We start from the raw sequence: 268,390 nt of genomic DNA, 5'->3' as shown, positions 1-268,390 counted from the left end.
TAAGTTGAAAATACCTCATTTTTCTAATTTTTAAGAATTACTCCCCCCCAACTACCCCAAAGAGAGCAAATCAGTTCCGATTATGTCAATCATGTATCTGGGACTTGCGCTTATTTTTTCCATCAAGTTTCATCCCGAATCCCTCCACTCTAAGTGTTTTCCAAGATTTTAGGTTTCCCCCTCCAACTCCCCCCAATGTCATCAGACCCAGTCGGGATTTAAAATAAGAGCTCTGAGACACAATAACATTCCAAACATCAAATTTCATTAAGATGCAATCACCCGCTCATAAGTTAAAAATACTTCATTTTTTCTATTTTTTCCGAATTAACCGGCCCCCACTCCCCCCCCCCAGATGGTCAAATCGGGAAAACGACTATTTCTAATTTAATCTGGTCGGGTCCCTGATACGCCTGCCAAATTTCATCGTCCTAGCTGACCTGGAAGTGCCTAAAGTAGCAAAACCGGGACTTTAGGTTTCCCCCCTCCAACTCTCCCCAATGTCATCAGATCCGGTCGGGATTTAAAATAAGAGCTCTGAGACACAATATCATTCCAAACATCAAATTTCATTAAGATCCAATAACCCGCTGATAAGTTAAAAATACTTCATTTTGTTCTATTTTTTGCGAATTAACCGGGCCCCCACTCCCCTCCAGATGGTCAAATCGGGAAAACGACTATTTCTAATTTAATCTGGTCCGGTCCCTGATACGCTTGCCAAATTTCATCGTCCTAGCTTACCTGGAAGTGCCTAAAGTAGCAAAACCGGGACCGACAGACAGACCGACAGAATTGGCGACTGCTATATGTCACTTGATTAATACCAAGTGCCATAAAAAGTAAAAAAATTGCAAATATACCACAACAAAAGGGGGCAGCAAGAGACCAATGCTCCCTACATTCATTTCTGACCATATTGATTACTCATGCGATTGCTCCTAAAATTCGTTCTTCTGCGGGTAGATGGGGTCCTTTGTTTTGAATTTGATAAAACCTTAGTACACCTGAAATAGACATTCATTCTGTATGCAATTATTTTTTCTTTTTTTTTGGAAAATCTTTAAATAAGCATTTCCAGTCTGGCTACCGAATCCTCCCGTTAAATCAACAAAACTAAAATGAAAAAATTTTCAGAACAGTCCCAGCATCCTTAGCTCAGCGAAATTCAACCAGGATCATAAATCATTTTAGTTTTATTGACTTTATATTGTTGTAAGTTGTTTCTTCTTATATATTTTTGTATTGCTGAGGACGGCCCTTGGACATAGAGCCAAAATATTCGTTCTAATTTGTTTCCTACTCTCTTGAGAAATTCCCTATTGTTCTTCTTGTTTTCGGTGTTTAACATATAACCTCAACTCTAAACCACAACTCTAAAAATGGTAATTTTGATACCAATAGCTACATCAAAAGAATCGCATTTTAATGCTGATTTTAAATATATAAGTTTCATCAAGTTTAGTCTTACCCATCAAAAGTTACGAGCCTGAGAAAATTTGCGTTATTTTAGAAAATAGGGAGAAACACCCCCTAAAAGTCATAGAATCTTAACGAAAATTACGCCATCAGATTCAGCGAATCAGAGAACCCTACTGTAGAAGTTTCAGTTTCTCCTATCTACAAAAATGTGGAATTTTGTATTTTTTGCCAGAAGGCAGATCACGGATGCGTGTTTATTTGTTTGTTTTTTTTTTTTTTTTTTTTTTTTCCAGGGGTGATCGTATCGACCCAGTGGTCCTAGAATGTTGCAACAGGGCTCATTCTAATGGAAATAAAAAGTTCTAGTGCTCTTTTTAAGTGACCAAAAAATTGGACGACACCTAGGCCCCCTCCCACGCTATTTATTTTCCCAAAGTCAACGAATCAAAATTCTGAGATAGCCATTTTATTCAGCGTAGTCGAAAAACCTTATAACTATGTCTTTGGGGACGACTTACTCCCCCACAGTCCCCGTGGGAGGGGCTACAAGTTACAAACTTTGACCAGTGCTTACATATAGTAATGGTTATTGGGAAGTGTACAGGCGTTTTCAAAAGGATTTTTTGGTTGGGGGAGGGGTTGAGAAGAGGGGGATATGCTGGGGAAACTTTCCATTGAGGAATTTGTCATGGGGGAAGAAAATTTCCATGAAGGGAGAGCAGGATTTACTAGCATTAATTAAAAAAAAACCAATGAAAAAATAAAAATGAAAGTTTTTTTCATCTGGAAGTAAGGAGGAGCATTAAAACTTAAAACGAACAGAAATTATTACCCATATGAGGGGCTCACCTCCTCCTAATACCTCGCTCTTTACGCTAAAGTATTTTTAGTAATGTCAACTATTTATTCTACGGCTTTTGTCATTCAGGGGTCATTCTTAATGAATTGGGACAAAATTTAAGATTTAGTGTAAAGAGAGAGGTACTGAGAGGGGGCGAACCTTCTCATGTATGTAATAAAAACATGAGAATAAAAATTTCTTAACGTAAGCTAATTTATAAGTTACGTATATCTTTTACTAATAAAAAGATTCGTAAAAAATTAAAAGTTCTGGTTTCCTTTTTAATTAACCAAAAACTTGGAGGGCAACTAGGCTTCCTCCCCCGCTCTTTTTTCTCAAAATCATTCGATCAAAATTATGAGAAAGCCATTTAGCCAAAAAAGAAAAAAAATATGCAAATTTCGTTTTAATTATTCCTGTGCGGAGAGCCAAAATCAAAACATGCATTGATTCAAAACGTTCAGAAATTAAATAAAAAAACAAGTTTTTTCAACTGAAAGTAAGGAGCGACATTAAAACTTAAAACGAACAGAAATTACTTCGTATATGAAAGGGGCTGCTTCCTCATCAACGCCCCGCTCTTTACGCTAAAGTTTTTTACTGTTTTAAAAAGAAGAGTTGAGAGAAAGAGTCAAACTTTAGCGTAAAGAGCCCCTTTCATATACAAAGTAATTTCTGTTCGTTTTAAGTTTTAATGTCGCCCCTTATTTTCAGTTGAAAAAACTTGTTTTTTTTTTATTTAATCTACTATAAGGTTATATAAAATTCATAGTCTCATAATGCATAGTCTCAAAGAAAAATTAGAAAGACATATGGAGCACTTCCTCGAGTTCAGAGGTAGTTCGACCGAAGTACACTAGGCTATCCTTATAACGCTTTCTTTGGCCCAAATATTTTATTTTTGGCCCCTGCGTTGTATTTTTCCGCAATGGAGAAGAAAGATCCATTAATTCATTGTATTTTAAAATTTCGCCAAGGTTTTTGTACGATTACCTCTGGGGTATAGGAACAGCAGAATGGCATTAGTATTTAGTATTTTCAATATGCTTTATAAAATGGAAGGTGTTCACAACCGTTTCCTCCGTAGGAATAGTGAAATTCCTAACTTTCCAATGGTATCGTTAATTAGCTAGGTCTGTCACTTGTCTTGTTCTTCTAATAAATATATTTTGTAGCATGTGGAAATGTTTGTATTTCGTACTCTTTTTATGATTATGTTTGTTATAATTTTTCTTTGTTCATTTCTTGTATTTTTCTAGTTTTTTTATTTTCCAGTCTGTCTGTTTAGTGTCTTTTTTTTCCTTTTTTTCTCTCCCATTTACTCCACTTTTCAGAATTTTTATGATTTTTGTTATAGAGTTTAAATAAATTATTATTATTAATATATATAGCATGTGTTTTACAGGCTATATAACATAAATCAAATAGGCATATTCATAATATAATGTAGGGTTGTTTTGACCCGACCATTTGCAATCTGTTGCATCTGCGCTTTAAAATAAAGCTGGAATTTGGAGCGAAAAAATAAAGTTGAAGCCAGATTTTCGTGAGTGGGTCTAAAATTGACGTAGCTATACATTCTAAAAGTTAAACAGATAAGATGAGATATTATCTAATAAAATTGAAATATAATATAGGTAATTATACGATAGATAGACGCGAACTGAAAAAAAGAATAAAAGCAACAAATATGTTATCCAATTTTGACCAAAATCTAATGCGTAAGTCAGTAAGCATTAAAGATATTCAATTTTAAATACAATATGTTATCATTGTCACTTGATGAAACCAGAGAAAAATCGTATGGCCAAAAGCACACTGTAAAAAATGAACCTCCCCCAATAATATTTTTCTTAGGGATTTTGTCAGCAAAAAGTATTGAAATTGCTCATATCTATCTTTTTTTAAACCTCCATTGATGGAAGAATACCCATTTATAAAAGGTAAAAACAAGAAAGGTAAAGGATATTGCATTAGACTTTATAGTCCGTACCGGCGGTGCTGATCTCCGTTTCATGGCCCTTCAGCCAGGAAGTGCCAGTGCCAACCCTTCAGCCAGTGCCAACCCTTCAGCAAGGTTGGGGGCCAGCCATCCTGTGCTTTCGCACACCCTTCCTGTTTACCTTCCCCAGATTTCTCCAGGTACCCATTTAGAGCTGGATCGACTCTGGCTAAGCTTACAGAGTCACGCCACTGACCCCTGTCCCAAACCGAAGAATTGGGTACACTGGGATTCGAACCCGCGTCCTCTCAGACAAGGGATCCCGAATCCAGCGCACCAACCCACTCGGCCAGGACCCATTTATACCCTCGGTTGAGAACAAACAGGATGACATAATTGTCAAACAATATCTTTTTTGTATTCTTTCGGCAAGAATCATTGTTTTACACCACAAAATGCTAAAAACGCCGCTTTGCTGTGGTACAGTCTTTTTGACCAAATAGAGATCTATCTTAACCGTTTATTTTGTAGGACTAACTGCACTTTTGGAAACGAATGTGCCACCGTACACCATTACTGCCCCTCTGGCACCCCTCATCATTCCTAAGACATTTTTAGATATACATATATTTTTTTTTTAATAAAGTGATATCCAATTCCGCTTCCCCTACTTCTGGTCTCAGTTACATTGGTTCAACCTTCGTTTCTGCTGACTTCCGACTCAGTTCAATCGGTTTCACATCCCGCTATGCCAACTCTAAATATTTCAACTCTAAATCTGACTCCGGTTGCTTAAATTCCGGATTTCCCACTTCTTTCCTGATTATATAATTCCAATTTCGCCAATTCTGCCACAGGTTCTGCCAATTCTTAGATTTTGTATGTGGCTACCTCCGTAGTAATCTACGGCTGGATATCAGGACCACTCTGGCGCACATTATCACACCTAAGGGTTTTTCTCAAGCTTCTCCCAATTAAAAATAAATTTATAAGCCAAAAAATGACCATTGTTTTATTTGAACAGTGGAAACTTGCCATTTCATTGGTAGATTGCGATGTTCCATGACAATTCCCAGCCCGTGATACTCAATGGCTAACAAACGACACCCTCTAGCAAGCGTTATCTCACATGTGATATTTTTTCGAACATTTTCCTGCAAAAATACTCGTTTATACAAGAATCTTTAGCTTATGCAGATCATACCGCAAAAATCTAAATATTGTTGCGGGCTCGGAAAAATAGCTCTTTTATAGACTAACTTGTGTTGCTCTTTTGAAAGTAACCAAGAAATGTACAATTCTTCGTAACTCCAATATATTATTTGTACCCGATCTTTTCTTCAATTTAAGGGGGGTAACATAATTTCTTCCCAAAATACTCATACTTTTTTATTATAGCCAGCTGATCTGCTTTTTAGCTTGTTTCTTTCTTTCTAAAGAGGCCGGGAGCTCACCTGTACACATCTACCACAAAGAATTTTGTTGAGCTATATAAAAACCTATGAAAAGGGGTAGGCTTGTTAAGAGCCCAATGAACAATGAAATTGTTTTTAATTTATTGGCTTTTCACGAATTAATTACTCTTGGAAAGAGTAATATATTTATTATATATTTATATTTATTATATATTTTAAGCAATATTGCCACTTTCATTCCCAACAGATGTGTCTGAACTAAAACTAGCCATATCTGCTCCGTCATTCTGTAAAATACAAAAAAATGGGTAGTTCAAAGAACCGCATTAGTAAAAACACAAGAATTGTACAAATAGTAGCACTCGTAGAAACGTATAAAAAGAGCATGTAAATATTAAAAAGGTCACTGTTGCTTCTGGGAAAACCTTGTAAAGCTTTTATTTGGGTAATCCCTAAAAACAGTGACAAGGCTATAAGTAGGCCTGCAAATAATTTCTTAGACTACACTGCTTTTCCATTTACGAAAAATTAAGCAAAAAGAAAACGTGTTTTAATTTCGACAAAGCGTTGAACAAAAAATAAACTATAAAAAGAAAACTACACTTTAACTAAAAATCGGTCCCCTCAATCAGCCCGAAAAAGAATTTTTCGTATATGCATGCATAACCGAAAAGGGAAAGAACAGCAAAAGTAAGCTATTTCAGCTGATCGTAAGAGTCAGGAATACTAATACAAGCGTTGGAACTGATCATGTCTTCCTTCTCCAGGTCATTCAAAGTAGACTACTTGCACTGTGAACTAAGATTGCATTTTTTCTTCTCAAATATTTAAAATTCAACAAAGACGTTCAAATTTAGAGTCTCATTTTTTTAAAGTCCAGCAACTGTATTCCAAAGCTACCATTGTCAATTACAAAAGGGGAAAATTTCAACCCGGTTATCGTATTATTAAGAGGATTTTGACAAATGCTAAAGCTGCTCAGCTGTTTTTAAATTCCTGAAACCTGCTGAGAAATGCTTCCCTCATATTTGAAATTATTGTTTTAAAATGGTGTTTATCCATAGAGGAATTATTTTCTTAGCAATGCTTCAGCAGGCTCGGAAAGCGAAACAATGTTTCCCTTTCAAAATATTGAATAAAAATCGATATTTTTTTCGATTGGTATTACTTCTTCTAACATAGAAAAAATTAAGTTTCCTTTCCCTTGTAGTTACGATTCAGCTGATTTAGATAAGACCTAACATCTACCATGACATAAAAGTTTTGGATTTACTGATCCAAAACATTGTGTTAATTTTGAATAGTGAACACCCGTCTCAAGGAGAAATGTGTTAATTTTTGGAAAAAAGGACGCGAAACGTTTCAAAACATCTCCTCTTGATAACCAATGTACCTTGTTATGAAGCAGAAATTCAGCTTACTTACTTTTCGCTTCAAATAAAAATTCTTTTGACGATGATTAAGAGCTTCAGCTAAAATGGAGTTGATACTGGTAATCACTAATTCCATAATTTCAAAATTTATTTTCGGAAATGTTTGCGCATGAAACTCTTCTTGATGAATGATAAAATTGCAAAAATATATCTCGTGACAGATTTTTTCTTCCAAAATGGCAAAGAGCCCTTTTTCTTAGGCCGGTTATACTTTTTATAACGCCCGTTTATACTTTTTATAACGCCCGTCTCAAGGAGAAATGCGTTAATTTTTGGAAGAAAGGACGCGAAACGTTTCAAAACATCTCCTCTTGATAACCAACGTACCTTGTTATGAAGCAGAAATTCAGCGTACTCACTTTTCGGTTCAAATAAAAATTCTTTTGAGGATGATTAAGAGCTTCAGCTAAAATGGAGTTGATACTGGTAATCACTAATTCCATAAATTCAAAATTTTATTTTCGGAAATGTTTGCGCACAAAACTCTTCTTGATGAATGATACAATTGTAAAAATATATCTCGTGACAGATTTTTTTTTCCAAAATAGCAAACAAACCCTTTTTCTTAGGCCGGATATACTTTTGGCCCCATCTGTTGAAATCGACGCAATTTTATCGTTGGGATATGATGCTCATACATTCAATTAATTACAGCACATGCGATATCTTCTCTGAGAAGTAATATTAACCTTTGAGAAGTAATAATCCTAAAAGTTCTTCTTTAAGGCCTAAATAAGACATGAATCTTATAAAAAGTGCAACTTGTACGGTATCATTTATTTCAAAAGACTTGTCAGCTGCTATTGATAAAGCCGAAATCAATTTCAGGTCTTCGATACCCTGTGTGTTTATACTAGAACAAATTTTACTTGTTCTTTCTTTAATGGTTTTGGAAGACAATGGAAACTCTTTAATTGTTTTCAGAATATTTGCTTTTTTTATTAAAATCTTTAACTTAAAAAATTATATATGTTCTCAATTTATAGAAGAATTTAATCTATCAAAATAAGATGCAACTTTTTCTTACCAAGTTTTTTTTAATGAAAATATTATTGCGCCTTCTGAGGATTTTTGTGCCAGAGCCGCACTTAAGCGACCAAAGAGCTAAATGTGGCTCCGGAGTATTACTTTTTCGACCCCATTTTCTTATTTTTAGCCATTTTCTTAATCTCCTTTTATTTCCTATTTGGGACATTGTCTTTCCCCCCTTCCTTTCGGCACCTGTAACAGAACTAAAAACGCTAAATCAGTGTAATTCAAATCACCTTCCAAAAGAAAGTCATTAGTTCTGGAATTACAAGTTTAATAGGAATGAAAGCACTAACAATCACAAAAATAGCAGAAAATTGTAGATATTCAAAATAAATAATCTAAACAAACCGGCAGAGAACCCTCGATAAAATTACGTTCAAAAAGATATTCCCAAAAAAGGAGGCTTGTCCCCAGCAGGTGATTCCACACGACCCCTGAGGTAACCAAGAGTGGTTTCAAAATGTCTTTTAACATGATCGGTTTCTTCAGATTTTTCAAGTGTAGGGAGAAGATCATCTTTCACCCTTTTAATCAGCTGGTTCAAATGATCTATGCTAATTTGGTCATTCCCTTTTTCGTAAAATAAAATATAGCTGTTAAGCAGCTCAACCATCAACTGAGTTTGTACAACCATATCCATACATTGAGAAGCAATTTTTACACCTTTTTTTAAACATTCCAGCACGCGTTTACCATCTTTTAGAGGACCAGTTTTTTCTTTAGTAAAACCAGACCAAAAAATGTTGGCCACTAAACAAATGGCTCTACACTGATCTGGTTTCTTTAGTAGACGGGCAGCAGCCATAGCACATTGGGATCTCAAAGTGGAGTGACTTTCTTCACTGAAACAGGTCATTTTTTCAAGTGTTGCAGCAATCAGCGTAATTGCTGAAAACTGAGCTCTAGATTCAGAAAGTTCATCTTCAAATAAGGTAAACGCTTGTGATACGAATTCATAAGCTACTGTTTCTTGAGTTTCAAAGGGGACACGATTTACTGCAAGGGCACCTTGTAAAAAAAGCCTAAGAGGCAATTCAGCCAGGTCAGCTTTGATTAGGGCTAAAATAGTTTGGTGACAAAACGTGAATATTTTTTGACACTTTTTGTCCCAGTTAGGATCTTCATCCCTATCATCATAGAATGTTTCTGCTAGAACAAAAGCTTTGAAAATTAATGGAGGAAGTGTATATTTAATACGTCTATTTCCACCCGAGCTGAAATGCTTTCTAGCAGAATTTAAAATTAGATATTGCTGGTCGGGAGAGTCTCCTTCAAAAGTTTGTACCAAACGCGACAATGTATTCTGCTCTTCGGCAAATTCTTCACTCTCTGCATAGGCCTCATCTAGAGCAAAATCTTCTTGGTCCGTAACCATTGTTGCAAGACACGTTAGCAGACTATTCACTTGTTCTACTGTTTGTATTTTAGTTTCTTTGTCAAGAATACAATTTATTATATGCATTGATACAGCAATTCTACCATTGAAATCAAGACGGTTCATAACCTCTGGGAAATTTTGCAGTTTCAGAAGCATAAGGATATCTTTGTAATTATCAATAGGGATGCGTAAAAGCTTGGCCGTTTCTCTTCCCAAATGAGAGCTTATTTCAATTTTTCCCGTTTTACATCTATTCAAAGCATCAGTCGTTACTTTAAAAACGTGGTCAATCAAATCTATATTATCCGGGTATACACGAAGCGCCAGTGTGGTTAGTGATACTTGCAGAGCAATGACATCTTCGGTAGGCATTTCAGGTCGAGCAGTAATTATATGACTAATTTGCTCAGAAAAAATGTCAAACAGTTTCATATCTTCTGCTACATCAGTCTTGCCATCAAGTTGCTGACGGTTAATGTGTTGGCTCAACCGGTCAATTAAGGCAGCCACAACTGCTTTTACGTTAACGCCAGGGTGGAGCTCGGCGCATGCTTGGAGGAAAGTTTTCAGAGTTACCAGATGAAATTCATCCGGAAAAACTTGAATAATACATTCCATCAAGTATTCTTGCGCAATTGCATCCCTACAACTGACAACTTGCTCAAGAACTCCGGGAAGAACTACTTTTTCATACATTTCAATATCAACACTTTCAAGCTGAGCAAGCCTGACCAGATTAGTACCAACAAGGAGACGCAGTTCTTGTCGTTCCTTTTCCCTCCTTTCACGTTCCCTAGTGTGTCCTTGATGTTGCATACGGACCCAAAGCTTATTCATTTCTGCAAAATTGAGTAGAATAAACTCAATCGAGTCCTGAACTATGCCTGAACCACTTTCAGTTTCTGTCACTTCATCAGGTAGGATGTTACGTGTACACTGAAGTAAATAATTTCGAAGAAATAAACCTCTTAGGGGGTGTTGCACACCTCGACACATCTCCACTAAGTCTTTGAGTATCTCTTTTCGTGTACTCATTGTTACCTTAATATAAACAAGACCAACAGTAATAAGCAAATACAACCTAGGGACTATATTTCCAGCATATTGGACAAGTTCATACAGGTCTGTCACCTTTTTCCCCTTTTGAAATTCTTCAGACAAATATGTTTCTAAATGTCTAAGTTCATCACAAACCACCATATATAACTCATAGTAGCTTTTCGGTGACAGGAGCGATGTTCTTAATTCTGAAAGCATTGAGGATGCATATTTTAGTGCATCCATTAATTTTCCATTATCTAATGACCTTTTCATTTGAAATCCATGGTTTTTGGCATTTGCAAGTGCTTCATCCAAGATTTTATCAGGATCATCCATGGATCCTAGAGGCATTTCAAACCTGCAAATAGGTTTATTTTGTCTTATTATGCTTTCATTAACGAACTAGAGTTCTCAGAAAAATTAAAAAAAAATATTTCAATAGCATTTTATATCTATTTTCAACACTATTTTCTATCTCTTATATATGAATTTCCAATTATCAGGGAAGTGAAACAAGTATTTTACAGGATCTTTTGGCAATTACTTTTCTTTGGCGTTTAATTACTTGACTAAGAAAACTATTTTCTTATCAAAAAAACTAGCTTAATTTTGCTTTATTGTACAGTAAAAATCTACAGCATTACAAAAGGTCCATAATTCTAGAAGTATAGCAGACAAACAATTTGTACAATTTCTTATTATACTTTTATTACTGAGTTTGAAGTTCAATAAAAGTAGCAGTACAACTTAAATAATAATAAAATGGAAATTCTTCAACAAGCTCTATTCCAACCAATAAAAAATACAACAGAAAGTTCTGGTATTATTTATCTTTGCTGTTTATATATTTGACTAAATTGACCCTTTCTTATCCAAAAGGCTTCTTAACACAGTTCCTGTCACATATCAATAATTCTAGAAGTATTTTAGACAAAGAAAAACTGTGCCAAATGATTTAGAAATGTATTATCTCATTCTTTAATTAGATGACTAGATAAGTTTTTTTTCTAATCCAAAAGACACTTTTTTTTAAGTGGATCATTGGTTCATTTTTGTTCATTTTAGCGATTCATTGGTATTATCCATCTTTTCTTCAAAATATTTGACTAAATGAACATTTTTTTTCAAAAGCTTTTTAGTGCAGTTACTGTTACTTAGCAATAATTCTATGGCTATTATAAACGAACAAAATTGTATTAAATGTATTAAATTAATTTTGTTTCACTTTTTAATTAGATAAGTAGATAAGCTTTTTTCTACCCCAAAAGACCTTTCTTTAAGCGGTTCATTTTGCTAAATTGCCAAGCAATAGTAACTATCTCTAGAGATTATGGCGCATATATACACAGAATGTCACTTTCTGAGTCAGTTTGATGAGCAGAATTTAATCTAACATTACATGTAAAAATGCCCAAACGGTCCACAACAAAGTTATCCCTACCAAAAAACCGTGTCTGCAGAATTTTGTCCTATCTGCCAAAGACAAAACACATATCACCCACATATGCTAGATTGCTAAGTAATTTTCGGCATAAACAATATACCTTGGTTGTGAAGAACTATAGACTAACAATTCATAACTTATGCGTTTTCATTACTTTTGTGCTTATTGACAAACATTTCTAGCGGGCCCCTATTTTAAGTACTATAGTATCTTTTATCATAAGCAGCACAACAGTACTGCCTGAGTAAAGAACGGTGTTGGGACAATGTATTTTTTTTTGGGGGGGGGGGGAGGTCGTTTTAGACCAGAGTACTTTGTATCGAACGAGTTGTTGTAGAAATTTTGAAAAGGGCTCATTTGATTGGAAATTCTAAGGGCTAGTGCCCTTTTTAATAGTCGAAAGTAATTGGAGGCCAACTAACCCCCCTCTCACGCCTAACATTTCCACAAACACATCCAATAAAAATTTTGAGATAGCCATTTTCGTTCAACGTAGTTGAAAGGTCCGGAAATTATGTATGAGAGAGAGAGAGAGATAGGTTTATTTAAACAACATCGTAGCTAACAGCTAATTTGCGTTGCTTCACTATGCTAAATAACAAACTAACACAAAAAGAAGAAAATATTACTCGGCTTTGTTTAAGCTCTACTGTGAACAGTGCTGACATCTAAAAAGGGACGGTAGCAGCATCTGGTGGCTTCGTCAGAAGATTAAAAGTCACCAAGTTCGAAAAAGTAGATGGCGCCACCGTATACAGGGGTGAAGAAAGGTCAAAGAAAGTATCTTTCCTGTACTTAATTTACATACTGATGGCACAGAAAACTGTCAGGATAGCCACTGCTTTAACTGGTGACGCCATTGACGAACCAGCACACATATATTGGGCACTATGAACTAAACTTGGTAGATGGGCTCTGCAGCTGTGCTAGTGCAACAGCGCCATCTACCAAAAAAAACTATTGAGACTAAAAAACTATTGTATTTGAGGATGACACCCCCCCCCCCAGAACCATCCTGGCAAGAGTTATAAGTTATGCCCTGGGGGCACATAAGATTTACATAGAAAGCACTGTCATAGAGAGGACTAGTGCCTTTTTTAATAGTTGAAAGTGATCAGGGGGCAAATGCTCCCCCCCCACACACCCATCATTTCCCCAAATACCTCCTATAAAAATTTTGATGTAGCCATTTTGTTCAACGTTGTTAAAAGACCTGAAAATTATGTCTTAGAGGATGGCAACTCCCCCACCCACATCCCTCAGGGCAAGGGTTGTAAGTTATGCCCCTGGGGCATATAAGGTTTTTTTAGAAAGCGTTGTCGTAGAAACATCAAAAAGGGCTTATTCAATTGGAAATTGAGAGTACTAGTGCCCTTTCTATTAGTAAAAAGTGACCAGAGGGTAAATGCCCCCTATGCCCATCATTTCTTAAACAATTCCAATCAAAAATATGAGATACTTATTTTGTTCAACATAGTTTAAAGATCCGAAAATTATATCTTCAAGGGAGACAACCCACTCCCCAGCCCTCAGGGCGAGAGTTGTAAGTTATGCCTTGGGGCAAATAAGGTTTTTATAGAAAGCGTGGTCACAAAAACTTAAGAGGGGCCTCATTGCATTGGTAATCAGAAACTCTAGTGCCCTTTTTAAGAGTCAAAGTGATTGGAGGCAGCTACCCCCCCCCCCCCCGAAGACGCGTCGTATTGTCTCAAAATGCATCTGAGAGATATTTTGAGAGAGTAATTTTATTCAAATAGTCCAAATATCATATAACAAGGCTTTTCGGGTTGAATTAAACCCCCAGAGCTTGAGGTCAAAGGTTGTAAGTTATAACCCGGGGGCATTTATTGTTTTTATGGAAGGGATAGTTGCATAAAATTTAGAGAAGGCTCATTTGGTTGAAATTAGAAGTTTTACTTCCCTTTTAAGAGTCAAAAGTGATGGAGGCTAAAGTTTGACTCTTGGTCACAACTTAGTCAGAACTAGCATAAAGAGCGAGGCGTTGAGGAGGAGACAACCTCCTTCATATACGGAATAATTTCTGTTCATTTTAAGCTTTAATGTTGCTCCTTACTTGCAGTTGAAAAAAATGTTTTTTCTTTAATTCTCTAAAAGGCCAAACCATAGGCAGCCTCATGGCGCTGCGTAAGTGAATAGTGAATGGGGCTCAATTTTTGTTGTGTGTGTGGTCGCTATAATACGTAAATACCCAAAACTGTCAACAATCTCTTCATCTTTATTTTTTCTTTCAATGAATGGCCTTTTTTATCATAGATTTATATAGCCTTTCCCTTTTTCGCGTTTTTAAATGCCTGAGAAAAATAGAAAGTTAAGAATGAAGCAGTTACCCTATGACAGCATTCTATCAATGCTAATCATCCCAATCAGTTTTCTATAGGGATTAGATCTACAATTATTGTCAACTATGTTGACCAACACGAAAACCTCAATAACGGTTTAAATACCACTTTCACTTCAAATTCTGAAAGAATACTTGTAAATCCTATCAATAGTAACACACCAACTTTCTTTAATACATCAGAGATGTTGCAAAATTTCTAAAAAATTTTGTAGTTATAAAGTGGCTGCCGTAAGTCTGTTACTCAATCAGAGAAGCTATGCTGCACAGCGGAGTAGTTTTTTTTTTTTACAGAGAGTTTTTATTTACTTAGTTATTTATTTATTAAATATATTTATAGTTATATATTATTTATTAGTTATTTATTTACTTACTTTTATTTATTAACAATGAATATATTGATTGGCTAACTGGTCTTCTTCCTCAAATTCAAAACACATAAAAAGAGAAGATAAAAGATGGGGTGAAACAAAGAAGGATACAACAACTAAAGTTACAGTAGCTGCTTTCTAATAATTACCCACTTTCTAATCTCATAACTCAAACTGAAAAAATACAGCTTGCATGACTGTTGTTCAATTTGACAAACAACTTGAACCATAAAATCCTCGTTGAATAAGAGAAAAAGATTGTTGATGAGCCAAGGTATGCAAGAACGGATTGTCGGATAACCAAAATCGCGTTTTCTGTCCCCTATCTTCTGAGGCTTTGGTCCACTTTCCCATTTTTTGAATCAAGCCCTTTCTCCTAAGTTCTGCTAAGAAAGCAGAATGGCCACTCCGAGGTCAGTTCTCCTATCTCCTCTCGGAATTAGTGTAAGAATCAAATAAATATGGAACATGGCTGACATTAATGCAGCTTTGAAGATTTCAAGAACAGAAAACTAATTTTTGAATTTAAGGTTATGAAATACAGTTCAAGTTTCAATAAAACGTAAAAATAATAATTAGGTCGTTTTTTTCATAGTCTGAGGGAAAAGGCGTCAGAGCTTACGTGTAAAAATAAAAACAGTCAGATTGGCAGAAAACGAAGAGGACTTAGTAGGAAGGCCTGTGTCCGTTTTGAAAAAAAAATCACAACTAATAATGATTAGCAGAACCACACAGAATGCCTATTGGTCATTGGATTGAAAAATTTTCTAATTTGTGTTTCAATCTCTGAAAAATACTCAAATGATTTAGTTCAAATATTTTTGTGAATTAAACCAACTTTTCAAGTTAATTTGCCTAAGACATTCGAATAAGTTCTAACCCAACGCATTAATAATCTCTTCCATGAAATAGACCAAAATTCAGACAACACTTCAGTCATTGCATCCATAATCACCTTGCTTGACATTTGTCAGGAGTCCCTCATTGGACTAAATGTGTAGGCACTGGAAACCAGGAAAGGACTATGTGTTGCCTGAAATGGTTAACTTGAATGTCAAGGGTATAGTGACAAAAGTTGTCTTTTCAAAAGTACATAGTTCCAAAAGACTTCATGTTTCAGCCCATCAAAAAAAGGTGCATTCTATAAACACTGTTTCCTATTTGGTGAATCTGAGACCAATAAAGGCTCACAACATACGCTTGGATGCTGAGTTTTGAAGCCACATACTGACCTTAAAGGTACTCTTGCTGACTTCAAATACCACAATGAAAGATAATATCATGTTACTGCAGTACAAAAATCTATTATGTTTATCAAAATACAAGAAGAAAAATCATTTGAATTGACCAGCACTTAAACTTTCAAGATCACAAGGAAAGGATTAAAAACTGAGAAATATTAAGACCAATTGTCCAGGCTATTACATTTTGACGTTTTCGTGAACTAATCCTGTGAGGTCTTAATGAAAAAAAGTAATCTCATTTCAAAAAGTGTTGAAAACGAAGGGGTATTCAGAGGGTTATTGCAATCGATGATGGATTGAAGAAACACAAAATTGTGGCAAGCATGAAATACATCTTCTCAAGAGCAGAACAATATCATCAATGACAATGTAATTTGGGACTTATTTATGAAAAGAGCAAAAATTGTCAAATGTTTTTTTTATATTGGCTGATGGATGAGTAATGTTACTTCATAAAAACAGCTTGTTCCTTTTGTCCATTTCTGTGATGATCATCAAATTTTTTTGCGTTCCAACACTGTGAATGACTTGGCTGGCGTAGGTCTTGCAAAGCAGATTATTAGACTCTGCTTAGGCTTGGATTAGACATGAACAAGTTAGTTGGAAATGGCTTTGATGGAGGCAGTAGCATATGTTGTTTGTATAAAGGAACTAAAGTAGACACAAAACCAGTGTCCACTTCCTATTATATGCATTGTGCTGTGCATTATTTAAACTTTGCCCTGGCAAAGGCCTCCTGAATTGACTTAATTCAAATGCTATATGGATGCTTGCAAGAATTTGCTGTTTCTTTCTATTTCTCCAAACAAACTGAACCATTAGCTTCTGCTCCAAAGAGTATTGGTAACTTATAAGAGTGGAAACTGGCGCTAGTGTAAAAAAAACAACCAACGCCATCTAGCGTCTGACTAAATTAGGCGTTCTTTAAGCTTAGTTAATTAGCCTCATCAAACCTGGGCCTAGTAATATGTACTAGGCAAAATTACGTTAGCAAGGCAATTAGGCATAATCCTTTGCCATCATAGACAAATAGGCTAGGCCTTATATATGTCTTTTAAACAGTAGGTTAACCTACCCTAAATAGTTAAATACTTGATTAGACTAAACAGTCAGGATAGATTAGACTTAGTTAACACATTTCGAATTGTCAAAGCTGTTGATAATTTATCTTGTAGTGATTTCTTTCAACTCAGCCATTATTCACCCACATGGCACAACTCATTGAACCAGCAAAGGGCTTCAAGAAAGGTTAGACAGGGTTCTTTTGTAAATTGGTCCATTAAATCATGAAACATGTCTGGGTATTGAGGCAGGTGTCTCAACACTTTCAGCTGTCTGAACTGTTTTTCCACAAAAAGAAGGAAACAGCATCAACCATAAAACAAGGGAACAGAGGTTGAATTTGAAATGCAGTTGCTTGGTGGTTAGGAAATCTCATATTGAGTTTTTCACATAGCTACTCAATGCATAAGGAAAAAACAGTCTTTGTAAAAAGAGGAGACTCACTAACACTGGCATCTTGGTATTGAGGCAGGTGTCTCAAACACTTTCAGCTGTCTGAACTGTTTTTCCACAAAAAGAAGGAAAATCCACTTCCTCTAGCTCTTTTAATACAGACTTGCATAGATTGATATGTTCACAGTAGATAAGGAGATCTAAATTTTTCTTCTGTTGAGAGACAGAAGTTAAGGGTTGAATTGAAGTCACTTTTTGACAAGAATCAGAGGGAAAATGAAGTGGGATTATATAATGGCTGCTACTAAGGAGTTGGCTTTTGCAATTTGACTTGAATCAGACTGGTTGTCATAAAAGCTCCCTAGTACTCAAACAACAGCAGTGAAAAGCTCAAGAAAGATGACCCATTTAACCCCCATATTTCACATAATTCATCAAGAATTTTACATTTTGCCTATTCCATCAAGAAAAGCAGCCTTTCAACCCACCATGTGTCACAAAGTGAAGGAGCATTAGCTTTTTTGTATGTGTCAGGGCAGAAAAAGATTATGGGAAACTATAAGAGTGGAAACTTTGGCGATTTAATATGGAAAGATAGGAGTTGAAAACTAGTAGCAGCAGATGCAGCATAGTGACTGGTGAAATCATTAAAATGTCTTTAAGGAAGTAGAACAAATTCCAGTCGAACTGGATAATTGGTAAAGACCTAACCAAATAGTATTGAAAACTCATAGTTTGCCATACTCTTTGGGCCCAATCTGTATTAAAAGAACTTAGTTGAAAACTAGTAGCGCCAGACGCAGCGTAGTGACTGGTGAAATCATTAAAATGTCTTTAAGGAAGTAGAACAAATTCCAGTCGAACTGGATAATTGGTAAAGACCTAACCAAATAGTATTGAAAACTCATAGTTTGCCATACTCTTTGGGCCCAATCTGTATTAAAAGAATTAGAGGAAATGAATTTTCCTTCTTTTTGTGGAAAAACAGTTCAGACAGCTGAAAGTGTTGAGACACCTGCCTCAATACCAAGATGTCAGTGTTGGTGAGTCTCCTCTTTTTACAAAGACTTTGTCTTTAAAGAGAGATGCACAGCACATTTTGAGAATGTGTTAAATCATGATAGAGGAATATGTTGTAAGAACAAATCTATGGGAAATGGGAACTTCCTAGGAGGGTACAAAAAGGGAGAGCTTTCAATAGATTGGGATGGACTAATGGAGGATGAGTGTGTGCAGCTGTGTTGGCTTCAGGTAGTTTGATACTATGGTGAGTTGTTAGTAGTACAGTAGTAGTAATTGACCAATGTATTTTAATTTTCCTGTAGAAGGGCCACATAAACTGGGGAAAATATGCCTCTAGAAAGCTTTACTCTTTATATAAATATACAAAACAAAACTGGTCCCAAGGAACTAATCAAACACTGCCATGTTTAGATAAAGCCTTGCTAATCCTAACATTATGTGACCTATCTGTTAGGAAATCTGTAATCCAAGCCAGAGTTCTGTATTGAATCATTTAATATTTGGATTTTTTTTTAACAGCAGAGGTGCTTAAACTTTTTTTAAATGCCTTAGAAAAGTCAATACAGAGACAATCATTATTTTGAACTAAGTCAGCCATCTTTTGAAAATAATTAATTGTATGCATTAATTGAGTACTAAAAGACCTATTTTTTCTAAAACCATACTGTGCTTATGCCACTGGTTATTATTTTCAAAATAATTTTTGACCTGATAAACAATTACTTTTTCCATAATTCTTGAAGAAACTAAATGTTTGAAATAGGGCAATAATTACTTAAATCCAACCTTAGTTGATCCTTATAAAGAGGTTCTATTGACCCCTTGTTCCATGTAACACAACATTTACCAGAATCTAAACAAAGGTTAAAAAGAAAATCAAGAGGACTGGCTAAGCAACAAGGCTAACCACTTCCCACATGACAACATTGGAAACACCATCAATATCAGGAGCTTCATCAACAGAAAGATTCTGCAAAATCTTTTCAACATGTTCAAGTACAGTATCTGAACAAGAAGAATCATCAAAATGCAACTCATTTTGCAATAAAGGAGCTACCATCATGGAATTAGGTTGCATATGAACAGCAGGATTTGCTCCTGCTATGACCCTTAAATACTTTCAAGTAAATATTAACTTTTCCTATAGTTTAGCTACTATGAAAGTGAATACATTGCTTGATGGCTTCTTTTTATGTTCTTTCTAAATTAAATAATTGCTTCTTGGGAAATTACATTTTGAGCCCTTAAAGGGGCTAAAAGAGCTCATAACAGATAGTAACTAAAAGTTTGAAAACATGTTTCTAAAAAAACTGTTTAGTGATAAGAAATCATCTTTTACATGATTCAGGAATGGTAATTATTATTCTCACTAGTCCTAATAATGATGTTATTCTGAAAGATTTGCAAAGATTGCATAGCTTCGAGTTTAGAGCACTTAGAAATGCTAATTCTAGAAGCACATCTATTTCTGGTTGACCCTCCTCCTCCATGGGGCAAACTAAAAAAGCATAAAGCGGGCAGGGTTTTGAGGCTGAGGGAAAAGTTGGAGTTAAACAATGTGAATGAAATTATATTTTAAATACTAATTCCAGTCATCACTGATAATTTCTGTATAGTAGGAAGCCAAAAGATAATTAAAAAACTTACATATCCATTAATACTAATTATCTACTTTCACTTTCAAGTTTAAACTAGCCAGTGAACTGGTGAATCAGAGCCATTAGTTAAATATTACATTTACGTTCTGTTGATTTGAAGAAATGCGTTCTGGCAGAATGGAAATTATACAGTTTATCAGTTTGAGATTGAATTTGTCTTAAAAGATTCTTTGGCTATGGGAAGCCCTTGGTGAAACAAATTTGGTTGAATAGTGATTCTTGCAAGTGAACATTACCTATAGAGCAAAGCAGATTAGTCTATGAGCCCTTAAGGCAGTGGGGCAAGGTCTGTATTCTGACTGGTTGAATTGTTAGTTGATGTTTATGACCTATTTTATGCTTACTCTTTCAGGCTTTGGGCCATATAATTATTCAATAAATATAGAGTATAGACCCTGCCCTTCCACCCATGGGGCTCATGGACTAATTTGCTTTGCTCTATAGGTAATTAAATAGAAAAAAAAAACAAGTTTTTTTTAAATGAAAGTAAGGAGCAACATTAAAAGTTAAAACAAAGAGAAATTACTCCATATATGAAAGGGGCTTTTCCTCCTCAACACCCCACTCTTTGTGCTAAAGTTTGACTCTTTCTCTTAACTCTACTTTTTAAAACAGTAAGAAACTTTAGCGTAAAGAGCAGGGCATTGAGGAGGAAAAGCCCCTTTCATATACAGAGTAATTTCTGCTTGTTTTAAGTTTTAATGTTGCTCCTTACTTTCATTTAAAAAAACTTGTTTTTTCTATTTAATTTCTGGACGTTTTTGAATTAATGCATGTTTTGATCTTGGCTCTCAGCACATAAATAATTAAAACAAAATTTGCATATTAATTAATTGCAATTATTGGAAGACTTTGAGGAAAAAGGAGTGAAGGAGGAGGCCAAGTTCCCCTCCAATTTTTTGATTACATAAAAAGGCAAGTAGAACTTTTAATTTTTTACAAACATTTTCATTGGCAAAAATTATACATAACTTACAAATTAACTTACATAACAAACTTCTATATTTGTATGTTTTTATTGTGTATATGAGGGGGTTCAACCCTTGTCAATACCTTGCTCTTTACACTAAAGCTTAAATGTCCAATTTAAGCTTTAGTGACTTTAAGCTTTAGAACTTAAATCACACTCTGAATCACAAAGGCCATAATATAAATAGTTGAAATTAGTAAAAATACTTTAGCATAAAGAGTAAGGTATAACAAGGAGGTAAACCCCTCATATGTGTAATAATTTTTGTTTGTTTAAAGTTTTAATGCTGCTCCTTACTTTCAGTAGAAAAAACTTTTCATATTTATTTTTTCAATGCTAGAAAATCCTGCACCCCCTTCATTGAAATTCTCTTCCCCCATGAAAAGTTCCTCCATGGAAATATCCTCCCACACACTCCCCCCTCAAATCTCCCCCAAAAACCAAAAAAATCCCCCTGAAAACGTCTGTGCACTTCCTAGTAACCATTGCTATATGTAAACACAGGTCAAAGTTTGTAACTTGCAGCCCCTCCCATCAGCACTGTGGGGGAGTAAGTTGTCCTTAAAGACGTAGTTATTAGATTTTTTTACTATGGTGAATAAAATGGCTATCTCAGAATTCTGATCTGGTAACTTTTGGGAAAAATGAGCATGGGAGGGGGCCTAAGTGCCCTCCAATTTTTTTGGTCACTTAAAAAGGGCAATTTAACTTTTCATTTCCATTAGAGCTAGCCCTCTCGCGACATGCTAGGATCACTGGGTCAATACAATCACCCCTGGAAAAAAAAAAAAAAAAAAAAAAACACGCACACATCTGTGATCTGTCTTCTGGCAAAAAATGCAAAATTCCACCTTTTTGTAGATAGGAGCTTGAAACTTCTACAATAAGGTTCTCTGATAGGCTGAACCTGATGGTGTGAATTTTGTTAAGATTGTATGACTTTAAGGGGGTGTTTCCCCCTATTTTCTAAAATGAGGCAAATTTTCTCAGGCTTGTAACTTTTGATGGGTATAACTGATCTTGATGAAACTTAAATATTTAAAATCAGCATTAAAATGCAATTCTTTTAATGTAACTATTGGTTTCTAAATTCCATTTGTTTAGAGTTTTGGTTACTATTGAGCCAGGTTGCTCCTTACTATGGTTTGTTACTGCAAACTGTTTGATATTCACTTGCAAGAATCCCTATTCAACCAAATTTGTTTCTCCAAGGCCTTCCCATTGCCAGAGAATCTTTTAAAACAAATTTAATCTTGACCTGAAAAACTGTATAATCTCCATTGCATTGGAAGGCATTTCTTCAAATCAACAGAACATAAATGTAATATTTAAGTAATTGCTCTGATTCACCAGGTCACTGGCTAGTTTGAACTCAAAAGTGAAACTAGATAATTAGCATTAATGGATGTGCAAGTTTTTTAATTATCTTTCAACTTAATACTAAACAAAAATTACCAGTGATGACTAGAAATAGTCTTTAAAATATTATTTCATTCAGATTGTACAGCCCTAACATTTCCCTCTGTTTCAAAACCCTGCCCACTTTATGAATGTTAGTTTGTTGAAGGGGGATTTTAGAAAGCTAAAAAATGGATATGCTTCTACAATTAGCATTTTTAAATGCTCTAAACTGGAAACTAGTGCTGCTTTGCAGCATAGTTTCCAGTTAAGACAGCTTGTGATGAAACTAAACATTTACCAACTCTAGAAACATTCTTGAAAGTTCTATTTAACTTGGCCTAACTTTAATATCAGTAAAATTCTAGTTAATTGACTTTCTTGCAGTATGGAAAGGATTTAGGTTAGGGAAATAAAACTTTCAGGTATGGGTCTACATGCTAAAGTATGTCCTGGAAAGGTATTTTAAAGTACCCACCTCCACTCCTTCTCCCTCTAGAGGGCCCTGAAATTTGCCTGCATGACAGGTCTATACCTATTGAGATTTTGACAAAACAATATTTTACCTTAATTTTCAGTTGCTAGTTGCTTTTTCTTTGCCTTTAATTACGAAAATGCAATTCCTGTTATTTGAGTAGAATTTTGTGCCATATCAATGTTTTTTTTTTTAATTTAGGAAATGTAATGGCATATCTTTCAAACCTTATAAATGGAATTGAGCAAAGTTATGAAGCTGAAAACAATTTTGTTGTATTTCAATTAAGCAGAAGATCTATTTTGCAATGTTTCACTTTTATAACAATCATATTTTTAAAGGTCATCAAAGGTCAAGGCCCTCCAGAGGGAGAAGGAGTGGAGGTAGTTACTTCAAAATACCTTCCCAGGACATACTTTAGTCTGTAGATTCATCCCTGAAAGTTTCATTTTCCAAACCTAAACCCTTTCTGAGATAGCAAGAAGTCAATTAACTAGACTGATTTTCAGGTGATACATAAAAATATTTTGCATTTATTAAACAGTTGAGAGATGGTATGATGAAAAATGGTTGGGATGACAAGCCATCTAACTAGGCTATTGGGTAGTTTTCCCTAACTTAAAGGAAGGAATAGCTAACAACTAGCCTAGACTAATGTTTTAGGTTATAATGAAATCTTTTGCACTTAAACACTTCTGAAGAATTAAATTAAAATGAGCATAGGCCTACTGGTTTAACTTACCCTTAAAAAATAGATAGTAGGATAGTCTAAAGTATTAGGCTGTTTTATTAAATTGAATACTTTCTTCTCCTTAATGCTGTAGGTTTATATAGCATACAAATGCAATGTTGCCACAAAACCAGCATCGCAACAATGGTACCAGTCGAGTGAAAAAGTGATGTTTTCAGGCATCGTTCCTACTGAAAAGGGATAGGATTTGCGGTGAATTCATGTTTATATCCGTGTAATAATGACCCACAGTGAGGTGAACTTGTGTTTGGTTCATAAACTCAACAATAAAAGTAATTATTGCAATCTTCAATGCGGGAAAAAAATGTCCAGAAACCAAATGAAAAAATGAGAAGCCACCGCTCGATCTTCGTACTGATGTTTTTTAAGTACTCTTAGAAGTATCTTATTCTAACTCAGTGAAAATATTTCAAGTTCAAATTCCTTTTATCACCAATATACTTCCATTTATAAACAAAAATATCCCAAAGGGGTCAATGGCCCGTTAGTTGGAAAAAAACAAAATATAAATAAATATTACGTATATCCACACTTAAAATAATTAGATTCTTTTCACCAATCTTCACTCAAGTACAATCGGTCTCTTTACCACCTATATCTAAAAAAAATCGTTCTTTAAGAGTTAGAACAAAAGTCAAACTTTAGCGTAAAGTGCAAGGTATTTGTAAAAGGGCCACCACCCTCATATACGGAGGAATTTCTGTTTCTTTTTAAGCTTACATTTTTATTTTAAGATAAAAAAACAATTTTTTATTTAATTTCTTATCGTTTTTCAGAGAATACCGAGAAATCTGGCTCCCCTCCGTGGAAAAATGCCCCCTCCCCGAAAAAATATTCAATGGAAAGTTTTTCCCACTTATAATCCCAACAAAAAATTCCTCAGAGATAATTCCATCTTCGCTGAAAATTTCCTCAGGAAGTTTTCTGCATACGATTCCGCCTCAAAAATTTCTTGCGAACGATTCCGGCTGAAAAATTTTTCTTAGCATACTTTCATTTGAATAAGACTTTGATTCCGACCGTTTGTCAAATCATGCTGGAAGCCTCCCGTTTGCGGGAGTTTTTTACAGAAATTAACACCCCCCCCTCCCCTTAGAAAGTTACTCTCGCAAAAAAATACCCCATGGAGAACTTTTCCCACGGGAAATTTCCTTTCTCATTAAAAAAATCCTCCAGACAATTCCAACCTTGCTGAAAATTCCCCTTATACAATTAACCCGGAACATCTGCATATTTAAGATTGAGTCAGCAAAGAGAAATTACGACAACAAAAAGAAATTCATATAGGAATTCCGGCAAATTCCCAAGCGTAAAATTTTCCCTGGAAAGTGTAGAACCGGAAACTTCCCTCTCTATGAAAACTCTCTCTCCACCGAGTCAGGAAATCCCCCTCCCATGAAAAAATATCTGTAACAAAAATTTGTCAACAGCAAATACTATAATTCAACTATGGGCCGAATTCACAGCTTACAGCTCTTCCCCCAAGAGCTCTGGGGGTCATGTTATCCACAAACTCATAGTTATTGAATTTTTCAACCCTGCTGAAAAAACAGCAAATTTTTAAAATTTTGATCAGATGACTATGGGAAAAAAAGGGCGTAAGAGGTGAACCCCCAATCTTTTTGATCGTTAAAAAAGGACACCAGAATTTTTAAGTTCGGTTAGAATGACCCTTCTTCAGATATTCAACATTTGGTTCGATACGATCGCCACTTGTGAAAACCAACAACAAATAAACACGCATCCATGATCTTTGTTCTGGCACTAAAATATAAAATTTCGAATTCCACAAAGTTCCAGATTTTGGAATATGGCTTCTTGCATCCCATTCATTACGGTTTTCTGATACGCTCAGCCTAATGATGAAATTTTCATTAACATTCATAGACTTTTTGAGGATGTTCCCCCTTTTTGAAACATCAGGCAAATCTTTTCAATCTCAAACCCTTTAATGGGTAATAGTAAACTTATGAATCTTACATGTTTACAATCCGAACAAAAAGTCAATTCTTTTTACATATCTATTGATATGAAAATTCTGCGTTGTAGCGTTTTGGTTTCTATTGAGTCCAAGTCGCTCCTTACTTTTTTAATATTTTTTGTTTACTTATTTTTATGTTCCTGGCACCAGGTATTTAAGGGTAACCCTTTTAAATAATTAGACCGAGCTGCGTGCCTTCATGTCCGCCTAGGTTGAAAAGGGGGGGCACAATTTGAGAGAGCTTCTGAGGGAGGTGAATTCGTGTACTGAAAACGTACAGTTCAAAACCACTTTGGAGAGCCAAAAGTTCAGTCTTTGTTACCAGATGCTGGTGCCTTATTCCGGAGCCAATCAAGACTGGTCGTTTGTTGGGGGATCGTTCAATCTTTCAAAGGATACCTGGTTTTCATTGCTCCAAAATTCAGAATCAAATAAGTAAGACTAGGCTTAGTAAAACGGAATAGTAAACGGAATAGGAATAGTAGACGGAATAGAAGGAAAGAATAGACGGAAAGAATAGGTAGAAGTAAACGGAATATAAAGCTCTGAAAATACTATAAAAGTTGCTACTGGTTTTCCACGAATTTCAAAGGTTTTTTGGCACTTTTCACAGATTTCCAAATATTATTTGCGCAACACTGTCATAACATTGTTAAAGCATTTAGAACTTAAAAATGAATAGAGCTTTGCATTTTGTATTTAAGATAGGAGACAGGAAAAAAACAGTGAAATTTTTTAAAGATGTCCTTGGAATGCAGGTAAAATACTACTTAGGCTAATAGTATTAAGCTAGACTGGCATACTAAGATACGCTATTAGAAATTTAGAGAAGCAGGTAGGCTAGCTTGTAAGTTTGCAGAATAGCCTAGTGGCTCTCTTGAAGGAGATATAAGAGTAGATAAAATTCTAGATAAACTGCTTTTTGGTATCTTGGATAGTTGTCAGGTGTGGAAAATGAAACCTTCAGGGATGGATCTACTGATTAGCTTATAGTAGCCTATGTCCTTGGAAGGTATTTTGGCAAAATTATATCAATTCATGTAACTGGCTTACCAATAAAGTGAATATACCACTTGATGGCTTTTTTATGTTCTTTACAAATTAATAATTGCTTCTACAATAAGTTCAAATTTAAGCACTTTTTAACCTAAACTAACCTTATCATAAATAATTTTAGCACTGAGAAAATATAGTATTGTTTTCTGAAAATGATGGAAAAAGATGGCACTAAGAAAATATAATATTGTTTTGTGGAAAACAAGCAATAACTAATAATTTAATTTAAAATTTGTCATTTTTAAGAGCTCAAAAAGTGCTTAAGTTTGAATTTGCAGTAGAAGCAATTATTGTATTTGTAAGGAACATGAAAAAGGCATCAAGTGGTAGGCTATAATCACTTTATTGGTAAGCCCTATAGGCCTATAGCAGTACAGCCTTTTACCAGTATTTTAATGTCCTTTACTCCACCCCTCTGGCTTCTATATAATGCAGACTATTGGACATAACTGATTATTTTCTACTGATATTTGATCCTATAGGGTAGAAAATCAGCATGCAAGTGATCAAAATTAGGTAAAGCTCAAACCCTCACATCTTGTTACCTAATAAGAATTGAGAAGAATTGTGTGTGTCAAAGAATAGCAAAGAATATTGGCTATGCATCAATATGGTTATTATAAAATTATAATAACCATGTTATAATTTTATGGTTAAGTCCTTCTACCTAGAAGGACTTAGAAATACCAATCATCCTATTTTGATGAATGCTTCCTTTCAGTTTTATTCACATGTTAATAGAATATTGATTATCTTCTGATTCTAAAAATGTAATTTTTGTTGCTTGATCTTTATTGTATAAATGACAAGTATGAAATATGAATTTTTTTTTCAATTGCTTGTCAAAATAGAGCCCATATTTTGAATTTATGATGACAAATTAATCCCACTGTGTTAGCTCTAGTGGGAGGTCAACATCTTGCCCTCAAGGCTGTATCTAGGGAGAGTGGGTTAGAAAAAAGGGTATGAGAGAGGATCTGGTTGCCTTCCAATCACTTTTGACTTTTTAGGTGATAAGGAATTTTAAAGGATCATCCTACCCCTTTCATAAACTTTTCTCTTTATGGGTCAAAACTACAAGCATTTAGAATTTTTTGGGGCTGTCTTCCCATGTGGAAGCAAGTTTTCTTCAACTGAAAGTAAAGAGCAACATTAAAACTTAACACAAACAGAAATTATTCTGTATATGATACAGTTATCCCCCTCCTCAAACCTGTGCTGAAGTTTTTTAGTTCTTTAAATAACTTGTTATTCTGATTAACCAACTCTTGTGGTTCAGGAGTTGTTCTTAAGAAATTGAGCCATTCTATCAACTTTAGCGTAAAGAGTGAGGCATTGAGGAGAGAGGAAGTGTAACCCTGTCAAATACAAAATAATTTCTGTTTGTTTCAAGCTTTAATGTTGCTCCTTGCTTTCAGAAAAAAATGTTTTTATTTAATCATTTATTCTGAACTCTTTTGCAAACTTGACAAGTTATGGCAAGGTAGTCCTATGAATTCTAAGTGGTCACTCTACAAGTGACTGTTGTGCCTCTCCTTGAATGCCTAAAACATTATTTGTACCAGGCAGTAAATTTCCCAACTAGATAGCCAAGTGCCTTCATTGCTTGATCTTGTTCTAGTTAATGACCATGAGTCAGTCTTGAGTGTAGCACCTTTACCACCACTTGTTACAAGTGACCATATTATCATAAGCTGTAGGTTTAGACTATACCCAAAAAGACTATTATTTAGAAAACATTTGTATGTTGATTATAGTCTAATCCAAAGGGACCTAGCAGAATGCAATTGGTCCTTCATTGATGCAATAGCTACACCAGCCAAGTCAAATCCTAAAAAAAAATGGAATTATGCCTCAGATAAAAAGCCTAGAAAACATTCAGTTACCCAGCTGGCACACAATGGCTTTATAATTGATGATCCCCAAGCAATAGCAAATTCCCTTAGTTTTCAATTTGCCTGTATCTTCAGACCCATCAACAGTGCTCCACTCCCAGATCCCCTCAAATGTGACACCATAAGTGTAATGTCACCTATTGCTATCAATAGAGTTGCCCCTGAAATCCATTTTAAGAACCTGAACCCAAATAAATCAGTGAGACCAAATGGCATTTCCTATCATCTTCTCAAAGAAGAACATGCTGAACTGTCTCTTTCTTTTACCATGCTTTTCCAGAAGTCTCTAGATTTAAACTATTTACCTGCAGAATAGAAGTTAGAACATATTACCCCAGTGTACAAATGTGGTAACACAGATCAGGCAGTTAACTACAGACCAATCTGTGTCACCTTTGCTGTGGGAAAAATAGTCAAAAGCATGGCCAGCTTTGCAGTCATTCAACATTTGACTCAAAATAAGCTGTTGTCCCCATGCCAGCATGGTTTCCATTCTGCTAGATCAGTTGAGACCAACCTTATTGATGCATATGAATATGTCACTGAACTTGTAGACAATGGTTTCCTAGTTGACATGATTTTGCTTGACTTGGCTAAAGCATTTGATAAGGTGCTTAAGTGGTGTGCAAAAAGTGGTGTAGCAAAGTAGCAATGCTACTTGGCAGTTTTCAAATTTGTTGGTAGATTTTGTCTGAAAATACCATTTTTACATAAAAAATAATTTTTGATCAAAGAGAAGCTGTCAAAATACAATTTGTGCTCTGCCAAGCAAAAAGTGGGGTATTGTAGTAACAAAGCTACTTGGCAGTTTTCATGGCCAAGTAGAATTTGTTGGGTGATTTTGTCTGAAATTACCAATACTTCCAGTATTCCAGAAATTTTAGGGATCTACCAAAATCTTTCTTCTAAAATAATTGGTTCTCCAAAATTCCCTTTTGCTCAGGGTTGCCACCACTAGTGATTTATCACTAGTGACAATCCACCCCTAGTAATTATTGCTTTTACCAAACTTGACATAATTTTCACTACTTTCCTAAGTTTTTGTCTCAATTATTTACTGCACATCAAAAATCACACTCCTGATAAAGAATTTACATTACTATGATTCTAAGCATCAATGCAAAGAGGGTTAATTTAGACAGCTGGACCATGAGTTAAAATTTTGTTTTCTTTTGTTATTCTGTTTAATTTTCAAAAGTCCATAAATATAAGAGAGTTAGATTGAAAAAATATTCTAAAATGAAAAGGGGAAAGCATGGTACCTATTCAGAGAGGCAGGAGGGAATTCCGTGATAAATTTGGAGATATTCTCATTATCAAGCTATAAATTTAGATGAAAATACTGCTTGAGACCTTCAATATATTAATCTTAAATACATAGTAATTGAATGCATAATAGATTAAAGGGTACTTATGTATTATACTGCCAACATTCAAGTTTATGTTGTGTAAAACTTGAGAACAAACTGGAAGATATAACCCCAGATGGCATGTAAAAGTTTGCTGATTTTATTTTTTCAGTTGGCTGACACACCATGTGTCAGATAACTTATCGTTATTGTTAGATGTGTCAGATATATTATTATAGATAACTTAGACTGTATTTGGCTACAATTTAAGAGGCATGGGTGTAATTGTAATGGTAATAAGTACAACAATAATTCAAATTAGCCAAAACAATAAACTTAGTATATAACCTAGGATAATGGAGGGCAAAATCAAATTGTATTGCTCTTCTGTGTTTAGTTCTTAAAAAAAGGTGCTTTTACTAAAATTGCCATAATTACTTCTGGGTCAATAATTTCTTGAACATTTAATCAAACTCTGATAGAAAATATAGAAAATGAGCTATAGAAGGATATTTATTTATTTTAAACCAAAATGGAGTAGGCCAAAGACTTTTCTTGTTACAGATTAACAGTAAACAGAACAATAAGCAACAATACAGAAAAGACAATATACAATACATGGACTGAACCTTTGGGTATTGATTTGTACTACAATTAACTAAAAAAACTCCTTAGGCTGAGCACATTACAAAAAACTACAAAAAACTAAGCAAATACACCAGAATGCACAAAGAGACAAAATCCTTAAACTCTTTTAAGGGTACTGAGTAAAACAAATCCAAAAAGGAATGTATAGTTTCTAATCAAATTTGTCAATGTCTTAAGCTTACTCTAAAGTGGTATACAATGACTTTTCAATTACTTTACTAGCTGAAAGATAAATATATCAATTTACATGCTTTTACTGTGATACAGATTCTAAATGTACTACTCACTGCGTGTAAAACCCATGCCAGCCACTGGGGATGGGGCTTGGGGAACATATTTGGGATCAGAAATAAAAGGCATGTCAAGTGACATATTTTCTTTTAACTAGCAAAGCAATAAAAAAATAATATCTTTTGGACGAATATATATTTATTGAACATATGCTGTATTTATGCATATACTGCTCATTAGTATTCTCTAGTTGCCAATCTTATTGTACCTTCTTTGGCACTTTAGAGGAAGCTAAAGGCATGGACAAATTTGATTAGAAACTATATTTTCTTTTTTTGAAACAAAGTCCAGTTATTTTTTGGGTCTCTCCTTGTACAAAATCGTCATCCTTGTATCCTAAATGCAGTAATGTCATATTATGTAATCATTCACTCTAGTTAATTCAAATTATTCCCATTTAGAGATGCAAATGGGACCTCAATTTGTGATAAAAATAGTATTGAGAAGAAATGACTAGAAAGTTCGTTAAAATTGTACATGAAAATCTTTTTTCTATATGGAAAAGTAGTTGACTTTTGTTAATGAAACTTTTCAGAATGGAACCAGAGGTTAAATTGTACCTCAGGAAGGTCTTTGGGAGTATCCACTCTAGAGCTGGCCTGCTCAAAGTTACAAGACTCACTCACACTTTGAAATCTTTCATCCAAGTTTTCTCTCCTCATTACTCTAGCAAAATCAACTATTCTGCAGTTTTGGCAAAAGCATAACATGTGTTCTACCTGTCTCATGTTAAATGATAATAATATCCTTGAAGTTTCTCAGGTTTCAAATTCACCAGTCCTAATATATGATGAAATCTTGCGTAAATACTGTTTTCTGGCTCTGGAAATTCAGCCATTGTGTAAAATGATTCAAGTTACAAATAAAACTCAAAGTGCTTGATCCCAGAAGCTGATAAAATAGACATAGCAGCACTTCTGTTTACCAAATGTAATTTCAACAATGAAGAATTAAAACTCCATTTTTTGATACAAATCATTCAAGTCAGTGATTTCACAAACATGCAGATCCTGATTAATAAACAAGGCAAGTTTACTTTTCAAAAAAAAAAATTCTTCACATGCTGACCAATGGTCTATGTTGCATAGGTACCAATCTCCTGATTTGATGCCTTTGGCCAGGAGTGCAATGCGGGGTTGGGGGCAAATCACCCGACGCTTCTTGTGTTCACTCATTTAGGTGCCCATTTAGAGCTTAGGCGACTCTGGCTGAGCTTACAGAATCACACCATTAACCCCCCCCCCCCCCATCCCAAACCAAATAACCAGCGACAATAGGACTTGAACCTGGATCCTCAGGGCTCAAAGTCCTATTTTTAATATCTACTCTATACCCAGATATGCCTATTAAATAACTATTACTGTCACTGATAAATGTCTCAGATAGTCCTAGAATGCCAATTCGATTACTAAGAAGGAATGTGCTTAGAAGATCAAAACTACCAACCACTTGATGACAATTCCAAAATGTTAACTGCAATGATTGTAACTGATTAAACATATGTAGTTGGTCATTATTTATATATTTGCTAGTAGGAAAAAAACTGTATAAAAACCATTTAGGTCATATACTTACTCCAAATGAAGGGAGACTGTATATATATAAAGTGCTTTCTTTGAAAACTGGTGTCCTCCTGAACAAAAAGACCCAATGAAGTTCCCATAGTAGCTGGTGCTCAGTTATGCTAAAGTACAAGTATTAGATTTATGCAACAAATATTTTAGTTTTAATGTTGCCTACTGCTGATATTTTTAATGAAAATGAGTCATTTTGCTCTAGTATGACCTCGTAAACTGGGAATCCATTTAGATATTTTTTCTGTACTTCTATACAGTTTGGCTTTCTCATCATTTTGTAGCACAAAGTGGTGGACATCTGTAGTTTAGTGTGCGTAATCTTTTTATTATTCAAAAGGGTGGTAAAACTTTGAAGTATGGTCGGATTTGCCATCTTCTAAAATTCTATAACCAACTGTTTGATACAAATACCCATTGAAAAAACAAACAAACACAATCCGTGAATATCCTTAATGGAAAAGGTGTCATTCGTTTTCAGATAGAAGCTCGCAACTCTTTTTTTTATGGTTCAATAAAATTTCATGGTGTAATTTTCATCTATTTGTGGGGTTGTTTCCACTTGTGTCTAAAATTGCATGCATTCTTTTTATGTATATATTTTAGTCAAATTCCATTTCTTTGTTGTTTTAGTTTCTACTGATAAGGGTTGTGTTTTGGTAACAATTTCTTACCCCAAACTGTCTGTAATTGACACGAAGGAGGTATTGAAGATTTTTTTGAGGCTGGGTCAAATATTTTAATAACTGTTTGAGACTACTTAAGACATTTACATGTGTTTGCACCAAAAACAAGCCAAATTATTCAGTTTTAGATGTGTTTAGCCATTAAATCCCACAACATCCATGTACGAAAAACTTAAAAATTTGATTTTCATTAAAAAATAAAACAACACAAAAAAAACCTGCAAATATTCATCTTAGTCTTGTTTTGAATTTAGGTGCTACGCCATGAAGAATTTGAAGAAGGTTGCAAGGCTTCCTGTAATGGGTAAGTAAAAATTTTACCTATTAAAACTATGACATAAAACCTATGCCCCAGTTTACAGCTTTAGACCCCGTTCCCCCTTTCTTTGCTTATTTCTAGGACTCCTTCCTGAAAATCCAGGCTGAAACTAAAATCAACTCAGATTGATAAAATCAACTCAGCATGTTATGTTTTGCACACTACCTAAAAAGATGAGGTTATGGTTCTTGAAATTAGCATAAATTATTCTGATTAGCCCTTGTGGAAACCAAGGAAATATCTTGATGAAAGTTCAAAAACAATGCTGAAATTAGCCCTCTGGAAAAGCTAAGATTCGTTATTTCAAAACATTTTGATATTTATTCATATAATTAGGGTTTTCTCATATTTAGTGGGGGAGGACATAGGCCTTCAATGTATTAGCCTCTGTTCTCTGTGCAACATAAGAATGAAAGATCATTGTCTTCTTCGTAGATGATGAGAAATTACCTGTAACCAAATTAGTATTGAACGCAATTACACATTTGCATTTTAGTCAAAATGTTCTGTTTCAAAAATTTTGATATTCGTTCACATAATAAGGTTTCTGATAAAATATTCTATTAGTCGTTTATTGAATGAAATCGAAATGTTTTCATAGCTGTCTCATAGTTTTTGGAGGGAAGCAAGTAAGGTCTTCAATCTCATATCCAAGTACAGTAACGTTTTTCCATGCACTTGAACAATGAAAGATTTTGTATTCTTGTAAAATAAAGGTTAATTATTTGGACAACTGAATTTAGCATTGAAGGTAGATGTTTATAAACACAGTCTTTTATTAGTCACAAATTATTTAGATTGTCAATAGTTCTATTTCAATACATTGTTAAGCATTTAATAAGATGTGCCACACTGCAATTATTCCTTTTGGTTAACAACTAAGTGACACATTTTTGGCCTACTTAGCAATGACTACCACACAACAGGCACCATATTGGTAATTATATCCTATTGAATCTTCCAGAAAAAAAAATTAGGGAGGGGTAAGGAGACAGAATTATTTGTTTGGGGGGAAGAAGGTGAAGTATTTTTCGCAAGTCCTGACAATAGAGTATATACTGATTTTTTCTTCTTCTTTTTTCATTGTATTTTTTTCCGACAGGCTAGTATTAGGATATTTTTCGTAATCTCAATCCAGTCTAACTTGGGTCAGAATTAACTATTTTGAGTCTCGGCTTCTGCTCCTTAACATGGTAGTGTTTATACTGCTCATGTGGTTTCTTTTTTTAAGACCTTATGATGGCAAGTGGAGCAAAACAATGGTAGGCTTTGGACCAGAAGATGATCACTTTGTCATGGAGCTGACCTACAATTATGGCATATCTACTTATAAAATGGGTAATGACTTCATTGGAATTACCATAAGGTAACTATCATTTTTTTTTGTTTTGTTATCCCTTCCCTGTCAATGGGCACCATCCAAACCTTCTGAGAAATTCGTAGATTTTTGTATGGGATTCGGGCGGATAACTCAAAAAACAGTTTCTCTGCTCACAACTATGTGACTTAGCATAAAAATGCAGATTCTTATGTCATATGCCATAGAGTGGGTTTCAATATTTTGCTTTTTAAATAATTTTTAATTCATTGGGTTTAATTTGTCACAAATTGTAAAACAAATGCTTCTCCATTTACATGTTTAATAACAGATATAGTTTAGATAACTGGGGAATGGTGATCAAGTAACTGCACCCACAAAAAACAACAACCAAAATTGTGACCAACCAGTACTGGTTGGTAAAATGGGTAATGACTTCATTGGAATTATCATAAGGTAACTATCATTTTTTTGTTTTGTTATCCCTTCCCTGTCAATGGGCACCATCCAAACCTTCTGAGAAATTCGTAGATTTTTGTATGGGATTCGGGCAGATAACTCAAAAAACAGTTTCTCTGCTCACAACTTTGTGACTTCGCATAAAAATGCAGATTCGTAAAAAAAAATGCTTCTCCATTTACATGTTTAATAACAGATATAGTTTAGATAACTGGGAATGGTGATCAAGTAACTGCACCCACAAAAAACAACAACCAAAATTGTGACCAACCAGTACCAATATAATTTGAAATACAGTCTTCTTAATAATAACTAAATGAACTAATGTAACAGGCGTAAAACAACAGTTGTAACAAATCAAATTATACTTTAGGCTTGAATCATTCACTATATCTATCATTTAGGGATTTTTACTTATTTCTACCTATGATATATGTTTTATTAATATGTTTTATATTATATGTTTTATTATATTATATATATTATATTATATGTTATATTATATATAACATATATATATTATATATTATATTATATATTATATGTATATTATATATATTATATTATATATATATTATATATATTATATTATATATATTATATATATTATATTATATATTATATGTTTTATTATATAATATGTTTATATGTTTATTAATATGTTTTACTAATATGTTTTATTAAGAACTGTCCTAGCTGAATGGTTAGCGCGCTTGACTCGAAATTCTTTATCTGAGAGGATAGGAGTTAAAATTCTTGTGTCGCTGGTTATTTGTTTTGAACGGGGGTCAGTGCCGTGGCTCTGTAAGCTCAGTTAGAGTCGACCCAATTCTAAATGGGTACCTGTAGAAATCTGGGGAAGGTAAACAGGAAGGGTGTGTGAAGGCAGAGGATGACTGGCCCCCAACCCCCCATTGCACTTCCTGGCTGAAGCGCCATGAGTCATGAAATGGAGATTGAAGTGCTATATGTGTTAATGTGTTTTATTTACTCTGAAGGATATTCGGTTGTGGCAAAGAAGTGTGAATTTCGGCGATTTAAAGTTCCAGAATTTTTCAAGGTCGTGAGTTTGAAATTTCTGCTTGATAAAATCGCAAGGAATGACACTTGTCTCCTTGTAAGAGGCATTATCTTTTTACGGTCAAATATGTGTGAAGTCCATTTGAAATACATGCGCTCCACCCGTGAACTTTTTTGTCTTTTTTTTTACGCTTTACTGGAAACAACATTCTCAGTTTTGAAAAAACGAGTTTGTATTACGAATATATAATACTAGTTTGTTTTTTCTCGATGCTACTCGATGCTACTGAAATTTTAAATATTTTTAAATTTCTTGTTGTTGATGTTTGCTTTAAATTTGTTGAAACAAGGAATTAAAAATAAATTATCCTGTAGTTCTTAGGAAGTGGTATTATTTCTTTCGCATACAATTTGCATATCTTGATTGTTGTGTGGCACACCATCGCAAATAATTATTATAATGGTTTATTGAGAATACACTATAAAAAGCAAGAACAGTGGATTAATGAATTATAAATAAGAATAAACTAAATAGAAAAACAATCCACTCGGTGAAAAATGCAGGCAAAGGTCCATGAAATGGCTTCAAGTCTTAAAACGACAGACTTGCACAGCCCTTATCGCATTGTTTTTCTGCTCTTATGCGTTGGTGACAAATCGAATTCTTGAATACTTTTTTGGCACAGAAATGGAATCAAACCAGACAAAATAGTACAGACTTATCACAGTATGTTGACAACAGTTGACTAATAAACGAGAAATACTGAAAATTACCGTAAGTGTATATTTTAGCGCTAATCTAGAAAAAGTGGACGAATCATCCGGAACATGACAGAAAAGAACGCAATTTATCTCACATTTAAACAAAAATACCAAACATGTCAACGTGTAATATGAATGTAATATGTATTTTTGAGAGGGAGTGGCGTATTGAAGTGCTCAATATGGCTTGAAAACCCTTATATTTTATCGAAATTTTCATACACACGATATGCAAGCTATTACCGTGACGTATTCCCTGGCATTTTTCCTTTGATCCTTATGGCACGTTTAGTCTCATTTGTGGAAAGGTCTCTCAGTCTGTTAAAAATGGCCCTGGGAAAACGGTATTATGTCCACACCAAATCCCTATACTTCCATATACTGTGTTTTGTGGTTAACCCCAATATGAGAAACGTACTAAATGCCAGTGGAGAATGGAGAGGATAGGTGGTATAAACATGTCATAAATACGGAATTGCAAGTAAAAGAAAAACAAAGTAAAATTTAAAATGAATATTGACCCAGTTATGCCTGCCATCTCAAATGTTTTATTATGTAAATCTACTCGTTTCCTCGTAGATAAGAATTTTCTAAATATCCCTTTGATTAAAGCAAATTTACTTTTCTGAACATAATTTCTTGCTTGGGTTGAAACGTTTTCAAACGCAAAAAGAAACAAGATTGACCATAGTTTACAACTATAAAAATGCCCTCCCCCCTTCTCTTTCCACGTTGCGGATCCGGCCTCAGCTGTTTTTGCTGTCAGGAGTATTTTAGCATCGAGTGCATGAGTGAAGGCGTGCAATTACGTTCAATGGGAAAGCTTAGTGTGAAAACTGAGCAAGATTCAGCATCAATTTTATAGTGGGACCATTGAAAATTTTAATTGAGCCTTTATGTAGAGCACGGGTGTATGAGTACATAAGCGGTTCTTGAAGGAATGGAAAGTATGAAGAGAAAAGACGTTTGTGGCGCCCTTGGTGTTTGATTACTCACCAAATATTTTAAAATTTGGGTTGTGATGTGTGCTGACGAAAGGTCAAGAGTATTTTATCCTCTCATTTATGAGTGATTGCGTGCTTGTTTGAAAAACCATTTTTTTGTTGTTGTTTTTTCTGCGCTGAAGACGCCTTGTTTTATACGGGCAAAATATCCGTTGGATTTTTGTTGTATCTCTTCGTTCTCCTTTACTGGCCATAGACCCGTTTGTCTTCTTCTTCTTTTTTATAGGGTTCATGCTCCATCATAGATGATGATTTGCCGCTAGTACTGGTAATTACCTCATTTTCCAGCACTGAGGTATTTGTTATGCCTTTTCTTTAACGCGTCAAGGGAAGGATTTTCCGGGAATACCTCTGCCGGCAATCTATTCCATGTGGGTACTGATCCAGTTCCATGTGGGTACTGATCGCCGGGCGAAACTCGTTTTCAGATATTGTTTGCGAGGAGTACCCTAATCAAGGTAGTCTTGACGAGCTGTACTTCGGTGAGTTGATCGCAAGGGCTTTGTTCTATCAGGAACGCGCTTCGATAGCTCCTGTGATGGGGGTTATACATGTACTTGTAGAAAACTGACATGGACGCCACTTCGAGACGTTCCTGGATCAACTGTGGGGTTTTAGCTTTTTTGTTTTGCACGAACTGCTCTATTTTGAATTCGTTGGAGTTGAGCGATGTGGCTTTTAGGGGCATCAGCGAAGAGAGGACATGCATATTCCAAGACAGGTCTGATGCATGAAAGGTGAAGTGGCAGAATAGACTCGTCAGGGAGAAGACTTTTGCATCTTAGGATAACTCCTAGTTTCTTGGAGCAAGAGGATCTAATTTTACTGAGATGCGCAGTCCGTGAGAGATCCAGAGAGAAATTACCTCCAAGTAGGCGCAGTGTATCAACTCGCGCTATTGCCTCTCCTTTGAAGACAAAATCAGGATGAGCCCTCATATTACGCGCCTTAGAAATTAGTAGCTCTTCCGTTTTCGATGCGTTAAAACTTACAAGCGATACATCTGCCCGTATCGTATTCTCTCCAGGTCAGACTGAAGCTCCTTATGGGGTTCTCTGAGATCTTCGTCTTTTGCAATTGATGTTTTTGTTGTCTTGTCATTAGCGAATTGGTAAGGTTTCTTCACAAGGTTTTTCCCTTGGTCGTTTATGAACACCAAGAAAAGAGTTAGCCCTAGAATACTTCCTTGGAGTACTCCTGATGAGACTGGGTGTTCTTTTGATATAAAGCCATCGAGGACAACTTGCAATGATCGTTGACGAAGAAAATCAGCAAGCACCTCAAATAGTCGACCATCAATTCCATAGGCTTTCAGCTTACAAAGAAGTCCCTTGTGCCATACACGATCAAATGCTTTTGCGATGTCAAAGGAGAGAAAGCGAATATCGTGCCCCTGAGATAGGAGCTCAACCCACTCTTGGTACTGTGCAATCAGGCAGTCTACTGTTTTCTGTGAAAACCGTATTGCATGTCTGCCAACAACGTATGTGACTCAAGGTATTGGTAAATATTCTTAGTAATGACGCTTTCATAAACTTTTTTTACGCAGGGCAGCATACTTATTGGACGATACAATCCTACAATGGTAAGGTCGAACTCTGCCTTTGGAACAGGGGCCACATAAGCAGTTTTCCAGGCTTTTGGGAATGATCCTGCTGCAAAGCATTTTTTATACAGGGAGGTGAGAGGACCAGCAAGTTCAGGGGCACATCTTTTAAGGATGAGATTGGGAATCGTGTCAGATACTGAAGCTTTGATGACATCCAGCTGGCTTAGCGTTCTGAACACCTTACTAATAATTATGTTAACGCTGGTGAAAGTATCGGTTCGTGGCAGAAAGGGTGGAGGGGAGATTCCATCTTCATCCAGTTGGGAGACCTTTGAAAAGGCTTGTGTAAGAGCATCTACTTTTTCCTGGCCTGACTAGATCATCGTCTGTTCAACATGAAGCGAGAGAATTGATGTTTATTTAGATGACGGTAGAGCTTCTCTGACGACCCTCCACCACCGCTTTGCAGGGACATTTTTCAGTTTGTCCAAAAACTTGAGTTTGTTCTCGGGTTTAACTTGACGTGCAGCTTTAACTGACTCGTTTCGAGTGCTAAAAAAAGCTGCCAGGTCCTTGTCAGATTGAGTCGACTGCCATTTCTTGTGAGCCTTTTTTCTGGTCTTGGTTGCCTTTTTACAACCAGCATTGAACCAAGGCTTGTCTCTAGATGAGACTTTTACTGTTTTTGATGGGGCAAATTATTGCTCAATGGATTCCGAAATTGCTTTTTTGTAAAGTTCCGCTGCTTTATCTGGGGCTTCTTTTAGAAATTTACTCCATGGCTTTGCCGATAAGAAGTTTTGTAGACCATCCCAGTCTTTGCGGTGATACTGCCTGATGATCCGCTCGTGCTTTACAGGTGGAGGTATTTTGAGATTTCCACTAGCTATAACTGCCACATGGTCGCTGGCAAAAGGATAGCTTTCAACACTAAAGGAATCTGTATGATCAGTTAAGAAAAGAGGGTGATCCATGAGGGCAAATATGAGTGTCAAATTCAACAAGCTGTTCTAGGCCATAAGCAAGACTCAGGTCTAGCACAGCTACGCCTTCTGCATCAGTCCTACGTCTTTTCAGCCAGTGGCTATGATGAATGTCGAAGTCTCCTTGGATTATTATACCTGATTTAGGGGACTTTTGCTTAACAAATTCCAAGCAGTCTTCCCGATGATCGGTGATTTTCATCCTTTGTGGGGTATAGACTGTACCAATAACAAACGATGTGTTGGGTAGGTTTACTTTCACCCTCCTTATCGCTAGGAATCGGAAGTGCCAAAAAAGGGATGCTATTTCTAAGGTACATAGCAACACCACCTCCACCAAAAGTTGAGCTTTTCGGGTTTTTGCGATCCAGCCTTAGCAGAGTAATCTTCAGATCATTTTTTTTTGTTTCATGTCTGGCCAGTTCGGCTTTAGATCCTTTACTGTAAACCAAGGGTGTCATATTGAAGAACTGAAAAGACAATTTACTCACAAGGGTTGCATTGAAGTAGTTTTTGACCATCAAAAACATTATTGTGGTGGGTTACCTGTCTTATAGTGATCTATCTATGATCACTACCTGTCTATCTATGATCTTCAGAATGAAAAAGCGCGTACGTCCAAGACAAAAGCAAAAATCAATATTGCTTGTCTTCTTCCACACCGGTGGAATTACAATCACTGACTAGGCAAATTGACTCAGATTATCGAGTTGAGGTTGACCCAGTGACCAAATTCGGGAAACGTTCATGGTTGTGGAGTGATGGCCGGTTGTTAGACCAGGCATTGTTTTTTGTTCTTAGAGCTCTTTGTGAAGCAGTTTCTGACTAGTAGAAACCCTGTTGTAATGGGCCGTCTACTCTTTGTACTGATTTTGCTGTCTGTGATTTTTTATATTTAATAAAATTAAATCTCGTATTAAGGGGTGACATTGCAGCGCCGACACCTTGGAATTTAGCTCATGTTATCGTTTAATTTAGACTCTGTGTCAGAATTTGTCGACACACTGGACGATTTTGCAGGCACATTCTTTACATCCCCCCCCCAAACTCATTACGCCCCTCGGTATATGATATTGTATATACTTTTATTGTTGGCTGTTGAATAAATACATATATCTATTTATCTGTAAGTACACACATTTATGGGAACAGTCTCTTTTTTCGTTCTTTTTTTAAGGCCTCGCAAAAAGGGCGGACAAGTGTTGAGCTAAATTTTTTATTACTTGAAAGAAACAATGAATAGTGATTTTTTAGGCCAAGCCGCTGTTTTAACAGGCTGGGATCTCTTTTTCCTGTTCATTCGGCCCTACCGTTATGCATTACGCCTCAGTATAAAAATGTTAATCTATTTAAACTGTTAGGTCAAAGGAATGCCTCGAGCGAGCAGCAGCGAATGATTGGCCTATTCTGACTAGCGATTCTAAGAAATACCTGGAATGCCCCGGCGGATACAAGTTTTTCATTGAAGAGGAGCCTCAACCAAGAGATTCAGGTAATGGTTTTGTGTCCCTCTTATTCCCCAAAAATGATACTAATCATCTTGAAGCCTTGGGATTTGTCGCCTGCCAATGTTAATTGCTTTAGTACGAAAATTTGCTTAAAATATGTTCTAGACCTTATCCTTATTAATTTCTTTTTCAATGATTTAATCAAACAGTTCGTGGTAACAAACTGTAGTAAGGAGCGACCCGGCTCAATAGTAACCGAAATTCTAAAAAATTGAATTTTGATACCAATAGTTACATCAAAGAATCGCATTTTAATGCTGATTTTAAATATATAATTGCATCAAGTTTAGTCTTACACAACAAAAGTTACGAGCCTGAGAAAATTTGCCTTATTTTATAAAATAGGGGAAAACACCCTTTAAAAGTCATAGAATCTTAACGAAAATCATACCATCGAATTCAGCGTATCAGAGAACCCCACTGTAAAAGTTTCAAGCTCCTATCTACAAAAATGTGGATATTCGTATTTTCTGCCAGAAGACACGGGTGCGTGTTTTTTTTTTTTTTTTTTTTTTTTTTTTCAGGGGTGATCGTATCGACCCAGTGGTCCTAGAATATTGCAAGAGGGCTCATTCCAACGAAAATGAAAAGTTTTTTTTATATTTAAATAAATAAAAAGTATCGACATCAGGAACCCCTCTAACTTGGGCCACAATTACCCGACAGAGATGTATTATACTTAACCGGTATGATTCAAGCTAATCCCAAAAGCTAAATTATGTCCAGCCAACGATAAGCCTGGGTCTGCTATGTGGTCAGGAGTAGGAAACCTCCCCTAATGGAATGCTTGCTTTAGTGAGCCATAACGGTCACAGTTTTTGGGTTGATATTTAATAAACTTCGTGGAAATTGAAGGTTAAATTTCGTAGTGACATTCTTTGTCATTTTTGGGTGGCAGTTATCTGTCATTTTCAAAAGTCAATTCTTAGTTATCTGTCCCTTGTATTTTGTCGACACTGCCCTCTATAGCCCTTTGAAAAATCCACTTTTCCTGAGTCAATCCCCTTCTACATCACCTTTCTTGCTCTGATTCAACACAGAAATCCCAATTTTAACGTCAATAAAACTTTCCTCCGAAAGACTTTTGAATTAAAATCAACTTGGTGGAAGTGATGAAAGACCTGAGAATCATCGCTAATTGGAGTAAAGCCAAGACAGTTGCAAAGTTGTTTTTTTTCGTGTGTAGCTGATACGCTAAATAAGTGAATCTTCTTTAGCCCTAATCACTCTGTAATGTTGATTTTGAGCTTTTTAGCTCGTTTTTATAGTCTTTTTTTTAACAATGATGTCTATAATTTATGTGATTTTAATATCCTTTTCGACTTATTGATTTTTTTTTCATGTTAAGTGCGAATTCATCTCATCTGGGCTTGTGAATGTCATATGTCACAAATAAACCTTAGCTGTATGTTTATCTGTTCGGATAAAACTTCTGCTTACAAAAATTTTTTTGTTTTTTATATTACACTGTTGACGTAATTCTTGAATTTGGTTTTAGTAAAGTGATTAATGTATTTTAGTAAATCGAATCCTCTGTGGGCAATTAAGTACCCCTTTTTGGGAATGTGGGGGATCCTGACAGTGAAAACAGTATGTTTTTAGGCCCAAATATTCAAGTTTCCATGAATTTTCCATATTTCCTAGGAAAGGGCTCAGACTATTAGATCGACAAACAATTCTGTCAATAACTAAATACCATTTTGATGAGACCCCCTTCTACCCGAACTGACTTAATATCTTATACATTTTTCAATACACTTTTTAATATCTTTTCAGATCCTGTTGTAAAAATAGCTTTAGCGTCGTCAAACGTGGACCGATCTTTGAAGTTTTGGAATGAACTCTTGCAGATGAAGATTTATGAGAAGAAAGATAATATGGCCTTACTTGGTTTCGCAGATAACCAAGCTAAGCTTTGTCTAATCGATATTGGAGGTTTGTATCCTTTTTTGTACAGTTGTTATGTGGCAGATAGAATAATAAGGGCTGAAGCTGGTTCTGGTCCAGGAAAAAAACTCCTTGGCTAGGGTGGTAAATCAGATCTTCTCCACAACATATCCGCTCTACGGACATATTTTCGTAGATTTACGAGACTTTGGTGGTAACCATAGAGCTATTGCTGGAAGAGATTTTAAAAAAGAATTGCAATGCCTGTGCAGGGAACAACTGCAAGGCATCTAACAAAAAAGGTGGTACTGAACTGGGGTTCATTACCCCAGTGTACCCAAGAATGTACTCAATGTTCATTACCCAAGAAGCAATAACCATGTTTCCAAACACCTCAGCTGTTCCAAAGACCTTAGGAAACCTTTGCTGGTTCCTTAGTCTTTTCATCTTGCGTAAGATGATTAATACATAATAATCCTCTTACATAATAATAATCTTATATAATAACCACTATGATGGTTTTGTGACAAAACGAAATGTTTTTGCTTTTTTAGTTTATAGGGTGATTCTGTACAAAAGAGTCAAAATCTAATGTGTAGATTATATAACTACTACAGGAAACCCGTCGTTTATGAGAAATTTTTTATAGCTATTGGAAAGTTTTGCAAAAAAGCTTGTTTCCATTTGGCACTTCATAGACAAGATGCTGAATGAACCATCTAATTTCAATCCCCGTTTCTCGGATTCCTTGTGTCGCGCTTTTGTCTCAAAGCAGTTTTTTAGCATTTTCATTGGTTGATTAACTTTCCATTGTGTCCCATAAAATTGCAGACAGAAACGCGGCGTGAGTTATCATATTCGCTCGAACCAAATCTGACAAAAAATCTATACGACAATTGTTGAATATTTTTATTCTTGTCTGTATCCTGTTTTTTAATATTTTTCAAAGAAACAAGGACTTTGTATCTCACAAGTATACGGCAATTAAGTTCGGAAAAATACAGCCTTTTCCAGTTAAAATGTCTGTAGTTAGTGGAGTAAAATTTCCAAAATAAGGGCTGAATTTCAATAGCTTATTATGAACTTTGCATTATGAATAGTTGTTATGCCGAGAAGGCCAAGAGGTCGTCAGAACACATGGCATGAGTAGCTTGGTATAATAAATTAGTACGTTTATGGTGGTAATTTTTCGATGGTAAGTGATGCACGCAATTTTACTGTTTTGAAACTTTGGCTGTCTGCTGAAACTTAGTATCAACTTTTTTCAAGTTTTCGAACCAATCTTAAAATTTTGAAATTTAAAAAATTGGATTATTTATAATGGTATTCCAAATAAGAAAACTCGCAAAGAAGTGAATAAAAAGTAGCGCTATACGGGACTTTATGCTTGCGGATGATGACAGTGATAAAAAAAATTTCGCCGGTATATACAACAAGGCGTCCTCAGCTCAAGCAAAAAAAAAAATATATAAAAGGAATCTCGAAAATCTTCTCTAGCAAATTTTCTCGGTTCGAAAGTGGCTAGTGCAAAAGAAGCAATAATTAAAATTCGGCAAATCTGATGTATTGTTTTTTAAGCTTGTTAATTGGGTTCACTTACCTAATAAATGAAAGAATTTCATAGCAGTTCAACCACTAATCTAGTATTGTGTGAATAGCATTGTGTTGTTAATCTTAGATCTTGGTGGAGTTGCTCGATTTTGAAAGTAAAATTTTTGGCTTTTCAATTTTAATTCTACTTATTTTTTATTTTGTCTGTTTATCATTTTGATGGCTCTCCGCATTGTTTGGTTTCTACGTTGTGTTCTAGATTATGCTAGTTTTCGCTTTTATTTATTTTCTCTGTTTGCTTTCGTGTTTGTTTCTATCCTGTTTGCTCAATCATATTTCCGTCAAAGAAAACGTGAACGTAATTCCTTCAGTCTTTCTCCTATAGCGCTGAAGAAGAGGGGTCCTTTCGAAAAATCGGTTTTATTTCGTCCAGTATATTCGTTGGCCTTGTTAAACACCATTATCTTTTTTCTTTTCTTTTGTTTTTTATTCTTTGAAAAACAGAAAACAACGCGAATTTTGAAAGAAGAACTGCGACTAGTTGAAATAGAAAAAAAGAAGAACTAAAAAAAGTACGAAAATAGAAGGAAGAAAAAAAGAACTGAGCTTATATTGTTGCTTGACTCTGTTTTTAGTGTTTTGATCCAATTAATAATGTCCAATTAATCTCCGTTGTTTAGATCGCTGTATCCTTCGCCTTCCTAAAGAACTTATGTTTCAAAAACAACTCAACTTTAATATTCTGTTTGTGCCGTATTTGCTTGCCAATTTTTATGTTCCCCTTTCTCCAAACTAACCTTGTTGTGATTTAAAATTTGAATTTTATTTTTATTCTTTGTTTGCTACTGTTTTTGTTTGTTTTACGTCCTTGGCCCCTAAAGTCCTGCAAACTTTCTTTGTCTACTTTAATTACTACTACTTTACTTGACTACTACTTCTATCCTAACTTTTTCATGATCCAGGGAGTAGGGATCATTATGAATAAGGAAGCTACTAGGTCTTGTTTAGGTTGGGAAGGTACTAATGATAGAATGCTAATCGCTCATTCTGTGACTAAAAAATGCAGGGTAGAACCCTGCACTGCCCCTATAGAACCGACTGACGGAGATAGTAGTAGCTTAGATGAATTTGGTATAATAACCTAGTTATCACCAATTCAACATATGGTCGTAAAATGGTCTATTAGTTAACATGATATTTACATAATGGTAAGACAGAAACCGAAGACTGGTAGGACCGATACAAGATACTAGGGTATATAGGAGTGCTATAATTAAATGCTAGCCGTAAAAATCACAATCTAGTAGTGTTTAGGGTAAATTTAAAGCTGAAATCTAGGAAGGGTAACCACCTTCCAGGAAGATACGATGTTGGTAAACTCTAGGATGAGAATTTGAGAGGAATTGAGAATTTGCTTAGCCGTGATAGAGGTACAGGAAAAGAATGAAACAATTTGTGACACTTTGGATGTAAGGAAAGGTATATTTTGTGAGGAAGAATTAGTGAGAGTACCGAAAGGATTAAAAAATAATAATGGCCCATGTACTGATACTATGGTAAATGAGTAACTTAAATATGGTGGTTATGTTGTTAGAAATAGATTATTGAAAAATATGAATATCATTTTTGAAGAAGGGGAAGTACCTAGTGACTTTTGGAAAGTTTTAACTAAACGCCTTGAGAAGAAAGGTAATGAGAGTGAATGTTTTAGTTATAGAGTTATTAGCCTGATTTCTAAAGATAGCAAATTACTTAGTATGATGATACTTTTTAGACTTAGAGATGATGTGTATAAAGTTTTATGAGAAGAAAACTGTGATTGTTGGAAGGGTAGAGGATGTGTAGACCAAATTTTCACTCTTTTACTGTATTAATAGGTGAGATGTGTCTGATTCACAAAACACCTTTAGTCCTCAGTTTTGTAGATTATGAGAAAGCGTTTGATTCAGCTTATATGAGAGCTTTAGCGAAGGTCTTATCCTTGTATGGGATACCAGACAAATACATTCGAGTGATTAGTGCTATGCATGAGAGTAAAATTGTCGCGGCTAAGGTAGGAAATGAGGTTAGCAGCTGGGTCTTGTATTAAATCAGGAGTTAAGCAGGGTTGCGTTCTATCCCCATTTACATAGATCGTTTTGGTAGTGCTAAGGACAGCAAAGGCAATGGAAGAACGCGGAATTAAATGGGGAAGTATAACTCACCTGGCCGTAGATTATGCTGATCATATCAGCATCCTTGATGAAAGTTTTTGCAAAGTGAACGAACTTTTAGAGGTTTTGCGAGTTCAGGATACAAGAACAGGTATGAAAATGAATGTTAAGAAGACTAAGTTGCTAAGGCTAAGAATAAGTGATGGTGAAAAGGTGATGCTGAGTAACGAGAAGATCGATCAAGTGGAAGTTTCACTTACCTAGGTAGTATTATTAGCAAAGATGGTGGGTGCAGTGAAGATGTTAAAAGTAGAATAGACAAGGCCAGGCTGTTTTTTATCAGATAGAAAGATAAGGAAGATAAGTCAGTGAACCAAGATTAAAATATTGGAAGCTGCAGTGATGACAGTGGTTAAATATGGTTCTGAAGCGTGGGCAATCTTGAAAACGGAGGAAAATTTGCTAGATGTTTTCCAGAAAAATTTTCTATGAATTATTTTGGGTACCCAACTGACTGACCGTATCTCACATAGAAGGCTGTGCGAAAAATTTGGTTCAATCCCGTTTTGCAGGGTTATAGTGAGAGGAAGGTAGAGAAGGCATGTTCTGCGGATGAAGGATGACAGATTGCCTACGATTGTCCTTGTTGGCCAATCTTTGAGGGCCGAACAAAAAGCAGGTCTTCCATGGTTGGGGTGGGAGGATGTCGTAAGGAAAGATTTGTGGGAAACAGGAACTTCCTGGGAGGGTGTAAAAAGGGAGGCTTTGAATAGATTGGAATAGAGGAGGAGGAGGGTGTTTTGCTGTGTAGGCCTCAGGCGGCTTGGTGCTGCAGCGATTTGGTAGTAGTAATATTTTATTAAGTTTTTTTTTTATATTACAGTAATAATAATATTAAAGTAATAATGTTGCTTTAATGAATATGATATTTATTAAGCTTATATAAATATATTGCATAAACTTCTTATAAAATATCAAAGGGTATTTAAAGGGTAGTAAATTACTATGTTATGAAATATGATACAATAATTTTTTTTTCTTTTTTTAGTATGATATGAACCAACAGAAATTTTACCGTGGTTTCTATTAAAGAAGGGTCAGAACGCAAAAGTTTTGGCTCATATTAGCTCCTCATGTTCTTTGGGTACGCCCATCCAGTTTAGTATTGTCTCTATGAAAAATGACGTTATTTTCTTTTGAAGGGCCGGTAGATCACGCTAAAGCTTTTGGAAGAATTGCTTTCTCTTGTCCCGCCAAAGATTTGCCTGCTATCCAAGCTAAAATGGATGAAACTGGAAATACAGTGCTAACAAGGCTTGTTAGTTTAGATACTCCTGGAAAAGCAACCGTTCAAGTAGTCATTCTTGCCGACCCCGTAAGTATAACATCATTCAATTTATTTATATGTATAATAGTCGAAGTTAAATACAAATAATGTATGTATGTATGTATGTATTTATTTATAACCCATCATACAAAATAATGAAGTGATGGAGTACATTGAAAAAAAAGGAAAAAAAAAGAAGAAAGAAACAACATATCATAATTACATTCTAAAATACAAACAAAAATAATTCCATGTCAAAAAACAACATTTTGCCATTCATGGCCGGTTTGCTTATTGCACATGTGTACATTCAGCTCAGCTAACTTAGCACACGGGTAAGACAAGCTATATTTTTTCATCAAATAGGAGTTACGGGTCCACGGAGGAACTCGCAACAGAAACTTAGCAAATTTGAAGAAAACGCGTTTCATCCTAAGAAGGTCAGATTCACTAAGTATAGGGTAAAATGGTACTAAATACAGAATATGTGGCAGGACGACACTATTGTAAATTCTCGCAAGATGGGCTCTATTCAAATGAAACTGAGAACTAACAATTGTACCATATGCACGACGGATTTTCGTTTCCATACTTTCTATCATCAATACCCTAGTTTTCTTCAGATTTTTTCCAATAGGAAGGCCAAGATATTTCAACTTAACACAAAGCTTTACTTCTGTACCATTCAGATCTATAGATATATTATCTGATCTAGTCGTATCTATTTCATTAAAAATCAAAACATCACATTTTTCAGCATTTAGGGAAAGTCCAAAATCACTGTAGTTTTTACATATCTCCAAAAAACATTTTTCTAGCCCACTGATAGTCCTACTAATATTAAAAACGTCGTCTGCATAACATAATATCGACAAATCAGTACCTTTATATATACAGCACGAAGAAAGTTGGCACTGAGCTGGAAGCGTTGCATTATTATAAACCGTGGGAGAAGTAACCGCACCCTGCTTAACCCCAATATGAATTCGTATATCGTCAGTCAGCAAATTGCTTCCAGGTATACGTATTTTTGCTTTCATTTGGCGGTACATGTACAAAAGAGGTCTAACTAAGTCTAGCGATACACCCTGGTTCAAAAGCTCATTCATTGCTTGGGGATGCAACAACGAATCAAATGCTTTACTAACATCGTATGTTCCAAGCGCTAGAGTACCACCGGATTTATCTGCATCGATCAACACGTTGCACAGACATTTTAGAGCATGGAAGCAACCAAGCTTAGGCTGGAAGCCAAACTGGTGAGGAGGCATGTAACAGATAGAACGTAGGTTTTTAATTATAAGTAATTCAAACACCTTCGCAAAAACGCTTGAAACAGTTATAGGTCGATACGATGAGCATTCAAACGGATCCTTCCATTTTTTTTAGAATCGGTGAAATAAGACCAACGCAAAAAGAATCTGGAACTATACCGCAGCAAAAAATCATTTGGTACAACAAAGAAAGATGACACATAAGCTTATCAGACCCATTTTGTAAATGAAGGGCGCATATGCCATCATAGCCCATGGACTGTCTTTTGTTAAGCTTTCGTATAACATCACGTAATGCATTAGAACTTACTACAAAGGTACCCGGTACAGGAGTACGTAAGCGATTATTCAAATCCGTTTCAAATTTCTTGAGAATGTTAACGTCAGGTTCGGTGAACTGACTTTTGAAATATGAATGCCACTGGTACTCACTAATTGTAATTTTGCTAGAATCTTAGAATGGAACTTGAAAAAAAAAACAGACGGAAAAGCATGACTGTTGGTAACTGAAATACGAAACGAATGCAAACTCTAGAAGAATATAGGAATTGGCGAATTGCATTGAAGCACTAGCGGTATTATTAGAAAATATCAGGATTTGGGGGGGGGCTAAAGCCCCTCCTCCCTTGGTGATATATCGAACCGGTTACCGCTAAGATAATCACTTGATATTTGGCCTTATATGGAGGAGTTCTTTCATGAAAGGAGGTGTGAAGGTGGGGCAAAGGGTACAATTTTGCCTCCCACTTGTTTTAGTAATGAATCAGGTTTTTATTTGAGATATTATTCAATTTTTGATCGGTCTGTACCATAACTGAGAAGCTGTCATTAAAGCTGACATACTATTTAGCCTGGGTCAATGCTTCCCCTATCCTCGATTTTGTTGGGGTTTCTTCACATTTCTACTGAAGAAATCTCCCAAATCTCCCCAGAAAGTAACGTTAGCGAAAATTAGCGATTTGTATTTAGTGTCAAATTTCACGAGTTTTAATATACGGAGAGACTTTGGAAACTGAAATTCCTTTTGAGGATATCCGGGAGTAGTGGAAGAAATATTCTGGATACTCCTTGAAAATTACTGTTTAAAAAGTCACTATTGCTTATTCTGTAAGCTTTAAATCACTATCCTTAATTTTTGAAAAGGGAGACGCGTCATTGCTACCCATGCAAAGGAGACAGAGATGATAATTATCAGACAAGAGACAAAATGTTAGAATTGCCCACTACCATAAGTTGAAAGAACCATTCTTTTTATTATTTTTAGTTGTTAGCAACGAGGACGGTTCACTTACAAATTTAGATAATTTGTTTAATCTCGATGTCTCATTCTTTTCAAACAGGAAAATCAATTTACTCCTAGTTTTGTTTTTAAAAACCACATTCCTAGATTAAAGTGGAAGATTGCCTTAGATCAAGAATATCCCGAAAAAAATAAGAAATTTCATTTTCAGATATTTTCAGTATACACCTCTATTATCCCTAAATTTGCAAAAAAAAGTAATAAGATCAACCTTTTTTTGGACAAAACATTCATTTGAACCTGAACTAACTTAATCTTGGAACTGAACTTGAATTACAAAAAGCATCTCAGTTATTACAGGGGTTTTATTTAGAAACTATGACGATCAGTTAGGGGTTTTCTTCGAGCTTGTATTAAAATCTTGTTGCAAAAAAAAAAAATCTTTTTATAAATCTTGATGTGTTATAGAAAAGATTATAACCTCCAAGAACAAGCAAAAAAGAGAAAATTGAATGGAAGTTTATCATCGGAAAATGAATAATAAGTACCAAAAGAATCCTTGTGTAGTTACTAAAACTTGTGTAGTTACAATTTTTACTTATTTGTCATTGTTATCACCCATATAATACTATTAAAAAAAAAACTTAAAAAAAGGAATAATGTACTTGACTTCTGCTGAGTTTTCGTGGAAAACTTGATTTTGTATCCTGTTATCTTCTTCTCAAAAATGGTGGTTAAGATTCAGAATTAGGGGTGTAGGATTTGGAAAATAATACAAAGATGACTGAAACCAGAGGTTAGAGAGGGTGCATCTAGGGATGTGAAAGGGAGAGGATCAACTCGTAGCCTGGACATCCTCCGATGTCCTAAGTTTTCCCTGACTTCCGTGACTTCCTATTAGAATTATCAAATAATTATTTTTATTAATCTTCTTCTGAAAGATAACCTTCTCTTATCAGATAACCTTTTTACAGGTAAAATCTTTGAAAACCTTTTATTTGGGGTCTTTAATTGCCTTCAAATGGCTCATAGAACTCGTAGACTATTTGAATTACCCTTATTCCATGCCTATCTACCTTACTTCTCCCGATTGCTTCTAACAATTTCATTAAATAAAATCAGGATATGTCAAAGAGCATTTTACAATTGGTATAATTAACCCATAATATATTAGAAATGAAGTTCAAATTTCTTGCTAAATATTGGTCAATCTTTTTTTTTCTTTTTTTTTCAATAACTGTTTAAAGTCAAAATTCAGTCGGCGCAAAGTAGGCCAACACTGACTGATTAAGTCGGCCTGTTGGCTTTGAGCTGATAGGTCTGCTGGCCGCAAAGTTTTACTTGCTTTTCCCTCCCCTTAATTTTAAATATACCCGAAAAGTAAGCATGCAATGGTGTAGGGTAGGCTAAAAAACAAAATTCCGTCATTATGTCGTCATTAACCACACTTTCTAATCTTATAAATTTCCAATACTCTTTGGGAGAAATCCATAAGGCAATAGCTTGTATATGCCATCTAGTAAAGCTTGACTGGTACCCCAGTACTCAAAATTAGAACAACTGAAGGGGCGCAATCTCCAAACGACAATATACCCGTCTGTATGTACAATTTAGTAAACGTAACTGGTACCCCTCAGCACTCATTATTAAAACAACATCCTTGCTCGCCATGTGTTCAAGCCGTACTTGTTTGACTTAAGTAGAATTTATAATCAATAGGGACATTAAAATGTTGGTTATTACATGGTTTTGCATCAAAAAGGCAGATTTTTACAACACCAATTTTCGTAAAATCATTTGTTCTATTGCTTTTAAGACATGGATAACTGAATGGGTTTGGTTTTGTCCCATACTGTTGCATTTAGTGCATAACGGGTTTGTTGCTTTTTGTGTCAAAGTAACTTTTTCTATGTTTTTACGTTCGAACGTTCTAAGTTTCTAACTCTGTTATTTTATGGATTGAACTGTTGCATTAAGTACAAGCTAAGTTTCATGTGAGTCATTGTGTCAATACCACTTTTGCTGTTTTCACATGCAAACACACAGAATATTCTTTTGTTATTTTATAGATTAAATCTATTTATTTTTGATTATTATTCTAGTTTGGGTTTCATTTGTTTATTATTTGTTTAGGTTTCATTTTCTTTTGAAACTTGAATACTAATTTTCACTATGAAAGGCTGCCTTTAATATCGTAAGATGTACGGACACAAAAAGATATTAAATAGCGCAATAAATAAGACAAGCAAAATGAATAACTAAAGGAATTGAGTTTTCAAAATAAAGGCAGAACCAATCAAAAAGAATCAAATATAATCACTTTAGTTCATGAAACATGATATGCAGGAGATAAAACATTACAAAAAATGTCGAAAGTGTGTTCAAGTACGTTCCTTTCAGAACCGAAGCCATAAGGTCTTGTAGTCTCAAAACTATTATTTTTTTACTGTCGCAATTCGATTCAATTAAAAAAAAAAAGAAAGAAAAAAAAAACATTAATGCCACTCTAAAGGCTTCCACTCTTTGGGATTTCCCCCCAAATTTTAGGATTTCTAATTTGAAGCTTGATATATATATATATATATATATATATATATATATATATATATATATATATATATATATATATATATATATATATATATATATATATATATCTTCTATATATATAAAAATAAGTTGTCTGTCTGTGTGTCTGTCTGTGGATCAGGTGACGTCATGTTTCTGTGTTGACTGACGTCATGAAATTAGTTGTCGTCATTTTTGCTTTGACGGTGACGTCATTCAAGATATTTAAGACATATGTTCACGTAGAAATCTATTAATGTTTAAGTTTACAATGACTGATGAACTTACCATGGCAAAAGCCGATGAAGATGCTCAAAGAGTCTATGCCAAAAAACTTGCTGCTGATAGAGAAAGTCAGAAAAGAAAGCGTGCCGAGGAATTACCAGAGCAACGCGAAAGCAGTCTTGCTGCTAAAAGAGAAAGTGAAAAAAGAAGGCGTGCCGAGGAATCAAAAGAACAGCAAGGAAACAGGCTTGAGGCTGATAGAGGAAGAAAGAACAGAAAGCGTGCCGAGGAATCAAAAGAACAGCAAGGAAACAGGCTTGAGGCTGATAGAGAAAGAAAGAACAGAAAGCGTGCCGAGGAACTACCAGAGCAACGCGGAAGCAGACTTGCTGCTAAAAGAGAAAGTGAAAAAAGAAGGCGTGCCGAGGAATTACAAGAACAACAAGAAATCAGGCTTGCTGCTGATAGAGAAAGTAAGAAAAGAAAGCGTGCCGAGGAATCACAAGAACAGCAAGAAATCAGGCTTGCTGCTGATAGAGAAAGTAAGAAAAGAAAGCGTGCCGAGGAATCAGAGCAACCTGAAAGTTATCGCCTGGCATTCAGGTACAACCCAGTCGATGATTATAGCTTGAGTAGATGTGTTCAATTCGGGACAATGTCTAAAATTTGTCCCTATTGCAAGGCCTTGAAATTCAATGGTGAAACAATGGGAATGTGTTGCGCCTCAGGAAAAGTTAAACTTCCTCTATTGGCTGCACCACCAGAGCCATTGAAGACTTTCCTTACTGGAACTACGTCAGAATCTAAGCGTTTTTTGCCAAAAATCGGAAAATACAACTCGTGTTTCCAAATGACGTCGTTTGGAGCCCAAATCGAAAATCCAGATCAATTTATGTCTACTTTCAAAGTAAAAGGGCAAATTTATCATAGAGCAGGGTCCCTTCTACCATTCTCAGGCGAGAATCATAAATTTTTACAATTGTACTTCATCAGTGATAGAAATTCTGAATTGAATGCACGTTGCGAAATTTCTCCCAACGTTGAAAGGACAATCGTTTCCCAATTGCAACATCTTTTCCACGAAAATAATAATTTAGTGTGTCTGTTCAAAACAGCCATCGATTTGATGCCTACTGATACGCATAAAATTGTTATTTCCGCTGACAAAACGCCTCCTGGCCAACATGTGCGTAGATACAATGCTCCAACTATCGACGAAGTGGCAATCGTTATGGTCGGTGATCAGTTTTTACCTCGAGATATTATTCTTCATAAGCGAAACGCTCAGTTGTTAAGAATTGCTGAAACTTATCGATGCTACGATGCCCTACAATATCCTATCATTTTTTGAAATGGAGCCGACGGCTATCACTTTAATATTAAATTGATGAATCCAGCCACTAACAAAGAAATGAATAAGAAATGCAGTGCAATGCATTATTATTCCTATAGACTAATGATTCGGCAGGATGAAGAAAATTATATTTTAAAATGCCGTGAATTGTTTCACCAATTCGTCGTTGATATGTATGCTAAAATTGAATCAGAACGTTTGCTATATATCCGCCTGAATCAGACCAAGCTCCGCTCTGAACAATACATTCATTTGCGAGATGCAGTTATAAATGACGGTAATACCACAAACGTTGGAAGATTAACAATTTTACCTTCGTCATATGCTGGCAGTCCCCGTCATATGCATGAATATGCTCAAGATGCTATTGCGTATGTTCGTCTCTATGGTCGTCCAGATTTATTTATTACATTTACATGTAATCAATCTTGGGACGAGATACTGCAGCTTTTACTTCAAGGACAATCGGCGGTTCATAGGCATGACATTACGGCCCGTGTCTTCCGGCAAAAGTTGAAATCACTGATAAACTACATTGTAAAACTTGAAGTGTTTGGGTCAGTGCGATGCTGGATGTACTCAGTGGAATGGCAAAAACGAGGTTTGCCACACGCACATATACAAATCTGGCTACATAAAAAAATTACTTCGAACGAAATTGATGATGTGATTTCCGCTGAAATACCTGATAAAAATGTCGATAAGGGGTTACATGATATTATTGTAAAAAATATGATACATGGACCTTGCGGTGCACTGAACGAAAATTCACCATGCATGGCCAAAGGAAGGTGCACAAAGCAATATCCTCGACTTTTAGTATCAAACACAATTACTGGCAATGATGGTTACCCACAATATAGAAGAAGATCTACTGAAGATGGCGGTAAAACAGCAATAATAAAGAAGCGTAACGGTACCACCATCGAAGTAGATAACCAGTGGGTTGTTCCATATTCCCCATTATTATCAAAAACATTTAATGCACACATAAACGTTGAATACTGTAACTCCGTAAAGGCAATCAAATACATATGTAAACACGTCAACAAAGGCAGTGACATGGCAGTTTTTGGCTTGCAGCCCGAAATCAAAGATTTCGATGAAATCGTACAATATCAGGCTGGAAGATACATAAGCAGTAATGAAGCTGTTTGGCGAATTCTTTCATTTCCGATACATGAACGTAGTCCAGCTGTTGTTCACTTAGCGGTACATTTACAGAATGGTCAACGTGTTTATTTCACGGAAACCAACGTGCAACAAAGAGTCCTGAATCCACCGGATACAACATTAACAGCTTTTTTTTCGCTTTGCAAAAATGATTCTTTTGCAAAAAAACTGCTGTATACTGAAGTGCCTTCGTATTACACGTGGAATACTAAAAATAAAGTATTTGAACGTCGAAAACAGGGTAAGTCAGTCGACGGCCAACCTACCATCTTCAAAGATACCACGATAGGAAGACTCTACACCGTTCACCCCAATCAACATGAATGCTTCTTTCTACGCCTGCTTTTGGTGAATGTACCCGGTCCGACATCCTTTGAGTATTTGAGGACTTTAAATGGTACTATACATGACACTTACCGTAGTGCATGCCAAGCTCTGAATTTATTGGAGAATGACCAACACTGGGATAACTGCATCAATGACGCGTGCGAAACGTCAACCCCAAGTCAAATTCGTGCATTGTTTGGCATCATTTTAACAACTTGCTCTCCATCAGCTCCTACAGACTTATGGGAAAAATATAAGCCAAAAATGTCCGAAGATATACTCCATCGAAAACAGTTAGAGACGTCAGATATGACTTTTGATTTTACATCAGAAATTTATAACTACACTTTAGTTGTTATAGAAGATTTGTGCGTACGTATGGCAAACAAACCTCTTCAGGATTTGGGAATGCCTTCACCTAACCGTATCGCTGCTGTTTCGACATGTGTAGAATTGGATCGTGAACAAAGTTACAGTACGAGTGATCTATTGTCGTATGTACAAAATAACATTTCCAAGTTACCGTCGGAACAAAAAGACATTTATGATACGATAATGCATTGTGTCGATAACAACGTTGGAGAAATTTTCTTTTTGGATGCGCCAGGAGGTACTGGTAAACCGTTTGTGATAAAACTGATTCTGGCATCAATTCGATCAAAAAATGATATAGCGTTGGCAATTGCGTCGTCCGGAATAGCCGCAACATTGCTGCCTGGTGGAAGAACTGCTCATTCCGCTTGGAAATTGCCTCTGAACTTGCATTCTACAGAAACTCCCACGTGCAATATTTCCAAATCATCTGGGATGGGTAAAGTATTGCAGCAATGCAAACTTATTATTTGGGATGAGTGCACAATGGCACACCAAAAATCGCTCGAGGCTCTGGATCAATGCTTGAAAGATTTGCGAGGGAAATCGAAACCCTTTGGCAGCACATTAATATTGCTTGCGGGAGATTTCAGGCAAACATTACCTATAATACCTAGATCAACTCCTGCAGACAAAATGAATGCTTGCCTGAAAAATTCTAATTTATGGGCACACGTAAAAACATTAAAATTAACTACAAATATGCGTGTCCGATATCAAAACGATGACTCTGGTCAAATATTTTCAGATCAATTGCTGGCAATTGGAAACGGAAAGCTCCCAGTAGACTCAATTTCAGGACGTATACAACTACCTGCTGATTTCTGTAATTTAGTGACGTCCAAAAATGAATTGATTGAAAAAGTATTTCCGAATATTCTAAAAAATTATAAAAATAATAAATGGCTAAGTGAAAGAGCGATTCTCGCACCCAAAAATATAGACGTCCACGAAATCAACGATATTGTTTTGACCAAGATTCGAGACCAGGCAGTCCTTTACAAGTCAGTCGACAGAGTTTTGGAACCAAATGAAGCGGTTAATTATCCATCTGAATTTTTAAATTCCATAGATCTTTCAGGGTTTCCACCACACGTGCTACAACTAAAAATAGGCGTACCAATAATACTTTTAAGAAATATAAACCCACCAAAGCTTTGCAATGGCACTCGACTTGCCGTAAAAAAAACAATGGAAAACCTAATAGAGGCCACAATCTTGACAGGGCCTTTTGAGGGTGAGGCTGTTCTTATTCCTCGCATTCCCATGATTCCAACGGATCTGCCTTTTCAATTTAAAAGATTGCAATTCCCAATTCCATTAGCATTTGCAATCACCATTAACAAAGCTCAAGGTCAATCATTAGAAAAATGTGGTATAGATCTTAATACTGATTGTTTTTCCCATGGACAATTGTACGTTGCATGTTCGAGGGTCGGTAAACCTGACAATCTATTTATATGCAGCGACAATTGGACAGCGAAGAATGTTGTATATTCGCAAGTTTTACGCAGTTAATTTGTATTTTGGAACCAAATGAAGCGGTTAATTATCCATCTGAATTTTTAAATTCCATAGATCCTTCAGGGTTTCCACCACACGTGCTACAACTAAAAATAGGCGTACCAATAATACTTTTAAGAAATATCAACCCACCAAAGCTTTGCAATGGCACGCGACTTGCCGTAAAAAAAAAACAATGGAAAACCTAATAGAGGCCACAATCTTGACAGGGCCTTATGAGGGTGAGGCTGTTCTTATTCCTCGCATTCCCATGATTCCAACGGATCTGCTTTTTCAATTTAAAAGATTGCAATTCCCAATTCGATTAGCATTTGCAACCACCATCAACAAAGCTCAAGGGCAATCACTAGAAAAATGCGGTATAGATCTTAATACAGATTGCTTTACCAATGTACAATTGTATGTTGCATCTTTGAGGGTCGGTAAACCTGACAATCTATTTATACGCACAGACAATGGGACAGCGAAGACTGTTGTATATTCACAAGTTTTACGTAGTTAATTTGTATTGTATCTATCTATCTATCTATCTATATAAAAACGAGTTGTGTGTATGCATGTTTGTTTGTTTGTAAAAAGAGCGTTTGCATATGACGTCATTATTAGTACATACGGCTTTGTATATGGACAGACAATGGGAAAGCCAAGAATGTTGTATATTCGCAATTTTTACGTAGTTTGAAACACATATATAAATCTATCTATATTCACAGGTGGGACACAGGGACACAACTACAATGGCGCGTAACTAATATGCCGCGTAACGACTTACGCGCGCGGGGGGGCTTGGGGGGCGCGAAGCGCCCCACCAACTAGGTGTTGGGGTGGCGCGAAGCGCCACCCCAACATATATATATAAAATAAGCCTAGAAATCCTATTAATTATATTATTAGTATTTCTTGGGAGCGAACATCGGAATATTGTTAAATTGATAGCGGTAGTCCTGGGCTATTATTCTTTTTTTTTTCGGGGCCACTATTTTTGGGCAGAGGGTGTACTTGCAGCATTTCAATTTTTTTTTTTTATAGGATGGCCATGAAATATGCTTTGTCGGAGATGAAGCGTTTAGAGAATTATCGAAAGTGGATCCAAAAGGAGATGCTCTCTTAACTGAAGCCATGGAAAATGACAAATCAGATGAATGGTTTGCCCAAAAAGGGAAGGGAAAGGGGGAAGCTTAACTGGGATGACGGTGTTCGTTTATGCTCTCTGAAACTATTTGTGTTTTCACGTTGCTATAAATATTTTCTTGGTAGAATATAGATGACGTCGTGATAAAGACCAACAAGCGAATTTTTGTTTTCAACATTCTATGCTAGATCAAAAATCAAGTTTTTAAGCTTTTGGTGGGAATAGTAGTTTTTGAACAATTGAAATTTGGAAATTTACAAAAGAATATACTGTAAAGTAGAAAAATATGGTGTATGATAAAATATATATATCGAGTTTTGAATTGATTGTTTCGAATATATTAATATATGAGATAAAACAATTTCTTGAATTTGGACAGTGTTATATTTTTTAATTCTATAATTAAAAATAAAGAAAAAGCGGTTCCAAATAAATTTTGCTTTTTAGGGTAAACCACAAATAGCATGCTACCTTTTATTGAAGGGGTTGCAGTGCTACATTTATTTTGGATAAGTTCGGTTTAATATAGTCTGTATTGGGTACTATTTGAGCTAGAGGTGCTGAAGGATTTTTTTCCCTATAATTGCTTATCTATTGTGTCTGTTAGGATTGTGCAAAATCTCCCAATTTGACAAAAAATTCGCCCACTAGTCTTCGTTACGATGATATTATAGCCTTAATATGGGAAATGGAGTATCAATATTTATATTCCGTCTACCCAATGATACACATTTAGGAACAGATGGTGCTTTAAGATATGCCGAATAGCCGCACTATGAGGAATAATTAGTGTCATCTATAGTCTTGCTATTCTTAAAACTACTCATAACACGTATTGACTTACTTGATTTAAGTCCCGTCCGGCCTTTGTGGCTGTATTGGGGCTTCTTCTCTTCTGAACAAATGTTGAATGTGGCGACGGTAGTTCGATCTATCTGGCGCTAGACGAAGTTGGTGGGGGAGGTTATTGGCCGGGAAGTTGTCGGTCCATCTCTTACGAGGTCGGCCTCTAGGGCGCGTGCCTTCAACCCGTCCTTCGAATGTGATTTTTGGGAGCTGGTTGGCCGACATTCGCTGGATATGGCCAAGCCAGCGGAGTTGCTGGCTTCTGACCCGGTCCATGATGGTGCGGGCCTTCGTCTTTTTATAACCTGTCAAACTGAACTGAAATGTCAACTCGACGCCTATGAGCCAGCAATGGCTTTGGGGATCTTTTTTAATAGAGTTAGGCTATCAAAGCGAGTAAATTGAACAAAATGATAAAATATATGTGTACAATGGTATTAAAAAGGCTGGTAAAAAAAAAGGAATGAACAAGGAATATATTCAACCAAGCACTTTCTGTGTTGGAATAAATACCTGTAGAGAAAAGCCAGGAAACTAGCAACACCAAAATAATAAACAGTTAAAAACTCGAGAAATCAAATTTGGGAGTTTTTGGTCTACAATTGGTTTATTGTGCGCTTGTGTGATCTGTGTGTTACTTTTGTGAATTTTTGCAGAGTTAATTTCAAATTACGACATTCCTACATTACTAAATTTAGGGTGAAAAATCTGATGATTGATGATTCAGGTTCGATGTATGATTTTACTTGGTTCTGTGTCTATAAGTTAAATCCAGGGGTGCACATTTGTAGGGGAGGGGGGATATTTAGATCCAATTACAAACCTTTAAAATCTTTTGAATCAGAATTAAGCAAATGTATGAGGCTCAACACTTTCATTGTGCCTCATTTTCGCAGTAGATCTATTTCTCATGGTTTTATACGTATAAAACACAGATTGTGTGTAAATGTGTAGAACAACAACTTTCAAGAAGGAGGCTTGTTAAAACAAACAAACTGACATTTTTGGATTGCTAATTTTAATGGTTAAAGTCACACTTGTGACAATCATACCCCCTCCCCCTTGTTGGTCTCATGTTTACCCATAGACTACATACAAAACTAACATCAAAATGATGTTGCACGATTCTTTATTTTAAACATTTCAACATAATAGTGACTACCCTGACTTTGCACCCTATTTCCCTCCCCCTGATGGTCCCACATATAGTTCTAATTATTTATTCAAAACCCATCTTCATACAAAAAGAAAATGATGGAGCACTACCAAAATAAGCAAAAGAGGGTTAAGACAGTTTCGTCACAGTGGCAAAAGACCCAATTCAGTGCTATTTTAGATTTTGAAGCTAATTTCAAAAAAATTTGCAAATATTTTGGTTTTGGGCAAAACGACATTTAGTATCTGTTTGAAACTGTAAAACCTGCGTGAAATGTAATTAGATGAGTTCGACTCGGTTATTTATTTTAATTTCTGTTCATTTTGGGTTTTATTTATTGATTGTGATTTTGGTAGTTTTACACTTGAAAAATTATTTTGATTTATCTCAACTCATCTTTAGTTTAATGTAGCTCATTACTTTTCTTCGAAAAAAATCTTTTGTGGGAAGTTTCTATATGACTAATTTCTGCTCGGTTTTCATTGACATAATCATTTTCTTTGGTTAAGAAAAGAATATTTTAAATATCTTTGGTTTTCCTCTATAGGCATTCAGATTTTGACGTGCTATTCCTATGCTGAACAAAATTGTCAACGAATCTAATAAAAAACGCTCTTTTGACGATCTGGATACACACATTCTTCAACTTTTCCTAAAAAATTAAACTTAACACCCTATTCTGACATTATATCTCAGCTATTTTGACAACCTGGATGCACTTACGTCCTTTTGATCTAGTTCAATAGTAAAAGCAGAAGTAATAATAGTAGTAGCCCTTAAAGTTTCAACTTAATACCCTTAGTCGTTCTTAAGACATTGCTGAGACGTCTTATTGACAACCAGCCTTAAGCCCTTAGAGCCCTTAGTCGTTCTTAAGATATTGCTGAGACGTCTTCTTAAAAGATTCTTAAGCCCTTAGAGCCCTTAGTCGTTCTTCAGATATTGCTGAGACGTCTTATTGACAACCAGCATGCGCTGAGTCCTTTTTGATTTAGTTTTAAAGAAGAACAAACTTTCTATTAAAGCTCCTACTTTATACACTATTCTAACCCTAAGATACCCTGCCTGGATTTCTTAACAACCTGGTTAATTTTGACAACCTCATTAATTTGACAAACTTCTTACCCCCAAGAGTCGGAAAAATAGAGTAGATATTTGATATCTAATTTTTTAGTTCAGTGGTCATATAAGCTTTGGGTGTGCAGAGGTCCGATTTTTACGGATGGAGGGAGATGTTGGAAGATTTGTAGGGTCAAGAAGAAATTGCATTTTATGTCACGGTTTTCCCGAGAGATTTGGATGTCGTTCGAGTCCATATTAGAGGGGTCCGCCTCTTATTTCTTTCTGCGTGCAGGCATAGTTTCAGGCTTACTTGATTAGAAAGGCTGCGATCTTACTTGATATATACTTTATTTGAGAGAAACTAAATAAATAAACACATTTTTCAAATAAGAGTAAAGAGCGAAACTGAAAGCTATTTGAAGGAGATACCCTTACCCCAACTCTTTATGGTAAACTTTAATTAGTACTAGACCGACTATAAATTATTCAGCATATTAGAGGTGGCTATCTAATCAACTAACGCATAGCTTCGATCTATCGAACATTTATGTTCGATTTCTGTATTTTCTGTATTTTCTATTAATTTCTGTATTCTGTAATTTCTGTATTAGTGTATTTTCTATTAATTTCTGTATTTTCTGGAAATGAATTTTGATTCTTTAGAGTAGAATTCTCTCCCTGATTCATTGCTTGGGAATGTAGAGTTTAAACTACAAACTGTATCTCTAACGCTAAGTGAATCCTCAGCAAAAATGCGAGCAATATGAGTAGTGGTTTTGAAAATTATATTTTTTGTATGAGGTGTATTTGAGCAGTGCTTGCCGAACTATCGAAAAAAAAAATCCTACCGTAGAACAAAAATATAGAATATATATATATCATGAAAAGAGAAATCACCAATGCAACAGCACAAAAAAAAAGAGACAGAAGGAGAAAAGGAAGACTGTTTTCCTAAATTAGTGATTAATATAGACCAGCACTTGAATGAGGCCTTAACCCTACTCATCCATACAATCACATAGGTCAAACAGCATAGCCATACACAATCAACCATAAAGAATAATCCATGGACAGGCAGTCATGTCGTCAATAAGTATAAGTCGTCATTTACCAAACAATAGAAAAAATGATAAAGACAAATAATTCAGAGGCAACAACCCAACACAGGGGCTCATCAGGAGAATACACTGGCCTATAGGGTTTCGCCACTTTAAATTCTCTACCCAGCCAAGTGTTGTGGCTACCATATATATATATATATATATATATATATATATATATATATATATATATATATATATATATATATATATATATATATATATATATAAATATATATATATATATAAATATATATATATATATATATATATATATATATATATATATATATATATATAAATATATATATATAATATATATATATATATATATATATATATATATATATATATATATATATATATATATATATATATATATATATAAATGTAGAAAAACAATATAAATATAGAAAAAAATGGAGCTTTAAATATATGGATATAAAAAATTGAAATACAGAAAAATTGTTACTATAATTCTTGAATGATTGATTTGCTAGTAGAACTTTTTAAATTTCCATATTATTTTCACTGTGGTAACTCGAAATAATTTGTGATACGCAACGTAAATCTTTCGTGTACGTGAAAAATGTGTTCGAGGCTTGTGCCTGGTATTCAGACTTGTGTTCACTATAATATGTTATTTTTCTGCAGTCCTACAGTTTAATGTGTCAGTGTACACCGACAATTTGCTGTCTTTGATAGTTGGGATTGAGCTTTTCGTGTACTGAGTTATATTTGTTTTAAATTTGATTTTTTTTTTTTTTTTTTTTTTTTTTTTTCAACTTTAACAATAATTTAGAAATATACCCCAAATATAAAAATCGGAAAATACTTTTATTTCTTAGATGGATTTAGGTTATTCTATAAATAAAAGTCAAATTAGCGACATATTTCTGACTCAATGAACGGATCGATCTAAAACTAAAAAATCAAATGATATACGGGTCGTCCTTTCTTAGAACGTTGTTGTTTTTTTTTACATAGATAGGTTATAAAACATAGTGATAAAATTACATTTGATGTCAAAAGCACATTCCTAATCTTGTTATTGGGGAAAAAAGATGGTACCCAGGAGGGGTAAAACGCAGAAATTGGTAAATATTTTGGGAACCAAATAAGATAAGAGATAACTCAGACGCAGTTGCGCACGCCACTCCTCCACCGCAGTGTATTCAAAGCTTCACATCCCTACATCCATTTTTTCTTTTTTTGGGGAAAAAAAATGGACAAACAGGACAGCGAAGGCTGATTAATAGATGCGCAACCCTAATGAAAGGGGTTTGGCCGACTCCCAAGGCGTGCATTAGCTAGTCTTTGAATTTGCCCACAATTTTAATTTATATTTGTTACACAGCGAATAGGCAAATAAACGAAGTGCTTTGTAGGTTACGAGTAGATAATTGGTTCACAAAATTGTTTTTGTTGTCAAGCCTTTTTATATTATTTGTAATATAACGGCACGCTCATTTAAATGAATTCTTATTATAATAGCGTGCAAATTAAGAAAACAATTCTTAATCTATAATGTCCAGAATATTTATAGATAACACATTTTGCATGCAGCCCCGCTATACTTTACCCCCCTCCCTCTAATGTGCAATTTATAGCCCAAATTATATATTTTCAACGCATTCAGCCACCGTTTGTTGTTTCGAAACTGGTTCTTGTTTCGTCACATTTGATTCAACTTACAGGTACACGAGTTGAAAAAACTAAGACGCATTCTGAGAATAGAAAGGAAATATGTAATTTGGGCTATATATGGGGTTGGGTGTAAAGTAAAGCAGGACTGCATGCAAAATGTGTTATCTATAAATATTCTGCATATTATAAAGTAAGAATTGTTTTCTTAGGATAGAAAATATGTAATTTGGAATATATATATTTGTATATGAGGGGGGGGGGTTAAAGTATAACAGGATTCCATGCAAAATGTGTTAACTATAATTATTCTGCATAGCCTATTATAAAATAAGAATTATTTTCTTAGGATAGAAAATATATAATTTGGACTGTATATTTGCACATTAGGGGGATTTGGGGTAAAGTAGAGTGATGCTGCATGAGAAATGTTTTAACTATGACTATCCTGCATATTATGAAGTAAGAATTGTTTTCTTAACATGTTTCCTTATCTCCAGGTAGCTATCTAGGCCAAAATTATAGACAAACATATAAAAATCATATAAGCATTTATAAGGAGATCGCATTGAAAGCTATTGATCCCTTAAGACGTGTTTTGTTTTAAACACGCTGATCTTAAAGGGGTTTTATAAGAAGCTTCTTCAGACATTTTTCTGACACCACACTGGTCTAAAATCCTACAAATTTCCGACTCCAACTAAAAAATCTGACAATGTTTCGTCATATAGGAATCTTTTCTTTTTCGAGACAAGATTTTACATTGTCTGTCCTTCGGCTCCTCCTACATCAATGGTAACATGTATTTTTACCCTTCCAAAAAAAAATATACATATATAAAATCGCACCTTATTCAGGCGCACTTTTATTCTTTTTTATCTCGTATATTTAAAAAAAAATTCATGTAAAATACGTTTTTTTTCTCAAATACAAAACAAAATTTCACCTTCTTTTTTAACTACTTTGAACGTACTCCTCTGCTGTCGTGTTGGCTTTTACAATATTGAGTGGTTTTAAGAGGGGAGCATTGACTTCTCAATTATAGGACACATGTCTCTTTCTTCTCGTGCCAGACTCGGCCTGCATAATTGAGATGAGGCTCACACTTTTGAGTGAGTTTCTATTATCTGTTTTAACATCTTTCGAGGTTCAAAGAACCGCTCCACAACAGCGTTCAAAAATGGTAAGATCAGAAGGCACTGGACAATGCCGACTATTGTGCTTAGTCAAAGGTTAGAGAATCTCTGAGTATTATTTGATGTTTTTATGGAAGTCACGTGACCCCAAGAATAAGAGACATCTGTCACATTTGGAAGATCAAAACCAGTATATTTCGCCATTCTTCTACTATCTTTCTTCCATTCTTCTTCCATCGAAGTCACGTGATGCCAAGAATCAGGGACATCTGTCACATTTGGAAGATCAAAACCATTATATTCCGCTATTCTTCTACTAATCTTTCTTCCATTCTTCTTCCGTAGAAGTCACGTTATGCCAAGAATCAGAGACATCTGTCACATTTGGAAGATCAAAAACCAGTATATTCCATCTACTATCTTTCTTCCATTCATCTTCTATGGAAGTTACGTGATGCCAAGAATCACAGACATCTGTCACATTTAGAAGATCAAAAACCAGTATATTCCACCATTTTTCTACTATCTTTCTTCCATCTCACGACCCAAATTACTTACTTCTTTTTGATGGGCTATTTTTTCGCATTTTTCAACGTTTTGAACCTGTAAGTGGCCATAGCAGCCTAGCTCTCCTTTGCTTTGTTGACAATAACAAGCCAAGTTGTTTGATCTTTCTTTTCTAATCTTATAATGACAAAAAGTCTCACCTTAACTTTGCTAAGATTAGATCCCAAATTAGCAGCAGCAGCAAAGGTATACATATGCAAATTTTCGCCTTTCTTAAGCTAATGATAGATTATTTTTTTTTTCTTCTGCAGTAAAAAAAAAAATCTACAATTGAAAATCGGGCAAATACCCGTTTTTACTGAAAATCCGATACGATTTTTTTCGAAAAGGGGGCCTAAAATCCGACGTAGTGGAAGAACTGAGCTTAATCTTCAAGTTCTAAGTGGAGGGTATCTTCTTTTGCAGGTAATCCCGTACCCGGTAGGACTTGTCCCAATGAAACATTGGGTTTGAAGCTTCTCGTAACGTCTTTTGAATTACCGCTTTCGCTTTTAGTATCTTAATTCGTTCCAATGGTGATTTGATTGATAGAGACAATGTCTCTTTGCGTGTGATAATCGCTCTCTGTCTCTTTTATATTTCTCATTTTTTTGTCTGTCACTTTATGTAAAGTTTGTATTATAGTTTTTGCCAATATAATTCTTGTTTGTAGAATATCCGTAAAATATGGTTAGGAAATTTATTTTACACATAAAAATAATCTTTGTACTGTTAAAAGAAGATTGGGAATGGGTTTATAATAAAATGCTAAACTATTACTGACAATATTGTAAGCAAAAGTTATTTTAAGCTTACAAGCTACCCTTGCGTTACATGTAAATAGAAAAAAAAAACTGGCAACGAGTTTTTAATAAAATGCTTAAATACTGCCTAAAATGTAATTGGTGTAATACAAGGGTGGCGTTCGTTTTAAAAAGTATAAAAGTAGTCAGATGTCGCTTAAAAATGTAAATTATTGCTCTTGTTTTTGTAGGAGGTTCCTGGGGTTCTGGCGGAGGAGGTCCCAGTTAGGACCCCCCTCCTCATCTCTGAAATTTTCTCCTACACGTACAAAAGTAACAAAAATACATGTAAAAAAAATTGTATACAGATATCTTGATAATCCCTGATTCTTTTTTGTAAACACCCCCACCAATGAAAAAAAAATCCTGGATCCGGCCCTGAGTGTTCCTGATTCGCGCGGTAATGGTACAAATGACAAAACGGTAATTTCAATTTTTATAGTCAGATTCTTACCCTGGATCGCACTGTCAAGTCCATTGTCTATATTCCTTTACCTGAGTTCAACTTGGGATCAAGCTAGTGTCTTTTGAAATTAGTGAAATACCTAACACCTTTTTCGGTATTTTTTAGCTCATTAAACAGAAAAAAGTTCTGAATTGGGTTCCCATATTCTATTGATATCAAAAACTACATTAAATCCAGTCAATGTTAATTAAAATTATTTGATTAGATTGAGTTTAAATAAGTAAACTGAAGTACTCGGAGAAGTTTTATTGGTCTTAAATTTGTATTTAATGGATATTCAGTTGAAAAAACAGAAATTTTTTAACGAAAAGGAAGTAACTTAAAACTTGACAAACAAAAATTATCCTAAATATAAGGGTGCCTTCCACCCCCCTCAGCCTCAATTATCAGCCTCAGCCGCTTAGCTCTTTTTCTTATCCCCGTTCTTCGAGAATGGACGGCTTCATCTTTAGTTTAATTGTTTTTAGACGTAATCAGTGCGTAAAACACTTGCGATTACCTACTTGTTACAATTATTGAAATTTAAAATGTTTTTAAAAAAAACAGTTCAAGTTTAGTGTAGAGAGTAGAGGGTGGTAGCCCCCTTCATATTTAGGATATTTTTGTTGGATTTTGAGTTTTAGTGTCGCTCTTTGCTTTCGTTTGAAAGAACTTATTTTTAATTGTTGAACTATCCTCTTTGTGCTATTAAATAAATAAAAAAGGTTTTTTAACTGAAAGTAAGGAGCGACATTAAAACTCAAAACAAACAGAAATTATTCCGTTTATAAAAGGGGTTTACCCCTCCTGAACGCCTGCCTCTTTACGCTAAAGTTTGACTCTTTCTCACAACTCTACTTTTTAAAACTATAAAAAACTGATACGCTGAAGAAGAAGTTGATTCGCTGAATCTGATGGTGTGATTTTTGTTAATATTCTATGACTTTTAGATGGTGTTTCCCCCTGTTTTCTAAAATAAGGCAAATTTTCTCAGGCTCGTAACTTTGGATGGGTAAGACTAAACTTGAAACTTATATATTTGAAATGAGCAATAAAATTCAATTCTTTTGATTTAACTATTTGTATCAAAACTCTGTTTTTGAGAGTTCGGTTACAATTGATCCGGGTCGCTCCTTACTACAGTTCGTTACCACGAACTGTTTGATTTTGATACAAAGTAAAAGAAGTGTTTCGCAACAAATAAAATTGTGTCCATATAACGCTCATCCGTTAAAATTGTAAACGTGTTTACTTCTAAACACACATATAAAAGCTATTCGTTACCACGAACTGTTTGATCGTTTCAAGGTTCTGTCGTAGTATTTTGACACTGCATGCACTCATCTGGGCTTATTTATTTTAACGATAAAGTCTCATGTTAAAAAAAAGCGTCCAATTAGTATAAACAACGAATGCCAAATTGTCTTGCAAAATTCGAAAATCTAGTTCCATGTTGATGTCAAAGAACTAATCGGAGGGTAAACAACCACTCTTTGAAGCTCCGCAATCCCAAATGGTGTCGATTGATCGAAAAGTTTAAAAAAAGACACTGTGTGACATGACTAAGGACAAGGGCCCAAATTGCGTTAAAAACCCATTTAAAACAGAGGCTTTATATATACATTTTAGCAACAAGAGTAAGATATGTTACGCATTCTGACGTTCAGATCTTACAAATAATTTAATCTGCATAATTACAGAGTCCTGGGACTAGAGTCATTTCCAATTTGAAAAATAAAATCGTATAGAACTTCTTTTGATTCGTAACTCCTTAAAGATCATTTAAGTAATGGTCTTAAAATGATGAGATTTTTGTCCAAAACAGAAAAAGTTAATTAGATTAATATGATTGCCCGTCAACTTTGGTTTTCAATGATTTTTGAGTTCATTAATCTCAAATAAATAGCTCATATCTTTATAGGAAAGATCTTTAATTTCAGAACGAAATGTAATATTAATGTAACCATCATAGGCAAGTACCTTTTCTATATATTTGATAACTATAGACATGAATGATAAAGTAAAAATAAAATGAGGGCGGTTAGGATTGTGCATAGGATTTTTTGGGGGATTTTTTCGGGTGGAGCACTTTTCCCTTCCTATGTGCATAACCAACGAAAACAATGCAATTCAATTAGTTGGTCCTAAGGAGGACACAGCTGGCTGAGACGTTACGTGTGCAATGGGAGTCAGTCAGACCCGGATTTACCAATAGATCTGGGTTTAGGGGCGCAACAAATTATCACTGAATGATTTTTTTTCTTAGCAAAATCTAGATTAGTATGATTTATCGTCGAAGTGCCAGGTGCACTTCGCCGCCGTGCTGCCTATTCACGGAAAAGTGATTTTAAAACAACACAGGAATTCCGTAGCCACTCTTGAACTGTCGGATGTTTCCCAAGAGTCGCAGGTGAGAGTTTAGTATCACCTCTCTCTTTCATTACTGTTGGCTCATCAGTTGCGTTCTGTTCAGCGCTTCCACTTTCCCCGAATTTTCGGGGATTCCTCCGAAAATTTCGCAAAAACAAAGCAGCATAAACGTTTGGGCATAGAAGCCTCAAAGCTTTAAATCCGTCCCTTGTGTCAGGGCCTCATTATAGTCTATGAGTATGGCTAGAGAGTGCTAGAATTGGTCCCTTATAATGAAGTTTTGGTTCCGGGAAGTTTCCTGTTTACACTTTTTCCGACATGAGGAATATTGAAATACTTTTTCCTTCTTAGTTTTAAAACCTGTGAATTATGAATTAGGGCTGAAAAACGAAACTGAAAGGCATGCTTTTAATTGGGTAAAAATGGAAAGAAAATTTATTTGGAGATTACATAATTTTGTATTTTGTTACTTACCTTAAGTATCTGCTTAAGGGCCCCAGACCAAACATCGTAAATGGGACTCGCTCTCTCAGGTTTTCTATGGCACTTGGTATTAACCAAGTGGCATATAGCGATCGCAAATTCTGTCGATCTGTCTGTCCCGGTTTTGCTACTTTAGGCACTTCCAGGTAAGCTAGGACGATGAAATTTGGCAGGCGTATCAGGAACCAGGCCAAATTAAATTAAAAATCTGGGGGGTGTTGGGGGACGGTTAAATCGGAAAAATTAGAAAAAAAGGAGGTATTTTTAACTTATGGACGGGTGATCGGATCTTAATGAATTTGATGTTGGAAGGATATCGTCTCAGAGCTCTTATTTTAATCCTGACCGGATCAGGTGACATTGGGGGGAGTTGGGGTGGGGAAACCTAAAGTCTTGGAAAATGCTTAGAGTGGAGGGATCGGGATGAAACTTGGTGGGAAAAACAAGCACAAGTCCTATATATGTGATTGACATAACCGGAACGGATCCGCTCTCTTTGGGGGAGTTTGAGGGGAGGGTTAATTCTGAAAAATTAGAAAAATGAGGTATTTTTAACTTATGAAGGAGTGATCGGATCTTATTGAAATTTGTTTCTTCAAAGGATATCGTGTCTCAGAGCTCTTATTTTAAATCCCGACCGTATCCGGTGACATTGGGGGGGGGGGGCCTAAAATATTAGAACACGCTTAGAGCCGAGGGATCAGGATGAAACTTAGTGGGGAAAATAGTCACAAGTCCTAGATACGTGATTGACATAATCGGAACGTATCCGCTCTTTTTTTTGGGGGGGGGGAGTGTTAATTCTGAAAAATTAGAAAAAATGAGGTATTTTTAGCTTACGAAGGAATAATCAGGTCTTACTGAAATTCGATGTTTGGGAGGAAATCGTGTCTCAGAGCTCTTATTTTAAATCCCGACCGGATCCAGTGGCATTGGAGGGAGTTGTGGGGGGACCTAAAATTTTGGAAAACGCTTATAGTGGAGGGATCGGGATAAGACTTGGTGGGAGAAATAAGCACAATTCCTAGATACATGATTGATATAACCGGATCCGCTCTCTTTGGAGGAGCTGGGGGGAAGGGTTAATTCTAAAACATTAAAAAAGAGGTGTTTTTAACTTATGAAGAAATGATCGGATCTTTTTGAAATTTCATATTTAGAAGGACCTTGTAACTCAGATCTCTTATTTTAAATCCCGACCGAACCCAGTGTCATGGGGGGGGGGAGCAGAAATCTTGGAAAACGCTTAAAGCGGAGAGATTAGGATGAAACTTGGTGGGAAGAATAAGCACAAGTCCAAGGTAAGTGGCTGACATAACCGGACCGTATCCGCTCTATTTGGTGGAGTTGGAGGGGGGGACTAATACGGAAAATCAGAAAAATGATGTATTTGTAACTTACCAACGGGTGATCAGATGTTAATGAAATTTGACATTTAGAAGGTTCTTGTCCTTTAGAACTCTCATTTTAAACCCCGACCAGATCCAGTGACATTGGGGGGGGGGGTGGAGCGGAAGACCGGAAATATTGGAAAACGCTTAGAGTGGAGAGATCGGGATGAAACTTGATGGGAAGAACAAGTTATAGATACGTGACTGACATAATTAGACATGATTGATATAATCCATTCTCTTTGGGGGAGCTGCGGGTTGTTAATTTGGAAAAATTGAGTATTTTTAACTTAAGAACGGATCTTAATGAAATTTTAATGTTTATAAGAAACTCATGTCTCAGAGCTCTTATTTCAAATCCAGACCAGATGTGTTGAGATTGGGGGGAGTTGGAGGGGGAAACCGGAAATCTTGGAAAACGCTTATAACTTTCGTAGATTCGTGATTGATGTAACCGGACTGGATCCACTCTCTTTGGGGGAGTTAGGGGGTGGGATTCAGTGCTTTAGCGAGTTTGGTGCTTCTGGACGTGCTGGGACGATGGAAATTCGCAGGTGTGTCAGAAAGCTGCACAAATTGACTTGATAAAGTCGTTTTCCCTGATTCGACCATCTGGGGGACTGAAGGGAGAGGAAAAATTGAGTTATTTTTAACTTAGGAGTGGGTGATCGGATCCTAATGGATTTTGACATTTAGAAGGACCTCGTGACTCAGAGCTCTTATTTTTAATCCCGGACCGGCATTAAGCCTCTGATTTTCCTTTTAAAGCAATCTATTGATTCTTAAAATTTTTAAAAAAGCTAAGAGCTCATGCCATATGAGCTCTTGGCTCTTCCAACCTCGTTCCAAATGTCATATGAGCTCTTAGCTTTTTTTTATGTGCATCTTTCAGTTTTGACGACCGATTATAGGCTAATTAAATATGACTATTTAAATTGGGCAATGGTAACATTTTCATTGACATTATGCACACATAAGTCAGTAAAAAAAGCAAATTGTGAAGAAGAGGCCAATCATCAATTAGTATAAGAGCCCCTGGATCCAAGATTCAGAAGAAGGGTTTGGGGCGCATGCCCCCAACCCCCTCAGAAGATCAGAAATTGTACTAAATTGGAGAGGCGAAAAACACGACGAGGGAGCCAAATTTTTATCAATGCCTCATATAAATTCTGCATCCATCTCTGCCAAGATGCCATCAAGATCCCAGCTTCAAATCCCTTCTTCTTCGTATTCAATTGCATTGAGACACAGTCCAGGTTAAGTACTAAGACCGGGGATTTTATTCGATAATTTAATGATGAAGCCAATGGACCTTTGTGACCTAAGCCTTGATTCAGTGAGGTGAGTTGTTCATATAATAATGCACACAGAAGATAGAAAAATATCTATTCTGTTAATTTCCAATTGAGTTTTATGTAGCAAGTAAGCATTTAGTTCTCGCATAAAGAAAGAAAACAATCAAAAATCGGGTTTTTTAGAGGCCAAATGAAAATACTGAAGAAAACGCAGAAAGCGAATATTTCGAGAGAACAGCCGCCTCATTCTTCTTCAGCGCGAACAAAATAATTTGATCAAGGAAAAAAAACAAGCATAGAAAGTACAACAAAACCAATGAAAAAAAGCGCCAAAAATTAATTAAAATTCAATAAAAGACCAAAAATGAAAAGTTTTAAAATCAAATACCTAACAAAGTATGAAATGAGTTATTCGCCAATATCCGCGATTTGCACAAAATCCAAACAAATTTTTGAACTTTTATTGAATTCTGTTAAATTTTTGGGCGTTTTTTTTTTCATTGGTTTTGTTGTACCATGAAGCCATGTTGTACCATGGCTTCTTTTACCCAAATATATCGGACCCCAATTTTGAGATAGTCATTTTGTTAAAAAACAGTCCAAATGTCAAATAAATATGGTGTTGTTAAATAAAATGTCAAATAAACAGCTGGGATGTTTCGGCATTGAAATGCACCCTTTGAGGTATCTCCTTCCCTCTGTAACTGCAAAACAAATAGAGCACCCCCTTGCAGAGGTTTAAGGGCCTTTTTAAGTTTTGTTTGTTGTCAATTGCTTACAGATAGTATTTGTTTTTGGAAAATATACGGACATTTTCCGCGGGGGGTGGGGATTGTTTGTGGGAACTTTTAGTGGGGAGAAAACGATCGATTTTTCAGTCCTTATTTTTCGTATTTAGTACTCAATAGTATAATTTAGGAAGGATTCTTAAAAAATTCGTTTGGGGCTCAATAAGAGCTGGGATGTTTCGGCATTAAAATGCACCCTTTGAGGTATCTTCCTCCCTCTGTAACTGCAAAACAAATAGAGCACCCCCTTGCAGAGGCTTAAGGGCCTTTTTAAGTTTTGTTTGTTGTCAATTGCTTACAGATAGTATTTGTTTTTGGAAAATATACGGACATTTTTTGCGGGGGACTTTTCTTAAGGGGGGGGGGGATTGTCTGGGGGAACTTTCAGTGGGGAGAAAAAAAATTTCAGCGGGAGTATTGCGAAATTATAACCATATTGGAGTATTTTTTTTTACTTCATGAACTATGAGTATGTGTATCCAAAGCTAGTTCAATGGACTTGGTCCACTTCGATTCTGAATTGCCTAAAGAATTAAAACTATTCAAAACTCAGTAGTTGACGCAATTCCTGTCTTTTGCAACAGAGTTTAGATCCAGACAAAATATGTTGAATTTTTCATTTATATAAAAAATCAACACAAAAATTTAAAAAAAACGCTATAGTCACGAAAGAATGATGTATGTAGATATGCAAATTCATGCCCTAGATATGCAAAAACATACGAATTCACTAAAATAAAATATTCATTTCCCAGTTCTTTTTTGCCAAAATTTAAAACACAAGAAAAAATTATTAGTAAAACTTTGCCTCATTTAAAACTTGGGATTTAGCTACATCAGATAAATCCCAGTCTGGTGCACCCGATTATCTGCTATTCTCTACTTTCTTCTTTATTTCTTTGAATCTTCTCTCTCACTCTTTCTCCCTCTTTTTTTTCTTCTGTTACAGCTTTGGTGAAACAATATGAAGTACCTTAAATAAATAATAAACGGTTCATGCTCTGGCGAAGAATATGAACGTTTTTAATTAATGTCGTTTTTTTAAAGATGAAATTAAAAATTCTAAGTCTAAACTTAATGCTAATCAGCCCAAAAATAAAAGTTTTGACTTAAAAAAAAATGTATATTAAAATGCACATTTTGATACTTCAATTTTGTTTTCAAATATTGACAAGGTAACTTTAAAATGGGCAGAGTTTAGTAACACGCATATTTGAATTTTACCATTGGTGTTGGTAGCAGACAATTTATCCAACATGAATTCCTAGGTACATGTTTGATTGAACATACTGCTTTTTGTTAACCGTTTTCAGAAGCATGGTCGAAAAATCTAGTCTTTATGGTATCCTAAAAACGTCAGCCAATCAAATGATCAACATCGGTCGGCCACTCACCAAATCCAATTAGAGGCTGATAAATCATGTATAACTTCAATGGTTTTCGAGTATGCAAAAACTCTAAAACCAAAAATTTCAAAAGAAAAACCCAAGAAATATTTACATACAAAAATATTTACAAGAATAGGTTAGGAAACACATATAAAACAAATTGGTCATGCTAATCCTAACGAAGGTTCAGGTAGTTTTAAGGGAATCAAGGCGATGAAAACACAACCAACAATTGAGGTCCACCATTCTTCGCTTTCTGCGCCATTTTACTACTGAGTATGAGATCTTGTAAATTGTGAGGCTTTGCAGAAGCTCCTCCTTTGAGCAACAATAAGCCGCTATCTATGGCACGCTCACTTAATTTTACTTTTACAAAGTCTAATCGACATCACAGTTTTTGCTCCTCCGACAAATCACTCCCAGATATTATCCCAGGAAGGCCTTCTACCTTTCCTGAACCAATACGAACAAACGTGTCTTGACTCGAGTCACCGTTGCGAGTTTCCATTTCGGTACTTTTTGCAGCATATTTTTGCGATTTCTCGCGTCTAACAGCGATTATCGCAACTGTTAGTAAAAGTAGTCCTCCAATTGCAAATAAACCGTAGCAGACACCGTTCTTTATAACTTCTGTCCCTTGGGTGGCCAATTTTAACTCTTGAGATACAGAGTCTGGTAGACCATCAATACCCTGAAAAGAAAAAAGATTAGTTTTGGTGTCAACTTGGGGTACTAGAATAGGCGTATCCTAGGATGCAGGATTAGCTATGTCATATACCTAAAACTAATATATATGTACAACGATAGATTTGTTTTACAAATTGAGGTGTAATACCAGTTTCTGTAGTGTCCCCCCCCCCAAGCCAAATGAAAAATGATGATATAGGCAGCCGAACTAGTTAAATTTCTAGTTAAGCTCATGGTTGTTATACCTAACTAATTTTATTTGAGATAAGAAAAGGGAGTTTTTTTAATACTATACCCCACCCCCGAATATTGGTACCCAAACTAATAAAATTCTTATTAGGCTTGTGGCTGTTATGTCAAACTGTCTTTGTTTGAGATGGAAGAAAAGAACATGAAAGAGATTTTCGTACTGTTTCTCCATCCCTCCTCAATGAAATGATCAATATTTCTGCCCAGGCTTGCTAGATTATATCTAAGCTCTTAGTTGTTAAACCTAACTATCTTGTTTGCGATGTGAAAACAGAGTAAGAAGTACCCCCCCTCCCCCAATGGAAAACAATGGATATTGGTACCAAAAATAGCCATATACTAGCTAAGCTCGTGGTTGTCGTGTCTATCTTTGGTTCAGATGAGAAAAGGGCATAAACAGTTTTAGTATTGTCCCCAATGAAGAAAGATGAATATTGCTACCCAGGCTAGTTAGATTCTAGCTAAGCTCGTGGTTGTTACCCCAAACTATCTTTGCTTGAGATGGGAGTAGAATATAATACCCTACAATACTCTTTATAATAAAACTCTAGTAATATTACTATCTCTACAATATTCTGAAAATAGAGATTTTTAGACTGCCACCTTATATTAATAAAGAAAATTGCTACCCAAACAAGTTTGATTCTAGCTAACCTCATTGTTTTTATACCTCCCTATCTTAGTGTGAGATAAGAAACGAGATTTGAAGAGGTTTTCGAACTATGCCTCCTCCCAATAAATGAGATGAATATTGGAGCCCAAACTAGTTAAATTCTAGCTAAGCTCATGGTTTAATGCCTATCTATCGTTGTTTGAGATAAGAACAGAGCATAAAACAGGTTTTTGCACTACGAACCCCCCCCCCCCCCCCCCCAAGCGAATAATGACGATTATTGGTATCGCAGCTAGTTCGATTCTAGCTAAGCTCGTTTTAATTATACCTAACCGTCTTTGTTTGAATAAAGAGAGTCAAAAAGATTTTGTAGTTCCCCCCCCCCCCTCTATGAAAATTATGATTATCAGTGCTACCGCTAGTTAGACTCTAGCAAAGCTCATGGTCTATATACCTAAGTATCTTTCTCTGAGATGAAAAAGAGGTACGCTATAAACAACAAGGACATTTTAAATAACTTTCCCGGTAATAATGGTCGATTTCTGTGCTGAAACCCCGAGTCTCTATGAAATCTGGTGTACCACATAAGAGCAATTGAAGTTGCACCTCCTTTTTATTCTCCGATTTAAACACGAAGATCGTAAATGAGCCCCCCTTTTGAGAAAACTACCACATATCAGTTGGATCCAAGTTTCTAGAGATAATACATTCCTGTTTGATAGCTGTTAAGTGAGTCACTGATTATTAATTGCTTCGCATTAAATGCTACGCTTTGTGGCAGAAAAATTAAGTTATAATTTGTATGCCAAGAGACCAAGCTTGACTGGTTGATTATTGTTCGTTTAATAAAGATTATTTGTAATAAGATGATTGTTTGTTTTCCAGGGCGAAAAAAACGATCAAGATAGGTCACGACTTTTAGAAAATTAAGAAAAACTTTAATTAATTTTAGAAAAACATTTTTCACATGGATTGAATTCACAATACCCACACTCTTAATGCCCTATTGATTTTTCTTTCTGCAGCGAATAAAATAAAATTGAGTAAAAATACTGCCTTTCTTATCACCGAGCGAAGCTTGGTTCACTCATACTTGCTATATAAAAACAATAAAAACCATGACTGGGTGGTGTTTTACTTAAGAGTGCCACATGATTAGGTTGTATTTTACTTAGAGTGTCACTTCTCTTGCCACACTATCTTGTTTTGCTGTAGCTTCTGACTGGTTCTAGGTGTTTACCCCCTGCGGAAAATACCCCCGCGGAGAATACCCCCTCGCCGAAAAAAAACCCTTGGAAAATATCCCCATGGAAAAAAGGCTTTCCAAATTTGAGAATTTTATTTTGAGTTTTTTTCCGTAGGGGGAAGGAATTTCGGTACTGACTCAAGTTTATGTTGTGTAGAACTCAAGAACAAACCGGTACCTTCGTTAGTTTCTTTCAGCTTAGCGTGAGACAAGACAAAGACAAGTGACAGAATAGATGGGAAATATGTAATTTTGGCTATATATTTGCACATAAGGGGGGGGGTTAAGGTATTTGGACAGTTTGAAGTCAGAAAACAATTCTTAGTTCATAATATGCAGAATAATTGTACCTAACACACTTTGCATGCAGACCCGCTATACTTTACCCCCCCCCCCCCGTAATGTGCAAATATATAGTCCAAATTGTTTTCTGAAAACCGGGTTGTTCTCGAGTTTTACACATCTTAAACTTGAGTGAGTTGCGCATAATACACAAGTACTTGAATATTTCGTGGGTTTCCCTGTGAGAGAAAGCCGGATTTCCCTGTATTATTTCAAAACTGTCAGAAATTATATATAAAAAACAAGTTTTTTTCAACTGAAAGTAAGGAGCAACATAACAACTTAAAGCGAACAGAAAGTATGACGTATATGAAAGGAGTTGCCCCTTCCACAAGACCTTGCTCTTTACGCTAAAGTTTTCACTTTTTGTCCTAATTCTTTAAGCAAGGTTCCTGAAACACAGTGGCCATTTAATTAGAATAATAAGCTTTGTTTTAAAATTCAAAAAAAAAAACTTTAGCGTAAAGAGCGAGGTCTTGAGGAGGAGGCAACCCCTTTCATATACGTGACAATTTCTGTTCGTTTTAAGTTTTGATGTTGCTCCTTACTTTCAGTTGAAAAACTTGTTTTTTTTAATTTAATTTCTGATCGTTTTTAAATAATACTGAGAAATCCGACTCTCTCTCCATGAAAAATTTCTGGTTCTTGTGCATTATACACCTCTCGCTGAAGTTTACGACGTGTAAAACTCGAGAACAAGCCGGTTTCTTCGTTAGTTTCTTCTTCACTATTCAAACAAATTTGGGCTATATATTTGCAAATTAGGGGGGAGGGTTAAAGTATAGCAGGTCTGTATGCAAAACGTGTTAGGTACAATTACCTAATGTGCAAATATATAGCTTAATTATATACTTCCCATCTATTCTTTCACTTGTCTTTGTCTTGTTTCACGCTAAACTGAAAGAAACTAACGAAGAAACCGGTTTGTTCTCGAGTTTTACACAGTGTAAAACTGATTGAGTGGCATATAACACACTAGTACCGAAAATCCTTTGCCAAATGGAAAATAAAAAAATCTCAAATAAAATTTTCAAATTTGGAAATCCTTATTTTCCACAAAGGGGGGGGGGTGTATTTTCCGCGGGGTAAAATCCTTTCCCAACGGAAAATAAAAAAATAAAGCTCAAATAAAATTTCCAAATTTAGAAATCCTTATTTTCCACGAAGGGGAGGGGGGGTATTTCCTACGGGGATTATTGTCCGCGGGGTGGGTATTTTCCAGGGGGTATTTTCTGCGAGGGTAAACGCCAGCCACCCTTCTGACTAGACTTTCCCTAATTCAATTTAACAGTTCGGTTTATTCCTTTTTTATGCAATCATAGATTTGGAGATTGAAGTCGACAATATAAACTTCTGTTTTTAAATTAAAAAATAACGAAATCAATCTCTCCCTGGCTCCATTGCCCAAGAAATATATCTATAATCAATATTAATTGAGTAATTGAGTACCAATAAGCTAATGTCTAATCATTTCGATTAATTTAAAACCAGAATTCAAATTGCAATGCCGCTTGATCATCACCGCTTGTCCAAAATTTATTAACTGTATAAACTATAAAATTTATTCCATAAAATTTGTTCCAATTATATCCCAAATTTTCATCGAAATAACCACGACTGGGTTTAAGCTAGACCTAAAACTGTATTAAATTGCCTTAAAAAAGAGATATATAGCAGAAAACAGCGAATTTTTTTTTTTTCTTAATCTAAATCAGACGGTTCGTGGTAACGAGCTGTAGGTAAGGACCTACTTGGCTCAATAGTAACCGAAACTCTAAAAACAAAATTTTTGTATCAATAGATATGTCAAAGAATGGGCTCATTATGCTGATGCCAAATATATAAGATTCATCAAGTTTGGTGGTATCCATCGACAGCTACGAGTCTGAGAAAATTTGCCTGATTTTTGAAAAAGAACAACCCCTTTGAAACAACCCCTAAAATTCAAGGAATCTTAATGAAAGCCACGCCGTGAGGTTCGGCGTATAAGAGAACCCTACTGTCGAAGTTTCAAGCTCCTATATACAAAAATGTGGAATTTTGCTTTTTTTTTGCCAGAAAAAATATCAAGGATACGTGATAATTTGTTTGTTTTTTCCCCAGAGGTGATCGTTTCGAACTAATGGTCTTAGAAGATCGGAAAAGGCACATTCGAACAGAAAATAAAAGTTAGTGTCCTTTTGAAGGTCAGCTGCGGGTAATTTATAAGACAATGAGGAGGAGCGTGCGTAGCTGTGTTGGCCTCAGGCGGCTTGGTGCTGCAGTGAGTTATTAGTAGTAGTAGTAGTAGTAATATGTTGTTCTACATACATTTTGCGCGAGAGCAGACCAGCAAAGCCAGTTGTTTTGCAAGGAAGATTTCCCTTTTTCTAAATGTTTAAAAATAAGCAAAGACAATTTGGCATCAAACAGTTCCAGGTTCGAACTCCTTCTACAACTTTAGCGTGCCTTGAGCGCAAAATAAGATGAAGGAATTCCCGTGATTCCGGGGATCCCCTGCAGCCAAGCTGTTGTCCCGGTTACGCAGACAAGAAGGGCTATAGGCAAAAGAAGAGGCTTTTGGGCTTCAGTGACTTCAGTTCAAAAAAAATTAGGACGGGGGAAAATTTACTTTTCGATATCTAGGAGGTGCAAATTTATACTTTTTCAATTCTTTTTTTTTTTAGTCGCTGAATGAAAATGCAAAAAAATGACATTTTTAAGGGGAAAACCCGAAAAAGGGTATTTTTCAAAATATAGAATCCTAAACAAAATCTAGCCCCCCCCCCGGATTGCCGCAACTGTTGGGTAATTTTTTGTACTTCAATTGTCTAAATCCTCGTTCTCATGTGTGTTTAGCTATACACTATCTGAGCTGAAAAAAAAAACCAGAGCTGAAAAAAAAAAAAAAAAATCATGAGTCTGATGTAAGTTCGAAGCATAGACGTATTATATATAAATAAATATTTACAAAGTTTAAACTAAAGCATCGATGATTCAAAGAATTATAGTCCCGAAGAATGTACTTACACTTTCGAACCAGAAAACTGGAAAAATAATTGGTGGAACCCCAACCATCTGTTGAATATCTTCTATTTCGGGGATCATTAAATTGATTTGTATTCTTCCTTTAGCAGCTATGCCAATACCCATTTTCTATAAAGAAAAAAATATATCAAAATAAAAACAATAATAATCACGATATTATTTATATGGATGTAACTGATTTTTTACTCTGTATTCGTCTCATGAAGGGTTGGGGGCTTTAACTTTTTTTTTCTTTTGCCCCGTAGACATCTTATGACACTTTCCTAATACCGATATTTAGCTGGCACTAATTTGGGCTAATCAGAATTTTTCGAAGAATATTTTAGCCAATAAGAAAAGTCTACAAAATATCTGATTTGCTTAAATTGGTGCTGGTTAAAGCTCGGTATGACTTAAGTCCTATTGTTAAGTCCCCGCAGTCCTTGAAGCAAGGTTCTAAGTTATGCAATTTGCCCTTTGTTTACATATAGGTTTTATTATTGGAAAATGGTTTTTTTGGTCCTGTGTCTCCAAGAAGCTCAAGGGTATTACGGTGAAACTTTCAGGGAACGTTGAGGGAGGTGTCGAACTAAATCAAAATTCGCTGTTTGTATTCTGGTTGTCAAAAGTGCGCATCAGCAGTATCTCAGGAACTGCTTAGGATAAACCCTCTCAAGGCATGTTAAGGGGGATGTTGAAATAAACAAAAACACTATGTGTGTACGACTGCTGTGCCTGCTATTACTACGATTATTTCTACTCCTACTACGAACTTTTCAGTGTAGCCTTTAACCCTGTGATTTCATAATGTATTCCCTGCAAAATAATAGGATGACAATAAACAGCTTTTGCTTGGACCTTTTTAATCAGACTATTTATACTAGAGGTACAAAATAAAACGATGAGTGCATTGATATTGCTATTCAGGATAATTTCTAGCTTTAGCAATGGTTTCGGGGGGATTCCAATCCAGGTAGGCATTTTTTTGTACAACTAAGAAGTTTGTAAGACAGGATTTTTGCAAGATTGCCAAAATGAAAGGTCGAAGAAGAGCATTTATCGGTCACTATTTGCAGAAGTGTCTGGAATCATTCTGACCAAAGTGAGGACCGTTCTCATCAATCTCGCTAAGGGTTATTCACGTCCACCCCATCAATTTTATAACCCCTATTTACCAGAAAAATACAAGATAGCAACGACAAAGAACTAAAATAAAGATAACTCAGTGCTACCCTCCCCCCCCCCCCTGATACCATAATTGTTGTCAGATGTACGCATTTAAATTAAGAATATAGCCCTTATTTACTGAAAGATAAATCATTGAAAAATAAATTGAACTCACCGGTTGTACGTCCATATAGAATTCATGCTTTTCCTTTTCAGGGGCCAAGCCTATTACTTCTTCCAGCAGTTTTTCGTCAGCATTGTAAAAATGTGGAAAAGACACAGCAATTGGTGCACCTGTAAGTAAAACAATTAAATATATATTAATTTAATTTTCTTCCTTTGTCATTTCTTTATATATATATTATTAGGCGTCCTTTTCGCAAATTTTAATAATTTTTTTTCTTCGTCTGCACTAAAAACAGAATCAGGTGAGGGGCACTCCTCTCCCATCCCCCGAAATTTAAAATTTTGTTGAATTTGTGGGCATTTCAAATATAAAAAATTATCAAATAAATTTTTTATTGCCCCCTCCAATTTTTTTTTTGGATAACCCTAATAAAAGAACATTCCTGTGTGCGTGTATGGTCCACACCACCTGATGCTTTTATGATGGAATTTTTCACGTAATTCTTTTTCGTGGCAAAATAATTATTTGAGAGCAAAAACTTAAAGTAGAAATGCAAGTTATGAAATATGTGTTACCTTTTTTACTTCCTTGAAGTTATTTTATCCGCATTATCAAGTTTCTTCTTTTTATTCTTCTTTGAAGGTGCAGTTGTTTTATGAAATCGAAATATTGTTAATTTTTGAATTTTTACGGGCGTTATGAAATATGTGTTACCTTTTTTACTTTCCATAAAGTTATTTTATCCGCATTATCAAGTTTATTCGTTTTATTGTACTTGGTCTTTTTCTTTTAATCTCCATCACGTGATGGTTCTAGGATAGGAAAAAAAATTTCTGTGAATGAGTGAGAATTTTAAGTCATTCTATATTTTTTTTTGTTTTTTGTAACAATGAAATTAAAGCAATAAAATAAAGGATGATTGAGAGTTGACAATGTAGTCTCAGATTATTGACACTTACGCAGACATCACACTCCCAGCAAAATACATGGGCCGACGTGTTCCATAATTACATTGGCTATCTAAACGAAACTCACCCGCGCAATGTCATTGAATTGGATTGAACAACGCCAATCCGGCGCTTGGATTGGGTAACGCTCCACTCGCACAATGTCATTGGAAATCGTCAACCTTTAGGATGGGGATGGCAAATCATCTGATCGGATATTTTGAGATTTGCAAGAATGTTGAAATGAGATATCTGGTGAAACCCAATAGATAATCCGTGATTTAGTAAAACACAAATAATATGCATAAAGGCTCACTCAAGGCACTTTGGGTCTTATCAAAATAAAACTTCATCGCATGGAGCATTTTTATGGATCTATTGAAGTACCGAGGACAGTGAAAATGAATTCTGATCGGTTGAACTGGCTAGCTGGAAACTTGCAAAGTCCTTTATATCTTAAAAGATCAGGAAAAAAACGAGAATTCAGTTTTTAATAGAAAACCCCTCCATATCCAGTTATGCAGTCTTTGGTAGTAGTGGGTGTCAAAAAAAAAAAAAAAACAAAAAAAAAACTGGACGTAAAATAAGCAACCAATAAGTTCAAAAACAAATAGAAACAAGCATCTTAAGAAGACGCAGATTTTCTGTAAAGGTGCAGTTGTTTTACGAAATCGAAATATTGTTAATGTTTTAATTTTTACGGGCGAAAAGCGTTGTCAAGTTTAACTTTTTAGTTTTATTTATTCACTTTTGAGGTTCAACGTGGCAACGCTTTGAAAAATGTGATACTACCCAAAACATTTCATTTTAATTTTAGAACTGAATCGGGATTGTCAGTACAAATAGACCTATGATAAGTCCAAGGAGCAAAAAGGTTTTAATTACTATATCCTTGGCACTTGAAAATTTTGGGCAATTCAGAAATAAATAAACGAGAAAGTTTCGTGAGAAAAGTTTCCTTCCAAGGGAAACGTCATTTTAAAACGCGGCTGGACACGTAACCCAGGGTTCGATACCAGCTACCGACTTATTTTTAAGGAATTTAACTGATTCAACACTTCAACTGTGTGCAAGCCGCTGCCACTATTCACAATGAGACTTCTCTAGCAGTGGATCATACAATTTATCTGATTGGTTAGTTGACTATTTCAGATAGACAATTTTCACCGTAGGTTTAACAGTTATTTTGCCCTGTAGTGGGGCAGTGGGAATGATCTTTGCTTGGTAATTAGCGACCCTGATTTCGAACGTAGCAGCAGCAAACCTAGTACATGGCCCAATATTCAGTTCTAGGGATAAGATTATGCCACAACAATTCTTTGTCGTTGTTTTTAACTAGATTTTGTATGCAATCTTCTAAAGCTAATTAGTCAAATTCGTGGCATCGTCTGTTTCTTAAATTCTCACTCAATATTCAAAATTTCAAATTTCAAGGAACAATGTTCTTGAAGATTCATCTTTCCAATATCGACTGAGGATTCCCTTTCCCATTAGCACTCAAAACTCAGCTCCTGTAGTGGCGCAATAGGTTTGATCTCTGCTATGTAATACGGACCCAAAGTTCGAACTCAGCTGCAACAACCCACTTCAGGGCCCCGAATTTGATTTCGGTGATGAGATTGTGCTAAACCGTCTCCATAATAGCCCAAACAAGAAGAAGAAGAAGACGGTTATTTTCTATATGGCTAAGGTTTTATAATAAAGCGCTCAAATTTGCTCTTCTACGCTAAATTCCAAAAAAACTTCAAATAAACTGAACTCCTCTGCTGCCTCTGGTTAGCTCTAGAAATTAGCTGAGTCTCGTTTTCTATTTGAGGCAAGCCTACGACCTGAAAATGCACCCGCGGCAGCGCAAGACCGGGTTTACTGGAGAAGGATACTGTCTGCTCTCTCAAAGATGGCACCAGCTTAGCAGGCGAATTAAGCAAAGTAAGCAACCAGGCAAGTTATAAATGGATCTTGTGCTCAAAAAAAGTATTGAGAGGTTGCCAAAGATAGTCCTTGTCGGACAACCGTCTATGGCCAAACTAAAAGTAGGCCGCCCCCAAATAGGGTGGGAGGATATTGTAAGAAAAGAGTTAAGAAATGGGAACTTCTTGCGAGGGTGTAAAGAGGGATGATTTGAATAGATTGGGATGGAGGAGCGTGCGTAGCTGTGTTGGCTCAGGCGGCTTTGTGCTGCACAAGATTAATTAGTGGTAAGATTCGAAACTATAGCGAATAGATAAAGTATAGTTAAAAACAAATTTAGAACCAACTAAAATCTTATCCTGAAATAACAAAATACGAATAAATCAAATTTACGCCGAAAAAGTGTTCCCGTAATTTGTAATCGTTATTAGAATCTTAGGCTAGTTATTACACAGATTTATATATTTGAAGAAGAAGACTATATAAAATTAATTTTCGCATTCAGCACAATCGGTTACATCAGAACCGATAATCTGCTTGCTGATCAAGGTGTTGTCTAAGATAATTTGTGAACGTTATTAGAATCTTAGGCTAGTTACTACACAGACTTATATATTTGTGTCTGATTCCTCCTGGCATAAGTAGTTCTTTTATCCCAATCCGAAGCAAAGCAAGAGTTACAACGTGGGTATAAGACTTATTTAAGATAACATTAAAATAATTAATTTTATGATTTTGCTCGGTAATACTAGATGGCGTCGTTGTATTTCTAGCAAACTTGAATTTCTTATTATCTGTTTGGCTTCTTATCTCTTATTTATTTCAGTTATTTCCTGTACGCTTTACTTTTGATAAATAGTCACAAATTTAACACTTTGATATTAAAGAAGGTTGTGGTTGAACCGGACACTCTCAATTACCCTAACACCTACTCGTTAAACATTCTACAAAATTAGTGAGAGTACCCGTCTAACCTTCCGTGTCTCAAGGAAGAATTCCTAGTTTGGTTGATTGAACCTTTCAAAATTTAAACTGCAAAAACTGTTTTAGATATTTTTTCTGGCACTTGATTTATTTTACTTTTTAAAAGTAACTGTTTTTAAATAAAAATAAAGTATTTATTTTTTAAAAGTAATTTATTTTTCTGGCAAAAATAATTTTTTTAAAATAAAAATAAAGCATAATACCAGAAAGTTCTTCGCTTATTTCGTTCAGTTCTCTTGACATCTATACAATTGAGAAAAGCAACGCTCTATACCTCATCTATAATGTTCTGGTCAAGATGGCTTTCTCTTTTGAATCGTAATGGGAAGGCGGGGGGTGATCCGGACTATTTTATTCGGGTTGAATCGGACGGATTACTCTATTTCTTTGCTTACCACCGTATTCTTTTAGAAATATGCAGAAAGTATAGACGAAAGTCGCTGGGAAACACGGTTTACAGTAGAAAAATTTGAGAGAGGCAGTCCGAGCACATTTGAAAGGGAGGATGCCAATCAGAGCGACTGCGTTTCACTTCAAATTCAGAAGTTTCCTTTATGATTAGCTGAAGAGGGCAAAAGATGGTATAACCAGTAGAGGAGATTAGCCTGAAGTGGATATCGGTACTTACTAAACTTAAAACTTTTTCACATGCTAACCAGCGGTCTGCGTTGCGTAGGTACCGATCTCCTGATTCGATGCCTTCAGCTGGGAGTGCAATGTGTGCTTGGGGGAAAATCATCCAACGCTTCCCGTGTTTTCCCCCCAGATTTTTCCAGATACCTATTCAGAGCTGGGTCGACTTTGGCTAAGCTTACAGGGTCACACCATTGACCCCGTTCCAAACCAGATATCAGCGACACCAGGACTCGAACCCATAACCTCAGGGTTTTAAGTCTGGACCGCTAAACATTAGGCTAGGATGGCTTGATACAATATCGATAAAGAATCTATTTGAAAAAGTGATTTTAGCTATTATTGAGTTTTTTTTGTGGGGGTTGGAGTGGTTTGTTCCTGGATGAAGAGGTGGGGACTTGTAAGGATGTTTTTTTGGTAGGGGCCACGGTTGTATCGAGAAGTGGAGGGAGAGCCATAGTGCGTATTTATTTTTGAGGTGATATGGGACTCAGCATGCAGTTTTTGCATAGAGATGAGAGATTAAGTATGTTATGACTGTTATAATTTTTTTTTTAATAAACCCGAATGAACTGAAAAACTGGATATCGATACGGCAATCAGAAAAGTTGAGAAGCGTCTAGAGCAAAATCGGCTGGTCTTTTGTCAAAACATCAAGGATGAATCACGCAATCGGCAGGCCTTTCCGAAGAAACAAACAAGTAAAGGACATGAGCGACTATTTTGTCAAACCATCAAGGATGAATCACGGTCTTACCTCAAATGATGTTCAAAAGTCGGCCTTTCAATATAATGTTGCGAATGAAATTGAAAACTGACCAACTTCGACAGAACGGGGAAGTATTTCAAAAGACAAGCTGACTGCTTTTTCAAAAAGGCACTCCACTATCTCACTTCTTACACCTGAGCCCACTAGTCCAGCCAGGGTAAGAGCTTCAACAAAGCATTCATTTCAAATCTGTTTGATAATCTACTTGATCTCTATGGCACGCATAAATTCATACCTGTCTGCATTTGGAATATCAGTGAGACTAGCATCCCTATGGTTCTGGAACTTCCAAGAGTTGTGGCACAAACAGGAGTTAAAAAGGTACAACAGACCGTCCCTGCTGAGAGTGGAGAAAACGAGACTTTAGTTTGCTTCATCAATACAACTGGCAGACTGATCCTGCCAGTTTTTATTCTCCAACAAAAACAATAAAATACAGCCTGAGATGGTACAGAGGGGTCTTGTTGGTTCCCTCGGGTTCACACACCCGTCTCACTGGCTGAACGATGAGACTGTTTTTTTTTTTTTGCTCTACAACACTTATGGAAGCATTGCGAAGGACAATCCTCATCTTCTTTTATTTAATAATCACGATAGTCACCTTGATCCGAGATATATTTCTTTTTACAAAGAAAACGATATTGTCCTTCTAACTTTTCCACCACACTGTTCCTATCGACACCAACCTCTAGACATTGGTGTTCTTCGTCCTTTCAAGAGTGGTCTCAAGTTTAAATTCAATGAATGGCTGCAGTTGAATCCTGGATAAAGTGTGTCTGTTCACCTGATGGATGAACCTTGCCTTACACCCAACCCAGAAAAGATATATCCGGCCAATATCACTTCTTATTTAAAAAAAGATGGAATATGGCCTTTGGATATCCCCGTTATATCTAAAATATTTACTATACAAATACTTGTAATACTTATTCGAACGATTATCCCAGAAAATACTAAATCCTCAAAATTGCCTAAAAGTTTGAAGGAGGGAGGGGCATAAACAAATCCACCTAAATATAAAGGCATAGTTCCTTACATACGAAGTGTGCTAACGAGTGCCGCGATTTCTTGGCGGAGCTATAAATTAATCGAAGGCATAATTGAATCGAATCGATTCAATCATTGAATCGAAGGTATAATTTTTGCACGACGAATATATTTCCGTCAGTTATAGAAGCAGTTATAAACAAATCCATTTTGTTCTGAAATATTCACTCGAACTAAAAAAGAAAAAAAGTAACTTACCATAATTACATATGCTTACATTAAAGACTCCACGAGGTAAGCTACATCCTTCCTCTGGGCAGTAGCAGTCATGCTCTGGTACCATACTAGGCGGGTCAAAAACATTATCAGGTGGACTAAATTTATATGCCTCAACACCATTTCTCTCAACCTTTCCTCGGTAAGTCAAGGGTATTGGTCTACACAGCTCTGGATTGAACATTTCAAGCGTGGTATTTTTACTGACATCGGGAGGGAAAGCAGTGCCATCTGTTCCGTTTATCATGTTACACGAATCTGTTTTCCAGAAATTCAGTCGACTTTGATTATTCCATGTATGAACGGTAGCATATTTAGTTATGTCATTACGTCCCGTGTATACAGTGTAAAGCCCAGATGCGGGGGTGTCATTTTTCTGTAAGAAAAGAGGTATGAGAATAGGGTCGTATCCAATATCTTGTTCGAGGGGGGGGGGGACGTGTCGAACAAAAATGTGGCGGGGTTCAAACCAAGTACCCGCCCCTGGAGAGGGCCATGAATAAGAATAATACATTCCTGAAAAGTATTAAGCTGATGAGTGCCCTGTGATTAACAATATTAAGAGTCAGAACTAAGAAGAGGGGAAAATGCGAGAGAAACATTGTCAACAATTCCTCAGAGCATGCGCTTTTCAATACCAAAAAGATCATTCCGGGAGAAAGCTTTAAAATTATTTTGTTTTCTCCTTTATTTTTACTTAAGATAAAATTTTAAAAACACGTTTTTTCGACTTAAAGTAAGGCGCAACATTAAAACTTAAAACGAACAGAAATTGTTTCGTATTTGAAGGGTTACTTCCCCATAGCACCTCGCTCTTTACGCTAAATGTTTAATACTTCAAAAAAAAACTTCTTAATGTTCTAATTAAACGAACATAGTATTTCAGGAGTCGTTCTTAAAAGGTTGGGACAGAATCTAAACTTTAACGTAAAGAGCGAAGAGTTGTGGAGGAGTAACCCCCTCATACACGTAATAATTTCTGTTCCCTTTAAGTTCTAATGTTACGTCTTACTTTCAGTTGAAAAAAATGTTTTTTTCTTTAATTTCTGATCGTTTTTTAAATAGTGCCAGGAAATCTGGCTACTCCTCCAAGGAAAAATTCCTCCTCCCCAAGAATTTATTCTCTAGACAATTCAATCCTCGTGAATATTAACCCCGGACTATTACCCCTAATATCTCCACACGTAAAATTGAGATGGAAAAGAGAAAGCAAGACATAAGAAGAATTTTGTATAGTAATTCTGACAAATTCCCCCAGTGTAAAAATTCCCCTGATAAATTTCCCCCTGGAATCTTCCCTCCCCAAGAAAAATTATCCCAGAGAAAATCCCTCCAGCAGAAAATCCTCCCCAAAGATGTATGCATACTTCCCAATAACAAACACTATATGTGAACAATAGGCAAATTTTGCAACATAAAGACCTATCCCCAGGGGCTGTGGGACGGCATGATATTTCAAAAGGTATAGTTATTCGGCCTTTCAACTATGCTGAACAAACCGGCTATCTCAAAATTTTAATCAGATGAATTTGAGAACAAATGGAACGTGGAACGGGGCCTAGTTGCCCTGTAATTTTTTGGTCACTTAAAAAGCGCAAGAGAACTTTAAATTTCCGTCCGAATGAGCCCTCTCACGATATTGTAGAACAATTGGGTCGATAGAATCGCCCCTGGGGAAAAAAAACAAAGAAACAAATAAACACGCATCCGTGATCTTTCTTCTGGGCAGAAATTTCTAAATTTCACATTTTTTTTTAGAAAGGCGCTTGAAACCTCTACAGTAAGGTTATCTGATACGCTGAATTTGATCGTGTGATTTTCATTAAGATTTTATGACTTTTAGGAAGTGTTTTCCTCCTTTTTCAAAATCAGGCAACTTTCCTCAGGCTCGTAACCTTTGATGAGTAAGATTAAACTGATTGAAACATATATATTTGAAACCAGCATAAAAAGCCCAATTCTTTCGATATATTTATTGTTATCAAAATTTCGTTTTTTAAAGTTTCGCTTACTATCGAGCCGGGTCACTCCTTACTTACAGTTCGTTACCACGAACTGTTTGATCACAGTAGTAAATGAAGGTTAAAGCGACGAATGAAGTAGTGTAGTTACATAAGCATGATTTGAAATAGGAAAACAAGATTTAAAGACTGTTAGATCCTCCCCCTCCCATCACATATGGCCAGGAAAAAATCTTTTATAGAAGGCAAAATTTACTTATTTGAAGATTTATTAAACATAAATTGTAAGAAAAATGAAAAATTTGCCCTGAATCAGCTTAAATCTCAGACATCTGTCTCAAAGACGCTACGTCTCAGACTTACTAAAAATGTTAATTTTAATTATTAAAAACTCAATTAACTTGGTCGTTGTTGAAACATATGAAACTTGAAAAAACTCAAATACAAAATCATAAAACCCGTTCACAATGAGATTTCGCTAATACCAAGATTTATCTAGCGCTAATTTGAGCCAGTCAGATTAAATATAGAATTTTCTGATTGAATGAAAAATTATGATTGGCTCAAATTAGCGCTAGTTAAATCCCGGTATTAATAAAATCTTAGTGTGAATGGGCCATTAAGTGAAGTGGAGGAATCAAACTTTCAATTTTGCGTTTGTTTTTCACATTGATTCAAATATTGATCCTTTGTTAATGGACTATCCCGATCTTTGTTAATCGCACCATCCTTTGTAATAAAGCACCATCCTTTGTTAATCGACTATCCCAATACTAAACCCGAGCACAATTTCAGTTGTAGCAACTACCCTTATTTAGCATCATAGGCACTTCCGGATCAGGGGACAAGAAGGGGCACGAAACCTCCCACCAAGACGGCAGACACGGGCTGTTGCAGAAACTGTATTGGAGGGAAGGAGGGCACAGATGAAGATTCAATTCACCCATTGGTATTTTTTGCATCTTCATCTCTGTAATTAATACAACTTTCTACATTACGGGGGGTGAAGGAAGCATGCCCCTAAAACCCCCTCCTGTATCCGCTTCTGGGCCCAGACAGATGGCATTTTAGTTTCGTAGACTTGTAACACTTTCTTAACCTTGTTGTCATGTCAAGAAATGACTATTGCCTTTCACCAGTGGCGCCAATTCATGAAAATGTAGGGGTGATGGCATTCCTCAAAATCTAGGGATGCATTTTTTATTTTTGTTATGAAAATACCAAAATAAGGCATGTTTCAATGAATATATAAAAATTAGATATTTTTCAAGATCTATGGGGGGGATCTATTGAATCTGTTACCCCAACTCCCCTCTCCCAAATCGACACTTTTACCTTTGACATCACGATTCGAAACTATTATGAAAGTAAATCTTGCCCTAAGAATTGTTCTAACATGTATGAAGCTCAGATGTACGAGATTCCCCTTTGTTTTAGATGTCAACAAAGGACCCTCATAGTCTCACTCATTAACTGCTGACTAGTTTAGAGTCAATATTTCCTAAAATGCATAATGAGGGGCCAAAAATTCTGATTATGAAGCAATTATACAAATTATAATCCGATTATAAATAAAAATTGATAAAGCAAATTTTAGCCAATTTAGACCTTTTTTAAAAAACCCCGGGCTTACACAGAACCGAAGTTGTCTTTTTTTTATAGGGGGGGGGGGGCAAATTTAGACTTTTCCGCCTCCTGCCACACCATCAATGGTGTAAACGCTAAAATCTTTGCCCAAGAATATTACAATTTAAGCTTGTTTTACCGGCCCCCAGGAGTGCCGACCTAGGCGATTGCCTCCTCGAGCCCATCCCCTAGGTCCGGTCCTGGGCTTACACATGACCTATGAAAAACACTAATGCTGCGTTTTGCCACCATGATGGTGTGAAGGGTTTGACAACTCCTTTTCTCTCGTTTATGCTAGGACATTAAAGTAACCGAAGCATCTAAAACCAAAAGTATCTGTAAAACTTTGATTATGCCCTTTTCCTTTCTTTTATATCCCTGGTCCTACAGACCATATATTATTCTTTTTTTCTCTTATTCAGTTTTTCTCTTATTAACTTTTTTACCTTTTTTTGGAAAAACATTTGTTATATTTCTCACGTCTTTAATTTTAGAGCCAGAAATTTAACATTTAGCACTTAGCCAGAAATTTAGTCAGTTGTTTTTTTTTAGGCTGTTCGTTGACTAGTCATTTTACACTATCGTTTTTTAACCTTTTCGTTTGGAAAACCCTTCCTTTTTAACCCCTTGATTTTATACTAGTTCAGCTAGAGCAACGTAAAAGCCGTTATTTTACACGATGCAAGCTCATTGGATGTAATACAAATTGATAAAACGCCTCAGGTTTTGACTTCTATTAACAACCAGCTATTTAGATAGTTATTCAGTTATTCATAGTATTCAGGAGAAATATTTTTCACTTTGAAAATTTTCGATATTGGCTCTATCGATTGGCTCAACCGGTTTTTCCAATTTGATTTGGTTTTCCCGATATTTAGTTTAAGTTTTTCTGAAACGAAATATTCCCTTTTTTCAGACATGGAAATTCGTGCCAAGGAAAGATTTTTGCATCAAAATTGTTTATACCGTATTGAACAAATATCTGACTCTTATTACATTCAAAACAATCGAAACTCATTTTTTAGTCCGTACTCACCTCAAAATCTGCGGTCTAAAACAAAAAAAACTCAGAATTTATTGTAGCTAACCAGCATAACCAGATGTGCAAGTCTGTTATGTACCGAGAAAGAGGGGGCCTCAGATCCCCTTCCCTCTAAAATAAATAAAAAATTCTTCCGAATTTCCTGTCAATTTTGAATCAGATTATCAAATAATAAAAAAAAATATTGCCCCCCTGCTCACGATAAAAATTCCTGGTTTTGTGCCGGTCTAAGTAAAATGAAGTGCGTTATGAATCTCAGTTCAAAAAAAAGGTCAAGTTCAGCTATGAACCCACCTTCCTGACCCTCAGTTTCAATTTAAAAAGGTGTAAATTGAAAAAACCTCAAATTTAGAGCTCTCCAAAAATTATCCATAAGCACAGCTTAGATACCAATATTGGTATCTAAGCTGTGTCCATAGGCCTAAAAGATGTGGCTCATTTTCTTCATTAAATGTAACTATTAAAATATATTCGCGTTGTAAATCAAAACCAGGAGGGAATTTTGTATAATATAGCCCTTTTATCAATATTTCGACCGTATTTGACGTTTTCCGACTTTTTTCAGTTTCCAAGCTTTTTTTCCTGGGATTTTTTCTTTTTTTTCTTTTTTCTTTTCCCAACCTGACTAAAAACTGCAATTTTGGCATAGTGAAAGGAGATTTTGAGATCAAAATCTTGTTTTCCACGACGATAGATCTTATCCAAAACTTTTGATTGTTGGCTTTCTAGTTCCAGACGTTTTGACACTGTTCTTATTTCCCACACATTGACTGATCACTTTTCAGTTTCTGTTTCATCATTCTTACAACTATCCATGTCAGTATTATCAGATATATTAAACAATGTGTATAAAATACCAAAAATGAAAAAAAAACTTACCCCTATAAGCAATCCAAATCTATCAAATGGGGGCTGGTTTTCGGGGGGCATTATATCCTTTCCCAACTTAACTAAAGCGTGGTCAAAGCCCCAGAGCCATTCATTGACAGTCTGAGTTGAAAATGGACCCTGGTTCAAGGTCTTCAGTAGGGCGCTAGTAGCTTTTCGAACTAGTTTGGTTCCATATTTCGTCTGAGATGCAGCAGTCTGAAAAAAAATTTGGAAACAAGATATATATAAAAAAGATATATATAAAAAAGAGATTATATATATATATATATATATATATATATATATATATATATATATATATATATATATATATATATATATATATATAGCATTCCTTTTGTATGGTTCTAGCTGCATAAATTGGAAACTGGCACGTATGCAGGGGGGAGGGGCTTCGGCCCCCCCCCCGAAATTTTGTGAAACGTTTAGTTTCCCCATGGTTTCTTGGGATTTCTGGCAAAAGTAGGATATTTATTGAGAATCTAGATACATGTGTGCAGCCTTTTTTAGGGGATTTTACAGCATGCAATTATCTGGTCAAGTCACTGCCCAATTATTAACCCATTTTCTGTCTAACTTTATACCCTCTTTGAAGTAATTAGCAATTGTACTGTTTTTTGTTTTTGTTTTTTGCAAAGAGAGTTTGCTTTCCACTGCAAAATAGAATTATCCTTGATATTAGGGCGTTTATCCCCCTTTTCAGGATAAAGTACAGCTTTTAATGGAACAATTTTGGAAACTATAATTTTTCATTAAAATCAACGTTTTCGCAATAGAAGAACTACCCCCCACAGTACCCATATTGCACGATTAACCCTAAAATTTCGCTTTCACTGGGATATAATAGATTAATCACTGGTTCCAAATCGCTATGAACATAACCTGAGCCTAAGACGTACTTTTGAGGCTTCAGTCTCCTTCCCCCCCCCCATCCGCTACAATACTACAGATTAAAGTTAATCTGTATTTTCTGATATACGTGCTTTTTGCATTTATTTAGTTACTAAATAAAAAAGTGCTACTTTATATCTGCTGTTTCGAAGGTTTTGCCCCCCCCCCCCCGAAAAAAAATTCCTGCGTACGTGCCTGCTTGGAAACTAAGGCATAGAAGATTATAATAGTACATGAGTACTTATCAGCCACGTACGCAAGCATTTTTTCAGTGGAGGGGGGATACAAGAAATACGTAGTGGTTTCCAAAAGATATTTTGTAATATTTTCACGTAAAGATATTTTGCTAGCTATAACAAATTTTCCATGAAAGATACATCAACATTAAGTTTCAAATTTGAAACAATGTGTTTTATCGGAGAAACAGAAGGTAGTGAACTATATTTATTCCTCTGAAATTATAATAATAATTATAATAACAATAATATATTTTTAACCCGCTACAAAGCCCAAGTGGAGTACTAGGAAAAAGAAACAAAAAAGATCTTTATAATATAATATAGTATCAATATAATTTACATTTGTCATTAATCAGTAAATTTTTCGATCGATAATTTTATCAATAAATTATCTTTATAATTGAAATCGTCTTAAATTATCTGCATCTACTCTATTCCTTTGAAACTATGCGCTTTGCAGCGCTCAAACTTTGCGCGTATTTGTTGGGGTATTTAAAATTTAGATTTCAAAGTTTATTCTAAAATAGTTACAAAGGATATATTTGACTGAAAAGAGAATAATCTATTAAAGCAGCCTGATACTCAAGAGCAATGCCAGATGGCAGATAAGTTTGTGTTGTTTCAATTCTACTTTACCATCTTAGTATACGTAATCTTTGAGTATGTTTCCCTCTCATTAAATGGCACCAATGGCAACTCTCTAATAAGATCCCCTTCTTACAAGCGAAAGCTAGTTCTGCTTTGAAATTGCAAATTTTATTATTGCTGTTACATTTAAGTAATTAGATCGTGGCCCATGCAAAGCAGACTCACAGAAAAGATGGCATATTCTTGGCAAATTATTTTAAATTTCTAAAACGTGGCCACTCAACGCAGACAGCTTCCCTGGCCTAGCCATCAAGTAGTATATTGAGAGAGCTAGTTAGAAGATCAACAAATCTTACATTGCAAATATTCAAATGTACTGAAAAATATCTCAAAACTTAAATTTCAGCATAAGAAATGCTGAAAAAGAGCGTTAAACTAGAATTTTTGTTCGAATGCTGACCGATGGTCTGCGTAGCGTAGGTACCGATCTCATGATTCTCTGCCCAAGGCTGGGAATGTAATGCTTGGTTAGAGGCAAATCATCCTACGCTTCCCGTGTTGTTCACCCCCCCCCCTGATTTCTCTAGGTACCTATTTACAGCTGGGTCGACCATGGCTGAGCTTACAGTCACATCAAAGACCCATGTTCCAGACCACACACCCAGTGACACTAGGACTCAAACTTCTGTCCTCACGGATATAGGATTTTAAGTCTAGCGAGCTAACCGTTCCGCTAGAACGACTCATAAAAACTAATCTTAGCCTAAATTGGCGTAATATTCAATGAATACAGCCGTTTTTAGATTAAGAAGCGCTAGATTTGTTCTACTACTACTAATACTACTACTACTACTACTACTACTATTACTAATAACTCACTGCAGCACCAAGCCGCCTGAGGCCAACACAGCTACGCACGCTCCTCCAACCGAAAACGTGTTAGGTGTAAATGTTGATACCAGCTTTTGAAACATACACATTGAGTTTAAGGACTTTCATACACAAAAGTGAAAACCAATTTCAGGGAAAGTCCCGCTTTCAGATTCTCTAATTCTTATTTAATTCTATTTATTTTTTTATTTTTTTTTATAAATTAATACCACTACTATATTTCGTCAATAGTTGTTGTAATTGCAATTGGTTAAAATTAGACGGTTTTATAGAAACCATAATATAGAAACCAATACTTACAATTACAGGAATGTTGGGGAGAGTTATATTCTCGTTCTCACTTCCAACAGACAGTTGTCTGGAAAAAACAAACGTCTTCTTAATCTCGTAGGAAACAGTGCCATCTTTATGGTTCCAACCTGATATTACTTTCTCCCATGTTTCTCTGCAAAGAAAAGGAGAAAAAATGTAAAGAAGAAAGAAATAGCTGCCACCAAGACCGAGTTTCACCCCTAAATTTTTGTCTGACTCGTAAAAACATATCAAAATGCATATAAACAATTTTTTTATGTTTTTATTGTAAAGCCCCCTCCCTCTCAACGAAAATCTTGAATTCACCCTTGGCTGCTAAATGTGTTTGAATCTCTGACAGAAAAATAGCCAATTTCATCTTCTTCCGTTTAATTTTTTTAGGCTGACTGTTGCGGGATAGAAATTTGGCTCATTTAACAAACGACAAGACTGTGAGACATTGCAATTTATAGGAAGAATAAATTGGCAAATTAATTTCTCAAATTGAGAAATACTTCCTGAAATGTATTTGTCATAGTCCGCATTATATAAAACGCTCAGTGCAAAGTATGAAGGGATATCTTTCAGGGGATAGAGTTCCACCAAATACGGGAAATAAGAGAATTTTCGCAAAAAGTTATGGATTTGGGATAGAGGTGACACGCTACCAAAGACCAAAATCTGCGTAAGCACTAGCGTCAGTAGTTTCCTCGATTTATATTTAGAATGTGAAGCAACACCAAACCACTAGTAAACAACTCAACTAGTAAATTTGAGCCAAACTCAACTAGTAAACAAGGCCTTAACACATTATTAAACATCATTATAATCAAAACGCGATTTCCTCATGGAGTCGGTCATATTTTGACAGAATCCAAACAACCGTAAAATATAGCCTGAATAACCATTAAGTTTGTATTAAGTTCTAATCTAAAGGCTATCAATCATTTTTCGTTTTTAAACAACCTATACAAGTGTAATAGCAATAGGATTTGACAGTGCGTCGGTAATTCTTTTTTTTGTTGACAAGTAAAACGAGATCAGCTCTATCATAGCTTTAGACTAAAATATTATCTTATCTTTATTACTTACAAATTACCCTAAGTTGCCACATGCTGTGATTGGCGGAAAAGTGCAATTCTAGTGCGGAAAAGTGCAAAAACTAGCCATTTAATTTGTAGATACAATGCAAGAAATAAACTTTAAAAACCGCAGGTATGACGAGCAAAAATCACAATTACCCTTTCCTTATCTTACAGAAGATGATTTTCAATCAATTTTCTGCTGGTCAACGTCTATTATTGCTGCAAAATAATTATCAAAATCGTGCGAATTGCAACGAAATCTCAAAAATATAATTAGTTTAAATGCTGTCGATTTTTAATAATTCACTATCCACTTGATTCCAGGACACTTTTTACAGCATAAACTGAAAAATTCAACGAATTCAAGTTTGTATTTTCCGCAAAAATTATCAAAAAAAAAAATATCCGCTTAAAAAAAAAAATCCACAAAATCGCTGCAGTTTTCATCAAAATACGGTGTGTGGGAACCAAGGGTAAGATATAACAAGGGCTGTCATTGATAAATTAGTTATATATAACTATATATAGCCACCTGGAATGTATTGACATTGAACTTTCCCGGAGCAAAGACGCTTCTGGCGATGGAACTGAAGCGATTCCGCATCTCTATTGCTGGAATAACAGAAACCCACCTAGTCGGGAATGGGACTGATCCCATAGGTGAAAGATACCACCTTCTATGGTCCGGACAGACAACGACTAGGAGAAATGGGGTCGGACTAGTACTTGATAACAAGTCCATAAAGTGTCTACTGTCATTTACTCCCGTCTCGGATAGAATAGCTAATGCTCGACTGAGTCATAAGCAAGGAAAAATGACAGTCCTTGTCTGCTATGCTCCGACAAATGAAGCCGACGACGAAGCAAAAGAAACTTTCTACTCTGCCCTGGCTAATGAACTGTCCAAGATATCCCCCCACGATATTGTCATCCTTTTGGGTGATATGAATGCAACAGTGAGCGACAACCACGACCTATGGCGGCAAGTCATCGGACCAGTTATTCCGGACCCTCTAAATGACAATGGGCTAAGGCTCCTTCAACTGTGCAGCATGCATAACCTTGTCATTACGAACACGCTGTTCGCAAGGAAGGATATCCACAAATACACATGGTACAGCAACGACGGCCGTACCAAAAAAATGATCGACTATATCATTGTCTCACAGAGATGGAGATCCTCGATTAGTAACTGCAGGACGTACAGGTCAGCCGAGATTGGTAACACTGACCATCGCCTCGTTGTAGCTAATATGCGACTGAGGCTCCAAGCCCAGCGCTCGCAACCTAGACCGACCAAGATTGATGTCTCTCGTCTCTCCGATCAAGAGATACGGTCAAAGTATGCCATTGATGTCTCGAACCGCTTCGACGCACTCCTGCCATTTGAAAGTTCTGAGGACGCATGGATCTCGTTTAAGAAGAATGTCCTGGAGTCAGCGACCGCAAATATTGGAAGGGCGAAGCGTGCTAAGAAAGCGTGGGTTCAGTTCGACACGCCTGACGTCATTGAGCAGAGACGCAAGGCAAGGCTTCTGGGCGACATGCCGACCTACAGGCGCCTCAATGGTGTCCGCAACAAGCTGATACAGCGAGACAAGAAACTGTTTGTGGAAAGGAAGGCAAACGAGCTGGAGGGCGCAGCCATGAAAGGGGACGTCGGGAGCCTCTACAAGCACCTCCGTGACCTCACAAGCGACAAAGCCCCCTCAGTTGCATCTGTTGTCTCTGCGGACGGCCAGCCACTTAGTGACGAGGCCGCTCAGGTCAGTCGATGGAAAGACCACTTCTCAAGTCTCCTCAATGCCGATGCTGTAGCACAGACTGACCAGGAACTCGCACGCCTAGCTGCCAGCACTCAGGAAGTGCCGTCAAACGAACCAGAGACTTCCTTCACGACAGCAGAAATCCACTCTGCTTTGAAACGTCTAAAGAATAACAAAGCGGCAGGCGTATGCGGAGTATCCGCTGAGCTCCTGAAGTATGCTGGACCGGCGATGTTACTTTGGCTGCAAATGCTGTTTTCCGTGGTGTGGCGCACAGAATGGGTCCCGAAGGACTGGCGACTTGGCATAATCCTGCCCCTTTGGAAGAGAAAGGGGAGCAAGAGCATCTGCTCTAATTACAGAGGTATAACCCTTCTCTCAGTCCCTGGAAAGCTCTTTGCCATGACCCTGCTAGACAGATGCACGAGTATCCTCCGAAGAAAAAGGAGAGTTCAGCAGGCCGGATTTATGCCAGGGAGGTCCACTGTCGAACAAATCTTCACTATGCGCCAGTTAATTGAGAAAACTAGAGAATTCAGGAGGAACGCATACGTGGCCTTCGTAGACTTCAAAGCTGCTTTTGACTCCGTCGATCGCAACTCTGTTTGGCTAATACTTAGATCGACGGGTCTACCAGATAAATACTGCAAGCTTTTTGAAAAGCTGTACGAAGAGACCGAGAGTTGCGTCCAAGTCAACGGAAAACGGAGCACGACATTCAATATCAAAACTGGCGTTCGCCAAGGGTGTGCCGCCGCCCCGGAATTGTTCAATTGTGTGATAGACTATGTGATGACAAGAACTACAAATCGCCTGCCCTTTGGTCTGCAGTTTGGAGATCGCATTCTGACGGATGCGGACTTCGCAGACGATCTTGCTCTCGTTGCCGACTCAATCGACCAGCTGACCGACGCTCTGGAAGTCCTGAAGGAAGAGGCAGCAAAAGTGGGGCTGATAATCAACTGGCTCAAAACTAAGATTATGGCAATTGAACCCCCAGGTCCAGTCTCGCACCCTGATACCATAACTGTCTGCGGAACACTTGTTGAAGTCGTTAAAAACTTCACTTACCTCGGCTCTGTGCTGTCCAATGATGGCTCCGTAGACGAAGAGGTATGCAGCCGAATATCGAAAGCCTCTTCCATCGTCGGTAGACTCAACAGTCTATGGAGAATGCCGCACATCTCAAGGCGTACGAAAATGCGAATCTATAACGCATCCGTAAGCTCCGTCCTGCTCTCCGCGGCGGAAACCTGGCCCCTCAAATCAACCATCCTTAAAATGTTAGACGTCTGTCAGACGAAACAGCTTCGCCGGATCGAGGGATACCGGTGGGATGATTTTGTAAGCAACGCAAGGTTGCTTACTCTCACCTCCCAGGTGCCATTCTCCGTCCAGATAGCGCAGAGGTCTCTCAGATGGTTCGGACACCTCCTACGAATGCCGACATCAACGCCAGCCCGAATAGTGTACGACTTCGACCCAAAAGCCCATGGCTGGTCTCGCCCGAGGGGCAGACCTCGGACAAGGTGGAAAGACAGCCTCGACAACTTCTTGGTGATGGCCAACATTGCTGTCGACGAGGCGCCTCATTTAGCAGCAGACCGGTCCGCCTGGAGAAGTCAAGTTGCGAAGCTCTCTACGCCGCACCCCATGCGGCAGGAGCCTTAAGTCAAGTAAGTCAATATATAGTTATATAACTATATAAATATATTAGTATATAACTATATAAATTAGTTATATAGTTATATTCAAAGATTCAATGCTCAAAATACTATGCTTCGAAAAAATCATAAATAATATATATCAATATACTTTTTAAGAGTATACTTTTTTTTAATACTTTTGCAAAGATCCTAAGCTCAGGACTGAATTTAAATATCTAGGGTAAAATCCCAATTAGTGGTAGCCCTCAATGGGACAGAAATATCACCCACCAAAAATACCGTCCAGAAAACATCCCCCACGGAAAATACCGTCCAGAAAACATCCTCCACGGAAAATACTCCCACCTCCGTGGAAAATACTCCCTGTGTAAAATACACCACAGGAAAAATACCCTCCCCCGCGGAAAATACCCCACCGGTACACATCCCCCCGTGGAAAATGGAGCTTTCTAAATTTGAAATTTTTATTTGAGCTTTGTTTTTTTTTCCATAGGGGGGAGGAACTTTGGTACTTGTGTATTATACGCCACTCACTCAAGTTTACGCTATGCAAAACTCGGAGAACAAACCGGTTTCTTCGTTACTTTCTTTCAGCTTAGCGTGAGACAAGGCGAAGACAAGTGACAGAATAGATGGGAAATACATAATTTGGGCTATATTTTTGCACATAAGGGGGGGGATGAAGTATTTGGACAGTTTGAAGTCAGAAAATAATTCCTAGTTCATAATATGCAGAATAATTGAACCTAACATATTTTGCATGCAGAGCCGCTATACTTTAACCCCCCCCCCCCTAATGTGCAAATATATAGACCAAGTTTGTTTCTATAGTAACGAAGAACCTAACAAAGAAACAGGTTTGTTCTCGAGTTTTACACATCTTAAACTTGAGTGAGTGGCATATAATACACAAGAACCGGAATTTTTCATGGAGAGAGAGCCGGATTTCCCGGTATTAGACTATTTAAAAGAAAAAAAAAATCAGAAATTGAATTTTAAAAAATTAGTTTTTTGAGCTGAAAGTAAGGAGAAAAATCAAAACTTAAAACGAACAGAAATTATATGAAAGAGGTTGCCTCCTCCTCAAGACCTCGCTCTTTACCCTAAAGTTTCTTTTAGAATTTTAAAATGAAGCTTATTGTTTTAATTAATATTTCAGGAATTGTTCTTAAAGAATTAGGACAAAAAGTCAAAACTTTAGCGTAAAGAACAAGGTCTTATTAAAGGGGCAACTCTTTTCATATACGTAATAATTTCAGTTCGTTTTAAGTTTTGATGGTACTCCTTAATTTCAGTCGAAAAAATTGTCTTTTTAAATTTAAATTCTGATCGTTTTTAAATAATACCGGAAAATCAAGTTCTCTCTCGATGAAAAATTCCGGTAATTGTGTATTATACGCCACTCGCTCAAGTTTACGAAGCGTAAAATTCGAGAACAAACCAGTTTCTTTGTTAGTTTCTTCGTTACTTTAGAAAAAAATTGGGCTATATATTTGCACATTAGGGGAGAAGGGGGTAAAGCACAGCGAAAATGTGTTAGGTACAGTTATTCTGCATATTATGAACTAAAATTGTTTTCTGACTTCAAACTGTCCAAATACTTTACCCCCCCCCCCTTATGTGCAAATATATAGCCCAAATTATGTTTCCCATCTATTTTGTCGCTTGTCGTTGTCTTGTCTCGCGCTAAGCTGAAAGAAACTAACGAAGAAACTGGTTTGTTCTTGAGTTTCACACGGCGTAAACTTGAGTGAGTGGCGTGTAATACATAAGTACCAAAATTCCTTCCCCATACACAAAATAAAAAATACAAAACTCAAATAAAATTCTCAAATTTGGAAAGCCTTATTTTCCATAGGGAGTGGTATTTTCGGGGGTATTTTGCGCGAAGTGGGGGGGGGTATTTTTCCCGGGGTGCATTTTCCGCGGGGGGGGGGGGTAAATGCCGGCCTCTGCGTTCACAGGCCAGTCCAGCAAGACGTCCATGCGTGGCCTTTTTTTCATGCTTAGACTAGTTTTTGCGACTGGATCTAAGTGCATTGCGTGATGGATGGGAGGAATTCCATCAAACGTGGGAGAACGTTCAACAACTTTTGAGACAGTATAAGAATCTCCAGATGTTCCTCAGAGACGCAATACAAGCAGAAGTCTGTCTTTCTCAACAAGAGCAAATAATAAGCAAGGACGAAACACCAGTCGATCTTGAACAAGGAAAAGCCTTATTTAAGGTAGCTATTCAATACTGAAAAATTGACAAAATTAATCATCTTGTGTCAGAATTACTTATATGAAAGATGCAAAATGGGCTTGCGTATAAAGTTATTTGACCAAGAAGCCCCTGGTCAATTACTTGCTTTAGCACGGAAGTCCAGCCAGACATCATGCAAATGCCACTCTCAATACTACTACTAATAATAATCCACCGCAGCACCAAGCCGCCTGAAGCCAGCGCAGCTACGCATGCTCCTCCTCCATTCCAATCTTTTCAAAGCCTCCCTCTTTACATCCTCCCAAGAAGTTCCCGTTGCCCTTAAATCTTTCTTTATGACATCCGGTTGATCTTTGAGATCTGTTTCCAATCTAGTCAAGGGGGTTGCTGCCCCCCTAATTTTGGCTAATTAATAAAATCAAGATTTGGATTTCACCTTTACATATCCTTTGGGCATTCCCATGGAAATCTATCTGCACACTTTAAAAGTTAAAAAAAGCTTAGTTATTTTACGTAAAGGTTAAGTGCAAGACAGTATCCAGGGGGTAGGGTGTTTGACCCGCCCCCCACACCGAACGCTTATCTGACTCTTAAAAATGTAACAAAAATGAATATAAACAAATGTTTTTTTTTAATTCTTCTATCTCCCTCCTCAAAAAAAAAACTTTTACAACCCCCCTCCCTCCACAAAAAAAATCCTGTATACGATCCTGGTTAAGAGACATATTCTGAAAAAGCACGTTACTGCGCTATGTATGCTCATGCGCACTATACTTTCTTTTTTTGTATTTGATCAAATTTGTGTTTCTACCTGCCATTTTAATTTCAAGTTTTGAAGAAATTCGCAAGAAAGTCATGAATATCAAATGTCACAATAAAAAAAAACCCATATCGGGTTGTCACTTTCCTTTTCTTTGCACTATTTGACTTTAATTTGGACAGTGCACTATTTGGCTAACTTAGCGGAAAAATCGTCACGTTGTTAGCATAAATAACTAAACCTTCAAAATCAATGTCAAATCCGGAATTAATGTGGCTTCAGATGTAATTATCCTCTAAAAAGGAGAATTTAGTTAAAGGTAGGAAGGGGGCCACAATTAGAGATGAGGAAAGAGTTAAAGAGAGATGGGCAGAATATTGTGAGAATATGCTAAACCGACATAGGCTATAGATGCAGGAAAAGATATAGAGGAAAATGAAAAAGTTTGTGATACCTTGAATGTGAAGGAAGATTTGTTTTGTGAGGAAGAATTAGCGACAGTACTAAAAGAATTGAAAAATAATAATGCTCCAGGTGTTGATAGTGTGGTAAATGAGTTTCTTAAATATGGTGGCTCTGAGGTTAGAAATAAGTTAGCCTACTGAAGATTGTGAATATGATTTTGAAAAAGGGGAAGTACCTAGCGATTTTAGGAAAACCTTAACTAAACCACTGTACAAGAAAGATGATAATTATCGAGGCATTAGTCTATGTAGGTAGCAAATTACTTAGTAATATGATACTTTTTAGACTGAGATATTCTGTTGACAAAGTTTTAAGAGAAGAACAGTGCGGTTTTAGAAAAGGTAGAGGGTGTGTCGACAGAATTTCCCTCTTAGATTAATAATTGAGAAGTGTCTGAGTTTTCTAACACCTGAAGTCCTCAGTTTTGTAGATTATGAGCAAGTGTTCAATTCAGTTGATAGAAGAGCTTTAACGAAGGTCTTATCCTTATATGGTATACCCGACAAATACATTAAAGTGATTAGTGCTATCTACGAGATAACACTGCTGCGGTTAAGGTAGGAAATTAGGTTAGCAGCTGAATTCGTATTAAATTAGGAGTTAAGCAGGGTTGTATTCTATCCCCCTTTACACAGATCATTTTAATGGAGTTTGTTTTAAGAAGCACAGGAAAGACAATGGGGGACCACGGAATCAAATGGGGAGGAGAATCTCTCCTGGACTTAGATTATACTGACGGTTTAAGCATCCTAGACGAAAGTGTGAGCAAAACGAATGAACTTTTAGGGGTTTTGCGAGTTCGGGAAGCTAGAATAGGTTTGAAAATTATGTTAAGAAGGCCAAGTCACTAAGGCTAGGAATAAGTGAAAATGAAAAGGTGACGTTGGGTAACGAAAAGATTCATCAGGTGGGCAGCTTCACTTACCTTGGTAGTATTATTAGTAAAGATGGTAGGAGCAGTGAAGAGGTTAAAAGTTGAATAGCCAAGGCTCAGGTGTTTTTTTGCAACTAAAAAAAAAGTTTAAAAGAATAGGACGATAAGTCTGAAATCCAAGATTAGAATATTGGAAGGTACAGTGATGACAGTGGTCAAATATGGCTCAAGCGTGGGCGCTCCAAAGAGCAGATGAAGATTTGCAAGGTGTTTTCCAGAGGAATTGCTTACGGATTGTTCTGGGTATCCGGTTGACTGACCGTATTTCAAACAGTAGGCTGTACGAAAAATGGTTCAATCCCGCTTTCTAGGGTTATAATGAGAGAAAGATTGATATGGCTAGGGTACGTTCTGCGGATGAAGGATGATAGATTAGCGAAGATTGTAATTTTCGGGCAACTGTCTAGGACTAAACGGAAAACAGGTCATCCTCGTTTGGGATGGGGAGATGTCATAAAGAAAGATTTAAAGGAAATGGGAGCTTCCTGGAAAAGTGTAAAGAGGGAGGCTTTGAATAGGTTAGGGTGGATGAGGTAGTAACATACATATCGGACACAAAATGAGAACGAAAATAATCCGCGACTAACCAACACTAAACGCGAATCCCAACCCGGAAGCATAAGATAATGCACAAAAATTAATTGATCGATTTTTTGAATTTCTCAGGCTTGAAGAATTGTATACTTAAAAACCACAGAACGAATGATGATTCGTTTCGGACAATGAACTCAATCAAGCTTAATTTTGATGACACCTTTTTGTTATGACTAGCGAAATGTTTGGTTATAGTTGCAAGGAAGTGGTTTTCATTGGTGCTTACCTTCGCTTTTGCGTCACTGCTATTGTTGCTTAATCACTTCTAACTTCAGTTAAAATATCATATGCACAAATCTGGCATTGAGAAACTTTGACTGCAAAATGAATGGCACAGATGTAACACCTGTGTGCCTTTGACACTTTCCTGAATCTCAGAGTCTGTTTTTTTTTTTTTTTCAAGACCTCTAAGCTTGTCATCGTGGCTCCCCTGTGGATACGACTTGACCAATTGAGCAGATACTTGGCCCAGCCGTAACTCACAGACTGTTGCGAATGACCTCAACCATTTTGTTCGTTGCAGTTCAATGGTGCTATGTTTGAAGTTCTGATGTTGATACGTGTGTATTACATAGCAGCGAGCACTAGTGAAATTTATGAATTTCTCTGCAATGGCAGAAGGTTACTTCCAACCTGTGGTCTCTATGGCAAATTATGAAATCAATCATACCCATTTCCTAGAGTTCAACCGTTGAACATCAGATTCATGTCATATTTTTGTTCAACTTAGATTTTCTTCTTTTTTGTATTATCATATTGAACAGGTTACTGTAATAAGCTGGAAAATGACTCATTTACTTTGAGAATTGTGAAGTCTAGCGCCTTTTCCAAGACACGAACCTAGTACGGGTATAACTAACTTCGATAAAACCAGGCCCAAAGATTTTAATATTACAGCAGCATAACAAAAATTACCTGTGATGGAAAGCTAGGTTACTAGCAAAGGATCTGCAAAACTAAGTTCCTAATGTAAAAATAATATCACGTTCAAACAGTCCAAGGGAGTCTAGCGTAGTACGCCTCTGACTGCCTTTACTTCTTATACATTAGCAACACCCCCCCCAGAAAAAAATACATTTATCTGGTATTTCTGATCATTTAAGCTTTTTTAAGATATTATAATTGAAATTATTGGCTCTTTTATCTGATTGAATAAAACAAGTTAGACATCCGAAGAACTGACGAGCATTAAGGCATTGCGTCTCTCATGGTAGTAATTCGTCAAGTTCTACTGATCCAGATATGCCATATATAAAATAAGAATTCACTTTTTCATTATGATTCTGCCTTAGGCTGAATTTTAAGCAGTTGATTGGCAACAACAAAACGAAAAATGACTCCTTTTGGAACAGGACAGTCAATCAAAGAAAATATTAGAATGGTCGATTACGTATTATGGAGGAGCGCGACTTTGCGCCTCCAATCCTGATAGCATTGCCAGAAGATTTTTGCTTAAAATACAAGATTTCGAGGCTAATTTGTGTCGTTTAGCTTGCTGGACTGTCAATAAGTACGTTCTGACCACAGCATAGGTACTATAGTATTTATGCTGTGGTTCAGATCTTCAACCTTAGTTGATCATAGTAAAAGCTCAGTGAACTCTAAATGGTTTCCCTACAGCCGTTCATAACTAGACAGCTATCACCTGAGGACTTCCCCTGGAACTTAAAGGTCCCAGTCACGTCACCGATTCACATTAATGGATGAAAAAGGCCAGATTTATGTGTTATTCGTAAACTTTGACACCACGCTTGTATTAGAGAACCAGAAATCGAAATGGCAAGAACGTCGTTCTAAAAGCATATAGAAGGATCAGTGTAAATGACAACATTATAAGCATTAACACATAGTAATCAAACAAAGATTCAGTAAGAGCTGATCATCGCATTACTTCCTTGAATCCTCTTCCTTTAGTTGCGATTGGTTTCAAGCGGTTTACAGAGCTGGCAAAATGGAGAGCTGGCAAATGCTGGCAAAATGGCAAAATGGAGAACTGGCAAAATGGAGAGCTGGCAAATGGCGTCTGGAATTTGGGAACTGGCACAGAGGTTACTTCGTCTGAATCAAAACACATACAGTCGAAATATCTAGGTGGTTTTTGAGTTGGGTGGTTATACTGACTAACTGGAGAATGGCCTCTTTGCAGTTGGACGTGGCCATGGTAGTGCACCCAGACGAAGACGGGTTTAGCATGACCTGAGTTTCCCCTTAGAGGGGCCTTTAGCATGAAGCAGGCATTTCAAAAACACTGAGGGGGAGAGGAAATGGGTTTCAGATCCTTTAAGTTTTTCAAATATTTGAGAGATATATTTTGAAATCATCAAAATATGGGACAACACAGCCCTCAGGCTTCTTGGTGCAGCGGCGAGTTGTTGTTAGTAGTAGTAGTAGTAGTAGTATAGGTTATAAAGATGGAAATAACCTTCAAATAGAATCCAACGGGTTTTCCTGAGGATTGTTGAAAGATTATGTAAGTTCTGATTTTGCTGAAAATTAATTTGCCTTTCATTTGCCTCACAAAAAGGGGAAAATCAAGTCATAGGGGACGCTGATTCACAAGAATTTTTGGGGAAGCAAAGGTTTCTTTGATATTTCAATGAAAATATCAAAAAAGCATTCTTCGAAATCTAGAGGGAGAAAGCTATGTCCCCCCTGCCAATCCACTTTCCACTAGAAAATGTACATTACGGAGCGTCACTTGTGTCGTCAGATCATCATCTAAACCTTCGGTTCAGGAGTTCCCCCAATTTAACTGGTGATTTTCACAATAGTGACGTAATCCAAACAGCTATGATTTACGGCTAAAATATGAAAATCATAATTTTGTTTAAAACAAAGAAAATTTAAAGTGTATTAGCTTGAAAACCGCAAAACTCAATTCACTCATGGATAATCACGAGTCATTTGCTTTTTTGTTCTTACTTTCATAAAATTCAAAATAAAGACAACTGTTGCAATTAAAAACCGTTTTGTTTCTGTCAGTGGTTGTCTATATATATATATATATATATATATATATATATATATATATATATATATATATATATATATATATATATATATATATATATATATATATATATATATATATATATATATATATATATATATATATATATATATATATATATATATATATATATATATATATATATATATATATATATATATATATATATATATATATATATATATATATATATATATATATATATATATATATATATATATATATATATATATATATATATATATATATATATATATATATATATATATATATATATATATATATATATATATATATATATATATATATATATATATATATATATATATATATATATATATATTATATATATATATTATATATATATATATATATATATATATATATATATATATATATATATATATATATATATATATATATATATATATATATATATATATATATATATATATATATATATATATATATATATATATATATATATATATATATATATATATATATATATATATATATATATATATATATATATATATATATATATATATATATATATATATATATATATATATATATATATATATATATATATATATATATATATATATATATTAAATTTTTTAAATTGCCCTAAGTTTCCATATTGATAAAATACAAATATTACGCTTGAAGCTAAATATAAGGTCATAGACTGTATTGTTTTTATTTCTAAAACAAAATATAAACTATTCTTCTTAAAATAGAACATTCGCTGTCATGTTTTTCCTTTCTTTTTTTTAATCCATACATGCCAAAGGGGAGTCGGATCTTACGACATCTTTAACCAAAGGGGTGAAAGTGGTGGACATCTTAGAGCCCCAAGAGTACCGCATAGTTCCAGTAACATTCAGCACACTTCCGTCAAGGTAGACACGTTTTCGCCACGCTTGGAACGCGGCACTTGGTGTACACGATTTCTTAAGTCAGCGACGCTTCGGTCTTACCATCAACTTTACTTTATCCATGTACCCTATTTCGGAAACCTCTCTATCATTTTACAGCTTCGAAACGGACGAGTTATTAGCACTTCAAAAACTTAAAGGCGAAAAACATTTAGAACATAATTTCCAGATTTTCTGAAAATACAACGACAACTTGAGGTTTATCAAGTTTTTCATTGGTCAATATAACTCAACGGTTTGGCAATAACTATCTTAAAATCTGAGGATTTAGTTCAGTTAATTCTGAAAAAATCTTCATATTTTCTAAATATCCCAAAACAGTGATGCCCATCAAAGTTTTCATCGTTGTTTATGATTTAACGATTTTGTAGTGTCTACCTGACAATCTTCAAATTTTGATCAGTTCTGAACAGAATCTTCAGTTTTTCTAGATATCTAAGTACAGTTTGAGGCCCGTCAAAATTTCCATTGGTGTTTATTATCCGATAATGTCCACCTGAAAATCTCTTTCAGACAGTTCTGAACGAGATCTTCAGATTTCTAAATATCAAAAAAAGTGTTGGGATGAAAGCGGAAGAAATTCCTGGTGTCTTAGCCCTCCTAAGGCTCCTCCTAAAATGCCAAAATGTCCTGATTTCTGTGGACTTCTCATCCAAATTATTAAATAAATTTTGTTTTACTTATTGTTGCCCACCTCCCTGGAAAAAATTCACGTGTACATGCCCGAATGCCATCCACCCCCTGTATTGAACATTATCTACATAGAGGGACAGTGATAATAGGTTGACATATCATGATATGGCGTATTCTACCGGTAACCCCCGCCCTTCGCAGAAGTTTTACCCGGAAACCTGACCATGTCCAAAAACCTGACAGCGGGGAGAATTTCCTGCTTCTTGATAGTGGTTTATGAAATTCTCATTTTTGGCACCTGGAAATCCAGGGTATTCTCCACAAGTCCGATCACTTGTTGGGTAGATCGAACCTTTAAAATTACCAGACTACGGTTTTATCATCTGTTCCACCATTTACGTTCTTCTTGATATCGTCCCTTGTCTATTCGTCTTGTGTCCCAGTAAATCACAAGCCATTTACACTCATCTCATTCAAGGCCACATAACCAGCCCTTTCCCCCAGTCAGTGAAGAGAGACTTCTAAGTTGCATCACTAAACGCCGTAAAGTTAACCTTTCCTGTAGCGAAGGTAAAAGGTTGTTTTTTCCAACACTTTCAGAGCGTCTACCGAAAAAGTTCAGGGGCTTGGGCTCCAGGAGAAGTCCAGAAGTGACCCTCAGCTTTCCCTGCAGTGATACCATCTCTGGCATTTCTTCCTATTAGTGGCATTCTGTCAGCCTTCAAAGATCTCCAGGTAAAGCTTGGCAGTGATTTTGCCGAGTTGACAGACCAAATGAGGATTTATAGGCTGTCTACGAAGGAACCAAAAGGTCACCCCCTCCATTTCCTCCTGACCAATGGGTTACCAAAAATCGACACGCACAAAGCCTCCCGCAAACTAGCAATTTGATGGAGAGGTGACACTCTCTGATGTAAAGTTCCATTGGCTGCCATCATCCGAACTTTTGGAAGTTCTTAGAAATCCTGAAACTCGAATAGGGCTGCATGAGTAAGGTTTTCACTCAATTAGCCTATGGACTTCCTCCCCCCTAGAAAACGTAGGTAGAACTTAATCGTCAGACTCAAGAATTTTGTAAATGTATGACCCCTAAGTCCTCTTGCCATTTTTGAAAGCAATTGCCTAGAATATTAGTAGATAATCCTATTTTATTTGGGTATGATACCTAAAACTCTTTTGTGGACAGGATTAAATGACTTTTTGAAAACTTTCTTTGCTTAAACTGTTGGTTGCTCACTTGGAAGGAGTACCGTCAGTTTTAAATTTGTTTGGTTCTGACTTAGAGTTTGACTCTATTTATTTAAATTAAGTTAATAAAAGAAAAAAAATATGTTTCTTAAAGGTAGGCTTCTTCAGACGGGAAAACCTTCTGATGTACGCCTAGTGAACGCAATTCCTTCTTTTTTCACCATTTTTATTTGTCATACTTTCCCTTTGGTTGCTCAATTTTGCATGTGGGGACAATTTTCTGCGGGTAAATTTTCCGGGGCGAATTGCCCAGGAGTCAATGATCATATCACTGACATAATCAGTGATTTTGAGAAGAGAGAAGAAAAATTAAGTCATGTGGCGGGATTGAACTACAATATAGTCAGTGTTGTAGATAGCTGTTTCATTCCAAATATGAACCAATTAGAAAATAAAAATTCATGGCCTTGCATTCAATCACAGGCCAGTTGAACTGCGCAGCCTGCCAACTGACTTCTGCCGTGGGAATATGCTCGGTGTGATAAGAGGCACGGTGTGACGGAAGCGTGCCACCCACCACAGAAAACAAGGCGTTCGGAGATGTACATCAGGTGGCGAAGTGAGAAAGCCCTTGAGAGATGCAAACGATAGTTTTTAATGCTATTCTGTATCAGCATTATAATTTTAGATGTATTAGACCACAAGAGCTAAGAGCTCATATGGCACTTGTGACGAGGCCGAAAGAGCCAAGAGCTCATATGGCATGAGCTCTAGCAAAATTTTAAGAATCTATAGATTGCTTTAAAAGGAAAAATTAGAGGCTTAATGCCGGTCGGGATTAAAAATAAGAGCTTTGAGTCACGAGGTCCTCCTTCTAAACGTCAAAATCCATTAAGATCTGATCACACACTCGTAAGTTAAAAATATTTGTGCAGCTCCCTGACAGACCTACCAATTTTCATCGTTATAGCACGGCCAGAAGCACCAAACTCGCGAAAGCACTGAATCCCATCCCCTAACTCCCCCAAAGAGAGCGGATCCAGTCCAGTTACGTCAATCACGAATCTACGACATTTATAAGCGTTTTCCAAGATTTCCGGTTTCCCCCTCCAACTCCCCCCAATTTCAACAAATCTGGTCGGGATTTGAAATAAGAGCTCTGAGACATGAGTTCCTTCTAAATATAAAATTTCATTAAAATCCGGTCACCCGTTCGTAAGTTAAAAATACCTCAGTTTTTCAATTTTTTCCAAATTAACAACCCGCAGCTCCCCCAAAGAGAACGTTCCAATTATGTCAATCACGTGTCTATAACTTGTTCTTATTCTTCCCATCAAGTTTCATCCCGATCTCTCCACTCTAAGCGTTTTCCAAGATTTCCGGTTTGCAAGATTTCTAGTTTCCCCCTCCAGCTACCCCAATGTCACTGGATCTGGTCGGGATTTAAAATGAGAGTTCTAGAACACAAGATCCTTCCAAATATCAAATTTCATTAAGATCTGATCACCTGTTGGTAAGTTATTAATACCTCATTTTTTCTAATTTTTCCGAATTACCTCCCCCCCCCCTAATTCCACCCAAGAGAGCGGATACGGTCTGGTTATGTCTGTCACTTATCTTGGACTTGTGCTTATTCTTCCCACCAAGTTCCATCCTGTTCTCTCCGCTTTAAGCATTTTCCAAGATTTCCGCGCCCCCCCCCCAATGACACTGGATCCGGTCGGGATTTAAAATCAGAAATCTGAGTTACGAGGTCCTTCTAAATATGAAATTTCATAAAGATCCGATCGTTTCTTCGTAAGTTAAAAATACCTCATTTTTTAATGTTTTAGAATTTACCCTTCCCCCAACTCCCCCAAAGAGAGCGGATCCGTTCCGATTATGTTAATCACGTACCTAGGACTTGTGCTTATTTTTCCTACCAAGTTTCATTCCGATCCCTCCCCTCTAAGCGTTTTCCAAAATTTTGGTCACCCCCCCCCCAACTCTCCCCAATGTCACCGGATCTGGTCGGGATTTAAAATGAGAGCTCTGAGATTTCCTTCCAAACATCAAGTTTCATTAAAATCAGATTACTCCTTCGTAAGTTAAAATACTCTTTTTTTCTATTTTTTCAGAATTAACCCTCCCCCCAACTCCCCCAAAGAGAGCGGATCCGTTCCGGTTGTGTCAATCACGTACCTAGGACTTGTGATTATTTTTCCCATCAAGTTTCATCTCGATCCCTCGGCTGTAAGCATTTTCCAAGATTTTAGGTTTCCACAACCCAACTCCGCTCAATGTCACCTGATCCGGTCGGGATTTAAAATAAAAGCTCTGAGACACAATATCCTTCCCAACATCAAATTTAATTAAGATCCGATCGCCCGTTCGTAAGTTAAAAATACCTCCTTTTTCTAATGTTTCTGATTTAACCGTCCCCGAACTCCACCCCCCAGATGGTCGAATCGGGGAAAAGACAAATCTAATTTAATCTGGTCTGGTCCCTGATACGCTTGCCAAATTTCATCGTCCTAGCTTACCTGGAAGTGTCTAAAGTAGCAAAACCGGGACAGACAGACAGACCGACAGAATCTGCGATCGCTATATGTCACTTGATTAATACCAAGTGCCACAAAAAACAAGTATAGCGATAAAACGACCAATCTTCCTCCAAAACAAGAAACGTATGCTAGGTATTTTTGGGGGTTGGGGGAAAGTTGGTGCCGAGGAGTTGGGGGAATAATCCGAGGAAGAACTAATTCTTCACATACGCCAAAACAGGTGAATTCTGAAATGGAAAATGTAGGGAGCCCGTAAGAACATGGACATTTCAGGGGAAGGGGTCCGCCTGTTCGAAAGGCCATGAGTCAAGCGCGTATTCAGCATTTCTGTTCGCAGGGGGGTATTTTATTTTTGGAGGGGAGGGTTGAAAAACTTTATAACGAGCATCGAATTTTGTTACATTTTACGGGTGAGGCAAAAATCTCGGGAGAGATTTTGAACCCGGACCCCCCCCCCCCTGGATTCAACTTTGTCATACGCAGACGGGTGGTCAAAAACCTGTTATATTTCATAAAAAACTAAACAAGTAATAACTACCATTGCAGGGTTATTATTTGCTGAATCGTTTTTGCTTTTCATGGTGTTTTGTTAAAAAAAAAAAATCATACTGAGAATTCTAAATATCAACTTACATGTAAGTAAAAGGTCCAATTTCTTCAAGTATTGGTTTTTCTCCTTGTAATATGTCTTCTTGATTAGTCACATTAAAGAAATAAACCTTCATTATTGGGTTGACAGGTGGTTTCCTCCACATGGGGAACGTCCGTGTATTATTGTATAAAAGCATCTCCTAAACAAAAAAGGTATGTTACACAATGCATGAAAAAAAGTCATTAAATAAATAAACAAGAGTTAAGAGCTCATATGGCACTTGTGACGAGGCCAGAAGAGCCAAGAGCTCATATGGTATGAGCTCTAGCAAAATTCTAAGAATCAATAGATTGATTTAAAAGGAAAATCAGAGGCTTAATGCCGGTCGGGATTTAAAATAAGAGCTCTGAGTCATGAGGTCCTTCTTAATATCAAAATCATAAAGATCCGATCACCCACTCGTAAGTTATAAATACCTAATTTTTTCTCATTTTTCCTCTCCCTTCGGCCCCCCAAATAGTCGAATCGGGAAAAAAGACTCTATCAAGTCAATTTGTGCAGCTCCCTGACACGCCTACCAATTTCCATCGTCCTAGCACGTCCATAGTCACAAAACTCGCCAAAGCACTGAACCCCACCCCCTAACTCCCCCAAAGAGAGCGGATCCAGTACGATTACGTCAATCACGTATCTACGACATTTGTTTATTCTACCCACCAAGTTTCATCCCGATTTCTCCACTCTAAGAATTTTCCAAGATTTCCGGTTTCCCCCTCCAACTCCCCCCAATGTCAACATATCTGGTCAGGATTTGAAATAAGAGCTCTGAGATATGAGTTCCTTCAAAATATCGAATTTCATTAAGATCCGGTCACCCGTTCTTAACTGAAAAATACCTCAATTTTTCCAAATTAGCACCCCCCCCCGCTCCTCCAAAGAGAACGTATCCAATCCAGTTATGTCAATTACATATCTATAGCTTGTGCTTGTTCTTCCCATCAAGTTTCATCCCGATCTCTCCACTCTAAGCGTTTTCCAAGATTTCTGTTTCCCCCTCCAGCCCCTCATGTCCCCGGATCCGATTCTAATTGAAAATGGAGCATCTGAGACATAAGATCCTTCTATATATCAAGTTTCATTAAGATCCGATCACCCATTTGTATGATAAAGATACCTCAATTTTCACGTTTTCCAAAAATTCTGGTTTCCCCCTCCAACTCCCCTCAATGTCACCGGATCTGGTTGGAATTTAAAATAAGAGTTCTAAAGCACAAGACCCTTCTAAATATCAAATTTCATTAAGATCTGATCACCCGTTCGTAAGCTACAAATACCTCATTTTTTCAATTTTTTCCGAATTACTCCCCCCCCCCCGACTCTACCAAAGAGAGCGGATCGGATCCGGTTATGTCAGTCACTTATCCTGGACTTTTTTTTATTCTTCCCGCCAAGTTTCATCCTGATCTCTCCGCTTTAAGGGTTTTCCAAGATTTCCGGTTCCCTCCCCCCGACTCCCCCCTCATGACGCTGGATCCGGTCGGGATTTAAAATAAGAGATCTGAGTTACGAGGTCCTTCAACATATGAAATGTCATTAAGATCCGATCACTCCTTCGTAAGTTAAAAACCCCTCATTTTTTCTAATTTTTCAGAATTAACCCTCACCCTCAACTCACCCAAATAGAGCGGATCCGTTTCGGTTAGGTCAATCACATCACGTATCTAGGACTTCTGCTTATTTTTCCCGACAAATTTCATCCAGATCCCTCCAGTCTAAGCGTTTTCCGAGTTTTTATGCCCCCCAACTCCCCCCAATGTCACCGGATCCGGTCGGAATTTAAAGTAAGAGCTTTGAGACACGATATCCTTCTAAATATCAAATTTCATTAAGATCCGATCACCTGTAAGTAAGTTAAAATACCTCATTTTTTCTCATTTTTTTCGATTTAACCGTCCCCCCACTCCCCCCCAGATGGTCGAATCGGGGAAACGATAATTTCTAATTTAATCTGGCCTGGTTCCTGATACGCCTGCCAAATTTCATCGTCCTAGCCTTACCTGGAAGTGCCTAAACTAGCAAAACCGGGACAGACAGACCGACAGAATTTGCGATTGCTATATATCACTTGATAAATGTTGGAGGATTATTTCTGTGAATGTGATTTTGCTTGTATTGAGGTACTTTACAAGATACCTTGCCTAGTGGGCGCAGTGCATGACTAGGTCAGGACGGACTAGCGCAGTGGACGCAGTGCGACCATTCTGGATTAAAGATTCTGCGGTTCAATCCCGCATGTCGCAAGGCAGGGTAATCAATAGTTTTGTATAGTTTTTGTTTCTTGCTGTTGGAATGTCTTTTTACAGAAATATCTTTATTTTTTCTGTTTGTTTTTTTTTCATACAGTATTTTGCTATATATTTTATAATGTCTTTATTTTTGCTGGCTTTCTGCGGTATATGTGGAAATTTATTCGCCTCGATTAGAATGCAATCGAGGCGAATAAATTTCCACATATCCCACAGAAAGCCCTATCCCGCATAATGTTCAATGTGTTCAGGGAATTCCTCTTTAACTTCTTATATTTTTACAAGAACAAGATTTTCATGCCTAGTGAGAGAAAAATGGAAAACCACCATATGGATAGTCAAATGATCCTTATCCCTAAAGAAAAATGCAAAAAAAAAGAAGCAATAAGATGCAAAAAAACAGAACTGAGAGTTGAAAATATGAAGGTTTCCTATCTTCGAAATACTCGCTAATCCCAGCTAAGGATTTGCTCTACCCGTAAATAAATGATCTTCCATATATGAGACCCAGTTCAAAAGGTAACCGCCTTTTCCTGGCAGGACCGAGAGCGAGAAATTCCATCAATTTCGGATAGGGCTTCAACTTTGAAATCTATGATGTTTAAAATTTTAATTTTCAGAATTGAAGATTTTAAGTGGACTTCAACCCTAGAGGGGGCAGAGTGGAAACGGGTTTGTAAAAGTTTGATAGATTAGTGCATATTAAATAAAAATTTATCAAGTAAAAAACAAGTAAGAGGGGGAGAGAAAAAACGAAAGAAGCTTGACTTAGTTGCCCTCAGACGCCCAAACTACACAAAAACATCGAAACCTCCACACGAAAACAATGTCAGTCATGATAATGATTTTTTTTAAACCAAATCTATACTCAGCCAGAGGAATTTATTTATTCTGGAAAAGAAAAATTTACAAAAGTGAGGCTTAAAACTTGTCAATTTCGGAATTAAATTTCATAAAACTCATCAAGTTTGAGTTAGAAGGACCCCAAGCAAACGCCCAATCTTCCAAAACGTTCTTTGAAGACTCGAAGATGCAGATTTTCCTGCAAACAAAAAGATAATAAATAAAAAATAAAGGGGAGATCCTCCCTCTATCACTAATTCATGTGGGCATGTTTACAAGAATACTGTCCTTTCCTCCTGCATGCGGGTATGTTTACGAAGCCAAGGAAAATGCGACTGGTAAGCTAGATCATCACTGAAATGTAGAAATGACATTGCAACTTCCATGTAGGTCGGACACGTAGACAAAAATTATTCCAAGAGGACGGGATTTAAAAAAAAGTAAACAGGCGAATTAGACAAAAAGGTATAGACGCTTAAGGGGGACATTAAGATCTTGGGGGGAAGCTCACGCTTAGGGTCACAGAGGCCTTATATATGTGTGCCCAAAATACGTATGAATTTCAAAATCATTGCTGCACGTAAAAATGATGTTTTTTTTTGTTTTTTTTTTTACTTTTATTTGTGATGGATTCGAAACTGGAGCCCCTGTCGGCAGGGATGGGAATATGACCTTTGATCTTTTTAGTCTGTGTTTGTTTATTTTTGCTTAGGAATAAATGTTTTGTTCTTTCGCGAAAAAAGGCTTCATTGTTTATTCATTATTTGTCGGATATTCAGCTTGACAGTTTCAAACAAAATAGTAGGCGTGACTGGAACAAATTAAACATGAATTAAAAATATGCAAATAACCGGATAATGACTAACAAACGGTTTGTTTTCAGATACCTGTCTTTTTAGGAAATTGTCGGTAATGTCTAAAAGTAAATAAGGAAAAGGAAGTTAAAATATAATTCCTTTCATGGAATTCTGACACAAAATCATTAAACCTATTCCTGGAAAATGAATTGCGTTGTCTAAAATACCTCAAAATTGATTGAACTGGACAAAAAGGGTTATTCAATCTCAGCCTCTCTGGTGTAAGTCTCGAGAGTCCCACTTGTTCGTGTCGCGCGGCACACTTTCGCCACGTTTTACCTTTTCACGCCAGGTGTGGCACACTTACGCCACGCATAACATAGGCAATACGATGCACAAGATTTTTTAAATTGAGAAATCGCTGGAACTGGCCAGTTTTTATATAAAATACGTCCAATCCACCCAAAGCTTTAATTAAGTAACTCGATTTAAGGATTCAACAATATAATTAAACATAATATCTATGACGAAAGTAAAACAGTTCAAAATAGGGATGATACCTTTTTATTGACAGTGAAATATAAAATTATTTAACTGGATATTTCGAACACATATACAGTGTTCATCATCAGCAGTAAAAGCAGTTTTGCTGCTGATGATGAACACTGTATATGTGTTCGAAATATCCAGTTAAATAATTTTATATTTCCCTGTCAATAAAAAGGTATCATCCCTATTTTGAACTGTTTTACTTTCGTCATGGAAAGGCAGTGTGGTCTTCGAAGTTATCTATAATATCTACGATTGTCTTTCTTAGCAAAAAAGACGAATCTCAAGAAATTTAGTTTTTTTGGCTACAAATATTCTAATGAAGATGCCCATCGTGTATACTTCAAGTTCAACTTTTTCTTTAAACAACTTAAAAAATATAAAAAAAAAACAATATTGTGTCCCAACAGAGAGCAGAACTCGTAAGGCTGGGACAGTGTATAATTAATACCATTTCTTTATCATTCCAAGGCATGATATATCTTTTTATTAGAAAATAAACTTTGTAGGCTTTTCTGCTGCTATTCCAGTTCATTACAAGCACATTACAAGAGCTCTCACGTTTTGGAAAAGAGCGTTTCAAGGGGCGATCTACATGTCCCGCGGACACTGAATGTTCGACATTTATTTGTTTGTGATTTTTTCTTGTTTTTATGCTTTTCAGGTGAGAAATTGGCCAGATTCCAATTAAACGCTAACGAATTTTAGATTTCTAAATAAGGAGCAACGGTATAAAACCCATTATGGCGAAAGACCACTGCAGGTAAGTGTATAGCTTCAATGTAAAGTTAAGCAATTGTACTTTGATTGGTTTCAATCTTCATTGCTTTATTTTGTGGGTTTTATTAAGGTTGTTGTATTTTAGTTGTTTTTTTTCTGTTTGTTTTCTATTTGTTGGCACGAACCGTGAATAACGGCTCGGAATCTTATATAATCTTTTCCTGTCATTAACCTTATCCTTGAAGAAATACCCAGTAAGTTTTTTGGGGGAAGGCCATGTTTTTTTTATAATTTGAATAAAAAATTTCCAAAAATTCTGAAAATTTTAGGATTTCAAGGGGCTAAGTTCCCATTGCGTCCTTCTCTGCGGTAAATATGTACACTAAAGTTAGTTTAAATTAAAGCAAGGAGTTTTGAGAGAGGAGGGTGAAACTTAAACAAAATATTTCTACCAAATCCATAAATAAACCTTTCCCTTTTTACCAAATGTTTCAAGCATTCTTTCTTCTGTTTCTATCCCACCCATTGGTAATATTTCCCTTGCTGCCACACATTTTGCGATTTTTTTTTTGGAGGGGGGGAATTGAAACGAAGACAAAACCTTTCTATTTCATTCATTAACGTTTTCTGTTACACATTTCGATCATTCTTTTTCTGAAAGGAGGTTGGATCTAAAAAACAAACATTTTAATCTTGTCTATTTATAAATGTCTCCTGCCACCAAGGCCGTATTCAGGATTTTTGTTCGGAGAAGCGGTTATTTTTTTCCGCGGCGGGATACAATAAAATGTATTTAAAAATTTGTTGAAGCGCATTTTTACGATTCGGACAAAAACTTTGAGGGGGTAGGCTTAGCCCCCCTGGATACGGCCTTGCCTGTCACACATTTTAAGCATTGTAAAGTCTTGGAAACTAGGACTCGGGGCAAATTCTTTGCTTTTTTCAAGTCGGGAATGGGTCATAGTCCAGCTCAGCATTGGAGTCCAGATGGAAAGCATGACCCTAGACAAATTCTTCTTTTTAAAGTTGGGAATGGGCCATAGTACACCTCAGCACTGGAGTTCAGCTCCAGTACTTTTCACCATTGTCATCACTGATTACATACTTTTGAAATTTTAGAAGCTGATGAAAGTTGAGACCTTAAATGTATTTTATGCAGAAAAATAAGGCATCACAGAAAAAATATGCACTCTCCCACGGTTGTTACGCAGGTATCAATATTAGTAATACTGCATATTTTCAATGTCAATATTGCATTACTTTATATAATTGGTAATTTTCCGTAACGACTAGCCAATCATGTGAAAATTCCTTTGGTTGTCACTACATAATTCAAAGAAAATTTTGCAGAAATATTGTTAGTTTTTTTTACAACTAATGAAGTGCAAGCTACCACGTGCTTTGGATTGTTTCTCCAGTATTGACAAACATCAATTCGAATATTATGGTCTAGAAAATTATAACACAAAACAGCTTGATAAATTAAAATTAAACAAGCTAAAAAATAAATAAAAAAAACTTTAAAACACTCTTTAAAGTCTACCCTTTTTTCTACAGGGGGCAATTACCCTCCCTATTTATGTTCAAAAATACTATTATTTTGTATTTTTTCAGGGAAAGAGGCAATACCTCCCCTCCTAAGCTTTGAACTTCACTCTGATTGGCCAGGCATAAAAAGCACACTCAAGAGCTGAACATAACTCAAATCCCCAAACTACGCAGCGGGTGCATAAACGACGGTGTCGTCATGCGTAATTTATTTTTGGGGATAATTTCACAGTCGTAGCATAGTGGGTGGGCAAACATAAAAAAAAGGCTTCGCAAATAAAATTAAAATTTTTATGTTTAAAATAATTGCATTTATTCATTTGTCAGGTTTGTACAAGCACCTATAGAAAAGGAAGTTGAACTAAACCATTATTTCTTTCTACGGAAATGCAGCTTGATCAATAATACCTGTTTCCCCACTTGAAATGGTATAAATTATTAATGTTACAACTGACTTATGAAATCAACGCGGAAAGATGATAAAGTAACTTGAAAATGTATGGTCCATTCACACTATCCCGTAGAATCTTCCGAACTGGCATAGCTTAAGACTACGTTACGCTATGCAGTCTTGCGGGGTAGATTTTGTCCGTAACGTAGGCAGTGCCAACTGCTAAGTAGACTCGAGCTCTATGCAGAATTTTGCATTACGTAAGTTTATGGGATCTTTTCCGTTATTAAATAAAAAAAAACAAGTTTTTTTAACGGAAAGTAAGGAGCGACATGAAAACTTAAAACGAACAGAAATTACTTCGTATATGAAAGGGGCTGCTTCCTCATCAGCGACCCGCTCTTCACGCTAAAGTTTGACTCTTTCTCTTAACTCTACCTTTTAAAACAGTAAAAAACTTTAGCGTAAAGAGCGGGGTGTTGATTAGGAAGCAGCCCCTTTCATATACGAAGTAATTTCTGTTCGTTTTAAGTTTTAATGTAGCTCCTTCCTTTCCGTTAAAACAACTTGTTTTTTTATTTAATTTCTGAACGTTTTTGAATCAATGCATGTTTTGATTTTGGCTCTCTGCAGATGAATAATTGAAACGAAATTTGCATATTTATATTTTTTGGCTAAATGGCTTTCTCATAGTTTCGATCGAATGATTTTGAGAAAAAAAGGAGCGGGGGAGGAAGCCTAGTTGCCCTCCGATTTTTTGGTTACTTAAAAAGGCAACTTTTTAAGTGTCCTTCGGGGAGGGGTGCATTACCAGTGTAATGACTATTATGATGAAAATGAGCATAAAATAAGGAACTTAGTAGTAGGGCTATATATAAGATCTACAAGTTGGAGGGGGGTGAATTGTCACAAACACGACTTTAACCATTAAAAAGAGCAGATAAATAGCAATTAAAAAATGTCTCTCTTTATATTCTAGCGATGAGTAAACGACTAAAACATACATTTTACATAATAGTATATGTATATCGGAGAACCTTCAGTTTATATAACATTATGAGAAAGTCTCGATTTGGATAGCAAAATGAAGCTTCTGGATGGAAAGTTAATAAATTTTGAAAATAAATTACTATAGCTTTTCATAGAAAGTCTTACATGCATGGTCAGAACTTGAATCTCCATTTCAATTCGACTTTTTTTTAGCTTTTGAATAGTCTGTTTATGACGATTATGATAATTTTAGACAATGGTTTTATAAATTTTTTGCCTTAGCCTAGTGTGAAGACTTTTTCAGTATAGAAAATTATACTAAAGAGAGAAAAATATGGAAGGAAAAAATTAAAGATTCGATAGATTAAATAAGTTAAATATATTAAACAGACTCGAATAAATCCTGCACAAAAAAAGACTTTTTTTAACGGAACATCTAGGGGCTGGGGGAGGTCACAATGAAGCTAAGCAATGAAATGGTTGCACGTTCCCTTTAGCATGTGAGCCAAAGCTGCATCGAGGGGAGTTTCAGGGTTTGACCCAATCCCAAAATTTTTGTCCGGCTTGTAAAAACGTAACAAAATGCAGTACTTGTATGATAACCGCCTTACCGTTCAATTGTTTATTCACTGACGTATAGCCGGTTTTTCCTTTGTTAGTTTCTTTTAGCTTAGCGTGAGACAAGACAAAGAGAAGTGACAGAAAAAATGGAAAATATATAATTTGGGCTATATACTTGCACATTAGGAGGGGGGTAAAGTATTTGGACAGTGTGAAGTTAGAAAACAATTCTTACTACATAATATGCAGAATAATTGTGCCTAACATATTGGGCATGCAAAACCGCTACCCCCCCCCCTCCACGATGTGCATATAAATAGCCTAAATCTGTTTCTAAAGTATTATATTTTTATCTTCCTTTGATATATTTCAGTAGGATTAGGCGTCAGCGAAACATATTGGAAGAATGTTAGGTGGGGGGTATATCATACAAATACCCAAAATACATAAAAACAATTTTTTGATGTGTTTTTTTAGTTTTGCACGCCCCCCAACAACAATCTTGGATACGCCCTTGACGTGATCACATTTTTGTGCTTCCCAATCTACCTCAGTAGGTAACTTTGAGCCAGGAGCATTACTAGTCATATGATCCTCAACATGATCTGGGGATGAGAACGGGCTCATTTCGTGGTAGGCAAAAACTCAGAAAAATGTCATTGCAGAAACCTGGTATGCCCAGAATATATAATTGCGAAAGAATTCAGCAATTTAGACTGGAGAGTTGGCCCCCCTCCCCTAAGTCCAGTTCATCCTCTAGCTATACTACAACTCTGAGCCTGTTTTCCTGCTTCGGTGCACAAAAAAGATGAAGCTGATAGCCCCTCCTGCTACATTGGCAGATTAAAGGACATGACAAAAAATCCAATACTCTCCACAGGGTCACGACCTTTCTCAAAGTAGGTCACTATTACGTTGAACAGGTTTATGTCGGTAATTTACTGAGGCAAGAATATAGGCGTGTAACACCTGTTTGATGCTATAGTAATTATTCCAGTAGGTCTTAAGGTATTATAGTAAAGTTCTTCAGGTTTTGCAATTATAGAAGTTGAACGGCTCAGTTGAACATGGATACCATTTCAAAAATACTATATCAAACAGTTCGTGGTAACGAACCCGGCTCATTAGTAACCAAAACTCTAAAAAATGGAATTTTAATGCCAATAGCTACATCAAAAGAATTGCATTTTAATGCTGATTTTAAATATATAAATTTCATCCAGATTAATCTTACCCATCAAAAGTTACGAGCCTGAGAAAATTTGCCTCATTTTTGAAAATAGGGGGAAACACCCCCTAAAAGTCATACGATCTTAACGAAAATCACACCATCAGATTCAGCGTATCAGAGAACCGTATTGTAGAAGTTTCAAGCCCCTATCTACAAAAATGTGGAATTTCGCATTTTTTGCCAGAAGACAAATCACGGATGCGTGTTTATTTGTTGTTGTTTTTTTCCAGGGGTGATCGTATCAACTCAGTGGTCCTAGAATGTCACGGAAGGGCTAATTCTAACGGAAATAAAAGTTCTAGTGCCCTTTTTAAGTGACCAAAAAAATTGGAGGGCACCTAGGCCCCCTTCCACGCTCATTTTTCCCCCAAAGTCACCGGATCAAAATTCTGAGATAGCCATTTTATTCACCATAGTCGAAAAACCTAATAACTATGTCTTTGGGGACGACTTACTCCCCCGCAGTTCCCGTGGGAGGGGCTGCAAGTTACAAACTTTGACCTGTGTTTACATATAGTAATGGTTACTGGGAAGTGTACAGACGTTTTCAGGGGGATTTTTTTGGTTGGGGGGAGAGTTGAGGGGGGGTTACGTGGGAGGATCTTTCCATGGAGGAACTTCTCATGGGGGAAGAGACTTTCAATGGAGGGGGCGCAGGATTTTCTAGCATTATTTAAGAAAACAATAGAAAATAAATATGAAAAGTTTTTTTCTACTGAAAGTGAGGAGCAGCACTAAAACTGAAAACGAACAAAAATTATTACGCATATGAGAGGTTTACGTCCTCGTAATACATCGTTCTTTACGTTTAAATATTCTTAGTAATTTCAACTATTTATTCTACGGTCTTTGTGATTCAGGGGTCATTCTTAAGGAATTGGGACAAAATTTAAGCTTTAGTGTAAAGAGCGAGGTATCGAAGAGGGGTGAGCCCCCTCATATACGCAATAAAAACATACGAATATAGAAGTTGTAATTTACGTATATTTTTTACTTATAAAAACGTTCGTAAAAAATTGAAAGTTATAGTTGCCTTTTTAAGTAGTCAAAAAATTGAAGGGCAACTAGGCCTCCTCCCTTGCTCCTTTTCTTTCAAGTCTTCCGGTTAAAACTATATAAAAAGCCATTTAGCCACAAAAAAATTAATATGCAAATTTCGTTTTAATTATTTATGTGCGGAGAGCCAAGATCAAAACATGCATTAATTCAAAAACGTCCAGATATTAAACAAAAAAAAACAAGTTTTTTAAATGAAAGTAGGCCTAAGGAGCGACATTAAAACTTAAAACGAACAGAAATTACTCCGTATACGAAAGGGGTTTTTCCTCCTCAACGCCCTGCTCTTTACGCTAAAGTTTTTACCTGTTTTAAAATGTAGAGTTAAGAGAAAGAGTCAAACTTTAGCGTAAAGAGCGGGGCATTGAGGAGGGAAAACTCCTTTCATATACGGAGTAATTTCTGTTCGTTTTAAGTTTTAATGTCGCTCCTTACTTTCATTTAAAAAACTTTTTTTTTTTTTTTGTTTAATTGCAATAAAAATTCGGCAGCTGTAATCCAAAGTGATATATGCAGAGGCGTCAATTGGGGGAGAGGGGGGTATATAACCTCCTAGATTCTGAAAATCCTTGTTTGGGGGTATTTTCATTGAAAAATCCTTGTTTTGGTATTTTCATTGAAAAAATGGAAAAAATTGTGAATCTTGGCCCCAGGGCCGTATTCAGAATTTTTCGGGGGGGGGGATCTACACAAGGATTTTATCCGAAGGGTTACACAAAAAACGCCAAAAAAAAATGTTTGTATCCATTTCTGTTACGTTTTTGCGAGTCAGGCAAACATTTCGGGAGGGGAAGGGGTAAAACACCAAACCCTCTGGTTACGGCCTTGCTTGGCCCCCCTTAGATTTTGAAAAATACACTCTCCCTCCAAAATTTTCATGAGCTGATGCCAACGGTGATATCTAACACTTTTTGCCGAAGTGGTATTTACAAAATGCCACTTTATAAACACATTTTTTTCAAAATTTGATGTTCTCAAAAGGTCCCCATGATTCAGAAACGCCCATGCCGATCGGAGAAAATGTTAGACCCATTTTGAGTGTCACGAATCGGTCAAATCTATTTTTTTCAAAACATTGAATGTATTTTTTTATTACACATTAGACCCCCATTTTCCAGAGAATTATGGTTTCGAATTCAAGCTATTTAACTAATTTGGGTTTAAATCACCCCTTGAGATGTAGGCGTAGTCATTTTGCAGTTTTTTGTACGATGCAATGCTGGGACTTACCCTGACTACAGCCTCCAGAAATGCTTATCCCTTACCAAAGTAGACGTCACCAACCTGGATATTATTAGAAAAACAAACCATTTTTTTACGGGCATTAACAGTAAAATTGAAAATTAAAACGAACAAAATTATTGCTTCTCAGACTATACAACATACACCTACAAAACTAACTCAAATAAACTAGCTCTTGATAATTTCCTATATTTGCATAATTTTGTTAAACTGGTGCTTTACTAAAACGCAAAATTTATGCAAGAAACAAAATAAAAAAAAACAGGATGTTTTTCGGAAGCAAAAACGTCCCTAATTAGCCTACACACACTAAAATATACAAGGATCTCAATAGTCATGATATCGATAACTTTTTAGCATACATTTTAATACTTAAAAAAAAAATCAGGAAAAAAATTATTTTGACAGTCGCAATGTCATTAAGCGAATGCAAAAATGGGAAGACTGATTTACAGATGACACAATGATAGCTCGAAATCATTCAAGGTAGGATATGAATTTATGATGTTAGCCTTTAAGCAGCTTTCCCGCTTTCCACTGCTCGGCAAGTAACTGACAAAAGTAATATTTCACCAGAGATGTCTAAATTTTTTGTCCGATTTTTTTCCTTTTCTTTTTTGGCGGACACCACAATATAAACGTTTCCCAGTTACAGACTATTCACCGGAATATCAATGACTAAAATTTTATACTCTGGAACACATTTTACTATTTTTCGAAATCAAGAACTAATAGACCCTAATGAAAACTCCTCAAATTCAGCTATTTTGCAATCATGGAGAATTTCAAGTTCTGACACGAATTTCTGAGGTTAGGCTATAGCTTTAGAATTTAAGCGGATTTCAAGATACGAACACAATTCTTTATGCTAGTTGGTTACGTCACGTTTGTTAACATAACCTTTCACACTTAAACAAATCCCATTATACTAGGCTACCGTAAAAATCATAAAACCATCATGATCATCATTAGTCAAATATACAAAAATTAAAATATGGAATGGAGATTCAAGCCATAATTAGTGGTGAAAAACAATCAATTGTTTTAAGAATTTATTAATTGTTCATCCAGAAATTCCATTTAATACCTGCCCTAGAAGGCGGATCTAGTGCAAAATCTTAGGGGGGGGGGCAATCTGACAAGGGCACGAATAATTGATAAAAATTGAAGAGTTTATTTTTGAAAATTAAAAAAAGAAAAAACAGAAAGATCGGCGCCAGAAAAATCTTGGGGAAGCCCGAGGCCCACCCCTGGATCCGTCCCTGGCTGCTCTCATGAAGTTTTCGACAACACAACATAAAAAAATTAACGTAAAATTACAAGTAAAGCTCGGGTTTACTTAACACTGCCTAAGCTACCGACAAAATTTGCTCCGTAAAATTGCATAACGTAATATAAAGTCTTATGCTATGCTAGTGTGAAAGGTTTTATGATGTAGTATGAAACAACCATTACCTGGACACTTTCACATCGAGTTTTTCTACAAAGTACTCATCATATATCCATTTTAAAACCGAAAATAGAGATAATTATTGGATTGGGCTTATTTTGAAAAAGTCATGCCAAATTAGGTATATAAAAAGCACATGAAAATGTCCTAAATAATTTTTCTGTTGTAAAAAGCTACTCAAAATAACTTGACGTTTCACCAGCACCTAAATTATGTATTGTTTTGGGTTCTCAGTAAAGTACTGTTATGCATAAATCTACAAAAATATAGGAACCTGTCACGAGTCAGTTTATTTGAGCTAATTTCACGGATATTTGTTGTATACACTCGCTTACTTGTACTTGGATCAGGACATAAGCTATGTAGCTCTCCCTGGCGACAGGATCAGACATACTGTTGAATTCCAGAGGTTACAGTCTTAGGCTAATGGGGCGACAATTTCAAGCCATGAAGGGTCCCTTCTACGACCATTTCTCCGGAACCCACCGATCGGCTCGCGGTCAGATTCGACGGTGTTGAGCCAAATCTTGGCTTGTCCTCCATGTCGTTTCCTCCATTCATGCGTTGGTTTGCAGCGTAAGCTTTGATTTGTAAAACTCTCGGCCGGTCTTCGGCAAAACATGGCCGACCCAGGACAAGCGGCGGCGTCGAATGATTAGTTTTAATGTAGTACTTCTGGTCACATCGTTGGCAGATGATCGTGTTTCGGATTCGGTCGTTGAGACGTAACCCCAGTATGTTCCTCAGGCATCTGTGTTCGAAAATGTTGAGGACCTGTGCCTCGGCGACTTTTAAGGGACATGTTTCGCAGCGCTACAGTAAGAAAAATCGGACTAGGACATCGTAAATACGGATTTTTGTTCTCCGGTAGATTGCCTTCCTTTTCCATAGTGGCTTCCACAGTGCGCAGACAGTGGAAGCTGATGCAATGCGATATCGGGTTTCTTCGCTACTTCCACCGTTGATGCTGAAGTACGATCCAAGAAATTTGAATTTATTGACAACTTCAACATGCCTTTGGTTAAGGGCTACAGGGGTAGAGTTTATGTCCGGGCATTAGACATAGATTTAGTATTGTCAATAATTATCTTGAGCCCAACTGGGGCAGCAACTTCGGAGAGTTTCAGAAGCATGTTCTGGACTTCACCGACGCATTTGCCAAGAAGGGCAACATCATCAGCATAATCCAGGTCGGTAGTACTGAAATCAGGGCTAACCTTGACTCCTTCGAAGTTTAGCATTGCTTTTTTAATCCCTCAATCGACAACAAAATTGAATAGTTTGGGAGAGTGTACACACCCATGCCTCACACCGAAATCGATATCTAATAGCGGGGAAATTTCTCCGTCGACCTGGATGCAGGCTCGTGTGTGCTGATAGTATGCCGGAATGAGTCGTATGATCATAGGTGGAACACAATCCATTTCCATCGCCATCCAAATCCCTCCCCAGATGACTGAATCGAAGTCTCTTGATTGTCTCTTTGATCTCTTGTATTGAGGGGGGAGGTCAAAAGTGACGTTGCTGTGTGGGAATGGTTGACTCGGTGGTACAGAGCTGGGACTAGGGTTGCTTAGCTGGAGTATAATTCCACACAGCCTCTATTATTGGGAGTCGTTTGAGTGAAAGGGATGTCGTGACTGGGGTTCAGCAGCGTCTCGAAGTAGTACTGCCATCTTGCAATTATGTCAACTTTTCTTGACAGAACAATTTCATCTTCGCCTCTCACTACAGGAGAGATCCTTTTACTCCTCCCGGTTGCTTCTTTTAGTAGTTGGTAAAGCTTTTTGTTATCTGAATGACTAGCAGCCTTCTGCATATATGCTGCCACGTGGTCCCAGTAGTTTGCCTGTCGCAAACTACAAACTACTATTCTTTTCTCAGTGTTTTAACATCGTGGACTTGGTGACTCTGATCTGTTGTTTCTGGTTTAATAGCTTGGTGATGTCTTCTGAAAACCACTTTTTCCCCTTCCGTTTTTGCCCGCCAAGGACTTCACGTTTGTTGTAAGTAAGGAGAAGCAAAAATTCTCGTACATTTTGAGTTTCAAATTTGCTCTGTACTTACATGAGAAAAATTAATTAATTTTTGCTCCTTTTTTTTAATACACAAAAAACCTGACAGAAATTGCTTGATATTACTAACTTTATCATTGCAAGTACTTCGCAATATTTATATAATGCGATTTATGCAAACGTCATTTTTACCATGCCATCATATTAAAAAAAAAATGCAACCAGAAACAATGGAAATTGAAATGAACAATTTCGAATGTGAAACAAACACAATCAACCATAAATAATCGTGGTGCAGCCATACGCTGTAAAAGTCTTGAAAGACGAGCCTTATTTGTGCTTTACTGAAAACTAGATAGATTGCTTAAATATAAATTTTTGTTGGGTCTTTTTATTTTTCTATATATTTGGAAGATGCACTTTCTAGATATTTATGTGAGCAGGCTAGAAAAAAGACAACAGTGAAGAAAATAAGAATTTTGTCAAATTGTAAAACTAAACTTTTTTCGGCATTTGGATTAACCTTTACCATCTCATTCTAAGCAATCGTTGATGTATTAAATAAAAAATTTTTAACTGAAATTAAAGAGCAATAGTAAAACTTAAAACGAACAGAGGTTATCCTATGCGGTACTAAAATTGTCTCTCGATGGCGTTTTGGCGCTAATTGGGCCAAAATTTCTGTTTCCCCACACAGTATGGCGGAATTTGGCGCTTTACTGCAAGAAGATCTGAAAATTGTAGATAGTGTATATAGCTTGTCTATACTATGGCAGGGTTTTCGACTTTTTAAGTCACGCAAGTTTTGTAAGGCTTTTTATAGGTCATTTCAAACTTAACGTGTTTTATGTATTTGGAATCACAGTAAAAAGGAGTTTTTTGCTTCCAAATTTTCGTTCCCGTTACAGTACTTGTCTGTTAAACGAAACACACCTAAGAAGTGAAGTTAGGTTAACCCAAGTGAAATATACCAAAACATGATGACAATATAACACTTTAGAAACAAAATTAAGTAAACTATGATAAAGAATTATCGAAAGCAGGCCGCACAGAACGTTTTATATTAAATACCTAACTTAGCCTAACCCCTAACCGCCTCTAGATATTAAATATTTAAATAAAATATACCCACATCGTTGTTTTCTCACTCAAATTAAGATCATAGCCTATTCCAGACAGGCAAACCAGTTTTTGTCAGATCTTAAACAGCTTAATTCTTGAGTGTGTTCCGTTTAATAGACAAAGATAACTTCGAAGACCAGACTGCCTTTCCACGACGAAATTTCGTTTTTTTATACAGACAAATACCTCGGTTACTCCTCATACAGGATGAGAATGCCCTGAACCTAGCTTTTTTCATCAGGGCCGACGTTTCGAGGGGGGAGTCAAGGGTAGGAGTTTTTACGCAAAAAAAAATTGGTAAAAAAAATTATTTTATAGGCCATGTCCCTTGACTATCCAGATATGGACCCCTCTTGTCCCCAACCGCAATAAAAATGCTGCGGCTATTCCCCTGCTTTTCAGTCTATCCTTGAATTTTTTAAAATACTTGATTTTAAAATTCCCAAATGTTCATCGTCAGAGCCTTAATTATGCATATGACTCACTTGACGCATAGTTCAAGAAACGAATTTTATAGCTTCATAATTTTTCATTCTTTGTTTTAACCACAGATGTTCCAACTGCCAAGATTCTGGCACAAGGATTAGTTGACCGAAGCAAAAACGTTTTTCTTTTCTTTCAAGATTTCGTAATCATCATGACAGGTTTTGTTTATCGCATTTTATAACAAAATAAAATGACTTGGTGTTGACCAGGATTTGGCATAAAATCAGCATAGTGTATACAAGTAGAGACGAATAGAATAATTCGGTACTTGTGTATTATTCAGAACACACTTAATAAGTGAAGTTAGGTTCTTTCGTGAAACAAACTACGATGTCAGGTTAGGTTATAAAGTCATGTTGTGTCCATTGACGCACTGTTTTGTTGTGGGCAACAGCCCCTTATCCAGGAAAAATATAATTACCTCTTTTTCAGTCTTTGGCAAATCCCAAATCTTCAGTTCAAAATTCATGTTCAGACACTATCTTCTATCACTATGCGTAGCAAACTAAATTGAGTTTTGTTTTTGTGGTTCTGAAACCCGATTTTCTCAGCCAAATCCTTTACCGTGTTCTGAATTGAATTGAATCAACTGAATAATGAACAAGTACCAAATATTTAATTAAAATGTACCTGCATTGTAGTTTGTTTCACGAAAGAGCCTAACTTCACTTATTGAGCGTGTTCTGAATAATACACAAGTACCAATAATTCTTTATTTTATAATAACATGGGGAAATAACATTAATACATTTCTCACCTCATCGACGTGCCGAATCTGGCCGAAAGATACCCAGACAAAGTGTTATTTCAAAATATGGAAAATTTTTAATATAGCTCGGAAATTGTTAATTATACAAAACACACCGAATACTTTAGAACCGAAATTATAGGAACTACAGCAGAAAACCATGGAAAGCAGGACACCCCGAATGTAATATATTAAATACCTAACCAAAATACCAACAATATATATTAAATATGTAATTAAAATATACCTACAACATATTTTTCCACTAAAGGACGGTTCAGACTGCGTTCGTAAAGTTTGTAAAGTCGTTCGCAAAGTGTGTTTCCGTAAAGTTTTTACCGCTCATATGAGCCTTGTACTTTACGTGCGTTTTGAGTAGCAAACTATTCAAATTTCTGAAGCATTTGATATTTCTGAGAAAAAGTCTAGAAGAAATAAGGAGCTTGGGATGTGAGTATAGTTTAATGAGGCATAAGGGCTTGTTACATATTCTGTTTTTAGGATAAAACATATCAAGATCGCCTGGTTTTTCCTATTTTCTTGTGAAGTTGACATTGGTGTCAAAAATCCTAGAAAATTTTCCTTGAGAAGTCTGGTATATGACAGGCATTTCTCGGAATAGATAAATCAGCATATCTTCAGTTTCCTGATTCCACATTACCAAATCTTTTTAAAAGTTTTGCTATGGAACTCTTTCCCTATTGGTCAACTTTATGAACTTTACGAAAAAAGTTAACTAAAATTTAACTTTAATACTTGCTCACGTAAATGTTTCCGGAAGGTTAACGAAGCAACTTTACGAACTTTGCGAACGATTTTACGAACTTTACGAACGCCGTCTGAGCCGTCCTTGAGCCTAAGCTAATTGTCTCTGAATACAAATAGCTAAACCCGTTTTTGTCAGATCTTGCAGAGCAAATTCTTGAGTGTGTTCTGAGTAATTAGAAAGTACATATAGCTCGATATGCAGTAGAGGAATTATAGTCTCGAAAAGTATCAGGGAGGCAAATGTCTCATTTGCGCAATCCTCCGGTCTCGCCATTTTGACCACTGCTTTTGCACACTGTCAAGATTTTTGAAATCGGACCAGACGTCCCAACATTGGAACCAACAGTCCCATGAAATTCTAATTTTTTAGTAAAGAAACATACTTTTTCTTACCTTTCTCTTTAATTTCAAGTGAGATGTCAATTTTTAGATAGAATGAAAGCTTGTCTTTTCATGGACATCTTATTTTGACTATAAACTTTAACCATTTCCCTGGTACTTACAACCAAGAATAAAGAGGTATATTTATGTCTAATAAACAGATTTTTCCTTACTTTTCCTCAAATTGGTGATTACCCTTCGTATCAATTATCTTATTCTCCTTTTTTTGCGGATAAGGCTTTGGAGAAGGGGTAGGGTTGTCAATAAAGACACACCCATTGTGGAGCATGGGTATACGTTCTAAGCTCTGATCGTAAAAAAAATAAACAAAAAATAAAAAAGAATAAACCATTTGGACAGTTGCACAATGCGAAATGTAAACTATTAAATATTGGGAAAACTGACGCTGACTATCAGATATTTGACAAATTTATCAAGTTACGCAATATCAAGTTAAACAAAATCAATAAGATTTTGCACAGAGCATGAATTTCGCCTAGAAATTTCACAGAGTACACAATTACGTAACGGATATGTGACTTGTCATGTTATACCTAAGATTCAGGATTATAGTTACTTGCATCAATTCCATACATTTTCTAAATTTATTTGTTTGTTTTTGCAAAAACAGAACAACTCGTGTAAATGATGGAATTCAAAAGATTAAAATCTATACTTTGAAATTTGGTCAAAGATATGTGTATATAGGCTACAAAAGTTTTTTATTGATTTAGTGATAGTTTACATAGGAAAAGTTATATACACTCGATTTATTGAGCGTACGGAAGCATTAAACACGGACTGATTGCTGATTGAACAAAATAATTCTTCTGATGCTTCTATATATCCAGGGGCGAATCTCCAGGATTTTTATTTGGGGGGAGGGTATGGGGCAAGAGGGATTCATATTCGGATAATCAAGGGACATGGGTGTATAATATTGTTTTCCAATTTTTTTTGGGGGGGGAATGCACCCCCCAAGTGACGCCCCTGTATATATCGCGTCCTTAAAGAAATTACCCTATTCCGTTAGTAATCAAAGTTTTCAGGATCTTCTATCATTTAGAAAATTTTATTTTGATGTAAAATACTTGGGAATGAAGGGTCCTGATAATCACCACGTTATCCTAATCGACACATCAGCACTTTTACCTATGTCTCATTCACAATGAGATTTTAATAATACTCTATCAAGATTTAGCTAGTGCTAATTTGAGCTAATCATATTTTTTTCGTAGAAATTTCTGACTGGCTGAAAAATCCAAAAAATTGTTGTTAGCTAAATCTTGGTAAAAACTTCCTTCTGAATGTTACGTTAGAACAAAATTATCCTTTGAGAAAAAATATTCTTATTTGTTTATTTTCCCTATTATTTACGACCAAAGGAAAAAATTGGACCGAATCAACTTTTACAACACGGACTGGAGATAGTCCGAGAAACAGCATCCATAATCTTAAAACACGTTTTATCTCAGAATTAGTTTTCGAGCAGTAGAACAATTTCACTCTGGTCGCAAAACTTTCATTAACCTTAAAGCTACTTTTTAGAAATGATCTGAATTAGAAACTTTCTTTGAAAACGGCATATTCCCCTACAAATAATCTATATATATGTAATATATATATGTAATATATATATATATATATATATATATATATATATATATATATATATATATATATATACATTTATATATATATATATATATATATATATATATATATATATATATATATATATATCTATCTATATATATATATATAAAAATAAGTTGTCTGTCTGTGGATGGATGGATGGATGTGTCAGGTGACGTCACCTGAAAAAACTGGATTAGGTGACGTCAAAACTGAATAAACTAAAAAAAGGCAAAAACTACAAAAAAAACTAAAAACTAATAAAAAAAATAAAAAAGCTAAAAAACTAAAAAAAACTATAAAGGTAAAAACCAATAAAAAACTAAAAAAAAAACTGAAAAAACTAAAAAAAGGCAAAAACTACAAAAAAAAACTAAAAACTAATAAAAAAAGTAAAAAAGCTAAAAAACTAAAAAAACTAAAAAAACTAAAAAAAGGTAAAAAACTAAAAAAAATAAAAAATAAAAAAAAACTAAAAAAAAGGAAAAAACTGAAAAATAAGCTAAAATAAAGGTAAAAACCAATAAAAAACTAAAAAAAAAGGAAAAAACTAATAAATGACGACACTCAAAGAGAAAGCGACCAGGACAAAAGGAATGTTCGATTAGCAATCAACAAAGCACCGGGACACAGGGAGTATAAATGACGACCAGGACATAAGTAAAAAAAAAAAAAACTATCTATATATATAAAAATAAGTTGTCTGTGGATCTGTGGATCGTGGATCAGGTGACGTCACCTGAAAAAACTGGATCAGGTGACGTCAAAACTGAAAAAAACTAAAAAAAGGCAAAAACTACAAAAAAAACTAAAAACTAATAAAAAAAAATAAAAAAGCTAAAAAACTAAAAAAACTAAAAAAAGGCAAAAACTACAAAAAAAACTAAAAACTAATAAAAAAGCTAAAAAACTACAAAAACTAAAAAAAAGGCAAAAACTACAAAAAAACTAAAAACTAATAAAAAAAATAAAAAAGCTAAAAAACTAAAAAAACTAAAAAAACTAAAAAAAGGTAAAAAACTAAAAAAAACTAAAAACTAAAAAAAACTAAAAAAGGTAAAAACTAAAAGAACTAAAAAAGAAAAAAATAAATGACGACACTCAAAGAGAAAGCGACCAGGACAAAAGGAATGTTCGATTAGCAATCAACAAAGCACCGGGACACAGGGAGTATAAATGACGACCAGGACACAAGTAAAAAAAAAATTAACAAAACTAAAAAGAAGGTAAAAACTACAAAAAAACTAAAAAGAAAAAAAAACTAAAAACTAATAAAAAAACTAAAAAATCTAAAAATCTAAATAAACTAAAAAAGAAAAAAAAAGGAAAAAAATAAAGGAGAAAAACAAAACTAAAAAACGAATGTATATACAGACCGGTACACCGGGATACAAATGACGACCGGGACACAGGGAATATAAATGACGACCGGGACACAGGGACACAACTACAACGGGGACACCGGGGGAAACAGGGGGATATAAATGACGACCGGGACAAAAAAACTAAAAAGAAAAAAAAACTAAAAACTAATAAAAAAACTAAAAAATCTAAAAATCTAAATAAGCTAAAAAAGAAAAAAAAAGGAAACGGGGACACCGGGGGAAACAGGGGGATATAAATGACGACCGGGACAAAAAAACTAAAAAGAAAAAAAAACTAAAAACTAATAAAAAAACTAAAAAATCTAAAAATCTAATTAGAATCATGAGGTATAGATCTGAATACAGATTGTTTTCCCATGGACCATTATATGTTGCATGTTCAAGAGTCGGTAAACCTGACAATCTATTTATATGCAAAGACAATGGGACAGCAAAGAATGTTGTATATTCGCAAGTTTTACGTAGTTAAAACCATATATATATATCTATCTATATTCACAGGTGGGACATAGGGACACAACTACAATGGCGCGTAACTATTATGGCGCGTAACGACTTACGCGCGCGGGGGGGGCTTGGGGGGGGGCGCGAAGCGCCCCCACCAACTAGGTGTTGCGCGAAGCGCCACCCCAACAGCTAGTATATATATATATATATATATATATATATATATATATATATATATATATATATATATATATACACACACATATATATATATATATATATATATATATATATATATATATATATATATATATATATATATATATATATATATATATATATATATATATATATATATATATATATATGTATATATATATATATATATATGTATATATATATATATATATATATACATATATATATATATATATATATATATATATATATATATATATATATATATATATATATATATATATATATATATATATATATATATATATATATATATATATATATATATATATATTACATATATAGGTTATTTGTAGGGGAATATATAATGTGTGTGTGTGTGTGTGTGTCTGTCGAGTGACATCATGTTTGTGGGTCGACTGACGTCATGTCTTCGACTGACGAAATTACAGACCGGGACATCGGGACACAAATGACGACCGGGACACCGGCACATAGGGAATATAAATGACGACCGGGACACTCAAAGAGAAAACGACCGGGACACAAGGAATGTTCGATTAGCAATCACCATCAACAAAGCACCGGGACACAAATGACGACCGGGACACAGGGAGTATAAATGACGACCAGGACATAAGTAAAAAAAAAATAAAAAAAACTAAAAAAATGGTAAAAACTACAAAAAAACTAAAAAGAAAAAAAACTAAAAACTAATAAAAAAACTAAAAAAGCTAAAAAACTAAAAAAAACTAAAAAAGAAAAAAAAATAAAAAAGGAAAAAAATGAAAAATAAAGGAGAAAAACAAAACTAAAAAAAATTGAAATAAAAAAAAAACTAAAAAGAAAAAAAAACCTAAAAAAGCTAAAAAAAGTAAAAACCAAAAAAAAAAACTAAAAAGAAAAAAAGGGGGAAAAATACAAAAATTTATTTCATCATATACCATTTCAAAAACGAATGTATATACAGACCGGGACACCGGGATACAAATGACGACCGGGACACAGGGAATATAAATGAGGACCGGGACACAGGGACACAACTACAACGAGAACGCCGGGGGGCACAGGGGGATATATAAATGACGACGGGGACACAGGGAATGTTCGATTAGCAATCACCATCGCAATCACTACACCGGAAAGGTGTAGCATAAATGGCAGACAGTAGCAACGGCAATCAAAGGGATAAAATTAACCCTTGACTGGGCTGCCCACTGAATTCAACAATCTGTCTTGGCTTTTTTCTACAATTGGCCATGACTTCCACTTTTCCCACAACTATTTCCTCTTTTTTAAATTCAAAAATCAACGGACACACATGCACGGAAAGGTGTAGCATAAATGGCAGACAGTAACAACGGCAATCAAACGGATAAAATTAACCCTTGACTGGGCTGCCCACTTAATTCAACAATCTGTCTTGGCTTTTTTCTACAATTGGCCATGACTTCCACTTTTCCCACAACTATTCCCTCTTTTGTTAAATTCAAACCAAAAAGGGATATTAAAAGGGATAAAATTAACCCTTGACTGGGCTGCCCACTTAATTCAACAATCTGTCTTGGCTTTTTTCTACAATTGGCCATGACTTCCACTTTTCCCACAACTATTCCCTCTTTTGTTAAATTAAGACGACCGGGACACAGGGAGTATAAATGACGACCAGGATATAAGTAAAAAAAAAATAAAAAAAACTAAAAAAATGGTAAAAACTACAAAAAAACTAAAAGGAAAAAAAACTAAAAACTAATAAAAAACTAAAAAAGCTAAAAAACTAAAAAAACTAAAAAAGAAAAAAAATAAAAAAGGAAAAAAATGAAAAATAAAGGAGAAAAACAAAACTAAAAAAAATTGAAATAAAAAAAAAACTAAAAAGAAAAAAAAACCTAAAAAAGCTAAAAAAAGTAAAAACCAAAAAAAAAAAACTAAAAAGAAAAAAAGGGGGAAAAATACAAAAATTTATTTCATCATATACCATTTCAAAAACGAATGTATATACAGACCGGGACACCGGGATACAAATGACGACCGGGACACAGGGAATATAAATGAGGACCGGGACACAGGGACACAACTACAACGAGAACGCCGGGGGGCACAGGGGGATATATAAATGACGACGGGGACACAGGGAATGTTCGATTAGCAATCACCATCAACAAAGCTCAAGGACAATCATTAGAATCATGAGGTATAACTAATAAAACTAAAAAAAGGTAAAAAACTAAAAACTAAAAAAAAAATTCAAAAACGAATGTATATACAGACCGGGACACCGGGACACAAATGACGACCGGGACACCGGGACACACGGAATATAAATGACGCCCGGGACAGTCAAAGAGAAATCACAGACTGGGACACCGGGACACAAATGACGACCGGGACACAGGGAATATAAATGACGACCTGGACACAGGGACACAACTACAACGGGGACGCCGGGGGGCACAGGGAAATATATAAATGACGACGGCGACACAGGGAATGGTCGATTAGCAATCACCATCAACAAAGCTCAAGGGCAATCATTAGAATCATGAGGTATAGATCTGAATACGGATTTTTTTTTCCCATGGACCATTATATGTTGCATGTTCAAGAGTCGGTAAACCTGACAATCTATTTATATGCACAGACAATGGGACAGCAAAGAATGTTGTATATTCGCAAGTTTTACGTAGTTAAAAACAAACACACATATATATATATATATATATATATATATATATATATATATATATATATATATATATATATATATATATATATATATATATATATATATATATATATATATATGTACTAGCTGTTGGGGTGGCGCTCCGTGCCACCCCAACACCTAGTTGGTGGGGCGCTTCGCACCCCCCCCCCAAGCCCCCCCGCACGCGTAAGTCGTTACACGCCATATTAGTTATGCGCCATTGTAGTTGTGTCCCTGTGTCCCACCTGTGAATATAGATAGATTTATATATGTGTTTCAAACTACGTAAAAATTGCGAATAAACAACATTCTTGGCTTTCCCATTGTCTGTGCATATACAAAGCCGTATGTACTAATAATGACGTCATATGCAAACGCTCTTTTTACAAACAAACAAACATGCATCCACACAACTCGTTTTTATATAGATAGATAGATAGATAGATACAATACAAATTAACTGCGTAAAACTTGCGAATAAACAACATTCTTCGCTGTCCAATTGTCGCTGCATATAAATAGATTGTCAGGTTTACCGACCCTCGAACATGCAACGTACAATTGTCCATGGGAAAAACAATCAGTATTAAGATCTATACCACATTTTTCTAATGATTGACCTTGAGCTTTGTTAATGGTGATTGCAAATGCTAATCGAATTGGGAATTGCAATCTTTTAAATTGAAAAGGCAGATCCGTTGGAATCATGGGAATGCGAGGAATAAGAACAGCCTCACCCTCAAAAGGCCCTGTCAAGATTGTGGCCTCTATTAGGTTTTCCATTGTTTTTTTTTACGGCAAGTCGAGTGCCATTGCAAAGCTTTGGTGGGTTTATATTTCTTAAAAGTATTATTGGTACGCCTATTTTTAGTTGTAGCACGTGTGGTGGAAACCCTGAAAGATCTATGGAATTTAAAAATTCAGATGGATAATTAACCGCTTCATTTGGTTCCAAAAACTGTGTCGACTGACTTGTAAAGGACTGCCTGGTCTCGAATCTTGGTCAAAACAATATTGTTGATTTCGTGGACGTCTATATTTTTGGGTGCGAGAATCGCTCTTTCACTTAGCCATTTATTATTTTTATAATTTTTTAGAATATTCGGAAATACTTTTTCAATCAATTCATTTTTGGACGTCACTAAATTACAGAAATCAGCAGGTAGTTGTATACGTCCTGAAATTGAGTCTACTGTTTGACCAGAGTCATCGTTTTGCAATCGGACACGCATACTTGTAGTTAATTTTAATATTTTTACGTGTGCCCATAAATTAGAATTTTTTAGGCAAGCATTCATTTCGTCTACAGGAGTTAAACTACGTAAAAATTGCGAATATACAACATTCTTGGCTTTCCCATTGTCTCTGCATATACAAAGCCGTATGTACTAATAATGACATCATATGCAAACGCTCTTTTTACAAACAAACAAACATGCATACACACAACTCGTTTTTATATAGATAGATAGATAGATAGATACAATACAAATTAACTGCGTAAAACTTGCGAATAAACAACATTCTTCGCTGTCCAATTGTCGCTGCATATAAATAGATTGTCAGGTTTACCGACCCTCGAACATGCAACGTACAATTGTCCATGGGAAAAACAATCAGTATTAAGATCTATACCACATTTTTCTAATGATTGACCTTGAGCTTTGTTAATGGTGATTGCAAATGCTAATCGAATTGGGAATTGCAATCTTTTAAATTGAAAAGGCAGATCCGTTGGAATCATGGGAATGCGAGGAATAAGAACAGCCTCACCCTCAAAAGGCCCTGTCAAGATTGTGGCCTCTATTAGGTTTTCCATTGTTTTTTTTTACGGCAAGTCGAGTGCCATTGCAAAGCTTTGGTGGGTTTATATTTCTTAAAAGTATTATTGGTACGCCTATTTTTAGTTGTAGCACGTGTGGTGGAAACCCTGAAGGATCTATGGAATTTAAAAATTCAGATGGATAATTAACCGCTTCATTTGGTTCCAAAAACTGTGTCGACTGACTTGTAAAGGACTGCCTGGTCTCGAATCTTGGTCAAAACAATATTGTTGATTTCGTGGACGTCTATATTTTTGGGTGCGAGAATCGCTCTTTCACTTAGCCATTTATTATTTTTATAATTTTTTAGAATATTCGGAAATACTTTTTCAATCAATTCATTTTTGGACGTCACTAAATTACAGAAATCAGCAGGTAGTTGTATACGTCCTGAAATTGAGTCTACTGTTTGACCAGAGTCATCGTTTTGCAATCGGACACGCATATTTGTAGTTAATTTTAATATTTTTACGTGTGCCCATAAATTAGAATTTTTTAGGCAAGCATTCATTTCGTCTACAGGAGTTAAACTACGTAAAAATTGCGAATATACAACATTCTTGGCTTTCCCATTGTCTCTGCATATACAAAGCCGTATGTACTAATAATGACATCATATGCAAACGCTCTTTTTACAAACAAACAAACATGCATACACACAACTCGTTTTTATATAGATAGATAGATAGATAGATACAATACAAATTAACTGCGTAAAACTTGCGAATATACAACATTCTTCGCTGTCCAATTGTCGCTGCATATAAATAGATTGTCAGGTTTACCGACCCTCGAACATGCAACGTACAATTGTCCATGGGAAAAACAATCAGTATTAAGATCTATACCACATTTTTCTAATGATTGACCTTGAGCTTTGTTAATGGTGATTGCAAATGCTAATCGAATTGGGAATTGCAATCTTTTAAATTGAAAAGGCAGATCCGTTGGAATCATGGGAATGCGAGGAATAAGAACAGCCTCACCCTCAAAAGGCCCTGTCAAGATTGTGGCCTCTATTAGGTTTTCCATTGTTTTTTTTTACGGCAAGTCGAGTGCCATTGCAAAGCTTTGGTGGGTTTATATTTCTTAAAAGTATTATTGGTACGCCTATTTTTAGTTGTAGCACGTGTGGTGGAAACCCTGAAAGATCTATGGAATTTAAAAATTCAGATGGATAATTAACCGCTTCATTTGGTTCCAAAACTGTGTCGACTGACTTGTAAAGGACTGCCTGGTCTCGAATCTTGGTCAAAACAATATTGTTGATTTCGTGGACGTCTATATTTTTGGGTGCGAGAATCGCTCTTTCACTTAGCCATTTATTATTTTTATAATTTTTTAGAATATTCGGAAATACTTTTTCAATCAATTCATTTTTGGACGTCACTAAATTACAGAAATCAGCAGGTAGTTGTATACGTCCTGAAATTGAGTCTACTGGGAGCTTTCCGTTTCCAATTGTCAGCAATTGATCTGAAAATGTTTGACCAGAGTCATCGTTTTGCAATCGGACACGCATATTTGTAGTTAATTTTAATATTTTTACGTGTGCCCATAAATTAGAATTTTTCAGGCAAGCATTCATTCGTCTTCAATGGCTCTGGTGGTGCAGCCAATAGAGGAAGTTTAACTTTTCCTGAGGCGCAACACATTCCCATTGTTTCACCATTGAATTTCAAGGCCTTGCAATAGGGACAAATTTTAGACATTGTCCCGATTTGAACACATCTACTCAAGCTATAATCATCGACTGGGTTGTACCTGAATGCCAGGCGATAACTTTCAGGTTGCTCTGATTCCTCGGCACGCTTTCTTTTCTTACTTTCTCTATCAGCAGCAAGCCTGATTTCTTGCTGTTCTTGTGATTCCTCGGCACGCTTTCTTTTCTTACTTTCTCTATCAGCAGCAAGCCTGATTTCTTGCTGTTCTTGTAATTCCTCGGCACGCCTTCTTTTTTCACTTTCTCTTTTAGCAGCAAGTCTGCTTCCGCGTTGCTCTGGTAGTTCCTCGGCACGCTTTCTGTTCTTTTTTTCTCTATCAGCCTCAAGCCTGTTTCCTTGCTATTCTTCTGATTCCTCGGCACGCTTTCTGTTCTTTCTTTCTCTATCAGCCTCAAGCCTGTTTCCTTGCTGTTCTTTTGATTCCTCGGCACGCTTTCTGTTCTTTCTTTCTCTATCAGCCTCAAGCCTGTTTCCTTGCTGTTCTTTTGATTCCTCGGCACGCTTTCTTTTCTGACTTTCTCTATCAGCAGCAAGTTTTTTGGCATAGACTCTTTGAGCATCTTCATCGGCTTTTGCCATGGTAAGTTCATCAGTCATTGTAAACTTAAACATTAATAGATTTCTACGTGAACATATGTCTTAAATATCTTGAATGACGTCACCGTCAAAGCAAAAATGACGACAACTAATTTCATGACGTCAGTCAACACAGAAACATGACGTCACCTGATCCACAGACAGACACACAGACAGACAACTTATTTATATATATATATATATATATATATATATATATATATATATATATATATATTCGCAAGTTTTACGTAGTGAAAAATATATATATATATATATATCTATCTATATTCACAGGTGAGACATAGGGACACAACTACAATGGCGCGTAATTAATATGGCGCGTAACGACTTACGCGCGCGGGGGGGGCTTGGGGGGCGCGAAGCGCCCCCACCAACTAGGTGTTGGGGTGGCGCGAAGCACCACCCCAACACCTAGTATATATATAAACATATATATATATATATATATATATATATATATATATATATATATATATATATATATATATATATATATATATAGGTCAAATCTTGAAGGTTGTTCATGACTTACCGATTGTATAAAAGCATCAATCATGGATGAAAAGTACATGGTACTGAGTATACCCATCACGAGGAAGAGCACACCAATTATTGCCAATATCGCTAGAAAAAAGAACAGCAATAAATTCATTTGATATTAAAATATAATCTTCAAAATCACACCAAAGAGTAAGGGAAACTGTTTAGAGGAATCTCAAGCTAGTGGCTTGGAAAAAGACCAAAGCATTACCTCCCAAAATCATAAAACGCAAAATAAAATATAAAACAAAAAGTAAAATATTAGCTGTGTTTTTTTTTACCTTGCTTCATTTTGATGAAAGAACCAGTTGGTCCGACTGAGCTTTTGTTTCAACGAGCCATTATTCTGCCTTCGTGTGGGAAGCTCTATTCAAGCTTGCAAACAAGTAGCAAATTTCTTTCTTTTTTTAACTAGCCTGCGTTCTGCATTTTAACCTAGCCCGAACCATTTTACTGTACAACTGGCATACAATACAGCTTCGTTAGCTTTTTTTCACCTCACTGCTCACCAGTGCCTTCAGCCCTCATCAACAGGCCTGCAGCCTTTACATTTTATTAGCCTCACATCACCTCTCTTCGCTCACGTCGTTCAGCAGTTCAGGCCTTTGGCCCACACGCACTCGTTAGCATGACATCTTCCAGGTTTTTATTCATATTTTACAGTCCCTTATGCTTCCAAAATGATTCTGCAAAAACCTCACGCGTGTAGCTTGAATAATTTTGTTGCAAATTCAACGGAAAGACGAATTAATTAACCAACTGATGGACAACTAGTTTTAATTATATGGTAAGAGCTAAAAAAAAAAAGAAAACTTCTGGCTGGACCCAAAGAAAATCAGACCTTTAATCAAGAGCCAGAATAATAAATTAGAATTTTCTGCTTCTACTGGGTAATAATACACTGTCAGTGGTCATATCAGTCTTAACTTCCTGTCAAGTCCAAATCCATCATTCCTGTGTTTTTATTCCACCATTTACATTTTTGTTATTAGTGGGTTATAAATAATACATGTATATATATATATATATATATATATATATATATATATATATATATATATATATATATATATATATATATATATATATATATATATATATATATATATATATATATATATATATATATATATATATATATATATATATATATATATATATATATATATATATATATATATATATATATATATACATATATATATATATATATATATATATATATACATATATATATATATATATATATATATATATATACATATATATATATATATATATATATATATATATATATATATATATATATATATATATATATATATATATATATATATATATATATATATATATATATATATATTGAGTTTGATCTCCTCAGGTACACCTTCTTCTTATTTACTCCTCAATCGTCATTATCAGAAAAAATGACAAACAGTTTACTGCTTTTTCAATCAATGACAAAATTGACAGATCGCCCGTGCATAGGGAGATACATCCATATGAATTTATTTGGGGAGGGGCAAACCTTATTCCATGTATGTCTGGTCCGCACTTATTCCGAAGTTACTGTCCACAGACTTGATGCATTCTTGTCGTTGGCGCATTGGTCAAGTAAGCTAATTTCCGCTTTCTAATTTTCTAAATCGTGATAAAAATACACATGTGTAATGAAAGCAATGAAAATTAGACCAGGAATAGACTCGAAGTCTTTAGTTTTAAACTTTCGAAGCTAGAAACTAGAAATTCTATTGCATTCCGTTCCTTTGGACCGTGGGATATGCAGTGACTTCAGAAGCATTGATAGTTTCTTTTGGAATAGTCTTTTCTTGATTTGAGAAAAAAAAGAACATCAAGAAAAACTCGACTTAGATTTTTGTCATAATACTGATCATTTTTTTTTTTTTTTTGCCTGAAATTCACGATTCTAAGAAAATCAACTTCCGATCAATGAACCTAACCAAGGGCAATGTTTATGAAAGTCGAGGACTCGTGTCCCCGCCAGAGCTAAGCAAAAATCGTCTTCGAAAAGACTTAAGTCCCGCTGTTCAAGAGAAGCAAGTGAAAGCAAAGCAAAGACAATGAGCGAAGGAAGGGCCATTCGCGAAGAACTTAGGTCATTTTTGCCGAGTGAAGTTTGGTTTTTCTTTTTTCTCCAGGCGGGGGTACAAAGTGCGACAAAAATATGTTTATTTTCATTTTTGCAATGTTTTTATGAGTCCGCAAACATTTCAGGGGGAGGGGTTCAAACCCCTTGCCCCCGGTTATAGCCTTGTAGACAACATACGTGTCATTTTGATTTGCTTAAACGATGTACCAGGGTCGAGATCTTTGAACGCTCTCACTTGATCATTGACATTTTGTTCTGATCAGAGACTGATCATCAAGTCCTCATCGACTCCACAAACTTAGCTTCTAATTTATCGTTTATTACTGTCTTCCTGTGTTTTCAATAAATCACAACCTGAGATAGAAATTGTCTACTATTACCACTATTACTAGCAACTTCCCGCAGCACCAAGCCGCCTGAGGTCAACACAGCAACGAACACTCCTCCTTCATCCCAAACTATCCAAAGCCTGTCTCTTTACACTCTCGCTTTTTACAACGAAAGTAGTAGAAATTTTTAACTACTCGAAAACCAATTCTGAAAAGACTCGCTCCTTGTCAGGATTTCGAATGCTCCTTTTTAAACGCTCCATATTTAATATTTTCAGCTGTTTTTTTTCTGGCCATTGTTTTTCTTTATTAATGATAGTTCCGCAAAAATTTAACTCTAAGGAAAAGTGCTGATTAGAATAGATTACAATTAGAATAAAACTGAATTGTTCTGTTGCTAAGTAGCAAAGGGTCATAGAGAGTCAAAGGGCAAATACAGATACACAGTAACACAGCAACAAAGAAACAATAAAAAGTAGATTAACAAAGGGCCGTACATTTCAAATGTAGAGAGTTCGAAGAAGCGGAAAAAATATATTAAATGGGAGACGATCTTCAAAATTCGCTTCTGATGGAATTGGATAATTTCCCTCTCTTTACACAGAATTCCTATTCAGACTTATTCCGTTGTTAAAAGAGGGAGCTAAAAAACTGTTAGGTAACATTGTTCGAGAATTTCTCCAACAAACCTTGTTGGAAAATTTCAAGAGTAATATTCAAAACTAGATAGCGTAGCAAATCACGATGAATTGTTTCTATGCTTGTAATATTGACAGAAAGTTCTGGAATACCAATATTACGTGGCATAATTTCGTCAAAATCCTGAGGGGGGGGCAAAGCTGGAGCCAACTTTCCCAAATCAAATGAAAATGACAGTGAAAACTGAAAAATGAGCCATATCAAACAGTTGTGGTAACGAACGTAAGGAGCGACCCGGCTCAATAGTAACCAAAACTCTAAAAAACGGAATTTTGATACCAATAGTTACATCAAAAGAATTGCATTTTAATGCTGATTTTAAATATATAAGTTTTATCAAGTTTAGTCTTACCCATCAAAAGTTACGAGCCTGAGAAAATCTGCCCTATTTTAGAAAATAGGGCGAAACACCCCCTAAAAGTCATAGAATCTTAATGAAAATCACACCATCAGATTCAGCGTATCAGAGAACCCTATTGTACAAGTTCCAAGATCCTATCTACAAAAATGTGGAATTTTGTAGTTTTTGCCAGAAGACAAATCACGGATGCGTGTTTATTTGTTTGTTTGTTTTTTTTCCCAGGGGTGATCATATCTACCCAGTGGTCCTAGAATTTTGAGAGAGGGCTCATTCGAACGGAAATGAAAAGTTCTAGTGCCCTTTTTAAGTGACCAAAAAAATCGGCTGGCACCTAGGCCCCCTCCCACGCTCTTTTTTTCCCAAAGTAGTCGGATCAAAATTCTGAGATATCCATTTTAATCAGCATAGTCGAAAAACCTTATAACTATGTCTTTGGGGACGACTTACTCCCCCACAGTCCCCGTGAGAGGGGCTGCAAGTTGCAAATTTTGACCAGTGTTTGCATATATTAATGGTTATTGGAAAATAATACGTTTTCAGGGGGATTTTTTTTTGGGGAGGAGGGGTTGAGAAGAAGGCGCTATGTGGGGGAAATTTTCCATGGAGGAATTTCGCATGGGGGAAGAAGATTTCCATAAAGGGGGCGCAGCATTTCCTAGCATTATTTAAAAAAACAATGAGAGAATAAATATGAAAAAGTTTTTTTCAACTGGAAGTATGGAGTAGCATTAAAACTTAAAACGAACAGAAAATATTACGCATATAAGGGGTTCACCTCCTCCTAATACCTCACTCTTTACGCTAAAGAATTTTTAGTAATTTCAACTATTTATTCTACGGCCTTTGTGATTCAGGGGACAAAATTTAAGCTTTAATGCAAAGAGTTATTGACGAGGTATTGACGAGTGGGCGAACCTTCTCATATACGTAATAAAAACATACGAACATAGAAGTTTGTTACGTAAGCTAATTCGTAAGTTGCGTATATCTTTTACTAATGAAAACGTTCGTAAAAACTAAAAGTTCTAGTTGCCTTTTTAAGTACCCAGAAAATTGGAGACCAAATGGGCCTCCTTCCCCTCCTTTTTTCGCAAAATCATTCGATCTAAACTATGGGAAAGTCATTTAGCCAAATAAATAAATATGCAAATTTCGCTTTAATTATTCATCTGCGGAGAGCCGAAATCAAAACATGGATTAACTAAAAAACGTTCAGAAATTAAATAAAAAACAAGTTTTTTTAACTGAAAGTAAGGAGCGACATTAAAACTTAAAACGAACAGAAATTACCCCGTATATGAAAGGGGCTGCTCCTTCTTCAACGCCCCGCTCTTTACGCTAAAGTTTTTACTGTTTTAAAAAGTAGAGTTGAGAGAAAGAGTCAAACTTTACTGCAAAGAGCAAGACGTTGAAGAGGGAGCAGCCCCTTTCATATACGGGGTAATTTCTGTTCGTTTTAAGTTTTAATGTCGCTCCTTACTTTCAGTTAAAAAAACTTGTTTTTTTATCTAATAATAACATAAAGGTGAAGATATACTAAAGAAAACTAGCCTGTTTCTGTGAATACTTGAATTGTACAGGCTTATCTTAGTTTTGACAAAAGAAACTAATTTTCACCTGGGGTCTGAGAAGGGCAAACCAAGGTCTGGGAGGGCGATTGCTCCCCCCTCCCCCATTGAAAAATAAGCCCCTGCCAATATTTATTCCTTTAGTAAATTCTTCTCAACCATTATTTGTTTTTCCTGCCCTGATGTCATCTTGGCCCCACAAACAAACTCTGAAATCTTTAAATCTTCTTCCTCTTCTTCTTTATCAGGAGAACCTTCAGAGTCTGCTTCGGTGTCCTTTCGACTTCACGACGAGAATTTTATTTACAAGAGGTGTGGATCAATAATTGATGCCAATATTTGTACACTTTTCCCTTTGATCTTCGAGTGCTCAAGAAAGTGATGATCCTTCTATAAAGCAGTCTTTTAGAGGTAATGGGGGGTTGGTGCAATTATAAGCACCAACCTTATAATTGTCAGGCTTGAGATTTGGGTACTTCCGTACTAGCCAGTATACTCTCAAGAGTTTGTTGAAAGTAAGATACAAGAAAACCAGTGTCATAGTGTCAAACAACAAACCAGATACAAGAAAACCAGTATCAAAAGACAAATGACAAGTGACAGAATGCATCGGCCTTGTATAATTTGGGCTATATGTTTGCACATTAGGGGGATTGGGGTAAGGTTACTTTATCCCAACTCCACCCCCCTAATGTACAAATATATGGCCCAAATTAGATTATTATATGAACTAAAGCATTATATTTTCATCATATTTCGGTATACTTTATTAGAATTAACCTAACTTCACTTCTCGAGTGTACATTGGCGTAATACGGACGTACCGAAATTCGCATTACAGGAGATTTCCTTTATATTTGTTGTAACTTACTGGATGTATTGACATTTAAAGATCAAGTGATTGAGGGATTCTGGTGTGTATATATGTATGTATTTGACTGAAAACGCTTCCTGGCTACTAAGGTCCTAAAACAATGTAGTATGTGAAGAAAACATTTATAGGCCTTTTTTATTTACATCTTCATGTGAATTCCGTAATAAGTAGTCATGTACACAAGAGGCAGGAGGGGTTTTAAATTTCCCTAGCTAAAAACAACAGTACCATGATTTGATAGTTCCACCTCCTGCATCTTTCATTAATTCCAAGGTATTTGGAGTTGCTTTTGGATTTTTGGTAGAAGTCTAGTTAAGGGCTCTGCTGAACCATACACCATAATAATCGAACCCTTACTTTGTTCCTGTTTTATGCAGCAAAATCTCTATTTATTCGATTTTTGGTGATATTCTATTTGCTTGCAGAAATCAGGCACCAAAAACAACTTAGCACTGTTTATTTCCCCATTAAATATCTTTTTTACAAAGAGAATAGTCACTGCCACCACAACAGTGTCCAAGCGTCCCAGCCCGAATCTGGGAAAACGACTTTATCAAGTCAATTTGTGCAGCTCCCTGACACGCCTACCAATTTTCATCGTCCTAGCACGTCCAGAAGCAGCAAACTCGTCAAAGCACTGAACCCCTCCCCCCAACTCCCCCAAAGAGAGTGAATCCAGTACGGTTACGTCAATCACGTATCTACGACATTTGCTTATCCTATCCACCAAGCTTCATCCCTATTCCTCCACTCTAAGCATTTTCCAAGATTTCCGATTTCCCCCTCCAACTCCCCCCAATGTCAACAGATCTGGTCGGGATTTGAAATAAGAGCTCTGAGACATGAATTCCTTTCAAATATCAAATTTCATTAAGATCCGGTCACCCGTTCTTCAGTTAAAAATACCTCAATTTTTCTAATTTTTCCAAATTAACACTCCCCAGCTCCTCCAAAGAGAACGGATCCGTTCCAATTATGTCAATCACGTATCTAGAACTTGTGCTTATTCTTCCCATCAAGTTTCATCCGATCTCTCCACTCTAAGCGTTTTCCAAGATTTCTGTTTCCCTCCTCCAACCCCCTACGTCCCCGGATCCAATTCGAGTCGAAAATGGAGCATCTGAGACATAAGATCCTTCTATATATCAAGTTTCATAAAGATCGGATCACCTTATCGCAAGATAAAAAATATCTCAATTTTCACATTTTCCAAGAATTCCGATTTCCCCCTCCAACTCCCCTCAACGTCACAGGATCTGGTCAGAATTTAAAATAAGAGCTTTAAAGCACAAGATCCTTCTAAATATCAAATTTCATTAAGATCTGATCACCCGTTCGTAAGTTACAAATACCTCATTTTTCCAAATTACCCCCCCCCCCTCAAACTCCAAAAAAAAGAGGGGATCCGGTCCGGTTATGTCAGTCACGTATCTTAGACTTGTTTTTATTCTTCCCATCCAGTTTCATCCTGATGTCTTCGCTTTAAGTATTTTCTAAGATTTCCCCCTCCCCCTCAATGACGCTGGATCCGGTTGACATTCAAAATAAGAGATCTGAGTTACGAGGTCCTTCTAAATATGAAGTTTCATAAAGATCCGATTACTCTTTCGTAAGTTAAAAATACCTCATTTTTTCTGATTTTTCAGAATTAACCCTCCCCCCAATTCCCCCAAATAGAGCGGATCCATTCCAATTATGTCAATCACGTATCTAAGACTTCTGCTTATTTTTCCCACCAAGTTTCATCCCGATCCCTCCACTCTAAGCGTTTTCCATGATTTTAGGTTCCCCCCCAAACTCCCCCCAATATCACCAGATCTGGTCGGAATTAAAAATAAGAGCTTTGAGACACGATATCCTTCTAAATATCAAATTTCATTGAGATCCGATCACCCGTTCGTAAGTTAAAAATGCCTCATTTTTTCTAATTTTTCAGAATTAACCCCCCCCCCCGAGCTACCCCAAAGAGAGCGGGTCCGTTCTGGTTATGTCAATCATGTATCTAGGACTTGTGCTTATTTTTCCCACCAAGTGTTTTCCAAGATTTTAGGTTTCCCCCTCCCAACTCCCCCCCCAATGTCACCAGAGCCGGTTGGGATTTAAAATAACAGCTCTGAGACATGATATCCTTCCAAACATCAAATTTTATGAAAATGTGATCAGCTGTTCGTAAGTTAAAAATGCTTCATTTTTTCTATTTTTCCAAATTAACCTGCTCTCCTCCTCCCCCCCCCCCCGAGATGGTCAAATCGGGAAAACGATTTCTATTTCTAATTTAATCTGGTCCGGTCCCTGATACGCCTGCCAAATTTCATCGTCCTAGCATACCTGGAAGTGCCTAAAGTAGCAAAACCGGGACTGATAGACAGACAGACCGACAGACCGACAGAATTTGCGATTGCTATATGTCACTTGATTAATACCAAGTGCCATAAAAAATTTGGATATTTTGATCACATATACAGTAACCGTAATCAATAGATAACAATGTGTCATGATGACGGTCACTGTATATGCGACCAAAATATCCAGAATCTTTTGTCATTGTTTTTCACTATCAAATAAAAAGGATTTATCCCTATTTAAACTGTTATTTTTGCATGGACATAACCCTAGGCAGGCATGAAAAAAGTTCCAAAGCTACCAGTAGCAGAATCCGATAGAATTCCAAAAGCTGCCGACACTTTAGCAGCACAACCAATGTTTTGACAGGTTTTCTTCAAGCAAGAAGTATTTTTGTATTAAAATTGGTATTTTCAGACAATATCTGCCAACAAATATGAAAACTGCCAAGAAGCATTGCTACTTTGCTACCCCACTTTTTGCATGGCGGACCCTAGGTTATACATGAGGATTTTCTGAATTTGTTGGTTTGCAATATTTGTGTACTTATTTCTCTTATTTAGAGATTATTTCGTACTTATTTCTCATCAACAGCTGGTTCATAATCCTAAGTAAAAAAAAAAAGAAACAAAAATCAGTATACAGCCTAAAGCTGGCACGTACGCAGGGGGGGCTTCGGGCCCGGCCCCCCCCCGAAATTTTGTGAAATGTGTAATTTCTTCATGGTTTCTTGGGATTTCTGGCAAAAGTAGGACATTTATTAAGAATCTATATACATGTTTGAAGCCTTTTTTGGGGGATTTTACAGCATGCAGTTATCCAGTCAAGTCACTGCCCAATTATTAACCCATTTTCTGTCTAACTTTTTACCCTCTTTGAAGTAATTAGCAATTGTACTGTTATTTTTTTTTTTTGTAAAGAGAGTGCTTTCCACAGCAAAATAGAATTATCCTTGATATTAGGGCGTTTATCCCCCCCCCTTTCAGGATAAAGTACAGCTTTTAATGGATCAATTTTGGAAACTATCGTTTTTCATTAAAATCTATGTTTTTATGGCACTTGGTATTAACCAAGTGACATATAGCAATCGCAAATTCTGTCGGTCTGTCGGTCTGTCTGTCGGTCTGTCATTCTGTCGGTCCTGGTTTTGCTACTTTAGGCACTTCCAGGTAAGCTAGGACGATGAAATTTGGCAGGCGTATCAGGGACCGGACCAGATTAAATTAGAAATAGTCGTTACCCCGATTTTACCATCTGGGGGGGGAGTGGGGGCCCATTATTCGGAAAAAATAAAAAAATGAAGTATTTTTAGCTTACGAACGGTTGATCAGATCTTAATGGAATTTGATGTTTGGAAGGATATCGTGTCTCACAGCTGTTATTTTAAATCCCGACCGGATCTGGTGACATTGAGGGGGGGGGGAGGAGTTGGGAGGGGGAAACCTAAAATCTTGGAAAACACCTAGAGTGGAAAGAATAAGCACAAGTCCTAGATACATGATTGACATAAACGGAACGGATCCGCTCTCTTTGGGATAGTTGGGGGGGGAGGTTAATTCTGAAACATTAGAAAAAATTAGGTATTTTTAACTTACGAACGGGTGATCAGATCTTACTGAAATTTGATATTTAGAAGGATATCGTGTCTCAAAGCCCTTATTTTAAATCCTGACCTGATCTGGTGACATTGGAGGGAGTTTGGGGGGAAACCTAAAATCATGGAAAACGCTTAGATTGGAGGGATCGGGATGAAACTTGGTGGGAAAAATAAGCAGAAGTCTTAGATACATGATTTACATATTGGGAGGGGATGGGTTTAATTCTGAAAAATTAGAAAAATGACATATTTTTAACTTACGAAGGAGTGTTCGGATCTTCATGAAACTTCGTATTTAGAAGGACCTCGTAACTCAGGTCTCTTATTTTAAATCTCAACCGGATCCAGCGTCATTGGGGGGGGCAGTTGGGGGGACCGGAAATCTTAGAAAATACTTAAAGCGGAGAGATCAGGATGAAACTGGATGGGAAGAATAAAAACTTGTCTAAGATACGTGACTGACATAACCGGACCGGATCTGCTCTGTTTAGTGGAGTTGGGGGGGGGGGTAATTTGGAAAAATGAGGTATTTGTAACTTACGAAAGGGTGACCAGATGTTAATGAAATTTGATATTTAGAAGGGTCTTGTGCTTTAAAGCTCTAATTTTAAATTCCGACCAGATCCTGTGACATTGGGGGGAGTTGGAGGGGGAAACCAGAATTCTTGGAAAACGTGAAAATTGGGGTATTTTTATCTTACGAATAGGTGATCGGATCTTAATGAAATTTGATATTTAGAAGGAATTCATGTCTCAGAGCTCTTATTTCAAATCCTGACCAGATCTTTTAACATTGGGGGGAGTTGGACTGGGAAATCTTGGAAAACACTTGGAGTGGAGGAATCGGGATGAAGCTTGGTGGATAGAATAAGCAAATGTCCTTGATACGTGGTTGACGTAACCGTACTGGATTCGCTCTCTTTGGGGGAGTTGGGGGGAGGCGTTCAGTGATTTTGCGAGTTTGGTGCTTCTAGACGTGTTAGGACGATGAAAATTGGTAGGCGTGTCAGGGAGCTGCACGAATTGACTTGATAAAGTCGTTTTCCCAGATTCGACCATCTGGGGGGCTGAAGGGAGAGGAAAAATTATAAAAAATGAGGTATTTACAACTTACGAGTGGGTAATCGGATCTTAATGAATTTTGATATTTAGAAGGACATCGTGACTCAGATCTCTTATTTTAAATCGTGACCGGCATTAAGCCTCTGATTCTCCTCTTAAATCAATCTTTGTTAGATTGATTTGTTAGATAGAATTTTGTTAGAGCTCATACCATATGAGCTCTTGGCTCTTAGCTCTTCTTGCCTCGTCACAAGTGCCATATGAGCTCTTAGCTCTTGTTGCAATAGACGAACCGCCCCCCCCCCACAGCACCCATTTTGCACTGTTAACCCTAAAATTTCCCTTTCAGTGGGATATAGTAGATTAAACACTGGTTCTAAATCGCTATGAACATAACCTGAGCCTAAAACGTACTTTTGAGGCTTCAGTCTTCTTCCCCCCATCCGCTACAATATTACAGATTAAAGTTAATCTGTATCTTCCAATATACGTGCTTTTTGCATTACTAAATAAAAAAAAAAGTCTTCTTTCCCCCATCCGCTACAATATTACAGATTAAAGTTAATCTGTATTTTCCAATATACGTGCTTTTTGTATTACTAAATAAAAAAAAGTGTTACTTTATATCTGCTGTTTCGAAGGTTTTGGCCCCCCCCCCGAAAAAAATTCCTGCGTACGTGCCTGGCCTAGGACTATATTTGCAAGTTAGGGGGGGGGTCTAACAAACAAAAATTTTGAAATGTAATGAAGAAGAAATTTGGTTTATATTGTCTTTGCTTCCGAGGACGCAAAGACTAAACCGTTACATAAATTTTGCTACACCCAAGAATACTTATCCCCCCTCCCACAGGAAAAAAATTCGTAATTGAGAAGGGACATGGTTTTTAGTTATGGATCAAAACCCAAAAAGCGTATTTCTTAATCCACTATATTGTATAGATAAAACAATAAAAATGTTAATGCTTTTTTAGTATATTAGCATATAATTTTAGAATATCTGCATGTGCCTTCTTGGTATAGTAACATATCCACCTTATTATACCTTGTGTAGCTGTACCCTACAAACTCAAGCAGCTTTCTTTAAATAGCCTCTTTACTATCATTTATTTCGTACATGCAGCCCCTTAACTGCGAAGCCAGGTGAATCGTAGCCTTACCATAACTCTTAAATACACGAAATTTTTCAAGTGATTACCTTTCAACATAATAGAATTGTTCAAATAATGGCGATATGTCATTTTGCACAAAATTAGAACGCATTCCCTTATCACCGAGAACTTTCAAATGACTAGTCTAAAGGCTGAAGGATATGCATCTAACCCCTAGAAGTCACTCTGTTCCCCTCTTGGAACAACAAAACAAGAACAGAATTTAAGAATTTATCCAGTTGGTGGTCTTATCCGTTGTATGTGGAGACGGAGAATTTTAGTCGAGAAACAAAACATTCGGGAAGTAATTAGAAAGCAGATGTGATTAGAAATCAGAATCTTAGATATAAAAAACAAAGGTACTTGTGTATTATATGGTACACACTCGAATATCAGACAATAACCGGTTTATACCTGTCAGTATTTGAAGAAAATTAGGGTACTTAAGTATTATACGAGAAACACTCGAGAAGTGAAGTTTGGTTAATGCTAATGAAATAAAACAAAATTATGATGAAAATATTATAGTTTAGAAACAAATTCTGGAAATATATTTGGACATTAGGAGGGGGGTTAAGCATAACATATATTAAATACGTAACCTAAAAAAAACCTATTCTAGCCTAACCTAACCAAATTAGCAACTAAATACTTAAATAAGATATAGCCACAATAAGTTTTCCAACCAAAAATAATTCAAAACTAGTTCTTTGCCTGGATATCGGGATTGATTAATAATATATTTTAGTATGTATTTTGTTGCGGTGTTCTCGCGCTGGGGTGGCCTCCTCTGTTATCTCCTACCTTGTATGTTTTTTTTGTTTTAGTTTTATTTTCTTTTTCGAATTATTAGTATGACGAGACGTTGTGTTGTTTTTTTCTGTGCATTTGTACTGCCCCAGCCTTACGAGCTCGGCTCTCTGTTGGGGCATAATATTGTTTTGTATATTTTTAATTTGAATTAATAGGTATTGATTGATTAAAAAAAAACAAGCCGAAACTAATTGTCTCGTATAAAGAAGTTGCTTGACCAGTTTCTTGTCTCATGTTCGCATCATTCGCAATCCAAATTTTCGGGTGTTTCTCTTATAATATAAGTACCAAAATTAGCCTAGGCTCAGTTGAAATCTACGTTGTTGGTATATTTTTATTATGCTTAATATAAAGAGATGGTATTTCGGTTTGGTTGGGTAAGGTATTTAATATAATGCGTTGTGTGTGGTCCATCTATGATAATTCTTTGTTGCAGTTTTCATATTTTTATCTTACAAAAATATTGTATTTTCATCATATTTTTGCATATTTCAACATTGTATTTTCATATTTTTGCATATTTCATTAGGACTCATTGATGGATCCAGGGGGCGGCCCCCCAAGAATTTTTCTTGCACCCAATTATCGTGTTTTGTTTTTTCTACTCTTTTTTTAGAATAAATTTATCAATTTGGTCAATTATTTGCACCATTGTCTCATCCCCCCACCCAACCAAAAGATTTTACTCATTGGCACCCTTGTCACATTGAGCCTCTCCCAAGATTTTACTCTTCTCGCGTGTGTACCATATAATACGAAAGTACCGAAACAAATAAGTAAATTATTACTTATCATATATACCTTAAAAAAATTTAAGTCCCATGTGATATCTCTGATTTTTAAATAACAACATTTTCGCTTCCGACGCGTCAACATTTCAGTTAAAACCATTACAATTTAATTGGAAAGTTTTAGCTTATTAACACCTGAACTTGCCAACAGTTCTCAATAAAATGGATTTTGCACGAATGTATTTGGACAGAGAGGAAATATCGCTTGGCGTTCACCTCCCCCCCCCCCCCTCCTAAACAAATTTTGTTTTTCAAAGAATGTTGTTTCAACTTCTTTCTTCCTACTCTCGTTTAACTTGTCACATATTCAAGTATAATTCAAAATCGATTTCATTGTCAATAAAGTAATGATATAAGGAAAGGTCAAGGAAATTTTGCTCAAATTACACACATCATAGAAATCAATAGTAACCTTGCCTTTTTTTTATCCTGCCTTAAGTCACAAGGAAGTAAATTTTATAAACAAACGAACAAAGTTTGGCTGATGGATAAATCAAATTAAAATAATTACTGATCTTGCGTTCTCCTGATACTGCATGCAGAGGCGCTAATCAATAAGGATATAGTGGGTAACTTTTTTTCAATTTTTTTTTAAATGAAGATGCAAAAAATATAATTTTTCAAAATCAAAGTGGAGGGGGAGGGGGTAAAATTTTTAAAAGAAAATACCAAAAGATGTTTTTTTCTGAATTTAAGGAGGCAGTCCTTTTAGTTGTATGCGGGAATCAATGGGCTGTTTATGATTAGATTTTTATGAACAAAAAGCGTTATCATATTTAAATAATTAGTTTGGCTCTTCACGCTTCAACTTGGCAACATCGACAAGAACGCAATTTTCCTTCACAGTTTTAAACAGCCAAAAGAAGAGTTTTAGGAAATCAGGGTTTTCAGGTATGAATAAAACTAAGATGGATCAAGGGACCAAAAAATGAATTATTCTTATTTCCTTGGAACTTTATTTTATTTCCTTTATTTTATTTATTTCCTTTATTCCTTTATTAGAACTAAGATGGATCAAGGGACCAAAAAATGAATTATTTTTATTTCCTTGGAACTTTATTTTATTTCCTTTATTTTATTTATTTCCTTTATTCCTTTATTAGAACTAAGATGGATCAATGGACCAAAAAATGAATTATTTTATTTCCTTGGAACTTTATTTTGTTTCCTTTATTTTATTTATTTCCTTTATTCCTTTATTAGAACTAAGATGGATCAAGGGACCAAAAAATGAATTATTTTTATTTCCTTGGAACTTTATTTTATTTCCTTTATTTCCTTTTATTTCCTTAGAGCAGATACCTGTACGCTTGTCAGCTTAAATACATCAGATCAAAACTTGAAAATAAGAATCCTAAGAGAAAACAGCTTAAAAAAGATCAGTATTTAACATAAAATTGTAGCTTTCAATTGCAGCTGAAGGTGTTTGAAAGCTGATAGTTTCAAATCTGTATGAAAATATCGACTACGGGCGTTGCAACTGAAAGCCGATATTTAACGCCCACGCGCGTTGCTTTAAAATGATCATTTAATAATGACAATGTAAATAATTAGTTTTTAAGATAGGTAATTTTTTTACAAACAGATGCAATTTGGCAAATCAATACAAAAGGAATTAAAGCATGCAGATATCCCCCTAAATAGGATGAGGGTCGCTGGTCTCCTCAATACCCCGAATTTTACCCTGAAGTTTAAGTTCTGTTCTAGAGGGTCCCGAGAACGAATGTACTCATTAAGTCATTATGGTGTGCCAGATTTACTTAAAACAGAAACACAAAAACAGTTCAAATTTTTGAATAAGCGCTTGTCATTACTAAACGACAATCTGATGTTAAAGTGGACGCCAAGCTTTAGAGTAAAGAGAAGGGGCTGACTGGGGCGAATCCCCAGCATTTTCAATGGGGGGGGGCAAAAGGGGTTCATATCCAGATTGTCAAGGGGCATGGGATATATAATAACGTTTTTCTCCACATTATTTGGGGGCAACTGCCCCCTCCCAAACGACACCGGGGCTGATCAGGCAGGTAGTAACTCCTATAGTAAGGGTACCTTTAATTCGTTTTAAGTTCTAACTTGTCTCTTCACTTTCATGCGAGGAAGTTGTATTTCTTATTTTAATTGCTGGCCAGTCTTAACTGCTTTTACAACAAGGAAATCCTGCTCAACATTATGTGAATAAAAAAAAAAACACCTCCACGTGGGACTATGTCCTTGAAAACTGGTCCCGCGTTTAATAATACTTATTGTAATTATTTTTAATTATTTTTGGCGTTAAAATGAGGAATTACAATTACAAAATTATGTTCCAAAGGCTGAAGGTTTCCTTATTGAGCATCAAAACTCAATAAGCTGTAATTCGTCCTTTTTTTTTCTTCAAAATTCTTCGGGTATTTATCTATCAAGATAAACTAAAAATATTTTGTTACTTTTGAAGGTTTTATGTAATCGCAATATTATTTTTTTTATTTTCATCAATATTTAAATTTTGCTGTCCAAAGCGCATTTAATTGAGCGCAACAATTGGGCTCAAAACCATAAGTCATGCAATTAGTTCCCATTAGCAGTGCAGGATGGTTCATCCTTATTCCAAATTGAATAAAAAAACAAGTTTTTTTAACTGAAAGTAAGGAGCGACATTAAAATTTAAAACGAACAGAAATTACTTTGTATATGAAAGGGGCTGCTTCCTCGTCAACGCCCCGCTCTTTGCGCTAAAGTTTGACTCTTTCTCTCAACTCTACTTTTTATAACAGTAAAAAACTTTACCGTAAAGAGCGGGGCGTTGATGAGGAAGAAGAAAATTTGTACAATTTTTTTTTTTTTTGCTAAATGGCTTTCTCATAATTTTGATCGAATGATTTTGAGAAAAAATGAACGGGGGAGGAAGCCTAGCTGCCCTCCGATTTTTTGGTTACTTAAAAAGGCAACTAGAACTTTTAATTTTTTACGAATGTTTTTATTAGTAAAATATATACGTAACTTATAAATTAGCTTACGTAACGAACTTTTGTATTCTCATGTTTTTATTACACATATGAGGGGGTTCACCCCCTCGTCAGTACCTCGCTCTTTACACTAAAGCTTAAATTTTGTCCCAATTCATTAAGAATGACCACTGAATCAGTATGAATTTAGTATCTGAACTAAAAGGAACTAGCTTATGAACCTAATCGGATTACTTTTTGTACTGTATTGTGATTGCGCAATTAACTTGCGGACTTAATTGTGAGGGATTGCTCACTTCATACACAGTGAGTTATTATTAGTGTATAATTGAATATATTGGTGTTATCGCTGATTAAAAACTGTGATTAAGTTTGTGAATCTGCAGTATCTCGTCGGAATAAATGACGGGAAAAAAGCCCCTAAGGCTACCACCCGAGAAGGATACTCCCACTGAAACCCTTAGCCGGTCGCCATTCCGACCTACCTATAAAACTCTTCCTAGAACCCCCCCAACTACGCGATCCAAAACTGTTAGCCACTTGTCAGGAATTCAGGCCTTAGCCGAAACTACCTCTAATGAAAGAGGTGAGACGCCTGGCAAAAAGAGGAAAAAGGATGAAACTCGTTCACCAACGATAGTGCAACCCCTCTCTTCAAGTGTCCCAGAAACAAGTGCTAACGATCACCCCAATTATTATACTGTCTCAATCAAGAAAACCAATGGCCAACCCTTTTCAAAAGATCGAATAATGCAAATTAGGAAAGCCGTCTTTCTGATCACCAAGGTGAATTTTGAACTTGTTTTCAAGCAGGACGAGTCTATTGATATTTACTTTACGTCTTCTCAGGCGGCAGACCATGTCCTGTCAAAATCCAAAGAAATAATTCTTGATGGCTCAAAAATTTTAGCCACAAAAAAAGATGTGGAAAAGTTACACAAGTATGTGCTGTATGGTGTTGATACCAGTGTAAAAGTGGAGGAAATACAAACTGAACTAATAGATTCTTCAGGTCTTCTCATCAATCCTTCAACTGCTATAAGGCTAAGTTTAAACAAAGAAGGTTTTCTTCACCCTAGCCGTTCAATCCTCATTTCCTGCAAAGTTGAGCTAAGCGGAGAAATATTCTTGTACGGTATGTCTCTTTTTTACAAGATTTATAAGCCTAAGCCCCTACAATGCTCCACTTGTCTAGCCCACGGCCACAGCAAAAAACACTGCAAACAGTCCCATCCGTCTTGCCTTAAGTGTGGGAAAACAGGCCACGCAATTAGTGAATGCCCTGAGTCAGACCCTTTCTGCAGAAATTGTAACCGGAAGGGACACACAGCCCTCCAAAAACAATCTTGCCCAGCTCACCAAAAGCGAGTTGTAATCCTTAGAACATCTGATAAAATGAACCTACCCTACTCAGTTGTAGCTGCAAGAATCCCTTGGCAACCCACACCCCATCGGCCCAGTAGAAGCCAAGCAACAGTTGCTGTAGCAGATGCAAAGACAGTATCATTTCCAAAAGAGGCAAATAATGTTCATACTCAAGGTTCTAGTCATTCCCCCCATCCCTTACCTAAGTTTACTTCAACATCCTGCCCTCCAAAAGATTCATCTAAAAATAGCCAAGAATGGCAAAGGCTTGCAACTTATCTCACAGTCAGTCACTTAATTGAGGTTAGTAATGAAGCTGAGGAAACCAAAAATACTCTCAAGAAGAAAGCTATCACTAAACTCCTAGGTGATGACATATTAGAAACAGCTATGGCTCAATTATCCTCCATGAAAAAGGACATAGATTCCACATCAAAGCTAGTTAAGCCTGTAGACTCAACTGCAAATCAAATCAATGCAGGCTCTGAAATTGCCACAACCCCCAAGACGGTAATCGATGCCACTGCCCTAGTCAAAGGCAAGAAATCTAAGAAAAAAACGGCAAACTTTCCATCCCAGTCCAAAATTACCACCAATGATATTTCGTCGGCTGAAGAAGATTTCCAATATTCTAATCAAGGAGATGATGAAACTCAGACCACAATGGATGTTTAAATGTGCACCGTACAAGATTTTACGTTTCTCACGAATTTATCACTGTGTAATAATGTTGTTTTTAACTATTACGATGACCAAAATAATTTGCCCACCAGCCCCTTAGCTAGCCCCGATAGCCCTTTAAACCAAATTAACTGTGAATATCTCGACACTTTTGATTTTGTGAAAAATGTGAAACCTAAGCTAATGGAAGAGACCAAACTTAATGTAATTTGCTTTAACATCAGAAGTATACGGGATAAGTGGGCTAATTTTAAAGACTTAGTTTTAATTAATGGTTACTGCCCTTTTGACGTAATTGGAATAACGGAAACATGGCTTTCAGAAATTGATGATAAGAATGAATTTTCCCTCCCTGGTTTTCAAGCTATTCATATTGAAAGAAAATTAACCAAGTCCTCTGGCGGCATTTCTCTTTACATCCGGTCAAGTCTGAAATTCACCAGGCTATTAGACTGTGAATCCTTATTCTCGCAACCTATAAATAATAGATGCATTTATTCAATAATCGTAGACATAAGTGTTGACGAGAATTCTTTTATTTTTTCATTATTTTATAAGCCCCCCTCATTTCCGACCCCTTTCTTTTGTAACCTATTTGATGATTTTTCTAGTTTTATTAATTTACCACAAAAGAAGGCAATAGTTTTTGGGGACTTCAATTGTAATTTACTAAATGTTAGCAATAATAATGATTGTGATACCTTTTTTGAAACATTCACCTCAAGTGGTCTTCTTCCCACAATCCTTTTTCCTACTAGAGTTGATCCTGTGAGGTCTACAGCTACTGTAATTGACAACATTTTTGTATCCACTTCCCTGGGAAACCACCTGTCCTCCAAAATAATATTTTCTGACCTGTCAGATCACTTTCCAATCTATCTCTCGCTACCCTCCCTACCAACTACTCAGCCCTCTAGAACTAAAACCCCTACGTATAATAGAATATATAATACTGTGAATATGAACAGGTTCACGGATCGTTTGAAATCCTTTGACTGGTCCAAGGTTTTGGATTGTCAGGATGTTAATTCAGCCACAAATGGTTTTACACAAGGACTGAGTGATCTTATCAGTTCAACCTTTCCAGTTCGTAAATCAAACCGAAAAACTAGCCATATACGCCCCTGGATGTCTAATAGCCTGATAATCTCTTCATACCGAAAAAATGACCTATATAAGTTAGCTTGCAAAACCAGTAACGTTATTGACCTGACTAATTATAAAAAATACAAAAATTTATATACCAAACTTGTCCGGGAAGCAAAAAAAAATTATTATTATTCGAAAATCTCTCATTGCAAAGGGAACTTGCAAAAAATTTGGTCAACAATAAATGAAATTCTTTCAAAAAAAAGAAGTTCAAGATCTGTACCTCTTAACCTTAAGGACATCAGTGGCAGATTAATTGACCCAAGTTCAGTACCGGATGCTTTTAATAATTATTTCACTAATATTCCAAATGCTAACTCCTGTTCCTTCTCCCAGTCAGTACAACCTAGCAAGAATCCTGGATCCATGTTTTTCTCTCCAACTGATCGTAAAGAGGTGCTTCAAGTTATCAAATGTCTCTCTAATAGTAGTACACCTGACTTCTTTGGCATAAGTAATAAGCTTCTTAGGACCGTATCTTCCTATGTTTGTGAACCCATTGTGCACATAGCAAACCTGTCTATGACCAATGGAGTCTTCCCAGAAATATTTAAATCAGCAATTGTTATCCCGATTCATAAAAAAGGCGATCCGTCTGAGATAAGTAATTATCGTCCAATCTCACTTCTCCCAGTTATATCTAAAGTGCTCGAGAGAATTATATTCCGACGTCTTTCTCCCTTTTTATTTGGGATTCATTCTTCAGATTCGTTGATTTCTCCCCATCAATATGGCTTCCGTTCCAAATTTTCAACTGCTCATGCACTAATAGACGCCACACAGTTTATACGTTCCCAACTTGACCTTAAAAATACTGTATTGGGCTTATTTCTGGACTTTTCTAAGGCCTTTGATATGGTTGATCACAGTGTTCTATTAAGTAAACTCAACAACTTAGGGATTCGTGGAGTTCCTTTCTCATGGTTTGGCTCTTATCTCTCTGGTAGAGTACAGAGTGTGAGTCTGGGCGGGTTGACTTCACATCCCCTATCTGTCCGAAGGGGCGTCCCACAAGGCTCTGTTCTTGGTCCAATACTTTTTCTCCTTTATATTAATGATTTGGTTACGGACCTGGGTCCATCAGTGCACCCAGTACTTTTCGCTGACGATAGCAACTTTTTCATCACCGGTCCTAATTTACCATCCGTTGTCGCCTCTACTCAAACCCTTCTGAATAGAGTAGAGGAGTGGTGTCTAGTTAACTGCATGACCATTAACATCAAGAAAAGTCAGGTTGTATTATTTCGAACCCCTTACAAAAAAAATGAAGCTCAGCAAGCACTTGGCCTAAAATATTCTACCAATCTCCTCCCACAGGTCGAAGTTGCCAAGTTTCTTGGTGTTCACATAGACTCCTCCCTATCATTTGCAACACACGTGTCCTACATCAGAGCCATAATTTTGCGACAGGTAAGTATGATTAATCGTGCGAATTATTTTCTTCCTCCCGATATCCTTGTCACCCTTTATTACTCTTTTATTTACCCATATATCTCATACTGTGGATCTGTTTGGGGCAACACTTTTCCTTCAGTTACCAATAAATTAAAATCTGCCCAAAACCGTGCCATCAAAGCAGTTTTTCGGCTGCCCCGACTATATCCCACCCAGGACTTGTACTCCGATTTTGGTATTATCCCTTTTGAACAAATCATCAAAAAATTAAATCTATACCTTGCATACTCCGCTTACCATAAAAATCTTCCTCCTCAATTATTATCTTATTTTAATATTAATAATTCTGAAGGCCTCTGTCTCCGTTCATCCAACCGTTCCTTCATTGTCCCCAAGTGTGTCTCTAGTTCCGCCCAGCGATCCCCCATTTATAAATCTATACTTCAATGGAATATAATACCCTCCAGTGTCGAGCTATCCACAAGTTTTCGCATGCTGTATAGCAATGTACTAAAATTTTGATATTATAACTCTCTAAATTCTTATTCAATTTGCTTTAGTTACTCATGTTTTCTCTTTTCTATTTTTTTCTCTCTTCTTCATTTTCAATTTTTTGTGGTTATGGTCCTCAACAAGTTCGCTTCCAGGATCTTTATTATTATTGGTGTTATATTGTAGTTTTATTTGAATAAATTGAATTGAATTGAATTGAATTGAATCACAGACGCCGTAGAATAAATAGTTAAAATTACTAAAAATACTTTAGCGTAAAGAGCGATGTATTAGGAGGAGGTGAGACCCTCATATGCGTAATAATTTCTATTCGTTTTAAGTTTTAATGCTGGTCCTTACTTCCAAAAAACTTTTTCATATTTATTTATTCATTGTTTTTTTTTAATAATGCTAGAAAATCCTCAGCTTCGTTCATGGAAATTTTCTTCCCCCATGCAAATTCCTCCATGGAAAGCTCCCCCAACATATCCCCTTTTCTCAACCCCTCCCCCAACCAAAAAATCCCCCTGAACACGTCTGTACACTTCCCAATAACCATTACTATATATAAGCACTGGTCAAAGTTTGTAACTTGTAGCCCCTCCCACGGGGACTGTGGGGGAGTAAGTCATCCCCAAAGACATAGTTATAATGTTCTTCGTCTAAGCTGAACAAAATGGTTATCTCAGAATTTTGATCCGTTGACTTTGGGAAAATAATTAGCGTGGGAGGGGGCCTAGGTGCCCTCCAATTTTTTTTCACTTAAAAAGGGCACTAGAACTTTTCATTTCCGTTAGAATGAGCCCTCTCACAGTATTCTAGGACCACTGGGTCGATACGATCACCCCTGGAAAAAAAACGCATCCGTGATCTGCCTTCTGGCCAAAAATACAAAATTCCACATTTTCAAACAGTTCGTGGTAACGAACTATAGTGAGGAGCGACCCGGCTCAATAGTAAACGAAACTCTAAAAAACGGAGTTTCATAAAGTTTCATCAAATTTAGTCTTTGTCATCAAAAGTTACGAGCCTGAGAAAATTTGCCTTATTTTGGAAAATAGGGGGTAACACCCCCTAAAAGTCATAGGATCTTAACGAAAAGTCCTAGAGTGTTGCTCATTCTAACGGAAATGAAAAGTTCTAGTGCCCTTTTTAAGTGACCAAAAAAATTGGAGGGCACCTAGGCCCCCTCCCACGCTCATTTTTTCCCAAAGTCAACGGATAAAAATTTTGAGATAGCCATTTTGTTCCGCATAGTCGAAAACCATAATAACTATGTCTTTGGGGATGACTTACCCCCCACAGTCCCTGGGGGAGGGGCTTCAAGTTACAAACATTGACCAATGTTTACATACAGTAATGGTTACTGGGAAGTGTACCGACGTTATCGGGGGGATTTTTTTGGTTTGGGTGTGGGGTTCAGGGGAGGGGGCTATATGAGAGGATCTTTCCTTGGAGGAATATTTCATGGGGGAAGAGAAATTCAATGAGAAGGGCGCAGGATTTTCTAGCATTGCTATTAATAAAAAAAAAACAATGAAAATATAAACATGAAAAAGTTTTTTTCAATTGAAAGAAAGGAGAAGCATTAAAACTTAAAACGTACAGAGATTATTACGCATACGAGGTACTTTAGCATAAAGAGCGAAATATTTAGGAGGAGATAAATACTTCGCTCTTTATGCTAATTAAATAAAAAAAACAAGTTTTTTTAACTGAAAGTAAGGAGCGACATTAAAACTTAAAACGAACAGAAATTACTTCGTATATGAAAGAGGCTGCTTCATCATCAACGTCCCGCTCTTTACGCTAAAGTTTGACTCTGTCTCTCAATTCTTCTTTTTAAAACAGTAAAAAACTTTAGCGTAAAGAGCGGGGCGTTGATGAGGAAGCAGCCTCTTTCATATACGAAGTAATTTCTTTTCGTTTTAAGTTTTAATGTCGCTCCTTACTTTCAGTTAAAAAAACTTGTTTTTTCTATATAATTTCTGAACGTTTTTGAATCAATGCATGTTTTGATTTTGGCTCTCCGCAGAGGAATAATTAAAACGAAATTAGAATTTTTTTTTTTGGCTAAATGGCTTTCTCATAATTTTGATCGAATGATTTTGAGAAAAAAAGAGCGGGGGAGGAAGCCTAGTTGCCCTCCGATTTTTTGGTCAATTAAAAATGCAACTAGAACTTTTAATTTTTTACGAATATTTTTATTAGTAAAAGATTTACGTAACTTATAAATTAGCTTACGTAAAGAACTTTTTTATTCTCATATTTTTATTACATATATGAGGGGGTTCGCCCCCTTGTCAGATCCTCGCTCTTTACACTAAAGCTTAAATTTTGTCCCAATTCATTAAGAATGACCCCAGAATCACAAAAGCCGTAGAATAAATAGTTGAAATTACTAAAAATACTTTAACGTAAAGAGCGAGGTATTAGGAGGAGGTGAGCCCCTCAAATGGGTAATAGTTTCTGTTTATTTTAAGTTTTAATGCTGTTCCTTACTTCCAGCTGAAAGAACTTTTTCATATTTATTTTTTCATTGTGTTTTTAAATAATGCTGTTAAATCCTGCGCTCCCTTCATGGAGATTTTCTTCCCCCATGACAAATTATCGATTGAAAGTTCCCCCAGCATATCCCCCTCTTCTCAACCCCTCCCCCAACCCAAAAAATCCTCCTGAAAACGCCTGTACACTTCCCAATAACCATTACTATATGTAAGCATTGGTCAAAGTTTGTAACTTTTTGCCCCTCCCATGGGGACTGTGGGGGAGTAAGTCGTCCCCAAAGACATAGTTATAAGGTTTTTCGACTACGCTGAATAAAATGGCTATCTCAGAATTTTGATCCGTTGACTTTGGTAAAATAATTAGCGTGGGAGGGGGCCTAAGTGCCCTCCAATTTTTTTGGTCACTTAAAAAGGGCACTAGAACTTTTCATTTCCGTTAGAATGAGCCCTCTTGCAACATTCTAGGACAACTGGGTCGATACGATCACCCCTGGGAAAAAGAAAAAAAAACAAAAACAAAAAAAAACAAAAAAACAAATAAACACGCATCCGTGATCTGCCTTCTGGCAAAAAATACAAAATTCCACATTTTTGTAGATAGGAGCTTGAAACTTCTACAGTAGGGTTCTCTGATACGCTGAATCTGATGGTGTGATTTTCGTTAAGATTCTAAGACTTCTAGGGGGCGTTTCCCCCTATTTTCTAAAATAACGCAAATTTTCTCAGGCTCGTAACTTTTGATGGGTAAGACTAAACTTGATTAAACTTATATATTTAAAATCAGCATTAAAATGCGATTCTTTTGATGTAGGTATTGGTATCAAAATTCCATTTTTTAGAGTTTTGGTTACTATTGAGCCGGGTCGCTCCTTACTACAGTTCGTTACCACGAACTGTTTGAAAAATTTTTTAAGTAGTTTCAACTATTTATTCTACGGCCTTTCTGATTCAGGGATCATTCTTAAAGAATTGGGACAAAACAAGATTTAGTGTGAAGAGCGAGGTATTAACGAGGGGACCAACCCCCTCATATATATAATCAAAAATATAAGTAAAAGTTTGTTACGTAAGTTAATTCTTAAGTTACGTAGATTTTTTACTACTAAAAACGTTCGTTAAAAATTAAAAGATCTAATTGCCTTTTTAAGTAACCCAAAAATTGGAGGGCAACTAGGCCTCCTTCCCCACCCCTTATTTCTCAAAATCGTCTGATCAATACTAAGAGAAAGCCATTTAGCCAAAAAAAGAATTAATATGCAAATTTCATTTTAATAATTTATGTACGGAGAACCAAAATCAGACATGCATTAATTCAAAAACTTTCAGAAATTAAATTAAAAAAAAACAAGCTTTTTGAAATGAAAGTAAGGAGCGAGATTAAAACTTAAAACGAACAGAAATTACTCCGTATATGAAAGGGGCTTTTCCTCCTCGACACCCCGCTCCTTGCGCTAAAGTTTGATTCTTTCTCGCAACTCTACTTTTTAAAACAATAAAAAACTTTAGCGTAAAGAGCGGGGTGTCGAGGAGGAAAAGCCCCTTTCATATACGGAGTAATTTCTGTTCGTTTTAAGTTTTAATGTCGCTCCTTACTTTCATTTCAAAAAACTTGTTTCTTTTATTTAATTGTAGATAGGAGCTTGAAACTTCTACGATATGGTTCTCTGATACACTGAATCTGATGGTGTGATTTGTGAAAATGCGATTCTTTTGATGTAGCTATTGGTATCAAAATTCCATTTTTTAGAGTTTTGGTTACTATTGAGCCGGGTCGCTCCTTACTACAGTTCGTTACCACGAACTGTTTGATCAAGCGATTATCCCACAAATCTCAGACTTGTAACATTTCGGCTTAGTTTGGACCAATATTTGTAGTTCTACGACAGAAAAAGACTGAATTAAGGTGTAATCTTTCTCAGAGCTTAAAAAAAAACGGCACTAGAATTCAAAATAAACGAATGAATGAATTTTTTGATTACCCACCTATAAACAAAAAAAAAACGATAGAGTACAATGAAAGAAAGGAAAACAATGAAAGAAAGAATTGTGGAAAGCAGGCCAAGCAGACCGCATTATATCAAATATCTAACCTTACCTAACCCATCGTAATTCACTCCTAACCACCTGTATATTTTGAAGATTTAATGAAAACATACAGACATTGTAGTTTTCCCACTCAAAATGGGCAAATCATGGCGATCCAGGAAGGGAAACTGGTTTCTGTCAGATCTTACACAGCGTAATTCTTGAGTGTGTTCCGTAACAAACTAGTACCAAACTCAATAAATGCTTATCATTCCTAATAGTACATCGCTTTACTTAACCCCCACCCCCTGCTGAGCAAATATATTGCCCAAATTATATAAGCTACTCTCCATGCATTCTTCTGTTTTGTTTTTTTTTTTTTTTTATTTCGTCAATGTTGCTCATTTCCTGTTATATCGTATTTGAAGAAGAGCTACAGCAAAATGCATGGAAGATATAGGCTATTATTTTGGCTATATATTTGCACATTAGAGGGGGGGGGAGGAAGTAAAGAGAAGCGGTTTTAGGAATGATATAGATAAGTATTTTATAATTTTTTGGTACTTGTTTCAGAATTTTTAGTGTTTCCTTCTGGAGAGCATTAACTGTAATCTAGGACCAGAATTTTTTCTACTTCCAAAAGGGACATAAACTCCACTGTCTGATAACCGAAGCACATCCAATAAGTATATTTGCCCATTAAAGGAGTGAGGAAGTAAAGAGAAGCGGTTATAGAAATGACATAAGTATTTTATAATTTTTTGGTAAATGTATCACAGTTCATATAATTGACTTACCAATAAGTGAACATACCATTCGATGCCTTTTTTATGCCCTTTACGAATATAACAATCGCTTCTATCGATAACTCAAATTTAAGCACTTTTTGAACTAACCCAACCTAACCTAACCTAACTATAAATAATTTTGGCACTGACAAAATGTAGTATTATTTTGTCGAAAACGACCGAGAAAACGGCGGTGAGAAAACGTAGTATTTTTTTGTCGAAAACGACCGATAACTCATACTTTAATTGATAATTCGTCATTTTTAAGAACTCAAAAAATGCTTAAACTTGAATTTGTAATAGAAAGGATTATTATATTCGTAAAGAGCATAAAAAAACCATCGAGTGGTAGGTTCATTTTATTGGTAAATAGTTTATATGAGCTACGATACATTTACCATTTCCTTGATTTCTTTTGAGAATTTTTATAGTTCAGAGCCTTCTTTTTGAGGTAAATTTTTCGTTGTTCATATTATTGACTACATTTTCGATAAAATATCGAAAATATGAAAGCCAACGTAAGAAGGTGTAGATGCTATTTTAAGCCTTTTTTATACCCAAAAACAGGAAATATTTGGTCATTTTCAAGAGCTCAATAAGAGCTTAAGTTTGAATTTGCGATAAAAGCGATTATTATATTCGTAAAGAGCTTAAAAAAGGCATCGAGTGGTATGTTCACTTTATTCGTAAGTCAGTAATATGAACAACGAAAAATTTACCCTTTTTGGCTTAAAGTGTTTTCATTTGAGTGGGGGAGCCCCCTGGTCCCGGATACATATCATGGTACACTCACAGGAACAGAGCCAAGCCCATGGCTTTGTATCCGATTTGCTTTCTTTATCCGTCATCTTTTTTGGTCACTTTGCCACGAATAACAAAGAAACACTGAAGTCAACGAAACCAAATATTCTTCATCAACCGGGCTGCTATAGTTACTGGCTGCAAGCATTCGGAATATTTTCGGCGGGGGACGGGTAACACCGTTTGTGTTTTAAAAACTGGTTGTTTAATAAGATCGAAGTTCACTGACATAAACATTTTTCAACTTTCAACCGTCTCCACTTTGATCCTAGGGCAAACCTTTAGGCCTATGTATAGAACTATCTGAGGTTATAAAGAATTCTTTATGATACAACTATAAAGTACGAGATTATAAGGTTTAATAACGGCATCAGTGCAGGCAAAACCCCTTGTAGACAGGCAAGTCCGAAGGAATTTTTCGGGAGTCCAATTTTTTTGGGGGGGGAGCATTGATAATAGCCCATTTTTATTCGATAATTTTAATAAGAAGAGTCCAGAAATTAAAAGAAATACGGTTTCGGGGGGACCTGGCAACCAGGCCTTCGTAAGTAGCTTCCCACACGCTACACAGTGTTTTCCTTATTCCCGTATTTGTTGCGAGTTTCTCCAAAATGAACAAAAAAACGGGTTCTGTGAAATATCCACGAAAACTAAAGATTTGTATTTCGTGTTAGTGCTCCTGTTTTTGCGAACTTTAATTGTCGTGTAGGTTTCGGAGTCACGGATATAAGCAGGAACAAGCCTAAGCCATCCCCTAATTCTTAACTTTCGAAATACTGGGCACTCCTAATTCAAATTATCAAATAATATTTTCTTATAATCACCCTCCCCCTCTGAAATAAAATCATACCTATGTGCCTGTTCAGAACCTAATTTTTTTTGGTGAGGGGGATTTGGGGAAACCTCGAAAAATTTGAATATAGTGGAAACCCAATACGCATATAGAAAAAATTTATCTGGAAACACATTTCTCTTTCTAGGATCTCATGTCCTGGTGCAGTTGTGAAGTCGTTCGAACGGTTAAGTCGTTATAAGTCTTGCACAGCTATTCAACTTCACAAAACCCTAAGCTTACCAGCACACATCCGTTAATATTTTTTGGGGGTTCAGCAAAAAATTATTAAAAAACAAATTGCATTTGGATGAATTAATTCTAATTGAGCACCGAACAGCTTAAATGATACCAAAAATGAGGACAATACTGAGTTTTATAGATATTCGGTTGGTGTACGATTTTAATGAATCGTATCGATTTATTTAATCGTAATACGATTTTTATATAAAAAAATGGGGCAACTAACTCCAATTTGCGGGAGGGACGCTTTATTCCTGGAATAGTAGCAGATATTTAGCTAAAGTTCAAACACGAGAAATGGCACAGAAATTTAAAGTCTAAGTCAAAAATCGAAAACTCAGAAGCACAAATTTTTCAGTTCAGGAGATGCTGCACATATTTCCAAATAAAAGATATGATTTTATTCAGCCACTTAATACTAGTGGCGTCGCTTGGGGGGCAAGGAGAGCCATTTGCCCTCCCCCTGATTATTTGGAGAAAACATATAATATAGCCCATGCCCCTTGACTCTCCGGATGTCAGCCCCTCTTGCACCCCCCCTCCAAATTAAAATGCTGGAGCTACGCCCCTGTTTAACACCAACCAAACAAAAAATTATTAATAAATTATCCAGAACAAGAAAATGGCACCAACAGTTCAGATGGCACGAACAGTTCAGATGGCACAAACAGCCAGAAGTTGAACTAAAAACCAGGAAACTCAGAAATGTAAATGCTCCAGCTCATAAATGGTACATTCTATCATACTGATGGATAGTTTCGAAAAAAATCAAGTCCTTTTTGGTGTCTAATAAAATTGATGTATTGAAAAAAAAAACTAGAAATATGTTTGGGAAAATTAGATTTTCCCGCAATGCGTACTATCTCCTTTTCCCGTTCACTTTCTTTGTTCAATAAATCTTTGGACGTAAATTTTCTTAGCTGCATCTTATATGCCTAGAAAAATTTTGGTCCTTGCCAAAATTTAAAAAAAACGCAAAAAAAATTAAAAATTCAGCTTTCTTTTCCAGTAAAATCGATGTTTTATGCCATGACAGCTTTTGACTTTCTGCCGCCGAAATGGGGCAAAAGAAGCTCTTTTTTTGGCAAAAACAGGAATGTTTTTGTAAATTATAACGTCCTGAATTTTAACATGTTTCAAAGTAACTATTATGAACTGAAAACAAAATCTATTGAAAAATCAACTTGAATTTAAAGACATGGAACTCGACACTCAGAGAAAAACGAACCAGGAATGGTTATTAAATAATTAAGGGCTTATTAGGCTTACAAGGGCAGAAACATCATGAATTCAGTTGCATATATCTCTCTGTCACTATACCAATATTTTCAATATTTTTAATCTAATAGTAACATCGACGATGATAATAACATAGATTTACTTCACTAAAGATGCCTGTTAACTGCAGTGGCCTAATTTCGTCAAAAACGTAGAGGGGGAGTTGGAGCCAATTTTCCCAAATCAAGTGAAAATGATAGTGAAAACTGAAAATTCAGCCATATAGTACCTTAAAGGTAAAGATATACTAAAGAAAACTAACCTGTTTCTATGGATGCTTGAATTATACAGGCTTATCTTAATGTTGACAAGATTTTTGAAGAAACTAAATTTCACTTGGGGGGGGGGGGGCAAACTGCACTCTGGGGTGACTGAGTTCTGGTAGGGGTATTTGACCCCCCCCCCACCATCCCCTTGCCCCATAGCAAATTACCCCCTGGTTAACTTTTTTTTTTTAAAGTTACTAAAACAGTAATTCAAAGTTACTTTTCTGTCGTTAAAGCAATTAAAAAAAAAGAAAAATCAGTTGGAAGGAAAAAAATAAGTTTTTAGCAACTTTCCATAGTTTTTTTGTCGAATCGTAAATGTACCCTGGGTTCTTATACTTTGTTTCTGATTTAGTTTTTTACATATTTCCATCTAATTCTGAAAAAAATTTAAAGATTTTTTTTCTTCCTTTGTTCTGTAGAATTATGTCTGTTTCCAGGGGACCAGCCAAAACGACATTGAAAAACTTTATCCATAAATTTATTTTATTCTAATTTTATTTTTTATTTTATTTTAAATTTATTATGTTGGAAATGATGTTCCAACATTGAGGGGCATTCACTTTCAGCAATGACGAGCACCAAGTGGTACATGTCACGCGTGGCGAAAACTTGGTCGAGTGCGGCGGAAGTTGTCCTAAACTTGGTGAAAACTGTGCCAAGCGTGGTGGAACTGCGCGTCACTCAGGGCGTTTTGAGATGTGCACCAGGTGGCCGAAAGTAATTTGCCTAATTCATGACACAATTTAATTTACTGAATTGAAACTAAAACGCGACCAATGAAAGTAGCAAATAACCCAAAATGTTTCTTTATGCTTACGAAGGGTTTATCGAGGGGTTGTAGACTGTCTCACCACGAGTATGCAAGACTTTAAGCCCGCAACCCTAACTTCTTCGATTCGACTTCCCAGTCTCCTGGTTTTCATTTCTAAATAATTGTATTGTTTTTCTATATCAACTACAACAGGGATTAGTATTCCGACACAGAAACAACTTTCACTTTCCCCTTACTATCTATTTAAGGGATTAAAGTTAGCGGGTAAAATGGTCAACGATCTAAACCTGATTTGATTTATTAAGATTGACTGACATATTTTTGCTTTGGGTATACAAAAATGGGCTTCAAACTTGAAGTTTAATAATTAAGTAAAAATAGTCTTAAAACTGTGCTATAACAACAGTTGGCTACACCATTGGCGCCAAGTTTTCATTCTTCCCGGAGGGGTTGAGACTCATCATTTAAAATTGACCATAACACAATATATGGCAGAGTTGCCGACACTTTGAAATAAGCTGTACCTATTTTCTGACTAAACATTTACCACAAGAGATTAATTTGTACCCTCCGAACAGCAGTTGCAGCATGTATATAGTGCTCTTGAGTAAGTCGACCCCCCCTCAACATATCCCATAAGTTTAAATTCAATACACGACACCAGCCTTACGATATTACTTATAGGCCTCCTTTGACAGCTTGCACGCATATAGTGTGTTTTGATTTAGTAGAATTTTTTTCTCAATATTCCCTGAAGCTTTCACCGTAATATTTTTATACCACCGTAATACTGTAATAGCATAAGTAGTAGTAGCAGGAGTATTAGTAGTAGTAGTGATATTAGGAATGACAGTACACTAAAAAATAAATTGGATTTCCAATTAGTTTTTTGCTGGAATTCAACCGGTCAAAAAAGACCCATTTTTTTGTTGAAATTTTGATTTGTATTTGAATTCCATCAATATTTTTAAAATTTCTAAGATTTATGTAGTTTTCAGCAGAAAAAAAAATGTAATTCGCAACAGAAATAGGTTTTATTAATTGATTTTGTTTGGATTTCTATGCTAGATCGAATTTTCTTGAATATCATACTGAATTTGACTAAGGTGACATTTAAAGTAGTATGTTCAATAGTAATTCAAATCAAACGTTGGAATTATGACAGAAAAAAAGCTAATTGTATTTTTGAGAAAAAAAGCGAGTATAAAATCTGGGTTGATTGAGTCGAATTAAGTTGAATTTACACGTCTACAAAGTGCTTACACAAAAATTTAAGCGTAAATATTATATTTGCATACCACTTTTATAGGCAATTTTGTTTTGTAATACAAAATTTCTTTTGTGATTTTCCTTAGCTAGAAAATCTGTGAAGCTGCTACCATATTCTTAAAAATACCAATGCTCTAGATATGTTACCCTCTGAATCAGTGGCAGATCCAGGGGGTGCGGAGGGCGCGTGCCCCCCTGACGTAGTGGTGGGTTTGTGGTTGGGTCCGCTTGCTCTAGTTTGGGTTGGGAAGAAAGTTATTTTTTTATTGTAATTGGTTTTTAGTACTTTAATTCTTCATAAGTTTTTAATTATTAAGACTGTTTCTTTTTGCAAACAAGTTCGAAACGAGGTTTTAGTTACTTTGTGCGGTCCCTGTTAGATTTTACTAATGACGCATACTGCCAAAAAGTATTTAGTTAAATTCAGGCTTATCAAGGGAATCTGTCCGTTTTACCACAAAAGCCAACTGGGAGGCAAAAATCTTCATTTCGTAATAACAAGAAGGGGAAACTTAAAATCCTAACTTCTTCAGGCTTTCGAAATAACATTTCAGGATTGTACTATCACAACGTAGCTGAAAAGCAAAATATTTAATTCTCTTTACTGTCAAAAATTTGTTTTCGAGTCTTTCTATTGCACTGAGACAAAGTAAATGATATCATTACTTTTTTTGGCTGTCTGTTTTGTTGTTTGGGGTTTTTTTTTTTTTGTGAATCAGGGTGGTTTTTACAACATTGTTGTTTTTTAGGGGATTTGTATATAAGAAAGTAAATGTATGAGTGACAGCCTAATGATACACGTATTTTTATTTCTATGGGGTGTGTTGTTTCTCTCCACTCACTGTTTTCAGTTTTCTTGTACCAGGATAAATCCCTTTATCAAAATTCAATTTACCCTCTTTAAAGTTTTTGCTGGAATAATGAAATTGTCGGCGGTTTCCAATCAAAATTTCTAAAACACAATATAAGTAAAGAGCAATAGGGTTACAATTTATTAATCTTTATCGGCATGGAAGGAGTTGTCGTTGAAGCTTTGGAAGGTGCTCATTCAGCTGAAAATTTAATGTTTTAGTGCTTTTTATAAGAGTCAAAGGGATTGATGCCAACCCCTTGCCCTCCCAAGCCCTTTTTTCGCTACCCTTCCTCCAAAGACATTCGATCAAGATTAGCCATTTTGTTCAAAATAGTCAAAAACGTCATGAAATTTCACCGTAATACCCTCATCCTTTTTTTTGTTATACCCAAGATATAGCCCTCTCCCCCTTTCTCAATCATAGATACTACATGGAAACAATTGATCAGTTGCATAATTTATAGTTCTTGCTCCAGTGTCTGTTGGGGATGAGACACCGTAGAAATATGAATCTGAGTTGTCATATTTGTAGCCCCCTTCCCATCAATTACTTTCCAGTATCCCTTTCAACAAGCCCTGAAAGTTTCAACTTAATACCTTCGGATGTTCTAAGGCTATTTACTGATTGAAATTTTTAACAGCCTGCATGCAAATAATATGCTCTGTTGTTGATCAATAGCCCCTTCAAAATTACTTGAAAGCAGTCGCAATTAGAAGTGGTCACAGTCGCAAATAGTAGCAGTCAAATTAATGTATGGTCGCAGCCGTTGCAGAAGTAGCAGCATCAGGGGGCCTGAAAGTTTCAAGTTAAACCCCTTGATACCACTAAAGTTTATTACACCTTTAGTGGTGTAATACCACTACAGGTATTACAGATACACCTCTTTTTTTTAAGCCATTTGAACATAGTCATGTCATTGTTATAGTCATTGTCAATGTTTTATCAATTGTCCTCACGTTTTTTCTTTAAGTGATTCTTCTTGTTTTTAAATAACAATTTCTTACTTAAAAAATTACCTGAAAGCAGTCGCAATTAGAAGTGGTCACAGTCGCAAATAGTAGCAGTCAAATTAATGAATGGTCGCAGCCGTTGCAGAAGTAGCAGCAGCAAGGGGCCTCAAAGCTTCAGGTTGAAACCCTTAGCTATTCCTAAGGTATTACAGATACACCTCTTTTTTATAAGCCATTTGTACATAGTCATGTCATTGTTATAGTCATTGTCAATGTTTCATCAATTGTCCTCGCATTGTTTCTTTAATATTTTCTTCTTCTTTTTTTAAATTACAATTTCTTCCACAACTTGACTAAAGGCAAATACTGAGAGCGAAACAAAATTCTTCATATCTGTCCACTTTTTAACTTTTTTTTTATTATTTTGTCTTCTAAAATCAGGTGACAGCTTAAAACCCTGCTATTCAAATTTTGCTGAGTCAAGTTAAGGACCGTCTTCTAAACCCGTTTGTATTCATCAAAGGATAACCGCCCCCTTTTACAGTAAGATCTCTTCTGTATAGCAAGTTTTCGGTAATCATAGTGTCCGGCCTTAAAAATTTGTCATAACAAGAAGAAAATTTTCAATAAACTAAAATTTGGGTGGAATAAAAATTGGGCACCAGGACCTCTAAATCGTACCATAAACGGTACAAGTGTACTTCATTGGCAACGCTGGAGCAATGGTGAAAACCTTCTCGTGTGCCCCTGAGAACAGTAGCCACAAATAGGGGTGCAGTAGGGGGGAGTGTAGGGGGGCTATTCCCCTGGATATATGAAAAGTCGACCATGGCACAAGAAAAATATCTTGAGCCTTGAGGGGCAAGCCGAGGTGGGAGAGAGAAGATCTTTAGGTAGTACTGGTTCTTTGAAGATCCTGTGCCACTTATCAATGGGAGTGGTGGTTGGCTATCCCTTCTCATTTGAGGGACGAATGTTGCCTGTTTAAACTAGAGCTGCAGGATAATGCTCTAGACATTGGCGACACCAATGGTGGACATCTTGACATTGCCAAGGAACGCTATTCTACACAGAAGAAAAAAATGACAATCAATCCCTATCTAAACTAAAAACACACTCGAGGTTACTTAGTTTTGACTTAGTCTAGCCTAGACTTAGTTTTGCGATTCTGCTTAGTATAGCCTAGACTTAGTTTTGCGATTCTGCCAATATTAATAATAACGATACCCAGTATATAGGAAGTAAAAATCCTGGGCTTTTTAGAACCAGGTTCCAGTTCCAAAGGGTTCCAGTTCCAAAGAGGTCTTTCCCCTGTTGTAACTTATATCACATCTAAAAACTGTCCAAGATTCTAAGCCTTTTCCTTTATTGAATACCAAAGTTTGAGGATACAAAAAGAGATGTTTAATGTCCGAGAGCATTGTCAACTATAAATGAAATATCTGCAATACCAGTTATCGTACGAATATGGTGATTGGTGACCGGACTATCTGCCAAACCAGTTTTGTGTTTTCCGATTGAGTAGCTAATGAACCATGGGAATACATAAAAAAACGATGATGACAAAACCACCTCCTCGAATAGTATGGGACACTGCTAGGAATTAAAACCCAAATTGGTATCCCAAAAAAAGTTCAACGCCATCTAATTTTATCTAGCAAAACCTGTATTTATTCTTTTTTAATCGATGCGTTTGCCAGCCCTCTAGCGAAAGCCAATTGTACTGTCGCTGCGTGTTAGGTTTTCGTTTTACGTTTTCTTTAATTATAAATTTTCTTTTTAATTTAAATGAATAAGCTTCATGCTAGCCGTGTTACTTATATTTCTGAGCGATATAGAAACTATCTTTGACATTTTTTTCTTTTCTTGTTTATCATCCTGCTCAGTGGTCTATAGTTAGGGTAAGATAGGGCAATTCAGAAATTCTTCTATTGTGGGAATTGTGGAATGGAGAAAAATACTTCCTCTGAAGTTTGCAAAAGTTTAAGTAACTTTCAAGAAGAAAACAGAAGTAATTTTTTTCAGGCCTACTAAATAGTAGTGATACTAATCAAAACCAAGCAGTGCCTCATTCAATAGTAGACAGATTAAGAACCTTTTAAAGCAAGATTCTCGAAGAGCATAAAATACTTGAAGAGACATGAAATTTCGATCTCAGGTATCGAACATATCAAGTATTATAGAAAATAATTACAGAAAACTACTACTATTACTGACAACTCACTGCAGCACCAAGCCGCCTGAGGTCAACACACCTACGCAAGCTCCTCCTCCGTCGCAACCTATTCAAAGTCTACCTCTTTACACCCTCCCATCAAGTACCCATTTTCGTTAAATCTTTCCTTACGACATCGTCCCAATCACATTCGGAGACGAACTGCTTTTTGTTTGGCCCTCGATGGTTGGCCAACAAGGGTGATATTTGGCAATCTGTCATCCTTTATCCGCGAATTGTCACAGCCTCAACAGGCTCAACCTTTCTCTTATTATAGAACTAGAAACGGGGATTGAATCATCTTTTTAGTTCACTTTGGAATTCCCAAATTCCGACTTTTTTTTCTTTTACAAAACTTTAATTTTCATCATATCTGAAGTTTAGTATGCATATAAGGGTCTTGCCTGGAAGTAGACAGAAATAAGCCAAGCGACGATCCGACTTAAAGGATGGGATGAACGGTCACAACTAGTGACCTGGTAATGCCTTTGAGAATTTTGAACACAATGTGACCTCTTCTGGGGTAGTTCCTAAACACTGTCATCAAAAAATCGACTGGAAGAGATAGTCAGTTATTGGCCAAACTTATTAGTAAGTAAGAGCTATTGTTACAGTTATATATTCTTTATAAGAAACAAGACAAAGGGATGGGTCCTTAGATTAATTATCACTTTCAGAGCTTTCACCTAATAAAGCCCGCGAAAGGTAGGAATGTCTAAATGCATGTCAGAACAATGTCCGGGAAAGTTTGTCGGATATAAACCGAACTTAGTAGGTAAATTTTTGACGCTATTTCCCTCTTTTGAAGTCAGGGATCGGTTCGACCTCTGTGGAGAAGTGAAACAATGACCCTAACCTCTCATCTTACAAGAGATCTCCAAATGTACCCGTCGGATGTTAACTCAACTTAGTGGCAGCTAAAACTATCACCATAATTGGATCTTTTATGAGTACAAGCTTGTTCTGACACATAGATGGAGAAGAGGGGGGAAGAGGGTCCATCTATTTTCATCAGCTCATTTACGAAAAGAGGACGTCAATTCAACTGAAATTTGTAGGAGGTAAGGGCAGAATTTTTGCCCTACACTAAAAAAAAACTGGAAATTTTCTGAAAGCAAACAGTAAGATGTCTGTCACGATATGACATTTTGTGACAATCTTGTCTCCAACAGATATTCTAGTTGAGATTATTTATTATAGTACCGAAGGCACTAAAAATTAAATCTGATTCTTTAAATTGGCCAAGAGGGAACTTACACAACTATCCACAGTCTTAAAAATTAAAGAACCCAAGTTTTTGAGAGAGGTCAATCTTTAATAAAAAAAAATATCCATATGCAGTTATACAGTTTTACTCATCAGCGAGCACCAAGCTTGAAAATAAGGAATGTGTGTGGAAAGTCAGCAGTAAATAAGCGAAAAACTTTATCTTCATAAAGCCTTGGAAACTGTAACTTTCCTCGTTGCTATATCAAAAGGCAAACACTGCCATAAATCAGAGCTGTTCATTAATACGGACGTTATTATGATTATTCAAGAATAAACACTTTGAATTTTTAGTTAATTGACTTACCTACAACAGTATCTTTTTAGAAAGACCAATTAGGCCAACCTATTCTCTTATATTTATCCCTTTAGTTGACTGTTGATATATCCCTGGAATCATTTTATTCTTCTGATTAAAAATAAATACTTTTATTACTTAATTTTTGAATATTCCAACTAGCTTGTATTTGTTTAGTCGCTTTATTGGACAATTGAACATGACAGCTGTACCACCGTATTGATTGTCATATTGCTCGACGACTGGATGCTGATAAAAAGGGTGTTACAAGCGCTTGGTTGTTTTTTGTTTTTTTTTGTTTTGTTTTTTATAAACAAAAAACGTTTCCGCTTGTTCCCTTTTACAATTCAGTGCGGCAACAAAGGAGAGAATTTACGCAACGAGGTTATCTTCAGACTCCTGTGGATTTGGTCAGTCATACACTTTTGAAAGCCCTTTATTTGGGGTCTCCAATTGCCTTCAAATGCCTCATTGAAATTCATAGACTATTTGAATTACCCTGATTTCATGACTATCCACCGTAGTTCTGCCCTAGGATGGATGGATGATAGACTATCCATCAACAAGGGAAATGCCATCATTTTTATACATATATGGATGATAGACTATCATCCTATATAGACTATCTATATAGACATATATATATATCTATATATATAAAAATAAGTTGTCTGTGTGTGGATCTGTGGATGGATCAGGTGACGTCATGTTTGTTCGCATATGACGTCTGAATTATTTCACACTAATACAAAAGAAGAAAAAAACTAAAAAAGGTAAAAACTACAAAAAAAACTAAAAAGAAAAAAAACTAAAAAAGCTAAAAAACTAAAAAAAACTAAAAAAAGGTAAAAATCTAATAACTAAAAAAAACTGAAAAAAATAAAAAAAAGGCAAAAACTACAAAAAAAATAAAAACTAATAAAAAAACTAAAAAAGCTAAAAAACTAAAAAAACTAAAAAAAACTAAAAAAAGGTAAAAAACTAAAAAAAACTAAAAACTAAAAAAGAAAAGACTAAAAAAAAGGAAAAAACTGAAAAATAAAAGAGAAAAAGAAAACTAAAAAAATATGAATAAATATATATAAAAATAAGTTGTTTGTGGGTTATGTCTGTCTGTCTGTCTGTCGAGTGACGTCGTGTTTGTCCGCATATGACGTCTGAATTATTAAACATATATATAAAAATAAGTTGTCTGTGTGTGGATCTGTGGATGGATCAGGTGACGTCATGTTTGTTCGCATATGACGTCTGAATTATTTCACACTAATACAAAAGAAGAAAAAAACTAAAATAGGTAAAAACTACAAAAAAAAACTAAAAAGAAAAAAAAACTAAAAAAGCTAAAAAACTAAAAAAAACTAAAAAAAAGATAAAAATCTAATAACTAAAAAAAACTGAAAAAAATAAAAAAAGGCAAAAACTACAAAAAAAATAAAAACTAATAAAAAAACTAAAAAAGCTAAAAAACTAAAAAAACTAAAAAAAACTAAAAAAAGGTAAAAAACTAAAAAAAAACTAAAAACTAAAAAAGAAAAAAACTAAAAAAAAGGAAAAAACTGAAAAATAAAAGAGAAAAAGAAAACTAAAAAAATATGAATAAATATATATAAAAATAAGTTGTTTGTGGGTTATGTCTGTCTGTCTGTCTGTCGAGTGACGTCGTGTTTGTCCGCATATGACGTCTGAATTATTAAAAACTAAAAAAAACTGAAAAAACTAAAAAAAGGCAAAAACTAAAAAAAAACTAAAAACTAATAAAAAAACTAAAAAAGCTAAAAAACTAAAAAAACTAAAAAAACTAAAAAAAGGTAAAAAAAAAAAAAAACTAAAAACTAAAAAAGAAAAAACTAAAAAAAAGGAAAAAACTGAAAAATAAGAGAAAAAGAAAACTAAAAAAATATTAATAAATATAAAAAATATAAATATAAATATAATATAAATTAGCAATCAACAAAGCACCGAGACACAAATGACGACCGGGACACAGGGAGTATAAATGACGACCAGGACATAAGTAAAAAAAAAACTAAAAAAACTAAAAAATGGTAAAAACTACAAAAAAACTAAAAACTAATAAAAAAACTAAAAAATCTAAAAATCTAAATAAACTAAAAAAGAAAAAAAAAGAAAAAAGGAAAAAAATAAAGGAGAAAAACAAAACTAAAAAACGAATGTATATACAGACCGGGACACCGGGATACAAATGACGACCGGGACACAGGGAATATAAATGACGACCGGGACACAGGGACACAACTACAATGGGGACGCCGGGGGGCACAGGGGGATATAAATGGCGACCGGGACACCGGGACACAAGGAATATAAATGACGCCCGGGACACTCAAAGAGAAATCACAGACTGGAACACCGGGACACAAATGACGACCGGGACACAGGGAATATAAATGACGACCGGGACACAGGGACATAACTACAAAGGGGACGCCGGGGTGCACAGGGGGATATATAAATGACGATGGCGACTCAGGGAATGGTCGATTAGCAATCACCATCAACAAAGCTCAAGGGCAATCATTAGAATCATGAGGTATAGATCTGAATACGGATTGTTTTCCCATGGACCATTATATGTTGCATGTTCAAGAGTCGGTAAACCTGACAATCTATTTATATGCACAGACAATGGGACAGCAAAGAATGTTGTATATTCGCAAGTTTTACGTAGTTAAAAACATATATATATATATATATATATATATATATATATATATATATATATATATATCTATCTATATTCACAGGTGGGACATAGGGACACAACTACAATGGCGCGTAACTAATATGGCGCGTAACGACTTACGCGCGCGGGGGGGCTTGGGGGGGGGGGGGGCGCGAAGCGCCCCCACCAACTAGGTGTTGGGGTGGCGCGAAGCGCCACCCCAACAGCTAGTATATATATATATATATATATATATATTCGAGACTATTCAGCATATTACGCAGCCTACATATTTCAATAATAGATGGCGCTCAAATCCACTACGTCATATTTCATTGTACATTCAAACAAAAAAACAGGTTCTTTATCGTTGTTGGAATATTAACCGCAAACAGTTTTGGTCAAACAATTAAGATCAGTTATTGCCAAAAGAAAAAGAAGACTGGGCAGTAAGATTTCAAGTAGAGTTTCTATTACCGGAATATTATTGTATCCTATAAATTACCAATTATAGCAAACCTGGTATTTGATTTTTTAACCCGCGCTGATATCCTTTCATGGCTGCTAGTCGTCATTTTTCTGTTGCTGCTTGATTAACCGTTGCAGTTTTATCCAATCTTGTTCGTATGCCGAGAATTCGCAAATAATAGTTTTTATAGTACTCCTGATTTAAAGGGAATGAAGTTGGTTCCTCTCTTTAACGTTTCATCTTTTCTTCATTTTTCTTTTTTTGGTTTCCCCTCTTGATATTTTTGCAAAAAATTAACCAATTTGTTTAAGTTTGTTCAATGAAAACGTAGTAAATTTTTTTCTGATTTTTCCAATAAAAGTGCCCAAAAGCGGAATTTTTCAATGAAAATACATGGAAAAGGCGTTTTATAGGGCGTATTCCGCCTCCCCTCCACCCAATTTACACCATTTCCCAACTCAGTCCAGTTGGTTCCCCTCCAAGAAAAATACTTAATTGCGCCCATGTCCATAGCCTCTATCTACCAACATTCCTGATGGACAAGCAGGTTATCAAAGCCTTTCATCTTTCTCTATTAATTAAAGGATAATTTAACAGTCAATTACGTAACCTGATTGAAATTAGTACATGTGCCAGTGCAGCTGAGTCACTTAACAAACAATAAGAGGCATAATTTGGTTATGTTTTTTCTTTTTTTGTCCGTTGTCAGGCTGAAAGATAAGGTTTTTGGCGCGAAAAACGTCCTTCAAGCAATTTATTTCATGTACTTTGAATTCTTGAGCGGAAGCCGGGCTGTCAAGTTGTTTGGCTTATGTAATGGCACTTGGCTGCAATAATTCAAGAGGAGATATTTTACTTAGCAAGTTAGCATACATTTTACATGAGAGAAGAATAACTAAGGTTCTTTCAAGAGGATATAACGCATTTAGAAAATAGTAATTTTTAAAATAATTGTTCTCGTTGTCTATAAATAAAAACAATTGCTTTCGAATAGCTTACAAGTGAAAACGAGGGACACAAAACTAATTGAGCGTAAATGTTAAGTAGATCCAAGTTATAAATTCATAAAATAAAAAGTCGGTGAGTTCAGGAAAACGAGTTAAAAAGATTAAGTTATGTAAAGCCCCACGTTTTCATTTATATTTATAGATTCTCAAGAAAAAGCCATTAATATCTACCTTTTAGTCCACTATATAAATGAATTTTCAAAAAATTATATTTCTTGTTTTCCGAATTTTTAGTCTTATCTAAGACTAAGATTTCAACCTAAGTTACCACGGTCACAGACAAGTGTTCTTACCACTGCGGTATCAAGTCTTGCAGCGCTCTTTAGTGTTTTTTTGCAGCGCCAAAGCATCCGCTAATGTAGTTTTATTTATACAAGGGGGAGTATACAAGAGGGGGGGGGGGATTTCGATGTTGTATTGTTGCATTGCCGTCAGAAGTGCATGTACTAATAAAATTTAGAAGTAACTGAAAGGTTAGAAGTGGTCGAAAAATGGCTCACAAATTTAACAAATTCACGTGACACAAATAAAAACGACAAAAGAGCAAAAAATACCATCTTGTGAGTTCAGGAAACTGAGTCAAAAACGAGAAGTTTCTATACAACTTGAGAAATAACTAAGATTGAGAACACAGACTGGACCAATAAGTAGCTCATCTCAAATTTGAGGGCATGCGATATGAAGCCAGTTTTGTCAAAAATGTCATATACCAATTTCAGTTAGACGGCTTTTCCCAGTAAATCTCATATTATATCGCTAAAATATAAAAACCTCGAGTCCTCTGGGAGAAGGGGGGAGGAGCCATAGTCATCCTTCGTACATAAGTCTTCTCTAAATCTTAGATATCAGTCCCAGAGATGGAGTTCCATAGTTCCAAGCAAGAACGTAGTCAGAGGTAGGGTAGAGGACGTGATTTTTATATACATAATGCTCCATAATTCTAGTATAAAACGCCTGTTTTTACACGTTTTAACGAATGCCCCTCCTTAACATTTGACCTGTCTTAAAGTAAAATACTGAAAACTAACCTTCTTTCCAAGTGCATAGATATCCTTGGCTAAAACCCACAATCTACTTACTCACTTATACTACATACACGCCCACGGCCGTGTCCCTCTAGAATATCATGATTTCCCCACAGACACGCGTGCAGGAATTTTATTCTGGGGGGGGGGGCAAAATTGAAACAAATTATGGTTCTTGTGTATTATAGCGATCCTACTCAAGTTTTTGATCTGAGTAGAACCGGTTTCTCTGACTGTAGTCGGTTATAACAGGTTTTGCCTCAATGAGAAAACTGCGATGCTAGTATATTTTAATTAAATATTTTATATACAGAGGCGATTAGTGTAAGTTAGGTATTTTATATATGCGTTCTGGGTGGCCTGCTTTCCATAATTTTCTTCTATAGTTTCCCTAATTTTGTTGATCAAATATTATATTTCCATCATATTTTGGTATATTTCATTAGGATTAACCTAAATTCACTTCTTGAGTGGGGTCACTATAATACATAAATACCAAAATCGTTTTATAACTTTAATTACTAAGCGACCAGAAATTCGAGAAAATTTAGGACTATGCATTTTTGAGGGGACCCTCTAGCCCACATTCCTGTTTCAAAGTTCTCAAAAGTTCCAATCCACTGCATTTTTAGTCTGCCGTTTTGATTAACATGCATCCCTAATAAGAACAAAATGCTGCAAGTTCGCTTGACAAGATCCAAAACGTGGAAATACGCAGTTACCACTCTCATATCTTTAACATTTTCTTTATACATTTATAACTCTTTTATACATTTATGCAACGCGAATTAAGTTTTATGTTATTTAGAGTTAATATTATTAATTTTGGAGAAGATTTCCGTAGTAGTCTTAGCCTTTTTCCTTCACAGTCAGTTCAAAGACCTTAGTACACACTTACTTCGCAATCTTTTTACGATTATGTTTGGCGATTAGTCAAAGAGTCAAGATTGCTTAATTTTTTATGTAAATAGGATATAGGCCCCAAGAAGTTGCCCACCTTGACCAACCATGGACATCAGCTGGCGTGCGCCAAGCATGTCGGGAATACATAACTCGTGGCACGAAGTATGCCATGCTTGGTGTGAAGAGGTAAAGCGTGACGGAAGCAACAAATTTAACTAATATTACCACCGTGGGGTCGAGAGTGAGCCGCCCTTGGTAGGCAATGTCGGTTTAAGCAACAAAAAATTGGTAAAATGTAGGTTAAGAATTCAATCTTGTTCTTCCAGTTTTGGAAGCCCATTTTTTTTGTTTGTCTTTTTTAGAAGAACTACTTTTTAGTTTCCAGTATAAGCAGACACGCAGGGGGCTCCACCTTAAACTTTAAGATTTTTACAATGCTCCCAATTATTTCTCATGCTTTCCGTATGATTTGGAATTTTTTTTTTGAAGTCTCAAATCCCTAAAATACAATCTAGCGCATACACCTGTTCCATTACATCCAATTCTCTATTAAACTTAATAGAGAATTGGATTAAACTTAATATTAAACTTAAAACTATCAAACTTAATTTTACGCGTCAGATTACTTACTTACTTACCTGAGTAATTATCTTGGTGCTATTTACGTTGGTGAAACTCAGGATCACAACTAGGATTTATGTTCGGGGAGCTTTTTTTTCGGGCGAGGGTGGGAGAGGAGTTACTAAAAAAACTAAGCAAAAATTTTTTTAAATTCATTTTTACTTCGTTTTTAGAAGTTGGATAAACGTTTCAAGGGGGGGGGGTCAATCTCTTAACCCCTCCCTGGATACAGCCTTAATGGTGCTAGGACTGGGACTAATTTTAAAAAGGTAATTTTCACTAATTTTCAAATGGGACTAATTCTCAAAATTTAAAATGATTAGAAAAAAGACTTAAAATCAAGCGCTTTACAAAATTGCAGTGAATTCAAAAGAGATAGGTATTGTTAAAACCTGAGGAGGGGGTATTTTTGTTTGGTTTTTCCATAAAAATACCAACGAAAAGTAAATTTTCAATAACTGAGGGGGCAGTGGTCCCTCCCCCTGTCTCCTACAAGAAATGGATCCCCTGATCCTATTCGGAATAAGAAGATTTTGATTGAACAACAACCAAATTATCAAAAGTAAGTATATGAAAAAAAAGGTCGGTATTTGTTGAGATACTTCTTTTACGATAGCACGCAAGTGATGCGTTTTCATTTTGAATGTTGCGGGTCCAGAACACTTAAGGGAGATACTAGTTTGAAAATGTACTCCAAATTTACAAATATTAATTTACCAAAACTTAGTTTGACCTTAAGATCTTCCTAGCTGAATAGTTAAAGACACAATAGCCACATCTATTTCCTTTACACCATCTTGGATTTATAGGGACCAGTACTTTTGCAACAGACAACAGTTTGAATATAGATCCAAGTACCGAGGATAATAAAAATTAAATCTAACTTTTTGAGTTCGCAAAGTGGAAACTAACACAATCAAGTTTATCGTTAAAAATTAATTTTTAAAGTTTAAATTTAACTTACAGTTACAAAAATTCAAGTTTTTTTAAAGCTCGCGAATCCGATTTTGGATGAGAAACGGCCTTATAATGCAGTTATGAATTTCTTGGGTGGTAGCAGGCGACAAGCTTGGGAAAAAAAATTTAGCAAAAAACTAAAGCTAAAATATACGGCAAGAAAAAGCTTAAGAATTGTTGTCTTCCCTTCGAAGGTTAGGAATCAACAAGCTGTTAATTTTTCCACTTTTTGGGCGAAAACCATTATCAAGTTCAAATAATTAGTTTTGGTTATTTGTTTTAAGGTTCAACGTGACAACGCTGACGAAAATGCGGTACGACCCTATAACTCTTAATTTTGAAACGGTCAAAAGAAAATCTTAAGAATCACGGTTTTCAGCTATGAACAGCGCTAAGCAGGGCAATAAATATTTCTATTTTGATACCTTTGACACTTCACAAACTGCAAAGGCAGATTTAACAAAATTAAAATAATTGGTTGAATGCTAGATGAATGGACAAAATGAATCTTAATTTCTAATCCATTTTAGATTAGGTGCAAACACAGCAATATTCTAGAAAGCATTTCCGAAATGTAGCACAAACTTTTGTGCAAATGCAAAGGTTATCAGCCACTTTTAAAGTTATAAGCATATATTTATCTTTCCACAGGGACCGAAAGGAGTTTTTTCACTAAGCACAAATTTTGAGAAATCTTCACACAAAATTGAGAAGGGGAGTATTCCAGAAGAATTTGAGGGCCTGAGATAGGTTTCTTATTTGAATCACTTTAAATACAAAAAACATCAAAATAAAACATTTAATGTCCGCCTCACCCTCTTTTTAGTTCTATCACTAACTAAAATACACGGTTTTCTAGGTTTTCTATTTTGGCGATACCAGATACACACATACCAAAATTCGAACAATCTAGGTTTAAGAACGCAATATGGAAAAGTAGGGTAGAAAATACTAAAATGAAGGCCTCTAAATAGTGCTGTGGCAAGGAAATGGTATGTGGGTGCACACAAACCTGAATAAACTAGGTTTAGTAGCACAATGCTGCTACATAAGAAAAAATTGGTCTGAAATAAAAAAAGAAGGCTTTTGAATACTATGGAGGTAAGAAGTTGATATTGCGATTTCCAAAAATCTGAACAATCTAGGCTTGATACCGAAATGTGGAAAAATAGGGTTTGAACTATAAAAATGAAGGCCTCTGAACAGTATTGTGGTAAGGAAATGGTATGTGGGTGTACACAAACCTGAATAATCTGGGTTTAGTAGCACGACATAGGAAAAATTGGCCTGAAATTAAAAAAAGAGGCTTTTGAATATTATGGAGGTAAGAAGTTGATATTGCGGTTTCCAAAAATCTGAACTATCTAGGCTTAAGAAGGCAATCTGGAAAATTAGGGATGAAATTATTAAAATGAAGGCATCTGAATAGTATTGAGGTGAGGTATTGGTATGTGGGTGTAAACAAACCCGAATAATCTAGGTTTAGGAGTACGACATGGGAAAAAATTGATCTGAAATTGAAAAAGACTCGCTTTTGAAAACTATTGAGGTAAGAAATTTATATTGGGGTTTCCGAAAATCTGAATAGTCCTCTTTGCTGTAGAACAGTCTTTTTCGCTAAAATAAATGCGTACGTTAAATGTTATTTTCTTGGACTGCATGCACCTTTAAAAACAAATGCGCTACCTTACGGCATTACATTCTCTGAAACTCAAGGCTCAATACGTGCATAGATTTTTGAAAATTCTAAATCAATTAACTATCTCAGAATTTTCACACAGCAGCATTTTAGCCTTCTTTTGGCTAGAACTGTTGTTTTGCACCACAAAATGCCTGAAAACACCACTTTTCTGTGGGACACTCTTTTTGGCTAAAATAAATGTCTATGTTAACCGTTTATTTTGTAGGACTGGCTGCACTTTTTCAAAAAGAATTCGCTACCATACCTCGTTGCTTCCACTGAACCTCGAAACTTAATATGCGTATAGATTTTTTATAATTATAAATCAATTATCTATCTCAGGATTTTCAAACGATAGCATTTTAGCCTTCTGTAGGCTATAATTGTTGTTTTGCACTACAAGACACACAAATGCACAAAGATAGACGTAGAGACAAACAAACACACACTCAAGCACACAGGCTCGGTGGGAGCGATATAAAAACACACCCCAAACACACACTGACAGACACAAACGAAGATAGACACAAAGACATGCAAACACACACCGAAACACACAGTCACAGAGAAAGAGAGAGACAAAAAGCACACAAACACAGAGTCAGGCACAGAAACATACAAAGATAGACAAAGAGACAGTCAAACACACACGTTCGGTGAAGGGGAGACCAAAACCACACGCATAAGCACGTAGAGTGACAAACAAACACAAAAACATAGAAGCAGAGACAGAAAACCCCACTCAAACACACAGACACGGCGAGGGAACGACAAAAAACACAGAATCAGACCCACACAAACACACAAGGACAGACAAAGAGACAGGCACAGACATTCAAACACACAGGCACAGATAGAGAGAGACAAAAACACACACATAAGCACATAGAGTCAAACAAACAAACACACAAAGGTAGATATATAGAAAGTCAAACACACAGGCAAGTTGAGACAGAGACAAAAACAACACAGAAACCCACAGAGTCAAACACAAATACGAACAAAGATAGACATATAGACAGGCGAATACATAATCAAACACACAGGTACGTTAAGAGAGAGACAAAAAACACACACAAACACAAAGACAAACACAAAACACACAAAGATAGACATAGACTCAGGCAAAGACACAGTCAAACACACACACGGTGAGAGAGAGACAAAAAACACCCCCACAAATAAACCCACAGAGTTACACACACAAAGATAGACTCAGAGATAGGCAAACACACAGTCAAAGACACTGGCACGATGGGAAAGAGACAAAAACACAAGCAAAAACACAGAGTCAGACACACAAAGATAGACATAGAGACAGGTAAACACGCCGTTAAACACACAGGCACGGTGGGAGAGAGACAAAACACGCACATAAACACAAAGATTCAGACGCACAAACACATAAAGATAGACGCAGATACAGGTAAGCACACACTCAAACATGCAGGCACGGTGAGAGAGAGACAAAAGACATACAAAAACGCACATAATCAGACACAAAAATACACAAAGACAGACACAGAGACAGGCAAACACACAGTCAAAAACACAGGCACGATAAAAGAGACAAAAAAACACACACACACAAAAAGATAGATACAGAGACGGGCAAACCACAGCCAGACACACAGGCACGGAAAGGAGAGAGACAAAAAAAACACACAAAAACAAAGAGGCAGACACACAAACGCACAAAGATGAAATAAAGAGACAGGATAACACACAGTTAAACACACAGTCAAGGGGAGATAAAAACACACGCAAACACACAGAGTCAGACACAAAAAAACACAAAGATAGACACCGAGATATGCAAACACACAGCCAAATACACAGAAACAGTAAGAGAGAGAAAAAAAACACAAAAAACACAGAGTCAAACATGAATTAGGTTTTACCCAAGTTTTTCTTTTTAGAGTCAGAGTCATATGAAGTGGGAATTTATCAAGATTCAGTCAAACACAGACAATACTACCCGCTCACAGGTGGTATTCTAGAGTCTGAAATTGACGCATTGGGTTTTTACTAAGTCTGGGATAGATGAATCGGATTCTTTTTAGAATTAGAGACATATTAAGTGGAAATTTATCAAGATTCAGCCTAACACAGACACTAATATCAGATTACCGGTGGTATACTGGAGTCTGAAATAGAATAGTCTGAGACAAATGAATCAAATTCTTTTTAGAGCAAAAGACATATGAAGAGGGTATTTATCAAGATTTAGTCAAACACGGGCACTACTATCAGCTCACAAGCGGTATACTAGAGTCTGAAATAGACGAATTAGGTTTTTATCAAAGTCTGAGAGAAATGAACAGGATTCTTGTTAGGTTTAGAGACATATGAAGTGGGAATTTATCAAGATTTGGTCAAACACATACACTACTACTAGCTCACAAGCGGTATACTAGAGTCTGAAGTATGTGAATTAGGTTTTTACCAGAGTCTGAGAGATTCGGTCAAATACAGACACTACTACTAGCTCTCAAGCGGTATACTAAAGTCTGAAATAGGTAAATCAGGTTTTTACCAAAGCCTGAAAGGGATGAATCGGATTCTTTTTAGACTTAGAAACATATGAAGTGGGAAATTATCAAGATTAAGTCCTACAAGACACTACTATCAGTTCACAAGTGGTATACTAGGGTACGAAATAGGTGGGTTACGTCTTTATCAAAGTCTGAGGAAGATGAGACGAACTCTCTTTAGAATTAGAGACATATGAGGTGAGAATTTATCAAGATTTAGTTAAAGACAGACACCACTATCAGATCATAAATGGTATAATAGTCTGAAATAGATGCATTAACTTTTTACAATAGTCTTAGAGAGATGAATCAAATTCTTTTTAGAGCTAGAGTAATATGAAGTGGGAACTTATGAAAATTCAATCAAACACAGACACTTATATCAGCCTACAAGTAGTATACTAGAGTTTGAAATAGATGAATGAGATTTTTACCAAAGTCTGAGAGAGATGAATCTAATTCTTTTTAGAATTAGAGACATATTAAGTGGGAATTTATCAAGATTAAGTCAAACCTAGACACTACCATCAGCTCACAAGTGGTATACTGGAGTCTGAAATAGGTGAATTAGCTTTTACCATAGTCTGAGAGATGAATCAATTATATTTAGAGTTAGAAACATACGAACAGGGAATTTTCTAAGATTCAGTCAAACACAGAAACTACTATCAGCTCAAAAGTGGTATACTAGAGTCTGAAATGGATGAATTAGGTTTTAACCAAAGTCTGAGAGAGATGAATCGAATTCATTTTATAGTTGGGGACAAATGAAGTAGGAATTTAACGAGATTCAGTCAAACACGGGCACGACTATCAGCTCACAGTTGGTATATCAGTCTGAAATAGATGAATTAGGGTTCTACCAAAGTCTGAGAGAGATGAATTGGTTTCTTTTATGAGTTTGAGATATATGAAGTGGGAACAAACAACTTATGGCAGCACAATTGACCTTTTACCTGCAACCCGGGTACATGTAGCCATCTTAATTCAAATTAGATTCATCTAGGTTCACTTAGTGTGAGGCGCTACGCTAAGTGAACCTAAATGATCCTAACTCGAATGAAGTTTTTTTTGAAAAAAAGCTGCGTTTTTTTTGTGTTTATGTGTGTTTTTTGTCTGTTTCTATCTATGCATGTGTGTCTGAGTGTGCGTGCCTGTCTCTATGTGTTCTTGTGAGTTTGTGCGTGTTTTTAGTCTCTGCCTCACCGTGCCTGTGTGTTTGAGTGTGTTTGCTTGTAGCTACGTCTATATTTGTGTGTTTGTGTGTCACTCTGTGTGTTTATGCGCGTTTTTTGTCTCTCTCTCTCACCTTGCCTGTGTGTTTACCTGTCTCCGTGTCTATCTTTATGTGTTTGTGTGTCTGACTCGGTGTGTGTTTATGTCTCTCTTCCTCTCTCTCTATCTCTTTCTGTGAATGTAGGTTTGAATTTGTGTCTGAATGTCTCTGTGTCTATCTCTGTATGTTTGTGCGTTTGGGGTGTGTTTTTGTCTCTCTCTCACCGTGCCTGTGTCTTTGAGTATGTGTTTGTCTGTCTGTCTATGGTTCTATTTTTTGCGTTTGTGTGTCTGACTCTGTGTGTATTTTGTAGTGCCAAACAACAATCCTAGCCAAAAGAAGGCTAAAATGCTATTTTGTGAAAATTCTGAGATAGTTAATTGATTTAAAATTATCAAAAACCTATACACTCATTGAGCTTCGAGTTTCAGCAGCAGTAATGCCGTACATTAGCTCATTCTTCAATAAAAAGTGCAGGTATTTCTACAAAATATCGGTTAACATAGACATTTATTTTAGCCATAAAGAGTATCTCACAGCAAAATGGTGTTTTCATGCATTTTGTGGTGCAAAACAACAATTCTAGCCAAAAGAATTTATTTAAAATTGATTGAGAATTATCAAAAATCTATGCGCATATTGAGCCTCCAGTTTCAGAGACAGTAATGCCGTACGGTAGCGCATTAGTCTTTAAAAGTGCATGTAGTCCTAGAAAGTAACAATTAATGTAGACGTTTATTTCAGCCATCAACTTTTTCCATGTCGTACTCCTAAGCCTAGACTATTGAGTTTGTGTACACCCACATACCAATTTCTTACCAAAATAATATTCAGAGGCCTTCATTTTAATAATTTTATCCCTACTTTTCCAGATTGCGTTCTTAAGCCTTTATGGTTCAGATTCTGGAAATCCCACTATCAATTATATTCTCCATAGTATTCAAAGCCGTTATTTTTTAATTTCAGACTAATTTTTTCCTATGTCTTACTCCTAAACCTAGATTATTCTGGTTTGTGTACACCCATATACCAACTTCTTACCACAACACTATACAGAGGCCGTAATTTTAACAATTTCAACCCTACTTTTACACATTGTTTTCTTAAGCTTATATTGTTCATATTTTTGTAAACCCCAATATCAATTTCATGCCTCCATAATATTCAAAAGCCTTCTTTTTTTAATTTCAGACCACATACAGGGTTATTTCAAAGAGATTTGATTATTAAAGAAAGTCCAATTTCTAGCAACAATATCAACCAAGGTTCAAACTTCTCGTTTTGTCTTTAGGGTTTTTGAATTCTTGCAATTCCGTTGTTAAAATATATGCACATATTTTTGAAATTACTTCGCCCTTGGACTCAGCACGCGGTGTCCAATTTCTGTCGATTTTTACTAAGCTTCAAACTTTTGGTTTTATTTATTTTTTGAATTGTTGTAATCCCTTCTTAGAATATATAGAAATATATTTTGCAATCACTAGTTTTCTCCTTTTTACGCCATTTAATGTCTTTTCCTGCTGAAATCTGTCAAAGATATAGTTAACTAATATGATTTCTAATTTCCTTTCCATATTATACTTGACTTCACCCCCCTTTAAAATAATATTTTTTATTTTACTAGAGAGTTTATCTATATGACAAATTCAATTTAACTCAGTTCCGCTGACAAATATGAACTGTTAAAACGGGTTGAAATTAGTAAGCCAGCCAAAGAGATGCTTTGAAGAAAGGTAATTCCTGGATTCTGTGTACAACATTAAGTGGAGTCAAACTTAAAGTAGTTTTCAATTTTTATATTTATAAAACAGGAATGACTATAGTACATTAAATGAAAAAAAGTAAAAAAGCTTTAAAATTAGCATATATGACGTTGCTAAGTAGCAGAGTTTCAAAATGGAGTGTTTGATTCACTTGACCATTGAATTTTTAAATGATGGGATCAGAGGATAGTTTGTTATCACTTTCTTACAATGTTATTCATTACTACTTCCAGTAGTCATACAACTATGGGTTTTTTCCCCTTCAGAGAGGTGAACCTTATATACAGAAAACTATGTCAATGATCCACTTTCCAAAATTCTTGTTTTTCAAGTTTTTCCATCTGACATTTAACTAGGACAAGCCTCAGGTGTCCTGTCTTTAGTATAGGCAACCTAGAGTGCCAAAATAAGGTGTCCTGTCTGTAGTATAGGCAAGCTGTAGTGCCAAAATAACGTGAGATCGTCGGAGTATAGGGAAGCTTTAGCGCCCAAATAAGGTGTGTGCGTTGCAGTATTGTCCCTTACACTACTCACACAATTTAGTAATGGCCTTAGCTTTAGCTGCCCGTATTGGTGTTATAGCAATTGATGGTCCAGGTTGTCGATTTTCACATCTTATCACGTTTGATAGTTCATGTGTTGGTTCAAAAGTATCATCATTTATAATGAATGCAACTTCAAATTTTCGTTTTTGGGCCTTCCAACAGATATTATACTATATAAATAACTGATGTTGGAACTAAATAATCTTAATTATGCTACGCATGACATCATATTAGAAATTGTTTATATAATGTCATAAGAAATGCTTATATGATACTACATACTACATGACGTCATTTACAAAAACCAAAATTAAGGCTAAGGCTTTTAACGAATTTTCTCAGATGTCGGACCTATCTAGATCTTTTTTTAGAGAATATCCTAAGATAATAATTTTCCCAAAAATTATGGAAACTTTTTCGAGAACATACACAAACACACTACTATTACTCACTTGTCTGTGCATATAAATAGATTCTCAGGTTTACCGACTCTTGAACATGCAACATCAAATTGTCCATGGGAAAAACAATCCGTATTCAGATCTATACCTCATTATTCTAATGATTGCCCTTGAGCTTTGTTGATGGTGATTGCTAATCGAATATTCCCTGTGTCCCTGTTGTCATTTATATATCCCCCTGTGCCCCCCCGGCGTTCCCGCTGTAGTTGTGTCCCTGTGTCCCGATCGTCATTTATATTCCCTGTGTCCCGGTCTGTAATTTCTCTTTGAGTGTCCCGGTCGTCATCTATATTCCCTGTGTCCCGCTGTCCCGGTCGTCATTTATGTCCCGGTCTGTAATTTCTCTTTGAGTGTCCCGGTCGTCATTTATATTCCCTGCGTCCCGGTATTCCGGTCGTCATGTGTGTCCCGGTCTGTAACGTCATCTTATAATGACGCCATATACAACGCCTTATGTACTTATAATGACATCATATGCAAACCCTCTTTTTACAAAAAAAAAACATGCATACAACTTATTTTTATATTTATACTAGCTGTATAATAGGTATATTTATACTACCTATTGGGGTGGCGCGAAGCGCCACCCCAACACCTAGTTGGTGTTGGGGCCTAACCCCCAAAGCCCCCCCGCGCGCGTAAGTCGTTACGCGCCATTGTAGTTGTGTCCCTGTGTCTCACCTGTGAATATAGATAGATATATATATATATATATATACTAGCTGTTTGGGCGGCGCTTCGCGCCACCCCAGCACCTAGTTGGTGGGGGCGCTTCGCGCCCCCCCCCCCAAAGCCCCCCCGCGCGCGTAAGTCGTTACGCGCCATATTAGTTACGCGCCATTGTAGTTGTGTCCCTGTGTACCACCTATGAATATAGATAGATTTATATATGTGTTTTGAACTACGTAAAACTTGCGAATATACAACATTCTTGGCTTTCTCATTGTCTGTGCATATACAAAGCCTTATGTACTTATAATGACGTCATATGCAAACGCTCTTTTTATACACACAACTCGTTTTTATATAGATAGATAAATAGATAGATACAATACAAATTAACTGCGTAAAACTTGCGAATATACAACATTCTTCGATGTCCAATTGTCACTGCATATAAATAGATTGCCAGGTTTACCGACCCTCGAACATGCAACGTACAATTGTCCATGGGATAAACAATCAGTATTAAGATCTATACCACATTTTTCTAATGATTGACCTTGAGCTTTGTTGATGGTGATTGCAAATGCTAATCGAATTGGGAATTGCAATCTTTTAAATTGAAAAGGCAGATCCGTTGAAATCATGGGAATGCGTGGAATAAGAACAACCTCACCCTCAAAAGGCCCTGTCAAGATTGTGGCCTCTATTACGTTTTCCATTGTTGTTTTTTTTATGGCGAGTCGCGTGCCATTGCAAAGCTTTGGTGGGTTGATATTTCTTAACAGTATTATTGGTACGCCTATTTTTAGTTGTAGCACGTATGGTGGAAACCCTGAAAGATCCATGGAATTTAAAAATTCAGATGGATAATTAACCGCTTCATTTGGTTCCAAAACTGTGTCGACTGACTTGTAAAGGACTGCCTGGTCTCAAAACAATATTGTTGATTTCATGGACATCTATATTTTTTGGGTGCAAGAATCGCTCTTTCACTTAGCCATTTATTATTTTTATAATTGTTTAGAATATTCGGAAATACTTTTTCAATCAATTCATTTTTGGACGTCACTAAATTACAGAATTCAGCAGGTAGTTGTATACGTCCTGAAATTGAGTCTACTGGGAGCTTTCCGTTTCCAATTGCCAGCAATTGATCTGAAATTGTTTGACCAGTTTTGCAATCGGACACGCATATTTGTAGTTAATTTTAATGTTTTTACGTGTGCCCATAAATTAAAATTTTTCAGACAAGCATTCATTTCGTCTGCAGGGGTTTATCTAGGTATTATAGGTAATGTTTGCCTGAAATCTCCCGCAAGCAATATTAATGTGCTGCCAAAGGGTTTCGAATTTCCTCTCAAATCTCGCAATGATTACTCCAGAGCCTCGAGCGATTTTTTGTGTGCCATTGTGCACTCGTCCCAAATAATAAGTTTGCATTGCTGCAATACTTTACCCATCCCAGATGATTTGGAAATATTGCACGTGGGAGTTTCTGTAGAATGCAAATTCAGAGGCATTTTCAAGCAGAATGAGCAGTTCTTCCACCAGGCAGCAATGTTGCAGCTATTCCGGACGACGCAATTGCCAACGCTATATCATTTTTTGATCAAATTGATGCCATAATCAGTTTTATCACAAACGTTTTACCAGTACCTCCTGGCGCATCCAAGAAGAAAATTTCTCCAACGTTGTTATCGACACAATGCATTATCGTATCATAAATCTCTTTTTGTTCCGACGTTAACTTGGAAATGTTATTTTGTACATACGACAATAGATCACTGGTACTGTAACTTTGTTCACGATCCAATTCTACACATGTCGAAACAGCAGCGGTATGATTAGGTGAAGGCATTCCCAAATCTTGAAGAGGTTTGTTTGCCATACATACGCACAAATCTTCTATAATAACTAAAGTGTAGTTATAAATTTCTGATGTAAAATAAAAAGTCATATCTGACGTCTCTAACCGTTTTCGATGGAGTATATCTTCGGACATTTTCGGATTATATTTTCCCCATAACTCTGTAGGAGCTGAAGGAGAGCAAGTTGTTAGAATGATTCCAAACAATGCACGAATTTGACTTGGAGTTGACGTTTCGCACGCGTCATTGATGCAGTTATCCCAGTGTTGGTCATTCTCCAATAAATTCAGAGATTGGCATGCACTACGGTAAGTGTCATGTATAGTACCGTTTACAGTTCTCAAATACTCAAAGGGAACTCGGGATAGTGTAGTGGATACGTCTCTGTCGTTGGAATGATGGCGTTCAGGTTCGTTCCCCACTGTCGCGAGGAATAGTTGGATCCATCAGTGAAAAAGAATAATTTTTATACCTTGTGATGGTAAAGTGGATCAGATCTTGTGCCAAATGTAAAGGTAGTGACATTCAAATCCTACCATCGCAAGGAATTTGGGGTTTTATAATTTGTTTGTTTCGTCCTGTAGTGGCGCAGTGGATTTGACCTTAGCTTGGTAATACGGGACCCAGAGATCGAATCATACTGCGGCAATGCACTGCAGGGCTGACGCAGGGACCTTAGTAGTCAAGAAGCGTCGTTAATCCGATACAATACAATACTCAAAGGACATCGGACCGGGTACATTCACCAAAAGCAGGCGTAGAAAGAAGCATTCATGTTGATTGGGGTGAACGGTGTAGAGTCTTCCTATCGTGGTATCTTTGAAGATGGTAGGTTGGCCGTCGACTGACTTACCCTGTTTTCGACGTTCAAATACTTTATTTTTAGTATTCCACGTGTAATACGAAGGCACCTCAGTATACAGCAGTTTATTTTGCAAAAGAATCATTTTCACATAGCGAAAAAAAAAGCAGTTAACTTTGTATCCGGTGGATTCAGGGCTCTTTGTTGCACGTTGGATTCCGAAAAATAAACACGTTGACCATTCTGTAAATGTACCGCTAAGTGAACAACAGCTGGGCTACGTTCATGTATCGGAAATAAAAGAATTCGCCAAACAGCTTCATTACTGCTTATGTATCTTCCAGCCTGATATGGTACGATTTCGTGGATATCTTTGATTTCGGACTGCAAGCCAAAAACTGCCATGTCACTGCCTTTGTTTATGTATTTACATATGTATTTGATTGCCTTTACGGAGTTACAGTATTCAACGTTTATGTGTGCATTAAATGTTTTTGATAATAATGGGGAATATGGATGCAATTGGGAAACGATTGTCCCTTCAACGTCGGGAGAAATTTCGGAACGTGCATTCAATTCAGAATATCTATCACTGATGAAGTACAATTGTAAAAATCTATGATTCTCGCCTGAGAATGGTAGAAGGGACCCTGCTATATGATAAATTTGCCCTTTTACTTTGAAAGTAGGCATAAATTGATCTGGATTTTCGATTTGGGCACCAAACGACGTCATTTGGAAACATAAGTTATATTTTCTGATCTGTGATAAAAAACGCTTAGATTCTGACGTAGTTCCAGTAAGCAAAGTCTTCAATGGCTCTGGTGGTGCAGCCAATAGAGGAAGTTTAACTTTTCCAGAGGCGCAACATATTCCCATTGTTTCACCATTGAATTTCAAGGCCTTGCAATAGGGACAAATTTTAGACATAGTCCCGATTTGAACACATCTACTCAAGCTATAATCATTGACTGGGCTGTACCTGAATGCCAGGCGATAATTTTCAGGTTGCTCTTGTGATTCCTCGGCACGCTTTCTTTTCTTACTTTCTCTATCAGCCGAAAGTCTGTTTTCTTGCTGTTCTTGTGATTCCTCGGCACGCCTTCTTTTTTCACTTTCTCTTTTAGCAGCAAGTCTGGTTTCGCGTTGCTCTGGTAGTTCCTCGGCACGCTTTCTGTTCTTACTTTCTCTATCAGCCGCAAGCCTGTTTTCTTGCTTTTCTTGTGATTCCTCGGCACGCTTTCTTTTCTTACTTTCTCTATCAGCAGCAATTTTTTTGGCATAGACTCTTCGAGCAGCTTCCTCGGCTGTTACCATTGTAGGTTCTTCAGTCATTTTACAATTAAACATTTTTCCGTGAACGAATGTCTTAAATACCTTTTTTACAATTAAACATTTTTCCGTGAACGAATGTATTAAATACCTTTAATGACGTCATCGTCATAAAAAACATGACGACAACTAACTTCATGACGACATGACATGATGACATGACGTCACTCGACAGACACACAGACAACTTATTTTTATATATATAGAAGATAGATATATGTTTTTAACTACGTAAAACTTGCGAACATACAACATTCTTCGCTGTCCCATTGTCTGTACATATAAATAGATTGTCAGGTTTACCGACTCTTGAACATGCAACATATAATTGTCCATGGGGAAAACAAACCGTATTCAGATCTATATCTCATTATTCTAATGATTGCCCTTGAGCTTTGTTGATGGTAGTTGCTAATCAAACATTCCCTGTGTCCCCATCGTCATTTATATATCCCCCTGTGCCCCCCGGCATCCCCGTTGTAGTTGTGTCCCTGTGTCCCAGTCGTCATTTATAGTCGACAAACATGACGTCAGTCGACACACAAACATGACGACAGTCGACACACACGTCCCAGTCGTCATTTGTGTCCCGGTGTCCCAGTCTGTAATTTCTCTTTGAGTGTCCCGGTCGTCAGCCAAGGTTCGAACCTCTTGGACCTAGAACCTGGAACATAACGCTTTACCAACTGAGCTACTGTATTTGTATTTGTATCGGATTAACGACGCTTCTTGACTACTAAGGTCCCTGCGTCGGCCCTGTAGTGCATTCCTGCAGCATGGTTCGATCTCTAGGTCCCCTATTACCACGCTAAGGTCAAACCCACTGCGCCAACACAGGTAGTTAAATAACTGAGATACTTCGGCTTGAATACATTCGTTTTTGGATTGGTATGTGATGAAATATTCGGACGTCATATGCGGACAGTGACATCACTCGACAGACACACAGACAACTTATTTTTATATATATATATAAGAAGATATACATATATATAGATTTTTATATATATAGATATATATTTATATATATAAAGATAAGTTGTCTGTGGGTTATGTCTGTCGAGTGACGTCATGCCATCATGTCAAGTCATCATGAAGTTAGTTGTCGTCATGTTTGTTATGAAGATGACGTCATTAAAGGTATTTAAGAAAATCAACAGCTAGTATATATATATATATATATATATATATATATATATATATATATATATATATATATATATATATATATATATATATATATAAAATAAAAATATATAATAATAATTTGTCTGTGGGTTATGTCTGTCGAGTGACGTCATGTCGTCATGAAGTTAGTTGTCGTCATGTTTGTTATGACGATGACGTCATTAAAGGTATTTAAGAAAATCTTTCAAAGACAAATTATTAATTGTAAGAAGATCGTGGACGGAAAAAATGTTTAATTGTAAAATGACTGAAGAACCTACAATGGCAACAGCCGAGTATATATATATATATATATATATATATATATATATATATATATATATATATATATATATATATATATATATATATATATATATTTGCTTTCGTATAAATTTTGCTTTTGTTTAAATCTTCTATAAGTCAGAGTCTATAAGGTAGTTTACTATCTGAAAAATATAGAAATTACGAGCATAATTTCAAAACTCGTGATATTTCGGTAGTACAGCCCACCCTCCCTCCTGGGTGCATCTCCCTAGATTATTCAATTACTAACTGTCACAATTTCGGTTACACATTATTTGTAACATTTTCGTTGCGAGATATGAACTGGACCTGACCAAAATGTCTTATATGCAGCTGTTTTGATTTAAATTTAATTCAATTTATTCAAATAAAAAAACAAAAAACATAACACCAATAATAATAAAGATCCTGGAAGTGAGAATGTTGATTTACATCAAAAGTTCATTATTTTTCTGGTTTACACTAAAATATGCTTAAAACATTTTAATTTACCTTAAATGAGAAAAAACAAAGAAAGGTCGAGCTAAAATATAACTTTGTAAGGCTCATACGATGAGAGTAAAACGACTTATGTTTTATTCAAAGCTTGGTTGAAGATGAGATGGGAACTATTTTAAAAAATTTCTTAAAATTCATACGTTAACCATGAAGGGCTTTTGTAGGAATGGCAGTGACACCAGTTCGGGGTCTGGGAGGCAGTTGCTTTTATATTTTATTTCATCTAGCCGTAAAAAACATACTTTTTTACATTTTCATTAAAAAAATAACCCCTTGCCCCCCTATTTTGGAATTGGAGTATGCTGTCAAAATGGCGTATAAGCTTTCTTAAACAAAGAACCATGGCCGTAACTCTAAACCCAAAGGCTGAAGAGACCTGGAGATCATATGAATAATGTTGAAAGATCATTCATTGATTTAACGCGGTTACCAGCTGAGGAACAAATCTGGCTGTATTAGTTCGCAAAGTCCTATTTTGTAGTTGAAATTTCATTATTTTGGTTGTATTGAAATGTAACAAGAAAAGATTCTTTTAATAAAACGGTGGACTAAATATTAGCCTAAAGGATGTCTACAGGATGAATGAAAATTGATATGAATAACGGTTGGGTTCTATGCGTTTAACCCCCCCCCCCCCTTAGAAAAATACCACTTTATGCCCACCTTCCCTCTGTGGAAAATACCGCCTGAAACCCGCACAAGTATCTTAAAAACTTAGAACAAAAAAAAAAAAAAAAATCAATAGCAAATCCATTTTTGTTGAATGGACCTCTATATGAATTTCTGGGCTTTTTGCCAGTAGGGGGCGCCAAATTAAAAAAAAAAGAATAAAGAATAAATAATGTATCTAGAAAATAAAAATAAAATAATAAATAAAATAAAATTAATCAAAAATAAAAAAGAATAAAGAAAGAATAAAAAGAAAAAGAATAAAATAAGAAAAAGAATAAAAAAGAAAAAAAATGTAGGCAAAAAAACATCAAAATTAAGCTAAAAACATATGGTACCATCAAGTTTAAGACGGTTTAGCTTTCCTTTGAAAACATTTGGGAACCTTTTCCTTTGAGAACCAACACATTATTATTGCTTAAAATTTTTACGGATGAAAGCGCTGCCAAATTCTACGAGTTAATTTTTCCTATCTTCCAAGTGTAGAACTACCACAAAACACCATTAATAAATAAATGAAACCCAAAACGGACAGAAGTTGCAAACGATAACCTAGTCAAACGTGCAAAAATTAAAAACATTGGGTTTACAACCCCCATGTCTTTTCAAGACCAGAACATAGTTTGCACTTTATTCAAAAAAATCGTGGAGTGCCAGTTTAATATGCATATTCTTCTATTTAGTCCTTAAAGTCTTAATACTTCTTTATTTATTATAAGTTAAAAAAGTGAAAACATTTAAATGTATTTTGTTTCTAGTTAAGTGCAGATTATGTTCTGGTCTTAAGGTGTGGGTGTTGTCAGCCCTACTCATGTTAATTTTCGCTTGGTCTCAGTTTTACTCGGTTATTTATTACAATTTCTGTTAGTTTTAGGTTTAATTTATTTTTTAATGGTGATTTGTGTAGTTTTACGCTTAGAAAATTATTTAAATTTATTTCTACTCATTTTTGGCTTAAACTAGCTCTTTACTATTCTTTAACAAACTTGTTTTGTTGAAAAGTTTTCTAAATTAAAAAAAAATACCAATTCCCCCAGACAATTACATTCAAGCTGAAAATTTCACCCAAAAAATTTCTTGTGGACGATCTCGGGTGAAAAACTTATTAAACTACGACTGTTTAAACTACATTTAAAACAGACTTTAATTTCTGATTAAAAAAAAATAATAATGCTGGTAATCCCCGCCTTCGTGGAAGTTTTCCAGCAAAAAAACATCCCGCCCACCCTAGTTGAAAGTTGCTCCTGCAGAAACTAACTATGGAAAATATATCCTATGAGGAATATCCCCCCCTCGTACAGAAAGACACTATACAATTCCAACCCAGTAAAACTTCCTTGGACAATTCTCCTTAACATCTCCACATCTAAAGTTGAGTCGGTAAGACAAATAAAAATAGTTTCCTATAGTAATTCTAGTGAATTCCCCTCAGTATAAAATTTCTTCCGGAAAGTTCTTCCCCTAGAAACTTCCCTTCGACGAAGAATTCTCCTTGTGGAAAATCCCCATAGATGAAAATTCACTCCCGCCCCTCGGAAAAGTGTCTGTATACTTCCCACACGTAAACAATGGACAAACTTCATGACTTACAGACCTTTCTCCAAGGGTTGTGAGGGGTCATTTTATCCCCAAAAATAACAATCCATCTGCCCATTCACCAAAAATTGTATTGCAACATTTTGTTAAACATTTATTATAAAGAACTATTGCTGTTCGAAAATTTTGGATATTCTAATTTTGTCCTAAATTTCAGCTACAATCCAACATCGTATTTCTTAAGTAGAAAAATTGAAATCCAATTTAAAAGTGCTGTTAATCTTAACTAATACTATAGTTATGTCATACGAAATCGCATTGTAACTATCAAAAAAAAAAAAAAAATGCAGATCGCGTAAGGGAGACTGTGAAAAAAAACGGCGGCAGGAGTTAACCCCCCCCCCCTCCAACAGAAAATACTCCCCATAAAATACACACCCCGAGGAAAATACCCCCCCCCACTGACAAATTCCCCGGGTGTTTCACCTCCAGGCGTTTCCTATACCTTAAGATATAGCGGGTCTGCATGAAAATGTGCTAGGTACAATTGTTCTGCATACTATGAAGTAAGAATTGTTTTCTGACTTGAAACTGTTCAATTATTCCCTCCCCCTTATTTGCAAATATATAACCAAAATTATCTGTTTCCCATCTATTACCACTTGTCTTTGTTTTGTCTCACGCTAAGCTGAGAGAAACGACTGAAGAAACCGGTTTGTTTTGAGTTTTACACAATGTAAACTTGAGTTAGTGGCGTATAATACACAAGACCAAAATTCCTTCCCCCTGCGAAAAAAAACTCAAATGAAAATCTCAAATCTGAAAAGTCTTATTTTCGACGGAGAAGGGGGGACACATGCCAGGGGGGTAAACTCCGAGAGGAATAAACGCCAGGGGAATTTTCCTCGGGGGTATTTTCCATGGGGAAGGGGGCATTTTCCGAGAGAAGGATAATTTTCTACGGGGTATTTTTTGGGGAGTAAACGCCAAGAATCCCAAAAAAAAACACGGATTAATTTTCGTCGTCTTAGGTTTTAATGTCGCTTTTTGATTTCGTTTGAAAAATGCGTTTCTTAATTTAGGTTCATTTTTAACAGTGCCGCAAACTTAAGCTGTAGGGATTAATTTGCCCCCAATCATTAACATTCCATGCAAGTACAGAGGTTGAAAGATATTATTCTAATTCTGGAGTATGTATGATAAATGCCGTGGTGTTTTCCAAACCAAAAGAAAATAAGCAAAATAATTATTTCTCCGCCATTAGAAACACGTATTTAAAAAAAGAGTTCTGAGACGTGTTATGGAATAGCTTATCTTTTTTGCAAAAAAAATAAATAAAAGATAAACTTATTAGTCGTTAATCAGGCTCCGTTTAAGTTTGCTTCATTATAAGACTTTATCCCCATGTCTTCGAAAACCCAGAAAATAATTTGCACTTTGAGCGAATCAGCCGAATAGTAATCAAAACTCTAAAAAACGGAATTTTGATAACAATATATAAGTTGAAAGAACTGGTTTTTTAAGTTGATTCCAAGTATATAGAGTTTGTTGAATTTAATTTTACCCATCAAAAGATACCAGCCTGGGAAAATTAGCCTGACTTTCAAAAAATGGGGCCACCAGAAAAAAAGCAATGCAAATAAAAATAACGCCATCAAATTCAGCATGTCAGCGAACTCTAATTTGAAGGTTTCCAGCTCCTATCTACAAAAACGAGGAATTTTGTATTTTTGATTTTTATGTTTTTTTGTCGTTTTTTTTCAGAGTTGAACGGAAAACAAAAATTTTAGTGCCCTGTTTTAGTGACCAAAAGGATTGGAGGGCGCCTAGTCCCCTCCCAAGTCTATTTTCTCCCTAAGGACATCCGAAATTTTTTTAATATAGCCATCTAATGCAGCATAGTTGAAAGTTCTACTCCATTTTTCGAACAAATGGCAATCTCAAAACTCAAAACCAAAAAACAACTAAGGAACATTAAAACTCAACACGAACAGAAATTATTCCGTATATAAGGGTTGCCCTCCCACTGATATCTTGCTCTTTACCCAATGACTGTTAGCACTATCAAAAAGATTCCTATTTTAATTAAATGGTCCCTATGGTTCAGTAGCCATTCTTAAAAATTGGGACAAACAGTCAAACTTTAGCTTACAGTGAGGTATTGAGGAGGGGGCAAGTCTTCATTTACGGAATAATTTCTGTTCGTTTTGGCTTTTAACGTTGCTCCTTGCTTTCAGTTAAAATAACTTATTTTTTAAATCGAATATTGATTTTCTAATGGAAATGAAACGTTCTAATGCTCTTTTTAAGCGACCGGAAAAATTGGAGGGCACCAAGGCACACTCTTGCGCTCATTTTTCATAAAGTCACCGGGTCAAAATTTTGAGATATCCATTTTTTCAGCATAGTCGACAAACCTTCGTTATTTGGAAGTGTACAGACATTTTCAGGGGGACTTCTTCGCGTTGAGGAGGAGGGGGTTGGGGAGGGGGTTACGTGGGAGGATCTTTCCATGGAGGAATTCATCATGAGGAAAAAGAATTTCTATGAAGGGAGCATATGATTTTCTAGCATTATTTAAAAAAACAATGAGAAAATAAATAAAAAGTTTTTTCAACTGGAAGTAAGGAGCAGCATTAAAGCTTAAAACGAACAGAAATTGGTCATTCTTAAAGAATTAGGACAATATTCAAGCTTTAGTGTAAAGAGTGAGGTATTGACCAGGGGGCGAACCCCTCATATACGTAATAAAAATATGAAAATATAGAAGTTCGTTACGTAAGTTAATTCATATGTTACGCATATTTATTTACTAATAAAAACGTTCGTAAAAAATAAAAAGTTTTAAGCAACCAAAAATTGGAGGGCAACTAGGCCTCCTTTCCCAACCCCTTTTTTTTAATCAAAATCGTCCGATCAAAACTATGTGAAAGCCATTTAGCCGATAAAAATGATGTGCACATTTCATTTTAATTATTCATGTGCGGTGAGCCGAAATCAAAACGCTCAGAAATTAAATTAAAAAAAAAAACAAGTTTTTTTTAACTGCAAGTAAGGAGCGACATTAAAACTTAGAAAGAACAGAAATCATTCCGTATATGAAAGGGTTGTTCCCTCATAAACGCCTCGCTCTTTATTCTAAAGTTTTTTATTGTTTCAAAAAGTAGAGTTGTGAGAAAGAGTCAAACTTTAGCGCAAGGAGCGGGGCGTTGAGGAGGGGACAACCCACTTCATATACGGAATGATTGAAGTTCGTTTAAAGTTTTAATGTCTCTCCTTACTTGCAGTTAAAAAAAAACTTGTTTTTTAGATTTAATTATTATGCTTAATTATTTATATTCAATAATTATTAAATTTAATTATTATGAGGTTACGTTGACCCTCGATAGACACTTGTGTAAAGATTGGGCGATAATCCAGTGAACAATGGTGACCCAGATAAGCTCATTAAAGCTCATTAAATAATGAGCTCATATAAATAATGCTCAATAAGCTCAGATAAGCGAGCTCAGATATAAATGAGCTCAGATAAGCTCAATAAATAGACAATGGAAAGAGCTAGAAACCTAAAATTTTCGCCGAAATATTATCCTCGCCCCTGTGGATATGTGCGTTTTTAATAGATATCAAGCACCAAGTGCATGATCAATAGGTTCTTCGGGAGCACCTCATAAACACGCAAGGGACATAGACTGCCCCGGCAAATTCAAGTAGTGATAGCCCTGGGGCAGGGTCTACGCTGCGTTTTCGGTTTTCTTGCGTTTTGCCCCCCCCCCCCCCAAGAAAAAAACTGCGTATAATGCTGCAGGGGACTCTTAAGTAGCATTGACATATTTAATGACATTTTACCATTAACTAATGGCAAAAAAAGAACTCTTATTTCACCGTCATTTTCGTTCATTTGTTTATATGTATGTTTACGACTAAGCTGTTGCAATAGGCAAAGTTAATGCTGATAAGCATAATTATATGTTAACGCAAACTGAAACAAATACAGGGAACATTTCCAAGAATCTAGCTGACCAATATTTGGATATTAGATAAATTGCGATTAGCCTTTCATTTCATTGCATTATCGTGTTACTGTTTAATTTATCTTTGAAGATTAAGAAATAAACAGAGTATCCGCTCTTTCCCTTCCCTCTTTTCTTTTTATACAGAAAGTTTCTGAGCCATGTTTGAAGCGATGAACATAAAAAAAAAATTTTCGGTATGCAGTAAGGCAAATTTCTTTTCCAAGCATGAAGGTTGATTAAATGCATTATAATAGCAATTTCATAGGATGAGTCATGATAAATTAATTATATAAATATAAATTATATAATAGAGTTATAAAATATATATATATATATATATATATATATATATATATATATATATATATATATATATATATATATATATACAGCTATGATAAAAGAATATTATATCATATTATGATAATATGATGTACAGTTAGGTAGTAATTATATAAATTCATTATTATACAATATTAAAATCATATGATTATACAATAATTTTTTTCCAGCATGTGTTAAAGCAAATTTCTTTTCTATGCATGAGGGCAAATTAAAAACATTATAATAAAAATATCGTAGAATCAGTTTAGCGGGGCAAAATTTACTTCTAAACTAGCTGCAATTACAACAAAATTCTTACTTTGTTTTAAATGGTAAAATTCTATTTAATTGATCTTCATATTCAATTTGAGTTTAATTACATCGCAGCCCATTGCCTAATGCTCGGATGCAGCCCTATGCTATATTGGAAACCGTGCTTCTTTTTTTTTCGAACTGGCATGATGAACCAACTGCTGATGAGAAATAGATATAAAAAGAATTTACAACAAAACCAACACAATCCTTGAAATTTTAAATGATGACTGGGGCTAAATATAGGCGAAAGGGGCGGAGGATGGGGGAGAGTACCGGATACAATTAAACAGAATGCAAATACAAGAAACAAATTAAATAGAGCCATCGTTTCAATCAATATATATGGATTGGAAAGCAAATAAAATGTGAGTTTAGCATTATATAATCGAATGATTGCTAAGTTTGCCAGATTCATTAATAAATATATTTTTAACTATTTAATAATTTTAGAAATATTTCTGTTGTACGGCAGTATTATATAAGTGGTATTTTACGCAATAGAACCGTCCAGAATTTTACATTAATTGATTAGATTATGATCAGTTTCTTGAAAAAAATTTATTTATAATCAGCTTCTTCAGAACAGAAAACTATCAAACAGCTCGCGGTAACGAACTGTAGTAAGGAGCGACCCGGCTCAATAGTAACCAAAACTCTAAAAAATGGAATTTTGATACCAATAGCTACATCAAAAGAATCGCATTTTAATGCTGGTTTTAAATATATAGATTTCATCAAGTTTAGTCTTACTCATCAAAAGTTACGAGCCTGAGAAAATTTGCGTTATTTTAGAAAATAGGGGGAAACGCCCCCTAAAAGTCATAGAATCTTAACGAAAATCACACCATCAGATTCAGCGTATCAGAGAACCCTACTGTAGAAGTTTCGAGCTCCTATCTACAAAAATGTGGAATTTTGCATTTTTTGCCAGAAGGCAGATCACGGATGCGTGTTTATTTGTTTTTTTGTTTTTTTGTTTGTTTTTTTTTCTTTTTCCCAGGGGTGATCGTATCGACCCAGTTGTCCTAGAATGTTGCAAGAGGGCTCATTCTAACGGAAATGAAAAGTTCTAGTGCCCTTTTTAAGTGACCAAAAAAATTGGAGGGCACCTAGGCCCCCTCCCACGCTAATTATTTTCCCAAAGTCAACGGATCAAAATTCTGAGATAGCCATTTTATTCAGCGTAGTCGAAAAACCTTATAACTATGTCTTTGGGGACGACTTACTCCCCCACAGTCCCCGTGGGAGGGGCAACAAGTTACAAACTTTGACCTGTGCTTACATATAGTAATGGTTATTGGGAAGTATACAGGCGTTTTCAGGAGGATTTTCTTGGTTTGGGGGAGGGGTTGAGAAGAGGGGGATATGCTGAGGGAACTTTCCTTCGAGAATTTGTAATGGGAGAAAAAAATTTCCATGAAGGGAGAGCAGGATTTACTGGCATTATTTAAAAAAAAAACAATTAAAAAATAAAAGGGAAAAAGCTTTTTCAGCTGGAAGTAAGGAACAGCAATAAAACTTAAAACAAACAGAAATTATTACCCATATGGGGGGCTCACCTCCTTCTAATACCTCGCTCTTTACGCTAAAGTATTTTCAGTAATTTCAACTACTTATTCTACGGCTTTTGTGATTCAGGGGGTCATTCTTAATGAATTGGGATAAAATTTAAGCTTTAGTGTAAAGAACGAGGTACTGACGATGGGGTGAATCCCCTCATATATGTAATAAAAACATGAGAATACAAAAGTTCTTTACGTAAGCTAATTTATAAGTTACGTAAATCTTTTGCCAATAAAAAGATTCGTAAAAAATTAAAAGTTCTAGTTGCCTTTTTAATTAACCAAAAAATCGGGGGGCAACTAGGCTTCGTCCCCCGCTCTTTTTTTCTCAAAATCATTCGATCAAAATTATGAGAAAGCCATTGAGCCAAAAAAAAAAAAAAAATATGCAAATTTCGTTTTGATTATTCCTCTGCGGAGAGCCAAAATCAAAACATGCATTGATTCAAAAACGTTCAGAAATTAAATAAAAAAAACAAGTTTTTTTTAACTGAAAGTAAGGAGCGACAGTAAAACATAAAACGAACAGAAATTACTTCGTATATAAAAAGAGGCTGCTTCCTCATCAACACCCCGCTCTTTACGCTAAAGTTTTTTACTGTTTTAAAAAGAAGAATTGAGAGAAAGAGTCAAACTTTAGCGTAAAGAGCGAGGCGTTGATGAGGAAGCAGCCTCTTTTTATATACGAAGTAATTTCTGTTCGTTTTAAGTTTTACTGTCGCTCCTTACTTTCAGTTAAAAAAACTTGTTTTTTTTATTTAATATGAATATAGGTCAACTATAAATCAGCAGTCTAGGGGTAAAATGGTCAAGTCCAGGAATGAACCAATAGATTGCAAAAAAAAAAATTGCTCGTTACTCACTTTTTACTTCGATGTAAAAATTATTTCACTTCCCATCAAATATTGTTGGAGGATTTAGCATCAATCTTTGCGACCTTGATCCGCTTTTGTATACGGACGACTTACTAATATTAAGTTGCAACGTTGCTTCTTTACAAGGGAATATTGGAACATAAAAATGTTAAAGCAAAAAAACTTTATCCTTACATTTATCCTTACAAGGGAATAATATGAGTTAACACACTTAAAGACTGAGTTTTTGGAATTTACTCCTTAGGCAAGTCACCAGCAAAGCAGTTAAAATTTGTATGTAGAGGTCGAACGAAGAAAAACTACCCCGAAAAATCTATGAAGTATCTGGTAATAACTTACGGACAAGATACTGGAAGTTCACATTTACTGAAAATTCGGAAAATTATCAAAGCATTCGTTAAATTACTGTAAACTTGTCCTCTTTAAAGTTTAGAATGAACACGAAGATTCTTGCAAAGCTATTGGCACCAGTTGCTCTCCATCGCCTGCTGTTTTTGCTGCCGATATATATATATATATATATATATATATATATATATATATATATATATATATATATATATATATATATATATATATATAATATGGAATTGGTTCACTCAAACTGAGAAGCTAAAACACGAGTTTGTTTACTGCAAAAATTTGAACCGCTTCATCAAAGAAACGCGTTCGTTCTAAGATCCCAAAATACAGTGAACCCGATTGACATTATATCATCCTCTTAAATAGATACAGAGAAAATGGCAACTGAATCATTGTGCGACTTTGTGTCTTTGCACCTTATCTACGGGTTGGAATTAAGAAGTCGGTGTTTGTTTTTCTTCTCTGGTGTGGAAGTGTTCTCGTTTTTTCGTTTCTTTTTTCCATTATTCCGCTTTTTTTGTATGAGCGGGGATACACAAAGTGGGATTATATAGAGGGACTGCTAGTATACTTTTCACGCATGGAAGATGTAGGTTACTGTAGAAAATCTTAGGGGCACTGTATTAATCTGAAGTTGGAATTCTCAATGTATATATTTCCTATCCTGTCATCTTATTTATTCCCAACCGTGTGTGTAAATAGGTATTCTTCCATAAAAGGGTTTAAAAATAAACAAAAAAATACATGTAAGCCATTTCCATGCTTTCTGCTGACAGGATCCCTGGGAAAAATATTAATTTTAATTAATTTTTTATTAATGAAAAGTTAAATTAATTTTTTACAGTGTGCTTCCAGCCATACTATTTTTCTCTGTTTTCATCAAGTGACAATGATAAGTGACATCACTGACAATGTTTTCATCAGTGACATCATCAGATGTCACTGATGTTTTCATCAGTGACAAGTGACAGTGACATTCATCAAGTGATAGCAGACTGTATTTGAATTTGAAACATTTTAACACTTACGAATTGGATTTTGGTCAAAATTGGGTAAAACATTTGCTTATTTTATTCCTTTTTCAATTCGCGTCTGTCTATTGTATGATTATTTATATTTTATTTCAATTTCATTTGAAATTTCATCTTATCTTTTTTAATTTATAATGTATAACCACGTCAATTTGAGACCCATTCATGAAAATCTGGCTTCAACCACATCTTTTCGCTCCAAATTCCAACTTTAAAGCGCAGATGCAACAGATTGCAAATGATCAGGTCAAAACAACCCTACATTATATTATGAATATGCCTATTTTATTTATATTATATAGCCTGTAATACACATACTATATATATATATAAAAATAAGTTGTCTGTCTGTGGATCAGGTGACGTCATGTTTCTGTGTTGACTGACGTCATGTTTTCGACTGACGAAATTACAGATCGGGACACAAATGACGACCGGGACACCGGCACATAGAGAATATAAATGACGCGGGACACTCAAAGAGAAAGCGACCGGGACACAAGGAATGTTCGATTAGCAATCACCATCAACAAAGCACCGGGACACAAATGACGACCGGGACACAGGGAGTATAAATGACGACCAGGACATAAGTAAAAAAAAGCTAAAAAAAACTAAAAAAAGGTAAAAACTACAAAAAAACTAAAAAGAAAAAAAACTAAAAACTAATAAAAAAACTAAAAAAACTAAAAAAGAAAAAAAATAAAAAAAGGAAAAAAAAATGAAAAATAAAGGAGAAAAACAAAACTAAAAAATAAAAATAAAAAAAAATAAAAAGAAAAAAGAAAAAAAACTAAAAAAACTAAAAAAAAGTAAAAACCAAAAAAAAAATAAAAAGAAAAAAAGGGGAAAAATACAAAAATTTATTTCATCATATACCATTTCAAAAACGAATGTATAGCCTATACAAACCGGGACACCGGGATACAAATGACGACCGGGACACAGGGAATATAAATGACGACCAGGACACAGGGACACAACTACAACGGGGACGCCGGGGGGCACAGGGGGATATATAAATGACGACGGGGACACAGGGAATGTTCGATTAGCAATCACCATCAACAAAGCTCAAAGGCAATCATTAGAATCATGAGGTATAACTAAAAAAACTAAAAAAAAGGTAAAAAACTAAAACCTAAAAAAAAGACCAATTCAAAAACGAATGTATATACAGACCGGGACACCGGGACACAAATGATGACCGGGACACCGGGGACACAGGGACACAAATACAACGGGGACGCCGGGGGGCACAGGGGGATATATAAATGACGACGGCGACACAGGGAATCGTCGATTAGCAATCACCATCAACAAAGCTCAAGAGCAATCATTAGAATCATGAGGTATAGATCTGAATACGGATTGTTTTCCCATGGACCATTATATGTTGCATGTTCAAGAGTCGGTAAACCTGACAATCTATTTATATGCACAGACAATTGGACAGCAAAGAATGTTGTATATTCGCAAGTTTTACGTAGTTAAAAACATATATATATATATATATATATATATATATATATATATATATATATATATATCTATATTCACAGGTTGGACATAGGGAGACAACTACAATGGCGCGTAACTAATATGGCGCGTAACGACTTACGCGCGCGGGGGAGCTTGGGGGGGCGCAAAGCGCCCCCACCAACTAGGTGTTGGGGTGGCGCGAAGCGCCACCCCAACAGCTAGTATATATATATTAATAATAACAATTTATTTAAAACCTATAACAAATATTATAAAAATTCTGAAAAGAGGAGTAAATGGGAGCGAAACAAAGGAAAAAAAAACAAACAAAACAAGACAGACTGGAAAAAAAAACTAATAAAATGCGAGAAATAAAGAAAGAAAAATTGTAACAAACATAATCATAAAAAGAGTAAGAAATACAAACAATTTAACATAATACAGAATATATTTATTAGAAGGACATGACAAGTAATGGACCTAGCTAATTAACGATACCATTGGAAAGTTAAGAATTTTATTATTCCTACGAAGGAAACGTTATGAACACCTTCCATTTTACAAATTATAATAAATATACTAAATACTAATGACATTCTGCTGTTCCTATACCCCAATCGTAATCGTAAGCTCTGCAAATTTAAAATACACCAGATTAATGGAACTTTTTTCTCCATGGAGAAGAAAGACCACATAGGGGCCAAAAAGAAAATATTTAGGCCAAAGAAAGCGTTATAAAGGTGGCCTAGTGTACTTCGGTTGAACTACCTCTGACTCGGGCAAGTGCTCCATATGTCTTTCTAATTTTTCTTTGAGACTATGGATTACATATAACCTTATATTAGATTGTACTATATTCAAAATACACCTGTAAAGGTTATATGTTGCTTAAAACACACGGCAGGATTTTATAGAGGGTCTGCTTCTAAGCTTTTTGGGTTCGGCTACGGCAATTGGCAACTGGTAAAACAGGTATCAAAACCTGTAGTCGTGACATGCCCAGTAGGATAAATTAAAGCCGAAGAAAAAAATAGAAATTTGGTTTAAAAGAGCTATTTGACCATGAAGTATTTTTTTTTTTTTACTCAGGTGCTGTAGTAGAGCATTGAATATAGAAAATCACGTGGAAGTCACAACTTAAATACAGGTGAAAATTACGGCCAGCCATATTCGAACCTTCAAACAGTGGAATTTCGTGACTACGGGCATTAAGTTTAACCCAAAAAATTAAAGAATGGCGACGAAAAAAAAAATTTTTGGTTTGATAAATAACAATAAAAAAAATTATAAATGCGTATCCACGTCAGAAGTTGCGTCCCGTAGTTATATGTATGCTAAATACATTTAATAAAGTGCTATGAAAAATCATTAACTCTTTTACCTCAGTATTTATGGATATGGACTTTTTTTTGACAAAGATAATATTTTATGCAACGTTCGGATGTAAAAAGAATTCATACATCTGAGTAATAAAGTAATAAAATCAATGATTGATTAGCTATAAATGAGAAATAATAAATCAATTATTTTAAATTAAATAACAATACAATTCCCAAACTTCACTTATTTCGAATAAAAAAAAAATCCGTCACTATTTTCTTTTTCACCGCCTTCCACCAAACAAGGAAATAAATCACCGTAGAATTTTATAACCATATATAAAACAATTATATAAAAAGTTCACAATCATAATCAAAAGAGCATATGTTCTCGATCTTTAATCAATCTGTATTCAATAATAGTACTATGGCAGTATAACTGGGAATCCTAGGCACCAACTTTAACGGGAGGATTCAGTAGCCAGATTGGAAATGCTTATTTAAAGATTTTCATCAAAAAAGAAAAAAGTGAAATTGGCATACCGAATGAACGTCTATTTTAGGTATAGCCTGCTGAGGTTTTGTCCAATTAAAACACAAAGGACCCCATCCACCTGCAGAATAAGGAATTATAGGACCAATCGTATGAGTAATCTATATGGTCAGAAATGAATGTAGGGAGCGTTGGTTTCTTGCTGCCCCCTTTAAATATGATATATTTGCAATTTTTTAAAAAACAGCTACCGTATTGACATTTTGACTGACGAAATTGGACGTTTTAAACTTGACTTATTAGGAGTTTCAGAAACTATATCCCAGGGGATAGGAAGAATGAAGTTAGGTAATATAGAATTTATTCACTTGGGCAGGAAGGATGGGGTTCATAGGCAAGGGATCGGGTCCATGATGAATAAAGAAGCTGCTGAGTCTTGCTTCGGAAGGGAAGAAATAAGAAATAGAATTCTGGTTGCTCATTTTACAATTAATGAGTGCAAGGTATCAGTCCTAGCAGTACATGTCCATGTAGGACCGACTGATGGAGATAGTAGTGATTCAGCTGAATTTCACAGGGACAGGAACAAATACACAGGATCCCAGGTAGATTTATGGCATTTTTATTAGGAGATTTTGAAGTGTTGGTTGGTAGAAATAGGGATAGATGGTATCCCAGGCCAGGTAAATTTGGTGCAGGAATGAAAATATCAACAGTTATAGCCTGCTGGAATTTTGTAGGTATAACAATCTAGTCACAACCATTACAGTATTTGGTAATAACGTGGTCTACAAGCTAGCATGGTGCCCATATGATGGTAAGACGGCCAACCTTATTGATTGTGCTAGTGCAAATCAAAGACTGGCAGGATTGATACAAGAAACCATGGTAGCCTATATAGGAGTGTTGTTATTGATGGTAAAAGTCAATATCACCATATAATAGTGTCTATAATTATTGTAAAGGTGAAATTTAGGAAGGGTAACCATCTTCATGGAGGATATGATATTGATAGACTCCGGGAGGAGAATTTAAGAGAAACTTTCAAGGAACGGTCGGATATGAAACTGGAGTCTAAAATTTGACAATGTAAAGGATGGATGGAATAATTTTGGGTAAATAGTTCGTAAAAAAGCAGGTGGCGTCTTAGGGGCGAAAGTCAAAAAGGGAACTAAGAATATTAGCGACAAAGCTTATCTATTTTATGGTTTTAGTTTGAAATTTTCTTTTATCGATGTTTTTTTTTTTCTGGGGGGGGGGTAAGTATGTTCTCTATTACCCTGTTGTGGCACAGTAGATTAATGCTCTGTTTGGCAATACAGGGCCTGGGGTTCGATCCCTGACGCAGAAACTTTGGGCAACTAGGTTGCTATTTGTCTCGCTACTGTAGAAAAGACCCAGCAACTGAGACGTCGATTTCAGTTTCAGATCCACCAGAGCAAAGGCTAAGGAGGATCTTTATCCTTTATCCTTTGTGTTTTCTATTATGACGGCTGTTGCATATATAGCCGAAATATCCGCTTTGGCTGTATGTACTGTCTTCACAAATTTCCTCATTGTTTTCCCTTGTTTTGTATAATGTATATTCCAATTCAAGCGCTTTTAGTTACTTTGTAAAGGAATATTTATAAAGAATATTTTGAAAAATGCTGCTTTTGTCGGGAAATTTGCAATTACTTCTAAGCAACCGCAACATTCATAGATGAGACAATTGTATGGGGGCAAAACGGCGATAATTGCTACAACTACTACTTCTAATAACTCACTGGAGCACCAAGCCGTCTTAGGCCAACACAGCTACGCATGCTCCTCCTCCAACCTAATCTATTCAAAGCCTCCCTCTTTACACTCTCCCAGGAAGTTCCCATTTCCTTTAAATCATTATTTATGACATCCTCCCAACCCAGGCAAGGACGACCTGCTTTAACATTGGTGATAACATTGCCCACTAATACGGTTCAAGAATAATCCCTATTCCAGCAGTTGTTTCTGTGTAAACCAAGAGTTGTTGCGACGAAAGACTGTTTTTTTTTTCATGACGCCAAGAAATTATGAACCCAAATTCTTAATGTGGAGGAAGATATTATATTTTTGTTGGTGACTAAAAATAGCGAAGGTAGTATGTTATGCAAGAGCTTTGATTTTAGTCATCCTTGGGTTAGTCGTATGGAAAACGTGTTTTGCAAAATCTTATGATAATACTAAGGGGTCACCCACTCTTAGCTATCAGGCGTATATCTCCAAGTAATATTTTTTTGCCACACCTCGCATAATAGCACACTCACAATACGTCGTGCCTCCTAGGGTTACATTTTCGCCACCTGGTTTACACGATTTTTGAAAATGGACCCACTCGGCATTATCTCAGAATTGCAAATGTCACGAAATGAGTACCGGCAAAATGATCACCTGAAAGACTTCGCATTATTTTCTTGACAAGTAGCAAAAATAAATTCGAAGGTTATTTACAAGGGCTTTTCTTAGTCATTCGTACTATGGAACCCTAGCCTGCCACCCTGTCTCATTGTTTACTGGCAAAGGAAGAGGTATGTTTTTTTGTTTGTTTGTTAGGGATCAAAAGCCTCCGTGACTAAGATGGAGTATAGAGGCTAAGTTTAAATCACAATTTCTCAATAGTCTTCCAAATCATTGAAAAGGTATTAACTGTAAGATTTCCTAATTTTAAAAGATTTAAAAAAAATGACTAAAACGAACATAAGTCTGAATAATTTCAGTAAAAATTAATGGGCTAGATGAAAAATATTAATGCTAAAATTACAAAAATTGTTGTTTAAATTCATGTCAATCAGTGAATAAAAGAAAGGCAGGTAAGATGATTTCTGGTAAAAAGATAGCTATGAATTAGGCACACTTTTAAAAATCAGAATTTCATAACTGAATCCAAATATAACGTTCATTTCCGTTACAGCTGTGCTTACCCCCTCTCCCCCAATGATCAAATGTATACCCTCAAATGTATATGTGACTGAATCCATGCATTAAATTGATGTGACGGTATATTAAAACGATTGAAAACTCATTGCATATTTACGGTTCAGGGTATACATTTGTCAATTAGGGTTGGGGGGGGGGTGTAAATTTGCGACGGAAAGTATTTTTATCTTTGGATTCAGGAATAAGTTATTGATTCTAGAGGTGTATGTATTTCTTAGCTATGTCAACAATAAATGAATCAAAAATTTACAAATTTTCTTTCATAGCTCAGGGTTCTAGACACGCCATATAGTCGTACCCTACGTGTTTAGGTGGATGTAGCCTACTTATCCCCCCGGATTGCAGCAAAGTCTATATTCGTAAGCACTTGATTTGAAGGTTGTATGACCTTTAATTAATTCACTGTCACTTTAAGTCCGTCTTGCACGATGATAAAAATAATCAGTTTTAAAAAGTTAGTTCCTGAAAATAAGTAAATCGCACTTTTATAGTATGTATTGGCTGTAATAATATAACTGAGCTCTTACCAAGCATGGCTCTTGCAAGTAGCTCCGTGCTAATGGCATATTCCCTGGGGCGGACTTGCGCATATCTGATCTTTTTTCGTTCGGCCATAGAAAGAATTTTCCAATACTCCACATCTAGAGATGTATAACGCACAATAACAGGAACATAGACTACTCGATGGAGACCCATTGCAAGGCGAGAGCGGACGACAGGCTTTTATCAGTGCGATGCCGAAATAATACTCCTTTTTATTTCTTAGCAACAAGTTTTTCTGAAAAATGATCAAAATTAATTAGACAAGGAGGATTTAATGGTATTTGATACATTGTTGAAGCCCTTGTAATTTCCGCTACTGTTATTTGCAAAAGGTGACATGAAGTCTGGTTGTTTGTTTATTGAGGTAGTAATGGTTGAGGGGTTATAGGCTAGTTTGGATGTAAGCACCAAATGGGATAGCGTAATAAGGAAAATACACAGGGTGGAAACATTTCAAACCAAAATAATTTTTGGTACTTGGTACTTGTGTTTTACAGGCCACTCTTTCAAGTTTTCCTGAAAGACCTATTTTAATTAAAAAGGTCTCTTTTTTAAAACTAATACTAATATCGGGGAAATTTCTCGGGAATAAATTACCATTTTTCCGAATTTGATCGTCGCTAATACTTTTTGTGCAGCCATTTCACATATTTGAGAACTTTTAGACTCAATGTAAACATTGGTCTAAAAAAGAGGAACCCAGTTTTTTAGGTGCCTAATTATAGACCGTAACCAGCTTCCCCCTCCCAAACCATAAAGAAAAAACATCACCTAAAAGTACTTTATCTTTAATCAGAAATTAGGTTTAAAAACTAGTTTTTTAACTGGAAGCAAGGAGAATCTTTGAAACATAAAATGAACGGAAATTATTCCTTATATGAGGAGGGGGTCATCTAATACTTAACTATTTGCTCTTACTCTAAAGCTAGACTTCTGTCCAAATTATTTAATAGCACTTTAAGGGCCATTCAATTTGAAAAAAAGGATTTTAATGCACTAAAAAACTTTTGCTTAATGAGTGAGAAATTCGGGAGGGTGCTGCCCCCCCTTACATACAGGATAGTTCTAGTTTACCTTAGGTTTTAAAGTTGATCATTATTTTTAGTTGAAAAATCTTTTTTATTAGTTTAATTACATTTCATGAAGCGGAATAGTCTTATGAACATGACACTTTTACTAACGCAGAAAAAACGTCGATATTTCAACGTTCTCTCGCTGGTTTTTGATAGGTATCAAAGAATAGAGACAATCACTTTTTGAAAGGTAATGAAAAAACTCTGTCAAAATTGAAAAGAGTAAAGGAATTACAAACAACAAAAAATAGCCTACTAGAGAAAAATAAAACTGGAACTTCTTCAGTTTTATCGAGCAATGGCGAAGTATTGGACGGACGCTATTAAAAAATAACGATTTTGGTGAAAATGTTCATCAAACACCGAGATATTTAACGCCTCCAGATTCTGCAATTAAAAAAAGAATAGCTATCAGAGTAGTTTTAGATTATAGAGTATTAAATTAAAAGTTCTTTCTAACTGAAAGTAAGGAGCGACATTAAAACTTAAATTGAACAGAAATTATTTCGTATATGAAAGGGGCTGTCCCCTCCTCAACACCCCGCTCTTTACGCTGAAGTTCTTGTTTTATTGTTTTATAAAGTATAGTTGCGAGAAAGAGTCAAACTTTTAATTTCCGTTCAAATGAGCCCTCTTGCAAAATTCTAGGACCACTGGTTCGATACGATCACCCCTGTTGTTTAGAATCACCCTGTGTGGTTTAGGAACTTCATTTCCTAAACCACAGCAGTACTATTCTCGTACATAGCATAAATTTACTTTAATATATTTGTCTGGTGTACCCTATAAGAAAAAAGACCTTTGCTAAAGCTCTTCTAACAACAAAATCAAAGGTTATATCCTAATATATTACTCTGAGGACCAAAGACGTTTTTAATGCACTTCTCAATTATTAACCATGCAAAAACAAAATATGTTTGGTCGTCCTGTTTCCTGGTTTAGCTTGTTTGTGTTAGCTTAGTTGGTATTTACAAGTGTATTTTGGATATTTTATGTTTGAAACGTATGATTTAGGGTGTTTTGTTGTGCTGTTTCATGATTTAGCTTGTTTGTGTTAGCTGTTTTAGTGTTTCCAAGTTTATTTAGAAGTTTTCGTTTGAAACATATGACTTAGGATGTTTAGTTGTGTTGTTTCATAGTTTGGCTTCTCTTTGTTAGTGTTTCAAAGGGTAATTTAGAAGAAGTTGTTTAGTATTGCTGTTTCGTTGTTTAGATTGTATGTATTAGTGTTGTTGGTGTTTCCAAGTGTATTTTGGAAGTTTCTGTTTGTAACGTAAGATTTAGGATGTTTAGTCGTGTTGTTTCATAGTTTGGCTTCTCTTTGTTAGTGTTTCAAAGGGTAATTTAGAAGAAGTTGTTTAGTATTGCTGTTTCGTTGTTTAGATTGTATGTATTAGTGTTGTTGGTGTTTCCAAGTGTATTTTTGAAGTTTCTGTTTGTAACGTAAGATTTAGGAAGTTTAGTTGTGTTGTTTCATGGTTAGTTTTTTCTATTAGCTTTGCTGGTGTTTCCAAGTGTATTTTGGAAGTTTTTTGTTTGAAACGTAAGATTTAGGATGCTTAGTTGTGTTGTTTCGTGGTTTGTTTTTTTCTATTAGCTTTGCTGGTGTTTCCAAGTGTATTTTGGAAGTTTTTTGTTTGAAACGTAAGATTTATGATGCTTAGTTGTGTTGTTTCATGGTTTGTTTTTTTCTATTAGCTTTGCTGGTGTTTCCAAGTGTATTTTGGAAGTTTTTTGTTCAAAACGTAAGATTTAGGATGCTTAGTTGTGTTGTTTCATGGTTTGTTTTTTTCTATTAGCTTTGCTGGTGTTTCCAAGTGTATTTTGGAAGTTTTTTGTTCGAAACGTAAGATTTAGGATGCTTAGTTGTGTTGTTTCATGGTTTGTTTTTTTCTATTAGCTTTGCTGGTGTTTCCAAGTGTATTTTGGAAGTTTTTTGTTCGAAACGTAAGATTTAGGATGCTTAGTTGTGTTGTTTCATGGTTTGGTTTTTTCTATTAGCTTTGCTGGTGTTTCCAAGTGTATTTTGGAAGTTTTTTGTTTGAAACGTAAGATTTATGATGCTTAGTTGTGTTGTTTCATGGTTTGGTTTTTTCTATTAGCTTTGCTGGTGTTTCCAAGTGTATTTTGGAAGTTTTTTGCTTGAAACGTAAGATTTAGGATGCTTAGTTGTGTTGTTTCATGGTTTGGTTTTTTCTATTAGCTTTGCTGGTGTTTCCAAGTGTATTTTGGAGGTTTTTTGTTTGAAACGTAAGATTTAGGATGCTTAGTTGTGTTGTTTCATGGTTTGTTTTTTTTCTATTTGCTTTGCTGGTGTTTCCAAGTGTATTTTGGAAGTTTTTTGTTCGAAACGTAAGATTTAGGATGCTTAGTTGTGTTGTTTCGTGGTTTGTTTTTTTCTATTAGCTTTGCTGGTGTTTCCAAGTGTATTTTGGAAGTTTTTTGTTTGAAACGTAAGATTTAGGATGCTTAGTTGTGTTGTTTCATGGTTTGGTTTTTTCTATTAGCTTTGCTGGTGTTTCCAAGTGTATTTTGGAAGTTTTTTGTTCGAAACGTAAGATTTAGGATGCTTAGTTGTGTTGTTTCATGGTTTGGTTTTTTCTATTAGCTTTGCTGGTGTTTCCAAGTGTATTTTGGAAGTTTTTTGTTTGAAACGTAAGATTTATGATGCTTAGTTGTGTTGTTTCATGGTTTTTTTTTTTCTATTAGCTTTGCTGGTGTTTCCAAGTGTATTTTGGAGGTTTTTTGTTTGAAACGTAAGATTTAGGATGCTTAGTTGTGTTGTTTCATGGTTTGGTTTTTTTCTATTTGCTTTGCTGGTGTTTCCAAGTGTATTTTGGAAGTTTTTTGTTTGAAACGTAAGATTTAGGATGCTTATTTATGTTGTTTCATGGTTTTGTTTTTTTTATTAGCTTTGCTGGTGTTTCCAAGTGTATTTTGGAAGTTTTTTGTTTGAAACGTAAGATTTAGGATGATTAGTTGTGTTGTTTCGTGGTTTGGCTTTTTCTATTAGCTTTGCTGGTGTTTCCAAGTGTATTTTGGAAGTTTTTTGTTCGAAACGTAAGATTTAGGATGCTTAGTTGTGTTGTTTCATGGTTTGTTTTTTTCTATTAGCTTTGCTGGTGTTTCCAAGTGTATTTTGGAAGTTTTTTGTTCGAAACGTAAGATTCAGGATGCTTAGTTGTGTTGTTTCATGGTTTGGTTTTTTCTATTAGCTTTGCTGGTGTTTCCAAGTGTATTTTGGAAGTTTTTTGCTTGAAACGTAAGATTTAGGATGCTTAGTTGTGTTGTTTCATGGTTTGTTTTTTTCTATTAGCTTTGCTGGTGTTTCCAAGTGTATTTTGGAGGTTTTTTGTTTGAAACGTAAGATTTAGGATGCTTAGTTGTGTTGTTTCATGGTTTGGTTTTTTTCTATTTGCTTTGCCGGTGTTTCCAAGTGTATTTTGGAAGTTTTTTGTTTGAAACGTAAGATTTAGGATGCTTAGTTATGTTGTTTCATGGTTTTGTTTTTTTTATTAGCTTTGCTGGTGTTTCCAAGTGTATTTTGGAAGTTTTTTGTTTGAAACGTAAGATTTAGGATGCTTAGTTGTGTTGTTTCGTGGTTTGGCTTTTTCTATTAGCTTTGCTGGTGTCTCCAAGTGTATTTTGGAAGTTTTTTGTTCGAAACGTAAGATTTAGGATGCTTAGTTGTGTTGTTTCATGGTTTGGTTTTTTCTATTAGCTTTGCTGGTGTTTCCAAGTGTATTTTGGAAGTTTTTGTTTGAAACGTAAGATTTATGATGTTTAGTTGTGTTGTTTCATGGTTTTGTTTTTTTTATTAGCTTTGCTGGTGTTTCCAAGTGTATTTTGGAAGTTTTTTGTTTGAAACGTAAGATTTAGGATGATTAGTTGTGTTGTTTCGTGGTTTGGCTTTTTCTATTAGCTTTGCTGGTGTTTCCAAGTGTATTTTGGAAGTTTTTTGTTCGAAACGTAAGATTTAGGATGCTTAGTTGTGTTGTTTCATGGTTTGGTTTTTTCTATTAGCTTTGCTGGTGTTTCCAAGTGTATTTTGGATGTTTTTTGTTCGAAACGTAAGATTTAGGATGCTTAGTTGTGTTGTTTCATGGTTTGGTTTTTCTATTAGCTTTGCTGGTGTTTCCAAGTGTATTTTGGAAGTTTTTTGTTTGAAACGTAAGATTTAGGATGCTTAGTTGTGTTGTTTCATGGTTTGGTTTTTTCCATTAGCTTTGCTGGTGTTTCCAAGTGTATTTTGGAAGTTTTTTGCTTGAAACGTAAGATTTAGGATGCTTAGTTGTGTTGTTTCATGGTTTGTTTTTTTCTATTAGCTTTGCCTGTGTTTCCAAGTGTATTTTGGAGGTTTTTTGTTTGAAACGTAAGATTTAGGATGCTTAGTTGTGTTGTTTCATGGTTTGGTTTTTTTCTATTTGCTTTGCTGGTGTTTCCAAGTGTATTTTGGAAGTTTTTTGTTTGAAACGTAAGATTTAGGATGCTTAGTTATGTTGTTTCATGGTTTTTTTTTTTTTTATTAGCTTTGCTGGTGTTTCCAAGTGTATTTTGGAAGTTTTTTGTTTGAAACGTAAGATTTAGGATGCTTAGTTGTGTTGTTTCGTGGTTTGGTTTTTTCTATTAGCTTTGCTGGTGTTTCCAAGTGTATTTTGGAAGTTTTTTGTTCGAAACGTAAGATTTAGGATGCTTAGTTGTGTTGTTTCATGGTTTGGTTTTTTCTATTAGCTTTGCTGGTGTTTCCAAGTGTATTTTGGAAGTTTTTTTGCTTGAAACGTAAGATTTAGGATGCTTAGTTGTGTTGTTTCATGGTTTGGTTTTTTCTAATAGCTTTGCTGGTGTTTCCAAGTGTATTTTGGAGGTTTTCTGTTTGAAACGTAAGATTTAGGATGCTTAGTTGTGTTATTTCATGGTTTGGTTTTTTTCTATTTGCTTTGCTGGTGTTTCCAAGTGTATTTTGGAAGTTTTTTGTTTGAAACGTAAGATTTAGGATGCTTAGTTGTGTTGTTTCATGGTTTGGTTTTTTCTATTAGCTTTGCTGGTGTTCCCAAGTGTATTTTGGAAGTTTTTTGTTTGAAACGTAAGATTTAGGATGCTTAGTTGTGCTGTTTCATGATTTACCTCTGTTGATGTTTCTCTGTTGATGTTGATTAGGGCACTTCTCAGTTATTAACCATGCAAAAACAAAATATGTTTAGTCGTCCTTCAGCATGTCAATGTCTCAAAAGCATCGTCATACTAAGTAATTTGTACCTAGAGAAAACATGCTAATGGTTTTATAATTATCACACTCACTCTTGTCTCCTTTTTCTTCCGAGGTTTAATTATAGTTTTCGTAAAATGGCTAGGCACTTTCCCTTTTTGAAAAATCGTGTGGTACCTTGTGGTACGTGTGGTACCTTGGGCCTACTTATTTTTTAGTCCTTTTAACACTGTTACTAATTCTTTCTCACAAAATAAATCTTTCTTCATATTCAAAGTGCAACAAACTTTCTAATTCTTTTCTATAGCTTTTCCTGTAATTCTATCGCAGTTTAGAATATTCTCAATATGTTCTACCCATCTCTATCTAACTCTTTCCCTCCTCTGTCTTTACATTCCTCTTATTTTCATATGATAATTATTTTAAATAGGTCTTGAACAAGCCCCTCTTCTTTCAAACAGTTATTGGTAACGAACTGAAGTAAGGAGTGACCCAGCGCAATAATAACCGAAACTCTAAAAAACAAAAATTTGATACCAATAGACACATGCAAAAAATTGGATTTTTATGATGACTTCAAACATATAAGTTTCATCAAGTTTAATCTTACCTATCAAAAGTTACGAGCCTGATAATGTTTGCCTCATTTTCGAAAAAAGGTAGAAACGTACCCTAAAAGTCATAGAATCTTAATGAAAAACACATTATCAGATTCAGCGTATCAAAAAATCATACTATAGAGGTTTCAAGCTCCTATCTGCAAAAACGAAGAATTTTGTATTTTTTGCCAGAAGAAAGATCACAGATGCGAGTTTATTTTTTTATTATCTTTTTTTTTTTCATTTTTTTTCTTCCCAAGGGTAATCGTATTCACCCAGCGGTCTTAGAATATTGCGAGAGGGCTCATTCAAACAGGAATTGAAAGTTCTAGATGACCTTTTAGATGACCAAAAGAATTGGAGGGCAACTAGGGCCCACCCATTTGCTGTTCCTTTTTTCCCAAAAATTTTCCGTTTTTTTTTACATTTTCTTATTTTACTTGATGTATTCTATTCAGTTATATTTCTAGGCCTGTCATGTTGTTGTTTTCTTTCGTAAATTGTTGCCTTGTTTGAATTGTTAGGGAGTTTTGTAATTTATTTACTTAGTTTACATGGATCATTCCCCTTGAAAAAAAGTAATTAAAAGGTACAAGTCGATTTGGAAGACACTATGGAAATCGGGGGCTTTGAGCCTAAACATGTGGCCCGAGACTTCTCAGACTAAAAATTAAATAAAAACAAACAACCGTGAAACAAGTTTTTTCGAATGAAATTAATGAGCAGCATCAAAACATAAAACAAACAAAAATTATTCCGTATATGAGGGGGCTGCTTCCTCCTAAATCCCTCACTCAGCTTTCCTCCCCATGGAAAATCCGTTTCCATTTATTTCCAAGTAACAAATCCTATATGTAAGTAATGGGCAAACCGAATAACTTAGAGCCCTATCCCCAAGGACTGTGGGGGTCATAGCATCCCCAGAGGCATAGTTATTGGATGTTTCAACTATGCTGAACCAAATGGATATCTCAAAATTTCAATTGAATGTCTTCGGAGGAAAATGGGCATAGAAGGGGGGGGGGCTAGTTGTCCTCTGAATATACCCAATCAAAATCTTCTAGGTCTTAAAACTCGAATGGTCTCGAATCTAGGACCATTGTCTCGATAAGATCGCCCCTGGGGAAAAACAACAACAAAAAACGAATACACATACATCTGTGATCTTTCTTCTGGCAAAGATATGGAATTCCAGGATTTTTGCATATAAAAAATTGAAGCCTCTATAGTAGGGTTCTCTGTTATGCTGAATATTGTGGTTGATCTTCAAAAAGATCACTTAACTTTTTGGAAGCGTTTCACCCTTTTTCGAAAATCAAGCGAGTTTTCTAAGGCTCGTAGCGATTGATAGGTAACACTGGAGTTTTATATGTCTGGGATCAGCATAAAAAGTCAATTCTCTTGATGTATTAATCGTTACCAAATATTATTTCTGTAGAGTTTCTTTTACTGTTGAGCCAAGTCGCTCCTTATTTGCAGTTCATCACCACGAACTGTTTGATCCTTGCCTCATTCCAATATCAAAAAGGTGTCACCTTCCTTCTGCTAAATTTATTCGTATTCACCATAGATTTACAATTTTAAATGTATATAACAATACGTCTATATCTCAAAAATAGTTGTGTTAAAAGATATTTAGTTACGCGGACTTTCGTGCGACCGGAAAACCTCATGGGTATTCTCCAGTGTGAAAGTTTCGTTTAGTTTATTTATTTATTTGTGAATGCGAAAATAAAAATCTTAATTTAAGTCTTATCTATGGTATTCACATACCAGAGTCAGACCGGAAACGTTAAGAAACTAAACTTGAATATCAACATACCAAGTAATCCAAGTATGAACTATACAATAAGTCGTTCCTGGTCAATAATATTAGCCGAAAAGTGAAAAAGACCCGAATCCAATTTCTCTGCACCGCAAATCAATCTGCACTAGAATCAAAATCAGCACAGCAGTATATTGTATCCTTAAACGTACCGAACCGAATACAAATATTTAAAAAATTAAGATTTATGGCTTCATCTTATCTTATCCACGTAGGCATTAAAGGAAATAAAATTGCTGGTGTCACTTTCCAAGAACCATGTGACATCCCTTTTCCACCCTTGACCCCGAAAAATGAACATCCAGAGAAATTTTGCTGCTGGAATTTCAATAAAAGTAACATGTCATTTTGAGAGAGTTCGATTTATATTCCACTCTATATTGATCGATTCTGTTGATTCGATTCAATCAAAATTCGTAATGGTTGAATTTTGGGCCAAAACTAAGTTTGAATGTTCAATTACATTCTTTCTTCTGCGAATCCTTGGGAGCTCTCTTAAAACTCAAATTGTTTCTTCAACACGTGCCCTTAGCTAGTGGGGCTCCATAAACAAGCTCCATCCACCGTCAATTGGGATATTTGCTAGATGTTTCATAGTTGACCATGTTTTTTTTTTTACAATTCTCTTGTGCGGCTCCTAGCATATTAAAAAATAGTCAAAAAATAGATTTGAAATTAATGTTACATTCAATATTACCAACTTTTGTTAAATGTTTAAAATGTTAAATGTCAACTTTTATAAAATGTTTGTGTAAAATGTTGATAAAGAAGAACAAATCATGGAAAATTTTTCATTATAGCATTTTTGGGAATAAAAAGTTAAAACCAACCCTGTTTGTATTTATTCTATGTAATTTACAGTAGATCAAACACTTTATTCACAATAGAATAAGAGTAAAATTAAATGTAATAGAGTAACCTATTGCACAAATCCTAATTGATGTGGTAACTTAATAAAAGAGAACGACGTCATTACGTAACAATCATTTTGGTCCCTTAAAAAGGGCACTAGAGCTATTTATTTCTGTTTGAATAAGCCCTCTTCTGATCTTCTGAGACCGTTGGTTAAGTACAATCACCCCTGAAACAAAAACAATGCAACTCAAGCGTATCCGTGGTTCTGGCCAAAAAAGCAGACAAAATTCCACATTTTCGTAGATAGGAGCATCTACAGTAGAGCACTTTGATATGCTGAATCTGATGTAACGGTTTTCATTAAGGTCACTCGATCTTTAGAAATTGTTTCCCTCATTATAGCAAATCAGGCACATGTTCTCACCCTCGTAGTTTTTGATGAGCACCATTAGACATAATGAATTTTATATATTTGGAATCAGCATGAAAAACTAATTCTTTTGATGCATTAATTGTTATCGAAGTTTCTTTTTTTATAGTTTTGGTTACTATTGGGCCGAGACGCTACTTACTTACAATTCGTTACCACAAACTTTTTGATCCTTGCCTTATTCCAATACTAAAAAGGTATTACAATTAAGCCTTTATGCTAAATTTGCTTGTCTTCTCCAATCAAAGATAGGCAGGGAAGCATTAAGACACGGAACTTGAGTGTCAACATACTAAATATGAGCTACATAGCAAATCGTTCTTGTTCAGTTATTACATAAAAAAAACTAGTTTTTTTAACTGAAAGTAAGGAGCGACATTAAAACTTAAAACGAACAGAAATTACTCCGTGTATGAAATGGGTTGTCCCCTCCACAATCCCTCGCTCTTTACGCTAAAGCTTTTAATTGTTTTAAAAAGCAGAATTGTGGCAAAGAGTCAAACTTTAGCGTAAAGAGCGAGGGATTGCGGAGGGGACAACCCATTTCATATATGGAGTAATTTCTGTTCGTTTTAAGTTTTAATGTCGCTCCTTACTTTCAGTTAAAAAAACTAGTTTTTTTATGTAATTTCTGAACGTTTTTGAATTAATGCATGTTTGATTTTGGCTCTCCACACATAAATTATTAAAATGAAATTTGCATATTAATTCCTTTTTTGGCTAAATGGCTTTCTCTTAGTTTTGATCAGACGATTTTGAGAAATAAGGGACGGGAAAGGAGGCCTAGTTGCCATGCAATTTTTCGGTTACATAAAAAGGCAACTATAAATTTTTATTTTTAACGAATTTTTTTATTAGTAAAAAATATACGAATTAACTTACGTAACAAACTTTTATATTCTTTAATTTTTATTATGTATATGAGGGGGTTTGTACCCTCGTTAATACCTCGTTCTTTACACTAAATAGTAAGTTTTGTCCCAATTCTTTAAGAATGACCCCTGATTCAGAAAGGCCGTAGAATAAATAGTTGAAATTACTAAAAATACTATAGCATAAAGAGCGAGGTATTTATCTCCTCCTAAATACCTCGCTCTTTATGCTAAAGTATTATTAGAACCCCTCATATGCGTAATAATCTCTGTTCGTTTTAAGTTCCAATGCTACTCTTTACTTTCAATTGAAAAACTTTTCCATGTTTATTTTTTTATTGTTTTTTTTTATAGTAATTTTAGAAAATCATGCGCCCTTTTCATTGAATTTCTGTTCCCTCATGACATATTTCTCAAAGAAAAAATCCTCCCACATAGCCCCCTCCCCTCAACCCCACCCCCAAAACAAAAAAAAAATCCCCTGAAAACGACTGTACACTTCCCAATAACCATTATTATATGTAAACACTGGTCGAAGTTTGTAACTTGCAGCCCCTCCCCCAGGGACTGTGGGGGAGTAAGTCATTTCCAAAGACATAGTTATTATGGTTTTTGACTATGCGGAACAAAATGGCTATCTCAAAATTTTGATCTGTTGACTTTGGAGAAAAAATGAGCGTGGGAGGGGCCTAGGTGCCCTCCAATTTTTTTGGTCACTTAAAAAGGGTACTAGAACTTTTCATTTCCGTTATAATGAGCCCTCTTGCGACATTCTAGGACCACTTGGTCGATACGATGACCCCTGGGGAAAAGAAAAAAACCAAACAAACAAATAAACACGCACCCGTGATTTGTCTTCTGGCAAAAAATACGAAATTCCACATTTTTGTAGATAGGAGCTTGGAAATTTTGCTATAGGGTTTTCTGATACGCCGAATGCGATGGTGTGATTTTCGTTAAGATTCTGTGACTTTTAGGGGGTATTTTCCCCTATTTTCTAAAGTAAGGCAAATATTTTCAGGCTCCTAACTTTTGATGACAAAGACTAACTTTAATGAAACTTATATATTTAAAATCAGCATGGAAATCTGATTCTTTTGATGTATATTTTAGCATCAAAATTCCGTTTTTTAGAGTTTCGTTTACTATTGAGCCGGGCCGCTCCTTACTACAGTTCGTTACCACGAACTGTTTGATATTTGAGAAAAACTAAAAAGGTTCGAATCCAATTTTTCTGTACCATAAACCAATCTGCTCTGAAATCAACTACAAATCATCACTGGAATGCATTCTATCCTCAAATGTACCGGACGTGTTGTACATGTTCTAAGCCGCGTAGGCATCTTAGGAAATAAAATTGAAGGTGACATGTTCTAAGAACCATTTGACATTCTTTTCTACCCTTGACCCAGGCCAATGAACTTCAGAGAAATTTCTTTAGCAGAATTTCAGAAGACGTTACGTAAAATTGTTGAGGAATTTAACTTCCTCCCAAAAATATATCCGTAACATTTCATCAAAGAAAGCAGATCCAAACAACTGATCCTCTCCTCCCCTATTTGGCTCCTATCCAAATAAGGGTTAATAATATAATACAATTCGTTAAAAAAAAGTCTATTAAAAAAATAATCGAAGATATGGGTTTGAGTTTGGGCCTAAAATGCATTCAGTATTACAGCCTTTTATATAATTTCGATGAAGAAGAAGAACGCGTGGAAAGATTTTTCTCTACGACGTTCTGGATACTAAAGTTAAAAACCAAACCCGTTTATGTATATTCTATGAAATCCGGAGCAGATCAACTAGCTCATTAACAATACAGGAATGGCCTTTTGCACAAATCTCTGTTGTAATCAAAAAAAGAAAACGGTGTTTTTGCATAAAACATGGCATTCTATAGGACATTGATCAGAAACTCCAGGAATTTAGCTTTCCATTGACATAAAACTTCTTTCAGATATGAAATTAGGGTTCTGATTTTTGATTTTTTTAAATGCTAAAAATTCTACCGCTAAATCATAAAAATTCTTAACATCTATTTCGTTCTGCTGAACAAGTAGTTGCAGCCCTTTTACTCAAAATTAAAGATTCACTGAATAATGGTAATTATGTATCATACACTTTTTACGATATAAAAAATGTATTGATACTCTAAGTCTTTCCATTTTGTTTGAAAAATTTAATAAATCTGGAATTCATGGAAGAGCATTGTATTTAATAAAGACCTATCTACGAAATCGCGGATTCCAAGTAGAAGTCCAAGGCCATCTGTCTCAGCCTAACTCCCTGGATGATATTAAAGTGCCCAGGGGTCTATACTTGGACCGTTACTATTTTTGATATATATAAATCATATCCCGAATTGTCTATCCTATAAGGATACCCTAGTAGTTAAAGTTGGGATTGACGAGTTAGTTGTTTCTGGGAGTAGAATCAGAAGTTTTAAGACAATTAGATGTTTGGGGATTATTCTTCATAAGCTTTTATCTTTTGTAGTCATGCTGACCATCTCCGTATGAAATTACCCCAGAATTTAGGATGTTTAAATTGGTTAAAGTATATTTTTCCTTTTTCAATATATAAAATTTTTATCATTCTTTAATAGAATCATACCTAAGTTTTTGTTCCATTATTTACAAAATACATGAAGCCGTAAGAAACTGTAAGGTATATTCTTCCATCGTCCTGCGTGACTTCAAAGTCTTTCTGAAACAAAAACTTTATTTCTATTTTTTCATATATTAAACCTTAGTCAACTTAAGGATTTGCAATTATTATCTGGCATTATGATATTCAGTAACCAGCGAGTTATTTTTATGAATCACATATTCTTGTCACCCCCATGCGCCCACTCGCTTTTTCGTCGGCTTGTTTTGGAGCGTATAGAATCCTTTCGGTTAACTATGAAAGAGACAAATTTCCAATAAAACACCAAATCCCTTTTATAGCAACTAGGCTTAAAATAAATACTACATTTAAAAATCTCAATAGCCGATCACTTTTAAATACTAAATTAAAAGAATATATTATTAAACTTCAATGACGGGGTGATTCTACTTGATAATTTGCTTTTTTAGTACTATTTTGGAATTTGCCATGCTAGGGTAGCCTCCTTTGTCCTTCTCCTTCTATATGTTATGATGTTTTTTGGTTTATCTTTATTTTCGTGTATTTGAATTTAGTTTCATAATTGATAGCCTTATTTTTGAGCTTAGCTCCCTGTCGGCTTTATTTAATTATTTGTGTTGGTTTATATTTCTATGAAATAAAAATCTATCCATCTATTTATCTATCTATTTCAAAACTTTTCTTTGTCACAAAAAATTATAATTCCAAAGTGAATAGATGGCGCAAATGCTTAAACCACTTCAATAGGATTCTGCTGGGCATTGTCTTGTAATTCATCTGCAGTTCAACCAATCTAAAAGTGACTTTAAGAAATTTAAACGGGCATGACCTGTAATTCAAGTCAATGCTGGTTACATATTTTTCGTATGATTAAGAGAAGGGAGGAGGGGGTAGTTCACGCTTTGATCAGATAAGGTGGAGAGCCATTCTTTGATTGTTTGCCTAATTGAAATCTCTTTTAAGTAACTCATATTGCCACTTACATTTATTATTCTTCTAACGAATTATATTAATCGTTGGCATTATTATAGCAACAAAAAAAAATACATGGTAAATTTCAAATAATATGAATGATCTGGAATACGGCCAATTTCGTTGCATCAAGCAGAACAATCTAATTTTAGGTAAAACTCAATTTCTCACACTTACAGCTAGTACATTATCTATGAGAGACCCCGTAAGGGAAGGAATATATACAGCTAAGAATATGTAGGAAAGGGAAATTTTTCTTAAATATGAACTTGAAAAGCAGCCCCCATTTAACCCCGATGGAGAGTTAGCTGAAAAGCTACGATGTTATATTGAGAATCTTTATTTCAGTAAAGGGTTAACAAAGAGATATTGCTATTCCGTCCCCCCATCTTCAAAACTATGCTTAAATTATATTGGTTTATTTCTGTGACGTGTTATCGAAAGCTAATCATATTATTACTTATTTCTTTGTTCAAATCTAAAGTCTATGCTAGCAATAGATTATTTCATTCTAAATACAAGTAAATTTCTAGTTGAATAGAGTATCGAATAAGAGACATAAAAAAGAAAAATCCATAACGAGAAAAAAAGCTTAATCTCGAAAGCTACGACTTGATCCCCACGCCTTGAGACAAAGTAGTTTATAAATACCAACCTACGCATAAGAATCGTCAATTTTCCGTGAAACCTATAAACTACATATAATCTCTGTAATGAGATATAGTAGATTGCCTTTAAAAAAAAACCAATCACCGAAATCTCTTTAATGTCTACTTTTCCGTTTCTACTGTTACCCATTCGTAATCTCCGGCGGAAAGCAGTGAACTTCCTCCAGTCCACCACTTATGTCCAGCTTATGTCTCCTGTCCAGCTCTTAAAGCTGAAGGATATCTATACACTTTTGCTGCGTTCAATGGCATTCCTTTATTTCCACGAAAATTTCCCAGTATGTTTTTCTGGCATGTTTGAACGAGTGAGCGAAGTCAACCCATATGGAGTTCAAATTCAAGAGGGTATAATCAGCTTCCTTCCACCCTCTCTGTGTGCTCAGACCTTGGTCTGACCGTTGCTGTGGGGTATGCCTGGAAATCTATTCCTGTTGGGGTTTGGAACTCCCATGCCCTTGGTTCCTTTAAAAGCACATGAATTCCTTTTAATACATATGAAAAGATTTTTTTTTTTTTTTTTAAGAAGAACAGTTGATTGTAAAATTTTCTAAATAATATAGTTTTAAATTGGAAATTTAATGGAGGGCTGTTTTTATGATTCAGCGTTGGTTCTTTATGTCACTGACAAATTGAAATTTGTTGTTGGTATTAGGTGATGTGAAGATGGGCTGTCTTCGTGCGAGCATTCGCGTGAGGAATACTTCTTATTTTTTTTGTCTAGGCCTAGTTCAGTAACCTACAAATGATTAATATGTAGCGTTAGCTTTTTTCCTAGTTAAGGGGCTTCTGGCCTTTCTGGGATTTTTTTTGGATTGTAATTAGTTTTTTTTTCAGCTTATCTTTCAAATTCTATTAAGCTACAATATTGGCAAAATTTCAAGCTATTTTGAATAGATGGCAGTTGAAGCGAATTGTTTTTTTTAACCAAATTACTTAAACAGAAAACAACTTCCAAAGAAGTTCCATTTCCACAAGAGAAGTTTTTTCAAAGAAAAAAAACAAAGATGAGCAGAAATGAAATCAAACAATTTTTCCAACTCAAAACTGCCATATATCACACAGGGGCGGATCCAGGATTTACTTTAGCGGGGGGCGCGTATTAGGTTGCTTCGATAAACTTGCAAACAAAGAAATACCAGCAATTTCAAGGGAACCTCGACAATTGTGCGTCGTAGGTAGGTAGTAGAAATTGTCGTAAATTTAATCTAAAATCTGGTGATGGGTTAAAGCAGAACAAATCTGTTGAAATTAAATTGGTATAAAAATACTGATACCAAAAAATAGTAAGTTATAAAAACTACGTCGCCATAAAAAAATAAATAAAAAGTTATGACTATACATGATATTGAATATTTTCTGAATTGTTTTTCGCCTTTGGACTTCTGACCACTATAGCAAGTGAGTTAAGCTTTGTACTGTCAGAACCGAATTCCTCTTTAACCATCTTTTTGGGCATTCTTTGTGACTATTTGTATAGGTCAAACCATTTAGGATGTCGCCTAACTTTGTGGTATTGCTTAGTAATTATGATATTAATGAAGAGTAGGAAGTGAGGACTAAGATACAACTTATGTATTTGTAAAAGATTTATTAAACATTAAATACTAGTTCTTATAGGGGTGTAATCAGAAAATAGGAAAAATAAATAAAATGCTCAGAAGACATTGAAAACGAGGATTTTAAGTATAGGCAGTAAAGCATTAATTAATCACTACTTCTTTGAAAAAAAGCGTTTTAATAAACAGTGTCAACTTTGACGTGATCTCAAAATTTCCAAATAAAATTTTCACTTTTCATAACAACGTAGCGTATCTTTCCACTTTTTAAAGTTCCATATGCTTTGCTTAATTTACAAAACTCACAATTTTATAAGAAAAGGTCTATTTCTTTATTTCTGCACCCGCCATATCAATTTATTACACAGTCGGTGTCTGCCTCAGTATTTCGATGAGCTTTTATAATGACTAGGCCTGTCAGTTTAGAGTTTTTCGTTAGTATTTTCTCTTCTATTCATCTAAAAATGTTCGAACAAAGACCAAAATCGTCAGATAACTAAGAGCTCTTATAAACATGCATGTAGATGGGTGCTTCAAACTAAGTATATGAGTCAAAATAAGACTTAGAAAATAGATATTTATGTGTTTGTTATTTTTGTATTTGATAGGTATGGATTGGTAATTTAAATTCTCAGGGTTTCAAGCTGTGATAGATTTCCAATTAGTTTTAATCTTGAGATTTTCAGATATTCAACTTAAACATTTAAATTTAAATATGTCTGTTGAGCACAAAAATAAAAATTTGAAACTTTGGATCGGATTTAGCATTAAGTAAGAGAATTCTTCTGTAAATTTCTTCAGGTATAAATAACCATTACACCAGTATTCACAACAAAAACAAGAAAAAAAACACGAGACTTTAACTCGTGTTTTTACGAGTAACATGTTTTTAACATGTAAAAACATGTACTAGAGTAAATGGAAAAACATGTATAGAGTAACATGTTCTTTTTTCACATGTAAAAAGAACGAATGAAATGGTGAAACGGTTTGTTCTTAGAGTAAGTAAAAAAAAGGTAAGTAAATTCCAGTCTCACTTTGTTAACGGACCTTGTGTTTATTGTATTCCTCATAACTGGTGGTAGAATCTCTCTATGTTTTTCACTGGTAAGAAGAAATTGGTCAAATTTGCAAATCCAACCCTAACAACGTTTGTGAAGGGACGGTAGTTGTAGGAAAAATTATGCTGATTGAAAACTTACATAGTGTCTGAAAGAATAACTCTAAAGGCTCTTATTTTGGTAACTCAAATTGATCGCTTAGTTATATTGTGTTGTTGACTTGAGGGCCCCATACAGGGCAAGTATACTTGAGAATTGGGCGGATGTATGTAAGATAAGTGGTCTTAAGCTGGGACACAGAAATACGTAAACGAAGTTGTAAGATAAGGGTAAAAAATGCACCATTTGACTTTTTATTGATTCTACTACCAACATAAGTACTAAACAAGCAGTAAACAATATTTGTGACATCGATAATTACAGCCGAAGATAGACTTGGAAATGGAGGAGAAGGACTTACAAAGTCCCTCTTAAGAGGATTAAAGAGAAGGATTTTGGTTTTTCCTTCGTTGATTTGAAGGCTGTTGATGCAGATGGTGTTGATACATTGGTCTTTAAAGCTGGTCATTATTGCATCATTGAATTGAGGAATTGTCTCAATGTTTTCAATAAGATATTTAAGAAGAACTGGCAAGTCATCTACGTACTTAAACCTGTCCTCAAACTCAGAGAGGACAAAGTTTATAACTGCCAAAAACAACAGCACTGCAATTATTGTGCCTTGCGGAGCACCACATGTGAGCTCAGCCCATTCAAAGTTGGTGTCTGCAGGGAAAAGGGTGTAGACGCACCGGAAATGGTCTTGAAAAAATTGGCCACTAAAAGGAGAATATGTTTGCATGCACCCATTGTGCGTAAATTTGTCACGGTTATGAAGTGGCAAATAAGGTCAAAGACTTTTCGGTAATCAACTAGGAGAAGATTGACAATCACACTTCCTCGATAAAGTGACTCGAAAACAAGGTGATACACTCTCACTAAGTAGACAATTGCACTGCTTCCTTTCAAGCATCTGTACTGATTTGGTCAAGATAGAGAGAGACGTGTGACATCAGCTCGCGGTACACAAACGTTTTTGCCACCTTAGACAGGTCCGGGGCTATTGAGACAGGTCGGATTTCTTTGCAAGATTTGTAACCCTTTGCTTTGGGTATGGCACGAACGTACGCTCTCTTCAAAAGACTAGGGAGTACTTGCTCTTGGAAACATTGATTAATAATGGAGGAGGAGGGCTTGGCAAGGAAAATACCGAATTCACGCAACAGCTTTAAAGGAAGCTCGCCAGGGTAGGACACACAGTTCCTGTTCAGCTTCGGAAGTTCCCTGTAAACGGCAAATTCGGAAATTTCACTTAAATTATTAATCTCTGCTTCAGTAATGAGAGAATCACCGGGTGTCACTTTACCAGCAAGTTTTTTTTTACTGACGACTGCGATTTGTGTGGATCTGTCGTAAGTAAAGGCATAATTTTGTCCTTCACATATTGTCTCTTCGCTCGTCTGTTCTATTCGACAATATAGTTCCGTAACTTGGCTGAAACAACTGAATGGCCATTACTGTGAAGACGGCAGCGAGTCTTAATTAGGTCCTTGAGGTAGCTTGTGATCAGCAATTTAACGGTAAAGGTTTCTCAGCATCTGTAGCGGTAACAACTTTAGTCGGGAAACAAGCATGAAAATTTTCCTGAAGTAGGCTATTTAGATTACTGACTTTGACATTGATGTCTGGCTTGGAGCAAATGTCATAAAATCTGGCTTGCTGTAATATTAAAACATCTCTGAATCTCTGAATAAGTATAAAAAGACATTAAATTGCCTGCAGAGCAAAAATCTTGTAATTACATATATATATATATATATATATATATATATATATATATATATATATATATATATATATATATATATATATATATATATATATATATGTATATAAGTTTCAAAAGTACCTTAGGTACCATTATACCATTATAATGAGGTACCAATGGTACCTTAGTACCATTTTCTTCATTGTAGTTGAAAGATCTAGAAATTTTATCTTTGAGGATGATACCCCCCCCCAAAGGCCTCAGGGCAAAGATTTTAATTTATGCCCTAGGGGATCATAAGAGTTTTATAGAAAGGGTGGTCGTATAAATCTTGAAGGTGGCTTATTGGATTGGTAATCAGGAATTATAGCGCCGTTTTTAAGAGTCAGACATATCGAAAGGCACCTACCCCCCATCTCCAACATCATATTTTCCTGAAATGAATCTGATGGAAAATTTTAGATAGCCATTTGTTAATCAAACAGTCTACAGATCATAGGCAGCGCGATTGCGCCGCATAAGTAAAGAGCGATGCGGGCACAATGTACTTCTTTTTAGACTAGGGACCTTGGTATGGAAAGAGTTGTCGTAGAGACTTCGAAAGGGACTCATTCGATTGGAAATTGCAAGTTTTATTGTCCTTTTTAATAGTCAACAACAAATGGTGGGCAACTATCCTACCCATCATTTCTCCAGATTCAGCCAATCAAAATTTTTAGATAGCCCTTTTATTTATCATAGTTGAAAGGTCCAGTAATTATGCCTTGGAAGATTAACCCTCCCCATCCTCCCAGAGCCCTCACGACAAGGGTTGTAAGTTATGCCCTCAAGGTATATAAGGTTTCTATGGAATGGGTGACCGGATAAACTTTGGATAGGCCTAATTTGATTGGAAATTGGAAGTTATAGTGCTCCTTTTAACAGTAAAAAGTGAATTAAATGCAACCAGCCCCTTCCCCTCCCACAACCATCATTTTTCAAAACAAACATCAACATTTTCATATGTCTACATTCCTCAGCATTGTTGTAATTATGCTTTTGGGTACATCAGCCCCCTCACAGCCCCCAGAACAAGGGCTGTAAGTTAGGCAGTTCGCTCACCGTTTACATATTATTTGTGGCATTGAGAAAGTTATGCATGTTTGAGCTTTTCTTTCAAAAAAGATAAAGGGCATTCAAATGAGCCTTTCAGAGACGGTTGAGGGTACTGTTGAACTAAATCAAAACCACATTATGTGTATACGGGCAGTTAAAAGGGTGTAACTCAGGAATGAATGAGCATATTAATTCGGAACTTTCAGGAAATGATAAGAGAGCTGATCATGGTAATATTTGTACGCTACTACTACAAACACCACCACTACTATTGTTTTCACTACTGCTACTGCTACCCCGGTTCTACATTTAGAATATTGAGGGGAAATTTGAACTAAATCAAAAGATACTAAAAGAACGTGATTCCACTCTTCTTTGCTTTGTCGGACACAGGGGGTTACCGCGCCACGTGGTAAGAGTGATGGAAATAAGCTACACGGAGCTTTTGGAGTCGCAGCATGGCAAGAGTGCACCACATGTGGCAGGGGTGGATCTAGAATTTTCGTTACTGGAGGGGGGGGAGGCGCATAATAGGTTGCTCGGATAAACTTGGGAACACAGAAATGCCTACAATTTAAAGGGAACCTCGACAACTATGCGTCGTAGTAGGTAGTGGAAATGGTCGTAAATTTAATCCAAAACCTGGAGAGGGTTAAAGTTCTAATAAATCTATTGAAATTGAAATGGTATAAAAAGATTGATGCAAAAAATAGTAAGTTATAAAAACCATCCTGCCATAAAAATAAAATAAAAAGCTGTTCACCATCTATAAAACAAATGATATTTAACATTTTCTGCATAAATTTTTACCTTTACACTTCTGACCACTATAGTGAGTGTATTAATCTCTATATTGTCAAAAAAAAAAAAAAAACAAAAATCTTGAACCATCTTTTGGGATCATGCACTCTTTGTGACAATTTGTATGGGTCAAACCATTTAGCATGTTGCCTAACTTTGTGGCATCCCTTAGTAACTATGATAGTAATGAAGAGTAGGAAATGAGGATAAATATAGAACTTGTATATTCGCAAAAGATATATTAACCATTAAGGCCTAGCCAAAGTCCAAAAATTTAACTCCTTAGTCAATTCTTTTTCTTAGGCGGCAATTCGGTCAAATACAAAGGTATCAGTTTTCTTCGTCGCTTCAACTAAACAAACATAAGAGGGTTGAACTTAAGGGGTTTCTCACTCAAAGTTACGACTAGGTGCAGGTTATCCTTAGTAATTCTTCTTGTAATTATTTATACAATATAATTTCTTATATGTATTTATTAACCGGCAGTTTGATGTCTGCACGCTACTTATTCTCTAGAATCTGTTTAAACAGGTTACAGCTAACTAATAGTTGACCGAATCGCTCCTGAACAATCCGAGTAGTTAGTTCCTTGGTGTGATTTATGCATTCTCACGCGCTCCGATTACAGCTGAATCTAGTCTTTTGAGGGGAATTTTTGACTTCGGAATACAAATAAACAAAATATTTGAAGGGACTGCAGCCAGGAAGTATATATTACAGAAATAAGTTTTTAATTGCTGAATAGAAAACTTTTTGCTCTTTTTTTGATACCCCACAACAACAGTGTCAAGCATAGCAATCTAGAATGCAAATCAGAAACAGGTTTTATAATTATTTTGAAATTATAAAAATAATAATTATCGGCTTTAAGATTTGATTAGATCAAAATATTCACCAGATTTTTTATTTCTATTGGCATAAAAACCGCCGAAATCACTAATTCAGGAATGTCAGGCAAACTTCAAATGTTTAACATGGGAGGTATAGGAAAATTCCTTGAGAGTGCATCCTGCCTTAAATACTAGTTCTTTTAGGAATGTAACAAAAACAGAATGTTTTCCTTGTCATAATGTAACAAATAGAAATGCATAGAAAACATTTAAAACGAGGGTTTTAAGTATAGGCAATAAAGCATTAACTAATCACTGTTTCATTTTGAAAATAGTGTATGAATAATTAGTGTCAACTTTGACGATTTCTCAAAAATTTAGCAATGAAAATCCTACTTTTCATAACAACATAGCGTTTTTTTCCACGTTTTAAAGTTCGATATATTTCGCTTAAATTACAGAATTCACGCTTTTATAAGAAAAAGTCTATTTCTCGATTTCCACTCCCGCCATATCTAGTTATTACACGGTCGATTTCTACCTCAATATTTAGGTGAATGTTTAGAATGGCTAGTCCTGTCATTCTAGAGTCATGTCAGTTTAAAGCTCTTCGGTAGTATTTCCTCTTCTAGTCATCCAAAAATATTTCAACAAAGACCAAAATCGTCAGAAAAATATGAACTCAAATACAGATGCAGAAAAGTATTTGCTGCAAACTAAGTATATGAGTCAAAATCCTCTTTAAAAAACAGATTGTTATGTGTTTGTTATTTTTGTATTTGTAGGTATAGATTGGTTATTTAAATTCCCAGTTTCAAGCTGTGGTAGATTTCTAGTTATTTCTTTTTAATCTTGAGATTTTCAGATATTCATTTGAGACATTTAAATCTCGATACGTCTCGATACGTCAGCACAAATACAAAATTTGAAAATTGACTCAGATTTAGCATTAAGTAAAAGAATTGACCTGTAAAAATTTTGATTTATAAACAACATATCGTGGAAATATGATTGGATGGAATGTATCAAAATAAGTATAAGAATCCTCAGCGGTATATATAGCAGTTTAGACAATTTTATGGACAAATAAATGCAACCCCTATACAAGAACATAACTATATTTCGTGATTGGTTGGTATTGACAAGGTGAGAAATTCTTAAGTAGTATTGTAGTTGTATTCAATTTCCGTGGTTAACTCAAGTTGTATGAATTTCCACTTTTTATTAACATTTTATTACTAAATGTTTGAAAAAAAAATCGGTACCATTTTTCTGATTCAAAATGAGAATTTGGAGACCCATCTATACCAGCTAGATAAAAAACACATAGTTATTTGCCTTCTTTTACAAACAATTTTTCAAAAATTAATTTTTCTTAAATGGTTACTCCGACCTTGGAAGGAGTATTTCGACTTTTTAGTCGAAATTGTAAGGAGTATATACGCACTTTTATTAACGTTCTAAAGAGTTTGGCCTTTATTTTAATGTTTTAGGATGGACAGAGGAGGTGACATGTCATATAATGCAGAGCTTTAATTAGAGGAAAATAGGCAGTAAAGTGGCCACCATTTCCTCATCATAGTCATAAAATTAAATTAATAATTTTTGCACTTCTTACACATTTACTTTTTATTACACAAATCCCCCAAAAAACAACATTATTGAAAAACGACCCTGCTTTACGAAAAAGCAAACTCGAAAAACCGAAATAGACAGCCAAACAGTAATGATATCAATTTCTTCACCTCAGTGTCATACAAAACTGGAAAACAAATTTTTGACAGTAACAAGAAGTGAATATTTTGCTTTTCAGCCCCGTTATGACAGCACAATCCTGAAATATCATTTTGACAGCCTAAAGAAGCTAGGATTTCAAATTCCCCCTCCTTGTTCTTACGAAAAGAAGATTTTCGCCTCCCAGTTGGCTTTTGTGGTAATACGGACACATTCACTTGATAGACCTAAATTTAATCAAGTACTTTTTGGTGGTATGCAACATTAGTAAAATCTAACAAAGACCGCACAAAGTGGCTAAAACCTTGTTTCAAACTTATCTACAAAAGAAATAATCTTAATAATTAAAAACTTATTAAAATCTCAACTATTAAAAACCAATTACAAAAAAATAACTTTCCTCCCAACCTAAACCAGAGCAAACAGTCCCAAACACAAATCCATCACCTCTTTGGGGGGGGCACCCCCTGGATCCGCCACTTACATGTGGTGCTACATAAGTGAGCAGCCTATCGGCCGGATTTCTCAGGATTCTCCATGCTTACGGACAATCAGTCGTGATGAATAAATTAATTCATCAGATGTGTTAGCATATGCAGCATGATGGGTGAAAAACCCTTTCTCGAGAAATCATATTTGCATGTTGCATGCATACTATCTTTTGAAGAGTACGAATTAAGCTAATACCAAACAATATACAGTAGATTAATCGTACCGTCTTAATACATAATAGGGTAGTGTCATAATTTAATGCGAAAAAGTAAAAAAGCCCAGATTACCCGTTTCGTCTTAATATGTAATAGGGTAGTGTGATAAGTTAATGCGATCGTAACCAGTTTTTGCTCCTCTTATACTCTGGGCATTGCTATGTTCTGGCTAATTCCACGTGCAACCAATCTTGTTTTTCAAATCCAGTTAAATATAGCATAAAACATGACGAAGGTCAATGAAAGAGTTGTTGTGTACTGAAATAAAGTAATGTACCCAAGTCGCTACTTGTAATTTTTTAAACTCAAATGTTGCTGAAAATTTAACTCGCATATTTTCCTGATATTTCACTTCAATTTGCATCAGATAGGAAAGCTTAAACTAGCCTATTTGCTATTTAAAACTTTTATTTTTCAGAGGTTTGCTTTTAAGCAATAAATCAGTAAATATAAATTGCTCTCAGGGGCGTCAATTCACGAAAATGTAAGGGGGGAACTGATTTTACAAAATCTTGGGGGGGGGGAGTTACTCCGTAGTTTTTTATTCTTTTCTAATGAAAATACCAATAAAAAGGTATTTTTCAATTAAAATATCCTAAAACCCAACATTTTGAAAATTCTGGGGGGGGGGGGCGAATCTATGGGGTAGTACCGCCCGTGCGCAATCCTCCAATCAAATTCATCCCTGATCATGGTTGTATCAAGGGGTTTCAGGGTTTGAATAAGATTGTCATAAAAAAATACAGATCATCAACATACTGATATGTTTTCGAGGTAAAAATCCAAGATTGCATAAACTGGAACGGAGATTCCAGGAAGTGTAACCGAAAACTCCGAGAACCGTCACAGAAGATGCACAAAATGGAATCGCTGCAAGAAAAGCAGCTGAGACCATCAGTAAAAAAAATCATACATACATAAAGAAACCCACACAAAAATAATGTTGTGCTGAGAATTAAAAAACAATGTCGAGAGTGCAGTATTTTTCCCCAAGAACTCCAAGGGATGTCACCGAGAATGCGCAAAATGGAGCAGAGATTGTAAGAAAAGTAGCTGAGTTTCTCAGGAAAAGAAAAAAAAATCACACACAAAAAATTGTTGTACCGAGAGTTGAGAAAATGGTACCGGCAATGCATCAATTTTTCCCAAGAACTTCAAGGGATGTGACCGAGAGTGCACCAAAAGGGAGCCAAGATTACGAGAAAAGTAGCTGAGACTCTCAGAAAAAGAATCATACACATAAAAAAGAAACGGGCGACAGCTAAAAAAAAAAAGAAAAAAAAAATGCGTCGAGAGTTAAAAAAAATGGTGCCAGCAATGCATTAATTTATCCCAAGAACTCCATGGGATGTCACCGAGAATGCACGAAATGAAACCGTATGAATCAATTTGCTGGTGTGAACATTGAAGGACACAAAATGAGTTCAAAATTTACCGAAATTGAATGCTGTTGAATAGTTTCCATTATAGGCAGAGACCTTCCTAGTGTTAGTGGTATCCGGAACAAAATTAATCACAGTCCCTCCCCCCCCCAAGACTCGAATTGAAGCAGAATAAGCCGAATTAAAGTGAAAAATTTGATCAAAGTGTGCAACGCCCCTGCCGCACCCCACGAGCCACGGTGCACTGGGCAGATGCACTGGTCGTACTCCCGCCTTTGAACGACTCTGATTCAAATTTTCTAAGCAAAAACAAAAACAACAGGCCATAGTTTGGATTAAGCAATAAAGTGTCCTGAAAACTTTAAGCAAAAGATATTCTCTTTTCTATCATTCCAAAATGGAATTATTTTCGATGTCATAAAAGAAAAAAAGAAATACGGAAGTGCAAAATGAAATGAATGATTAATGACTGGACATTTTGCATATTGTCCTCTTACGTTCATACGCTCTCGGATCATACGACAAAACTGAAGAGCATCAAAACAATTCCGCCAATAATTCGTAAAGGTTAGTATGAAGAAGTTAGTGAGGATCTAAATTGTTAGAATCTAGAATGAAGATGAAAATTGATACAGGATTTGCCGTTGACCAAGAAAAGTAAACTAAAAATATTAAGAAACTTAAATTAATGCGTGCCTCCAATTACACTAAAGAAGTAAATTTTTTTCCTAATACACAGAAAAAGTGAAATTTTTTAGATAAAAAAAGCGAAGAGCAGTCATTATACCAAAAGTAGATTTTAGATGGTTATAAAACATGGTTATAAGCACCCACCCTTTCATTTTTAGTGTTAAAAAATTCAACTCTAACGTAGCAGGTCCTCAAATATACCCTGGAAAGGATTAATCAAGTAATTATCTCCACCCTTTTCTTATTTCTAGGGCTTTGAAAATTGCATAGATGATAGGTTCTGTCCTAATATCTTAATAATCTGAATTTTGAAAAAAATAGGCTTAACTTGATTTTTAATTTAATGTTTTACTTTAATTTAAGGTATAACATTTACCGTTATACCTTAATTTCGTATTCTCTTACTTTTTATTGGCTAGAGATTTTGGAAATGCAATTCATATTCTTTCAGCAGTAAATCTAGGTTCTTTTTTGTAAATTTATGAAATAGATTTTCCAATCTTTAGAACCTTATAAACCAAGATTTAGAGAAGGCATTAAGTTTGCAGGGCGTAGTTTAATATGGGGCAAGGGGCAACTGCCCCCCAGACCCCAGTTTGCCTCGCCCTCAGGATGAATCAAAGCTTGGCTCTGCACTGATACTGATAAACTGTCTATTCTAAAACCCTCTAGCAAATTGTTACTTACTTGTATCTAGGACCTTCAGGAAAATTCAAGAAAATTTTCGGCTTGATTTCAAACGAGTTTTATTCAGGTTGGTAAGCCTTCTTCTAGGGCAAGGTTGGTAAGCCTTCTTCAAGGGTCTATGAGTTGCACAGACCTGCCTGCAAGAAATTAATAATACTGATTTATAATAACATATCTTCAACAATACATCGTAAACAAAAGCCACCATTTGGGAAAACTAGAAGGAATTTGAAGCTGGATATATAAAACAGTGATGATAAATCAGCCAAAATTTATTTCGAGTGAAAACGCTCGAAGTCAGAGATGACGGAGAGGCGATGCTTATATAATCACCATTTTCATTTGATATTGGTCTAAAGTGCCCTCACCCCTTTGAAAAGACTAGAATTATAAGTTTAACTTATAATGTACTTTGACTTCACACTTTTGGGGGATATGTTTTCTCTTAACCCTGGTTTCTAAATATGCTTAACTAGACACCCATGTTTGGACATCATTACCTTCGATTACAGTTTTTTGAACGCTGTAGTTTCAGCTAGAAAAACATTTCTAATTGTTAATTAAAAAACAGTTTTTCAAAAAAGAAGTTTTTCAAAGAAGAGTAAAGAGCCACACTGAAATTTGAGATGAAGAGACATAACGTCATATAATAATTCAAAATTAAAACAAGCAGACTCTAAATGAGTAATCACATAATCTTCAGTAAAATGAAGATGTCTGAATCGCTGCTCATCGACATTGAATGTGGACTTAATAGTTGGCAACATCTATCGGTCTGATAGTGGCTCTATTCCTCTGTTTCTATGCATCCTATGTTCCGATGATAAACTACAGGATACAATCCTTAAGGCCGTGATTAAGTGAACTTGAAAACATCGAGGTTCAAAATCGAAGTTAGGGTAACCTTCTGTCTCTCAATTCTCTAGAGACCTTATTCACTTATTCATTGGCGGAAATAGCAGGTTAATTATACCAGCTTGTCAATCTGGTCTCTAGGGCGATCTGAAACAATTCTTTCTGGCAAAAAACTTGTAAAAATTTCAGGTAGCTGAAAATATTCTAAGAGACTATTGGAAAACAGGAAAATACATCGAAAAATGGTTGCAATCATCTTACAGGTTTTTGTCTTCTGCTCATGATAGTACCGCTTTTGTTCTCAAAGCAATATCCTTCATAGAGTACACTTGTGAAAAAGAGCGAGACACTTCTTAAGATTTCTAAGCAATTAGAGGAAATAGAGCAAAATCCTAGCAAACATTTTGCAGCATTTTCAAGAAGCTACAGCCTGATATCAAAAGCGGTATCTTTCCCCCAAGGAATACTTGAGTACTTTTTAAATATATGTTTTCAGTTTTAACATGGGGCTTTTGAGTTCACGCTAGTTACTTAAAGCCGTGATTTGAGAATCACGGCCTTAAGAAGTCGAAACAGCTAGTTATTATGAGATAATAAAGTTATTATGAGTAAAATGAAGATGTCTTTGAATCGCTGCTCGTCGACATTGAGCGTGGACTTAATAGTTGGTAAAATCTAATGGTCTGATAATGGCTCTATTCCTCTGTTCCTATGCATCCTATGTTCCGATGATGAACTACTGGATACAATACTTAAGAAGCCGAAATAGCTAGTTGTTATGAGATGTTTAAATAAATTTGATGGATATGACGTCTTCAAAATTTTTGGTTTTTTTTCGCCTATGCTTGCCAAAGGTGCTTTAACTTTTGTATGTATCCCATCTGGTACAACAGGGAGAACAGTGTCTTCGATTGAAAGAATATTCTGTACGGTTAATTTGACCCAAAATTACGTCCATGATCCAAGCAAATGGCATTTCTGATCATTTCCCTGTTTACTCTACTTTGCTACTTTTTTAGCTACTACTTTGATAATACAAGAAGACTCATTAATTAATTAGACTCATGGGTCCAATAAATCTCCTTCCGGTTTTATAAGGTAGTATCAGCTCTTTTTAGGTCAAGATTGGCAGAAAGTTCTTGGGATAATTTTCAGTTTGATTTTGATTTCTGTCATTTATTGGATACTTTTTATGAATTTTCTTGATAATTGCTCTGTTTCGCCACCTAGCCTTAGATATAAAGGACCTTTACTGGTAATAATTTAATAATCCCTGATCTTCTTTGAAGTTGGAGGAGAAAAAAAAAATTCTGGAGGGCTTACAAGTCCGCTAGCCTTAATGAGGAATCTTCGTCTTCAGCGATTTCAAATCTACAAGAATATCTAAAATTCTATGTAGACAAAGGCCGAGTCTTCGTATTATCTATTCTTTCTTCAAATTGTTTCTAAATTGTATTTCAGATTGCAATGAGGACATTCGAAAAGCTTGGCGGGTGATAAACCCTGTCCTTAGATCCTCCTTTCATTTTCATTCAATCCCTTCATGTCTAGTTCTTGAGGACAAACTTATTGAGGACAAAATGAATTTTTCAGAAGCATTTACTTCATATCTTGGTAAAAGTACCGTTCATGTTGCTAATTATTCTCCGTTGCAATTCGATTACAAATCATATTTTGGGTCACATTATATATATCCAATGTTTTCGAAACCAGAGTCCGAGGCAGAAATTACAAGAACTGTGATGGGATTGAAGAATTCCTCGTCATCTGGTCCTGAGAATGTTTCTACTAAATCAATTAAGTTCATATTCCCTTCGAATATTTCTCGCATACGAAACTTCTTAACCTCTCCTTTCACCATGCCGTTTTCCTGAAATTCCCGTTTTCCCGAAAATGCGCTCGAGTTATCATACTATATATGAGAGTGGGCAACAAAATGATCCATCTAACTATTTGTCAAAACCTCTTTTCTATGTGTTTAGCAAAAATTTGGGAAATGTGATGTTTCCTGTCTTGATAATTTTCTTGCCTCTAGATTTTTTTAACGATTTTCAACAGATTTTCGTTCCATCATTCGGCCAGACATGCTTGTGCATTTGTTCTCAATTGCTTCTCCATTCTGCATTAGACTTCCTTCTGATTCCTAGTGCTTTATTTTTGGATGTTCGTCATCTTTTGATTCATTAACCCACAGTATTCTTCTTTCTTTCATTTTCGCGTAAGAGGTAGTGCGTTTCATTGGCTTAGGTCTTACATTTCTGGTGGAATAATCTCTGTAGATTCTTTTTTCTGTTAACCCTAAAAGGTTGACCATGGTGTCCCTCAAGGGTCAATTGGAGCGTCAGTACTGGTTTAAATTTATATAAATGATTGAATTTTCACATTTGGAAAAGAAAGTCCTTTATATTGTTGTCATCCTACTCATCCCGGGCCCATAACCGTAGCTTACCATCTTTGGATTTTCTTGCTGGGTTTGCTGATGATGACACGCTTGTAGTTGTTGGGAGAATAGAGGTTGAGTTTCGTGCAGAGCTAATGAGCCTCTTTGAGGGTTTTACTTTGCTTTTTTAATGCTAACTCTCTTGCCCTAAAAGGTTCCAATCTAAGTTTTTAGTTTGTTTCGTGAAAATCAGGTTAACCTTTAACCATCCGAATTCATCTGTCAAAAAGCTCTATTAGTAGATCAAAGAATGACCATGCCCATTTCTTAAGCGTTAATTGTAATAAAAATTATTCTTATAAATACCATATTGTTTTGATTAAAATGAAGGTATGCAGAAGCCTTGGTATTTTAATAAAGTTCCAACATATTGTTTCATTGGCCAATTAAAATTGCACCTTCTCCAACGAAGCCAAAGTGGTTCAATAAGTATTGTTGGATATTCGTTTATATACCACTATACGCTACTGTTCTCACCGCAATGCTATCTTCAATTAACCATTTAATTTGCTTCAAACTTGCGTTTAAGCTCAAGTGACTCAAATGGATTTTAGTTTGTGCTATAACCTGACATTTCTTTGTTTAAGAGCTACAGCTAAATCCGCTGTGCATGATGACCGAATTCGCTCTGGTACCAGAAAGCCTTTATGAAATGTCGATCCAGAGGTAAAAGGCGCTAAGTCTAATGTGAAGTTCTCTGCTACGCATTGGATTTCTTATGATCGTCCTCCCTCTGGTGCTGTTCTTTAGCTTAATATAAATCCAAGCTTGAATACAAAAGGGGTTATCACGTTCATCGCTTGAACGTGTGGGGTAGACCAAGCGATAAAGCTTCCTGGAAAGGTAACTAATAGTGAAAATTATACACTTGTTGCTCATTCGAGACTAAAATTATTTGATTTCTTAACCATTATATATCTTTTTTTTAAGTAATACTAATCCGACCCCCGAAGTAATATTTCTTGTAAAGCTAAGAGCATTTTTGCCAAACCCATGTACGGCGTGGGTTTTATCCTGTCTAAGCTTAAGAAGGTAAAACGGTAATAATTTCCCTTCAGATTACCCTGCTCTAACTAGTTATTTACGACTGCTTTTCCAAGTGGGCTTACATCAATTTGCTGTACCAGCTAGTTTTTCAATTGGTTATATTAGCTCCATCTTCAGGTGAGGAAAAGATTGTGAAAACCGCAGTTGGCACCGGAAAATAACAGTGCTATGTTTTTTGAACAAATATATTTGAACTTTTATAGCTACCTTAAATTATCCAAAATAAGATTTCACTTCTGTAGAAGCTTATTCTTGTGTTAGTTTTAGCTGTTCTTACATCCGCCATACACGCCCTATGAAAGACACGGTTAAATACAAAGATTTCTATCGTTCCCTGATAGTGGATGTCTCTTGGTTTCGGTCAATGCTTCCTGTGCAAAAAGTGTCATGCAGTAAACAAGAAAGGGGGGGGGGGTTTATTTGGCCATAGTACTGATAGGAACGGGTTTCAAATTTCTAAGTGTTCAAAAAGGTGTCAAAAATGCGAGCAGTCGTCAGAATTAGGTGTATGAATACCCTTGCTACACTCCCCTCTCCTCTTCGTAAAATAGCAGTTTTTTGTAATTTGTGACAATGCACATCGACGAAATTAATCTAAATGACTGTTGCATTTTGAAAAGTCGATCACAGGCTATTGCATATCGATTATAGGATTTATTCTATTTCTGTTTTCTCGTAAGACTTGCAAGGTTTCTTGCAGGAGATTCCGTATACTAAATTTCCCTCGGCCTCTACGAGACATGTATTTTACAGATTTTCTCCTGTAAGGTTCACATTTATAGCGAAATATCCATATCTTTAATCAAAGGGAAAACTATAGGCCAATAAACGAAACGAAAGCGGAATAAATTTTGTATCAATATTCTTTCATTCATGAACACAGTATACAATCACGAGCTGCTTCTGGAAGGAACAAAACATAATGTGAGCTGTAGCTTTCTGTTCCGATGAACAGATTGGTTATTTGTTATAATAGAACTTATCGTTATATAGTAATGTATAATATAGTATTATAGTGCAATGTTACATATATATATATATATATATATATATATATATATATATATATATATATATATATATATATATATATATATATATATATATATGTATATGTGTTATGCAATATGATAATATGACATAATGATATAGAATACTGTACATTATTATATGATCCTATAGTATATAATAGGCTGTTTCAAATAATAAATATTTCTTTAAGTAAAAAAAGATTTTAACGAGAAAATTAGGCATAAGCAGATTCTATATCAGTTTGATTAAGTGAATTTTAAAGCATATAAAGAAAGTTCTCAAAAGAAATCAACTGAATTAGGCCACCATCAACGGTTTGTAGTAACGAACTGTATGTAAGGAGTGACCCACCTCAATAGTAACCGAAACTCTAAAAAACAGAATTTTGATACAAATAGATGCATCAAGTAAATCAGATTTTTATGCTGATTTTAAATATATATGTTTCATCAAGTTTAGTCCTACTCATTAAAAGTTACGAGCCTGAGAAAATTTGCGCTATTTTCGAAAGAGGGAGAAAATACCCTAAAAGTCAAAGAATCTTAATGAAAATCCCACAATCAGATTCAGCGTATAAAAGAAAACCTACTCGAGCTCTTTCAAGCTCCTATCTGCAAAAATATGGAATTTTGTGTTTTTTTGCCAGAAGAAAGATCGCGGATGCATGTTTATTTGGGTTTTTTATGGCACTTGGTTTTAACCAAGTGACATATAGCGATCGCAAATTCTGTCGGTCTGTCTGTCCCCGGCTACTTTAGGCACTTCCAGGTAAGCTAGGACGATGAAATATGGCAGGCGAATCAGGGACCGGACAAGATTAAATTCAAAATAGTCGTTTTAGCAATTTGACCATCTGGGGGGGGGGAGTGGGGGGTCGAATAATTCGGAAAAATATAAAAACTGAAGCATTTTTAACTTACGAACGGGGAATGGGATCTTAATGAAATTTGATGTTTGGAAGGAGATCATGTCTCAGAGCTCTTATTACAAATCCCGATCAGATCTGGTGACATTAGGGGGAGTTGGGGGGGGAGCCTAAAATCTTGGAAAACGCTTAGAATGGAGGAATCGGGATGAAACTTGGTGGGAAAAATAAGCAGAAGTCCTAGATACGTGATTGACACAACCGGAACGGATCCGCTCTCTTTGGGGGATTTGGGGGGGAGGGTTAATTCTGAAAAATTAGAAAAAATGAGGTATTTTTAACTTACGAAGGAGTGATCAGATCTTAATGAAATTTGATTTTTGGAAGGATATCGTGTCTCAGAGCTCTTATTTTGAAACTCGACCAGATCCGTTGACATTGGGGGGAGTTGGGGGGGGACCTAAAATCTTGGAAAACACTTAGAGTGGAAGGATCGGGATAAAACTTGGTGGTAAAAATAATGATAAGTCCTAGATACGTGATTGAAATAACCGGAACGGATCCGCTCTCTTTGGGGGAGTTGGGGGAGGAGTGTTAATTCTGGAAAATAAAACAAGAGGTATTTTTAACTTAAGAAGGAACGATCAGATCTTAATGAAATTTGATTTTTAGAAGGATATTGTGTCTCAGAGCTCTTATCTTAAATCCTGACCGGATCCAGTGAAGGGGAAGTTGGGGGGGCGGAACCTAAAATCTTGGAAAATGCTTAGAGTGGAGGGATCGGGATGAAACTTGATGGGAAAAATAAGCACAAGTCTTAGATACGGGGCTGATATAACTGGAACGGATCTGCTCGCTCTGGGGGAGTTGAGGGAGGGTTAATTCTAAAAAGTTAGAAAAATGAGGTATTTTTCCCTTAGGAAAGAGTGATCGTATCTCAATGAAATTTCATATTTAGAAGGACATCCAAACTCAGATCTCGTTTTTTAAATCCCGACCGGATCCAGTGTCATTAGGGGGGGGGGCAGAAATTTTGGAAAACGCTTAAAGCGGAGAGATCAGGATGAAACTTGGTCGAAAGAATAAGCAAAAGTCCAAGATAGGTGACTGACATAACCCGACCGGATCCACTCTCTTTGGTGGAGTTGAGGGGGGGGGAGTAATTAGGAAAAATTAGAAAAAATGAGGTATTTGTAACATACGAACTGGTGATCAGATCTTAGTAAAATCTGATATCTAGAAGGATCGTGTGCTTTAGAACTCTCATTTTAAATCGCGACCAGATCCGGTGACATTGAAGGGAGTTGGAGGGGAAAAACAGAATTCGTGGAAAACGTGAAAATAAAGGTATCTTACGAATGGGTGATCGGATCTTAACGAAACTTGATATATAGAAGAATCTTACGTCTGAGATACTCCATTTTCAATTCGAATCCGATCCTTCCGATTCCTTTTCCAAGAAATCTTGGAAACCGGAAATCTTGGAAAACCCTTAGAGTGGAGGGATCTGGATGAAACTTGATGGGAAGATTAAGTACAAGTTATAAATACGAGACTGACATAATATGTACGGATCCGTTCTCTTTGAGGGAGCTGGGGGTTGTTAATTGGGAAAAAATCAGAAAATTGAGGTATTTTTAACCTAAGAACGGTGACCGGATCTTAATGAAACTTGATATTTCGAAGGAACTCATGTCTCAGAGCTCTTATTTCAAAATCCGACCAGATCTTTTGACATTGGGGGTTGTTGGAGGGGGAAACCGGAAATCTTGGAAAACGCTTATAAATGTCGTAGATACGTGATAGACGTAACCGGACTGGATCCGCTTTCTTTGGTGGAGTTAGGCGGTGGGGTTCAGTGCTTTAGCGAGTTTGGTGCTTCTGGACGTGTTAGGACGATGATAATTGGTAGGCGTGTCAGGGACTGCACAAATTGACTTGATAAAGTCGTTTTCCCCGATTTGACTATCTGGGCGGCTGAAAGGAGAGGAAAAACTAGAAAAATTGAGGTATTTTTAACTTATGAGTGGGTGATCGGATCTTAATGAATTTTAATATTTAGAAGAACCTCGTGACTCAGAGCTCTTATTTTAAATCCCGACCGGCGTTAAGCCTCTGATTTTCCTTTAAAGCAATCTATTCATTCTTAGAATTTTGCTAGAGCTCATACCATATGAGCTCTTGGCTCTTCTGACCTCGTCACAAGTGCCATATGAGCTCTTAGCTCTTGTTTTTCCCAGGGGTGATCGTATAAAATCAATGGTCCTAAAACGTCACAAGATCGCTCATTCGAACGGAAATTAAAAAAAAATAGTCCCTTTTTTAAGTGACCGAAAATTGGAAGGCAACTAGGCGCCAACCACGCTCATTGTTTTCCCAACGTCACCATCAAAATTTTGAGAAGGATATTTGTACAACATAGTCGAAAAATCTAATAGCTATGTCTTTGAGGACGACTTAATCCCCTAAAGTCCCCGAAGAAAGGGGTTCAAGTTATGAAATATGCCCATTATTTACATATATTATTACATATTTTATGTAATAATAGTACATTAGCATTTTAATACATTAGTATTTTTAATTGTTTTTGGTGATTTATTGTTTTTATTTTGTTTTTACGCCACTATTCATATTTTTATGTAAGTGGGTTATAATTAAATATATATTATTTGGAAAAATACAAACATTTTCAGGGGGATTTTTTCTGGTGGGAGAGGGGGGAATCAGGGATAGAGGGCTACGTGGGAGTATCTTTCCATGGAGGAGTTTTTCACGGAGGAAGAGAATTTCCATGAAGGGGATTTCCCAGCATTATTTAAAAAACAATTATAAATAAAATTAAGAGCATATGAGGAGCATAAAGAGTGAGCTATTGAGGAGGAGACAGCCCCTTTCATATAAGGGATAATTTCTGTTCGTTTCAAGTTTTAATGCCACTCCTTACTTTCAGTAGAAAAAACTTGTTTTTTTTTTTATTTAATAGAAATCAAAATTTGGTAGATGTTTTGGACCATTATCCACGATCCCTTATTACGCTAATTTAAAATAAATAAAACCAAAGAAACTTACTTGATAAGATCAATATTTCAATTCGGGTATAATTTATGATAAGTAAGAAAGTAAATACAGCTTTTGAAGATCGAATGAACAGGATAGTAGTTTTTAATGTTTTTTTTTGTTTAGTTTATTAAGTTACTGCTGGTGCACAAGGACTAGACTGACTCCTTCAATAATAAATACTACAGAATTTTCAAGGCAATTAAAATCTAGCACCTTCGCGAATTTCAATCTCTGACTGTTGCTAAGCCAGATACCTCTTATCACACATAAAATATAGTACAGGGATGCCCAAATTTGATTAAAGGGTTAAAAATAACTGAATAATAACATTATACATTTTGTTGCTTCGTAAAGTAATTAATTTGTTAACTCATGTAATTAATTTTTGCAACTACGTATGAAATATGACATATTTACTCGATTGAACCGCAAAATTCAAACGAGCTGTTTGAACCGCAATTTCTCAGATTTTTCTTTTCGTTGTTATTACGTATATGAGGAAGTTGTTCCCTTCTCAATACCTCACTCTTTACTCTAAAATGTTTGTGAATTTGTATAAAGCCTCTTAATCTAACTAAACGGTCCTTGTGTGTCAGATGTCGTTCTTAAATAATTGGAACAGAAGTCAAACATTGGTATAAAGAGTGGGGTACTGAAAAGGGTTCTTGTTTTCTTTCTGACAAATATTGGCTCCCACATTAACACAGTAAGGGGAGGGCAGGTTCAGGAAAGTCGCCAGAAACTGAGACCGAATGTTGAAACTGAAATATTTTGTGGAAAGCAACAGCTTGCCCTTCGGGGTACGGACGATTCAGGTCCCATTTCACTCACTGATCCAGAACTATCTCAAAATGATTGCAATTTCCGAGCTCTTTTACGACATCGGTTGGTGACGAAAGTCTGGTGAATCTTCTTTCCGCAGCAGCAAATGCAACGAATGTTTTATCAAAAGTTCAGAATGGTCTGATTGCCACTTGTGGAGAAATTCTTATACAGTCAATTGTCGAAAAAGTAAACGAAAGTCCTTGCTTTTCGGTGCTTACTGACGAAACGGCAGACGTTTCCAATATAGAGTAGCTGTGTGTTTGCGTCCGGTACACCTCTTCTGGAAATCTTCACGTGGATTTTCTTGGTTTTGTCCTAGTCACGGATCTATCTGGGCAAGGTCTCACTTCGACAATTCTGTATTTTTTTTGGAAATTCTTGGCCAAAACAAAATAGTTGGCTAGGGATATGATGGCGTGGCAGCGAAGAGCGGCCGTTTAAATGACGCTCAGGCCGCTATACACCAACAGTATCCAAAAGTATCCACTGTAGCTCACATAGGCTCAACCCTGCCATTTCATCTGTCTGTTCTACTCCAGCTTTAAACAGTTCTTTGGATCCCTATCGCAAATTTGCAATTCCGAAAGTGCTTCACCACTCAGAACCCAAAATCTGAAATAAAACATCAACGAACTCTTGCTGGATTTACGAAAACAGAACCTGACCGGAGTCTGCGAAACAAGATGGGACGCCACGATTTAGTTGAAGTTGATTCAGTGACGTTTTTGCAGAGAAGAAAAACATTCGCTTAAATTTCGTTTTGTAGGTAGTTGGTTTAATTGACAAAACTCTTGGTCGGCTCTGTAAATATATTACGCACATAAATGCTTAAATACTTGGTTTGTTAATGTGATACTGTAAAAAAGAAAAATACCCATTAAAGATACAAAAGTATGCCTAATTGACACGCCTTCATTCGCAAGGAGCGGACTGACGGTCTCCACGATTGACTGTTAGACAAAGTCCACCGGAATATTCCCCCCCCAAAATAAAAACATTGGTGGAGCTCTAATTGGATCTTTCAAGAATATATTTCATTCCTCCATTTCATATTTCTAAAACAGTAATAATTTTCTTGCTGACAAACATTGACGCTCCCGACAGTTCTTAGAACATTTTCAATCTGGCTGCCATTAACAGAACGTTCTCCGTCATTAAAATGATGACGGTAAGTTCGTTGAGCTGAGACAATTATTGGCTTCTTCAAGAGTAATCTCCATTACTCTGTCATTAAATAGACATTTCTGTTATTAAAATGACAACCGTCATTTCATGAGTTAAGATATGTAATGGCTTCTTTCAAGAACCTTTTCTATTGCCCGCTGACGTTTTTCATAATTAAAGTGACGACAGTAATTTCGTTGTGTTGAGGTAAATATTGGCTCTTTCAAGAGAATTTCCCATTACCCGGTCACTAATATGACGTTTTCAGTCATTAAAATGACGTCAATAGTTTCGTTGAGTTGAGATAAATATTGTTTACAAGGCTTTCTGTTCTTTCTTTCTCTATCAGCCTCAAGCCTGTTTTCTTGCTGTTCTTTTGATTCATCGGCACGCTTTCTTATCTTACTTTCTCTATCAGCAGCAAGTTTTTTGGCATAGACCCTTTGAGCATCTTCCTCGGCTGTTGCCATTGTAAGTTCATCAGTCATTTTACAGTTAAACATTAATATGTTTCTCCGTGAACGCATGTCTTAAATACCTTTAATGACGTCACCGTCATAACAAAAATGACGACAACTAACTTCATGACGTCAGTCAACACACAAACATGACGTCACCCGACAGACCCCCACACACACAGACAACTTATCTATCTTCTATCTATATATATAAAAATAAGTTGTCTGTCTGTGTGTCTGTCTGTCTGTCAGGTGACGTCATGTTTCTGTGTTGACTGACGTCATCAAGTTAGTTGTCGTCATTTTTGCTACGACGGTGACGTCATTCAAGATATTTAAGACATATGTTCACGTAGAAATCTATTAATGTTTAAGTTTAAAATGACTGATGAACTTACAATGGCAAAAGCCAATGAAGATGCTCAAAGAGTCTATGCCAAAAAACTTGCTGCTGATAGAGAAAGTCAGAAAAGAAAGCGTGCCGAGGAATCAAAAGAACAGCAAGGAAACAGGCTTGAGGCTGATAGAGAAAGAAAGAACAGAAAGCGTGCCGAGGAATCAAAAGAACAGCAAGGAAACAGGCTTGAGGCTGATAGAGAAAGAAAGAACAGAAAGCGTGCCGAGGAATCAAAAGAACAGCAAGGAAACAGGCTTGAGGCTGATAGAGAAAGAAAGAACAGAAAGCGTGCCGAGGAACTACCAGAGCAACGCGGAAGCAGACTTGCTGCTAAAAGAGAAAGTGAAAAAAGAAGGCGCGCCGAGGAATTACAAGAACAGCAAGAAATCAGGCTTGCTGCTGATAGAGAAAGTAAGAAAAGAAAGCGTGCCGAGGAATCACAAGAACAGCAAGAAATCAGGCTTGCTGCTGATAGAGAAAGTAAGAAAAGAAAGCGTGCCGAGGAATCAGAGCAACCTGAAAGTTATCGCCTGGCATTCAGGTACAACCCAGTCGATGATTATAGCTTGAGTAGATGTGTTCAGATCGGGACAATGTCTAAAATTTGTCCCTATTGCAAGGCCTTGAAATTCAATGGTGAAACAATGGGAATGTGTTGCGCCTCAGGAAAAGTTAAACTTCCTCTATTGGCTGCACCACCAGAGCCATTGAAGACTTTCCTTACTGGAACTACGTCAGAATCTAAGCGTTTTTTGTCACAAATCAGAAAATACAACTCATGTTTCCAAATGACGTCGTTTGGAGCCCAAATCGAAAATCCAGATCAATTTATGTCTACTTTCAAAGTAAAAGGGCAAATTTATCATAGAGCAGGGTCCCTTCTACCATTCTCAGGCGAGAATCATAAATTTTTACAATTGTACTTCATCAGTGATAGAAATTCTGAATTGAATGCACGTTGCGAAATTTCTCCCAACGTTGAAAGGACAATCGTTTCCCAATTGCAACATCTTTTCCACGAAAATAATAATTTAGTGCGTCTGTTCAAAACAGCCATCGATTTGATGCCTACTGATACGCATAAAATTGTTATTTCCGCTGACAAAACGCCTCCTGGCCAACATGTGCGTAGATACAATGCTCCAACTATCGACGAAGTGGCAATTGTTATGGTCGGTGATCAGTTTTTACCTCGATATATTATTCTTCATAAGCGAAACGCTCAGTTGTTAAGAATTGCTGAAACTCATCGATGCTACGATGCCCTACAATATCCTATCATTTTTCGGGATGGAGCCGACGGCTATCACTTTAATATTAAATTGATGAATCCAGCCACTAACAAAGAAATGAATAAGAAATGCAGTGCAATGCATTATTATTCCTATAGACTAATGATTCGGCAGGATGAAGAAAATTATATTTTAAAATGCCGTGAATTGTTTCACCAATTTGTCGTTGATATGTATGCTAAAATTGAATCAGAACGTTTGCTATATATCCGCCTGAATCAGACCAAGCTCCGCTCTGAACAATACATTCATTTGCGAGATGCAGTTATAAATGACAGTAATACCACAAACGTTGGAAGATTAACAATTTTACCTTCGTCATATGCTGGCAGTCCCCGTCATATGCATGAATATGCTCAAGATGCTATTGCGTATGTTCGTCTCTATGGTCGTCCAGATTTATTTATTACATTTACATGTAATCAATCTTGGGACGAGATACTGCAGCTTTTACTTCAAGGACAATCGGCGGTTCATAGGCATGACATTACGGCCCGTGTCTTCCGGCAAAAGTTGAAATCACTGATAAACTACATAGTAAAACTTGAAGTGTTTGGGTCAGTGCGATGCTGGATGTACTCAGTGGAATGGCAAAAACGAGGTTTGCCACACGCACATATACTAATCTAGCTACATAAAAAAATTACTTCGAACGAAATTGATGATGTGATTTCCACTGAAATACCTGATAAAAATGTCGATAAGGGGTTACATGATATTATTGTAAAAAATATGATACATGGACCTAGCGGTGCACTGAACGAAAATTCACCATGCATGGCCAAAGGAAGGTGCACAAAGCAATATCCTCGACTTTTAGTATCAAACACAATTACTGGCAATGATGGTTACCCACAATATAGAAGAAGATCTACTGAAGATGGCGGTAAAACAGCAATAATAAAGAAGCGTAACGGTACCACCATCAAAGCAGATAACCAGTGGGTTGTTCCATATTCCCCATTATTATCAAAAACATTTAATGCACACATAAATGTTGAATACTGTAACTCCGTAAAGGCAATCAAATACATATGTAAATACGTCAACAAAGGCAGTGACATGGCAGTTTTTGGCTTGCAGCCAGAAATCAAAGATTTCGACGAAATCGTACAATATCAGGCTGGAAGATACATAAGCAGTAATGAAGCTGTTTGGCGAATTCTTTCATTTCCGATACATGAACGTAGTCCAGCTGTTGTTCACTTAGCGGTACATTTACAGAATGGTCAACGTCTTTATTTCACGGAAACCAACGTGCAACAAAGAGTCCTGAATCCACCGGATACAACATTAACAGCTTTTTTTTCGCTTTGCAAAAATGATTCTTTTGCAAAAAAACTGCTGTATACTGAAGTGCCTTCGTATTACACGTGGAATAGTAAAAATAAAGTATTTGAACGTCGAAAACAGGGTAAGTCAGTCGACGGCCAACCTACCATCTTCAAAGATACCACGATAGGAAGACTCTACACCGTTCACCCCAATCAACATGAATGCTTCTTTCTACGCCTGCTTTTGGTGAATGTACCCGGTCCGACATCCTTTGAGTATTTGAGAACTGTAAACGGTACTATACATGACACTTACCGTAGTGCATGCCAAGCTCTGAATTTATTGGAGAATGACCAACACTGGGATAACTGGATCAATGACGCGTGCGAAACGTCAACCCCAAGTCAAATTCGTGCATTGTTTGACATCATTTTA

At 35.8% G+C, this 268,390-nt stretch overlaps 3 protein-coding genes across 6 annotated transcripts; 1 reads left to right on the top strand and 2 right to left on the bottom strand.

The window, feature by feature from the left end:
- Positions 1–8,339: 8,339 nt before the first annotated feature.
- Positions 8,340–23,755, bottom strand: LOC136041203 (vacuolar protein sorting-associated protein 35-like). 2 transcript variants are annotated; one of them, XM_065725776.1, is made up of 2 exons: positions 23,644–23,755; positions 8,340–10,862 (listed from the first exon to the last, which is right to left on the bottom strand). In XM_065725776.1, exon 2 carries the CDS (start codon positions 10,853–10,855, stop codon positions 8,462–8,464), a length of 2,394 nt encoding a protein of 797 aa, XP_065581848.1. In that variant the 5' UTR covers positions 10,856–10,862; positions 23,644–23,755; the 3' UTR covers positions 8,340–8,461. The 2 variants fall into 2 exon arrangements, with proteins under 2 accessions (XP_065581848.1, XP_065581849.1); XM_065725777.1 differs by lacking the exon at positions 23,644–23,755 and adding an exon at positions 12,578–12,905.
- A 2,509-nt stretch (positions 23,756–26,264) lies between these two features.
- Positions 26,265–60,522, top strand: LOC136041201 (glyoxalase domain-containing protein 4-like). The gene is made up of 7 exons (XM_065725774.1): positions 26,265–26,391; positions 33,387–33,436; positions 34,683–34,817; positions 41,908–42,038; positions 43,831–43,989; positions 48,848–49,020; positions 60,059–60,522. The coding sequence occupies exons 1-7, from the start codon at positions 26,308–26,310 to the stop codon at positions 60,209–60,211; spliced, it is 885 nt and encodes a 294-aa protein (XP_065581846.1). The 5' UTR covers positions 26,265–26,307; the 3' UTR covers positions 60,212–60,522.
- A 15,307-nt stretch (positions 60,523–75,829) lies between these two features.
- LOC136041204 (lysosome membrane protein 2-like) lies at positions 75,830–253,383 on the bottom strand. Of its 3 annotated transcripts, XM_065725778.1 has the most exons (10): positions 253,246–253,383; positions 225,752–226,002; positions 147,624–147,715; positions 117,410–117,567; positions 98,988–99,132; positions 96,067–96,273; positions 90,541–90,934; positions 84,100–84,218; positions 82,761–82,886; positions 75,830–77,305 (listed from the first exon to the last, which is right to left on the bottom strand). In XM_065725778.1, exons 2-10 carry the CDS (start codon positions 225,918–225,920, stop codon positions 77,003–77,005), a joined length of 1,713 nt encoding a protein of 570 aa, XP_065581850.1. In that variant the 5' UTR covers positions 225,921–226,002; positions 253,246–253,383; the 3' UTR covers positions 75,830–77,002. The 3 variants fall into 3 exon arrangements, with proteins under 3 accessions (XP_065581850.1, XP_065581851.1, XP_065581853.1); XM_065725779.1 differs by lacking the exons at positions 225,752–226,002; positions 253,246–253,383 and adding an exon at positions 175,467–175,619; XM_065725781.1 differs by lacking the exons at positions 225,752–226,002; positions 253,246–253,383 and adding an exon at positions 159,770–159,905.
- Positions 253,384–268,390: the final 15,007 nt, after the last annotated feature.

The sequence above is a fragment of the Artemia franciscana genome, unplaced genomic scaffold (assembly GCF_032884065.1).
Source record: "Artemia franciscana unplaced genomic scaffold, ASM3288406v1 PGA_scaffold_1179, whole genome shotgun sequence".
Classification (NCBI taxonomy): Eukaryota; Metazoa; Arthropoda; class Branchiopoda; order Anostraca; family Artemiidae; genus Artemia; species Artemia franciscana.
The sequence above is the reverse complement of the archived record's forward strand: the minus strand, read 5'-3'. Positions and strand labels throughout refer to the sequence as shown.

Excerpts from the sequence above, each read along its gene's own strand:
- LOC136041203 (XM_065725776.1), bottom strand. The coding sequence starts at position 10,855 with ATGCCTCTAGGATCCATGGATGATCCTGATAAAATCTTGGATGAAGCA.
- LOC136041201 (XM_065725774.1), top strand. The coding sequence starts at position 26,308 with ATGAATAGAGCTTTGCATTTTGTATTTAAGATAGGAGACAGGAAAAAA. Across the intron at positions 42,039-43,830 it reads GCCTCAACCAAGAGATTCAG|ATCCTGTTGTAAAAATAGCT; the intron begins GTAATGGTTTTG and ends ATATCTTTTCAG. Across the intron at positions 49,021-60,058 it reads TAGTCATTCTTGCCGACCCC|GATGGCCATGAAATATGCTT; the intron begins GTAAGTATAACA and ends TTTTTTTTATAG.
- LOC136041204 (XM_065725778.1), bottom strand. The coding sequence starts at position 225,920 with ATGGGTCTCCATCGAGTAGTCTATGTTCCTGTTATTGTGCGTTATACA. Across the intron at positions 99,133-117,409 it reads ATTGGACCTTTTACTTACAT|AGAAACATGGGAGAAAGTAA; the intron begins GTAAGTTGATAT and ends TTTTCTTTGCAG. Across the intron at positions 84,219-90,540 it reads TGTAAGCATATGTAATTATG|GTGCACCAATTGCTGTGTCT; the intron begins GTAAGTTACTTT and ends TTTTACTTACAG.